The 288,358-nt window shown below is 43.6% G+C and overlaps 2 protein-coding genes across 3 annotated transcripts; one reads left to right on the top strand and one right to left on the bottom strand.

Annotated features, from left to right (window-relative positions):
- Positions 1–63,549: 63,549 nt before the first annotated feature.
- On the bottom strand, positions 63,550–149,565 carry LOC126469529 (collagen alpha-1(I) chain-like). The gene is made up of 4 exons (XM_050096649.1): positions 149,272–149,565; positions 78,695–79,450; positions 75,704–75,810; positions 63,550–63,802 (listed from the first exon to the last, which is right to left on the bottom strand). The coding sequence occupies exons 1-4, from the start codon at positions 149,489–149,491 to the stop codon at positions 63,710–63,712; spliced, it is 1,176 nt and encodes a 391-aa protein (XP_049952606.1). The 5' UTR covers positions 149,492–149,565; the 3' UTR covers positions 63,550–63,709.
- Positions 149,566–169,593: 20,028 nt separating this feature from the next.
- On the top strand, positions 169,594–237,954 carry LOC126469528 (translation initiation factor IF-2-like). 2 transcript variants are annotated; one of them, XM_050096647.1, is made up of 5 exons: positions 169,594–169,876; positions 207,187–207,456; positions 211,606–211,857; positions 212,943–213,049; positions 237,841–237,954. In XM_050096647.1, exons 1-5 carry the CDS (start codon positions 169,657–169,659, stop codon positions 237,919–237,921), a joined length of 930 nt encoding a protein of 309 aa, XP_049952604.1. In that variant the 5' UTR covers positions 169,594–169,656; the 3' UTR covers positions 237,922–237,954. The 2 variants fall into 2 exon arrangements, with proteins under 2 accessions (XP_049952604.1, XP_049952603.1); XM_050096646.1 differs by lacking the exon at positions 237,841–237,954 and adding an exon at positions 225,374–225,580.
- The last annotated feature ends 50,404 nt before the right edge of the window (positions 237,955–288,358 follow it).

Here is a 288,358-nt window from a genome sequence, read left to right as displayed (position 1 = left end):
CAGTGTCCGTAACAACACTCATTTTGAGAGCTAAGACTCACAAGACAAGAAAACAAGATACATTACCTTAATTCTTGGATCTAATCATGAGCCATCTCGACTCCCAGGATTGCCTAGCCATATGCCCCCAATGATTACATGTATAACACTTTATAGGAACTGATTCTGTACAAGGCGTTGAGTGGCCCTCGAAGTTACACTATGTGCATTTAACAGGCACTAACCTTTCGTGACTTCAATTACCTCTAAGAATAGATACATCCACTGGCTCTCCACTAGCCCTAAAATCTACTTCCCAAAATGCACGACTTTCAAACCTCTTCACCAAGACCAAAATACAATCAAAATTTTTGGACTCACTGTACCATAGGCTATAGGTACAGATGTTGCTCTAATTAGGCGAGGTCAGTGTTCTGGCATCAGTGTTAGACGGCCCATGGATTGTCGGTTGTAGAGAGTGAATTAAGACGACAGGGAAACAGTGTATTTGTTCAATTAACTTCTTTATTTTGGCCCTCCTCTGTGGTAGATCAGGAACAGCTTGGTGCAGGCATACAGCTGCCTCTCACACAAAACAATAGACGTCCGGCACTGCTGACAGTGCAAAGAGTGGGACCGAGTGTGGCATCTCTCAAATGTCGCTATCAGTTACGTCTCTGGCTGCGACCATGATGACAATATGGCGAGGCATCTGACTACCGGTATATCCGTGACCTTCCTCCGGCAGGCAGGCGGCTCCCTGCTCTTGCTGCGGATCTCTTTGTGACTCAGGGCAGGCTACCCTGTCCCATGGTCGAAAAGCGGACCCCACACTGCATTCCACGGTGTCGCTCTGGGTGTCACAGCTTCGTGTTGTAGGCTGTGATATGGAGACGAGAATAATTTAGTACATGAATGGCTGAGTACTTACACGCTGAAGACTACGTTCATTTAGATCTTAAGTCACGTACTCTAAACACTTCTGTGGTGGAAAGTGAGTAAAGGTTTCCATTTTCCCGCTAGGGTATTGCAGCGTCGGCTGTTGCTCTAACGTTCCCAACTGGCTCTGCAGCGCAATGCGTGTCAGATGTGTTTGCTTCACGAAGCATAACGCTATTGCTTGCCTGCAGCTGCCTCTGTTGCAGTTCCCTTCCACTTTGGCGTATTTTTTGACCAAATACGCTACACCCTGAAGCGTGAAGGAAAAAATCCTTAATGGTTTTAAGCAAGAACAGATATGCTGCAAAAATAAATTTATAGAATGTGCAAAACAGTGAGTAAAAACGCTTGAGGGTGGGAGACCATGTCACGAATCTTATATTGCAGGTTATTCAATTTTCCTGCGAAACGGAAACACCATAACGGGTTTGGGCCCCTAGTTTGTTCTTCACAACGTAATTTTGAAACAAGCCACTCAGCACAGTGAACAAAGTTGCAGCAGTTCTAGCCTCACTAACATCATGAAGTCCACTTGTCTCACAACAAGAGAACATTGTGACTTGTCTAAAACATCAGTTGTTTCATTCACGATGCAGGCATAAAATGATGTTCTATCCAAACTTGAATGTAAGTATTCACAAATCTCGTCACTTACACATTCAATCAGTTTGTTATGTATAGTTTTTGAAAATCCCTTTGAAAATCTCTGCAGATAGCACATTTTCTTCCAGTGTGCTTTCAGATCATCATTTCTGTTTGGCACAAGCTTAAAAATGGCTCTGGAATTTTCGGGTTTCAGGGAATTTTCTGCCTCATCACGACACCTAAAACTTAGTCCTGCTTACAAGAGAGATTTGTGACGTCAGTTAGAATTTTCATGATATCTCTTTTTTTTCACTTCATTGTTGCGTCTGATTTTCGTCAGTTTTTCGTGTTCATTAAGTAACTCTGGAATAGGAAACACTTGTTTCAATAGTTCTTTATACCAAATAAAGCTAACTTGATGAGCATTAGAAGAAGCATACCATGATAAATCTCTAAGCAGATTCTTGAGATCGTCTAATTCCTCTACAGACCCTACAGTTTTTCTTGTGCTTACGAGGAAACATGGACAGCAGAAAAATTCCCTTGTATAGCTAGCTCATACCCACTTGTGCTGTTCATACAATGAACTTTGGAATGGACGTATTTTGACATTATATTTCTGAAGGAAGTGTAGTGCCATTTTTGGACGTCATTTCTTCAAAACTTAATGGCTCTGAATTTCAAATCACCTTGAAAACGAAATCTCCTTCAAGGAAGTAATCATGTCCTCACTTGATAGCGTTACGTCAATACTTGTGCAAGGCTGAGTATCATCCATATTCACTGCACACAGGACAACTAACGTAAGAGAAAACCCAGAAAAGCGGCCCATAGCAACCGTCCTCCAAAAGCTTGGAGGAGCGCGGCAACACGGTTACTACAGCCCCTCTGCCTCCCCCCCCCCCTTTCTTTTCTCTTCTGTTCCTAGTAGTAACGTCATGGTTACCACGGCAACCGAACGTTTACGGGAGGCCTGGACTGTGCCTGGCCTTCTCGCCATATGTTTCACGCCTTCATATGCTTTAGGTTAGGATCTAGCTTTCGCACTGTGACTTGCTCTCTAGTACTGCTAGTTTAGAAAACTAACGCAATCTAACGTCTTTCGCGCTGGCTGAAGAACGTGCATACGGGTTTATTGTAAACGTAACTATTACTACCACCACTACCACCACCACCACCACAGAAAAGTGAGGAGGGCGGGCCACCCTTGCCTCCTCTGATCATTCGCCACTCGTAGATTGTTTCGTGCTGCTCGTGAAGAGTGTTGGGCACGATTCCAGTGTTGAGTTAGAACTCCTTAGTCAATGTGTGAGTACTGCTAGCGAGTCTGCCCGTCACGTTCGACCAGAGGCGAGCGTCTGACGTAAGGTGATTGCCAAACAAGCAACTGTGATGTGTCTATGTTAGAGGGAAGGAATCGTACAGATATCTGAAGTCTTTGACAAAACTGATGGGACGGATACTAGAATTTAATCCCTCAAGTTTCTCCCTAGAAGACGACGGTAAATAGGAAGGAATTTGCTCAGCAGGCAGCTAGTCCACGACAGAATGTCGCGAGTTCTCTCGTAGACCTGAAAAGTGTCCGAAGCGCTACCATCCCTCTGCCTCGTTTATCCCCCGGGTACCGGCCGCTGACTGAGTACATTGCCCACCGGCGAGGCAGGGAAACCCCTGTGTGTTGACCTGCCTTGGACTGATTTTCCCAGATGTACGATAATGTGCTGCATTCAAAAATGGTTCAAATGGCTCTGAGCACTATGGGACTTAAATTCTGCGGTCATCTGTCCCCTAGAACTTAGAACTACTTAAACCTTGTAAGTAGGCTGTTTCTGTTTTCTTATTGGCAACGTTACGTAGCGCTCTGTATGAAAATCACTGGCTGTGCTGTGTGCAGTCTGTGGCTAGTTTGCATTGTTGTCTGCCATTGTAGTGTAGGGCAGCTGGATGTGAACAGCGCGTAGCGTTGCGCAGTTGGAGGTGAGCCGCCAACAGTGGTGGATGTGGGGAGAGAAATGGCGGAGTTTTGAAATTTGTAAGACTGGATGTCATGAACTGCTATGTATATTATGATTTTTCAACACTATTAAGGTAAATACATTGTTTGTTCTCTATTAAAATCTTTCATTTGCTAACTATGCCTATCAGTAGTTAGTGCTTTCCGTAGTTTGGATCTTTTATTTAGCTGGCAGTAGTGGCGCTCGCTGTATTGCAGTAGTTCGAGTAACGAAGATTTTTGTGAGGTAAGTGATTTGTGAAAGGTATAGGTTGATGTTAGTCAGGGCCATTCTTTTGTAGGGATTATTGAAAGTCAGATTGCATTGCGCTAAAAATATTGTGTGTCAGTTTAAGGACAGTCATGTATAATTGTTCTAAGGGGATGTTTCATATGTCGACCCTCAGCTGAGGATACCTCAGTGGAATCTTCTGATTTTTGTGTAGCTATTGTTTATTGCTAGCGCGTAATTGTAGAGAGAATCTCGTTTGTAGTTGCTTTTTGTTGTGGCATGCATGTAGATTTGCACCAAGTATTTCGCAGCTGCGCTTGCAATTAACTAGATATTATTTTCAGTGCTATGTTAATGTGTTCTCTTATTTTTGCTCTTCAAATTGTGTTTTTCTGTGTTGTCGTGTGAAATATTGTGACAATAATGGCGTGTGAAAAACGTAATACTAGGCTCCAAAGTAAACTGAAATGACAGTGAAGACGAAAGCAGTGTGTTAGCGCCACCATGAAATGAATTAACTAATGTTCAAAGTAGTAATTTGGTAATTGTGCATAGGGAAACGGAGCGGGCTGCAAATAATGGTGTAGGCAGTGAAACAATTAGTGAACAGGGAAGCATTATCGATCGATCGGTCAGCAACAGCTCGCCTCATGATTCCGAAGTGACAGGACACAATCTTGCAAATACTGTAGATTCAGGTTTTGCGTCCTCACCGTTTTCTCAAATAAATCAAAACACATTTTCTGCTTTTCAAAATGCGAATATTGCCGGCTCAAATGCACTGCCGAATAGCACTGAGGAACATGTTTCAGACACCAGCGCACTGTTATTACAGTTAATGCAACAAATGGGACAAAGGCTACAAAAGTTAGACACAACGCTTGAACAAAATCAGAAACAAACGGGACAAAATCTTCAAAAGTTAGACACAATGGAACAAAATCAGAGACAAACACAGCAAAAGCTTCAAAAGTTAGACACAATGGAACAAAATATTCGGAAGTTAGACACCACGCTTGAACAAACACGTGAAGATTTAACTACTGAGTTACATAAAATCGAAGCGAAATGTCAAAAAAGTCTGTAATGACGTAAAAACACAAATTTGTGAGAATTTCCAGCCTATTTTTTCGCGGCATGAAAATGCATTACAGAATCACGAAGCAGCCATAAAAGAACTGCAAACTATTGTTCATGAAAATCATGAGACGATGCAAGCTAAAATTGACTCAGTTGCATCTACCGATTCGGTTACGCAACTTGCAAAAACTCAGGAAAACTAAAAGGGCACAGTAGATACTCTGAAAATTGGTTCAGAAAGACACATGGAGGAAACTAGTTCATTATCAGAAAAAGTAGTTGAACTTTCGGATCAGCTAAATTATTTACCTACGAAGGTAGATGATAATCTGAATGACACAAAACCGGTAGTCTTTAATGACACAGAAGAGTGCGAACAAATTAGGAAATTCAAACAAAATCAGAATCAAATTAATACGCAACACCAAAGAGAAATCCGGGAAGTACAAGGTCAGCTGACACAGGTAATACAGGAATTACGTATTTCAGAGGACACTCGCGCCCCAATACGGGAAGAGGGACATAAAAATACGGAACAGCCACAAAATAATAACACAGCGCATTTCGGAAATTATGAAAGAAATTGGCAAGGTGCACCGAATTTTGAAATGGAACCGCCGAAACGACGTAACAATGACCGATATGTGACTCGCCGACATGATGATTTTGACTATAAGTTGTTCATTACTACACGTAAATTTAAAACATTTAAGAATTCTGGCAACGACATTCATCCACAAGCATGGCTCCATCAATTCTCTCATTGTTTTCCTCCCAACTGGTCATTAGAGCACATATTAGAATTTATGTGTGGCTATTTAGAGAATGAACCAGCTGTAAGAATGCGATCGGTCATTCACGATTTTCACAGTGAAGGAGAATTTTACCATGCTTTCCTCTCAGCATATTGGTCTCAAGCTACACAAAACCGAGTAAAACATAGCATCATAATGATGAAACATTTCGAACAATCTGAATTTTATAGTCTTGTGAAATATTTTGAAGACATGTTGCACAAAAATCAGTACCTGTCAAACCCATACAGCCACTCAGAACTCATCCGCATTTGCTTAATCAAATTACCTGAACATTTACGACATATTATTTTGGCAGGACGTTGCAAAGACGACATTGAAGTTTTTCAGGGACTCTTACAAGAATTAGAAATTGACACTGACAATCGCGGGACGCGAAAACAGGAGCACAACAATTACAGGTCAGATCCGTCACAATTCCGCGATGAAAGAAATAATAACTGGACACGACAAGGCTATTCTCACAACACAAATCGTGACCAAAACAGACACCACCCGTGTGACAACCACTGGCAGAGTAATAGTTACAGAGAAAGATCGCACTTCCGTAATTATGAATATTACAGAGATAACCATAGAAACAGATAATATGGAAACCAAAACAATTATTATCAAGGGAGACAGAATAACTTCAGACGCAACAGTTCAGCGCGCAGTTACGATTCCGGGAGAAATTCTCCACCACATGAACGACAAACAAGAAACTATGTAAACTACCGACAAAACGACAGACCTGAATTCCATCAGAACTGGCGGGATTCAAACAGAGCAGGGCACTCTCGACAAGGTGAATTTGTAGAAGTTAGGTCTCCTAATCCCAATAACGACACACGCCAACAAAGAGACAGACAATGACTCGCACCACAGGCAGCCACATGCGCCGGCTGGCTCAGGGAAAAATTACATAGACGCTAACCTTGAGAAAAATTCCAGTATTCTTTACCGACGTATACCACATGATAATTGCGTCGAAGTTGAAACATTGCATACGAGGAAGATTAAAGGTTTACACCACATTTCACATGTAAAACCGTTTATTGAGAGATAATCTGCTTTTTATCTTTGTCTTTGCCATATAACTTTTCGCTTTACATTACTAGTATGCTTTGTCAGACTTAGAATCTGTTAACATGCAACAATGTTTGAAGTTAAATAGCCAATCAGGAACGAAGAGAACTTATTTAAACAGAAATTACGAATGCATTGTTATAGTGAACAGGCAACACAGTGTTGTTATTTGTACATTCTTGCTTTGTTAGTTGCACGATTATGTAACGACTATAAAGCTTACATACTTAGAACATATACTGGTACTGCTAATGAGATTTTAATGCAACATTTTGGTTTACTTGAAAATCCATTCCGGATTTAAAGTACTTTCTGTAAGATACCAGATGACACAGTGGTTAGTTTATGTGACAGCTACACAATTTTATCACGACGTTACTAATGAGTGACCATTTACAATGTTGCTTTTGCAGTGTATCTGTTTTATATCTGCACAGTTTTTCTGTATTATTCTGGTAAGTAAAACGTTTTAGTAGTAACTTTTGTGGTATAACTACAATGAGATAGCCTTTTCTGTAGCACAACAATATGTTACGTTATAGTACTTTCTTGATCACGGTAAGGTACGTAATAACTACGATATCTATACGCAAAGTTTTTCACTTTCGTTTATGATGAGGTAAGTACATTGATTTCAGCAGAACTTTGCTTACAGAGGACGATAACTACGACACTTCCACAGAGATTATCTTACAACAAGACGCACAATTTAGTGCTACAGTACACGTATTTGAGTGATCAAATTTGTACTTAAAACTTTTATTTTTAAAGATTTTTGAATTACAATGATACAAAGGTTTTCCGTGATACATTTCACTCCATTGCTGTAATCTGTAACACCTGAGGGTATTATTCATTTATCCTCAGGGGGGTACACACTTACTTTGTGTACCATGTGTTTGGCAAGCACAAGGAGCCCTAGCTAATATGGTATTTGCTTATACAACTTTACACATCGGTACCATATTTCTCTAACACACAAATTACACAGCTATCTGATCATTTAACTGAGAGATAAACATTTTTTTTTACTCTGTCAGTGACACATGTTTACACAATTACAGAGTTTGATTACTTCACACTTACGAAATTGTGTTTTGTCTTTACTTTGTGAACTGTTCATATTTTTTCGGAACCATTGTAATACTATGAGAGTGTTGAATGATGTATTTGGTAAGGGAGCATGATTTTAAAGTACATTTGAGTTAGATGACACTATTTAAATGAGCACAGAATATTTTTTAGGGTTTGAAATTGTTGGAGGAAGCTACGACGTTTTCGAGATTTGACTGAGGTGTTATGATGTTATTTTTACGACGACGATGTGTATTATGCTGTTGAGGTATGTTTATGATCAATAAGATGATGCTACTGTATATGAGGAATTTGATTATGCTACGTATTTATTATGATGAAATGTTGAAGAAGTGTCGACGAATATGTATATGAATAATGAGTAGTGTTTAGGGACTCTGATTTGTGGAAAAGGATGTTGGAAACCAAGAATCGTACTTTAAGAGTTATGAAATGTGTGTAAATGCGTGAATGTATCACAATACCGACGAAAACTTTTTGAACACTGTTATATTCATAGGATTTTGTTTCTACACATTTGCAACGCAAATTCTCGACCTGTGAAATTTTTTATATGAGACTGTCACTGTAATGCAGACTGGTGTCGTAAATATTTCAGTAAGAAAGTTAAGTGACCATCTTCATGTAATGAGTCGTGGGCACCCAGCTGGCGACAGTCACCTGGAAAAAAGCCATTAGTGTGTGCCTTTCAGAGGCACAGGTGGAAAAAAAAGGGGCCATTTTATTCGCTATTGACATTCCTTTGTAGAAAGCATAGCAAATACGACACGCTCAAACTTGAAAACATATGATAACACTGTGGAGCTCTTAATTTATGATCTTTATTGAAATGCCTAATGAAATGACGAGAAATATTTTTATGTCTATACACCTGATTATGACTACTGTCTTTCTAGTTGAGAGATTTTTTTACTACCTTATGAAATGCCATATGGCTAATGAATGATGTTTCATGCCTTCTTTTGTACATATTTGCTCATTTTCTTTAATATCTAGTTTCTAGCTGCACTGCAGCATTGGTTGTTATAAAATTTAATAGATGTACTAATATCACTATTTTCTGTCTACAGACCCAGTAAAGAATACGTTTATGATGTACTTTCTTAGAAAAGAGAGCACAAATAGACATTTCCCTTCACAGGAATTGCATAAATATTTTTTTTAATGAGTTGGTAACTTTCTTGCAGAGTAAGTTTTTGTGATGCATCACTCTAGTGTTAAGATGTGACATAGGTATTAGACATGGCCATCTTTAGTGTACTATTTTTTCTGCTTGTGGGTTTGTCACATTTAGATATAAGTTATTACATTTACTGCTGCTTGCTTTGCCAATTTGCATTTTTTTGTCATTGCTGTTTGTGTTAATTGTTTTGTGCTGCTGCATTGCGTCGTCCCTTAGTTTAGCATCTGAGCTCAGTAGATTTAAGTTAGCTCAAGATGGGGTAGGCCATATAAGAGAACAAGTTGTGATGAATTGGAAGAAATGCATTGGGAAGCTATAAGAAAATGGTTTGGCCAAAAAAGTATTTTGAAAGAGGATATGAACCAAAAAAGTAGGGTTTAGGGACAACAGGTTTAGGTAAGATTTTCTTGGAAATAAATGATGAGGTAAGATAATGGAAAATAAATAATGAGGTAAGAAATATGTGAACATATAAATACAGAAAGCATGCTTGGATAGGATTTTTCTGGTGGAAACAAATGTTGAAATAAGACGAAAGATCTATCGAATGAAGTTTTGGGTTGGACTGCAGTACCAAATGTTACACTGAAAACAAACCCTGCACTTTCCTCTTGTGTTATTCTGCTATGTGTTTGTGTACCCTTGTTTATTTGTGTTTTTCCTGTCTTTATGTGTTTAGCTGATGAGAGTTATGTTGTAGAATTTTTCTGATACTATGTTATTTACTTTGTAAAGATGTTTAGACATTATTTATCTGTTCTGTTTTGTTGCTCATGTGTGAAGTTGATGTTTCAAAAGTTATTCTTATCTTTTATGTATGTACTTATCTCATAATTCCTGTAACACTGATGTATATGTTATTTCGATTCTTTTGTAAAGCCTGTACTACAAATGTTATCTGTATTGTTATGTTTTTAATGATGTATTTTGTACCTTTGTAATTGTATTCTTATGTTATAAAATTGTAATTGACACCAGTTCATCATATTATTAACTTGTAAGTTCCATTTCACTGCACACGTTTCTGTTGGTCATAGTATATGGACAATATGTGAGAAGTAGGGACTGTTAGTGTTAATAATTCAGCAAGGGACTGGATAACAGCATTGCTGGTTCTAAGGGCAATTCCAAAAACTTTGTGAATGCACAAGTGGTGGTTATGGACTTGTTATATTGTCCGCAAGACTCTTCGATGGTGATTGTGCACCTGCACAGTCGCAGCAGATGGCTGCTGGCCATCTCTTCAAGGACTACAGTGGGTCTACACCTTTGATGATCCACCAATACCATTATTTCTACAAGAACTACAGTGGGTTTACACCTTTGCTGACTCACCAGTACCATCATTTCTACAAGGACTGCAGTGGGTCTGCACCTCTGGTGGCTCACCAATACAGGACTACAGTGGTCTGCTCTGTGATGACCTACCTACCAATATTCTTCAAAACTTCGACTGGCTCTGCTGTGGGTTTGCTCTGTTGTGACCCATTACCTGTCAGCATGTCAAGAGTCAGCATTGTCTTTCTGTTGGAAGGACAACACTACTTCTTCAAGACTGCATGGAAATCCACTACTTCCGTGTGCATTTTCTTTTACTCCTCAGACTTTGAGAAAAACACTACAATTTTACTGTGATGAACAATCTGGACTGTCTTTATGGACAGTGAGAAAACTTTAGCTTTTGATCAACATTTTATCAATAAGTGTGTGCATTTGATGTCTTTGTTATTGTAATTATGAAAAATTTTATCAAATCGTTATTGGCCACTGCCGAAAACAATTTGTAAAATTTTTTGTGGGGAGCATGGGGGCTATGTAAGTAGGCTGTTTATGTTTTCTTATTGGCAACGTTACGTAGCGCTCTGTATGAAAATCACTGGCTGTGCTGTGTGCAGTCTGTGGCTAGTTTGCATTGTTGTCTGCCATTGTAGTGTTGGACAGCTGGATGTGAACAGCGCGTAGCGTTGCGCAGTTGTAGGTGAGCCGCCAACAGTGGTGGATGTGGGGAGAGAAATGGCGGAGTTTTGAAATTTGTAAGACTAGATGTCACGAACTGCTATGTATATTATGATTTTTCAACACTATTAAGGTAAATACATTGTTTGTTCTCTATTAAAATCTTTCATGTGCTAACTATGCCTATCAGTATTTAGTGCCTTCCGTAGTTTGAATCTTTTATTTAGCTGGCAGAAGTGGCGCTCGCTGTATTGCAGTAGTTCGAGTAACGAAGATTTTTGTGAGGTAAGTGATTTGTGAAAGGTATAGGTTAATGTTAGTCAGGCCATTCTTTTGAAGGGATTATTGAAAGTCAGATTGCGTTGCGCTAAAAATATTGTGTGTCAGTTTAAGGACAGTCATGTATAATTGTTCTAAGGGGATGTTTCAACCTAACTAACCAAAGGACATCACAAACATCCATACCCTAGGCAGGATTCGAACCTGCGACCGTAGCGGTCGCGCGGTTCCAGACTGTAGCGCCTAGAACCTCTCGGCCACCTCGGCCGGCTGTTGCATTCCTACAATAAAAAAATGTTCAAATGTGTGTGAAATCTTATGGGACTTTACTGCTAAGGTCATCAGTCTCTAAGCTTACACACTACGTAACCTAAATTATCCTAAGGACAAGCACACACACCCGTGCCCGAGGGAGAACTCGAACCTCCGCTGGGACCAGCCTCACAATCCATGACTGCAGCGCCCGAGACCGCTCGGTTAATCCCGCGCGGCCATTCCTACAAGACGTTAATTATGTACCATTTTTAGCATGTTAAGCGAATGTGTTGAACTGTGTATTTGTCATCTTGCACAGGACACAGCAAAATAATCTTAATGGTCTAAGAACATTGTACTCGATAATGGCATGAAATAATATGTCATCCTGCACAGTACACAGCAAAATACGTTAATGGTCTAGGATCACTGTACTCGGTAATGGCTTGAAAACCGAATCTTGAATACACAGGAATATACAGAAAAACAGTCAAATGCCGAAATATTCTTTCAAAAAGTGCTGTATGACTGTGGCTCAGCACCATCGAAAACTTTTTACTCTTTCTTTGTACTCGCCAGGAGTTGGGCGTTGCATTTGCCTCCAGAGCCACTCACCCAGCCCACAGCCTACCTGCGCAGAATCCGCGAAAGCACTCAAGTTTACAACAGAGGTCCCTGCCTGAGCTCTCACTTCAAAGAGCTTCCTCTGCATTACCGTATCACATGAGCAGGGAAAGCTGACAGAGGACTGTGTTCTACGCATTAGGATACCTCCTGTTATTAATAAAAAAAGCACTTGTTTGGCTAATACACGGCGCATACCTCTATTTGTTTCTATTTAAGCAGGAACACAATACGTTAATATTTGCGTAATGCTAACCTGTGACGACCTGAGCGTCATATTTGAATACCCAATAGATTAAAACGATGCCCTTGGTAATAAATAAAATTAATGATACGCGTAATACATTTTATTAATATCGTTGTTGATTTATTTCTGCTCTTTAGCTGTGTAGTTTGTGATTTAAATGTACTACAGACATTTTCTGTTCTATGATTTATTTTTGCAAGCAGGGCGTAATCTTCGATAATCTTTGAAACAGTTAAAAACACACATTTGGTTTTTCAACTATAGTCAATAGCCCATTAAATTTCTCCATTGACTTAACAGCTCTTTCAGCTGTAACATTAATTGATTTTAACGTACGAACTGTTTGTCTGGCTGCCAAATATGAAAATACTGTCCTTCCATTACAAGCACAATTCTGAATGAAATTTGTTACTAGCGTCAGGTAAGAGAACAAATCTCGACTTTTAACCAAAACTAAATTGTCTAATGTTTTATCCGAAAAGAAGATACAACTTAATTAGGAAAAGAGTAATTCAGTGAAAGCCTAACACAAATTTTGAATGGCACTAAGCTTACCAAATCAGTAGCCAAGAGCTCCAGGAAAGAAACAGATAAGTGCAGATTCTCCCTGTCAAACTTTGCATAATTTTAATGTAGGTAGCCACCTCGACATATTCCAAAGGTGACTGCTAAACTGGTTCAGAGCTGCTCTAATCAATGCCTCATCTTTTATTTGGTGCAGCTTGTCGTGTCCCGAGAGGTAGTGAGAAGGAGACGTTGTAATTACTAAGTAAAGATGAATAAAGAAGTGGGAGGATGAAACTTCGTGGTGGACTGAAGCTGTATGCCAAACAGGGACTCGGACGTAGGACCTCCGCAAAGGTCCCGAGATGGAGTCGAAGTTCGGCACACAATTTTAATCTGCCAGGAAGATTCATTCACTGTACACTCCACTGTAGAGTAAAAATTAGTGGGAAGATATTAGTCATGAGCTCCGAAATATGTCACGAAGACAGGGGCAGTACGGCGAAGCTTACCGCATTGTTATCGATGAAACTGCAACGTCAGATGCTCGTGGTAAAAATGATGTGATTGCATGATAGTAACCAACATAGTTGCTAATCATAAAGGACCACCTTCACACATGTTTGCTCTCCGTATAATGAAAGACAACACTTGTGTATCAAAAAGTTGGTAACTTGTGCGCTACTGCCACCTATGGTGTGAAGACATCCAGGATCTGCAACCGAATCGGGAGGAAGAGCATCGTCTCCATTCGTATGTAAACTAAGACGCCACATAGTAGTGTGTGTCCACAATTGCAAAAAGATTCGCATAGCCAACAGGACACTGGATGGAACTGAGGTTACTACATAAATCTTCATAACACAGATGGCATTGGTGCCCCTCCATATCGGCGTGGCTCTAATTTAAATTCGAACATAACGGCTCTGAACTTTATGTGCTTTCACCATCTTGCATACTTTATAAATTAATTAAATGGTGAAAGTGAAAATTACTTCACCCCACTGAAATTGATGGTCCTAAATGCAGGCAAGCGATTGGTGTTGTCCGCTGACTGGAGAAAATTAATCTCAGGACATAAAACGATTGATTTATTTTAACGACCATTCAATTAACTGGAATTCAGGTCCACGATTACTGCCAATGAACTCTGAATTATGCAAGAAACTCGAATCTGTAACTGAAATTAGGAAATTAATTTTATTTGGCTCTGTTTCTTTGAGATGGGGACTGGACTGGGCAGCCATTGTGGCTTCGACATACGCACAGTATGCCTTTAAAAATTCTCCACATTATAACTGCCCACTCCAACGGTTCTGGTTGGGGAAACAGCTGTGCTCGAGAGAAACAGAATCCCCAAACACAAAAATCTAAACACACATTACAGAAAAACAACAATGACACGCAATATTTACACGATCAACAAGCAATGTCCCGTATGTACACATTACAAAACCGTAACCTAAATACAAAGCTGGAACCAAGTTCCATTGGTGACTTTTACCACATTAAGAAACATTATTTTCCAAGTGAGTTTTCATCAAGAAAAAAATTCTTTAAATGTCCTACGAGAGTGAATGGGACTTACTACTAGTCTTTATCTGATAAAGACAGTCAGTCCCAACAGGGACGCTTGACAAAACATCATTAGAACACACTTAATGAAACGAAATTCAAAATTTTCCTTGGCGGTTTTTGTACTCCAGAACCACCCAGTCTTGTATGGGGGTTTCAGTTCCACTTTCGCTCTGTACCTGAATGCTGTCACTCTCGGCACTAACACAGGCAGCTTAAGGGATTAGCCGTAGTGGACGACAGTCTGTGTAGACCCAGCGGAAATGGGGGGGAGGGGGTGAGAGTAGCAGTCGGTGTGACTGGAAGTGGCCGTGGTCAGTGTTCATTGCTACTGGCGGGACCATGCCCCTACAAGCTGGGTTGCGACCGGTTTCTGGCAGACAGTTGGTGTCCACCATATCGTGGATAGATTCTTGCACAGCAGTGCTGACTGTAACAAACCCGTTTGCGCCTCAGTGGAGAGTTAACTTCCCTGGAGGCCCGAAAGGCGTCCGCCTGCAGCTAGCTGTTTTGGCTCTGAACTGGTTGGTTCTTGTTAACTGCTTCAGTCGCTGCAGATGACTTTCTAGTTTAGAACTCTCCGAAGGAGACACCGGAGACAGACAAGCTATGAAGGTACAGTTGCTAGAATTATTTCAGGCTCCAGGTTTTACATTTGCACACATTTTGCAGTTCATAAATTAATAGTCGTTTAAAATACAGTGATTGTCCTTAGAAACAAAGTTTACTTGTGGCCATCTTTCTTCTCACAGTGGCACTGTCTCAGAGCCTGAATGCCAACAACTCATGCAAGTTCTTTACAATCGACAATTTCGGTGGTAAAAATAATAAATCTTTCTTTAAGGCATTTCTCAACCACTACTAATTAATTGACATACTGTACATTTCCTTCCCTTTTCTCAACGAAATGTTACACGGTCTTCTCTTATGTTCTTTTACTTGAGTTGCTGTCCACCTCCGTAGCTGAGTGGTCAGCGTGGCTGACTGTCATGTGTGGGACATGGGGTCGATTCCCGCTACTGTCTGGCAGTTTTCCTCGGTGTGAGGATTTGTACGTGCGATTTGGCACGCTTCGTCCGCCAAGACCGCAATTCGGAACATACATGATTTGTTTTTTGCTTCTTGGACTGCTCACTTTGAACTAGAGTTACCAGGCAAATACTTTCTTTATTACAAGAGTGCCTTTTCTTTTGATACAAGAACCCCTCAGAGTCGCTGGCTGAAACTGGAGGTCATAACTGACGTAGTCGTTATGGCACCTTCAGTGTACATACATTAAGTTTAGAAAGTTACTGTTCCTATTTTACAGTCTAGTCAGTCAGTACTATTTCCCATGTCATCCTCAGGTTACCCCTTTCTTTATACTTGGCTCTCTTCCCACGTCAACTACGTCAACTTTCTAGTGTGCTCTCCTTTATGCATTTTGGAAGATGAGAACATTGTCCTTCTTATTCGATGGCTCACCTATATAATTTTAAATTAAACTTTTTAAATATTGGGACCTGCCTCATCTGCCTCCATGCTTTCTCATGAGTGTTTTGGTGCTATTCAGTTGAGAAACTGATTTTTCTCTAAATGATTACCTGATGAGTGCTAGTATTTATGTGAGTATGTGAGGTTATGTGTCTACTGTCTGCTGGTTATGTTGTCAAATTAAACTAACCTACTCGGTTGGAGGATCTTCATTGTTGCAGATTCATCCTCAGACTCAGACCCTATCTCCCCAAGTAAATGTGTGTGTGTGTGATTGGGGCGGGGGGTCCGTAGTTGGGTGGTTACACCCCATCAGTCATCACCCTCGTTGCCTCCTAGCTCAAGAGGAATAGACCGCATGCTGTTGTCACCCTCGTTATCACTCAGCTCACACTGGGACACACGCCCAATACTTCCGGTTTCCTTAAATTACAACTGAATCACGTTACTCCTCAATAGTTCCGGAAGTTTTTCTTCACAAAGGTCTCGCTGTCTCTTCCTCTCTTTTCACATCATGGAACTAACAGTAACTAGACGTATTATGAAAATGTAGGCGTGTAAGTATGTATGTATGTGTGTTATGAATGTAAGTTCCAAACCTCCTCTTAATCCACTGAACCGGTTTCAACAAATTTTGTACACATGTCACTTAATGTATGGAAAGAATCTCTATGGAGGTACGAACCACCTAACTATCAAAGGGATGGGGTGAAAAAGAAGTGTTGACCTCAACCCGCGAATAAGCAGACTTTATTCATTCAATATTTGAAATGAGAGCACTTACAGATTTGAACAAATTTTACACATAATTTCAAACCTTTATGAAACTTTTTCTCGCTGACAACCTCAAAAAATAATGAAAGGAAAAAAAGTTTATCACTTACTATGTTTTCGCTGTTCATGCAGAAATCTGCTGCATCAGCCATGATGTTTTAATTTATTACTTCTTTACTACTACATGTATTTATCATACATTTTGCAGACAGTTTTCTCATATATCATTGAATAAACCGGCAAAATTATATCACTGTACTACACATAGTTCAGGGTATAGGACGTCATCTGTCGAAACCTAGGTAAAGATCTGAATAAACTTTAGTCGCACAGCAGGTTAACCATATGATTCCCATTGTATCCACAATTCTATAGTTGCTGACTGCAGCCATTTTCAAGATTTGAAATACTAATCCAACAGTGTAGTGATCTTAGTTGACAAACAGCTTAATGCTGTTAGTATTTTGAATGCCTTTCCCCACATTGGAGTTTAGGTTGACAACTACGTAATTTTGGTCATTCAGAACCTTCACTACTCACTAGTAGTCGTCATACAACACGAAAAAATTTGGCGGTTTTTTTCTCAATCAGATCGCTGCATGCATGTCCGAAGGAACATAGCATCAGTCTTCTTAACAACATAGGGACTGCAATATCGTATTTATCCGCAGATACCAGGCAGCAAATATCAGTTAAAACGTCCAGTCCCTGTATGGGAATTTCAATAAGATGTAGCGCATGAACGGCCACATACGGAAGTTTGGGCCTGCCTGTGAGTCATGCACGGATAGCCAAAACGATTAAGGCGACTGCTCGAGTAAAGCAGGAAATCTGGCTTCGAGGCTCGGTCCGGCACAAATATTCATAGTCGTCATTCCATTATACAACTGAAGGTAGTCCCTTTTCAGAACTGCAAATACATTTCATGTATTCCTCCTGAACGGAGTTCCTTAGAAGTAGATACCTTAGGGGTTGCGAAGCAACTCAAATCGCTTGATACGGGCAAGTCTTCAGGTACAGATTGTATACCGATTAGGTTCCTTTCAGATTACGCTGATACAATAGCTCCCTACTTAGCAATCATATACAACCGCTCGCTCACCAATAGATCTGTACCTACAGATTGGAAAATTGCGCAGGTCGCACCAGTGTTTAAGAAGGGTAGTAGGAGTAATCCATCGAACTGCAGGCCTATATCATTGACGTCGGTTTGCAGAAGGGTTTTGGAGCATATATTGTATTCAAACATTGTAAATCACCTCGAAGGGAACGATCTATTGATACGTAATCGGCATGGTTTCAGAAAACATCGTTCTTGTGCAACGCAGCTAGCTCTTTATTCGCACGAAGTAATGGCCGCTATCGACAGGGTATCTCAAGTTGATTCCGTATTTCTAGATTTCCGGAAAGCTTTTGACACCGTTCCTCACAAGCGACTTCTAATCAAACTGCGGGCCTATAGGGTATCGTCTCAGTTGTGCGACTGGATTCGTGATTTCCTGTCAGGAAGGTCGCAGTTCGTAGTAATAGAAGGCAAATCATCGAGTAAAATTGAAGTGATATCAGGTGTTCCCCAGGGAAGCGTCCTGGGACCTCTGCTGTTCGTGATCTATATAAATGACCTGGGTGACAATCTGAGCAGTTATCTTAGGTTATTCGCAGATGATGCTTTAATTTACCGTCTAGTAAGGTCATCCGAAGACCAGTATCAGTTGCAAAGTGATTTAGAAAAGATTGCTGTATGGTGTGGCAGGTGGCAGTTGACGCTAAATAACGAAAAGTGTGAGCTGATCCACATGAGTTCTAAAAGAAATCCTTTGGAATTCGATTACTCGATAAATAGTACAATTCTCAAGGCTGTCAATTTAACTAAGTACCTGGGTGTTAAAATTACGAACAACTTCAGTTGGAAAGACCACGTAGATAATGTTGTGGGGAAGCCGAGCCAAAGGTTGCGTTTCATTAGCAGGACACTTAGAAGATGCAACAAGTCCACTAAAGAGACAGCTTACACTACACTCGTTCGTCCTTTATTAGAATATTGCTGCGCGGTGTGGGATCCTTACGAGGTGAGATTGACGGAGGACATCCAAAGGGTGCAAAAAAGGGCAGCTCGTTTTGTGTTATCACGTAATAGGGGAGAGAGTGTGGCAGATATGATACGCGAGTTGGGATGGAAGTCATTAAAGCAAAGACGTTTTTCGTCGCGGCGAGATCTATTTACGAAATTTCAGTCACCAATTTTCTCTTCCGAATGCGAAAATATTTTGTTGAGCCCAACCTACATAGGTAGGAATGATCATCAAAATAAAATAAGAGAAATCAGAGCTCGAACAGAAAGGTTTAGGTGTTAGTTTTTCCCGCGCGCTGTTCGGGAGTGGAATGGTAGAGAGATAGTATGATTGTGGTTCGATGAACCCTCTGCCAAGCACTTAAATGTGAATTGCAGAGTAATCATGTAGATGTGGAACGGAGGGATTATAAGGTGGTGTCGCAGTTAATTTGCTCTGAAAAATTACTTTAATCAGAAATTATTTAATTTATTCCTGGTCCTCATCTGATTATTTTTATGTTTGTCAGCAAATATTCGTTGTCGGTCGTCTTAATACGATGATGTGATAGATCGGCCACTATTGTCGTAGCCTTATGAGCTTACTGCACGTTCCGAAAACGAACCTGTCGTTATTCAGTAAGCTGGAATACGAAGTCCTATGCTATTTTTGAACGTCATTTTACCACATGGTCAGTTCTAAAGCAAAACATTTAGTTATGTTCCCATGGTCACACATCATCATGTTAAAAGTGAACCTACAGCAGAGACTTCCCCGAATTTAATTCCTCCTCTTATCATTATAATTGTACTTTCTCTCTTTTTCTTATCTTATTCCTTACAACCAACATACGAAAAATCAGCGTACAGATTAAAGGTAATTATAGATGGAAAATGAAGATATGTAACAGAGTCAGTGAGAAACATTGGAAAACGACCAGGATTATATTTTTAATTCTTCACTAATATAAGTCGTTGTTATCCTCTATTGCTTTACTTACTTCATTAATATTCCTTATCCTCCCATGCCTTCCAATTTCGAAACGAAAAAAATACAAGTTATAAGAAACCTGCAGACTGCAAGTGGAAATCGAACACGGGCTCTCCGCGCCGCAGCTGGATGCCTTTGCTGCTACATCTGCGGCGCTTTCGTTCAACAGCACCCACCATATGGTACATAAGCGGAAGTCGAAAAAGTTTCTTTCTAGGAATATACAGGGTGTTCGGAAAATCTCGTTAAAAATTCCTAGGACTTGCAGAAGAGAGTTTATATGTAATATTTTGAATAGTGACCCGTGTCCAGAAAAGTACCGCTTCAGTTCTATGGTTGATCCAGTTCAGATGTTAACTCATCCACTTCCGCTTGAGGAACTTAATTACGCGTGTTGCAGTGCAATTGTTGTTGTTGTTGTTGTGGTCTTCAGTCCTGAGACTGGTTTGATGCAGCTCTCCCTGCTACTCTATCCTGTGCAAGCTTTTTCATCTCCCAGTACCTACTGCAACCTACATCCTTCTGAATCTGCTTAGTGTATTCATCTCTTGGTCTCCCTCTACGATTTTTACCCTCCACGCTGCCCTCCAATACTAATTTGGTGATCCCTTGATGCCTCACAACTTGTCCTACCAACCGATCCCTTCTTCTGGTCAAGTTGTGCCACAAACTTCTCTTCTCCCCAATCCTATTCAATACTTCCTCATTAGTTATGTGATCTACCCATCTAGTCTTCAGCATTCTTCTGTAGCACCACATTTCGAAAGCTTCTATTCTCTTCTTGTCCAAACTATTTATCGTCCATGTTTCACTTCCATACATGGCTACACTCCATACGAACACTTTCAGAAATGACTTCCTGACACTTAAATCAATACTGGATGTTAACAAATTTCTCTTCTTCAGAAACGCTTTCCTTGCCATTGCCAGCCTACATTTTATATCCTCTCTACTTCGACCATCATCAGTTATTTTGCTCCCCAAATAGCAAAACTCCTTTACTACTTTAAGTGCCTCATTTCCTAATCTAATTCCCTCAGCATCACCCGACTTAATTAGACTACATTCCATTATCCTTGTTTTGCTTTTATTGATGTTCATCTTATATCCTCCTTTCAAGACACTGTCCATTCCATTCAACTGCTCTTCCAAGTCCTTTGCTGTCTCTGACAGAATTACAATGTCATCGGCGAACCTCAAAGTTTTTATTTCTTCTCCATGAATTTTAATACCTACTCCGAATTTTTCTTTTGTTTCCTTTACTGCTTGCTCAATATACAGATTGAACAACATCGGGGAGAGGCTACAACCCTGTCTTACTCCCTTCCCAACCACTGCTTCCCTTTCATGTCCCTCGACTCTTATAACTGCCATCTGGTTTCTGTACAAATTGTAAATAGCCTTTCGCTCCCTGTATTTTACCCCTGCCACCTTTAGAATTTGAAAGAGAGTATTCCAGTCAACATTGTCAAAAGCTTTCTCTAAGTCTACAAATGCTAGAAACGTAGGTTTGCCTTTCCTTAATCTTTCTTCTAAGATAAGTCGTAAGGTCAGTATTGCCTCACGTGTTCCAGTGTTTCTACGGAATCCAAACTGACCTTCCCCGAGGTTGGCTTCTACTAGTTTTTCCATTCGTCTGTAAAGAAATCGTGTTAGTATTTTGCAGCTGTGACTTATTAAGCTGATAGTTCGGTAATTTTCACATCTGTCAACACCTGCTTTCTTTGGGATTGGAATTATTATATTCTTCTTGAAGTCTGAGGGTATTTCGCCTGTCTCATACATCTTCCTCACCAGATGGTAGAGTTTTGTCAGGACTGGCTCTCCCACGGCCGTCAGTAGTTCCAATGGAATATTGTCTACTCCGGGGGCTTTGTTTCGACTCAGGTCTTTCAGTGCTCTGTCAAACTCTTCACGCAGTATCATATCTCCCATTTCATCTTCATCTACATCCTCTTCCATTTCCATAATATTGTCCTCAAGTACATCGCCCTTGTATAGACCCTCTATATACTCCTTCCACCTTTCTGCTTTCCCTTCTTTGCTTAGAACTGGGTTTCCATTTGAGCTCTTGATATTCATGCAAGTCGTTCTCTTATCTCCAAAGGTCTCTTTAATTTTCCTGTAGGCGGTATCTATCTTACCCCTAGTGAGATAGGCCGCTACATCCTTACATTTGTCCTCTAGCCATCCCTGCTTAGCCATTTTGCACTTCCTGTCGATCTCATTTTTGAGACGTTTGTATTCCTTTTTGCCTGCTTCACTTACTGCATTTTTATATTTTCTCCTTTCATCAATTAAATTCAATATTTCTTCTGTTACCCAAGGATTTCTACTAGCCCTCGTCTTTTTACCTACTTGATCCTCTGCTGCCTTCACTACTTCATCCCTCAAAGCTACCCATTCTTCTTCTACTGTATTTCTTTCCCCCATTCCTGTCAATTGCTCCCTTATGCTCTCCCTGAATCTCTGTACAACCTCTGGTTCTTTTAGTTTATCCAGGTCCCATCTCCTTAAATTCCCACCTTTTTGCAGTTTCTTCAGTTTTAATCTACAGGTCATAACCAATAGATTGTGGTCAGAGTCCACATCTGCCCCTGGAAATTTCTTACAATTTAAAACCTGGTTCCTAAATCTCTGTCTTACCATTATATAATCTATCTGATACCTTTTAGTATCTCCAGGGTTCTTCCATGTATACAACCTTCTTTCATGATTCTTAAACCAAGTGTTATGATTATGTTGTGCTCTGTGCAAAATACTACCAGGCGGCTTCCTCTTTCATTTCTGTCCCCCAATCCATATTCACCTACTATGTTTCCTTCTCTCCCTTTTCCTACACTCGAATTCCAGTGCAGTGCAATTATTATGTAACAATACGAAAGGAAATCTAACGAAACACCCATTTATCACTTAAGCACATTTGTTGATATGACCACTTTGTACCTATGAAGCATGGTGTGGTACACACCCTCCACTCGACCTGGGGTCTGTTCAGTTTCTACTGCAGCTGCCAGAACTTATGCCACCAGATGTTCCTCTGTCTCGCTGCAAGGCAGATGTTAAGTGACATCAGGTGGCCGTCTCACACAGGACACGTCATCTTGCCGGTAGTGTGGCAACAAGGGTGTGACACAACTCTACATTGTTGCAAAATTTATCAAGATTGTGGATCCAGTATGGCGGCGACAGATGTGGCAATGTCGCAATGACGTCATTGCATGAAGTTCAAATTTTGACAGGAAAGTAGGTCAGATGGAGTATCTCCACTAACCTAACCATCTCCCCACCCCTCCCCCTCTCTATCCCCTCCTCTCCATAAGAAAATGATGGGAAATTTTGACAGAAAGAAAGTCTCGGGAAAAAAGGTCACATGGGCTACATCCACTAACCTAAGTCATCCTACCACCACCTCTTCCTTGGAATTGGTGGGAAAAGGACTCAGCCTGTGGTAGGCTGCTCAATAGAATGGGTTTAAGTCTTTATTATGCATGAATTGTTTATTTAAATAATTTGAGTTGTCATAGGCAGTAACTACCTCCAATGTGTTCACAATGAGGTCCAGAGTCCAACAGACCTAGGACACAGTACTGCCACCAGAAGGTGCTGTTGTCCCTTCCACGATGCAGTTCAAGATATAGCGCAAGGGATAAATGGCGGGAAAAGAACTCAGTCTGTGTCCAGCTGCTGGAGACTAAGGAGTGCACTTTATATATTTTCAGTGGAAAGTTGGAACAGTTTATTTAGAGACGGATTTCATTTTGTTCATTTATTACACTGATACAAAACACTCGCCCTGACATGCTTGGGGTCACAATAAACAGCCTACAGACTGGGAAACTACTCGTACATTACCGAAATAATACAGTACACTGATGTACAGACACTCAGACAACTCGTAAATTGCCAAATAGTGCATGTGAAACGCTCTGTAAACATGCTCACTAACTGTAATTCAATGCACAGCCTACAGACATGTTTACAAAATAATGCAGTACACTGATGTACACACATGCAAACAACTCGTAAATTGTCAAAATAATGCACGAAAAACGCTCTGCAAACACACTCACAATGATTAAACAGCCGAAATAATACAGCGCACAAGCACTTATTGCACGTAAAAAAGCTTTGGAAGTATCCATAAGAAATTTCAACACGACGTATCAGCGATCTGATGTCCAAGGCAGAATGATGACCAGATGGGTGTTAGGCATGTATGCCAATCCATCCAACTCACATGCAAAATGCCTCGGGCATGTGTTTACCTAGCCACTGTAGCTGATGCATCACCTTCGTACCTATAAAGGTGCATCTGAAAGTTTTTCAGTGTTATACTGACATGTCATGTCTAAGTAAATAACAGCCAACCCCCTCTGGGCGTGCTAAAGAAATCTTTTGCAATGTTTTCAGAAATTGTTTAAGGAAATATCCCAGAATAACACACGATGCATTTTTCCTAGCGAACCTAACAACACAGCCTCCCCGTCATGTGTTACTCTTCCCAGAAATCGTAACACACTGATTTCAACATATCTCTCACAAATGGTTAACGTTCGCCCTTGTTCTCACAGCTAAAAGCCTTCATCATGTCTGTGCATGGTTGCGAATACACTGTCAACCATTAAAGCATTCTTGTTGTTTGGAAAGAGAGCACTGTATAAGCACAGACGCGAAGATCAGAACAATTACATAGACATAATTCGAAGCACTGTCCTACAGAGCAGAAAAATTATTAGAATTTTCAGTGCACTACAGCTGCTGGTTTGGTGATGTCCTAATGCCACAATGGCGGATGAGGGACAGCATCCCATCAGAGATGGATGATCTGCTTCTACTTGTCTTTGAAAACTTGAACAAAGAAATCATCACATTCTTCTCAGAACTTTCAATAGATACCTTTCCCCCATCTTGTTCGAACCACACTGTAGAGGCCCCTATACCCTGCACAAAGGATGTCTTCCGAATTAATGGAGAATTTTGATTGACTCTTACTGAATTTACCCAGAAAACTGCTGCTGCAGCCGATGTGGGAGCACTCTCCACCATTATTTTTTGCAGATGAGACTTTCAGTGGCAAAACTATTTTGTACAGTTCCCCATATTGCACTAACACTTAAACACTGCAGAAGTGGTCTTCAGATCGTCAAATATTGCAAGACTCTTCTTCAATTACACTGCACTGCTACTGTCAAGGAAAGCTTGAATATTTCAGCATGAAGCCGATCTCTAACCTGGCTATATCAACAGTAAACACACAATTTGTATCAACACCACTTCTGCATCCTCCATATACCTATCGACCACCAGACACTCGTACATAACCCACAAAGACAGATAGCATAAACACATGCGCCATATACGCTTCTTGCAGCACTACATATTTCCCACGATGTCGGGCGCCATCCATTGCAGCCGACACTCACAATTCATCTGCTCCCGCACAGACATTTGCACAAAATGTGACCAGAGCACCCTCAGTGGACCGAGGTCACTCTCAGAAGTGTTGTGCAATGGCTGGGCCGTTTCCCCTCGGCAAAAAGGCGTTACTGTTGTAAGTAGGCTGTTTAGGTTTTTTTATTGGTAACGACACGTAGCGCTCTGTATGAAAATCACTGGCTGTGCTGTGTGCAGTCTGTGGCTGGTTTGCATTGTTGTTTGCTATTGTAGTGTTGGGTAGCTGGATGTTAACAGCGCGTAGCGTTGCGCAGTTGGGAGTGAGCCGCCAGCAGTAGTGGATGTGGGGAGTGAGATGGCGGAGTTTTGACAGCGGATGATCTGGACAGAGACAGTAAATTTGAACACTATTAAGGTAAATACGTTGTTTGTTCTCTATCAAAATCTTTCATTTGCTAACTATGCCTATCAGTAGTTAGTGCCTTCAGTAGTTAGAACCTTTTATTTAGCTGGCAGTATTGGCGCTCGCTGTATTGCAGTAGTTCGAGTAACGAAGATTTTTGTGAGGTAAGAATTCGTGAAAGGTATAGGTTATTGTTAGTCAGGGCCATTCTTTTGTAGGGATTACTAACAGTCAGATTGCGTTGCGCTAAAAATATTGTGTGTCACTTTAGTGAATGTCTGAGTACGTTCAGTTTTGCTCAGCTGTTTGTAAATCAAATAACATAAGATGTTTATCAGCACAGTAATTCATTAATTTTTCTAAGGGGACGTTACACTGTGTCTGACCACAACCAGATAGCAATGCTTGCTTTCTACATCCATCTGCAGACTCTGGGATTACATGGTTTAGTAGAATATCGTACCATTTACACAATACCTCGTAATATCAAGCTCATACAAATATCGCTTACATAACAGTATCGCATGCACAGTATAATTCCAAAGATATAGACTGGAAATTATTTCTCTAGAAACCCGAAATTTCAGCGAGGTGCAGCGAGGTGGGACGTGCTGTAAACCGTAGAGAATGAGAAACTTGTCTTGTCTGTGAAGACCTTTATGTGAAAATTCGAAAAAATAGAAGAAACTGATAGTTCCACCCACGGATACCGACGTTGTTGATATAACCGTTTCCAAATCATCCTTATAATTTACAAAGTCAACTAAGGTGTTTCTCATGTCTAGAGAACCAGCAAATGTGTCTTCCACCCGTCTTTCACCTGCTAGATGCACACAACGTGCATGACAATCGATGTTCTCTCAACCATATAAAGACGAGAACTGTGCAGAAGCAGTCAACCGGACAAATTACATCGGAGGGAATAATCCTCCAGCCCAAACCTATGTCTATATTGAATCTTCTCAAATTTCCGCGTAGAACACATGCGATCACGAAGGCTGCCACACACACACTGAGTATTAGCTAGCTATTCAGCTGTCTGGAGGGTGATACAGTTACATCAGCTATATTCCTGTACAACAACCGGCCTTTTCATTCGGACACGGCCTGCTGTAAGTCAGAAACGTGAATCGTTCCTGCCACAGGCCACCGCCACAACGAGCCACGCATCCCCAGACAGAATCGTCCTAGGAAACCGACCACACATATATTTGATGGCTGTACTTACAATTAAATATTATGATTTAAGCCTCAATCGGATGACACTTGACAGTGAGCGAAGTATGGGAAATATCCCTTCCTGACGATTGTGGCTCTGAAAATAGAAATATCTGTAATAGTCTTATGACTTGACATAATTTTCCAGGTAAAAGAAAAGAAAACTTTCATTTCCTTTGGGGCTATCGCAGTTTTCCACGTCAAATCCTTATCTTCCCTTACAGCAGGACATATATATTTTTTTAACTTCCTGGAACACACACACATACTTTATAAGCATGATGATCAACGCGAATATATCGTGCAACCCTTACTACTAAGGCTAATACTTCGCCAATAACTCGATGCTGGCGGTTTGAAACAATAATGAGCGAAAATCAGCGATGGGTGGACATGTCTCATAAGTTTTTATTGCCAGTGGTACAGCTGTTTCTTAGAAGGAGAGGCGTAATCTGCTTATAAGCCACCAGATGTGAAAAACGCAATCGCAACCACCATGTTACTGTAACAATTGGTCTTGGTTCTACAGGTGCTCACAAGTATTGCTAACGATATCCATATTAAAAACTATGCAAGCCTTATAGATCGAGGTATGGTATTACCTCCAAATGAAGTGGTTTTTCCAAAAAAAAACTGCGACACTGAATATAGACGGTAATCGCTGTAGTGTATATGAACAGACCAACAGTGTGGTTACATGTCGCCGACGTTGTAAGGTCGTAATAAAATCACAGAATTTATGAAGTGATTCTGCTAAGGAATGTGGTATGCAGCCAGTATTTCGAAATCCCTGATGCCACCATTAGATATTCCTCCAGTGTTTGTTGCGCATTCTGTCTCAATGCCACGTCAGAGGTTCTTTGATATACCCACTGGGTTATAGGCAATGGTTGATTGAGAATGATCACATAAAGTCGATGGTGTGCAGATTGAGGTCATACGAAATGTACACAGCCTTTTCAGATCTCCCCCATGGCCCAGTCTTCCCGCTGGTGGACCCACCGTCGAACGTAGAACACATCTTCGGACGTAATACGTGGTTGGTCCAATTTCAAAGCCTATCCCAGATATGTTGGATTTAGACCACTAGTGTCATTTAAAAAAGTTCTGATTCATAACCCAAGATGGTGTGATTAATGGCGGAGTTTGTGTTTTATTATTTTTCACGATAAAGGATGACAGCCAAAACAGTTGCAGGCTGTTTTGGCTGTCATCCTTTATCGTGAAGAATTTCAACAGTTGCTGTTGCAGCCATGTTTAAAATCTTGTTTTTTTATTTATTTGTAATCAGTTATGCTGGAGCAGGCAGTGTCATGAGCGCTGCAGTAAACAAAGTTCATGCATGCAAATCATAAACATTGGGAGCTTCTGATTGTCTAGGAGCCTGAAATGCCCAACATCGCTTTGCAGGTGTCAGCCAGCTGTAGGCATAGGGATAGCACAGCCGGAGCTGTGATTGGGGTCCAGGACATTTTTTTTTTTTCAGATTATCTAAGACTGTATCACATGCCAGCATGGGCTACAAATAAACAAAGTACACCATATTTCTTCCCATAAAGTCACCTGAGCTGCACATGTGCAGGTTTACCATACAGCTACCTGCAGTTTTCGAACTGTTCACCCTCTCCCGCCACTACCACACCTCACCTTGGACCTTGCTGTTTCTAAGACAGTTTCGATTCTGTGTTATGAACGAAGCCCACCTTTGGAGCTGCAAACGACGAATCGCTCATTGGATAATGGCTAAGTCTGTTGCAGGCGTCAGTGTCAGTGTCAGTGTCATCCCACCATAGAAAAAGAGAGAAGGAAAGAAACTACAAGACGGCAGGGAACATGAGTATAACGGAAGGGATGTTATTATGTATATGGCGCATCTGACCACATAAATCTAACGCATTTACTAGCAGTATTTAAAAAGTTGCCAAGATTACAGGGAGAGATAAGCAGTAAGTTCAGAATATAACTGAAACTTGTGTAGAATAAAGTGAAATGAAATCACAATAACATTAAGGCTGGGACAACATGAGCAGAATGTTTCTGTAATGCAAGACATATTGCAGCAAGACGTATAGTCCTTTAGCGACGCAGCCGACTGTGGAATGGAATGCAGAGGGCTAAATATCAACCCATGTACTCTACCTCTAACAGTTGTTTCATGTAAATAAAGCTAAATACATTTGTATTTGACGTTAGTTTCTCAGTAAAATTTTTACCTTTTACATAAAAATTAAATAAAACCATTCTTGTGGGATCTCAACACTGATACTTCGTTTTTGGCGTGGACAGCCAGTAGGCTTCATGGTGGGCCTGCTGTATGCACAGATTCAGCAAACAGAGTATTCGACTGGTATCATGTCCATTTGAATGCACCTGCACGATAACATTGAGGAATTTCTGTGCAGGAACCTACATCTACACACAAGACACCTTACGGTGAGCAGTTACTTGCTTATTCACGAATGCCACAGCAACTGCTTTAAGAGGGTCTTCATCAAACATCACACATGGTGATGTGGCGTGACGCCTGCAGGAGAAGTTGCTACAAGCAGGAATACCAAGCTTATCAGACGGGGATGTCTTTCATGGTAGAATGGAAGGAGATGATGATAGTGTGAGTGCAGAAAGCAGTTAACACCAAATGAGGTTGCACTGTTTTCAGCAACAAGAATGCAGGAGAATTTCTGCAAAATTTGAGGGCTAGTAGAGAGGTATTGGTGGAAGTTAAGCTGTGAGACAAGGATTTGGGTTCGAGTCCTGGTCCAGCGCATAGTTTTAACAGGCCTCCACATCTCACTTCAGTAGCCTACATCTTGTGTTGTGGAAACTGCTATGTCTGGGCTCATAGCCCTCCAGCGTAACAGCGCTGCACCAAGGGTGGCCTGTACTAAAAGTCGCAGGGGAAACAAAGGAGAAAATCGCCACTGCAGTTCTGAGCGCATGGCTCAACTGACAGGCGGCATCGCTCCAAGAGGGCACAATCAGAGTGGACCTACTCGCTTCGGCAGGATCACGTAATCGAAAATAGCTCTCACTGTGTCCTGGCTCCTCAACTATATTCAATTCATGGCTGCAGCTGAACAGTTCTCCATGGACGAGCTCTGTGTGCTATATGACAACTCTTGCCGTGGTTCCTCAGTCAAAAGCTTTCCGAGAGGTCTCCCACATCCTGCCCAATGCTAGTCTACCTGCCTGGGATCATGACGTCCGATGCTACGTGGGGCCGCCAGCAGTCGTCCACAAGTTACACCGAGACTTGGCCTCTGTAGCGCAGACCTCCAGGGCTTTAGTATTTTCGCCCTACACCGTTTTTGTATAATTAGATACACTCTGTTCTGTTTGAACCAGTACTTAGACCCCAGTAATTGTGATTCAGTTTTTCATGGCTGAGACTCCACCACACCTACATATCTCACCCACTTGAAAGACTGAGACTTAACTGTGACATGTTTGTTGATCTGTGTGATTATGCTACTAAGAAGGAGACTTGAAGTCTTATGTCCATTTCAATGAACTTTCATTCTCACCCTGGGCTCTGGTTTCTCCGCATCGAACGCAGCATGGGCACTTCAATTAGCGGCGAGTTTTCCTGTGGAGTCATTCCGCGTACTGGTGTTACACACCAGGTAGCTGGTCTTCTTCATGTTTTCCAAGGTTCTGATAAACTAACATTTGCTCTTCTTTCCAATATGTCTACATCTACATATGTGACCACTAATGGTCTTACTACCTCTACAAAACATGCAACACGCTCAGGAGCTTCTATTGGAGAAGATGGCAGTCAACACTGGAAATCTCCACACGACTGTTGTCTTGCATCAAATCGTTGGTGAAGGGATACAAAATGGATCCCCTACTGTTCCAGGCGATTCAAAGAAAGACTATGTCACCCATCTTGAACAGCACTTCATCACCCACAGAATCTCAGGTGATATCCAGTGGGCAAATTTTTTTGTTCTATAGCCCACACGAAACGTAAACCTATCACCTTTTGCAGCAGCTCAGTCCTGAGTTCGAATTCTATACTTTGCTTTATAAATGTTTAAAAACCAGTTTTTTGGGCAATTTTGATGTGTTAGTGGCACCACAAGTCTTTTAGCACCCTTAAATAAATGGGTCAGTCATACAAGGGATAGATAGCCCATTTGCAAGGCATTTCTAGAGGTTACTGTTTCCAGTATTCATATCTTCAGTGCTAACAGTCTTACACGGAATCGCTGAGCAGGGATGTGTCTCCAGACAGACACTGTATTGATCTCTTAATACTCAGTAACCCATATTAAACTTACTGCTGTTTCCTCATATGGCCTTCTAAAACGTCCGCTTGGTCCTTAGAAGCCCTGCAGGGTCTATTGTAAAGGAATTTGCCTTCACAAGTGCCAGCTTCAGCCCCATAACCCAGCCAGCCTGCTCTGCTGGCCAACTCCTCTGAGACATTGCAGGGCACTCTCACTTTTAATACAATCATGCTGCTTGCTGTTCATAGAGAAGGTGATCATTATTACTTGCTTGCTACATTTGATACGATCTTACTTCATTCATATGATGAAATAGTTGGCAGTAGTTTACGCTCTTGCTTGTGTGTTCTAGTGAAGGCGTAGCAGTAGGCTTCACCTGTGTTCGAAGGAAGAGGGTGCAGAGTTAATTGACAGCAGTAAAATCATATGGTGGCGGAGAGCCGAGGGGAGCTTTTTTGCGGAACCTGGGTGAAAATGTTTGCCGATAGAAAAGTCTCCCAGTCTCACTGTGCAGACACATTGGGTGGTGCTGGTCGGTTGGCAGCCGTGTGCGGGTAGGCTGACTAGTGCCAAGGAGTCACTGCAGGCTTAACTGGCGCATTGTACGACCTGATGACCAGCAATAAAGCAGAATATGGGCCCTTGTTAGGTAGAAAGCGGATGAGATGGCTGAGAGGTTTTGCGAATTCCGTGGGACAGGGCAGTGGTGTCCAGGCGTCCAGACTCTGCTACAAAACATATTTGTGAAGGCACAAGGCTTTTAACGAGTTTATGGCCGTTCTTTAGAAAGTTCGAAAAGGACACACCAGAAGAGATAACGATTTTTCATGGTGGGCTGTGGTTCCATCAAAGTCATGCTTTTAGCAAAGACACGGCGTAAATGCGTGGGAAAATAGGCGCGAAGCTGAAATTTTTTCGGTTTCTCATAATTAATTTTCAAAGTCGCTGGTTGGTGAAGTCTACCTGTGCAGAGCAGGGGGGCGGTCTTCGTACTTCGAATACCGATCTCAAGTTCGTGATTGGCTTGTGGTAAAGTGGGTGTAGTCTATGTACGGAAATTGCTATGCTACTGAGCTGTGGAGGAAAGCTGTAGAGCAAGAGAAGATCAGTCTTGTACTGGCGCTTCACTATTGAAGTACGGCAGGTTCAAATGGCTCTGAGCACTATGGGACTTAACATCTGAGGTCATCAGTCCCCTAGAACTTAAAACTACTTAAATCTAAATAACCTAAGGACATCACACACATCCATGCCCGAGGCAGGATTCGAACCTGCGACCGTAGCGGTCACGTGGTTCCAGACTGAAGCGCCTAGAACCGTCGGCCACTCTGGCCGGCGAAGTACGGCAGGTCTTTACCTAGATGGTGAGACTTGTGTCCATTCCTAGTGTGCCATTTAGGGCCTGTGCCAGTCACCACCTGAACCGTCCGAGGTACTGCTTCTTGGATCAAGCACACAACGAGTTATTCATGAGTGTACTTATTTGCTTTGAGTCGGCCGTCTGAACGTTTGACATATTCTATCACGCATAGTCGTGTTACGGAGTCAAATTGGTTTGGCAGTTTGCTGCACATTGTAAATCACCATGGTTTCAGATGCTCGTAGGGAAGTATCTGCGTTACGAATCAACCAGTTTCCAGTTCAAATGGTTCAAGTGGCTCTGAGCACTATGCGACTTAACTTCTGAGGTCATCAGGCGCCTAGAACTTAGAACTAAATAAACCTAACTAACCTAAAGACATCACACACTTCCACACCCGAGGCAGGATTCGAACCTGCTACCGTAGCGGTCGCTCGGTTCCAGACTGTAGCGCCTAGAACCGTACGGCCACTCCGGCCGGCCATGTTTCCGGACGCGCACAGTTAATAACAGATAGTCGCTGTCCGTCACTGCACTCGGCGAGCGCGTCGTGCTGTGCCGTCCTCACTTGCAGAAGCGTTAAGTATTCGCTGCCACAGCGTAGGGCTCTAATATATGCTTCTCAGCATCCTGGTCTTTGGAACCATATTTTTCTTTGTGCAGTAGCTGAGTACAAATGCTTGATAGTAGCGTAGTTTTTGGGCCATACGACATATTCACATTTATGAAGTGAGATAAAGCTATTAGTTCTGCGTTGATCTCTAGCTGATCACTTTGTTAACCATAGACTGCATATTAATGAAAGCGATTGTCAGATAAAATATTTATGTGGCATTTCTTTAGCCACCATTTGTCATGTGTTATTAAGAAAGAAGAAATCAATTGTTACTTAGACCACAACTCCACCCAGTGTTCTGATTTACATTACCTTTGCCATTTTATTAAGGTCTCGGTTGCAATTGATAGAGTTTGGATGCTTGCAATCCGCGAACCATTGCCAGGATTTAGGTTCTTGGCATTTCTGTCATGCTGTCATTTAGCGTCCTTGCCCTACAGGTCCACATTATGTTGGTTAGAAAGAAAAATATGGTTCATTAGTATGTTGTATATACTTATTTCTCTGATTGTGTTGTTTATATACACTCCTGGAAATGGAAAAAAGAACACATTGACACCGGTGTGTCAGACCCACCATACTTGCTCCGGACACTGCGAGAGGGCTGTACAAGCAATGATCACACGCACGGCACAGCGGACACACCAGGAACCGCAGTGTTGGCCGTTGAATGGCGCTAGCTGCGCAGCATTTGTGCACCGCCGCCGTCAGTGTCAGCCAGTTTGCCGTGGCATACGGAGCTCCATCGCAGTCTTTAACACTGGTAGCATGCCGCGACAGCGTGGACGTGAACCGTATGTGCAGTTGACGGACTTTGAGCGAGGGCGTATAGTGGGCATGCGGGAGGCCGGGTGGACGTACCGCCGAATTGCTCAACACGTGGGGCGTGAGGTCTCCACAGTACATCGATGTTGTCGCCAGTGGTCGGCGGAAGGTGCACGTGCCCGTCGACCTGGGACCGGACCGCAGCGACGCACGGATGCACGCCAAGACCGTAGGATCCTATGCAGTGCCGTAGAGGACCGCACCGCCACTTCCCAGCAAGTTAGGGACACTATTGCTCCTGGGGTATCGGCGAGGACCATTCGCAACCGTCTCCATGAAGCTGGGCTACGGTCCCGCACACCGTTAGGCCGTCTTCCGCTCACGCCCCAACATCGTGCAGCCCGCCTCCAGTGGTGTCGCGACAGGCGTGAATGGAGGGACGAATGGAGACGTGTCGTCTTCAGCGATGAGAGTCGCTTCTGCCTTGGTGCCAATGATGGTCGTATTCGTGTTTGGCGCCGTGCAGGTGAGCGCCACAATCAGGACTGCATACGACCGAGGCACACAGGGCCAACACCCGGCATCATGGTGTGGGGAGCGATCTCCTACACTGACCGTACACCACTGGTGATCGTCGAGGGGACACTGAATAGTGCACGGTACATCCAAACCGTCATCGAACCCATCGTTCTACCATTCCTAGACCGGCAAGGGAACTTGCTGTTCCAACAGGACAATGCACGTCCGCATGTATCCCGTGCCTCCCAACGTGCTCTAGAAGGTGTAAGTCAACTACCCTGGCCAGCAAGATCTCCGGATCTGTCCCCCATTGAGCATGTTTGGGACTGGATGAAGCGTCGTCTCACGCGGTCTGCACGTCCAGCACGAACGCTGGTCCAACTGAGGCGCCAGGTGGAAATGGCATGGCAAGCCGTTCCACAGGACTACATCCAGCATCTCTACGATCGTATCCATGGGAGAATAGCAGCCTGCATTGCTGCGAAAGGTGGATATACACTGTACTAGTGCCGACATTGTGCATGCTCTGTTGCCTGTGTCTATGTGCCTGTGGTTCTGTCAGTGTGATCATGTGATGTATCTGACCCCAGGAATGTGTCAATAAAGTTTCCCCTTCCTGGGACAATGAATTCACGGTGTTCTTATTTCAATTTCCAGGAGTGTATTTATATGTTTTATTTATAGTATATTTGTGTCAGTGACTTCTATGTCAGTTGTCGACCATTTTCCCGTCGTTGCTAATGGCGTTGTTGTGTTATTTTTGTGGTGTGTACTATTATATTTCTTTTTATCTTGCTTGTTTGCTGATTCTGGATCTAGTGTAATATTTTCCTAGTCTTGGACTGCAAACTGCTTTGTTAATTTTTTTAACGTCATTGTATTGTACTGCGTGTATCTTGCGAGTTAGATAATACGGTTGTCCACGTGTTGCACGGATAATTAAAGTTTGTTGTTGATAGATAATGTGAATGATAGCGAGAAGTAGGGCATGGAGACAGGTAGACCGGGAGCGGGAAAATAAAGCGTAAGTCATGGAGGAAGATTGCAATGAAACGGAGGAGACACAGTTTGAAGGTAGCGAGGCATTACTGTTGAACGGTGTTAGCAACAGCAAGGAAATCAGGGAGACGAAAGCAATGTGGTTTATCTCGAGGGGACGGATGCTGTTACATTGCGTGTAATAGAACATGTGAGCGTACCACAACATACCGATGCAGAGGTGATTATTAGACAGCTGGACAGAGAAGACAGAGAGGTATCCGAACGCAATGGTGTGGAAACAACATCGCAAAAATCAAGTATTAGTTCGGTCGATCACAATACTGAAGGAAAAGAAGAGGACTTCAATCTGGTGGCATTTTTAATGAGAATGGAGAAGAAAATTGATGGAATAAAGGGAAAAAAGTCTGGACTAAATGGAATGGAGGAGAAAATTCATGGACTGAAAGGAATGGAGGATAAAATTAATGTGTTAATACGAACTAATAACGAGACGAGGACGGACATCAAAAATATCGGTGCTCAGGTAAATCAGATGCGAGAGGAACACAAGTCATGGGCAAATCAACTACAGGAAAACCTAAGTAAAATAAACACCAGAGCAATCAAAAATTTAAAAATTGCACATGATACTTATAAGGTGGCAGAAAGCGCAAAGACAGTAGCGACTTCCGCAAGATGAGTAGCAGCTGAAGAATCGAAAACGAGTAAACGCACAGAACAGCAAGGGCGAGAGGCAGTAATCAATTTGAACAAGAAGGTTGAAAGCGTGCGAAAGCGGCAAAATGACGTGGAGCAGCGCATCTACACGAAAATACGTGAAGCCACGGATCTTCATGCGACAGCGGCCATGGACAAATTAGAATATGAGCTGCGCAAATTAGGGATTGGTTCGGACGTGACAATTGCAACTCCAGTGAGCGAGACTGAAGATGCCCGGACTCTTCTTTCATTCAAATCTCAACAGGAAGCTATCAACACGTGTATGGAGAAGAAACTGGAGGAGGCGCTAAGGAAACAATTTCAAATACGGCCAAGCGCGAACGTATCAGGACCAGAAACAATTTCGGACAGCACGGATAACTGCATACTGTTAGCAGCGAGCAGAGGACATGGTGAGATGAACATTGCATTTCTCGAAGCCGTGGAGGCAGCACGGATGAGGGGAAGTTGAACAAGGACATCCAAAGGACTCGTATTTTCCGTAGGACGGCATTCGATTTTCAACGTTTCCTACAAGTCCGAAAATTCGAAATTTTCTGAGATGAGGGTAATTTTACTCACCCATGCACTTGGATATCGCAATTTGACCTCTCTTTACCTACAAATTGGCCTTTAAAATACAAATTAGACTTTATTTGCAGGCACTTGCAAGGGTCAGTTGCGGAGAAAATGAGCGGAATGTCAGCGACGTGTAGGAGTTACCAGGAGTTCAAGGACAGCTTCCTAAATATCTAGTGGTCCAAGGAGACGCCAGAGCGCATTAAGTACGAACTGACTGTTGGCAAAGATTTCGAGAGTTCAGTCTACAAAAGCCCAGACAAGTTCCTTGATGCAATGATTGCCAAGAACCAGTATCTTGACGTACCATGCTCTACAGGTGAAATCATGCGTCACTGTTACACCCCAAACTTTCGTCAGCATATCAACAAGTATTAGTTGGCAGGTGTAATGTCGAGCTTCGTACTTTCCGTAACACTTTTTACGAAGTAGACTACGCACTTCGAGCAGAGAATATCAGAGAACACAGAAGAAACTCTGTCAGATACGTCGCAGGCTCTACGTCATGTCCACAACATAACAATTATAATAATAGGAACGGAAATGTACGGAATGGAACACCTTACGGAAACCACTCACGATCGGGAAATTTCGGGACTAATTAAGTGGAACAACGAAGAGACTGGAATGGGCACCGTAATGGTTATGTACTACGCAGCAGAGGCTGGAATGGAAGCAGGAATGAAGATTACGTACCACAAAGAAGGAATGGTGAAACCATGGATCCGTTTTCAATGACAATGGAAGATGTGCGGAAATGAACAACGGAGGAAACGGAGATGGAGGTCAGGGCGAGGAAATTGAGATTTGGGGACCGAACCCAGGACGAAGGGAATAACAACCAACGTCAATGAGCAGTTGAAAATGCAGAAGAGGCACAAAATGCATCTGCAACTGAACTCGGACCTAGCCTCATCATTGCTATTAGATATGACGATCTTGAAGGAACGTTGCTGGAAGTTGAGTTCCATTTCGCGTGAGTTAATATGTTCTCATAGCATGTTCTGCAGTTTGCACAGAACGACAGAATCGGGTGTCACAGCATTGATAGAATTTTATGTCTTCGAGTCCGAAACAAGTGCACGAGTTTTGGGGACGGAATTCGTCTCGTAACATCTTGGAGTTTAGCTAGAATCAAATTTCCTCTGTTTATTGTGTGTGCATTGCAGTAAACACTCTTGTACGATCCGATAAACAAACCGTAGCATAGTGTGTGAGAGGGGCATTATTGAGATTAGTTTACGGGACCCATAGAGGTATTTTGCAGGATGGCCGTGACCTGTCTACGCGAGAGGCGTGTTGACTTCTCCGGCCACGGTGGTCTCGCGGTTCTAGGCGCTCAGTCCGGAGCTGCGCGACTGCTACGGTCGCAGGTTCGAATCCTGCCTCGGGCATGGATGTGTGTGATGTCCTTAGGTTAGTTAGGTTTAAGTAGTTCTAAGTTCTAGGGGACTGATGACCACTGATGTTAAGTCCCATAGTGCTCAGAGCCATTTGAACCATTTTTGTTGACTTCCTTGCGTGTTTTCGCCGTGGTTTGTGACCATTGTCCAGTAGAGTGTGTCTTCGCTGTGGACTGATAATTGTCATCGCCAGTCGCGCGATGTATTTGTGGTGAGTTTTTTCGTCTAGGGACGTCGCCTTTGGTGCGATGTTTCTCTCGAATGGGATATTTTATTCGAGTGTGGTTACACAGATGAGCTATCGCGTCTTACGCAATTGTTGTTCACTGTGGTTATTCGTCTGTGGTTTTCGCATGAGGTTTTCTGCACTATTGTGCAATGATATTCAAGTAGGCTTTCGCGAGTGGTTCGTGAGCGCCTGAATGGTATATCTTGGGCGGTAATTTGTACTATGTGGCGTGAGCACAGAATGTCCGAGTCACTTTGGTATGTTTTTACAGAGTGAGCTAGACACATCATCAATTTCTGAGGAGGAGAGGAACGGAAGAAATATAGCTTTGCAGTCAAATGTCGCTAATACCTTTGGCTTTTTTTCATGTTTGTTTCAGCAGCTGGAGTGGAAAATTTGTACACCAATCTGAGAAATTTTCGTATAAGTTTCAGCAAAAAAAATGGTTCAAATTGCTCTGAGCACTATGGGACTTAACATCTGTGGTCATCAGTCCCCTAGAACCTAGAACTACTTAAACCTAACTAACCTAAGGACATCACACACATCCATGCCCGAGGCAGGATTCGAACCTGCGACCGTAGCAGTCCCGCGGTTCCGAACTGAGCGCCTAGAACCGCTAGACCACCGCGGCCGTCTCAGCAAAAAGAGAATTTTGCAGTAGAATTGTTTCGCCCAAATAACACAGAGGGCAGACTGGTGACGCCAGCACTCATCAAGATTCACGCCGTACACCAGCGCTACTGTCACCATAACGACTAAGTAAAGGGGAAGTAATCTCTAATACCTTCAGTAGTTCATGTATCTTCTACAGTAGTTGCGTTACATGAACAGGTAGTAGACTTAGATGGTGTGAGAGTGAGTGACGTGAATGTGTAGTGTAAACCAGCTTAGTAATTTGAGTTGCATGAAAGGTAGTGGAAAATTAACACTGCATTATCATACATTACACATCATGACCTCAACACTACTTATGACTATGAAGATTTAGACACAGAGAATTAATCATTTAAAATTATTGCTGTAATACAATCAAAGAATAATTATAGAATAGAATCAGATTTAATGTTTTTTCAGAAGAGCTCTGTAAACCATTTTATTTTTTATTTTTCTTGGAGTAATCATGTAAAACAATCCTTTAAAATTTCGTTATAATTCTCTCCGTATTTATCCTGTGAACATATTTGTAAAAAAATCATGGCACTAAGCCCACATGAAACCCTACATGGGAGCTGAGTGGATGGCGACATATCAGGCAGTTGGAGAGCACACTGACAACGAGGCGGCCATAGCAGCTGGAGGAGATGGCGTGCCAAGAAAAGTGGAGCAGTCAAGGTCGTCCACCAGCCCTGTGAGCTGCGAGGTGTCGCAGCTGGCTACAGGTGACAGTGACACACATAGCGACAGCAGGGCAGCTGGTCACATGACGTCATCGGGAGGCAGGAGTGGACGAGCCTCTGTGCAGCACTAGCTGTTAAGAGAGGGCTGGTGCCCTGGTGGCAGACGACTACCTTCGCCGCCGCTTCCAGCTTCCAAGGTCCCGTGGGACCTACCACTGAATAGAAGGGCTTGCATGGCCAAAGGGGCAAAGCTGTGAAGTGGTGACTGGAGGAACTTACGTCTGTGGAGGCACGGGACGACGCAGACGGCGACGGGAGGTGGTGATTCACCTCAAACCTGTGTCCATATGCTGCCTGGCTCATCCCATGAAGGTTTTCGATGACGGCAACGCATTATCGACTACAACGTCTTCCAAGATGCTCAGTAATCGAGACGCCACAGATTGCTGCACTCAGACAAAGTCATCTTGCCACACTGAGCCTGCTGGATGTACTGTACGTGTTGAGTAAGAGGGGTAACATCTTTCTGGTAGCTACTGCACTTCAGTATATTTTGTACAGTAATACCTGCTGCAAAATGATTGTGTGGACGATGTGGCCTATTTTACACCATACTTGAGTTCTATTTGATGATGCTTTGAGTAGTGTATTTATATGTTTTGACGATGCCATTATGGCTTTATCACATTAGAACAGGTACGTTTTGCCGTATTTTATCTGTACATTCCCAGTTTGTATCAGAGTATATCATGATAGGAAATACTGTATTGTTTTTAAAGATACATTGCCCACTAGCTGTATATTTTTTAAATTGTAGAACTGAAGATTGTCATTACCGACTGAAACCGGTCATCGTCGAAGGACTTTATCTGCAATCAAAAACTGAAACAAGAAATATTTAAAAGGTGTAACCCATCTTGGCAAACTCATCCCTCATAGCTGCCACAACTAACCTGTTACATGACATGTGTAGTGCTGTGTTTATTTGTGTGAGAAATGTAAATTTAAAAAATTTTACTCCCTAAAGGGCTTTGAGAAGGGAGCTATAGAAGATATTTGATGCTTTTCATTAATTTGTTTTATATTTAAGTTGCTGTCTTCATTTTCACTAGATTACATGTATCTACTGTGTTTTCCTACCAAGTTTTATTTTTTCTTAATGAACTCATGTATTATTTTTCGTTTTTGTAAAGATTCACTTGTTTTATGTCACTTATATGTTTTTTGTTGTATTGGCACTTACATCTTTGTACTAAAGAAACAAATTGACACACGTTAAAGAAATAAGCTGAACAGATGACACATGCCACAAGAACACTACGATTCTTTTATATTGGGGGAATGTGTGAAGGTTCGTGGTCGATGTTCTGTCAAGGACTAAATGGAGCCATGCTTATAATTGGGCGGGGGTAATAATTTTCTATGGGGCAGAGAATCCTCAATACAACAATATTATATTCTGGTTAGGGAAATAACCATCTCTGGCGCCAATTTCAGGATGAATGAGTAGATAAATGTCTGAATGACCTTGTAACCATGTAGTAATTATCATTAATCCAGAATGAGATTTTCACTCTGCAGAGGAGTGTGCGCTGATATGAAACTTTCCTGGCAGATTAAAACTGTGTGCCCGACGGAGACTCGAACTGGGGACCTTTGCCTTTAGCGGGCAAGTGCTCTACCACCTGAGCTACCGAAGCACGCCTCACGCCCGGTCCTCACAGCTTTACTTATGCCAGTATCTCGTCTCCTACCTTCCAAACTTTACACAAGCTCTCCTGCGAACCTTGCAGAACTAGCACTCCTGAAAGAAAGGATACTGCGGAGACATGGCTTAGCCACAGCCTGGTGGATGTTTCCAGAATGAGATTCGCATTCGGAAGGACGACGGTTCAATCCCGCGTCCGGCCATCCTGATTTAGGTTTTCCGTGATGTCCCTAAATCACTCCAGGCAAATGCCGGGATGGTTCCTCTGAAAGGGCACGGCCGACTTCCTTCCCCATCCTTCCCTAATCCGATGAGACCGATGACCACGCTGTCTGGTCTCCTTCCCCAAACCAACCAACCAACCAGAATGAGATTTTCACTCTGCAGCGGAGTGTGCGCTGAAATGAAACTTTCCTGGCAGATTTAATCTGCCAGGAAAGTTTCAATTATCATTAATGTCTGGGTATACAATAATATGACCCGATGTTATGCCCATCACATTTTCTTTTCTCACTTTAATTTTTTAGGCATGTAGCAAAGAGTGTATGTATGACTCCTGGTGGAATGTAGTAAATACGGGGTATAACATTGTGCTGGGGTTTATGGTGAAAAAAGGTTGATTCATGTTTATTTCTTTGTTGGTGTGTCTAACCATGTGGAAGTGTGACACTCCCCAAGAATAAATTAGAGAGGAACGGGGAGGTTGTCGGAGATTGCAGAGAACTCTCACTTTTAATACAATCATGCTGCTTCATTTTCATTGGGAAGGTGATCTGTATTACTTGGTTGCTACATTTGATACGATCTCACTTCATTCGTATGATGAAATAGTTATCAGTAGTTAATGCTCTTGCTTGTGTGCTCTTCTGCGGAACCTGGGTGAAAATGTTTGCCAACAACAAAGTCTCCCAGTCTCACTGTGCAGACATATTGGGTGACGCCCATAGGTCGGCGGCCGCGTGCAGCTAGGCTGACTAGGGCCAAGGAGTCACTGCAGGTTTGACTGGCGCATTGTACGACCTGATGGCCAGCAATAAAGTAGAGTATGGGACCTTGTTAGGTAGAAAGCGGATGAGATGGCTGAGAGGTTTTGCGAATTCCGTGGGACAGGGCAGTGGTGTCCAGGCGTCCAGTCTCTGCTACAAAACATATTTGTGAAGGCACGAGGCCTTTAGCAAGTTCATGGCCGTTCTTTAGAAAGTTCGAAATGGACATACCAGAGGAGATAACGATCTTTTTATGGAGGGCTGTGGTTCCATCAAAGTCATGCTTTTAGCAAAGACATGGCGTAAATGCGTGGAAAAGAGGGCGCTAAGCTGAGATTTTTCCCTTTTCTCCTAATTAATTTTTAAAGGCGCTGGTTGGTCAAATCTATGTACGCAGAGCAGGGGGGCCATCTCCCTGCTTCGCGTACCGATCTCAAGCTTGTGATTGGCTTGTGCTAAAGTGGGTGTAGACTAAGCATTCAAATGTGCTATGCTACTGAGCTGCGGAGGAAAGCTGCAGAGAAAGATAAGATCAGTCTTGTATAGGCACTTCACTAGTGAAGTACGGCAGGTCTTTGCCTAGACGGTGAGACTTGTGTCCTTTCCTAGTGTGCCACTTAGAAACTGTGCCAGTCACCATCTGAACCATTAGAGGTACTGCTTCTTGGATCACACACAAAACGAGTTATTTGTGGGTGTACTTACTTGCTTTGGGTTGGCAGTCTAAACGTATTCCATCACGCATAGTCGTGTCACGGAGTCAAATTGGTTTGGCAGACCAGAAAACTGGTTCAACTGCACACTGGAATCCACCGGGGTTTCAGAGGCTCGTAGGGAAGTAACTGCATTCCGAATCAACCGAATGTGAGACCACATACTTGTATATTTCCGGGCGCGCGCTGTTAATAACAGATTGCCGCTCTCCGTAACTGCACTCAGCCAGCGCGTCGTACTGTGCCGTCCTCACCTTCGGAAGGGTAAAGTATTTGCTGCCATGGCGTAGGGCTCCAATATATGCTTCTCAGCACCCTATTCTTGGGAACCATATTTTTCTTTGTGCAATAGTAGAGTACAGATGCTTGGTAGTAGAGTCGTTTTTGGGCCATACCACAGACTCACTTTTATGAAGTCAGAGAAAGTTATTATTTCTGGTTAGTGTGGTGTTTGATACCCAGATGATCACTTTGTTAACTATAGACCGCATATTATTGAAAGTAATTGTCTGATAAAATGTTCGTGTAGCATTTCTTTAGCCATCATTTGTCATGTGTTATTAAGAAAGAATAAATCAATTGTTATTTAGATTACAACTCCTCCCAGTGTTCTGATTTACATTATCTGTGCCATTTTATTAAAGTCTTTATTGCGTTGGATAAAGCCTGGAAACTAGCAGCTCCTCTAACAAAGACGCTGCGGGTGGACAACACTCCCGACAAACACCTTCAGGCAGTAACTGTATTGTAACACAGCAGCATCAACAGTGCCTCTTTCATGTCAGAAATCTTCATAGAGCAGAAGTGTGCTCAAAGACCATGGAGATGAATGTCAATTGTATGTAACTGGACACCATAGATTCTGATTCTGAAGACGATGAGTGCGTCTATGATAATGATGTCCTCGACGTCAAGATCGTCCTCCCTATTTCTGATAGCTTATGAACACTGGAAGTGGCCATCGTCTTCTTGTAGTTGTTATTCAAACTGATTGTGGATCTTCATCTACTATCATCTACTGGAAGACGTATTGCTGTCTAGACTACCCTAAAGTACAACATTTTTCTAAGCAGTTGAAACGCTGTGGTAATTACATCATCAAGGTAGAGGATAAATTCAGCTCTCGGGTTCAGTACCAAGCTGCTTCCCTTTCAGTCTGAATCCTCTTGCTCAAAGCAATTGGGAGACAGTTTAGTACCCTTGCTTTAGAAGTCTATGATTCATCGAATCCTATACAGACATTCATCCCAAGTTCCTACCTGTTGGATCGTTGTTCAAAATATTCCTCGGCTTTCTCAAATGTATGTGAAAACTTATGGGACTTAACTGTTAAGGTCATCAGTCCCTAAGCTTACACACTACTTAACCTAAATTATCCTAAGGACAAGCACACACACCCATGCCCGAGGGAGGACTCGAACCTCCGCCGCGATAAGCCGCACAGTCCATGACTGCAGCGCCCGCGACCGCTCGGCTAATCCCGCGCGGCTCGGCTTTCTCACATCCATCAATCAGCGTCAGGGTAATGTAGAGAAATCGAGTTTTGGAGTAACGTGGGTTCCTGGGGCATGTGGTTACAGGGGCAGCATAGCCCTGGATCAACCTAAATTACTGGCAGTATGCGAGTATACTACACCCACCACAAAGAAGCAGTTACGTGAGTTTCTGGGACTTGTAAACCTCCGTAAGTATTTAAGAGTTTTATGAACATGGAGGCTTTGTCCACCCCCTGCATATATGACTTGATGGGAAAGAAGTCGCTGTGGATATGAGACGATCTGTGGAAAAAGAGTTTCAGTCTGTAAACAAGACACTGTTAGAGGCGCCAGTCCTAGCACATCTAGACTTGTCAAAATATTTTTTCATGATTGCATGAAGAGCCCACTTGCGTGTTAGGTTCAGGGAACTCACCCTCTCCTCGCCATTTGGCGAATATGAGTATAGAGGTTTCTCCAAACGACAGACCACCCACGCAAATGGCGTGTCCCGTGTGATAGCATCACAATATTGTGCAGCAGCCATAGGGTATGTGGTCTCAGATTGGCCAAAATGGCTATTTTTGCTGACTCACCCCGAGAAGGAACAGGAGAGAAAAGTATCAGAGACTTCCTCGCTGGGAGCCATCGTGAACACTTATTCAATGGGAGCCACTGAAAACACTACTTTGTTGGGAGGCATAGCAGATGGACTTGATCGTCAAGACGCTCAGGGGCGTACAGAACGGCCTTCTTCGACGCAAGAGGAGAAGGCAAATCATGAACAGACGAATCACGTCACGCTAGCGTACGATCCCACATGTAACACAACGCCTCGTTGCGTGAAAATTATGTCTCGCAGCAACGGTGTATGAAATTCTGACGGTGTGATAGGTATGCTGGCTCAGATTAAACAGTCAGTCACTGTGTGGTGACCCTTCAGCTGTGATTTTACTCTTTGGGGTTCTATTAATCTCTACTACTAACCTTCCAATACAATCGTTACCAACACTTCAGTTTCGCGATTAGCAGTCAGTTAACACGATTTCTTGTTCATTCAATCTATTTCACAATAACTTTTCCAGTCCTTTCCCTCTGGAGACCCAAAATTATGACACGCTCATGTATGCATATGCATTCATTCTCCCTTGATGAGTATTTAATCTCTGTTTGTTATGATCCATCATTGAAGTGATAACAATAAATGTGCATAATTTGTAAATATTATTTCATTACAGTAGCCTATAGTCCCCATCGCCACATAGTAATTACTAATGGTTAATCAGGGCCACATCTACAGTTCACGTGTTAAGGCCAACTCTTTCCTTCCATTTCGGTGTGCACAATTCTCTTACATACACTTGGACCGTAGTGGGAGACTTGCACCTCGAGAGGGGACACACAGTGCGTGCCAGTGGCAAAACTGATTGACTGGAAATAACCTTATATGTCGGGCAACCATAGCACAGAAACTTGTACATAATGTAAAGAACAATCAAACGATTTCAAATCGGAAACGGTAAAACAGTTCATATTAAAAATGAGTGTAAGTTCAAATCCGCAATAGCTGTTTACTGTGTTTTCACGGTATGGCGACAGGTTTTATACCCTGGAGGTATATTATCATGTCATATCTGCATACAGAATAAAACTACGTATGTAAAAACACTAGTAGTCAACATAACCTACCGAATGAAATAGGCGGTAAGGCTATGTATCACAATACTAATGCTTCATGTGCCACGAATTCCAAGGTACAAGTCACTCCTCGGTGAAAACTTGGATGTAAAGGCATTTTGGCACCGGGTCCGAACCATTATGATCGCTAACACATCTCCAAGACACAAAGACGAGCACGGATAGCAAATGAAAATTCAAGTATGATAGGATAAAACCTATGAGAACAAAACGCTGCAGAATAAATGTAATGTAAATTAAACATAGCTCGCGTTGTCGGTAGAGTGTAAAAGAGAAGAAACGTACCATCGTCAAAATCCACAGGAGAAGCAAAGAATTAAAAGGCATACAATCCTTGGAAGTCGTCATCATACTAAAACATATTATCCTCCGTTATGTAGAACTACACTATACAGTGCAGCCACACGTTAAATACTGTGAAGTCAAACACGCGCCACCTCGTTGCGAGTTGAAGACCTCGACATATAGCAATAGAAACCATAGAAACCACATTAGAAGGGCACGCAAACTGGACCTTGGGAATCGCAGTAACAAAATAGGTTTAAGTGTTAAATAACAATACAGTGCAAGAGACAGAAAATATTAATCATTACACTTATGAGAAGTAAGAGACAATTAAAATTACTTAAAGCTAAGAAAACTGAACTACATGGTTCCATCCACAACAAGATAATAGAACCCGACTGAAGTCCTAGTCCTTGGTGGCAAAATATATTTAACGAATAAATATATACAAAGTATAAGAAATATAAATAATATAAAAAATATCTAAAATGGTGCTAAGAAATGCTAGACCAGGTTAACGTAAATGTGGACTCTTATCATTTTTTTAAACAGACCAAATTTAAATGGAGAATACACACACCCTATGATGGATCTTAGTGAAACCAGACCAGACCTGACAAAGACAAATTAATGGACCAAAACCCACCTAAAACCAATCTCTCAAAACAGGTCAAAAACCCACGTGGGAGGGATGGATGGTGAGATAGGGGGATGGGGAGGGAGGGAGGACGTCGGAGCTGGTTGGGAATAAAGAACAGCAGAACTGGATCTAGACGATAGGAGCAATTATTTATCCAGGATGAATGGAAACACACGTGGACCCTATCAGTGGTGAGGAGACTATAAGCAGTCGAGATTCAATAACGGACTCCGGTGTTTTAGGTCCGTCTGGCTGTTCAATGTCTGTAAAGTAGACTGCTTGATAGCCCTAAAAATATGTACCCCGTGAAATCTTCTCGGGTGATCAGCCGAGTAAAGGCGTCATCTTTGCGAGAAGATGACGCCTTTACTCGGCTGATCACCGGAGAAGATTTCACGAATGGAATACGCCGAGAAAGTCTCAAATCACATTTAATATGTACCCCTCTAAAATATCTAACATTGTCCCTTTATTCTCTATGCATGAAATATCAAGGCTGTTCTCCACTCGTTACCGAATGTCCCGTTTCCCGCAAATGTAACGTCAAGGAGGACCTTGGATTATTCACATTGAGGTGTTCCTTAAACTGCGTACTAAAACCTCTATCTGTTTGACCTATATATGTGCCCTCACAATCATGACGGTTGATTACTTAAACCGCAGCGTTCTTATACAAGTTGGTGCCACATGACTCTCTATGTCTATATCCGGTTCTGAAATTATGGGGAATAAAAAATGCAGGTATAACACCCTTCTTTTTTAGCTGTCTTCTTATGCGTTCTGACACACTCCCATAATATGGCAAACGGTGATATATGATCGCAGGGACGTTAAGGTGTATGGGAACTAGTGAGCAGTAAAACACTGACTGTCATGGAGAGGAATCAGACATCATGTTAAGAATCTCATTGCTAATGCTCTGAGAAAAAAAAAACCGCTGTTATATCCATTGGAAATAGCAATGAGGAAAATAATACCACAATCATTTTTGAAAGCTTCAGGGGAGAGTGGACTGTTGTGCAGGCGACGCAAGAACGCTCTAACAACCGACTTTTTATAACTCATGGGATGATTGAAAGAAGAATGAATGACCAAGTCAGTCCGAGAGTGCGTCCTACAAACACCAAAAGAAAAAAATACTATCTTTTAAAGTGACGGCCAGATCTAGGCAAGGGATAGTAACATCAAACGGATGCTCAATAGCAAAACGAATATCAGTCTATTGTGTCCGCCCCCGATAGCTGAGTGGTCAGTGCGACAGAATGTCAATCCTAAGGGCAGGGGCTCGACTACCGGCTGGGTCGGAGATTTTCTGCGCTCAGGGACTGGGTGTTGTGTTCTCCTAATCATCATCATTTCATCCCCATCGACGTGCAGGTCGCCGAAGTGGCGCCAAATCGAAAGACTTGCACCCGGCGAACGGTCTACCCGACGGGAGGCCCTAGTCACACGACATTTACATTTAGTGTACTGTACATTTAAATAACAGGCGAAAGAATCACACTCAACAGTATAGCCACTGTAAAGTAGAAGAACGTCATCTACATACCTAAACCATTTAAGAATTTGCATACCATACGACGTATGTATTCCGGTTGCACCTTGCATCCTAAACAAAATTCTTTGTAATAATAAATGAAAAGCACCAGTTTGCTTTTGTTCTACAATATTATTTTTCTTGCTAACCGGTTTTCGGCTTACAAGGCCATCTTCAGACAAACTAACCAGTAAACTTGATGTCCTAATTAAGAGCAAGACTAAATTCAAACCAAAGCATGGTATTTCAAATTGTGTGGACCTAGTAAACAAGTTACAAGGTATATCTGTCTCACACAGTGATAAATTAGTATCCTTTAATGTCAGCAATTTGTTTTCTAACATACCAGTAGTAGAATGTATTGACATTCTGACAGAGATGATGCACAAGTCTAATGTCAATCCTGTGGAATTGAATGACTTGAGACTGGCCACACAGACCTGCCTTGCACAGAACTATTTCCAGTTCCAAGGCACTCTTTATAAACAATTAGATGGCTTAGCTATGGATTCCCCTCTTAATCCACTGTTGGCTGAAATATTTATGGACCATTTTGAACAAAATTTTCTAAAAACAGAACCTTTGAGTGGAAACATCAAATACTGGTTTAGATATGTAGACGATGTCATGTGTATGTGGACTGGCACTGCAAGACAACTCAACACATTCTTGAAAAACCTAAACAGTCAACATAAAAATATCCAGTTCACTATGGAAATTGGCAACAAATCCATAAACTTCTTAGGTCTCACCATTGCCATCAGTACACACACACATTGTTTCAAAATTTACAGAAAAACAACAACTACAGACACAGTAATACCTTCTTGCTCACAACACCCCATAGCTCACAAACATGCAGCTTTCCGCTCAATGGTACACCGTCTCATATCTATCCCCATGTCCAAGGATGATTTTAAAGCAGAGTTAGATACAATAAAATTTATTGCCTCAGCCAATGGCTACAATCCAGTTCTTATTGACCACATCTTGCGCAGAAAACAAAAACGGAAAATTATACCCCTCCTCTATGCCCCACCTGCTTCCCCATCAACTGTCTGCAAGAAATGGTGTACTCTACCATTTCTAGGTCAGTTATCACAGACTGTAGCCAAAGCACTGAAATCCTGCAAGTATAGGGTTTCCTACTATGTCAGGAACACTACAGCCCAGTGTGTTTTTAATAGCAAAGACAAGATCCAGTTATTAGCCAACAGTCGGGTATACAAAATCACCTGTTCTGATTGTGACAAATTTTACATTGGTCAGTCAGGCAGAGACATATCAACTAGGCTGGCTGAACATGAACGCAGCTGGAGGTTGCAGAATTCAGACTCTGCATTTGCTGAGCATGTACTGAGTGAGAGTCACAACTACCTGCCAGTGTCCCATGTACTTCACTTAGCAAACAAAGGCCATAAACTCAACCTGCTGGAAGCCCTGGAAATTAACAAACATCTTGCTCACAGTCCAGATCTCATCCTAAATGACCAGACACAACTCAACACTTCCCCTCTGCTAAACTTCATATAATCATCTTTGTTGTTCATTACTTCCCACACTCTCTCTTCCTACATAGTCCCATTTTCCTGTAGTCATTAAGTTGTTTTATTTGTTGCAGTTGTCTTTGTATTCCACATATGCTGAAGTTTCAATAGTTAAGGGTTTGCTTTTAACTTGTACTTGTATTACTGTCCATGTTTAACTCCCCTTGTAGTTGTCTCGTCAAATAATGTTCATATTTTACTTTGCTCATTTATTTAATGTAAACTGGTATACAGCCACTGCTTTGATTATAATGTTAATGTTAAAATGCAGTACCATCACACTCTCAAACTGTAGGTTCCCTCAAACACCTCAATTTTCCTGCATTTACTAATTTCTGTTTATCTTATTGATATTGCTTAAGTTCCTCGTGTATTCTGTATTTACATTGACAACTGTCTCTTCTTTCTTAATTGGTTGTGTATCACTCTCCATGTTTCATACCTCTTGATGCAGCCTTGTCTAGTACTAATTTAATCTTATTTTATTAGTTTTGTTTATTAATAGAAACTGTTATGCAGGCATGCTATTCCTATTTTGCGCTAAATGTTTTCCTGTCAACTCCATTGTTATTTATGTACTGTTCAGTTTTTACTGTTTCATTGCAAAGATGTTACTCACTGTATGTTTCTACTTCACTCTAGATGTGTTACTTCTCTTCCAGTGTTGTCTGCTAACATTTAACTTCTTTGGTGATAATACTCAGTAAATGTCTGAAGATGGCCTTGTAAGCCGAAAACCGGTTAGCAATAAAAATAATATTGTAGAACAAAAGCAAACTGGTGCTTTCCATTTATAATTATAATGTTGTTCTACCAAGAACCGACGGAAGATTCTGTTAATATGATAAAATTCTTTGTCTTACTAGGAAATGACAATGACTTGGAATACCAAGCAGCAAAACGTTATATCATCTGCAAGCTGTAAAACGTGCTAAAGTCTTTGTAGTTCCTTACGGATACCCCATGAAATCCATTGAAAGTCAAGTGGACACACAAAGTGAAAAGAGCAAAAAGAAGCGGAAAAAAGATGTCATTTTCCTTACAAACCGTTACCGTATATCGCTTGGGGGGGGGGGGGGTAGAACATTCCTTTCAGCGGGAATCATGGTAATGGCCCTGTTTTCTCGAAAGAACTCAGCCTAACAAATAACGATAACTTTAAAGAATTGATGAAATTTCGTGTGAAAGAGTGTGGAGATACTGAATTAGGTCTGATAGTAACAGAGGTAGACCTGTTTGTAAACCTGTACAAAATGACTTGATTGAACGCTGTGGCGGAGATAGTATTTCGCAAATATTACACAGAAATCTGGATTGTTGGGTTTGATGAGACTACTGAGATGGGTCACAAAACTCATATGACTATTTTCTGAGATGTATTTACCAAGATATGATCAGAGAAGATTTGGTAAGTTTTTTTAGTCTGCGATAACCAGAAAAAAATCTGTCGAAAGAAACTCTCAAAGATCACCACAAACTTTGTAACCTCCCCACTCTATTTGTGCGTGTATAAAATTTAACCCAACTTTACCTTTCAATCTATAAAGGTTTAAGTACTACCAAATTTCGTACCCACAAACTGTTATCAAACTTAAACTCATATGTCAACCTTTAACTAAACAGAACCTGATTGGAACTGAGCTGTAACTGATCCGGATGGAACTTGTTTTATATTAAATGCGTAACTGAAGTCAAACAATTATATGGCCATAATCAAAATCCTCACTTACCTCACGTCTTGATAACATTGTTGCAGATTTCTTGAAAGCACAACAGCAAACAGCAAGCAAGAAGCTGCTAAACTAGATTTCTGTTTCTAAATACATATTAACACTGTTGCATATGGTAATGAGTAATGATAAACAGTAGGGTGGGGAGAGTAACTACTCCTATGAAATGATATTCCAAGACAATGATTTTCGAATGAAGCATGTTTTAAAAAAAGACAGAGTAAGACTTCGCCTGTCCTTCACACATAACATTGGTCTGAACAGTAGTATACTTAACAAAGTGAGCAATGATTTAAAAAGGCTACTACGTTAACAGAAAATTTCTATAAAAAGGAAACAGCTTACTCAGTTAGTATGTTAATGCATGACTGAGATAAGTGGGGTGGTCTTTCTCTCAGCTCTGAGCAATTTAACTAGCTGACAATAATCATTCCTAGCTGCACAGTGCTGCAGTCCTTTCCTCAAGCTTCTTCTCTTCAAAAATAATAACATCATTCTCTTCGCTTTCTAATGTAATCCTCTTACTCATCCTTGCTGTCATATACAATGAATCTTTCTTCACCTAATATATACCATCATGCAACAACACACTGCTACTGAATATGTCCATCACCTACCACACTTTAACTAAGAATCAATCAGACTGTGCAGAGGTAAAGACCACGCCACGAAAGTAACGTAAATTACTCTCTCTATGACGTGCACATCGATAACATACAAAAACCAGAATGACATGACCAACTTACTACTTAAAAGAAAATTTTTCTTCAATTTCTAAAAGTGACAACAAAAACAAGGGGTCTTTTGAATATGACAAACATGTCAACATTTGTGACAAATTTGTGAAAGGAATTCTGTCATACCTTGACAAATTTGTGAAAGGAATTCTGTCATACCTTGAGAAAATTTCACATTGGTGAAATTTTTCAAGTGATACCTCTAGCTCAATAGATACGATCCTTTTATATGCAATTCCTAAAGGAGAATTAATAATAATTCTCGTTTGCCTTGCTGATGTGCTCAGCCAAACATTACCTCTCAGTAGGTTTATCCTAATGTGGACTATTGTTGCTACAAAGCAACTTAAATCTTTACCGATACTTTAAGCACTATTCAGAAGATCATATCTCGACAAGTTAACAGAGCTAACGTTGATTTATGAAGTCCAGAAGGACATTTTAGAGTGAATGACTTTAACCCTGTTCTTGACACAATAAACATCGATCTAGGAAACAGGTTCTCTAAAGCTGTTATCAGTCTCTACAATCTCAAAACACTTCTACCTAAAATCTGTTCATCTTCAACAACGGCCATCGATTCAGTAATTAGTGATGCTAAAACTTTGGCTACAAAGTACTTTAAGGTAACTGGGAGGCTGAAAGCGACTGCGTTTCCTATCTCAAGGCAGACATCAAGCTGTCGGTAGAAAAATGGAAAAGGAAAGATTCAAACACAACACTTCTACCTAGCTATGGAGTTAAGTGTTTTCAGTTTTGTACTCCAGAAATTTACCCTTTAATTAGATCGTTATTGTTAATCCTTTCTTTTCTTCTTGTGTTTTCTTAAGTAATTAGAAGTCATACAATTATATTACTCTTGACAATTTTGTATAAAAATTGAATAATGTGCAAATTGGACGGTATCATGCATGAAGCATGACAAATACATACTGTGTGAGTAGAGAACTAAAATTAAAAATAGGAACACAATAATTAGTTGTAAAAAGTTCTTCTATGTACGTTTTAACGACCCATTGTACTAAAAAAATAAATATTAAACTAAAGACTAAGGTTTTAAGTACCTTAAGTAAGCTTCCGAGTTACTGTGACAGTCTCATTCTTAGTGTTTCCATTGTACTAATTGAGAGGTATTAGCCTCATATACAATGTTTTACTAATATAATCATATAGATATTGCATATTTATTCCTACTATGTTTGTTTCAGAATGAGTATCATAGTAAATCATATTGAAAATAAAAAATTTAGAGTACTTTTAAGTATTTGGTCAGGACTGTGCAAATATAACTGAAAAAATAAAAGTATATATTTTCATGAACTAAACTGATATATAGCTGTCAACAAATTAAGAACAACAATTTTGAAAGTACTTTATTCTAATTTCAATTTACTAACTTTCAATTTCCTTAGCAGCTCTGTGTTGACAAAAGACAGAGCTTGTGATTTTCATGTTAACACTTATAGAAACGAAGCTGCTCAGGAAAAGGCTTTGAATGCTAGACATTTCTAAGGGATGTAAAGCTATTTGTACTAAGGTAAAGCACATCTTTGCAATTTTTAAGTATCAAAACAGTTTAAAACTGTAGTTTTTGAAGGTTTTCTTCCTTAGTTTTTAAGGACATTTGGACCTTCTTTCTCTTCCAGGCAACCGCCCGCACCCACAAAATTCCGTTAATCCGCCACTGTGTCAGGTACAGTCCGAACTACTTTATTCTGTGCTTGGTATATGACCTGTTTAAAGTCCCATTCTGCAGTGTCAATGTTGGGATCTGCCACTGGAATGTGTAACCTAATTTCCTTTCTCAGAAATGTTTTAGTACAGTATAAACCCATTTCAACAAACTGATATTGTGTATCAGCAATTTAACAAGAATATAAGTGTTGTTGAGTAAGTAACACTACCTTCCTTATATGACCCAGCAAGATAATGTACATATATTGGTTGCTCCAATAGTAAGTATATTTTATAATATTCATGACAGGGGTAGAAATAACTGAAATAACTACCTATTTTTCTCATATAGCTATCTTACAACAAGAATTTAAATTCTCTAGAATTCCGGTAAAAAATTGAACAAGTTATTTATCGTTTTATCACTTTTGAACTTCCATTGTAGACAACGTATATTTCACCACAGTAAATATTTATTAGCGAATTTTAAAATTAGTAAAGTAATGTTCACATGTCCAGTGGCGGTGAACTTGCAGTCCAACTAAGTGAAATGTACGTGCAGGGAAACTTGCCTTTAATTATGTTAATCTCATTCACATTTACAGTTGACTTTTCATACAATAATTTTAATGGGTTTTATATGAGAATTCTCAGAGTCTCCTGGCAGGATTTTTCACCCGATGACCAGCGCTGAATCTCATTCATTTCTATTATCCCTCTAGTGTGCGCACATCAAGACGTTATCGTATGAAATTCCTGTCGAAATCTAGGAGGACGTAATTGCCAGCGCATCCGTGGGCTCCTCGTTTGTCCACAACACACCACTATCGTTAGAAGACAGACGTAATATTTTAGGTGTCAACTGAATTTGTATACCGAGTTTGGCTATTTTTACTTTGTACTTGTACTCATTTTCTTGGTGGGTATAACCACATGCAGCAGTATTCACATGAACTTGACACACATATTGTCGTTGCGCTCCTCAATCTGAAAATTGGTTTGGTGCTGCTTCCCAGGATTGATCTCTCTTTACAATGTTTATCACACACACTTCTCTGTTACCAAACTGACGATACTTTGATGCCTCAGGCTGCATTTTATCAAACGATCGCTTCTTTTCCTCAAGTTGTGCCATAAATTTCTTTTCTTCTCTAGTTTCTTACAGTACCTTCTCATTTGGTTTCCGATATGCCTATCTAATCGTCAGTAGTCTTCTGTAGCGCAACATTTCAGTAGCTTCTATTCTCTTCTAATCTAAACCATAATGTTCCACAAGACTACATTCGAGACAAATAGCTTCAGAAGAGACTTTTAGCATTAACCCATAAATTTGCATTCGACATTAAAAAATTTCTGTCAGAAATGCTTTTCTTGCATTTTACATCCTGTTTATTTCAGCCATCTCATTATTTTGCTGCCCAAATAATATGACTCATCTACTACTTCTAGTGTCATACTTCCTAATCTAATTGTCTCAGTATCGCCTAACTTATCCCGACTTAGTGGTGTAAAATACCTGGGTATTTATAGGTTGGGGCATATGCCCAGGATAATACCCTGGTCAAATGCCTAAAATTCATAAATGTCCGGGCATTTATGCCTTTTAAAGATTAACTGATAAGTGACACGTATAAAAAAATTTAAGCTGATATTTTTTATTGGAATAACTGTTCTGCAGCACTGCTTCTTTACTGGTTGTATAGCCAAGTTGAAAAATCTGCTTGACAGTTAGGGGAGAGTTAATAGGGGAATAAACTGGACTGTAAACATAACTTTTAACTTCTTTATTGAGGTCAATTCTTGGGGTAGAACATAATAAAAAGGGAAACAATACTCAAGTTTAAAAGTAATTTTTAAAATTAAGTACGGTTTATATTAAATAGCTATCCTCAAGGTAGTGTCTTTAATGCACTACTGAAAAAAAGTTGTTCCCAGTCAGTTTTTTAATCTTCGTAAGTTTTAGAAGAATCAGGAAGTCCCCACTCTGCCTCAGATTGTCCTGAACCTGATTCCTCGCTGACTGCTGGGTTCGTTTTGTCTTTGCTTGGACTGTTCGGTATGGGTTTCTTCTTGAGATCAAAAAGCTTATGTCGTGTTCCTGTTCCATTCATCAACTTACGGTTATAGGAGAGGCAGGTCGACACCACAATAAAGGATTTTCACCACGATTTTTATCTTCCTTACGGTGAGTACTCACTCCTTTCTGCACAAATTGCCTGGACCACATTTCCTTGTTTTTCCCTATAATCATCCAGGTTCTCTCTAACCTAAAAAACATTTAGTCCAGTGTTCTTTGCTGTGCCACAAACTAAGTTTTCTGCATCAAGCATTTCGATATACTTCAGCTAACTACCTTGTACTGATGGATCAGGAAGATTAGCTGCAAGGTGGGCATCCTTTTTATGTTGGAGTTCCCTTTGTATTTTCACAGTAGTGGAGCCATACAAAAGTAGATAAGGGAGGAGTACAATAAAAAAACTATAGTCTGTCTCAAAAGTCGTTAAATCTGACAATAAGGCAACTTTTTCGTTGGAAACAGTTTAACATTTAAGAATAAATTTATAATTAAGCAAGAACCTGAGAGTGAAGACTAGAGCTCGTAACATTATTGCTGATAAGCGGCTGCCAGAAACCCCCAGCAACACACGCCGTTCCTTAGTAGGGCAAGGTGGAATACACACTCTCTCTCTCTCGTTCTTTTCCTTTTGTTCTTAGTAACATGGGTAATGAATGTTATATGTAGTTTAAGTGTAAACATTTACTAACTTTTAATGTCGGGAGTATCGTCTCATCCCTTACTTTAATAAGTAAATTATACAGTCTAGGAGTAAAAACTTTAAAAGTGCTTATTTTATAAATGCTCAGAGTTTGGGCATTTAAAACTGCTTTGGGAAAATTACCGCGCAAATGTCCATTTACAAATGTCCTGCCCATATTACTATACCGACTACATTATAATCCCCTTCTTACTTTTGTTGATGATCACCTTATCATCTCTTTTTAATATAGTATTCATTTCACTCTTCCAAGTACCGCCGCATCTGACAAAATTACTACGACACCGGCAGGTATCAAAGCTTTAATTTCTTGTCCCTGACGTTAGAAATTTCTCCTTAGTTTCTTTTGTGGCGTGATCAATATACAGACTGCCACTGTTTTCGTTTCATGTCCTTCGACTGTTATAACTGGAGACTCGTTTCTGAAGAAGTTGCAGTAACGTTTTGTTATCTGTTTCTTTACCACTGAAACATTCAAAACTTCAAAGACTGTGTTTCAGTCAAATCTGTCAGAGAGTTCTCTAACAAATGCTATAAACGTAAGTTTGTATTGTCTAAATCCTTCTATTAAATATATGAATATTGTCTATGGTAATATGTTATTGAAAAATAAATCAGAGGGTTTGCTTGTTAGTTATGTGCGCAGCAATACTGTCTTCTTTCATTTCTGTAGTCATGGCGCCAATAGTTGATATATAAATACTTGAGGTATTTCAAAGCCGTCTTTGCAGCGACTAAAAATGTATGTTGGTTTCATCTTCAGGTTTCCTATTACTCATTTAGAATTTCACCAGTTGTCTGGAATCAAACATCTTTACAGTTCTGGTTTAGTTCTAGATCCAACAACAGTTTGGAAAATAGGCTATTGAAGTGTGACCTTTACTTACCTCATTTCGTCTGTTTTTGGTTATATCTGGAGGCGTCGTCTGCATGCTCATGTTTCAGATATTCTTGAGATTGATAATTATCTTATTGGTCTATTCGCTCACTGGTTTGCAACACTGCACATTTAATGGAAAATAGTACGACTATATGTTGCATCTCTGTTGCACACAGATCTCTTTTTACACTCCCCAGAGTAAACTATGTATATGTATTTTGTGTTAGTAGTGTTTCCGATTTATCTTTTAGATTCGATTTAACCTTAACTAAACACGTTCCTTCGATCTATGCCTTGCGATATGTTTCCTGTGTCGATTCATTTATGTTGAGAAGTATTTATTTTACTACGTGAGCGAAATAGACGGAGGGGTAGTGTGGGAGATACAGATATAAATAGACAGAAATACTGTCGTTAGGAGGTGAGTGTCAATATTTGGAATGGTGAACAACTTCAAATGGTTCAAATGGCTCTCGGCACTATGGAACTTAACATCTGAAGTCATCAGTCCCCTTGAACTTAGAACTACTTAAACCTAGCTAACCTAAGGACACACACACATCCATGGCCGAGGCAGGATTCGAACCCACGACTGTAGCGGTCCCAGACTGAAGCGCCTAGAACTGCTCGGCCACACCGGCCGACGGGTGAACAACTACTGTATTTCTGAGTGTACCACTAATTAAAAGCCGACCCTAGTGACCGAGCGGTTCTAGGCGCTTCAGTGTGAACCCAGCGACCGCTACGGTCGCAGGAACGAATCCTGCCTCGGGCATAGATGTGTGTGATGTCCTTAGGTTAGTTAGGTTTAAGTAGGTCTAAGTTCTAGGGGACTGATGATCTCAGATGTTAAGTTCAAAAATGGTTCAAATGGCTCTGAGCACTATGAGACTTAACATCTGTGGTCAGCAGTCCCCTAGAACTTAGAACTACTTAAACCTAACCAACCCAAGGACATCACACACATCCATGCCCGAGGCAGGACTCGAACCTGCGACCGCAGCAGTCGCGCGGTTCCGGACTGAGCGCCTAGAACCGCTAGACCACCGCGGCCGGCTCAGATGTTAAGTCCCATAGTGCTCAGAGCCATTTGAAATAACTGAAAAACCAATCGATGTAGATATGCATGTGAGGGGAATCTCAGTGATCAAAAGGGATAATTACGTTCACAGTAAACCTCCAGTGGCAGATAAAGAGATAATTACGTTTACAGTAACCCTCCAATGGCAGCTAAATTCCTTTTTAAAGAAAATATGTGGTGGTTGAAAGTTTGATTGATAGTACGTGTTAATTTTTGTAGCTTCATAATTTGTATTTTTTCGGGAGCGATAGATTGGCGTCAACGCAGCAGAACACTGGAAAACTGGTGCTACAATAAATGCGCCTACAACCTGCTGTATCGTGTAAAATTCATAACTGCCCCTCGTACATCAACAAAGTGGGGCCCATTGCCCGCATCTCGTGGTCGTGCCGTAGCGTTCTCGCTTCCCACGCCCGGGTTCCCGGGTTCGATTCCCGGCGGGGTCAGGGATCTTCTCTGCCTCGTGATGGCTGGGTGTTGTGTGATGTCCTTAGGTTAGTTAGGTTTAAGTCGTTCTAAGTTCTAGGGGACTGATGACCATATATGTTAAGTCCCATAGTGCTCAGAGCCATTTGAACCATTTTTTTTTGGGGCCCATTATCATATGCCAAACAGCATAAAAATCCATTTTTCGTTGCATTATGACCAATTATAAGTTTTCGATAAAATCCTATCATTCGCCAGTAGAATGGTTCAAATGGCTCTGAGCACTATGGGACTTTACATCTGAGGTCATAAGTCCCCTAGAACTTAGAACTACTTAAACCTAACTAACCTATGAACAACACACACATCCATGCCCGAGGCAGGATTCGAACCTACGACCGTAGCAGTCACGCGGTTCCAGACTGAAGCGCCTAGAACCACTCGGTCACTGCGGCCGGCGGCCAGTAGAGATATGAAATTCCATTGTGTGAGCACGTGTCAACGTTTTATTAAAAGCTACGGTGAAATCGAATAATTTAGGATAAAGAAAAAAAGACTGCACTTTCAGAAGCGCATGTTTTGAAAGAAGAAACTAAAGAGCTGTTTCCTACAAGAAGTTACTACCTTTATTTGATCACATTCATGCTTACTTACCTCACAGCGAACAGCATATACTATAACTTTGTTTAAGTGATGTGAATTTTTGTTCCTGTATTCATGTGTGCCTGATTTTATTTGAAATATAATCTGTGTGAATAGGAATCTTTTGTATAACTCTTCCTTCAGTTTCCTGCAATTTTTGTGTGATAGATTTCCAGAAGAGGATGGTGTCTGCTGCTGGCTGCTCCGGTTGTTCCCATTTAACGTTTGTTGGTGAGTGATGTACTCGCTTCAGCAGTTCCACGAGCAACAAATGAAATGATATATACATCAGCGTTTTGATGTGTTCTTTGTAAACTGTGTCAAAAGTTCTGCGGATACAACTCTTGCAGTTCTGACTGCTTAATTCATAGATACTATTATGGTACCACAGTGACACAACGAAAGGAGGCCAGTTGAGGGCCTGCAGCCGACCTGTCTGCGTGCTAGACACAGTGGAACTACACCTGGAGTTATGATCTAGGATGCGATTTCGTATGAAAGCAGGAGCACTCTCGTAGTTAACCCACGCAACCTAACTGCAAATCTGTACGTCAATCTGAAGATTCGACCTGTTGTGCTGCCAACAGCCTAATGGTCGCCCACATACTGCTCTTGTAACCCAACATGCTCTGCTGAATGTCGACATGCTGCCTTAGGCTGCTTGTCACCAAATCTGTCTCCAATCGGGCACATATGAGACGTCGCAAGACAAAAACTCCAGCGTCATCCCCAAACAGAGTTAACCGTCCCTGTATTGACCACCCAAGCGCAACACGCATTGAACTCCATCCCACAAACTGAAATCAGGCACATGTACAACACAATGCACTCACGTTTGCGTGCTTGCATCCAACATTCTGGCGATTACACCGGTTACTATTGTACTAGCATTTCACATTTGCAATGGCTTATCTCGCGCTTACATTAACCTATGATCTTGCAATATTATTCATCTAAATAAGTCACCTAGACAAATTAACTCTCGAACTTTCGTTATTCTACATTAATTATTTAATGGTGTTGCGATATACTTTTTTCGTCAGTGTATCTTACATTTTCTGCTGTTCTTATACGTTGAAGCGTATTTTGTTTGTGGTTTCATTTTTACTGTTCGGGTTTCTGTGTATAGCGTACTGTCAAGATCATCTTTATCCTTTTGAGCTCTCCAGCTGTTTGGCAGTAATACTAGTGAAAACCACCACATATTTATTCCTACACATTTATTTTGTCACGAACAACTTTTTTCTCTCGAACGTCATCTGGTTACCAGTAGTTACAACAAACAGTTAGGCCGAAAGCTGTGCTATCTTCGCACTGCCAACATTCTCATAATCCTCGACGATTTGTGCCAGGAATACCGCTGTGCCTCTCCAAAACTTGGGAAGAGTGAGACCTCCCCCCAGGTCGCCGCCACGATCAAAAGTATCCAGATATTAACCCTCAAAATACAAAGGGGCGAAGAGGAAAGCGGGGAATTTGTGCCCACCTTTTGAAACTAGTATAAGCTAGTCAGTTACTTCATATTTTAAGATTTTGTTCTAGTGAATTCTTGTACCAGGTTCCTAAAATGTTTTAAAATTTTCTGTTAACTTAGCCCCAAAATTTAAGTTAAGTAGTAGATGTCATTTTCTACGGTGAATATTATCTTCAACTTCTTCAGGTTTAGGACCTACTTACACATCAGCATCTCTTCAAACAGTATGTCATGAGTAACAGTCAACAAAAGTCAGTGAAATTTTAAATATTTAACTTTTTTGTGGTCGTTAAGTACCTCCAGCTTTAGTGCGAGTTACTGAAAACTCGTTATTGCTGCTAAGAGTGAGTTAAAGGATATTTTCAGGTTCTCAACACTACTTACGCATCAATACCTGTTTAAAAAGTATGTTGGTACAAGTCTACACCAATTAACGAAATTTGTTTTTTAACTTTTTTTGGGATGGGCAGAAAGTTCTCCCCCCACCCACCGCCACCCACTACCCCCTTGGAAATTCGCGTAATGGAAAATTCCTTGGTACTGCTAGAGTAAGTATGGGGTCTGTTTCCTTTTGACCATATACAGGGTGAGTCACCTAACATTACCGCTGGATATATTTCGTAAACCACATCAATTACTGACGAATCGATTCCACAGACCGAACGTGAGGAGAGGGGCTAGTGTAATTGGTTATTACAAACCGTAAAAAAATGCACGGAAGTATGTTTTTTAACACAAACCTACGTTTTTTTAAATGGAACCACGTTAGTTTTGTTAGCACATCTGAACATATAAACAAATACGTAATCAGTGCCGTTTGTTGCATTGTAAAATGTTAATTACATCAGGAGATATTGTAACCTGAAGTTCACGCTTGAGTACCACTCCTCCGCTGTTCGATCGTGTGCATCGGAGAGCACCGAATTACGTAGGGATCCAAAGGGAACGGCGATGGACCTTAGGTACAGAAGAGACTGGAACAGCACATTACGTCCACACGCTAACACATTTTTATTGGTCTTTTTCACTGACGCACATGTACATTACCGTGAGGGGTGAGGTACACGTACACACGTGGTTTCCGTTTTCAATTACGGAGTGGAATAGAGTGTGTCCCGACATGTCAGGCCAATAGATGTTCAATGTGGTGGCCATCATTTGCTGCACACAATTGCAATCTCTGGCGTAATGAATGTCGTACACGCCGCAGTACATCTGGTGAAATGTCGCCGCAGGCTACCACAATACGTTGTTTCATATCCTCTGGGATTGTAGGCACATCACGGTACACATTCTCCTTTAACGTACCCCACAGAAAGAAGTCCAGAGGTGTAAGATCAGGAGAACGCGCTGGCCAATTTATGCGTCCTCCACGTCCTCTGAAACGCCCGTCGGTGGTTTCAAGCGTCAACTTTAGGTTATAATATCTCCGGATGTAGTTAACATTTTACAATGCAACAAACGGCACTGATTACGTATTTGTTTATATGGTCAGATGTGCTAACAAAACTAACGTGGTTCCATTTAAAAAACGTAGGTTTGTGTTAAAAAACTACTTCCCTGCATTTTTGTATGGTTTGTATTAAACAATTACACTAGCTTCTCTCCTCACGTTCGGTCTGTGGAATCGGTTCGTTAGTATTTGATGCGGTTTACGAAATATATCCAGCGGTAACGTTAGGTGACTCATCCTGTATGCTTTATCGCTGAGTTGGAAGCAGGTTGTCTTTTTTTTTTTTATTACACTGGTGCATAGACTGTAGAAGAAATCGTTGCAATCGCCAAGAGACCTGCTGGGACTTACGTTATCTTATCTGGTGGCTAGGTAGGCGGGGTGAGCGTGTTGCTGCCAGTTCATACGTGCGTCTTAACTCAAAAAGTAGCTGGGTCCCACCGTGGATACATCGCACATGCTCACAGAACAGCGTTTCATAGAGAACGAATAACAAGTGAATGGTGGTGGGGGTTACAGCATTGTTGTTACAAGGCGCTCCCCCCTCCCTCACTTTCACACGGTCCCCAGCCACCAGATAAGGTAATGCAAGTCTCAGCTGGTCGTTTATAATGACTACAAATATGGGGTGATAGTACTTTATTTCTCAGTAATTAATGATTGTTAATACAAGACACTACTTCTTACTAATTTATGATAGGTTATAAAATGCTTATATTCATGAATAATTTGTATTAGTAAAACACGTAATTTATATGATATTCAGCTGGGAATGAGAATAAACTCAAATGGCTTCCTCAGTTCCCGATTTAGCGTCTCCCATGCACTCAAAGGGCAATTCGAAGGTGTAATTTGAATCGTCCACGATCACGTACATCTGAAACAGTGCAATAAATTTTCAACTGGACAAAAAGGCAAATAAAGGCGAAGTTTGCTTCTCTAAGTGTCTTCTATGGAGAAAACTCAATCTTTTTTTATAGTCTGTTATTTCAGTCATATATGTTACAGTCATAACCTGTTTTTAGTTAGAACGCGTTCTTACTAGTTAAAACTACTTCCTCAAAACGCGTTTTGCCTAGTTAAAACTAGTTTTAACTGACTTTCGCTTTTGACCAGTAATAAATTCTAGTTGTAACTAAGGCTATCAGTATCAACTAGTTTCAGCTAGTAAGAACACGTTCTAACTATACTAGACAGAACTAGTTTTTTACTAAATGTATTTACGGGCAAATATTAAAATTAAGAGCAACTACGTGTTGATTGAAATAAAAAAACAGGATTTTTGTATTGTGTAATGGAATATTTATTGGAATATTCACAAGAAGTTCAAGTTATACGTATCTGGGCTTTTCGTGACGTAGTTGCTGCTAACCCGACGTAGCAGCAGGTCAGAGCGCGATCGCTATTTCTGTGTTGGTCCCTCCCGCGGTTGGCTGCTCCCTGCGGCGCTCTCATTTGGCTCCTCTCGGGACGGATATCCGGACATCCACGCCTCGTACGTATTTAACTACCACTTGCCCTACCAAACAGCTTATCCACAGGAAACAGTTTCAGGAATCACCATGTTCTCTAAGCCGAGTGCACGAAACGTATTCGCAATTGTGAATATGGACCATCATGAGCTGTATGATGGAATGACGAAAATGATAATTTGTGTCGGACCTGGACTCGAACCCGGATGTTACGCTTATCGCGAGCGGTCGCCTTACCCTTAGGCTATCCGAGCACGATTCATGGCAGACCCAGACTTCCATATGTCATCAACCACGTGTCTACAACCTGTACTCGTACACCCATTGTGTATATTCCCATACACGGGAGACATTTTACTTGGAAGTCGCTTCCCCGACGTCGGCGGATAAATACGACACTGCAGTGCCCGTGTTGTTCGGAATTATGATGTATATCCAAAAGGGACACTGATAGTAATTAGGAATAACAGAGACATTGCAATATCTTATTTATCCACTGACACCGGGAAGCGACTTTCAAGTAAAATGTCTCGCCTGTATGGGAATACACGTAATGGATGTACGAGAACAGGTTCTAGACGCGTGGTTGATGACATATGGAAGTTTGGGTCTAGTTGTGAGTCGAGATCGGATAGCCTAACGATAAGTCGGCCTTTGGCTGTGGAGCGGTGAGGATCTCCCGGCCGCTCCGTGTCGCGTTTCCAGGCTAGTATCGAGTGTCATAACTACGTTCCTGGCATCAGAGGACTCTTTCATATCGGAAAGCTACGATCAAGCTGCAGTTTGACGCAACTTACTCCAGACCCAAGGGCCACGAAGTAGAGAGATTTTTCGAGACGTGATACATATTTGTCCGTAAGAGCGGCTGGGTATTCACTTGTCTATCGTCTCCAACACTGTATATCTCAAATTCACTGACGATGACGCCTCTGACAGATCTCTCAGCCACTCGACAGAAGTTTACCGATTCTGCCACTCTGACGGAAACGTCGGTGTAGTAACATTTGAACGTTTTGGACTGGGAATACAAAATGTGTGCGTGATTGAGCTACCAGTTGAAGTTCCAGCGGATTTAGTCACTCTTGCTCTTCGACCCTATGGCATAATCCTCGACCATATGACTGAAGAATGGAAGACCTTCGAAACGGGCGCTGCCATGTAGCTTCAGATCTCACGATCGCTGGTTGCCGGGCGATAATTACTTACGGTGGTCAACCGAGGATCTGCTACAACGGTAGACGGGTAAGCCATGTACGTACGGAATACTTGCAACGCCGTTTCGTGCATACGCCCTCTGACGATCGTATTCGACCAACGATAGTGACCTCTACCCCGCTTACCTATGCTGCGGCGGCGAGACAGGAGACGCCAGCTGTCTATCATAACCATGGTGGTACAAGCCTAGGAGGGCCCTGCAACAGTTCCTGATAAGCCCCCAGCGTCTTCTCGCACCGATGCCCCCGTCGCCGATTCCGGCCACCGTGCTCTAAAATTCTAGCACAGTTCTCGAATTCTTATATGACAGGTTTCAAAGTCAACGTGCCACTCGACGGTGTAAGATTTCCCGAAAATTGCGTATCGATATGCGTAACCGTTCACGAAAAATACGGATGTTACGCCTTATTTGACTCACCCCGTACTCTTCGGATTACTTCCGCGGTCGTGTAATAGGGCTGCGAGATGCTGGGTGTTCCTTCTGCGATACTGTAGAAAGATTTGGTAGGAATTAGCCACTGTACAGGATTGCTGGCAGCGCTTGTCTCGAGAATGTATGGTCGCAAGAAGACCGGGCTCCAGACGGCCATGTGACACTACCGAGAGGGAAAACCATCGCGTTCGGCCTATGGCTTTGATACGTACTACGACATCTGCAGCCGCAGTATGAGCAACAGCTGAACCACAGTGACACAAAGAGCTGCCATGAATCGGTTACTTCAAGGACAGCTCCGAACCAGACGCCCTGTAGCGTGCATTCCACAGACAACAAAAGAGCGCCATTTCCGACTTCAGTGGTGTCAAGCGAGGGCTCATTGAAGGGCAGGGTGGAGATTTGTTGTGTTTTATGATGAAAGCTGGTTCTGTCTCGGCCGTGTGTTGGTTAGGAGGAGACCACTTGAGGGCCTGCAATCAGTCTGCCTCCATGCTAGACGCACTCGACCTACACCTAGACTTATGGTCGGGGGTACGATTTCGTATGACGGCAGCAGCACTCTCGTGGTTATCACAAGCACCCTGACTGGAAATTTGTTCGTCGGTCTGGTGATTCGAGCTGTTGTGCTGCCATTCGTGAACAACGTGCCAGGGGATGTTTTCCAACAGCATAACGCTCATCCACATACCACTGTTGTAACCGAACATGCTCAACTGGGAGTCGACATGTTGCCTTCGGCTGCTCGATCACCAAATCTATCTCCAATCGAGCACATATTCGATATCATTGGAAGACAACTCCAGTGTCATCCAGAACCAGAATTAACCGTCCCTGTATTGAGCGATCAAGTGCAACGTGCATGGAACCCCATCCCACAAATAGACATCCAGCACCTGTACGAAACAACGCACGCACGTTTGCATACTTGCATTCAACATTCTGACGGTTACACCCTTTATTAACTTACCAGAATTTCGCATTTGAAATGTCTTGTATCACGCTCACAGTAACGTGTGTGTTAAACACTCAAATATGTTATTTAGACAAATGTATTACCGAAGTTTCATTACTATACATTAACTATTTTTTGGTATTGAACTTTCTTCCGTCAGTGTGTTTACGAGTCTTATGGTGACGTCACACAATAATATTTCATAAATTACAGGTCTTTATATCCTGCCTGGGAGCACAGGCAGATGTAGACCCCAGTCGACGTTGTTCCAGGACTACAATTTGTCTCTAAATTTTTGCCCGATATGCCCGATATGGTTTATGTATAGTCAGTTACACCAGTCCTGCCAATATTCGAAGCATACTCATTATTAAGGTACAGTTAAATTCCTTAGGAATAATTTTTTTAAATACTGCAGTGTTTTAGCCGTCCAGCGTGTGTCTTAGGAGTTCTTGGGATGAGTCGAAATTTCGTTAATACCAATGACAATACTCTGAGTTCCCTACAGTTAATATGCGAGACTTACCGTAATCTCGCGTATTATAATAATATTGCAGGGTTTATTTTGTTTAAACATAGTAATTATGCTTCATTCCACTGGGGGTGTTGCCTGGCTGTAAATGAAGTCATCCTGCAAGTTTTAGGAGAATGATTGTTGGGAGAGAAAGTGGAGGATAGCAGGCTTGTTACTGATCTAGAGAGAAAGGGGAGGGAGAAGGAGTGCCTGGCGATAAAACTGTTCTCAACGTTTGTCTGTAAAGGCGTCGGCGCGTTACAATAGCTTTGCTGTTGCAAGACGTCCCCTGCCTGAATGACTGAATGCCATTGTTGCCAGCAACTTGGCCGCTCACGTCGGAGGTGATTACAGATACATATTGTTTAAGTAATGCTAATTTCTCTACCATGCCTGCGGAGACTGTCTGGTGTAGTGTTAGGCAGACATGTGGATCCCCCCTGTTCACAACCTGGTGGCTATGGCCGCACGATGAGTTCCACACCCTACCGTCATTATCAAGCGATTACACGGGAGGAGTTGCTCGTAACCTAGGTGTGTAATTGTAGCAGTCTCCGATATTTCCACCGATCTGTTCGGTTCCGCTTGTCGTTATTACAGTGGGCGGGAGATCCGTCGGCCGGATCTGATACACCAGCAGTCATCCAACCGGCACGGAGGGCGGACTTAGCGGAGAACACTTCTCCCTCCAATGTATGTTGAAGTTCGCAGCAAATTACTTCTTTGTCTCCCATGCTTGTGGTGTGTCTTCATTTTAGACTGTCTTCTCGTTGTTCTTTGGGCAGTTTCTTCGACGCTACCTATATAGCGAGCAGATGCAGCCGTCGTGTGGTGACGCTGCGCGGCAATTTTCGGCACAGCGCCTGTATCTTGCTGCTGCAGAACCGTCCAGCACGTTCGTAGAATGTGCGGACTGTCACTCTGAAACGGTCGCGAAGTCGAGGAACTTCTACCAGGTCATTAGTGAAGTTCGGACTGCGCAAGGGGTAGAGTTTGCTGAATCTGGTCCTGGCGGTTTTCTTCGCCACTTGGACGTGTGTTCGCCAGGTAAGTCGGCGGTCGATGGTGAAGCCGAGAGAGTGTGCCGTAGGACGCCAAGGGACGAGACTTCCACCGACGAGAATCGGTGGCAGGCCTGCAGGGATGATGCATCGTCTGTGTAGAGCGCGAGCTGCACGCGATCGATCTTTGGTGCGTCTGAGGTGTACAATTAGTAAAGAAGTGGCCCCAGATCAGAGCCTTGCGGCAATCCTGTACTGATTCGCGAAAGGTAGACAACCAATTTGCAGCTCTCACGTGGAATGTCCGACGTTCGGGTAGGAACTGACGTGGTGTACAGGTGACGCCGAAATCCCAAGTTCAGAAAGTTTGAACAAAAGGCCACGGTGCCACACGCTGTCGAAGGCGGTCGACACGTCGAGGAACACAGCGCCAAGTACTGCCGCTGCTACAGGGCGTCGAGCGCTCGTTCCACAAGGCGGAGGAATTGGTGAACTGCCGAATGACCCTTGCGGAAACCGATCTGGACCTCAGGGAACAGGTCTTCGATGTCGACGAGGTGCTGCAGCCGATGGACGTAAACTCTCTCAAACACCTTAGAGGCTTCCAGCAAAAGACAGAGTGGCCGGTAATTCTGCGCGTGGGGCAGAACGTTCTCCAACTTAGGTAGCGCAACGATTTCTGTGTGCTTCCAAGCCTGTGAGAAGTAGAAGGTCAGAAGGATTTCACTAAAGATGGTAGCGACTTCAGTAGCGGCCGCTGGTGGCATCTTCATGAGAAAGGCATTTGAGACTTTATGCTGACCAGCAGCAGTCTTGGGGTTAAGGGGAGAAGCGACCTCATCGACAGGCGTGTCGACGATGGCGTCTTCGTCATGTCGAGCAACGGAGTAGCAGGGAAGTCTATCGGCGACCAGGTTCTCATATGTTACGTCTGCCGACTCTTCAATTGAGTTGAAGCTATCTTCAAGGACGCCCGCTAAGGCGCCCGCCTTCGCGTCCGGTTCGTAGACAGTCTCGTTGTTAGCTACGAGCAGTGGAACACGTGGCGTGCAGCGAAAAAAATGCTTCGCCGTCCGCCAGGCCGAGCCGTCTTCAAGGCAGAGAGTGGCAACCTTGTCACTCCAGTACTAGCTGTGGTGATTTTCAATAGCGACCTTGATCTCGCGACGCATACGGTTAAGAAGACGACAGGTGGCTGTGTTTCTCGTCATTTGGTGTTCCCTGTACATCCAATTTTTCTCCGTTATTGCCACTAGAATGACCGATGGCAGCTAGCTGGAACGATCTGGTGCAGTGCACGGTGCAGGCGTTGTTGCTGCACGGGCAACAGTAAGTGTGACGTCCGGAAACTGTTGAATCGCTGCGTCCACGCTGACGTCCTTAGGGGCAGAGCGGTAGCAAGTGAGTCTACCAGGGTGTCTTCGATGCGATCCCAGTTGATACTGGCGAGTAAGATGCCCCTCCTGCGTTGCTGCAGGGCGTCCAGATTGACATCGAACACCACAGGAACGAGAGCGGACGAAATTGCGTTCCGTGTAGTTGCGGTTTTCTGGTGTGGGATTCCCTTGACGACGGCAAAGTCGATAATGTCCAGCTGACTGCGGCCAGGGAAGACAGTCGGATCGTACGGCTCCACCACAATCGTCTCGTGTCGTTCAATAAGCCTGAGAAGGCGGCGACCGGTGGCGTTGGTGAACCTGGAGTGACAGGTGTCGTGTTTGTAGTTGTGGTCTCCAGCAACAAAGGCCTTGCCTCTCAGGGAGAGCACGGCTTCGGTGTCCTCAGGTTACGGAGGACGGAACGGAGATCTGTATACTGCGATTAACGTGATTTGGTCCACGAAGGTATGGGCGATCACACCGGTGGTTTCCAGCGAAACCAGCGGTGGGAGTTCAATCGGATAGCGAAGTATGCCATTAGGGACGTGGACTGCGGTTGCTCCAACTACCATCGATCGATCCGTGCGGAATCAGGAAATGTTCACTGTTCGGACGTCAACGCCAGATTTCAAGTGTGGCTCGCTGAGTAAGCAAACGTCAACACCTTCACTAGGGAGAAATTGGCGGAATTCTCCAGTTTGACTTCGTATGCCAGTGACATTCCAAGCGACTGTCGTCACTCCTCTAACATAGCCTATTATGCGTCTGTGGGTGATTATTATTGGTGGCGGCCTGACCGGCCATCGCCGCTGCAGCGGTGAGTTGCTGCTACAGGATTTCAGTTACGTCGCGTTGGACACGGGAGCCGTGAGCTGTGCAGTGAGAGTGGTGAGGTCAGCATTCGAAGCAGCAGACGCGGCCACGGCGCTGGATCTGAGGGCAGCAGCTGCCTCGTTGTGAGAGTCCACAGGGGGCTGATCGAGGAGGGAAGGTGTCATCCGCCTGCCAGCAATGAGCCGAACTCCGTGACAGCGAGGTGAGGAGCCCGTTTGAGACGGCTGTGATGCAGGGGCAGGATGAGTTCGACCCGCAGACGGCTGTTGCGCAGGACCGGCAGTCGCAGGTGGTGAAGTAACCTCCGACGCAGCCGGAGCTGTATCTTCAAATGCTGATGGCGAGGGAATATTCCTCTCGGAGGCTGCCACAGCGAAAATAACATCAGGTCGTGTCGTTACTGGCTTCTTCGGGCGTAACGAAGGAGACAGGCTACGATGACGAGCGATAGCGCGCTTCCACATGTCGCAGCGGCGGCAGCTGGCAACGTGATTGCCCTCACACGCCACGTGAATGCCCCCACGGAATACGCATTTTTGTTTCTCGGTCGGAGGACGAGTGCAAGCGCGTGCAACATGGTTGCCGGCGCAATTCACACAGCTGCCCGGCATGGAGCAGTGGCGTGCAGCGTGATTTGTACCTTGACAGCGAAAACATTGCACTGGGCCCATCTTGGAACTGAAATATTCAGTCCGCACGGTAACATCAGCAATGCACTTTAGTTGGCAAAATTTCCTGTTTTCAACTCTGTCGAAACAAATAACCAGGAAGAGTGGCATGTCTTCTCGCGACTTCATCTTCACCACCGTAGGAACCCGGAAATCCAGGTCGACGAGCTCTTGATGGAGCTGATCTGCTTCCATGTTGAAAGGAAGCTTGCAGATGGCGATCCTTAGGACGTTGTCGGTGGAGGAAGTGTGTGTGTAGAACGGTGTGCCCTTGTCAGATGCCTCCTACGGACTCGGCGTTAATCTTCGGCCGTACGGAGTGCTGAGCCACCTTCACGTTGTATATGGCTGTTGTCCAGCTTCTCAGGAGATGCTGCAGTATCTTGTATGTCGATCAATATTGGAGAACGATCGGTGGGGTAGAAGGGTACTTGTTCGGCGCTGGAGTGCGAGGTAGGTCTTACGGTTCTTCAGTGAGCACGTCGAACGTGTTTGTGAAGTCTGGTGGCATTAACGTAGTGAACTGCATTCTTCTGGTAGCAGTCAGCATCAGGTGCAACATTTGGTTTAGCTCTTTTCCCTTTAGGCGACCCTCGAACGGCATAGTTCGTAACAGGCACTCTACCCTTGTTACTCTCACATTTTCCCCCAATCTGAGTCACGGAGATACTCTCATCTTCAGATTCAGGGAGCGGAACAGACAGCACGGTCTTCACAATGTTCATAGCCGTGTCCATCGTGTCCGTTGAAACAGCGTGGTTCGGGTAGGTGGGACCGCCGATGGCTCATTCGCAGCAGGGCGGCGATCTTCCATACCGTCCACATCACTAATACGCGCGCGCACATCTTCTCTCGTCTGCCCATCTCAGCAACTACATCCAAGTTCACACCTTTTATAATGGAACTTTCCCAGTCATTTCCGGGTAGTGTGTCTGTGATCGTACCCCAAGCAACGGTGTTCACGGCTGTACATCACGTGTTTGATCTCGAGAGGTGGTCCATCCTGTAGGTGGCATACCTTTCCACTGGTGAGCTCTCTAGGTGCGCATTTTGTAGTGCCATGCAACACACATACAATATCTTTGGAATCAGGATTTTACAATGACGTCAGACAATCTACTAATGTAGTGGTTGTTTGGCAGGAGGTTTATTTACAACTTTTACATACAGTATCTGTGTTTAGAAATCGGTAGTGCTTATCGAATATGCTACTACATGATGTGAATTAATTATTTCTACCCCATTTCTAGCCCACACACTATGACGTCACCCACAACCACACCAGCACCCACTAGCAATGGAGTAATTGCTTTGCAATGATAAATCGAGGCCCATGCTGCGTTGTGATTGGATGAGAGCATCATGACGTCGACACGACGCGACGTTGACGCGACGTCGATGTTGACGTGCCGTTGAGGCATGTAGGTGTGGACGGTGTGCTTCAACCTCATTGGTCCACCTTGGAGAGAAGATTGCGTGATAACTCGCTACCTCCATTATCGTTACTTGCCACTATTTTGCAGGAAGAGTGGTATGGTTCCATACAGGATCTGTATTTATACATTCCGTGAGGACTGGAAGCTATTTTGGACGCCAACGGTTTTCCTAGACTTATTAGGCATGGTAATGTGTTGTAGTTCTGGTGTCTAAGTATTTTTATTTAACTCCTAAATCTCAATACGTCTTTCTTGACGGAACGAAATCGACAAATGTGGAAGTAGTACAAAGTACAAAGGTATTATAATATTCTGCAATAAAATCAGAAAGTTTACCTATAAATAATCTTAACCCCTTGAACAGGAAACGTCTCTTAGGGAACTTATAAATACAGGTAAGAAAATTAAGAGGAAGATAGGTCTAAGGAAGACCAGCAAAAAAAAAAAAAAAAAAAATTCTCAGACCATTCTTTAAATGGGGTCTTCTGTGGCGCACGTCAAAGAATGTCACTGAAGAGAGTGGTTAAGAGAATCCCGGAATATATCGAAAGCAGGAAAACTGGTTTACTGGATGGAAGAGTATGGAAGAAATTTACTGCTGACCACTATATTTGCATACCAGCAATGAAATAAAGAGATTAAAAGATCAAGGTGCTCGAAAATATCGTGAACTATCTGATAGTAGGAACACAAGGAATCCTACTCAGGAAAATGAAGTAGTACTGGGATGGACGTAAGAAAAAACACAAGAGAAAATTGATGCCTAACGCTCTCTTACTGATTTATAACAGACCAGTCGCGCTGTAACGTATATGTTTCTTCGCAGGCCAAGAGGCAATGAAGAGGATGAAAAGTTTTGAGAATTACGCTTAAAGGAAACTCAGTATGCGGATGATACTGTTGTGAGATGCGACCAACTGAGGCGGCTGGACGATGCGTCCTGAACAAACAAGCACACAGTACAATCTAACGCTGCTACCTCGCTCCCTACCTCTCTTTGTCCTGGTCACATGATTAGGACGCTTTCTGCCGGCAAATGGTAATATATGGCATTCTCCACATGCAGGCTCAGTTTCAGCTTCAGACGTCGTGTAATACAGATGTAGAAACAAGCGATAGTGCTAGAACGACGTTAATGTCGATTATATCGCGTGCACCTCCACTTGCTGCTGCGCACCATAACCCACCAATTTAATGGACCTCTACCAGTCAGAGATCCAAAATGAACAGACTCAGTGCCCAAGAAAACTTCTGGAAAGTCCTAGGGGGTGCGGACAGTTTTTAATTTTTCAAACACTCATAAGATAGGAAATCTAGATGAAACAGTTCGCGTTACAGAACTAATACAGTAGTAGGATATTCAAAATTAACATCTCTTAAGACTTAAAAAAAATCGCATTTGCATGGGAAAATGGCAGAGGGTAGTAAAGGCAATGATTCATAGTGTTGAGGATGGATTGGGACCACGTACTCAGCTAAAAAGCGCTACGTGAAACAACTGTACAGGAAGAGGGGTACATTGTTTCGAGTATCCAACTACATTATTAAACCACTGTACATACGCCAAGTGCTATCGAGCGTCACATCTCATTAATTCAGATGAATTAAAGGAGAGGCTGTGTCGAATGCTTATGGAAAGTTGGGGATTTTTCTGTGCGTTGTACGTTGGACCCTTACGTCAGGGTATTCAGTTTCATTTTACACTAAAAACTGTGTTTTGATTAATCGATTCCCAGCAGACGAACTACGGGAAGAAATGAGACGTTAGTAGGGACGAGACTATGTTGATTATTAGAAGTAAACGTACATTTTTTAGAGAATGTGTGGAAATCTGTATACTAAGCAATAGGATGCTAAAGTTAACAACCAATCCTGGATAGTACGGGACAGCAGGGGACATACTGAACAAACAAAAAAAAGAAAATTCTGCAGCACAGGACATACGCGCATTACGCAGAAGTAAAAACTGTACGAGCTAGATAATAATAGAAGAATTCACCCAGCTCCTGATCCACAAATCGTTATGAAAAATAGGCTTTTTACCGGACGATATGAGGGAAACCGAGGCACGTCGTACAAGAACTGTAGTTGGTAGAGGCTATAAGATGAGATATACAGCTTTCACTTCTTACAGTAGGTGGTGCCACAAATGAAATCCATTGTCGGGAACGATAACTGCAGGTTTGATGCGGATGACAGGTAAAAAACAGTCGTGACATCATTCTACAGTTCTTTATATACACGACTGACCGACTGATTTGTAGATGGTGGTGAACCTGGAAGAAGACCTTTAAAATTTTATCTCAGGAATGAAAAATATAGCATAAGATTTGAAGAAAATTACCATTCGTCAAGCCTGCAAAGTATTTTATTTGGCTGGAAGGGCAATGTGGTGGGGTGGGGGAGGGGGGCGAAGGAGGGAAGTACCTGCAGTGTGAAATCATATGTTAGAAAAAGAGAACAGTAACACAATTCAATAAAAGATACAGTTTGCTGTTTGACAATCTCTAGGTTCAATAGAACGACATCATTACCTCAGCCACATTCTGTCTTCGCACAGAGGGACGGCCGCCGAAATCATGAGAACATTTGGATGTCAAGCTGCACAACTACTTTACGTTTAGTACTGCCATCTGTAAATTGTGAATTCGGAATACCTGAGAAATTTCTCTTTCGTAGTAGGTCCAAATGTGATGTACACGGCTTGGCAAAGAGCAGATGAACTAGACCCTCGGAAACTGTGGACAACTGCTTCAGAATTCCGATTCAGTTCTAAGGAAATTGCTAAAGCCCGCGTGACAAACGATGCCGTTACGAAGATGGTCTCTGTGAGTGTGTGAGTGTTGTGTCAGCTACAGTGCTCTTACTTACCTCTTTCGTATCACCCTCTAGTAATGGTATGGAATTGAAACGCTCCGGAAGTAGTGGTTGCTCAGGTTCCTGTGCTAAGACCACATCAGCATTGCCTGTATCTCCACCTGAAAGGAGAAACAAAGACAATGTTCCGATCAAGAAACTTTCTTCAAGTTCAGCTCATTTCTTCACGATGCTGTAATGTGTAAACTAATGAACATCTGACTTGGAGTTGCTTTTATAGATTGAGCTACTAACATATAGGGTATGTACAGTTGGTACTGATGTCGCTGCCAATACTGCCAATGCAAAGTGGTCTGGAGCTGAAAAAGTGATAGTCCCTGAATAAGTTGACTAGTATAGAATCTCGTAGAGGAGGCTTTAGTGCAAATTACTCTGAAAGAAAATCAGAGTAGCATTCGTATAAGAGAGGCTACGTCAGCTCAGAGTTACTGTTCACGGCACAGCGTTAACGAGATGTAGCAGGTCCGAAGTATCACCCTTACTGAAAGTGTGTGTAGCTTTCTACTCAGTCGTCCTATTTCAGTTCTGTTTCATTGAGGGTATTAAGGAAGGTAATTAGAATATTAGTGTGAGTAACGTTTTCATTGACTTACACAACAGTGTGTTAGAAATCCATATCAAATATGTGACTATATAATGGTTTTCCTTGTAAAACTTTTACCGAAAATTAGCAAAAAATTTATGTACTCAGCGTTATTCAGGAATTTCCGTCAGGGCGCTTACAGTTTATGTTATTTTGTAGTAGGATGTGAAAGAAATTTCTGACCGTCTTTGTCTCTGTACTTTTGAGGTTAGACATACACGACGCCGAGTCACATTGAACAGCTGTTTTATAGGTTAGGTCGACCGCAACGAACTCTGTTGCTTTTTTCATCAATTAAATGTATATGTACCAGATCCTTTATTATTAATGTGTTGTTAAATTTGTCTCATTTTTGTAAAACAATCTGCGGATTCGAGTACAGCGACTACTAGTACATCGAAGTCACAATCCACAGAATCGAAGAAGCATGCCTGGCCAAATATGGAATTCAAGAAACAGACTGAAGCAAAAAAACAAAAGTCGCTGATTTATATAACACAGTAGGCAAACAGGAACTGTCGTTGGCCAGTCAAATAAGCCTTCATTACTCTGCTGCCTCTAATGCTGCCAGTATCGTCAATGAAACTGTGGCAGAGCCACCACTGCAAACTCATAAATACAAACCGGCGGTAAAATTATCAGCAACTCAGTATTAAAATGTCTGGCGATGATGCATTTTCCGAAGTCGTCGAGGGAAATTTATCTCAATATCAGCACATTATTATTACAGATTCAATGAAAAAACACAATGCTCATACCTAACCCACTTACGAAAACATGTTAGAAGAAAAAATTCGGTGTTACCTATCGGATACAAACATAATATAGATTCGTGCCGAAGTCAGAGTACAAACATGCTTAAATCATACATCAGAAGGAATTTTATATGTTCAATGTGAGGTTGATTTTAAAATGGAATTTAATAGTTTTTCAGAGCACAAACAAAAGTTTACCGATGGAAGTGATTCGGACGCTAATGTTTTTATTACAATGTTGGTTCTATTACAACTAGTTTCTCGATAATTTATTACAAAAGAAGTTGTGATACGGAAAAATCTTACACCTTGGTCATTTCGTTTTCGTAGACCAACAAGGCTACAAGTTTTACACGAAAACACATAGTCTACTTTAAACGAGAAGAAATATACTGATGATCAAATTGTGTGCTACTTCGTCTGAAATCATTTACAATTGCAAAGTAATAATAATCCATTATTAAACATTTTTACAATGATGTACTACATCATCTATGCGTTGCTACCCGTGTATAGCAACGTCAAAACATTTTAATACTCTCAATTTTATAAGAAATATAGTGATACATGTTCTCAGTATACGTTATGGATTATCAGCCTTTTACGCCTGGATTCATTGCTTTAGTATTTACTTCACCTAGGATATAAACCTGCAAGTCAAAAAAATGGCAGTTGCGTTCAACGGAAGGCAAATATCGTTTTGTGATTCGGGAAAAAACAATTCACAAGGGATTTCAAAGGCACCTAGGGCTTCTTGTTGATCGTTCACAAGGTGGGTATGGATCCTCAAATGATAGCATCACTTCTCGTTCTCTTTTTGAAAATCATCAGTGTTTGCTCAAAACCAGGAGCTGGACGAAGATATCCTCCATCTATTTCACGTTACCTTGCAGGTCAGCCTGAGCATCGAAAAATTTAAAAAAATATTGTCGTGATACTATGGAAATGTGCACAGACAATTTTCCTTGGTATTAAATATCTACGACAGTTCATAAAGTCTTACCGCACAGTGCCTAGATATCAGAATCAACAACATTGTAAATAGGTCATTTATCTGAAATTGCTCAGGAAGGACAAAAAAATATTGTGAAGAGTCATCCAGGAAAAAATCATGCAGCAATACAATGGAAGGTGTGTTACATTTCTCTCCTGCTGTCTTCAGATCCAGCCTGATCAAAATAAAACCCAGAAACCATGTTTTCTTAAGTGGGTTAGATAAGAGCATTGTGTTTTTTCATTGAGTTTGTAACAATCATGTGCTGATATTGAGATAACTTTCCCTCGACGACTTCGGAAAACGCATCATCGCCCCAGAGCTTTTGATTTTTCCTGATTATGAGTCTGAAAATTTTCTAGAAATTCCTGATAAGTATGATACTGACTTTGATTTTAAACTTTATAGTCATCCCATCACTGAAAGCGACTCATTTTTATGTTTTCTGATTTTAGTTTTTTAACTGTACATTTTATTTCATAATAGCTGAAATCTCAATGATTTTCAAAAATATCAAAATCATTATTTGCCATCTTAATTTTGAGACTGTAATATGGAAGTCGTAATCAGCAATCTCAAATACCCTTATATACCAATTTACGTTTAAATGTAAAGCTTTTTCTATTTTTGGTCAAAATTTGTAAGATACAGACCACTGTATGATGGCTGTGATGCTGCTGATGTCTGCAATGTCACTGCCAATGGGCTGCATGCTGATGACGGTCCAGCTCCCAATGACGATGCAGCTACCAACAGTGGTCCAGATGCCATTGATGGTCCGGCTGCTGACAATGGTCTTGTTGCCAATGACTGGCCAGCTACCGAGGATGGGCCAGCTGCTGAGGATGGACCGGCTGCCGACGATGGTCTAGCTGCTGATGATGGACCAGCTGCCGATGATGGACTGACTTTTGACGATGGTCTGGTTGCCAACAGCGGTCCGGTTGTCAACGATTGGCTGGCTGCTGAGGATGGGCCGGCTGCTGAGGATGGTCCAGCTGCTGCTGATGTTCCAACTGCCAAGAGCAGTGCAGCTGCCAATGATCGGCCAGCTGCCGAGGATGGGCCGGCTGCCGAGGATGGGCCAGCTGCCGAGGATGGGCCGGGTGCTGAGGATGGGCCGGCTGCTGAGGATGGGCCGGCTGCTGAGGATGGACCGGCTGCTGAGGATGGACCGGCTGCTGAGGATGGTCCAGCTGCTGCTGATGGTCCAACTGCCAAGAGCAGTGCAGCTGCCAATGATCGGCCAGCTGCCGAGGATGGGCCAGCTGCCGAGGATGGGCCGGCTGCCGAGGATGGGCCGGCTGCTGACGAAGGTCCTGCTGCCAATGATGGGCTGATTGTTGATGACGGACCAGCTGTTGAGACTGGTACTGAAGCTACAGCTGCTGCTGCTTTTGCTCTTGCAGCTGAAAAATTCAAAGTTGTGATTAGTATTGTGCTGTAAGACAAACAACATAACAGCCACAATGGATGCACAAGTGTACAACAGTTGAGAACATAGACACAGAGACAGAAGCAATACATGTACTGATACAAGCAGTTACTGAGTAACTGTGAACAAAGTATGAGAGGTGTCTAAATAAAACCAGGTGGTGACTAGGATGGAAGGTACCAAAAAAAGGAGCAGAATGTAATTTAAATCTCAAACGAAGTAAGCCAACGTCCACTGATAAAGAATGTTCTTCTGCAGCAACCCATAGAGGGAATGGGTCAACACAGTCTCACCCGGCGTAAATTCGTATTAGTAAGCAATTTCCAAGTCAAAACAAGGCCCCGGGAGTAGACAACATTCCATTAGAACTACTGATATGGCCTTTGGTGAGCCAGCCATGACAAAACTCTTACGTTGGGTGAGATAAATGTATGAGACAGGCGAAATATCCTCAGACAGCTAGAAGAATATAATAATTATAATCCCAAAGAAAGCTGGCGTTGACAGGTGTAAATATTACTGAACTTTCAGTTTAATAAGTCACAGCTGCAATATACTGACATGAATTCCTTACACATGAATGGAAAACTGGTAGAAGCCGAACTCGGGGAAGATCAGTTTGAATTCCATAGAAATGTTGGAACATGCGAGGCAATACTGACCCTACCACTAATCTTAGAAGATAGGTTAAGGAAAGGCAAACCTACGTTTCTAGCATTAGTAGGCTTAGAGAAAGCTTTTGACAATGCTGACTGAAATACTGTCTTTCAAATTCTGAAGATGTCACAGGTAAAATACAGGGAGCGAAAGGCTATTTGCAATTTGTACAGAAACCAGATGGCAGTTGTAAGAGTCGAGGGGCACGAAAGAGAAGCGCTGGCTGAGAATGGAGTGAGACAGGGTTGAAGATTCTCCAATGTTATTCAATTTGTATATTGAGCAAGCAGTAAAGGAACCAAAAGAAAAATCTGGAGTAGTAATTACAATCCATGAAGACAAATAAAAACTTTGACGTTGGCCGATGCCATTGTAATTCTGTCAGAGACAGCAAAGTACCTGGAAGAGCAGCTGAAGGGAATGGACAGTGTCTTTAAAGGAGGATATAAGATGAACATCAACGAAAGCAAAATGAGGACAACGGAATGTAATCCAATTAAATTAGGTGATGCAGAGGGAATTAGATTACGGAATGAGACACTTAAAATAGTGGATGAGTTTTGCTATCTGTGAAGCTAAATAACTGATGACGGTCGAAGTAGAGAGGATATAAAATGTAGTTTGGCTTTGGCAAGGAAAGCGTTTCTGAAGAAGAGAAATTTGTTAACATCGAGTGTAGATCTTTCTGAAAGTATTTGTATGGTGTGTAGCTATGTATGGAAGTGAAACAGGGACGATAAATAGTTTAGACAAGAAGGGAATAGAAGCTTTCGAAATGTGGTGCTACAGAAGAATGTTGAAGATTAGATGAGTACATCACGTAACTAATGAGGAAGTACTAAATAGAATTGCGGAGAAGAGAAATTTGTGGTTCACCTCGACTAGAAGAAGGTATCGTTTGGCAGGAGACGTTGTGAGGCATCAAGAGGTCACCAGTTTAGTACTGCAGGGAAAGGGGGAGGGCAAAAATCATTGAGAGAGACCAAGAGATGAATACACCAAGCAGATTCAGAAGGATGTAGATTGCAGTAGTTACTCGGATATGAGGAGGATTGGACAGGATAGAGTAGTATGGAGAGCTGGATCAAACCAGTCTCTGGACTGAACACCAAAACAACAACAAGCAATTTTACCTAAAATGCTTTGAGCTCTTTCACATTTCTAGTGCCAGTCAGAGCTACGACTGTAGTGACATGTAGTGACAGAGGGTTAACAAATTCGCGTGAAACCTCAAACTCCAAATACAAAATTGATGTTTGAAAAATTAATTTGACCAAGTTGCATTTCAACCCTGCAGTATGTAACACCGTGAACAAGGGCGTAAGTTACGTAAATGCTCTTCCATGGATGAACCCGTCACGAATTCATCAAGGTAGTTGATGCACTCCGGTATGTACATCAGTTATACAAAAAAAAAAAAAAAAAAAAAAAAAAACGCTTAAAATCACTGGGGGCGCTATGCACTCCGTACGAGAGGTGCTGATATTGTTACAACCCACTGCACGTGTTAGTTAGAAGGAGCCGTTTAGAATCTTCATCCAACGGAACCTGTAAAGAGGTTTCAGATAAATCACTTTTGGAGAAAAACTGTCTCGCGGAGAGTTTAGCCATTAACTCGAGCTGGTAGGGCAAAGAGTAGGCGTCACTGATAGATTAAACCTTAACTGAAACTTTAAGGCCACATTAGAGGTGAAGCTGACGAGTCAGTTTTGTAATAACCACTATTCAATACACTGTAAAATTCTGCTTTCACTTAACTATGCAAAGCCACTGGAATAGTGTTCGCATGGAAAGAGCGCGGCCGCGCTGTGCGTTTCAAAGCAGTGTGGGTCCCATAATTAGTACACCAACCTAATCTATCAGAGAAAAGGGACGAATGGAAAAACTAAAAATAGTGCGAGCATCCAGGCAGAACAAACTTGCGGTTCAAATGGTTCAAATGGCTCTGAGCACTATGAGACTTAACTACTGAGGTCATCAGTCCCCTAGAACTTAGAACTACTCAAACCTAACTAACCTAAGGACATCACACACATCCATGCCAGAGGCAGGATTCGAATCTGCGACCGCAGCGGTCGCGCGGTTCCAGACTGTAGCGCCTAGAACCGCTCGGCCACTCTGGCCGGCAAACTTGCGGTACCAGCATCATCAAGTAATGAACCACAGATTTATACGCAGTGGTAGCCGTAAACCACCCCAAAGTTTGAATATGCTCCTTTTTTTAACTCACCAAAGGTCGAGTAACTGGAGACAACGATAGAGATTCCAAATCTACGTTAGTTTGTGAGTTCAGTAAAATCACAGCTGCACCCATGTCCACTTGTAGTGTGGACATCTTGTCCATCACTCGCACAGCGATAAACAGTGTTTGTTATGATTCGTAAGCATTAGAGGCGACTGGCACACGTGTCCATTTCTACAGTAAGGATGTGAGAACGACACACAGACGCTATATATCTTTTTTCTTACAGTTGTTGCACGTCGCCCAGCGCTTAGATCACGCGGCCTCACCATGTTGCACGAAACAGTATGGGGATGATGGGACCGCGGCCGAACGCAGCCGATTCTGTGGTTGCTTGGCACGTCGATGTCCTGTGCGGCGCGACTGCCACGTTTGTGCAACTGCCACGTCCAGCTCCCTCCTCCCCTCTTCCCAGAGAACTGACCGGCGTCTGACGACCAACAACAGGAGCCTACGTGCCGGTGTCACATCAAGCCTCAATCTGGTCACCAGCAGCACGAGATACCTCAAAATTTTGAGCAATAGTTAACGCTACAGCCAAAGATGACTTCTCGCACGATAGTGAGTGTTGCTGCACCTCCTTGTCAGGAGCCAACCGAATGATGGCGTTACGGACCATAAAATCAGCATGGGAATCGCGATGAACATCGGTAACAAATTGATGTTTGTGACTTTAGCCGTGGAGTTCGACCGCCCAAGTTCAGTAGTACTTGTGGAGCTCTTTATGACAACGATAGACCCTTACATGCTTGCATTTTTGGTGAAAATTTGAAAACAACTTACACATTTCGTCGAACGAAAGCAGTGCGGTTTCTTTGAGTGGGGCTAGCTGGCACAATTAATAGATCCGAGAAGAAATACAAGAAAGAAAGAAGGCGTTATATATATTTGCATCAGTGACACCAGATGTTGCCGCAGCCGCTTCTCGTAAGCTTTCCAGTCTTCGGCCGCATCCTAGTAAGGGAGAACGGCGGCGGTTACGCCGTCGGCGTGAAGACCTGCATAGTCAATGTGGCCGACAGATGCGAAATAGCAACCGTAAGAGCCTGCTGCTGCTGCTTCTGCTCGAGGAGTGATTGGAGCATTGCTCCATGGACAGAAGAACTGAAGGAGGAACTAAACAAACTGAGCATGTGGAAGTGAACACGTTATTCATCGTCAGTTCCATCGTACTGTAACGCAACGTCAACGCTACGGCCACAATGAACCAGAGTTTATTCTTCTTCCATATACAGGTAAACAACAGTTGAGAACATGCACGTAAACATAGAAACATTTCAGATACTGATATAAGCAGCTGCTGACAGTAAATATGAACACAATATGAGGGCGAGTTTCTGCTGCACTGCGCTTATAGAGATGAGGTCTCCGGTATACGGCGTGGCGGATAGCGAGCCGTGTGTACAACTCATGTGGCCCACCGCACGTCGCCGCTGCTGGCCAGCCCAAGAAGTAGCTTCTGGTGGAATATTCGAAGAATAGCGCGCCGGTAGACTGGTGCAGCGGCGCTTATAAACGTGCAGGATTATACCAGTTAACGCTTTATATACTGAGGAACATAGAGAGGGATAGGAGGATCTCAGAATACAACGAAGTAATGGCAGTGGCTGTGATTGAACCGCTGCTACATGAGATGGTGTCAGTTGTATGTTAGTGCTACCGTCCCATGTCGTTCTTACTGTAACATGTCTGGGTGAAACAATGTGCAAGAGGCAGGTGCCAACGACTACGGCGATGACTACGACGACGCTAGAGGTTTCCATGTTCGTCTTCAACGAGGCGGTCATTCCTGGTCACAAGACGGTAGGATTACGCCTGGCGGTGGCGGTATCTTTCAAAAATTGTCCACCAAATTAAAGGAGGCAACAGGCGACCGGCCACAGAGACGACGACTCTGACTTCTTCGAACAGTGCTAGCAAAACCCTGAAGCCACTCGTTGCTTCCTCGTGAACATACATACGGCCCCTTTTAACATCATTGTCTAACATTTCAGTAACTCATTAAACTAGGCTCATATACTAGGCACAACTCCTGAAGACACTGAGTAACGATTTTCTAAGACAGTACTGTCTGTTATCACTAAAAGCTAGACGATTATTAAGTAACAACAATTACATTTATGACATCGTAGAAAAAACGACGCATGTTACTGTACTCCTGTAATCCCATTCAGAGCTGCAAACATTGGAATATAACTACGCGCCTCTTACTTTCCAATAGGACTAGCACATTCATTCCTTTCACGATAATTCCGTGAATAGAACGGTAAGGAGCTTCAGTGTCTGGCACAATGAATGTGTTGTAGCCTATGTTGAGGAGTATAAACGTTGACATGAACCGCTATAACCTGTATCCCAAACAGGGAGATGACCTGGGCGAATACCTCCATAATTGTTAAGCTACGTACGTGGAATAGCAGCTACTATACTGCATCGCCAAGACTTGTAGGAGCACAGGAGTAATAGGACAAAGTATGTACCACCCCACGTTGCACTGTTGCCAGATTTATTCAAGATGGCTAATCCAAGATGGCAGCAACAGATGTGGCAATGTCGCAATGATGTCATGGGGGGGAAGTTCAAATTTTGGCAGGAAAATAGGGCAATTGGGCTACAGCCACTAACCTAACCCCCTCCCCTGAGCCCTCCCCTCCCCTCCCCTCCCCTCCCACAGCAAATGGCAGGAAGTTCAAATTCCATCAGTATAATGCCACACATCATGGCTACCTCCACTCACCTAAGAAAATGGCGGGAAAATAGGTCACTTGGGCTACCTCCACTAATCTAAGTCATCCGACCGCCACCTCTTTCTTGGAATTGGCGGAAAAAGGACTCACCCTGTGCTGTATAGGATGGACATAAGTCTTTATTTAGCAGGCAGTCTTTGTTTGAGCAATATGAGGCAGTACTGGCATCCAGTGTCTCCACCACAAGGTCCGGAGTCCAACTGACCTAGTACACAGTACAGCCACCACAGAGCATCGTCATCCCTCCCATGATGTAATCCGAGATGGCGGCCTAGAGGGGGAAAAAGGGTAGGAAAAGGACTTGGCCTGTGCTGGATAGGATGGACATATGTCTTTATTTAAACAGTCCTTATTTAAACAATTTGAGGCAGTGCCTCCATCTGGTGTGTTCACCATCGGGTCCTGAGTCCAACTGACCTAGCACACAATACTGCCACCAGAGCGTGCTGTCATCCCTTCCATGACGTAATCCAAGATGGCGGTCTGGGGAGGAAAAATGGCGGGGAAAGGACTCAGCCTGTGATGGGCTGGTGGATAAAATGGATGTAAGTCTTTATTTTCAGTCTTTATTTAAACAATTTGAGGCAGTAGCTCCATCCAGTGTGCCCACCATGAGGTCCGGAGTCCCACTAATGTAGTACACAGTACTACCACCAGAAGGCACTTTCATCCCATGGTGGTCTGGGGGAAAAACGGCGGGAAAATGACTCAGTCTGTGCTGGGCTGCTGGAGAGAGAAAGGAGTGTACATTACTTATTTTGGAACAATTTATTTAGGGACGGATTTCACATAGTTTGTTTATTACACTGATACAAAACACATGCTCTGACATTCTTGGGGTCGCAATTCACAGCCTACAGACCTGCAAACTACCAGTAAATCACCGAAATAATGCTGTACACTGATGTACAAAAACGATAATAACTCGAAAATTGTCAAAATAATGGATGTAAATGCTCTACAATCACGCTTTCTAATTGTAAACACTCGAAATGATGCACTGAACAACCTACAGAACTGCAAACTAATCGTAAATCACCGAAATAACGCAGTTCACTGATGTGCAGACACGCTCACTTACTATAAACTGTCGAAATAATGCATACAATTTATCTAGGGACGGATTTCACCTATTTTATTTATTACACTGATACAAAACACTCACACTGGAGTGCTTGAGGTCGCAATAAATAGTCTACAGACCTGCAAATTGCTTGTAAATCAAGGAAATAATGTAGTACACTGATGTGCAGAGACGCAAACAACTCGTAAAATGTCAAAATAATGCATGTAAAAGGCTCTGCAAACACGCTTGATAATCGTCAACTGTCGAAATCATACATTGCACAGCGTACAGACCTGTTCACAAAACAATGCGACAGACACGAAAACACTCGTAAATCACCAAGATAATGCATATATAACGGACTGCCAACACGCTCACAATGCTTAAACAGCTGGAAATAAAACACTGCACAAACACTCAGTGAACATAAAAAACGCTTTCGATCTGTAGTCAACTGCGATGTATCAGCAAACTGCTCCCCTACAGAACTCCAAGACGCATATGCTGGGTGGCTAGCTCACGCCAGTCCCATACGTGAGACACCCCTGGGCACTCGTGTTTACCATTGCTGGTGTGATACTGGTGGATACTGACATCACAGGTCGTGTTGCAGAAATCTGTTCCAGAACAACAACGCCGGAACCGCGCGACTGCTACGGTCGCAGGTTCGAATCCTGCCTCGGGCATGGATGTGTGTGATATCCTTAGGTTAGTTAGGTTTAAGTAGTTCTAAGTTCTAGGGGATGTTTAGTCCCATAGTGCTCAGAGCCATTTGAACCATTTTTTTGAGAACAGCAACGACTGCTTCCTCCATTGCGATCCTATTGGGCCATACGAGCTGTGTCTAGCCGTGCACACGTGCTCACCTGCCTAGCGTGGCTGACGCACTGCAGCTAAATGCTCGCATAGTGACTCTCTATCTAAAAGGTTCTCAATGTTATTTGGACATTACATGACTACGTAAAATAAGAGCCAAGTCGACCACTCGGAAATTGTATAGTGTCCCAGAAATAGTTAATGGTCGCTTTTGTAGGAGCTTTTGTGAACTGTCAATTTGTGTGCATGGAAATTCTTGTCCTAGCAGAACCTGTTTACGAAAATAGCGTAGAATAACGCCGAATGCATTCCTCCTGATGCTCTTAACGTGGCACCCCATCCATCATGTGTTACCCTTTCTGGATATTGTTAAGTGTTGCTTTCAACAAACATCCCTGAAACACAAAAATTCTCACCACTATGTAGATACTCCTACGTCCCAGCATAAAGGATGTCTTGTGAATGAATGGAGAATTATGATTGGCTCTTATTGAATTTACCTGCTGAATTACTGATGCCAATGGTGTGGAAGCACCAGCCACCTTTTTTTATCTTCCTTCAGACAAGATTATCAGCAGCAAAAACTATTTTGTATAGGTCACCATATTGCATCGACAATTAACCCTCCAATGTGGCCTACAGATGGTCAAATACCGAAAGACTCTTACTCAATCACGCTGCTCTGCCACAGATGACAGGAGATTGAATATTAGAGTATGAAACCGATCTCCAACCCAGCAATATATCACTGCATACTATGTCGACGTTGTAAACATACAATTCCTATCCTGCACCGTACAAAATTGCCCCTTTTACATCATTTGTATAGCTATCAGCTGCCAGACATTCTTACTTACACTGTGAAGACCGACAGCATAAGCACATGCATTGTAGGTATACTCCTTGCTGCAATAGATATTTCCCGTGAGGTCGGGCAGTCATCCACCACCAACGGGTCACCAGAGAGCCCTCAGCGAACCGAAGTTACTCTCAGAACTGTTCTACAAATTCAAATTCAGCTTCACTCGGCACAAAAGCGTTACTGCTTCCCGCCCTGACCTGCGTGCTTGCTTGCTTTTCTACACCCATCTCCAGACTCTGTGATTACAAGAACATTATTAATTTCGCATGGTTTACGAGAATATCATACCATTTTCGCGATACTTCTCGATATCAAGCACATAGCAATATCACTTACATAACAGTATCGCTCGCGCAACATAATTCTGAAGATATGGACTTGAAATTATTTCTCTAGAAACCAGAAATTTTAGCGATGTGAAGTGTGTTGTAAACCACTGAGTAACTAGAAACTTATCCCATCTACAAAGAACCTTAGATGAAAACTTGAAAAAATTTGAGGAAACTGATATTTCCACTCACGAATAATGATGTCATTGATGTAACAGATTCCAAATCATCCCCATAATTTACAAAGTCAACCAAGGTTTCTCACATCCAGAGAACCAGCAAGCGTTCTTCCACCTGTCTTCATCTGCTAGATGCACACACCACACTCGATGTTCCCTCAACTGAATAAAGGTGCAAAATGTACAGAAGCAGTCAACCGGACAAGTTACATGGGAGGGTATAATGGTCCAGTGCAAACACACATTCATATTGAATCTTCTCAAATTTCCACGCGATCATGGAAGCTGTCCAACCCATACTAAGTATCAGTTCGCTTTTCGGCCGTCTAGAGGACGACATTCCAGCATCCCAACAGGTCTTTCCATTCGGACGGGTATTGTCGTTAACGGGATACACTAATCATTCCTGCCACAGGTCACTGGCGCTGTACTACAAGCACACATAGGCAGAATCATCATCCTAGGAAATCGGTCACAGATATATTTTATCACTATACTTACAATTAAATGTTACGATTGTGGTCTAAGTTGAACGACATTCGACAGTGAGTGAAGTATCGAGAATACACCCATCTGACGGCTTTGGCTCTGGAAATAGAAATATCTGTACCATTATTATGACTTGACATACTCTCCCTTTTGCTTACACAGTACACGTCAAATCCAGCGTCAGCGACTCATAACTGACTTTGAAGAGCATGCCTGCACTGACGTAGGCTCCGAACGTCGCTAATAGACGTCGAACCATCAGTAACGGTATTGGAAGTACATGTGCTATGTGTGGATGGTGCGATGCAAGGTAAACATCGACAGAGTGCGTCCTTTTAAGAATGTCGACGGTCCGCAGACAAAAGTTGGAGATCTTGACCCGAATTTGCTGTAATAAGCGGTGGTTGCTAAGGGCCGCAGTGCGCCGTATGTCGTCGGAAACTCTATTCTGAGACATTTGATAGTACCACTAAGCTGAAGGGCGTCGACACACGCTGGGGTCAACCTGTCTCCTATGGCTATTGCGACCGATTTGGTGACGAGACAGCTGCCGGAAGCCTCACCATATGTGGTAATCCATTCCAGTGCGCTGGTTACATCGTCGCGATTGCGGAGCACGAGAACCAGGTCGTTTGCATATGCTGTATAGCGAAATGTGATGTCACCTAAGGTGAGTCCGGTGAGGCGTTCACGGAGGCCACAGAGGAGCGGTTCCAGTGCCAGAGCGTAGCGTAAGGTCGACATGGGGCAGGCTTGACGCACCGATCTGAAAATCGGGAGGGACTGCATGAGACGCCCATTAACGAGCACCTTTTAAGTCGCTCCTCGGAGGAGGCGCATCACGACGTCTGTGAATTTCTGTAGGTACTGCATGCGTTGGAGAACGGACGTTAGGTAGATGCGATCCACTCGATCCACGAAAGCTTGGGTAAAATCTAGTGATGCCAGCGCTTCCGGGATGCGGCGTGACCTCGCTAGGGCTAGTATGTCACGGTATCGACACAGTGCTGTGTGGATGTTATTGATAACCCCTAGGGAAGCCTGATCTGATGAGACGACGTGAGGCACGGTCGGTCGTATAAGGTTTGCTAGTAGTCGGGTGAATATCTTTATGTCGCAGTTGACGAATGTTAGCTGGCGGTAATCATGTATTCGAGCCTCACCTTTAGGTTTGTGAACCGGTATAATTAATCCTTCTACGAAGGTCGCGGGGAGCGGCACCGCAGGGGACATAATCTCTGACAGACGTCTGTCAACTTGGGAACCAGTAAATATGAGTTCTGTAAAACTCCACAGGGAACCCGTCGGGGCCAAGAGACATAGTCGCCGCTCCTTTACCAATGGCGACGATAACTTCGTCTTCCTTACTGTCGTTCAATAATTCAGTTTGTAAATCCTGTGGGACGAAGTCATAAACCAGTTGTGAGACTCCTGTCAGCGTCGTCGGGTCGGAACATTGAGCAGAATAAAGTCATGCGTAATGGTCGAAGAAGGCTGCACCAATGTCACGTTGTGTGGTGTGGTGACGGCCGTCCTCAGTGATGATGGCCTGTATTAGCACCCGTCTTCGCAGTTTTAGTTCTCGAAAGACATAGTACATTGAGGATCGTTCCGTTGCGAGTCTGTCAAGTGTTCGCTCTCAGTCGATCGTCCCTTCGAGGTGTCGGCGCATATGGGCTACGATCTGTGCCTTCGCACGCTGTACTGTCATCTGTCTTTCCGGTGTGGGTGGCAAGGAGGCACATTCGTGAAGGATGGTGAAATAAAAATCGAGGGTGTGCCGCCACCAAGCAGCGGTCTCACGACCATACGTAATAAAGATTCCCCTTAGAGTCGGCTTGGCGCGGCTTAACCACCAACTGATCGATGTAGGATACGTTGGGAGGCAGCGGACGCACGAACTTCACGTGTCCTCGATGGCGCGTCGACAATCCGGAGAAGCGAGATGAGCAGGGTTTAATTTTCCAGGCTGCACCACACCCGTTAGCGACGAAGGGTGACGGCATATATAAAGGCCTCGTGATCAGAAAAGGCTACTGGCCACACCTCCGCGTCGCTCACTGTTGCCGCGAGAGAACGGGAGACGTAAATCCTATCAATGCTACTAGACGAGTGACTCGTGAAAAGATTGTATCCCGGTCGATTTCCTCGGACATGTTCCCATGTATCTACCAGCTGGAGGTCGCTGTTGAGTGTCCCAAGTTCGGGGAACGGTGAATGGCGTGGCAGCTGGTCTTTAGATGCTTGGGTGCTTTTGAAATCGCCCCTTAATACCATGTCATCGTGCCTGCCCTGAAAAAGCGGTGCTAGTCCTTCTGCGAAGAACAGAGATGGGTCGCCACGGCGATTCATTCCGGAAGAGGGGTACGCAGTGATAAACTGGACGCCTAGCACCGTTACGGCCATTCCTCTCGCGTCTGGGAGATATCGTACTTCGTCAGCCTCGAGGCCCTCCCTAAGAAGAACTGCGACTCCACTGTTAGTTGGCGAGGCTTGGGACACATGTGCCGTCTAATCACGAAACGTCCCCTTTGAACAATTATACATGACTGTGTTTAAACTGACACACAATATTTTTAGCGCAACGCAATCTGACTTTCAATAATCCCTACAAAAGAATGGCCCTGACTAACATTAACCTATACCTTTCACAAGTCACTTACCTCACAAAAATCTTCGTTACTCGAACTACTGCAATACAGCGAGCGCCACTACTGCCAGCTAAATAAAAGATTCAAACTACTGAAGGCACTAACTACTGATAGGCATAGTTAGCAAATGAAAGATTTTGATAGAGAACAAACAATGTATTTACCTTAATAGTGTTCAAAAGTCATATAATATACACTCCTGGAAATTGAAATAAGAACACCGTGAATTCATTGTCCCAGGAAGGGGAAACTTTATTGACACATTCCTGGGGTCAGATACATCACATGATCACACTGACAGAACCACAGGCACATAGAAACAGGCAACAGAGCATGCACAATGTCGGCACTAGTACAGTGTATATCCACCTTTCGCAGCAATGCAGGCTGCTATTCTCCCATGGAGACGATCGTAGAGATGCTGGATGTAGTCCTGTGGAACGGCTTGCCATGCCATTTCCACCTGGCGCCTCAGTTGGACCAGCCTTCGTGCTCGACGTGCAGACCGCGTGAGACGACGCTTCATCCAGTCCCAAACATGCTCAATGGGGGACAGATCCGGAGATCTTTCTGGCCAGGGTAGTTGACTTACACCTTCTAGAGCACGTTGGGTGGCACGGGATACATGCGGACGTGCATTGTCCTCTTGGAACAGCAAGTTCCCTTGCCGGTCTAGGAATGGTAGAGCGATGGGTTCGATGACGGTTTGGATGTACCGTGCACTATTCAGTGTCCCCTCGACGATCACCAGTGGTGTACGGCCAGTGTAGGAGATCGCTCCCCACACCATGATGCCGGGTGTTGGCCCTGTGTGCCTCGGTCGTATGCAGTCCTGATTGTGGCGCTCACCTGCACGGCGCCAAACACGCATACGACCATCATTGGCACCACGGCAGAAGCGACTCTCATCGCTGAAGACAACACGTCTCCATTCGTCCCTCCATTCACGCCTGTCGCGACACCACTGGAGGCGGGCTGCACGATGTTGGGGCGTGAGTGGAAGACGGCCTAACGGTGTGCGGGACCGTAGCCCAGATTCATGGAGACGGTTGCGAATGGTCCTCGCCGATACCCCAGGAGCAACAGTGTCCCTAATTTGCTGGGAAGTGGCGGTGCGGTCCCCTACGGCACTGCGTAGGATCCTACGGTCTTGGCGTGCATCCGTGCGTCGCTGCGGTCCGGTCCCTGGTCGACGGGCACGTGCACCTTCCGCCGACCACTGGCGACAACATCGATGTACTGTGGAGACCTCACGCCCCACGTGTTGAGCAATTCGGCGGTACGTCCACCCGGCCTCCCGCATGCCCACTATACGCCCTCGCTCAAAGTCCGTCAACTGCACATACGGTTCACGTCCACGCTGTCGCGGCATGCTACCAGTGTTAAAGACTGCGATGGAGCTCCGTATGCCACGGCAAACTGGCTGACACTGACGGCGGCGGTGCAAAAATGCTGCGCAGCTAGCGCCATTCGACGGCCAACACCGCGGTTCCTGGTGTGTCCGCTGTGCCGTGCGTGTGATCATTGCTTGTACAGCCCTCTCGCAGTGTCCGGAGCAAGTATGGTGGGTCTGACACACCGGTGTCAATGTGTTCTTTTTTCCATTTCCAGGAGTGCATATAGCAGTTCATGACATCCAGTCTTACTAATTTACTGTCTCTGTCCAGATCATCCGCTCTCAAAAATCCGCGATCTCACTTCCCCACATCCACCACTGCTGGCGGCTCACCTCCAACTGCGCAAAGATACGCGCTGTTAACATCCAGCTGCCCAACACTACAATGGCAGACAACAATGCAAACTAGCCACAGACTGCACACAGCACAGCCAGTGATTTTCATACAGAGCGCTACGTGGCGTTACCAATAAGAAAACCTAAACAGCCTACTTACAACCATATATACCTGGCAAATCGTTGGCGAAGACTTCTTGGAGAAAGACAGTATCAACGTCTGTTGCATTGAGCACACTTCGTAAGTGTCCGAATGGTGTTAATGTTGATGGTCGCTAAGCGATAGGTCTGTAGATCGTCCCCTGAAAGGGGGGCCGCCGTCTGCGTAGCCATAAAAGTTGGGGCTTATGATCTGCAGGCCGCGTCTACGCCGTCATCTGTTGCTACTCGGGAGGGACCAAAGTGTGGGAGGAAAGACCTCTCTCCTCATCCACCACAGCGGGCGTAGAATCGTCTTCAATATCGTCCGCCCAAGGTTCGTAAGTTAACAGTGGCTGCGGTGGAACACTTGTGAGCTGAGTGACCAAGGGTGAATCCGCAGTTGTTTCTGGTTGTGTACCAGTGGCGCGCGCTGTGCTTTGATCTGTTTACCCGTGAGAGCGGAAACAGGTTTGTCGAAATCAGAGAAAGAGACAGGTGAGGGCGATCCTGTGTGATCCATTTTCCTCGTCTCGTCCGCCGTCCGGACGTCAACTGGGGAAGACGTCCGCTGGAGCCAATAGTCTGATGGTTTGTTTGCGGACGTGGGTTTCTGTGTTCGAAAGAGTGTGTGGTTCCCTCATCGCATCCCCTTCGGGGAGAGAAGCAGAGGCCGGTATAGCCCTACGTCGAGTTCCATTATTTCGTCCGAATCTTCTTGTGGAGTCGATGGGCGGCTTTTTGCAACCTTTGTGGACTTCGTAAACATGTTGGTCTATCCATGACTTGCGAAGTGTGTGCATTCTAACGCTTCTTGTCTTCCGAGTGGTCTTTCGTCTGCCATGACGGTCGATTGTGTCACCCCTGCGAAATTGAGGGGGAGGGACGTCAGTGTAGGAAGTGGTGCCGCGTCATCGAACGGAATTTGTGTAACCCGACGTTGAATAAACACCGAGTTTACATGACCCTCCTGGCCGCAAACAGAACAAGTACGAGGCTGTCCATCGTACATTACGATTACTCGACATCCACCTATGACTAAGTAGGACAGTACATGTTTCTTTAATTCAGTTATGACTTGTCGAACGCCGTTGAGGACCTGGTATGTGTCGAAGGTGTTCCATTTTTCTGCCACGTGGCTAATTACCGTCCCATGTGGGCGGAAAGCAGCTGTAACTACGTCCGACGGCACTTCGAACGGGAGTTCGAAGACTCTCAGTGTGCGTAATCCTAGTCCTGCATGGTCAACGGTAACTGCTCCGATGTGACTATCAGAGGGTTTGAACTTGACAGTGTTCGCACATCTGCTCACAACAGCGTGACATAAGTCGCCATCGACCATCTTGACGTAAACGACGTTGTTTGTGATGGACAGGTGGAGAACGATGATGTGCTGTGGTGGTGTTTGAAGTTCTTCACGAATGATTTCAAGGCTCGTGGTCCTGTGTGGTCGGGCTGGAAGCTTATCTTGATGGTAGATTTTCTGTACGAATGAGCCATAGCGACTCAATGTCAACGGACGCGAGTGCTAGTTACGGCGAGGAAGTAAGCAAACTACGCGCGCTCGCCACTCTGCCGAAAGCAGATTGAACCCATAAGCCACAGAGGCCACAGGAATTAGGGTGCCTGCGCGGACTTACCCAAGCACCCAACGGCCGGGCTAGCAGGAGACCGTGATATTGCTCCAAGGGATCATCGTGACAATTCCTCACGATGTTCAGCATTCGAACTCATAGAATGTGTATACTGAGGTGACGAAAGTCGTGGAATAGCGATATGCACATACGCTGATGGCAGCAGAAACGTGTACTCTAATTGATTCGTGTCAAAAGGTTCCCGATGTGATTATGGCCGCACGACAGGAATTAACGCGGAATGATAGTTCCAGCTAAATGCATGGGACGGAAATCGTTGGGGAATTCAATTCCACAGTGTCAAGAGTGGGCCGAGAATACAAAATTTCAAGAATTACGTACCAACACGGGCAAACGAAGTCATCGACGGCTTCACCAAACGACCGAGAGTAGCAGCTGATTGCGTAGAGTTGTCAGTGCTAACAGACAAGCAACACTGTGTGAAATAACTGCAGAAATCAATGTGAGACGTTCGTCAAACATATCAATTAGGACAGTGCGGTGAAAAGTGGCGTTAAGGGGCTATGGCAGCAGACGACCGACGCGATTGCTTTTCCTAAGAAGGCGACATCTCATGTGGCGCTTCTCCTGGGCTTGTGTCCATATCAGTTGGACCCTAGACGACTGGAAAATCGTGGGCTGGTCGGATGACACCCGATTTCAGTTGATAAGAGTTAATGGTAGGGTTTGAGTGTGATGCAGAGCCTACGAAGCCGTGGACCCAAGTTGTCAACAAGGCAGTGTGCAAACTGGTGGTGGCCAACGCTGGTGTGGGCTGTGTTTACATGGAATGGACTCGATCCTCTGGTTCAATTGAACAGATCATTGACTGGAAATGGTTATGTTCGGCTACTCAGTGACCGTTTGCAACCATTCATGGCCTTCATATTACTAAACAACGATGGAATTTTTGTCGACGGCAATGCGCCTTGTCACCCAGACACAACTGACCTCGATTCGATTGGAGAACGTTCTGGACGACTCGAGCGAATGGTTTGGCACACAGATCGAGCGACATGAGTCCCGTCGATACATATGGGATATAATCTGGAGGTCAGTTCGTATACAAAATCCTGCACCGACCACACTATCACAGTTACGGACGGCAGCATGATTCAGTGTTTCTGTAGTGGGTTTGCAATGACTTGTTGAGCCCACGCCACTTTGAGTTATTGCACTATGCCCGGCAAAAGGAGGTCCGACAGGAGGTAGCCCATGACTTTTCTCACTACAGTGTAAATCTACTGAAATAATACGCATAAGTGTCCACATAGTTCTAGGTTCGTCAGTCTTCACAAGTTGGCAACTCTGTAATCTGTGACAGTGTGGAATGCTTGAAGTTCTCGTAGCTGCGAGGATATTAGTGTCTTGACAAAAGACGTGCCGTAGTATAACTTAAGTCCAGTGTTCGAATCTACACCACCTGATCGAAAGTGTCCGGACACCCCTATGTAATCTGCAACTGCCTACTAGATGTTAATGGAAGCGGACCCGCCTCTACGATAGGAGGCGGGAAGTGTTGTGTTGTCATAAGCGAAACCGTAACAGCAGAATGGATCTACCAGGAGATCTCACAGACTTCGAAAATCGACTAGTTATTTGATTTCAAATGAGAAACAGATCCATCAGGAACATTTCAACCGTTCTAAAGCTGTAAAAAGTAGCTGTTGGTGGTGTAATTGGGGAGTGAAACCCGAAATAACAACCACAGCTAAACCAAGACTAGGAAGACTTCACATACTGGTGGACAGGGACCGCCGAGCATTGCGGAAGGTGGCTGTACAAAATCGCATGAACTCAGGGGAAGGAATCACTTGTGAGTTCCAAAGTAGGCCTACTAACAACAGACCAGCTAATGCACTGACTATACGTAGAGAGTGAAGAAGAATTGGGAACAATGCACGAACAGCTAATTATAATCCACACATTTCTATAGTCAGTTCTAATCTACGATTGAGGTGGTGTGAAAAGCGACGTTGCTGCACAGTGGTTGACTCGAAACGAATAATTTAGAGCGATAAATCACGCTATATCCTGTGGCAATCCGATGGAAAGCTTTGGGTTTGACGAATATCTTTGAAACGTTACCTGAAAAAATTTGTAGCACCAGTAGGAAGTACTGAGGAGTTCGTGTTACGGTATGGTAACGCTTTTCGTGCTTAGGGTGTGGTCCCCTTACTGCTCTGAGGAAAAGGCTAGGTGCGGAAGGATATGAACACATGTTACAGGATTGTGTACTACGCTGAGTAGAAGAACAGTTAGTAGCCGATGATTGTATCAGCATGACAGTGCACCCTGTCATAAATAAGAATCTGTGCGGTATGGTTTGCGGACAATAACATTCCTGGAAAGGACTAGCTTGTCCAGGGCCCCAACATGAACCCAATAGAACACCTTTTGGATGAGTTAGAACGTCGATTTCCCTTCAAGACACAGCATCAATCACTAATTACTCAGGTTTGAGCTCTTGAGGGATAATGGGCTGTCATCCTTCCACAGACACTCAGACACCTCATTGAAACAGTCCTCAGCAGAGCTGAAGCTGTCGTGGCGGCGAAGGGTGGACATACACCTTATTAATGTCCACTTATAGATGTCCTGCTATCTTTCATCAAATAGTATATTTCTTTCACAAATTTTTACGTTAAAAGAATGTCTCATGGAAGCAGAATATCCCTTTAACTTTCAGATAAATCTGTAATAGCAAAAATAGTTTCACAGCACACATCTTGACTAGATTTCTACGTCTAGAATTGCTTGTGTTCCAAAGCTCTTCCCCGACCGCGGTGGCCACGCGGTTCTAGGCGCTGCAGCCCGGAACCGCGCGACTGCTACGGTCGCATGTTCGAATCTTGCCTCGGGCATAGATGTGTGTGGTGTCCTTAGGTTAATTAGGTTTAAGTAGTTCTAAGTTCTAGGGGACTGATGACCTCAGATGTTAAGTCCCATGATGCTCAGAGCCATTTGAACCATTTTGAACCAAAGCCCTTCCTTTTCGCCGTATCGGAGCAACTGCTTCTGGCCGACAGTTTATCCCATTCAAGTTTAAATTCTTCACTGTTGGTGTATTTATGCGAAAAACGAATATGATAAACCGAGTAAAAACCGCGAACTGTATTAAGGAAGAAAGGTAAAAAATTACTGTTGCTCTGTCACACAGCAGATGTGGGATAGTGAACGCGTTATTTTACATATTTGTTCCTTTATCACGGTTCTTCTACTCAGGTCATATTATACTCAGTGCACTCTACACGGAATCCACAAAAGTCATAGGATACATCATAATATCGTGTCGGACCTCCTTTTCGCCCAGCGCAGCGCAGCTACTCAACGTGGCAGGGACTCAACAAGTTTTAGGTCCTCTACAGAAAAAATGAGCCATGCTGTCTCTACAACGATTCATAATTGCTAAAGTGTTGCCAGTGCGGGATTTTGTGCACGACATGACCTCTCGATTATGTCCCATAAATTTTCGATGCTATTCATTTCGGGCGATCTGGGTGGTTAAATCATTCTCTCGAAATGTCCAGAATGTTCTTCAAACGAATCGCGAACAATTGTGGCTCTGTGACAAGACACACTGTCATCCGTACCAATTCCATCGTAGTTTGGGAATATTAAGTTGAATGGCTACAAATGGTTTTCAGTAGCAGAACATAATAGGAGGACACAGTCCATTCCATGTAAACACAGACCACACCATTACCGAGCCACCACCAGTTTGCACAGTGCAATGTTGGCCACTTTAGTCCATGGCTTCGTGGGGTCTGCGCCAGACTCCAACTATACCATCAGCTCTTATTACTTGAAACCGAGACTCATTTGAACAGGCCACAGTTTATCGTCTACGGTCCAACCGATATGGTCACAAGCCCACGAGAGGCGCTGCAAGCGATTTCGTGGTCTTAGCAAAGGCATTCGGGTTGGTCGTCTGCTGTCATATCCCAGTAGCGCCTAATTCCACCTCACTATCCTAACGGATACGTTCGTCCCTCGTCCCATATTAATTTATCCACTTATTTCACGCAGTCTTGCTTGTCTGTTAACAACGAAAACTCTACTCAAACGCCGCTACCCTCAGCCGTTAACTGAAGGCCGTCGGCCACTGCGTTGTCCGCGTTGGTAGGTAATTCTTGAAATTTTATATTCTCGGCCCACTCTTGACTCTGTGGATATCGTAATATTGAATTCCCCAACCATTTCCGAAGCGAAGTGTCCCATGCATTTAGCTGTAACCATCATTCCGTGTTAATTCCAGTTGTGCGGCCATGATCACATCGGGAACCTTTTCGCATGAATCACCTAAGTACACGTTTCTGCTGCCACCTGCGTATGTGCATATCGCTATTCCACGACTTTCGTCACCTCAGTGTACACATTCTATGAGTTCGAATGCTGAACATGTCACGAAGATCCCTTGGAGCAATATCGCTGCCTCTCTGTTTGCCCGGCCGCTGAAAATCGTTTACGTGCAAGTTTTATACACTGCTGGACATTAAAATTGATAGACAATGAATGCATCATGCAACATTCGTCAGATTGGGATGAAATTTACTACGTAGTAGGGTACGAAAATAATTAGAATTCGCCGCGCGGGATTAGCCGAGCGGTCTCGGGCGCTGCAGTCATGAACTGTGTGGCTGATCCCGGCGGAGGTTCGAGTGGCCACGTGGTTCTAGGCGCTGCAGTCCGGAACCGCGCGACTGCTACGGTCGCAGGTTCGAATCTTGCCTCGGGCATGGGTGTGTGTGTTTGTCCTTAGGATAATTTAGGTTAAATAGTGTGTAAGCTTAGGGACTGATGACCTTAGCAGTTACGTCCCATAAGATTTCACACATATTTGAATTTGATTAGAATTTCAGGACAACCATACACAATAGGTATAAATACTAGAATCCATATTTTGTACATAAGGAAAATTACACAGTGTGTTTCTCATTCAGTAATCGAGTATGGAATTAAGGGATTCATCACTTGCTCACTGTACGCCGTGGAGGTTCTCAAGAGCCGCAGGCGACGAGCGCCGGAGTGAAATAACATATTGTTCGCTCAGCCGTGCTGTGTCGTACAGGCAGGACGACGAGTACCTTGTGCTAGTAAATGGGTTTGCTTGCACCAAGACAAGAATCTCTCCGGACGCTGCGACAATATCTGGAGCACTGCGCACTGTCAGCACGGGAACCATTGTTGCGGATTCCCTGGACGCGACATCAGAAACAGTTGCGCCGCCACTGGCTTTCGTAACGAAATCACTAGATGCAGCAGTGGTACTACAGCGTCTTTTCAAACGAGTTCCGGTTCTGCATGAAACATGATGAAGAATGTGTCTGTGTCTGTAGGCTCTGAGGAGAACAAATGTTGCCAGATTGCTTTTGACATCGTCATATAAGCCTAGTATCTGGCCTGATCGTATGGAGTGCCTTTGGATACCCAACACTGTCAGCTCTTTTAACACAGAAAGTAATTCGGATATAAATCATACATTTGTGATGCATTAAGGCCGATGACTGTGCCTTAGTTTTGAGATACCCGTGACGTTATCTTCCAACAAAAAAAGCGAGGTCGTATATTTTCTGTGCTATCCAAACCTAGCTCATTGCAGAGGATGTATTTCTGTTGCCCTGGCTACCAGTTTATCTACATCTCTAAACAAAGGAGAACATCTGGTAGTGGATTAACTAGAGACTGGCAGGCTACCACACTCTAGCCGCTATCAATGCTGAATACTGGCACAGAGTTGAAGAAACATCCAAGCTCATATCAACTCGATGTCCAGCGAGGATAGAGCCAGTGTTGCTACCAGATGTGGCAGCTCTGTGTGCTAAATTTAACACCCTGTATACCCCCAAATTACGTGAAAGTTTAACCACATATTTCTCCTACTGTACTTTATACCCTCAGTAAGTAAAATTTCGTTATTTGGTGCCGTCCTGGCTTAGCGATTGTAATGTCCAGCAGCATACTCGGTGAACTGTATTTGTCAGAGAGGCACATAAAGTGACTCCTACCGATTTGACGAAGGTTAACGGTGAAGAGGCAGGCTGAAGCGATCTAAGCAAGCTTGCACGCTTCCGCCTATACCTTCCGCCTATTTCCCGCGAGCTGAGAGGCCACATGACGGCAGACATGTGGCTCCTGAACCTCTGATATCGAAGCGCGAGCTTCGCCCTAGCCGGAGAGGAGTGACAATCTCACCCTTACCCCCAAGCCGTTGTCAACTTTCTCGTCCTGCTGCCTATCTACCCGTTCTCACTACCACAACATCTGACCGATGTAGATACCAAAACTACCGTCATAGCTGATACGTTCGCACTTCTGTGGGAAAAGTGTACTATGTTTATCGGAAATATACCTATAATGAAGTAATGTCTGTTAAGACTTCAACGAAGTGGACAGACAGTCAAATTGCTTTTAACGTACAGAAATGTGAAACAGTGAATTCCACAAAACGCAGAAAGGTAGAATCTTGTGACTACAGCACCAATTAGTCAACAATGGAATCAGTCTACCCAAGCAATTAGAGGCATCAGCTTGCAGGCATATGAAATGAAATGATCACATGCGCTCAGCCGTAGGTAAGGTAGGTTACAGAAGCAGGTTAACTGGCAATAATCTGGGGAAACGCAGTCAATCTACAAATGAGAATGCTTAAGAAACCATTGGGCGTCCCATACAAAATACTGCTCAGTTCTGTGCATATCATGCTAAGCAGAGCTAACATGTGGTACTGAACGTATAGAAAGAAGAGCGGCAAGAATGGTAACAAGCTTGTTTCACTCATGGGGGGACAGTCACTAAAATGCTGAAAAACTTAATCGCTAGATAGATGCCAATTATCCCGAGAAAGCGTGCTTAGAAAGTTTCTAGAACCAGTACTGAGTGTTTACAAATATTCTTCTGTCGCCGGCCGGTGTGGCTGAGCTGTTCTAGGCGCTGCAGTCTGGAACCGTGCGACCGATATTCCATATTAGGCACTGCATCTACTTTATCCGTAACTGGCATTTGTTTGATGGCGCCTGCTAACTCGATTCTCAGCTACATGGGACTCTGTAAGGTGAACCAACTGCTTTCTTAATACCATCATACATTGCCTTAGTGTCCCCAGAATCGGCTGCTTTCTGTATAGCTGCATATAAATTCAGTCAGTAGTTATGTGCACATCTCCTGGGCGTTTGCTATGTTCTGATAGCTTAGTATCAGTTGGACAGTTTTTAGATCTTTACAACTACCAATGAAAAAATCAAATTGATGCTAGTGATGAGATCGGTGTGTCTCCAGGACACCTTGTGTCGATTCTTAAGTTGAAAATATGTGTTTGTAATGCATAGTCCGCGAAAGCGGCAGACTTCCTGCAGTCTCTCGCCATTTACTTTCAATTTTCCCATTCCATAATGACACAGCAAGTCGGCCACATGTCACTATCTGATCCAACTCAAGCATTTAAATATACTAGAGTATACAGTGACTCTGAGTCAGGAACTCTCTGCCTCGTGATGACTGGGTGTTGTGTGATGTCCTTAGGCTAGTTATGTTTAAGTAGTTCTTAGTTCTAGGGGACTGATGACCATAGATGTTAAGTCCCATAGTCCTCAGAGCCATTTGAACCATTTAGCCAGTCAGGAACTTGGGATATTCTGTCACTGAGTGAATCATAAAACGGATACTCGCCTTCCGTGCTGGATGAAAAAGTGGGTGTTGACACTTGAAGAGCACATTTTGCTTTGTTCCACCAGATGGTGGCGCAATACATTTCAGGAAGATGTTTTTAGCTGCGAATCCTAAGCCGTGAAGTTTTGGCTCGTCTTGAGACTTCCCCTGCCAGAAGAATGTGTAGATAACCTCTCTGATTGAGCCCGTGTCAGGAATCTGCGTCTCCAGCAGTCCCACAGTATCCAAATTCAAGCGATGGAGCTTTCTGTCAATTACAGCAGTCTTATGAATGAAATCAACGTCTTGGGTATCGTCAATGTAACTTGGACACATGGTCTTAACATTCCAAGTTGAAATAAGAAATGGTGATTTGTTTATTAATTCCTTTTTGTTTTTACTAGGTTTACTACATCAGTCCGCTTGCCGAAGATTCCTTCTAAGCTCCACACAGTCTATGATGAAGGCGGGTGGTGCTGGGACAGCACCTGATTGGTTCGGGACTGCCCAGCTTGAGGCGGGCGGTCTCTGTCCACTGAGATGCCATGAGCTTTCCGAACTTCGGAAGTGCCCCCAGCGCTCTAGACTTACGCCAGTCAAACAGAGCTTGGATGGTTGGTAACTGCGTCTTCCCGTGTTGTGCCGATGCCCTTGGACATCGCTGAAGTGTTCTCTCCAGGATGCTACACGCCTGAGCGAAAAATATAAAGACACGTGAGTCTCCCTCTAGCCCTATATATAGCGTTTGTTTTAACTTGAGACAACCAAATGTCTCAAAACGGCGGAATCCCCATTTTTTGTTGCATATTTGGACTCTACGCCAAAAAATACGTGTTGTTTGCTCTAACTATTGCCTCCCATTCGTGGCAGGTAGCGTTGCCTGTTTCTGCAATTAAGAATCGACTAATTTGATCCTAAATTTAATTTACGACGTAAATGTAAACCTTTGTATCCTGACGGTTGATATTTACGGTCGAAAATTATCTTCGTGTTGCATGTTTGATTGTACAGTACAGTATGGTTAGCTGTTTTAGTGTCAGGTTAGAAACTACTTTTAGCGTGATCTACGGACAACGACGTGGATGTAATTGTTTCCTGTTCCCATCGCGATGCTTGATATCGGCGAGTTCCCTGGTCGTTTCACCATGGGGTACTTGAGTTCGGTGCGTCCTCTCAACTCTCACTATCGGGATGCTTGGTGTCGGTGAGTCCCGTTGCCTTTCAACATAATTGTAATTCACAATTAATGCTCAGACTTCCGACCTTCCATTTCGATGCATTTATTAATTCGTGCGTGGGATACACGTACACAACTTGAAAGCATACTGAGAGGCAAGAGGACTCAACGATATCAGGCATCCCGCCGGGAACAGGAAACTATTGCATCCACGTCATTGTTCCTGGATCACGCTAAACGTTATTTTTAACCAGGCACTGAAAAGGTTAACCATATTCTACTCTACAATAAAATGTTCAATACTAAAGTAAATTTCGAGCACAAATATCAACCGTTATGACACAAAGGTTTACATTGAAATCGTAAATGAAATGTACAATCAAATGCATAATTTCTTAATTGCAAAAACAGGTTCACGTGATATTTGTTGATTGCAACGCCATATGCTAGGAGAGGGAAACAGTGGTATCAGAAAACCGTATGTATTTTTTGGCGTAGAATCCTAAAATACAGTAACGATGTACAGGTTCCCATTTAAAAACATAAAGTTGGCCCTGTCCACTCAATAGGGGTGGTTAGGAGGTGCCCAGCTGTAGCACAGATTGTTCTCACCTTCCATAATATTAAATTTTCAAACAGAACATTTTTAAATTTTTTTTCCTACGATGCGTCTTTTTTGAGAAATTTGCTTACCTCTAATTAAAACGAGCACCCTATATACACTGACGAAACAAAATCGCCATACCAGTAAACAATTAATATAGAGTATTTTAATTTCGGGAATACATTTTCCTAGGTAACACATTTAAGTGATTAACATTGCAAGATCACAGGTCAATGTAAGTGGGAGATAACCCATTGCAAATGTGAAATACTGGTACATTAATAATCTGTGTAACCGTCAGACTGTTGAATGCAAGCATGCAAACATGCATGCATTCTGTTGTACAGGTGGCAGTTGTCAGTTGGTGGAATGGAGTTCCATACCTATTCACTTGGTCGCTCAATACAGGGACAGTTAATGCTGGTTTTGAATGACACTGGGGTTGTTGTCTGATGAAATCCGATTTGTGCTCGATTGGAGACGGATCTGATGGTGGAGCAGGTCAAGGCAACATTTCGATATTCAGTAGAGCCTGCTGCGTTACTAAGTGGTATGTGGGCGAGCGTTACACTCTTTGAAAATACAAATGAGGTATGTGGGCGAGCGTTATCCTGTTGGAAAACATCCCCTGGAATGCTGTACATGAATGGCAGCTCAGCAGCTCGAATCACCAGACTGATGTACAAATTTGCATTCATAGTGTGTGGGATTAGCACGAGAGTGCTCCTGATGTCATACGAAATAGCACCGCAGACCGTTACTCCAGGTATGGGTCCAGTGCGTCCAGCACGAAAACAGATTTGTTGCGGGCCCTCAATTGGCCTCCTCCTAACCCAAGCACGGTCATCATTGGCACCGAGGCGAAACCAGCTTTCATCAGAAAACACAACGAAGCTCCATCCCGCCCTCCAAAGAGCTCACGCTTGACACAACTGAAATCGCAAATGGCGATGCTTTGGGGTCGCTGGAATGCACGCTAGTGGGTAGCCGGCTCGGAGTTGTCCTTGAAGTAACCGATTCGTAACAGTTCGTTGTGTCACCGTGGTGCCACCTGCTGCTCAAATTGCTGCTACAGATGCCGTAGGATGCTCCAGAGCCATACGCCAAACACAATGGGTCTTCCATCTTTAGCGTCACGTGGCCGTCCCGAACCTGGTCTTCTTGCGACCGTACATTCTCTGGACCAACTCTGTCAGCTAACGTGTACAGTAGCTACGTTCCTGCCAAGTCTTTCTGCAATATTAGTGAGTTGATAATGGCGTATTTGGCGCCTTAACGGCATAATTGACTAAAATCAACTCACCACGTCTAATCTCCAAGGTAACTAACGCTCACGACCAATACAGCGTGTGTTTGAAGCAAACTTGATTTGAATCCTCATAGTGATGCTAAAAGCACAAATTTTATGTGGCTGGTGCGAAATCTGAATAGACATCATCTTACAAACGTAGAAACACGCCCAACAAATTTTATTCATGTCGAACAATTACTTTTTTGTGTTGCGACTTCATTCCCATCAGTGTACGTACCAGGTTTCCCTCCTATGACCGTCTGGAGCATTTTCTCTGCAATTTCATTTTTGCAATGTGTAGCTGCAGGCAACCCAAACAAATACTGCTCATTACGCCCAACGTCGACGGAAAGCTCGACTGTTTACCGTTAGAAACGGAATGATATTTGAAACGTAATATTACGAGTCCATTCCATACAGCGATCCCAAGTTAGTCTAAAGTGATAATCGTGTTACTGACATGTATTAACAGGCACATTAAGACACGATGCTTAAACAGTGCTCTTGCTGCGACTCACGTGCTGCCTTGACCTGCACTGACTGTTGCCTCCTTGCAGCAGTGCTGAGCAGTCGCTGCTGGAGTACTGTTTACTTTTCGTGTTTTATATGATTTGACACTAACAACTAAACATGCCCAGTGGTTCTTTGCAGACGACGTATGTGTCATTCTGAAAAGTGTGGAATGCAATGCAAGGAAGGGAGGGAACGTCCCGTCGACGATTAGGTCATCACAGACAAAGCAGAATTTCGGCGTGCGTTAGCGATCTCGGTTACGGAGGCGGGTTAGTCTAGAGAAAATCGTGTAAATGATTAGCCAACCAATACCCACTATCACTATTCATTATATTTCCCGTCATGTGTGTTTAATAGTGGGATCCCAAAATGATGGCTCAAAAATGGCTCAAATGGCTCCGAGCACTATGGGACTTAACATCTTAGGTCATCAGTCCCCTAGAACTTAGAACTACTTAAACCTAACTAACCTAAGCACATCACACACATCCATGCCCGAGGCAGGATTCGAACCTGCGACCGTAGCAGTCACGCGGTTCCGAAATGAAGCGCCTAGAACCGCACGGTCACCAGGGCCGGCAAAATGATGTTTCCGTGGAAAAACTCTTTGTGTATCAAACTCTATTTGAACATATGGTGAGAAAACAATGTTTAGTAATCGGAGACTTGGTTGGATGCATAAGGAGAGTGCTGTGTTTCTGTTCAGTGCAGCGTTCTTCTACGATGCACTTGCTCTGGCCTACGGAAACTATACGACATTGTTAACTCACTTTGTGGATTCCGGTCTTCCACAATAACAAATCATCCTTCACTGATCCCATGAGGTATGAAATTTTAGATTGAGGGTGCAAAACCACTTCAACTTGAAATTTATAAAGGATTATATGTATCTTAAAGGAAATATTTACAAGATGGAAGAAAATGTGGTGATTTTGCCGGCGTACTACCCTCTTTATCTACCTTCTGGCTTATGCCTTTAACCCACAGTGCCCTATGCAAACCAAGAGTGTACTTAACATACTTTTGCCCAGAGGTTACATAATTTTGGGTCAAAATAATTTGCCTGTAGAGGGCACCTACCTAAAGAGAGTGTTCAGATAAAAAGGATATTCTAGTCAGCAGATCAGTTGGGCTTTGCGAATTAAATCAAAAACCAGGTAGGGAACAAAGAGGTTAGTACGCTGTAAAATCTCTGGATTTTCTTCCTTTTTTGCAATATTTCATTCGAGATAACCAGAATACTCCAGAAATTTCGGGTTGAAGTTGTTTTCCGCCCAACATCTAAAATTTCAAGCTTCCTGGGAACACTGAAGAATGATTTGTTATTGTGGACGGCCAGAATCCACGGAATACCTGGTCAGTGCAGTGTGGTTTATGTATGCCAGACCACGCGAACCATGGAAGAACGATACACTGAACATCAGCCTACGCAATCAACTAAGTATGCTATTGCTTAACATAGTACCCACACAAGTCATTTGATAGATTATGATATAACAATCATTTTGGCCGCAGCAAAATCATTTTTGGACTCCACTACTAAACATGCATGGTGTAAGATATGAGAACCGTGGTATTGGGCGTGGAATCCCATCGCTTGCACGATTTTCTCCAGGCGAAGAAGGCAAATGACGCTGCTGGCAGCTGTGTGCGACAACCTGGAGAGCCGAGTTTCTCACTTTTACCATCAAAGGCTCTGCCAGCAAGGTATTGTGCTTAAAAATATCATGCATTGTAGTTAACGACGACCAGTGGCAAGCCCGAAACTTCTTTGGATAAGTAGCTCTGTTCCTGTTATCTGTACCAGGTTTCGAATCAAGGACAACTCAGAAGTAGGTATCCTTGGTGTAGCGCAGCAGGTTAAAAAACATGCAAAACGTAAGGCTTTCGGTCCCGTTTGTGTACTAGTCAGAGTCGATTCAGACTATGCTGATACAATAGTTCCATACTTAGCAATCATATACAACCGCTCACTCGTAGAGAGATCCGTACCCAGAGACTGGAAAGTTGCACAAGTCACACCAATACACAAGAGAGGAAATACGATTAATCCACTGACTTACAGAGCCATATCACTAACGAAAATTTGCAGTAGGGTTTTGGAACAAATACTGCGCTCAAACACTATGAATCAACTCGAAGAAAACGATTTATTGACAATAAGTCAACAAGGATGCAGAAAATATCGTAATTGTGAAACACAAATAGCTCTTTATTCTCACGAAGTAATGAGTGCTATCGACAGGGGATGTCAAATTGATTCCATATTTTTAGATTTCCAGAAGGTTGTTGACACCGTTCCTCACAAATAACTTCTATTTCAATTGCGTGCATGTGGAGTATCGCATCAGTTGTGCGACTGGATCCGCAATTCCCTTTCAGAAAGTTAAAATTTCATAGTAACTGGCCGGCCGGAGTGGCCGAGCGGTTAAAGGCGCTACAGTCTGGAACCGCACGACCGCTACGGTCGCAGTTTCGAATCTTGCCTCGGGCATGGATGTGTGTGATGTCCTTAGGTTAGTTAGGCTTGAGTAGTTCTAAAGTTCTAGGGGACTGATGACCATAGATGTTAAGTCCCATAGTGCTCAGAGCCATAGTAACTGACAAAACGTCTTCGAGTAGAACAGAACGTCCCCAAGGAAGTGCTATAAACCCTCTTTCGTTCGTTATCTGTATAAAAGATTTAGGAGACAATCTGAGTAGCACTCTTCAATGTCGGCGAATGGTGCTGTCATTTACCGTCGTGTACAGTCATCAGATGATCAAAATGAATTTCAAAATGATTTAGACAAGGTATCTGTATGGTGCAAAATGTGGCAAACGATTCTAAATCGTGAAAAGTGTGAAATCATCAAGATGAGCACTAAAAAGAATCTGCTAAATTTGAGTTACCCGGTAAATCTGACAAATCTAAAGGCTGCAAACTCAGCTAAATATTAGGGGTTACAATTATGAATAACTTAATTTGGAACGATAATTTTGTGGGTGAAATCAAACCAAAGACTGTGATTTATTGACAAAACACCTAGAAAATGTAGCAGGTTTACTAAAGAGACTGCATACACTGCGCTTGTCCACCCTCTTTTGTAGTATTGCTGTGCGGTGTGGGATCCGCATCGAATAGGACTGATGGAGGACATCGAAAAAGTTCAAAGAAGGACAGGTAATTTTATATTGGTCAGTTTGTATTATCGCGAAACAGGTGAGGGAGTGCCATAGATCAATACGTTTTGGGGTGGCAGTCATTGAAACAAAGGCAATTTTTGCTGCGGCAGGACCTTCTCATCAAATTTCAATCACCATCTTTCTCCTCAGAGAGTGAAAATATTTTGTTGTCCCCCACCTACGCAAGGAGAAATTATCTTCACAATGAAACGAGAAAAACAAGAGCTCGCATGGAAAGGTTTAAGTGTTTGTTTTCCCTCGCACTGTTCCAGAGTACAGTGGCACAGGGGTAGTTTAAAGCTGCATTTACGTGAACTGCAGAGTAATCACATAGATTTAGACGTAGATACATGTTCTTCCAATAAAGAATAAGACAATTTTCTCAGACCAATTTATTCGAAAACTAATGACCTCAAGAAACGTTTTAATGTAATTCATATGGCTAGTCCGATAAATAGGATAACACCCACAAAAAGAATTCTTTGGAGAACTCACTACTTGTTGATGATTTATGTTTCCAGCACATACTTTCCAGTAACAGATCAAGAGATCAGCTACGACACACTTTTCATAAAACGCAAGAATGGGTGTACGGGGCCGTGCTCCACATTTCTTCCGAAAAGAGAATCTGAGCGAATTCTTTAATTTTTCTCTTAGATCTTCATATTTATCACTGTTATGTATATATTGTTGATTTTAAAATGTTTGTAAGGTTTCAGGGTCTCATTTTTGAAGAGACGCTAATATGGTTGCCACCTTTGTTAAATCTAAAAACAGGAACGCTCAGGAAATAAAAAGTTCCAAAGCGCCTTCAAGATACATGTAGAGAAGCAAGCATGATTTGCATAGGTATAGCAATTTTATGAGATTTGTTGGGAACTGCTTAGACTATGTGTGTACTGTTTATGGAATGACGGCAGAAGACCGAGACTGCTCAGCTGCCTCGTTCCATGTAATACAGTGATTCTTATTGGGCGATATTATCCCAATATCCAGCACAGTCAACAGCGTTAAATACAGAAATTCAGCCACCTGTTGCTCCTCAGAAAACGGCGAGCACGTCAGGAGACAAAGGTGAATTTCATTAACTTAGGTCCGACTGAATTAAATGTTTCATCCCAAGACTATTAACGAGCCCTAGAGCGTTTTTTAAACTAACAGAGCGGAAGAGGTCTTGCGCTGCACATTACGTATCCAGACAATCGACTTTGTGGCGCATTATCCGGAAAAAAGAGGACGAATTCCACAGATAGACCAACTTCAAACGATCTTCCGCCCATACCTAAAGCACGCGCACTGCTTGGTAGTGTCAAGAACGACCTTGAACAGCAGAAATCCGGAGTCTATCAGTTACGCTGAAGGTGTGGCAACACATACAGTAGGACAGACGGTACGTCCTTTCGAAGATCGTTGCCGAGAGCTCTAAAGGTACGCCAGATTGCAGCAGCCCAACGAGTCGGCAGTTGAAAAACATTGATTATAGGCATTACACTGAATGGATTACGACCATACTAAGGTTCTGAGACAGATGTCTCACTTCTGGGGCTGTGTCATAGAAGAATCTATCGGTTTTCGAATGAGGGAACCACTGATGAATCGTGCTAGTGGTTACATCCTAAATAAGGCATGGGAATTCGCTCTAGAGGGAGAATGCACTCGACACGGCCAAGCGATTGGGGTGATGCTTAGCAGGTAGCTTGTGTATAACCAAAAATGAAATCACCTAAGAAATTTGGCTCAAAAACCCCCGTTTTTGAGAAAATTACCGCTAAAGTTTATGTCACGCAATCGACTCAGAATTGACAGGATTGACAGACAAGCGAACATTGAGCATTTTTCTTTAACATATATGGGGTCCGCTAACGCACATTTTCCTAAAAATCGAAGAAAGAAACTTGTTTGACTATCACTTTAGTACTCATTGGGTAAGAGGTGTTCGACGGAAGTGCCGCTGGTGTAGTGTCGAAGGCACTTGGTTGCGTAGCGAATAACCTTTCATCGATTCCCAGTAGCATTATAGAGATTTTTTTATTTGTATTTCTTACGCGACGAACCTGGTAGGCATAGGACGGTTAATAAGGTAAGTAAAGCAAGGGAATAATAACATGCTACACAAATAAATTTCTCAGACGACTTAGCAGAGAACTATAAATTTAATTCTGGTCGCGTTACAACGACTCTTTCACTGTTACATGTCCTCAGTTTCCTTCGATCAGCTAGATAGCTAATACTTGTCATATACTGAACAGCCAAAGAAATTGCTACACCTACCTAATATCGTGTAGGGCATCCGCGAGCACGCAGAACTGCTGCTACACGACGTGGCGTGGACTCTACTAATGTCTGAAGTAGTGCTGGAGGGAACTGACCCCATGAATCGTACAGAGCTGTCCATAAATCCGTAAGAGTGCGAGGGTGTGAAGATCTCTTTTGAATAGCATGTTGCAAGGCATTCCAAATATGCTCAATAATGTTCATGTCTGCTGAATTTGGTCGCCAGCGGAAGTGTTTAAAATCAGAAGAGTGTTCCGGGAACCACTCTGTAGCAATTCTGGACGTGTGGGGTGTCGTATTGCCCTGCTGGAATTGCCCATGTCCGTCGGAATGCACAATGGACATGAATGGATGCAGGTGATCAGACAAGGTGCTTACGTACGTGTCACCTGTCTTAGTAGTATCTAGACGTATCAGGGGTCCCATATCACTCCAACTCTACACACACCACGCCATTGCAGAGCCTCCACCAGCCCGAACAGTCTACAGCTGACATGCAGGGTCCATGGATTCATGAGGTTGTCACCATACACGGTCCTCTTAATACAATTTGAAACAAGACTCGTCCGACCAGGCAACATGTTTCCAGTCATCACCAGTCCAATGTTGGTGTTGACGGGCCCAGGCGAGTCGTAAAGCTTTCTGTCGTACAGTCATCAAGGGTACACGAGCGGACTTTCTGCTCTGAAAGCCCATAGCGATGATGTTTCCTTGAATGGTTCACACGCTGACACTTATTGATGGTTAAGCATTGAAATCTGCAGTAATTGGCCGAAGGGTTGCAGTTCTGTCAGGTTGAACGTTTCTCTTCAGTCGTCGTTGGTCCAGTTTCTGCAGGATATTTTTCCAGCAGCAGCGATTTTTGAGGTTTGATGGTTTACCAGATTCCTGATGTTCACAGTACACTCGTGACATGGTCGTTCGGGAAAATCCCTACTTCATCACTACCTCGGAGATGCCGTGCCCCATCGCTCGTCCGCAGACTATAACACCACGTTCAAACTCAATTAAGTCTTGACAATCTGCCATTGTAGGAGCAGTAACGGATCTAACAACTGCGACAGACGCTTGTTGTGTTATATAGGCGTTGCTAACCGCAGCGCTGTATTCTGACTGTTTTCATATCTCTGTATTTGAATACGTATGCCTATACCAGTTTCACTGGTGCTTCAGCGTGTAAAAATTCGAAGCAAATGTACTCACGGCACCAAGAACATGTAACGAATGCAGTCTTCGCACAACTATATCTTCCCTTCCGAAGATTCGGAGGAAAGCAGACTTGGTTGGCACTTAAAATTATTTAGTTTTCAGGCATACCACGTATACGATAACATTGTCTGAAAAATCAGTGCTGAATGTTGATTATTAATTCTGCTGTGAATTGTTCTTGCATCCTTTCGGTTATACAATTCAATGACCGCTGGTTGCCAGAAGCAGACTGTAATTTTGAAGCCTCGAAATAAAGTTTTTAAATTGACGGTATAAGTAAAAATGACATGGTTAACTCAAAGGTGCGCAGTTTGGCGGTATTACTTCTACCGTGCCAGTCGGTTGTCCCTCGTCATTTATAAACATGCTATCATATAAGACGCCATTAGTTCGTGCCCCCAGGATTCCAATACCAGACAAAACTTGTTATAAACAACGTATGGATTTACAATGTTGCCAAGAATGTTTTGTAAATTGAATTTTGCTATTTACCTGGTTTGGAAGTGAAGTAAACATTTTTTAACTAGTCGATTAAGCAATTGACCTCTTCTCTACACCTAACGACCAAATTAATGATTAGCTTCTTACACACGAGGGAAAACTTTAGGCGACAATTTTCCAGTCGCTGCGAAGGAATTTCGCTCCATCTACGAATTCGTTATTTTATATACACTATCAATTGCGACAAGAGTTAGTTTTTCTCCATTGTGCGATAACGTGCGCCGAATGTTCGTCTTCGCAGCCACCTTACTCCGACTTATTTCTTTGCTACTCCAAGTAGTTTGAGACGTTTATGTACCTACTTTGTTATTATTGCTTAGATCTTTACTTACCTTCTTAGCCTTCTGTTCCTACCATTGTGGAAGAGAAAATAAAGGAGCTGCTAAATGCAACTGTCAGTCGAACACAAGTTCTCTGCTTCCGAGCCAAATACTTTGATCGTTGCGCCAGCGGCGCTTTTGTATAAGAGCACACACCTTATGGGTACAGAAGTGGCAATCGAGAAAGTTTATTTCCTCGATTTCTAGGAAAAAACCGTTTGAGGACCTCATATATATGTTGATGAAAAATGTTCAACTTACAATTATCTATCGATACCAACAATTCTGAGTCGATTGTGTTTCACAGGCTTTATTTGTAGATTTTTTTAAAAAACGAGAGGTGTTGAGCCAAATTATCGTAGTCTTTCATTTTACTCATAGGCCATACGAAAGAGACTTGCAAAATATGAGCCGAATCGGTTGACCGTGTCTGAGGCTTTCACCCTATTAGTCTAATTAAGAAGGGGAAGAAGATATCCCGCAACGAACTGGCTATCCGGGGTAAGCGGTGCGACAAAGGAAATGCAACCAGCACACGCCCCAGGGCGCCAACCGAGGACGGAACAACTTGTCACTGGGAGGAAGAGGGGAGAAGATGCGGAACGCGGCCCCACCCCTGGGCAAGGACAACGGATAAAGCACCAGGTGAATTGGTGGGGAAGGGGGAGGGATAACAGCCTTGCACGAGCTGGTAGCAATCAGGAAATCAGAGCACCTGATGACGGCAACGTGCGTCCTTCCCGAAACATCGTGCCTGTTGGACACTGACGTCTGAGAGCACCGAGAATATTGTGCTCAATTGCCTGAACAGTTAAGCAGTGCAATACGAAGCTTTGTGCAACACTGGGACACAGCAGAGAACGAAAGCTGATCGAAAAAATAAGCTTTTCACACATAGAAGCATCAAAGAAACTGCCACATGTTTAATATCGTGTAGGGCCGCCGCGAAAACGCACAAGTACCGCAACACGACGTGGCATGGACTCGACTAATGTCTGAAGTAATGCTGGAGGGAACTGACCCCATGAATCCTGCATGGCTGTCCATAAATCCGTAAGAGTATGAGGGGGTGGAGACCGCTTCTGAACAGCACGTTGCAAGGCATTCCAGATATGCTCAATAATGTTCATGTCTGTTGAATTTGGTCGCCAGCGGAAGTGTTTAAACTCAGAAAAGTGTTCCTGGAGCCACTCTGTAGCAATTCTGGACGTGTGGGGTGTCGTACAGTTCTGTTGGAATTGCCCAGTTCCTTCGGAACGCACAATGGAGATTAATGGATGCAGGTGATCAGACAGGATGCTTATGTACGTGTCACCTGTCAGAGTAGTATTTAGACATATCAGGGGTACCATATCACTCCTACTGCACACGCCCCACGCCATTACAGAGCCTCCACTAGCTGGAACATCCTCCTGCTGACATGCTGCGTCCATGGATTCACGAGGTTGTCCGTCGTCTTAATACAATTTGAAACGAGACTCGTCCGACCAGGCAACAAGTTTCCATTCGTCAACAGTCCAATGTCGGTGTTGACGGGCCCAGGCGAGGCGTAAAGCTTTCTGTCGTACAGTCATCTCTAAATAGGATGCCTATACAAATTTCTTTGGCGCTTCACTGCATATGCAGTGATGACCACTGCGCACGCGAGGTTTAATGCCTCCTGGTGGTGTTGCAGGCACGTGGCGCAGCAAGGTAAGAATGTAGCCGGAAGACAAACGAGTAGGTGAGCATTATAGCAAAGTTACAGGCCGCAAATGCAGAAATACACTGATATAAGAGGTTTTAACAAAGGGAACATTGTTGTGGCACTGAAGCTGGAAACGAGTATCTCTCTGAAACGCGGAAGCTGGTCGTGTGTTGGTGTACTACTGCCGTGAGCACCTATGGAAAGTGGTTGGAGGGTGGTGAAATAACGAGTAGGCCGTATGGTATTGGACGACCACGTCTAATCAGACCACGTAGGGCCCGGAGGATCTCCCACCGTGGAATCCTGGTGAGGCAGCGATCTATGGCAGATCTAACGACAGAGTACAATGCTGGTGCAGGCACAAGCGTTTCGGAGCACACCGTTAAAAAGCCCTTTTTTAACATGGAGCTCCACATCACACGACCTCTATGTTTTCCAGTGCTGAACGAACATAATCAACAGTTATGATTGCATTGGGCACAGCATCACTCAGATTTAGCGGTGGATCAACAGAAACGTGTCGCCCACCAAATGAATCGCATTTCTTGTTACACTAGGTCGATGGTTGTATCTTTGCACTCTGTCATCCAAGCGAATGGCTGCACGAAACGTGCAACCCATCATAGATGCAGACTGGTGAGGCAGAATCATGCTATGAGCCACACTGAACGGGGCTTCCATGTTATCTACGGTGGTAATCATAAGTATCATAACAGCAGTGAACTACATGAACATTATAACGGATCATCTGCTTCGCTTCATTCTTGAAGTCTCCCCTACAGTGATGAGATCTTCCAGCAGGTAACTGAAAGTGTTGCCTTCGATTACCACCACAGATCCCAAGGAAGCCCAACTCAATGTACCCCACAGCATAATTCTGCCCTTACTATCTTGAATCTATGGCGCAGTGCATGTTTCGTGCAAGGTTAGAATCGTACTACAGCGGTTTAAAGGGCATTATAGTGAACTCACATTGATGTCTTGGCCAGGAACTGTTGCTGATCTATACCCACTGGAACACTCATTGGGCTAGAGTTGAGTCCCCCGTAGACCACCATTCCGTTATTTGAGGGAATTGCTTCACCTGTGCGTAGACATCCTATCAAACACTTGTAGAATCCATACCAAGCTCAATCGCTGCTGTATTGTGTTTGCATAGTGGACCATTGTACTATTAAACCGGTGGTCATCATGTTTTGGCTCACCGGTGTGCAGAGATTTCCTAAGTGTATTACTAACTGTCAGTTAAACCTACTCTATCTAAGTAAAAGTAGCCGGGCACCACTATATAATGTGAAAATGACCACTGGATATCACAAGAGGTGGGCCTTCCAGTATATAAGGTGGCGGGGAGTGTTTTGTTGTCTATTGAGAAGTAGTAACAAGTGGTTCAAATGGCTATGAGCACTATGGAACTTAACTTCTGAGGTCATCAGTCCCCTAGAACTTAGAACTACTTAAACCTAACTAACCTAAGGGCATCACACACATCCATGCCCGAGGCAAGATTCGAACGTGCGGCCGCTCGGCCACACCGGCCGGCAAGTAAAAACAACACAATGTGTCGGTCAAGGGAGCTCAGCGACTTCGAACGTAGACTAGTCACTGGATGTCACTCGAGTAAAAAATCCATCAAGGACATTTAAATCCTTCTAAAGCTGTCCAAGTCGAATGTTTGTAATGTAACTGTGAAGTGGAAACGCGAGGGTTCAACCACAACTAAACCAAGACGAGGCAGATCTCATGTCCTGACAGACAGGTGCCGTCGAGCACTGCAAAGCGTGGTTGTAAAAAGCCGCACGAAATCTGCCTGCAGAAGGAAAGACCACGAGGCTCAAAAGTGCTGCTAGCAGTCCATCCAGCATGGCTGTTCTTCGGAAGTTAAGAATAATCTGGTACAGTTCTTGATCATGTCCTCATATGTAACACATTTTGGTAGCCAATGCTAAGCGATGCTAGAGGTGGTGTAAAGAGCGACGCCACTGGACAGTGCCTGACTGGAAACGAGTGATTTGGAGTGATGGATCACGCTACATCCTGTGGAAATCCTAGTCAGGAGCTTGTTTTGGTGAATTTCTTGGGAACGTTACTTGCCATCACGTGTAGTGCCAGTTATGAAGTGTGGAGGATGCGATGTTACGATATGAGGGCATTTTTCATGGTTAGAGTGCGGTCACCTTCTAACCCTTAAGTAAAAGCTGAATATGGAAGAATATGAAGATATTTTACAGGATCCTATACTGCATACATTAGATGAACAGTTCGGAGACGATGACTGTTTGTATCAGCATGACAATGCACCCTCTAGTAAAGCCGAATCCTTGACGCAATAGTTTGTAGATAGTAACAATCCTGAAATGGACTGGCATGCCCGGAATCCCGGCCAGAACCCAATGGGAAGTCAGAACGTCGACTTCTGCACAGGCCCCACAGAAACTACTTCACAAACTTTAAGACACCTCACTGAAAATTCTCCCGCTGCGTTAAATTCGACATAAAGGCGAACGGTGGATACATCTCATACACTCCTGGAAATTGAAATAAGAACACCGTGAATTCATTGTCCCAGGAAGGGGAAACTTTATTGACACATTCCTGGCGTCAGATACATCACATGATCACACTGACAGAACAACAGGCACATAGACACAGGCAACAGACCATGCACAATGTCGGCACTAGTACAGTGTATATCCACCTTTCGCAGCAATGCAGGCTGCTATTCTCCCATGGAGACGATTGTAGAGATGCTGGATGTAGTCCTGTGGAACGGCTTGCCATGCCATTTCCACCTGGCGCCTCAGTTGGACCAGCGTTCGTGCTGGACGTGCAGACCGCGTGAGACGACGCTTCATCCAGTCCCAAACATGCTCAATGGGGGACAGATCCGGAGATCTTGCTGGCCAGGGTAGTTGACTTACACCTTCTAGAGCACGTTGGGTGGCACGGGATACATGCGGACGTGCATTGTCCTGTTGGAACAGCAAGTTCCCTTGCCGGTCTAGGAATGGTAGAACGATGGGTTCGATGACGGTTTGGATGTACCGTGCACTATTCAGTGTCCCCTCGACGATCACCAGTGGTGTACGGCCAGTGTAGGAGATCGCTCCCCACACAATGATGCCTGGTGTTGGCCCTGTGTGCCTCGGTCGTATGCAGTCCTGATTGTGGCGCTCACCTGCACGGCGCCAAACACGCATACGACCATCATTGGCACCAAGGCAGAAGCGACTCTCATCGCTGAAGACGACACGTCTCCATTCGTCCCTCCATTCACGCCTGTCGCGACACTACTGGAGGCGGGCTGCACGATGTTGGGGCGTGAGCGGAAGACGGCCTAACGGTGTGCGGGACCGTAGCCCAGCTTCATGGAGACGGTTGCGAATGGTCCTCGCCGATACCCCAGGAGCAACAGTGTCCCTAATTTGCTGGGAAGTGGCGGTGCGGTCCCCTACGGCACTGCGTAGGATCCTACGGTCTTGGCGTGCATCCGTGCGTCGCTGCGGTCCGGTCCCAGGTCGACGGGCACGTGCACCTTCCGCCGACCACTGGCGACAACATCGATGTACTGTGGAGACCTCACGCCCCACGTGTTGAGCAATTCGGCGGTACGTCCACCCGGCCTCCCGCATGCCCACTATACGCCCTCGCTCAAAGTCCGTCAACTGCACATACGGTTCACGTCCACGCTGTCGCGGCATGCTACCAGTGTTAAAGACTGCGATGGAGCTCCGTATGCCACGGCAAACTGGCTGACACTGACGGCGGCGGTGCACAAATGCTGCGCAGCTAGCGCCATTCGACGGCCAACACCGCGGTTCCTGGTGTGTCCGTTGTGCCGTGCGTGTGATCATTGCTTGTACAGCCCTCTCGCAGTGTCCGGAGCAAGTATGGTGGGTCTGACACACCGGTGTCAATGTGTTCTTTTTTCCATTTCCAGGAGTGTATTAAGGTCCACGTAAAACTGTCCAGATACTTTTGATCTGTGTATCAGCAAAGTAAGTGGGTTAATGCATTAAAACTATGTCTAAGTGGACACAAAGGGTTCCTTCCCTGAAGAATGTGTTTTGGAAAGAAATGGAAACAAGGAACATAAAGGCTGAGGTTCCCGCCCACGTTGGGGTCATTAGAGGCAGTCTGTTGCAAAGAGTAAAATGTCGTATTTGTTTCTACATTTTAATGCGTTATGCAACAACTGCACTATGGCACAACTAGCTTAATACGTCACTCTTCAATGTTTGTTTTGTTTTGTTTTAGGGTGCAAAAACAACTGAGATCATACGCGCCCATTTCAAAACTATAGAACACGAAGACAGAGAGGAGTTCGAAAACGACTAAACGTCAGTCGCAATTGAAATAAGAGAAGAAAGCTAAAAACAGGAACGTGGAGAAAGGGCTACAAAAGACACCATACAGAAACGGAGGTCCAATAATAAAAATTAAATGGCCTTCACCATATTGCTTTGACGGATAAAAAGTAAACCGCAGTCTATGGCCGCGCGTCATTTGCTAAAACGGCCGATAACTCAGTGGGCAAACCCAAGCGGGAACGTAATCGGTTAAAAAACGGACATTACGTCACGAAGTGACGGACAGTTAAAACTTGGGCGCAATATGTACAAAGGGGTGGGGAGCGCCACTTACCAAACGACAATGGCTAAAACGGCAGCACCCAATACACAACTTACTTCTCCTTCCGGAGGGAGGGCCGAGAGGAGGTCGTCCAGGCCGCTGGGAGAGGCTTAGTAATCCTAAGCTTATTCCCATGAAGGGAGACCAATGGCGATGTCGAAGGGCAACGCAGAGATCATTGGAGGGAATAAAGGAACTGGTGGGCTGAGGTACGAGGACTGTAGCCTTGGCAGCAGCGTCAGCAGCCTAGTTTCCTGACAGACCGACCAGGAACTCACATAATCTTCACAGTGGATACACCAAGAGTGAGCAAGTGACAGTTTTCCTGGACCTGTTGCACTAAGAGCTGGAGGGGCGCTGAGAGAGTCTGAGCAGAGGACACAACTGAGAAGTCTGTGTCGCCAGATGTACTTTGTGGCCTGATACAGGGCGAAGAACTCGGCTGTAAATATTGAGCAGTGTGCCAGAAGCCGATATCTAAAGAAGTGGGCGCCAGTGACAAAGGCACACCCGACACCACGGTCAGTCTGAGAGCGATAAGTGTACAAAAAAGTACTACCACGAAATTTCATGCAAGGTCGTGAAACTGAAGGTGATAGAGTTAGGCTGGAGTAGTGTCCTTAGGAAGTGAATGAAGGCCAAGGTTAACACGGGCCACTTCAAGAAGGGTGAAGGGTTCACACCCACAGTGAAAGTTGCAGGTAGTGTGAAGTTAAGCTGCCAGAACAAGCGCTGAAAGCGGACTCCAAGAGTTAACAGAGAAGAGGAACGCGCCCCATACCGGCGACTAATGGAATCATCGAAGAAGACAAACGGCATGAATACCTGCTGAGGAGAACGTCACGGCGGTAGGACAGTGGTAGTTAAGCAGGTTCAATATATAGACTCTCAACCGGGCTAGTGTAAAGGGTACCAGTGACCAAACGGATGCCACGGTGGTGGATAGTGTTGAGACAGCGTAAGAGGGATGGACGTGCAGATGCATAAACAAAGCTCCCATAGTCGAGTTTCGAACTGACAAGGGACCGGTACTAACAGAGGAGGGTGGTTCGATTCGCACCCCAGGAAGTACCATTGAGGATACATAGGACACTGAGGGACCATGTACAGTGGGGTACCAGGTAAGACACATGGGAGGACCAACAGAGTTTCCTATCGAGCATGAGCCACAGGAATTTAGTAGTTTCAACGAACGGAAGAGCAACAGACCCAGGACGTAAATATGGTGCGAGAAACCATTTACGCCGCCAGAAATGCATACAGACGATTTTATCAGTGGAGAAACGAAAGCCACTGTCGATGCTCCAGGAGTAAAGAGGATCAAGACATCACTGAAGACGCCTCTCAGTGGGACAGGTCCGTGGAGAACTGCAATAGATGGCGAAATCCTCAAGAAAAAGGGAGCTGGTGATGCTCGGCGGGAGACAGGCCATTATAGGGTTAATGGTGATAGCAAAGAGGACAACGCTCAGGAAAGGACCCTGAGGCACACCATTTTCCTGGATAAAGGTGTCCGACAAGGCAGAACCCACACGCACCTTGAAAACTTGGTCTTTTAAAAATTCCTGAAGGAAACAGGGAAGGCGGCCACAGGAGCCCCACGTGTAAAGAGTATGGAGGACACCAGTTGTCCAGGAGGTGTCGTAGGCCTTCTCCAAATCGTAAGACATGGCCACAGTCTGTGACTTCCGTAGAAAACCATTAATGAAATTAGTGGACAAAGTAACGAGATGGTCAACTGCAGAACAGCGCGCTCGAATCCATACTGTGCACTCGTTAGTAAATTGCGAGACTCGAGCCACTCTACCAGCCAGGCATGAATTATAAGTTCCATAACCTTGCAAACGCAGCAGGTGAGAGAGATGGGGCGGTAGCTAGAAGGAAGGTTTTTGGCCTTAGCGGCCTTAGGTGTGGGTATGACGTTGGTTTCACGCCAACGTCTAGGGAATGTGCCCTCTGCCCACATGCAGTTGTACATGTTAAGCAGAAAGTGGTTGAACGCAAGAAAAAGTGCTGCTACATCTCAATGTGGACAGCGTGTGGCCCTGGGGTGGAGGATCAGGATGAAATGAGAGCATGATCTAGCTCTGTCATAGTAAAGGTGTCATTGTAGCACTCAGGATTCTGAGAAGAGAAGGGTATCGCCCGAGCCTCCTCAGCTCGTTTCCGATGGAGAAAGGCAGGGTGATAGTGGGAAGACCTCGAAATTTGAGCAAAATGGTGGCCCAAGGTATTGGAGATGGCAATAGTGTCCATGACAACATCGTCTGCTACCGTCAGGCCGGAAATTGGCGAACGGATTTTGGTCCCAGAGAGACGTCGGAATTGTGCCCACATGAATTGTGGAACCGTTAAAAGAACTAGTGAATGAACTCTACATGGCCATCACATCTGGGGAAATCCTGTTCTTCGAATGTTGCCAGGGAGGAGTGAAGCCAACAGCCAGCCTTAGTATGCTGTCATTTTGATGTGCACGCTGGTGGAGTAAATGTCAGGATATCACATGCGAAATGGTCGCTCGAGTAGGTGTCTGAAAGAACGGACCACTCAAGACGATGGCAAGCTGGGCAGTGCAGAAGGATAGGTCCAAATGGTAATAGGTATACGAGGAGTTGGAAAGAAATGTAGGTGCCCCAGTGGTAAGGCAGAAGATATTGAGTCGATTAAGAAGATCAGCCAAGAGGACACCTCTCTGACAGGTTCAGGGAGAACCTCAAAGGGGGTGATGTGCAAGTCACTGAGTAGCAGAAATGGGGGAGGTAACAGACCAGTAAGCTAAAGGAAACCTGCCCTGATGACATCGAATGATGGAGGATCATAAATGGTAGAGAGAGAAAATGTCAGGTGAGGAAGGAAAAGGGAACCTGCAACAGTTTGAAGATGGGTGGTCAGGGAGATGGGTTGACTATGAACATCATCCCATATAAGCAGCGTGGCACCCACATGAGATGGAATGCCGACCTCAGCAGGAAGGTCAAAACGAACCGGGAAGAAAAGTGGAAGATCGAAGTGGTCCTGAGGATGCGATTTTATTTCCTCGAGGCAGAGTAAAAGGGGACACTGCAATTCTGAAAGCAGCCAGCCGTAAATCCTCTTTGTGGGACTGAAGACCCTGAACGTTCCATTGGAGGAGACGTATGATAAGGAAGAGATGGAGGGGTGACAACTCGGCGGCTGCCGAGTGACAGCCTGCGAGGACTCACTGCTACAGGGCAGGGGAAGAAGCAGGAGGATCCTGCTCCATGATGTCCACAGAATCATTGGCTTGCTTGTGCTGTTGCCGTGTGCGGTGCAACGCACAAAAAACTGTTAGTAGTTCGCACCGCCGACACGGAGGCCGGCCGTGCTAAGGTATCGCGTGGCAACACCGTCGAAGAGGATCTTCGAGTAGGCAAAGTAGAAGTCTGTTTGCCTTTGGTGGACACCTTCGAGCCATGCCGGTTAGCAGAGGAAGACTCAGGTGCTGTCTGGCTGGAGAGACGTAGGAAGTCTTCACAGGAATACTCCTCCTGACCCTTCTCGCCTACCAGTTGTGTAGCTGGAGGCTTCGTCCCTTGAGGCGAGATTTTGATGGCTTGTTGCACAGTTTGATGGGGGGATGGCGATGCTACCTTGACACTGGGCTGAATTTGTGGTCGCATGTCTGCGTGGCCATGTCCTTCATGGAGCGAGTGGTAACAAGAACACAACTATAGGTGCCAGACAGGAGTATGTAGGGTTTGCGACTAGCAAGTAACTTGCGAGCGACTGGATTAGGCACCTTTTCCTCTACCCAGATCTCCTAGACAACCTACTCATCAAGATTCATGGGACAGTCCCGAGAGGAGGCGGCATGGCCACCATTGCAAAAGATACAGTGGGGACAAGGAGGCCCACAATCGCCATTTTGCGCATCCTTACCATAGGTGACTCGTTTGGTTGGGTGACGACAAGACGTTCTAGTGTGCTTGAAACGATATCACTGGTAACAACACATTGGGTTCGGAATGTACGGTGGGACTGTGATAATTTCACAGCCTGCTTTAATCTAGGGCAAAAGACCATGCTGTCAAAGGTGAGAAAAAGAGTGTGGGTGGGCACTAAGTAGGAATCTACCTTTTTCATCACCCAATGGACGGCAATGATACTCTGACCACAGAAGTACTCGTAAGATTGGATTTTGGCCTCAGTCAGACCATTCAGCAGCCTCATGTCAATAACAAAAAAAAAAAAATGGTTCAAATGGCTCTGAGCACTATGGGACTTAACTTCAGAGGTCATCAGTCCCCTAGAACTTAGAACTACTTAAACCTAACTAACCTAAGGACATCACACACATCCATGCCCGAGGCAGGATTCGAACCTGCGACCGGAGCGGGCACGCTGTTCCAGACTGTAGCACCTATAACCGCTCGGCCACCCGGGCCGGTCATGTCAATAACACCATGGAACAATTGCCACGACACGAACAGGACTGACATGGAGATTCGAGGTAGCAAGCAGTTGTTGTGCTCGAGAATCCGAAGCAGTCTCCAAAAGCAAAGTGCCATTCCATAAACGAGAGCAGGATTTCATACGGCCGGCAACTGCACAAACACCTTTCTGAATAATAAACGGATTTACCACGGTGAAGGACTGACTGTCTTCAATACGTGAGACCATGAGGAACAGTGGTACAGCTGGAAGGATCTTTCAATCGTTGGTCTCATTCTGTTTACGATTCGTAGACGTTGATTGTGAAGGTTATTTGCTCATTGCGAGAAAATCCCCCATGATTGCCAGCGTCTCCAATGGTGCGCTCCTTCCAACTGGTGGTCCCCTTCTCAAGGGGGTGCAACTGCCTTAGGTGAATGTTCACAACTCAGGTCAAACCTCCCGAACACCTTACAGAGGGACGTATCGGTAATTTGGGAAGGTAGCAGCTCAGGAAATAACCCCTCCCTGTGCGTGGCCTGTACCAGGGGGTACGTACAAACCCTACCTGTCGACACGTGGCTATGATTTACGCATTATCCAGTCAACTGTTAACACGTCATAAGCATGGGCCAGTCTTCAGGAGCGCACAGGGAGGAAGAAAAAAAAGAGGACCCTCAAACGCCGAAGTGGAGAAACGAGAGAAGAGGGGAAACAAAGAAAGCGAAAGGCAACGAAAAACAGTGGTGAGACTGTTCTTATGTCAGCGACAGACAATGCAGAACATTCCCAATAACATCCCAGACATGTTCCACAATGGAGGGGAAAAAGAATAGAAAGAGCATAGACATGCAGCACGGAAGTGAAAGGATGCTGCAAAGGCTGGGGCCCCGTCGGAGCCAAGAACAAAACCGCAAAAGAGTGGTCAACGCCCTGGAGGGACGCTTCAAAGTTGCTGAAAATAATGATATATAAAAAATTGAAAATGAAACTGAGAAGCTATTAAATGACGGTCGATCTTGCCTAACCAGAGAGACAGTCCTGCTGTTACTCTTGATAATGGAAGCAAGATTTAAGAGAAATAAAGATGCCTTAACTGTCACTGATCTCATGAAAAGCTTTCCGAAAAAAACATTGGTACAAGATATTTTCGATTCTCAGACAAATAAGTAAAAACTATAGGGGAAGACAAGTAATATACCATTTGTATAAAAACCAAAAGGGAATAATCACACAGGAAGACCATCAGAGAAATGCTTGGATAAAAAAAAACGGCCTAAATACTGTAAACAAACTTCCTCTACTATACAACTTGTACACCGAACAAACAATGACGGAAATAAAAGATAGATGCCGGAATGGAGTTAAAATTCAGGGTGAAATGGTATCAATGAAAGTTTGGCTGATGACACTTATCTTCAGCGAAACTGAAGAAATATTACAAGACCTGTTGAATCGATTTATGAGTCTAAAAAATGCGGTATAAGGACTGAAAATATACGAAAGTAAAGAGGTATAGCAAAAATGAGAATCATGACAAACTTAATATCAAAGCTGAGGACTATGTAGCAGACGAAGTAGAAAAATTCTGCTAAATTTGATAAATTGGAAGCGAAATAAAGTATGACTGACGAAGAAAGACGGGTACAAGCAGCAGGCTAGCACGGGCACAGAGAACATGGCTCTCTGAAGAAGTCCACTCGTGAGAAGAAGGAGGTATGTCTTGGTCACAGCATTCTATTAAACTGAATTGTGGACTGTGGGACAACCGGAAATGAGAATCGACGCGTTTGAGATATGGTGATGGAGAACGATGCTGAATATTTAGCGGATTGATAGGACAACAAATGAGAAGCTTCTCCCAGAATATGACTAGAGGAGGGAACAGGAAGATGGGACATATATTGCCGGTTATCCATTCAGCATATGACATCAGGGAATAGCTAGAGAGAGCAGCAGAGGGCTAAAATCGTTAAGGCGAACAGATATTGAAATATATCAAACAGTCGACAACGGTGGGTGTAGGACTGCTCTGAGATGGAGAGACTGACTGAGGAGAGGAGGTCCTGTCGGGCCACATCAAACCATCAGAAGGATCTCCGACCACCCTACTCAGCAAAGAAGGGAAAGTAGAATTTAATAGCTCATCAGCGTTGCGGTCGTTAAAAAATGGCTCTGAGCACTATGGGACTTAACATCTGAGGTCATCAGTCCCCTAGAACTTAGAATTACTTAAACATAACTAACCTAAGGACATGACACACATCCATTCCCGAGGCAGGATTCGAACCTGCTACCGTAGCGGTCGCGCGGTGCCAGACTGAAGCGCCTAGAACCGCTCGGCCACAACAGCCGGCGTTGCGGTCGTTGAAAGAGACCACATGCTCAGCTGCACAAGTAGAAGGTTGGAAATAATCTGTGTTTTTGCTGAGTGGACTATCCCAGCACTTGCCTGAAGTACTTTATGTAAACCGGAAACCTATATCTCGGAAGCTGGAAGAGGATTTCACCCCGAACACGAGTCGCCTGTCTTAGACCAGTGACGCATATGAAGAAAGTACTAAAAGTTCACCATTATGATTTGGGAAATTATGGAAAAGCTAAATCTGAATAGTCAGATGTGTATGCTAAGCCCGACCTTCCAGAATGAGCGAAATATGTTCATCATTGCGCCACCTCGACGGACTTTGCCTGGGAGTTCGTTTATTTACACGTAACGTCAGCACTCCTAAGTTGGAAAAGGAAAATAATAGTAGGTAAATGGCAAATATTTTTCTGCTCGGTGTGTACTCTTTAATATGAATTCGATAGTTAAAAATTTTTACTTCACTGTTTTACGTCATTGGATAGTATATTCGGTAGTAATTTATGTTCCTTTTAGCGTTCACAAGGAATAACGACCTAGAATAAATACTGATCGATAAGTGAAGTTGTAGATTTATCCGCTCTTGCACTGTGCAGTCAGGAACTAAATTTGAAGAGGTACTCCGTGTAGCCAACAGGTGGCCATAGGTTTTATTGAGTCGCAGCCTAGTTCCGGAAATGCGCTACGACCTCTGAACGGACTGACTGCAATCAACTGTACTACTTACACGTTTATTGCACAAGATTGAGCTATTTGGAAGAAATCACCCATACCATATGACAACCAGTAATATTATGTTATTTACAGATGATCAATGGACGAGGCCACATAGCCAGCGAGGAAACAATTAAAAAGACGAAATTTCACTAGCACCAAAAGTAATGGGGACTCAGGTAAAAGTGTTGAAGTAATAGCGTAATAGTTCAGATATCCACTATGAATTACGTATTCCTTACGACGTAGATCTTGCCAGAATTGTAATGCCTGTGTTCGTAACTGCAAAAGATTACTACAGTATTTTCTGTTGGGTACATCACTTTAGGTCAGACAAACCAGAAGTTTTTATTTCATAAGCCTTTCTTAATGAAAATAACAATGTTTTTATTTATTAGTAACGCAGGACGATATCATGATAAAGAAATACATTTTAGCAAGTTGGACACATGACCAATTTTTATTTCTCTACAAAACTCTGTCATTGATATATTATAGTTGAAAAAATAGTAAGATATCCTAGACGTTAAAAAGAAATATGTATGGATCATGTAGGTTTTCCACCATATTCAGATAACTATACTTCCATTTCAGGTTGGCGAGCAGTGTTCCTGAAGTGTGTACACATTCTAGAACCAATGCAAGTATTCTCGTTGGAATCCCTACAATTGCATGAATACTCCAAGTCACTGGACCCATAGATTGCACGTACTACGCACTGTTGTTTGTCTGATCCTGACCAAAATAACTGTGCGAGTATGTAAACCCTACGGACATGCCACCTAGCGAAGAGGCGCATTTTTTCTGACACTGGTTTGGGGTACGGGAGAACCAGGATTCAAAACCACGGCCAGCATCCATGTTACGGTGTTTCGTCGTTTCCTGAAAGTCGGAATCACATCTCAAATGTTGGCATCCACAGCGGCTGAAAGGCAGAACGGAACGTCTTTATGAGACGTCATGGACTCCCTGGAAGTACGTTTTGACGCTGTCGGAATGATGGCGTCAAGCGAGCCTCTGCCAGCATCTCAAACTCACCTTCTCTCGCTGCGCTTACCTACGTAATCTTTCGGGATTTTGTACGTTTTCGGCAAGCGTAAGAGTACAACTGAAAATCATTTACTGTAAGATGAACATAATGTGTAATTATCATGGCGAAAAAATAGCACAACTTAAAACCATTACAGCGAAGCCATAAAACCACCTTATTGGTTTTTTCTATTTAAGAAACTGAAGAAAACGACTACTTACACAGTGAAAGGAACGGGAAGAAGAGTAGAAATGACACACACGACTGAAATTCCTCAAAATTTTATTATTCTTTTTTCAGTTGTTTCTTGGTCATTAACAGATTGAAACACCACAGTATGATACATAAATATCATCTTCGTCTGCCCTTGACATACTGCCTGATCAAGAGTATCCAGAAATCGCTATGTACTGCGGAATTAGTCACTATATGTCACAAGGGTCGTACTTTGGAGTATAAAAGGAGGCAGGCAGTACTATGCTGACAGTAGAGAAGCAGTAAAACCAGAAGGAGTTAGTCAGGAGAGCTCAGTTGCATCGATACCGGACTAGTCATTGGATGTAACCTGAGCAACAAAACCATCAGGGACATTTCAATTCTTCTAAATCTGCCCATGCCGAATGTTGGGGATGGAACGGTGAAATAGAAATGTAAAGGGACAACCACAGCCAAACCATGATGAGGCAGACCTCATGAGTCGTGGAACAAGGCTGGTGTCGCCCCACTCTGCATTGTTGCCAAACTTATTCAAGATGACGGATCCAAGATGGCAGCGATACATATGGCAACTTTGTAATGATGTCATGGTAGTAAGTTGAAATTTTGATGGGAAGATTGGTCAATTGGGCTATCTCAACTAACCTAACCCTCTCCCCTCCCCCTCCCAGCCCTACTCCCCAAGAAAATGGCGTTAAGATCAAATTCCAGCAGGACAGTGCAACACACCATGGATACCTCCCAGCCCCACTCCTCAAGAAAATGGCGTTAAGATCAAATTCCAGCAGGACAATGCAACACACCATGGGTACCACCACTAACCTAAGAAAATGGTGGGAAAAAATGTCACTTGGGCTACCTCCACTAACCCAAGTCATCCAATCACCACCTCTTCCTAGTAATTGGCGGGAAAAGGACTCAGCCTGTGCAGGAAAGGATGGACATGTCTTTATTTCAACAGTCTTTATTTTAAAAAACTGAAGCAGTGCCTTCATCCAGTATGCTCACCAATGGGGACCAGACTCCCACTGACCTAGTACACAGTACTGCCACCAGAGTGTACTGTCATCCCTTCTGTGATGTATCCAAGATGGCGGTGTAGGGAGGAAAAATGGCGGGAAAAGGACTCAGCCAAGGCTGGACTGGTCGATAGGATGGACATAGGTCTTTATTTTCAGTCTTTATTTAAACAATTTGAGACAGTAGCTCCATCCAGTGTGTTCACCATGAGGTCCAGGCTCCAAATGACCTAGTACACAGTACCGCCACCAGAGGGCACTGTTACCCATCCTGTGACATAATCCAAGATAGCAGTCTGAAGGGGGAAAATGGGGCGGAACAATTTATTTAGGGATGGATTGACGTAGTATTTTTATTACACTGGTATAAAACATTCACACTGACGTGCTTGAGGTCGCAGTAAATAGTATACAAACCTGTGAACTACTGACGTGCAGAGACACAAACAACTCGTAAATTACCGAAATAATGCAGTACACAGCATACAGATGCTACTGCTCGTAGATAACCAAAATAATACATCTTTAACGTTATACAGACATGCTCACAATGCTTAAACACCCAAAAATATTGAAGTGCACAAACACACAGTGCACATAAAAAACGCAATGTATCAGCAAATTGCTCCAAAATGTGCAAGTGCTTTGCAGGGCCAGCCAGACGCGAGTCATCACCATCACGCTGCTGCCGACGGCAGGTGAAAGTCGCATTTACAGATACAGTTCTTCGAATGTTATATTGACATCACATGTCTATTTAAAAAAGTGCCAAGTCACCCTCTGGGCCACACGAGTGTTTAGTGTTGCTGGCGTGAAATCTCTATACCTATGGACACTGATGTCTCTGGTCGCACTATAGAGATCTGCTCCAATGCTTCCAAGAATGACATCGACTGCTTTCTCCCTCGCGATCATAATGGGACAAACGAACTGCATCTGGCTGTGCATCCATTTACCTGCCTTGTGATGTCTCATCTTGTCCACATGGTAATTCTTGCCCTAACAGGAGCTGTTTACGAAAATACCTCAGAATAACACTGAATGTAATCTTCCTGATGGTCCTAATGGGGCACCTTGTCCATCAAGTGTTATTCTTCCTGGACATCGATAAGTCCTGATTTCAACAAACATCTCCAAAACACAAACATTCTCACAGCTATGTACAGGCTCCTATGTCCTAGCACAAAGGATGTCTTGTGAATGGGTGGAGCCTTATGGTTGGCTGTTACTAAATTTACCACTCCAAACTACTGATGCCGCCAGTGTGTAAGCACTGTCGGCCTTTTTTTCTGCAGATGAGACTTTCAATGGCAAAAAACTCGTTTGTACAGTTCACCATATTGCACTGACAATTAAACCATGTGAAGTGGCCTACAGGTCGTCAAATACAGAAAGACTCTTGCTCATTTACACTGCTCTGCCACTGAGGACGGAAGACTGAATATTAAAGCATGAAACCGATCCCAACCCAGCGATATATCATCACATACCATGTCGAAGTAGTAAACATACAATTCGCATTCTGTGCAACAAAATCGCCCCTTTTACGTCATTCATATCGCTATCGACCGTCAAAGGCTCGTACATATACTACTAAGACAGACAGAATAAGCATATGCATCGCATACACCCCTCGCAGTACTTGATACTTTCCCACAAAATCGAATGGTCATCCACCGCAACTGACTGTCACAAGTCATCCGCATAACCAGAGCGCCCTCAGCGGACTAAAGTCACTCTCAGAACTGTTGTACAAGGTTGGGGTCGGCTACCCTCGCACAAATGCATTATTGTTGCTGGCCCTGACCTGCTTGCTTGCTTTCCACACCCTTCTCCAGACTCTGTGATTACATGAACATATGTAATTTCGCACGGTTTGCCAGAATATCAACCATTTTTGTGATGCTTCTCGATATCAAGCACATAGCAGTAACGATTGCTTAGCAGAATCACTTGGACACTATAGTTTCGAAGATATAGTCCGGAAATTATTTCTCTAGAAATCCGAAACCCTAGCGAGGTGGAACGTGCTGTAAACCATTGAGTAACTAGAAACTGATCTTGTTTGCGAGGACTTCGAAAAGAATAGAGGAAACTAATATTTCCACTCCCGAATACCGATGTCGGTGATATAACAGATTCGAAATCATCCTTATCAATTACAAAGTCAACTAAGGTGTTTCTCATGTCTAGAGAACCAGCAAATGTGTATTCCACCCGTCTTTCACCTGCTAGTTGCGCACACTACAGTCGATGTTCTCTCAACCAAATAAAGATGGCAAATATGAAGAAGCAGTCAACCGGACTATTTACACGAGAAGGACTAATGCTGCAGCACAAACACACGTCCATATGGAGTCTTCTCATATTTCCATGCGATCACGAAAGCGTTCCAACACACTGTAAGTATTACTTCGTTATTCGGCCGTCTAGAGAACAACATGGGTAAGTCACCCACACTCCTGCATCCCAACAGGACTCTCCATTCGGATAGCTCCTACCGTTAGCCGGAAACGTTAATCATTCCTGCAACAGACGACTGCCGCTTGCCACGCAGCCCTAGACAGAGTCTTCCTAGGATTATTTAAACGCTATACTTACAATTAAATGTTACGATTGCGGTCTCAATTGAACGACATCCGACAATGAGCGAAATATCGGAAATACACCGTGCTGCCGAATGTCGCTCTGGAAACAGATATATCTATACAATTCTTATAACTTGACATACTCTTCCCCGTTGCTATCACAGTGCTCCACATCAAATCCATACCTTCCTTACGACTGGACATTGCCATTTCACTTGCACAAGTCGGAACACAGACACATATTCTTAAGCCTGATGCTCTAGGCGAACCTATCACGCATCGCGTACCACTAAGTATAATACTTAGCCAATAAATGATTGCTGGCGATACAAAATAATACTGAGAGAAAATCACCAATGGGCGGACATCTATCATAAGTTTTTCTTGCGATTTGTGCCACTGCTTCTTAGGAAGAGAGGCAACTATCCATGTAAAAAGCTGTACTGGCTTTATAAATCGGGGTATTTCATTACCTGCGAATGAAGTCACTATTTCCAGACAATTATCGTGAAACTGAATATAGACAGTGATCACTGGAGTGTATATTATCAGACCAACAGTGAGTAGCCGACGATGCAACCTCGTGATAGAATCACTGAATTTAGAAAGTGATTCAGCTATGGAATATGGTATGAAACTGGTATTTGCAACTCCATCATGCCACCGCTAGATCTTTCTCCAGTACTTGTGACACATTCTGTCTCGAAGCCATGTCAGAGGTTCTGCGATATATCCACTGAGTTACAGGCGATGGTTGGTTGAGAAGAATCACAAACTGTAGATGGTGTGCTGATTGAGGTCATAATAAATGTACGTTAGCTTTTCACATCTCTAGTGTTACACTTTCCAGTAGAAATGATGTCTGGGATTTGGAATCAAGTCTTTACATTCAAACAAATACCTGTGTTGGATCGTATGGAGAAGTCCTTTAACGATTACAGCCACTAATGAACCATATTTCTGGCACTCTCATATCCTGAAACTAATCACCTTTTTCGAAACTATCAGCTACAGTAAAATTTTAGACAGTTCCTATGCCTCTGGCAACTGCCACCATTTCTGCAGCTTTGTGCAAGTGATCGTTCTAATTTATGTAGGACCTGAACAAAATTCTGAGACAGCTGTTTCTACCACCTTCTGCAACCCGCGTAGAAACAGACTGTCCTGAGTTAGTGTGACAGGATTGTGTTTTGACTATATTTTGGAAATGGGAACATGTTGTCCGCACAGCCAACAGTGTAGGATGTGAGAGCCAAACGAAGCTAGGTCCTGCAACACGAGGTAGTATGCTATCTTCGTTATTCTGTGCCACCCAACAGAGAAAATATACGAACTGTAAAAACTTCACCAACTTCATTCGATTGAGAATTTGATAAGATATTTACCCCATCTCTCTCCTCCCAAATATCGAAAACAAAACCGTCTGCATTTCGACATCGAGCACATGTGACGATCCTATTAAATATACAGCTATTTATCCATTGCATGGACCAGTGTAAAGTACCCTACCTGTGACCCTGTGTCGTCGTTTCAAACATTGATTTCTTTTGCTGTAACACGCTTTGTACAATGCCATACATTTTGTTTTTTGTGCGTTGACTTAGAGGTCAGTGTCAGGTTCTGAACAGGCATTAACACGTTCTGATCCATTGCATACGACAGAAAGCCAGATGGTACACAGAATAAGTCATGTTGTTTCAGCTGCTACCATAACACACAACACACACTGGATGATTTTAAATAACAGTCAGTAACAACATCAGGAAACTGGGAGGGTTTGGAAGCGTTGTAGAGAGTTTCGCAACTGCTGTCTGAAGGTGACTGACGGCCTCTACATTTGAACTCATCTATCAGAGTGACGCAACAACTGATGGCTCGGCATTCCGTTGCGACTGATTCCCCATATTGCAGCCATTTTCGCCATCACTGTTTCAGTGCTAGCCATTCCCAGAAGGGGTTGCCCTTTCCACCAAAACAGTTTCTCCAACTCAAACAAGCGGTGTCGCTCAATCATTATGTGGTGACCTACAGTGAACCAGTTGGTGGATGGGATGGAAAAGACACCATCGATGTACTGTACTAATAAGCATCACAGTTGATATTACGAACAATTTTAGCAATTTTACAGTAATTTCACACAGAGCAAATATGGGACAGCACATTTCCCAATTTCAGTATCATAGCTAAACTGACTCTTCTCTACTTTGCGAGTATCACTGCGAATGTAAATACACTCCTGAAAATTGAAATAAGAACACCGTGAATTCATTGTCCCAGGAAGGGGAAACTTTATTGACACATTCCTGGGGTCAGATACATCACATGATCACACTGACAGAACCACAGGCACATAGACACAGGCAACAGACCATGCACAATGTCGGCACTAGTACAGTGTATATCCACCTTTCGCAGCAATGCAGGCTGCTATTCTCCCATGGAGACGATCGTAGAGATGCTGGATGTAGTCCTGTGGAACGGCTTGCCATGCCATTTCCACCTGGCGCCTCAGTTGGACCAGCGTTCGTGCTGGACGTGCAGACCGCGTGAGACGACGCTTCATCCAGTCCCAAACACGCTCAATGGGGGACAGATCCGGAGATCTTGCTGGCCAGGATAGTTGACTTACACCTTCTAGAGCACGTTGGGTGGCACGGGATACATGCGGACGTGCATTGTCCTGTTGGAACAGCAAGTTCCCTTGCCGGTCTAGGAATGGTAGAACGATGGGTTCGATGACGGTTTGGATGTACCGTGCACTATTCAGTGTCCCCTCGACGATCACCAGTGGTGTACGGCCAGTGTAGGAGATCGCTCCCACACCATGATGCCGGGTGTTGGCCCTGTGTGCCTCGGTCGTATGCAGTCCTGATTGTGGCGCTCACCTGCACGGCGCCAAACACGCATACGACCATCATTGGCACCAAGGCAGAAGCGACTCTCATCGCTGAAGACGACACGTCTCCATTCGTCCCTCCATTCACGCCTGTCGCGACACCACTGGAGGCGGGCTGCACGATGTTGGGGCGTGAGCGGAAGACGGCCTAACGGTGTTCGGGACCGTAGCCCAGCTTCATGGAGACGGTTGCGAATGGTCCTCGCCGATACCCCAGGAGCAACAGTGTCGCTAATTTGCTGGGAAGTGGCGGTGCGGTCCCCTACGGCACTGCGTAGGATCCTACGGTCTTGGCGTGCATCCGTGCGTCGCTGCGGTCTGGTCCCTGGTCGACGGGCACGTGCACCTTCCGCCGACCACTGGCGACAACGTCGATGTACTGTGGAGACCTCACGCCCCACGTGTTGAGCAATTCGGCGGTACGTCCACCCGGCCTCCCGCATGCCCACTATACGCCCTCGCTCAAAGTCCGTCAACTGCACATACGGTTCACGTCCACGCTGTCGCGGCATGCTACCAGTGTTAAAGACTGCGATGGAGCTCCGTATGCCACGGCAAACTGGCTGACACTGACGGCGGCGGTGCACAAATGCTGCGCAGCTAGCGCCATTCGACGGCCAACACCGCGGTTCCTGGTGTGTCCGCTGTGCCGTGCGTGTGATCATTGCTTGTACAGCCCTCTCGCAGTGTCCGGAGCAAGTATGGTGAGTCTGACACACCGGTGTCAATGTGTTCTTTTTTCCATTTCCAGGAGTGTAGATGACTGTTATGTACGTCCATTTATTGTTAATTCTAGAACACATCCATCATTAAAGTATACCAAACAGGGCTCTACATATTTCTAGCACTTCGAGCATAGTGGTTAATTTACGTTCTATCTCTATTTGGACGGGAGTCACAAAGCATTTTCTCAGTCTTAGGATAAAAAATTAGAGACTGAATGACACCCCCCGCCCCTCCCACTTTCTTTGACCAACCCGCCCTACAGCACCATTGCCCATTTAATCTGCAGCTCACCAGAAGTACGCTGCTACATTCCACGTCTCGTGAATGAATGGAGCTTACTCAGACCTCACCCATCCAAGTCCACAAGATTTCTCCAGATGCATGCATGTCGAGGAGGTTAGCAATCCTTATCGATGTATAGTAATAGATTTGAAAGTGTTGTGATGTAATACCAGACAGTTAAGAAGAATAAGATACGGGTGATTTTTATGGATGATGGAGCTCCAGACAGATGGAGTTCGAAGCATTTTACGTAAATCAACAACGCTATCAATTTTAAAGTATTGTTCTAGTGTCTGGGATCAGTACCAGTAGGGTATTGGTAAGAAGGACAATAAACACATACACTCCCAATACCACACAGTCCTGCACTTAAAACACACTATAATGTTAGATCGCTTCAATTTCCGACCTATTACTCAAGTGGAGTGCAGCACTGTTAACATTCCAATGTAAGAAATATATTTCCAGCGCATGAAATACATCCTTCTTGCTCGTTTCTCTATTTGAACTATGGTAACAAACAGTAAAATAATAAAAGCTGCTTCCTTAAAATATCGATTCTGTGTGTTACGCGCAAAATGTAGCTTTTCAGAGATGTATAGCGTCCACTGTTCACATCCGATCACGGTTCAGAAATTATACTATTCTCGCATCAGTCCTATATAAAATGATTGTTAGTAACGGAGAATAGCTCTTACAAGGAAACAGATAAACGCGTAGCAGCAGCATCCCAAATGTGAACTTACATGTCATGCCGCCACTAAATCTCTAAAGAGGACATCTGTCAAGCAGATGTATACATGGGGATTGCTGTGTCTCACAAACACTTATCACTAACTTGGAATCATCTTAGTTGTGAAACTGAACTCTCGATTTTATACCCGAGATACGACAAGTGATTGGAGTAAGTTGCATAAATCTTCTTCGCGTAGAGGAATGTGTCGAAACAGGGTGGCCACGTTTCATCACACATGAGATAGATGTCTTCTGATGACGGAGAGGTTTTCTGTTAACCATCACAAGTAGCCAGTGCTCTAAGTCAAATACAGAACACGTTCTTCTATACGAGTCAAACGCAGGCTATGTCACGCAATTGATACATCCTGACAGAACAGCGCCAGAAACGGTAAAATGGCTTGCGCCAACTTCTCCCTCTATCAATCGATCACCCAGTGTACTCTCTGTTATCCTATAATGGAGATGCCTGTAAGTTTAGAGGTAGATGGTTATCTGTTTTCCTTAAAAGCGTTATGCCCGCATCTCGTGGTCGTGCGGTAGCGTTCTCGCTTCCCACGCCCGGGTTCCCGGGTTCGATTCCCGGCGGGGTCAGAGATTTTCTCTGCCTCGTGATGCCTGGGTGTTGTGTGCTGTCCTTAGGTTAGTTAGGTTTAAGTAGTTCTAAGTTCTAGGGGACTTATGACCACAGCAGTTGAGTCCCATAGTGCTCAGAGCCATTTGAAGCATTTGAACCCTAAAAGCGTCAAATACAGTAGTCACCTCGCGTGTATCAATGTTACGTCAGCAGACGTACAGTAGATCGTGGGGAAATTGAGGAAGTAATTGGGTCTCTTCTGGTTGGCGCGGAACAGTTCTAGTACATCGGAACAAGTATGCGACAACAGGAGGAATACGAGAAAATGTCGACATGGAAGCGAAGGGAACCAGGGAAACAGTTACTTTTTTTCCACTACTGTACGTCTGCTGACGTAACATTGATACACGCGAGGTGACTACTGTATTTGACGCTTTTAAGGAAAACAGATAACCATCTGCCTCTAAACTTACAGGCATCTCCATTATAGGATAACAGAGAGTACACTGGGTGATCGATTGATAGAGGGAGAAGTTGGCGCAAGCCATTTTACCGTTTCTTCTGCAGTTCTGTCAGGATGTATCAGTTGCGTGACATAGCCTGCGTTCGACTCGTATACAAGACCGTGTTCTGTATTTGACTTAGAGCACTGGCTACTTGTGATCGTTAACGTCAAACCTCTCCGTCATCAGAGGACATCCATCTCATGTGTGGTGAAACGAGACCATCCTGTTTCGACACACTCCTCTCAATGAACGAAGATTTATGCGATGTACTCCAATCGCTTGTCGCATCTTGGGTATAAAATCGAGAGTTCAGTTTCACAACTAAGATGATTCTAAGTTAGCGATAACTGTCTGTGAGACACAGCAATCCCCATGTATACATCTGTTTGACAGATGTCCTCATTAGAGAGTTAGTGGCGGCATGACGTGTAATTTCATATGTCGGATGATGCTGCTATGCGTTTATCTGTTTCCTTGTAAATGCTATTCTCCGTTACTAACAATCATTTTATATAGGACTGATGCAAGAATAGCATAATTTCGGAACCGTGATCGCATGTGAACAGTGGACGCTATGCATCTCTGGAAAGCTACACTGAGCACGTAACACACAGAATCTATATTTTAAGGAAGCAGCTTTCTTAATTTTACTATTTGTTACCATAGTTTAAGTAGAGAAACGAGCAAGAAGGATGTATGTAATGCGCTGTAAATATATTTGTTACATTGGAATGTTAACAGGGATGCACTCCACTTGAGTAATAGGTCGGAAACTGAAGCGATCTAACATTATAATCTATTTTAAGTGCAGAACTATATAGCATTAGGAGTGTATGTGTTTATTTTCCTTCTTACCAATACCCTACTGGTACTAATCCCAGACACTAGAACAATACTTTAAAATTGATAGCGTTGTTGATTTACGTAAAATGCTTCGAACTCCATCTGTCTGGAGCTCCATCATCCATAAAAATCACCCGTATCTTGTTCTTCTTCACTGTCTGCTATCACATCACAACCCTTTCAAATCTGTTACTATACATCAATAAGGATTGCTAACCTCCTCGACCGAGCGAGGTGGCGCAGTGGTTAGCACACTGGACTCGCATTCGGGAGGACGACGGTTCAATCCCGTCTCCGGCCATCCTGATTTAGGTTTTCCGTGATTTCCCTAAATCGTTTCAGGCAAATGCCGGGATGGTTCCTTTGAAAGGGCACGGCCGATTTCCTTCCCCATCCTTCCCTAACCCGAGCTTGCGCTCCGTCTCTAATGACCTCGTTGTCGACGGGACGTTAAACACCACTAACCTAACCTAACCTCCACGACATGCATGCATCTGGAGAAGTCTTGTGCACTTGGATGGGTGAGGATTCGGTAAACTCCCTTCATTCATGAGATGTGGAACGTAGCGGACTACTTCTGGTCGGCTGCAGATAAATCGGTAATAGTGCTGCGGGGTGGGTTTGTCAAAGACAGTGCGAGGGGGTCTTTCAGTCTCTAATTTTATACTAAGACTGTGAGAATTTTCTGTGTCTCCCGTCCGCATAGAGAAAGAACGTAAATTAAGCACTATGCTCGAGGTGCTAGAAATATGTGGAGTGCTGTTTGGTATACTTTGATGATGTATGTGTTCGAGAATTAACAATGAATAGACGTACTACACGGTCATCTATCTACATTCTCAATGTTACTCGCAAATTAGAGAAGAGGCGGCTTAGCTATGATACTGAAAATGGGATTCGTGCTATGGCATCATTGGTCTGTGTTGAAATTACTGTAAAATTGATAAATTGTTCGCACTATCAACTGTGATGATTATGATTACAGTACATCAACAGTGTCTTTTCCATCCCATCCGCCCACTGGTACGCTGTTGGTTACCACCTAATGATTGACTGACATAGTTTGTTTGATTTGGAGAAAGAGTTTTGGTGGAGGGGGCTACACCTTCTGGGGATAGCTAGCACTGAAACAGGGATAGCGTACATGACTGCAGTATGATGAATCAGTCGAAACGGAAAGCAGAGCCATCAGCTATTCCGTCACTGTGACAGATGAGTTTAAATGTGTATTTCGTCAATCACCTTCGGATAGGTCTTTGGAAATTCTCCACAACGCCGCGAAATCCTTCCATTTTCCTTATGTTGTAACCGTCTTTTTTTAAAAATCATACAGCGTGTGTGGTGTGTTATAGTAGCAGAACTAACAAAATGACTTATACCTTGCACCATCCAGTTTTCTGTGGGAAGCAATCGAACAGAACGTATTAATGTCAGTTTAGAACCTGACACAGACCTCGTCGTAGTGGAAAAAACAAAATGTATGGCATTGTACAAAGTGTGTTACAGCACAAAAAGAAATGTTTCAAACATCGACACAGGATCACAGGGAGAGTCTCTTAGACTTACTGTACAGCTTGTGGGATGTGGTCGTCCTTCCACAGTACAGGTGTTGCAACTTTACACTGATCCGTGCAATGGATCAACAGCTGTCTATTTAATAGGATCGTCACGTGTGCTCCATGCCGGAATGCAGATGGTTATTGTTTTCGATATTTGGGAGGAGAGAGACGCGGGAAAAATGTTATCGAGTTCTCTATCGGATGAAGATAGTGGAGCCTGTATAGTTCGATTATTTTCTCTGTTGAGTGATACAGAATAACGGAGATAGGATGTTGGGTTGCCAGACTAGAATGGGCCCTGATGGTTTCGGAACTGTTTTGGACAGCAGTACTAATATGTAGTTTGGGTTCGCACCACAATGCAGCAGCAAAATCCTCGTCCTACCCCCAGTTCCCATACTGTCTTTTATACTACCTCGTGTTGCAGGGTCTGGCTTCATTTGGTGATGACCTTACACATCGTACGCTGTTGGTTGTCCTACGACATGTTGCCATCTCCAACAAATGGTCAAAACACGGTCCTGTCGAACTGAGTAAGGTCACTCTGTTTCTACATGGTTTGGGGAAGGTGGTAGATACAGCTCTCTCCGAATTCTGCCGAGTTCCTACTTAATTTGGAAGATCACATGCACAAAGCTGCAGAAATGGCGGCAGTTGCAAGAGGCATAGGAACTATCTAAAATTTTCCTGTAGCTGATAGGTTCGAAAAAGGTGACTCGTTTCAGGATAAGACTACCCGAAATATGATTCATTAGTGGCTGTAATCATTAAAGGACTTCTCCATACGATCTAACGCAGGTATGTGGTTGAACAGAAAGACTTGATTCAAAATCCCACACAGCATATCTGCCAGATTGCGTAACACTAGAGATCTTAAAAGCTAGTGTACATTTCTTACGACGTCAATCAGCACACCATCTACAATTTGTCATTCTTCTCAATCAACCATCGCCTATAACTCAGTAAATATATCGCAGAACCTCTGACATGGCATCGAGACAGAAAGCGTTACAAGTACTGGAGAAAAATCTAGAGGTGGCATGATGGAATTGCAAATACCGGTTTCATATCATGTTCCTTAGCCGAATCACTTTCTAAATTCAGCGATTTTATCACGAGGGTGCATCGTCGGCTACGCATTGTTCGTCTGATAATATACACTCCAGTGGCCAACGTCTATACTCAGTGTCATGGTATTTGTCTGGAAAAAGGCACTTCATTCGCAAGTAATGCCATACCTTGATTTATAACGCCAGTACAGCTTTTAACATGGATACTTGCCTGCAACTGTAGAAGCAAGACCGTTTGTGACAGTAACATATAGCAGCTGTTGCGATCGTGTTTCTTTTACATCTGGCGGTTTGTAAGACGATTACGCCTCTCTTTCTAAGACACAGTGGTACAATTCGCAAGAAAAACTTATGAGATACGTCCATCCATCGCTGAATTTATCTCAGTATTACTTCGTATCGCCAGCAATCAGTTATTGACTGAGTACTATACTTAGTTGTACGGGATGCGTGATAGGTTCGCCTAGAGCATCAGGCTTATAAAGTATGTGTCTGTGTTCCGACATGTGCAAATGAAATGACTATGTCCAGTCGTAAGGAAGGTATGGATTTCATGTGGAATACTGAGATAGCAACGGGGAAGAGTATGTCAAGTCATAAGAATAGTACAGATATATCTATTTCCAGAGACACAGTTGTGAGCAGGATGTATTTCCGATATTTCACTCATTGTCGGATGTCGTTCAATTGAGACCGCAATTGTAACATTTAATAGTAAGTATAACAATCAAATGTACGAAGAACGATTCTGTCTAGGGCTGCGTGGCGCGTCGGCGATGGCCTGTGACGGCTAACGTTAGCAGTTGTCCGAATGGAGAGGCCTGTTGCGATGCAGGAATGTAGGTGACTTAATCGTGTCTTCCTCTAGACGGCCGAATAGCGAACTAATACTTAGTATGTGTTGGATGGCTTTGAGGATCTCGCGGAAATTTGAGAAGATTCAATATGGATGTGTGTTCGTGCTGGAGCCCTCCCATGTAAATAGTCTGGCTGACTGCTTCTTCATATTCGTCATCTTTATTTGCTGGAGGCAACATCGATTGTGGTGTGCATATCTAGCATATGAAAGACGGGTAGAAGACAAGTTTGCTGGTTCTCTATACATGAGAAACACCTGACTGAATTTATGAATTACAGGGACGGTTTATGATCTGTTATATCTTCGACATCGATATTAGCAAGTGGAAATATCAGTTTCCCCTATTTTTTTCGAGCTTTCACCTAAAGGTCTTCGCACGCGGGTAAATCCAATATGCACATGTATTTGCACTGGACCATTATTCCCTCCAATGTAAGTTGTGCGATTGACAGCACATTTCTCGACTTTATTTGGTTGAGAGAACATCGATTGTGGTGCGTATTGAGCGCATCTAGCGGGTGAAAGATGGGTGGAGGACACGTTTGCTGGTTCTCTAGACGTGAGAAACACCTTAATTCACTTTGTAAATGATAAAGATGATTTCGAATCTGTTATATCACGACATCGGTATTCGCGAATGGAAAAATCAGTTTGCCGGCCGGTGTGGCCGAGCGGTTCTAGACGCTGCAGTCTGGAACCGCACGACCGCTACGGTGGCAGGTTCGAATCGTGCCTCGTGCATGGATGTGTGTGATGTCCTTAGGTTAGTTAGGTTTAAGTAGTTCTGAGTTCTAGGGGACTGATGACCTCAGATGTTTAAGTCCTATAGGGCTGAGAGCTTTTTGAAACATTGGAAACATCAGTTACCCGTATTCTTTTCGAAGTTTCACGTTAAGATCTTCACAAACGAGATCAGTTTCTAGTTACTCAGTGGTTTACAGCACGCTCCACCTCGCTAAGGTTTCAGATTTCTAGAGAAATAATTTACGGTCTGGATTTTCGAAATAATACTATGCAAGCGCTACTGCTGAGCAATCGATATTGCTATGTGCTTCATATCGAGAAGTATCACAAAAATGGTTGATATTCTGGCAAACCGTGTGAAATTACATATGTTCATATAATCACAGAGTCTGGAGATGGGTGTGGAAACCAAGCAAGCAAGCAAGCAGGTCGGCCCTAGAAACAGTAATGCATTTGTGCCGAGGGGAGCTGACCCCAACCTTTTACAACAGTTCTGAGAGTGACTTTGGTCCGCTGAGGGCACTCTGGTTATGCGGGTGACTTGTGTTCATCAGCTGTGGTGGATGAACACCCGACCTTACGGGAAATTATCTAGTTCTGCCAGGAGTGTATATGATGCATATGCTTATGCTGTCTTTCTTAGCAGTATATGTACGAGTGTTTGACAGTCGATAGCTACATCAATGATGTAAAGGGGTCGATTTTGTATGGTGCAGGATTCGAATTGTATGTATGTATGTATCGACATGGCACGCGGTGATATATTTCCGGGTTGGCGATCGTTTTCACCCTCGAATATTCAAGCGTCTATCTTCAGTGGCAAGGATGTGTAAATGAGCAAGAGTTTTTCCGTGTCTAACGATTTGTAGGGATCTTTGCAGGATTTAATTGTCGATGCATTGTGGCGAAATGTACAAATAAGTTTTTTGCCGTTGAAAGTCTCATCTGCAGAAAAAAAGGTGGACAGTGCTTACACACCGGCGGCATCAGTAGCTTGGCGGGTAAATTCAGTAACAGCTAACAATAAGGCTCCACCCATTCACAAGACATCGTTCCACCGAGACTTGAACTCGGATCGCTGGATTCAAAGTCCAGAGTGCTAAATGAGACATCACAAGGCAGGTAAATGGGTGCACAGCCAGATGCAGTTCGTTTGTCCCATTAGGATTGCGAGGGAAAAAGCAGTCGATGTCATTCTGGGAAGCATTGGAACAAATTTCTATAGTGTGACCTGTGACATTAGGGTCCATAGGTAGAGAGGTTTAGCGCCATCAATGGTAAACATGCACGCACGGCCCACAGGTTGACTTGGCGCTTATTTAAATACAAATGTGATGTCAGTATAACACTCGAAGAACTGTAATTGTAGGCTCGACTTTCACCTGCCGTCGCCAACAGCGTGACAGCAATAGCTCGCGTCGGGATGGCTTTGCAAGGCACATGCACACGTTGGAAGACTTCACTGATACGTTGCGTTTTTTACGTGCACTGAGTGTTTGTGCACTGCATTATTTTCGGGTGCTTAAGCACTGTGAGCGTGTCTGTATAGCGTTACACATGTGTTTTTTTCACTGATCTACAAGTAGTTTGCACATCTGTACGCTGTGTACTGCATTGTTCCGTTAATTATGAGTCGTCTGCGTCTTTGCACATCAGTGTACTGCGTTACTTACGAGTTGCTTTCAGGTCTGTAGACTATTTACTGCGACTTCAATCAAGTCAGGGTGAGTGTTTTCTCTCAGTGTAATAAATATACTATGTCAGATCCATCCGTAAATAAATTGTTCTGTGCCATTTTTCACCTCCAGACTGCCATCTTGGATTACGTACTCTGTACTGGGTCAGTTGGGGTGTGGACCTCATGATGAACACTCTGGATGGAGCTACTGCCTCAAATTCTTTAAATAAAAGACTGAAAATAAAGACTTATGTCCATCCTACCCAGCACAAGCTGAGTCTTTTTCCTACCCATTACTAGAAAGAGGTGGCAGTTGGATGACTTAGGTTAGTGGAAGTAGCCAAAGTGACCTTTTTCCTTGCTATTTTCTTATGTTAGTGGAGGTAGTCGTGGTGTGTTGCATTGCTCTGCTGGAATTTCAGCTTCCCGCCATTTTCTGGGTGTGGGAAGAGGGGTGGGGAGGGGGGAATATTGGTGGAGGTTACCCAATTGATGTATTTTCCCACAAAAAATCGAACTTCAAATGATGACGTCATTGCATCGTTGGCATATCTACCACCACCAAATTTGGATCCACCATCTTGAATACACTTGGCAACAATGGACACTGGGTTGACGCTGGCATTGTTCCACTACTCTCATGTACTGATGGACAGGGATCGTCTAGCGTCACATAGGATGGTCGTAAAAAATCGCGTGAAATCAGAGGAATAAATCACTCATGAGCTCGAAAGTGCTAACAACAGCGCACCTAGCACAGTAACTGTGGGTCAGGAATTAAGAAAAATCGAGTACAATGGTCGAGCAGCTCCACATAAGCCACACATTTCTGTAGTCGGTAATAAGTGACGTTTGATGTATTGTAAAGTGCTATGCGAATGGACAGTGGATGATAAGACCGAAATGATTAGGAGTGATGAATCGCGCTATAACCTGTGACAATGCGATGGAAGGGTTCGGTTTGGCGAATGCGTGGAGAACAGCACTTGCCAACATGTTTAGCACCATCAGTGAAATACGGAAGAAATGATGTTGCGGTATAGAAGTGTCCTTCATGACAAGGATGTGGCTCGCATAAGTAAGCTCAAGAAAATGATAACTGGGAAGTAGATGAACACATTGTACAGCATTGTGTGCTGTATACAGTAGAGGAATAGTTCAAAGATGATGACTGTATCAGCAAGACAATGCACTCTGTCATTAAGCATCATCTTTAAGGCAATAGTTTGTAGACAACAACATTTCAGAAACTGACTGGCCTGTTCAGATTGGCGACATCAACCCAATGGAACACCTCTGGGGAGAGTTAGGACACAGGCTTCGCCCCAATCGCAACATCAGGCTTCACTATGTTCTCTGCTTTCAACTCTTGAGGAAGAGTGGGCAGACTTTTCTCCACAGGCATTCAAATAGTGATTGATAACGTCTCAACTAGAGTTCACTCCGTCATACAAGGTGTTTCACAATTCACGTTACACGCTTCTAGAGATTGTAAAGGGGACTTAGTGCAGCCAATTTGACACAGGAATCCATATATGGGAACACCTTCTAACGACGCTACAGAGCGTCAAATTTATAGGCTCCGGCGCCCGTAATTGTTTGTATATGCATTATGATTCCATGGCGATGTTACAAACATTGTAGGATGTTGGAGATGGATAAATATATTAATCTGAGGTAAAGGTCCCTCTACCAGAAACGAACGAGTGGAAAATTATAATCGAAAACCGTTGTGATTCCTCCAACATTGAACTACATGTACTGGTACTGTTGTTGCTAAGACTGTAGGGTAGGCAACTTTCAGTGGTGGTAGTATGGACTAAAACAAGGAAAAAATGTCCTGTAAATATGGATCTAAAATGCCTACCTGAGGATCTATGAGCACTTGTTCATTTTCGCTACTCTGAAACACACATCCTCTGTTGAACAAGTATTCCAGTTTGTAACATCGTCACGGAATCATCCTGTTTATACAAACATTTAGAAGCATCGTTGTGCTTATAACTCTGATGCTCTGTAACGTCGTTGGATGACGTTTCCGTACATAGGTTGTTACGTATAACTTGATCTACTAAGTCTCCTCTACAACCTCAAAGAAGCGTGTAACATGAATTGTGGAAACCCCTGTAGGAGCGATAGTAGCCATAGGCCATATTAATGACCACTAATAGGTGTTCAGATATTTCTGATCAAATAGTACATTTATGCTGGCAGTTTATCGTGGCAGTTTTAGGTGGGACTATTTTGATCTATGATTGCTTAAGATACTGGTACAATTTGAGCTCGAAGTGCCACGTTTGCGATACTTCCCACGTCAGCAAATAATCGCGTTGCAATCGTTAGTGAGTGCTTTGTGTATTCCGCTCTTCGTTGTGTTGTGCATTGATAGGCTTTCATAAGGAGATCACTTACCCCGCCCTCACCCCCCGGAATAAGGAGTACTGAGTTTTTATTCAGATACTGAATGGATAACTGACTATATTTTCTGGAGGACTGGAAGTTTTCTGTGTCACCTAAAGAGTTTACTTTCCTTGGAAAGATACGTCTTGAAAGTGGGCAATTCACTGATGTTCACCCCCCCTTCCTCCAGCTGGATAAATTTCTTCCGACATCCACGTCTGTGTCGTTCGTCATTTCTTTTCGTATTTTGGAATGATCCATGATGGGTTTCGAGTACGACCCTCACATCACAAGCAGTTCTGCTTTCTCAGGCGAGCAGAAAACAGACGTAAGCTGTAAGAGGGGGCGCGGCTCGTTCTCCCTCACCGCTCCTCTCCTATCGGAATTTCAAAGCTCTCGTTGGTTTACACAGGGACTCACTACCAAGACATAGTGTCAGAAGTATACGAATAACTTATATAGTTTTCTCCTTTGCCATAAGAAATTTGAAATCAATTTCAATTGAACATTCTTTGGTAGACAATACGTTATAATAGCAGCGTTTACAGGTATAATTACAGTAAATGTGCTATAATTATCTCCGTAGTATATTTGATGATGTTTTCTGGAGCAGCTGTCGAAGAAGACATGTAGAACTTGTTGAAGGAAACCATTTTCATCTATGACTCTCATTGTACTTTAAGATGAAACTGAACTGACAGTCAAAGATGAAAACATTACCCTTCAAACAGTGCTAATGTATTTGTCAGTTATTACTTTGTCCATCTTAAGCATACTGCAGTTTAAGAAAGTCTTACACTAAATGCGTTTCGCTTTTATTTAAAAAGTATCATCAATGGTGGTTGGTGTCAGTTACTCCTTTTTATAGCTTCTGAAGTCGACAGGTTTCCCCTCGTGGTTAACTGAGGCTCTCGCCAGAAAAGACTTGCTTGCAATTTCACGCTTCATGTTTTTTTGCTTTTAGAGTCCGGTATCCTTTTGATACATTTGCGTTCTTTGCACTAAACTTGTCTACCGTTATACTTCATACACGTTGCCTTTATAGACATTTTTATGGTTCAAATGGTTCAAATGGCTCTGAGCACTCTGAGGGCATCAGTCCCCTATAACTTAGAACTACTAAAACCTAACTAACCTAAGGGCATCACCCACATCCATGCCCGAGTCAGGATTCGAACCTGCGACCGTAGCGCATTTTTATAGTGCTTTCACCTTTTTTGTATTGAGCACAGTGTATTTATGTCCTGAAAAGAGGGTGAAACCATAGTACGTTCGTTTGGGTGTGATTTTGTGAAAGTGAAGTGCAAAAGAACGCGAGAGCAGCAAAAAGAAAGAGGATTCCTACAATAGAAAAATAGTGATGGGAGAAAATGTAAGCAAAAGTTCTCGACTGCTACCTATTCCAAAAACGAGGAGACAATCTGTCGATTTGAAAACATGTATACAAAAGGAGTAATGAACAACAACCACCACTGATGACGCTTAGTAAACAAAAGGTAAAAAAGGCTGGTTAAAAAGACTCTTGAATTCCAGAACGCTTAGAAAAGAGAAAAACAAATAACACAATAAAACACTTATAGCAACAGTTAACAGGATGAAATTTAAGTTCAGAGCAGTTTACGAATTTAAACGTTAATAACGTATATACCAAAAAGTATTAAGAATAAAAAGAATATTCAAATAATATGCAATTTTGCTATAAACTTTACGTCCTCCAATTTTTCTCATTTTGATCTGCCTTCTTCTATTATCTTACAGAGCCATAATAGTAATTATTCAACATTCTCAGTCACAAAACTAAAATATTGATATACAATTATCATGACCGGTATCACGTCCACAACTACAAGCCTGACCGTGCAAAATGATTTTGCGCAAGTAGTATCTTCAGTAGGTGGATGTATATGTAAGACGTTCACCAGTTTCCGCGAGCTTCACGGAAACACAGAAAAGTTTTCCGAAATAAAGTGGAAGGCACAGGTAGCGTCGCGGTTAAGCTTGTACATGTGGACGGAGCCTTGATGATTTACTCACCCTTATTCATGAAGTACTGGATGATTCTTATCCAGAAAAGTACAAGCCGTTGGTACCTTTCCTTCTCTTCAATAATACGCTGCTGGCGCTGGCGAGGAGAAAGTCGCGCTCTCTTTGCCCTTTTCGTGCGCAATTCACGAGGAACATCTTGGTCGACTAGCTTTCGTCGGCGTGGGTTCACGCCGCTGGGCCCCACAAGCGAAACCATTGGCTTTGACATATGCGAAAGGACGCTATGACTTCAATATGATAGCGGCAGATTCACCGCGCGATTTCTCCGATCGCTACAGCGGTACTGCCGAGCAGTGTGGGTGCCGCCGCGCGGTCCCAGTGCTGCCGACAGTAGCGCCGCTCGGCGGGATTCGGCGCTCTACGCGCAGCGAGGCGCCAATTCGAAACGTGTAAACGAATGCGGCTTAACACTTCACAAAAGAAAACACTGACCATAATCATTACCTGACAAAGCCAGATTTAAAGGTTGTCGAGTCAATCAAATAACTATGGATTACAGTTACGAACAACTAGAACTGGAGCCATCACACAGGAAATTTTGTGGGGGAAGGCGAAACGGCAGACTGTATTTTGTTGGCAGAACACTTAGAAGGTGCAGTATATTTACTGAAGAGATTGCCTACACTACCTACATCCATCCACATCTGTGGTACTGCAGCGTAGTATGGTACACTTACTAGCCTATATAGGAGTGGCGAATGGCATAAAAAAATGTTAAAATGTGTGTGAATTCCTAAGGAACCAAAATGCTGAAGTCTTCGGTCCACAGACTTACACACCCATGCCCGAAGGAGGACTCGACCCTCCGACGGAAGGGGCCGCGCAATCCGTGACATGTGCGCCTCTAACCACGCGGCTACTCCGCGTGGCTCGGACGGCATCTAAATAATTCAAAGAACCCCAGCTCGATTTGTATTATCACGAAATAAGGGATGAGTGTCACGGATATGTATAGATGGCAATGATCAAAAGAAAGACGTTTCTCATTTCAGCGAGACCTTTTCCCTAAATTATAAATACCAATTCCGTTCACCGACTACGAAAATATTTTGTTGAATACCACCTGAATAGGTAGAAATGACCACCTGGTAATATAAGAGAGGTCACAATTCGCGCAGAAAGTTTTAGGTGTCCATTTTATCTCCGTGCTGTTCGATAGCAGAACTGTAGAGAAATAGTCGATGCACCCTCTGCCAAACATCTGAGAGTGGATTCCAGAGTAAGTAGTCTGGTCATTGCAAGAATCAAGCATTGTCATGTGACAGTTACATCTGCATCTGTTCTTCGCAAATAACCATTAAATGTGTAGCAGAGGGTACTTGTTATTGTATCATCGATTTAACTTCCTACCAATTATATTCTTTTTGTTCACGAATGCAGCGGTGGACGAATGACTAGAGATATGGTCCTATGCGAGGCTGTCATTTGCCTAACTTTTCCTCTCCCTATCCGAATTCACTCCTCCTCATGAGTAGTACGTAAATCAAAGTAGGTCAAGTTTCAGAGATATTTTTGTTTAGAGAATATGCAATAAGTACCTAATACCGCGCCAACTGAGCTATACATTCGTGCCTCATCGCCTAATTTAACGAGTCAGTTTTCAATTGCCTACATCCTATTTTTATAAAGCCCAGAGTTGTTGTCCTGCCTATCTTGATCGACTAGCGTATTTGAGGGTAAGGCAGGGGGATCGTACAGACAGATCAACGTTTAACCGTCGCACAGACTCCCGCATGGAGGTCATAGAAATCCCTGGTGCTGGATAGCAACTGGAATAATGGAAAACAAATATGTCGATAGGCCTAGATGGAATATCAAGTCAGATTTACACACAGTACTCTTCGGTACTGGCATCTTGCTTAGCTTCTATCAATCGCGAATCTTTCTCACAGCGGGAAGTCACAAGTGACTGGAAAAATGCACAGGTGAGTTTTTTCTGCAACAGAGACAAAAGAACGTATCCGCAAAATTACAGACAAACATCCTTAACATCGGCTTGCTGCACAATTTTTGATCATCTTCTAAGTTTGAAAAATAAATTTCGTTGAGACAGAAACGCTTCTGTCCACAAATCAGCTTGGATTTAGAAAGCATCGCTCGTGCCCTACTCCATGATGTAAACAGAGGTTAGACATTTAGAATAGTTTCACACATACGTGAGTAGTTGTAGGACTTATTAAATAATAGAACCCAGTACGTTGTCCTGGACGGCGAGTATTCATCAGAGGCAAGGATATCGTCGTCAGTGGTGGCCCAGAAAAGTGTGATACGTCCGATCGTATTTTCTTTTAAATAAATGATCCGATGGGTATGGTGAACTGCAAATCCTCGACTGTTTACTGACCGTAGAAAGATACAAAATGACTTAAACAGAATGTCTGTTTGGTGTGGTGAATGACGGCTAGCTCTAAATATAAAAAAATTTATGTTAATGAAAGTGGGAGAACAAACAACCCTGTAATGGTCTTTAACGTTGCAGAGCGAAATGAGATGGAATGGGCACGTAAGGCAGGTACTATGGAAGGCGAATCGTAGACGCTGGTTTAGTAGGTGAATTTTAGGGACGTGTAGCTCATTTACGAACAAGATCGCGTATAAAACACTAAAATGACCAATTCTTGAGATTTGCTACAGTGTTTGGGCTCCCCACCAGATCACATTAAAGGAAGAAATGGAAAAAATTCAGAGGCGTGCTGCTAGATTCGTAACCGGCAGTTTCGATTAACACGCGAATATTATGGAGATTCTTCGTGAACACCAATGGGAATCCCTGAAACGGAGACAACGTTGTTTTAGAGAAACACTAATGAGGAAATTTGCAGAATCGGAATTTGCGTCTGACTGCATAACGATACTATTGCTGCCAACGTACAAATCGCGTAAGGACCTAAAAGATAAGAAAAGAGAAATTAGGGCTCGTACGGACGCATACGCACGGTTGTTTTCCCACGCATCATTTGTGAGTGGGACAGGGAAGGGAATGATTGGTAGTGGTGCAAGGTACTTTATGTCACGCACCATATGGTGGCTTGCGGAGTATGTGCAGCGTGTGGAAAAAAATATGGGAACACCACAAACGCATTACCGCACCTAACGCTGTGTAGGAAAACCATTGGCATTCAAAACAGCTTCCAGTCGTCTCTAAATGAATAAATACACGTCCTGTATGGCTTCCAAGGGACCCTCATACCATTCTTCCTGCTAAATTGTGGCAAGTTTAGGTAACGATGATGAAGGTGGGCTGCGCGGTTTGAGGCGTCATGTAAGGACAGTGCGGCCACTCTCGCCGGAAGTCAAGTCCTCCCTCGGGCATGGGTTTGTGTGTTGTTCTTAGTATAAATTAGTTTAAGCAGGGTTTAAGCCTAGAGATCGATGACCTAAGCAGTTTGGTCCCTTAAAAATTCACACACATTTGAACATTTTTGATGAATGTGCATAGCGATCACCCACAATTCTCCCAAAAGTTTACCGCAAGGATTCAGTAATATTAAGATCAGGGGAGATGCGGCCTTTCATCCTCCTGCTAAAAAGAAGTTCTGGATGAGGAGGGGTGTGCAGATATAACATAATCCTTGACGGTAGTGCGATCTTCCAGATCACGAGCGGGGCCTATGGAATATCACGATCCGGCTGCCTATATCACCGACAAACCCCCTTCATATTATGCTCTTGGGAAGAAAATTCGGCCAGAAGTTGGACACAGTTTCACACAAGACTCATCTGGGCAAATCAGTTTCTTCCCTTGCTCCACAGTCCAGGTTTTATGCCTTCGGCAACATGTTTTCCTGCTATGGCCGTTAGAATCACTGACGTGTAGTTTCGGTTTACTAGCTAGCCCTGAAATTCCCTGTTTATGATGCGACCTTCGAGCTGTTTGCCACTGACACGGTTCCCTAGTGCGACATTCAATTCTGCTGTATCTTTTGTAGCTGTAGCCCTCTTATTTTTCACTACAGTCCTCTTAAGCGACCGCTGTCACGATCATTCAATACACACTTCCGTTCACTTTGTGACTTACCAGATTATGAATTTTCGCTTTCCCTACATGCGGTATAAATCTCCGATATGGTGCTTCTTCAAACACTTCAGCTACCTTGGTTACGGAAGCACACACCATACGTGCACTAACAATTTGTCCGTGTTGGAATGCAATTCGCTTGGACACAATGCACTCACAAGTTCACAGATCATTGTTCTGAAGACGGCTGACGTTTGCAATGTGTTGAGGATATTGCACAGGTGCCGTTCATTGACAAATACGACAAAGCAACCTGCAGGCCTTTCTAGCACCTGCATTTATGTTCATGCATGCTTTTTCACATTTTTGGCTAACCCCTGTGTGTATATGCAGATGGAGAATATTTTAAGCTCTGCGTTAATGTTGATTTCAGAATAAGCCTTTCCTGCCTTAGAAGAGCTGAGCCATGAGATGGCCTAATAGGGTATTGATGGTGAAATATTAGAAATGTTTTCGAGGCCCGATGTAACAGAAATTTAGTCTACAAGAAAGTTTATTTTCCTCGCATTCTTCTCCAATGAGTGGAAGCTTCATTCTGGAAACAGACTTACACAAAATACACTCCTGGAAATGGAAAAAAGAACACATTGACACCGGTGTGTCAGACCCACAATACTTCCTCCGGACACTGCGAGAGGTCTGTACAAGCAATGATCACACGCACGGCACAGCGGACACACCAGGAACCGCGGTGTTGGCCGTCGAATGGCGCTAGCTGCGCAGCATTTGTGCACCGCCGCCGTCAGTGTCAGCCAGTTTGCCGTGGCATACGGAGCTCCATCGCAGTCTTTAAGACTGGTAGCATGCCGCGACAGCGTGAACGTGAACCGTATGTGCAGTTGACGGACTTTGAGCGAGGGCGTATAGTGGGCATTCGGGAGGCCGGGTGGACGTACCGCCGAATTGCTCAACACGTGGGGCGTGAGGTCTCCACAGTACATCGATGTTGTCGCCAGTGGTCGGCGGAAATTGCACGTGCCCGTCGACCTGGGACCGGACCGCAGCGACGCACGGATGCACGCCAAGACCGTAGGATCCTACGCAGTGCCGTAGGGGACCGCACCGCCACTTCCCAGCAAATTAGGGACACTGTTGCTCCTGGGGTATCGGCGAGGACCATTCGCAACCGTCTCCATGAAGCTGGGCTACGGTCCTGCACACCGTAAGGCCGTCTTCCGCTCACGCCCCAACATCGTGCAGCCCGCCTCCAGTGGTGTCGCGACAGGCGTGAATGGAGGGACGAATGGAGACGTGTCGTCTTCAGCGATGAGAGTCGCTTCTGCCTTGGTGCCAATGATGGTCGTATGCGTGTTTGGCGCCGTGCAGGTGAGCGCCACAATCAGGACTGCATACGACCGAGGCACACAGGGCCAACACCCGGCATCATGGTGTGGGGAGCGATCTCCTACACTGGCCGTACACCACTGGTGATCGTCGAGGGGACACTGAATAGTGCACGGTACATCCAAACCGTCATCGAACCCATCGTTCTACCATTCCTAGACCGGCAAGGGAACTTGCTGTTCCAACAGGACAATGCACGTCCGCATGTATCCCGTGCCACCCAACGTGCTCTAGAAGGTGTAAGTCAACTACCCTGGCCAGCAAGATCTCCGGATCTGTCCCCCATTGAGCATGTTTGGGACTGGATGAAGCGTCGTCTCACGCGGTCTGCACGTCCAGCACGAACGCTGGTCCAACTGAGGCGCCAGGTGGAAATGGCATGGCAAGCCGTTCCACAGGACTACATCCAGCATCTCTACGATCGTCTCCATGGGAGAATAGCAGCCTGCATTGCTGCGAAAGGTGGATATACACTGTACTAGTGCCGACATTGTGCATGCTCTGTTACCTGTGTCTATGTGCCTGTGGATCTGTCAGTGTGATCATGTGATGTATCTGACCCCAGGAATGTGTCAATAAAGTTTCCCCTTCCTGGGACAATGAATTCACGGTGTTCTTATTTCAATTTCCAGGAGTGTAAAAGTCTCGCTCAACAGATTTGGAGATCTTAAATTCTGCGGGAGCTACGTGACGATAAGCTACAGTTTATTTATTTCATGTAAGCTTTTATCCTTTCTGGCAAAATTAGGGTCTTCAGTGGGTCTTTTACATTTGATCAGACACCCTGAGTGGATTTACAGTGCAATATCCACAGTACGTGAGCATTGCAAAGTAATAGCAATAATATCAAAAATAATAATAGTAGATGTGTATAGCACTTCCGAAATGTCAGTCTTATTAACACGGTATCAAGTAATTTCCTCCTTAAATTCTAGTCGAATGTTGTTAACGAAGTACAAAGAGATAATGTAGGGTAAGAGTACAGAAGGGTTCAACCCTGAGAGGAAGTTGATGAATGGTCCATGCAAAAGTGAGAAAAAAATAGATAAAGTAAAAAATATAGTCGACTAAGGTGGAAGAAGAGAAACAGGAATGAGGAGAGTATGGGCAAAAACAATGTGATGGAGGGAATGCTGTAGGACAATGGGAAAACACCTGATACATGCCGAGTGATAAGCTACACCGATGGTACAATGTATGAGTTTAATCTATTCTAGATGCAGAGTAGTTTGGATGTAAAATAAGTAAGTAGTTGCCACTATTAAAGTTCCAACCTTCGTATGTTCTTTTGGTTATGCAAAACGTGAGGACTACAGCGGTTTTCAAATACACAAAATTTAATCGCAGCTGCGAATATGGACAACCATCAGCTGTGTAACGGAGTGACGACAATGAAAATTTGTGTTGGACCAGAAATCGAACCCAGATTTCCCGCTTACAGCAAGAGGTCTCTCTACCAATATCTTTTTCTGTTCGTCACAGTTCTCGTCCTTTGGTTCGGGCAGACGTCACAGGACATCCCCTCTAGTTTTTATCGTTCAATATTTCACCATTTTTTTTCAGGAGAGATAGTTTAAGGAATTTAGGGATTCAGGGGTCACTTGCGAAGTCCGATTGTGGAGACTGAGGTTTCTTTGAGTCTATTTGCAAACGGGCCTGCAGTTTATTAAGTACTAGCTTACTCATGGTTTCGCATGGACTTCAGAAAGGTCCGAGCAGGCACACGGGGGGACGGGTTTATTAGTTATTGGGAGCTCCAAGGTCAGGCGGGTGATGGAGCCCCTTAGGGAAATAGCGGAAAGGTCGGGGAAGAAGGTCAGTGTCCACTCTGTCTGCTTGCCGGGGGGCCTCATCCGAGATGTGGAGGAGGCCCTGCTGGCGGCGATAGAGAGCATTGGGTGCACCCAACTGCAAATTGTTGCTCATGTCGGCACCAATGACTCCTGCCGTCTGGGTTCAGAGGTCATCCTCAGTTCGTACAGGCGGTTGGCGGAATTGGTGAAGGCGGAAAGCATCGCTCGCGGGGTGGAACTGAGCTAACTATTTGTAGTATCGTTCCGAGAACTGATGACGCTCCTCTGGTTTGGAGCCGAGTATAAGGCTTAAACCAGAGGCTCAGACGATTCTGCGAAGATCTGGGGTGCAAATTTCTCGACCTCCGCTATCGGGTGGAGAAATGTAGGGTCCCCCTGAATAGGTCAGGCGTGCACTACACGCCGGAAGCGGCTACAAGGGTAGCGGAGTACGTGTGGAGTGCACATGTGGGTTTTTTAGGTTAGAGAATTCCCTCCTAGGCCCGACAAGACGCCTCCTGAGACGCATCAAGGTAGGAGTAGGCAAAATGCAACAGGGAATAACAACATTAATGTGCTAATAGTAAACTGCAGGAGCGTCTATAGAAAGGTCCCAGTATTGCTCCCATTAATAAACGGTCACAATACCCATATAGTACTAGGGACAGAAAGTTGGCTGAAACCAGACGTAAACAGTAATCAAATCCTAAACTCAGATTGGAATGTATACCGCCGAGACACGTTGGACATTGAAGGGGGAGGCGTGTTTATAGCGATAAGAAGTGCTATAGTATCGAAGGAAATTGACGGAGATCCGAAATGTGAAATAATTTCGGTGAAGGTCACGGTTAAAGGAAGCTCAGACATGGTAATTGGATGTCTCTATAGGCCCCCTGGCTCAGCAGCTGTTGTGGCTGAGCACCTGAAGGATAATTTGGAAAATATTTCCAGTAGATTTCCCCACCATGTTATAGTTCTGGGTGTAGATTTTAATTTGCCGGATATAGACTGGGAGACTCAGACGTTCATAGCGGGTGGCAGGGACAAAGAATCCAGTGAAATTTTTTTAAGTGCTTTATCTGAAAACTACCTACAGCAGTTAAACAGAGAACCGACTCGTGGCGATAACATATTAGACCTTCTGGCGACAAACAGACCCGAACTATTTGAAACAGTTAACGCAGAACAGGGAATCAGCGATCATAAAGCGGTTACTGCATCGATGATTTCAGCCGTAAATAGAAATATTAAAAAAGGTAGGAAGATATTTCTGTTTAGCAAAAGTGACAAAAAGCAGATTACAGAGTACCTGACGGCTCAACACAAAAGTTTTGTCTCAAGTACAGATAGTGTTGAGGATCAGTGGGCAAAGTTCAAAACCATCGTACAATATGCGTTAGATGAGTATGTGCCACGCAAGATCGTAAGAGATGGAAAAGAGCCACCGTGGTACAACAACCGAGTTAGGAAACTGCTGCGGAAGCAAAGGGAACTTCACAGCAAACATAAACATAGCCAAAGCCTTTCAGACAAACAAAAATTACGCAAAGCGAAATGTAGTGTGAGGAGGGCTATGCGAGAGGCGTTCAATGGATTCGAAAGTAAAGTTCTATGTACTGACTTGGCAGAAAATCCTATGAAATTTTGGTCTTATGTCAAAGCGGTAGGTGGATCAAAACAAAATGTCCAGACACTCTGTGACCAAAATGGTACTGAAACAGAGGATGACAGACTAAAGGCCGAAATACTAAATGTCTTTTTCCAAAGCTGTTTCACAGAGGAAGACTGCACTGTAGTTCCTTCTCTAGATTGTCGCACAGATGACAAAATGGTAGACATCGAAATAGACGACAGAGGGATATAGAAACAATTAAAATCGCTCAAAAGAGGAAAGGCCGCTGGACCTAATGGGGTACCAGTTCGATTTTACACAGAGTACGCGAAGGAACTTACCCCCTTCTTGCAGCGGTGTACCGTAGGTCTCTAGAAGAGCGTTGCATTCCAAAGAATTGGAAAAGAGCACAGATCATCCCCGTTTTCAGGAAGGGACGTCGAACAGATGTGCAGAATTATAGACCTATATCTCTAACGTCGATCAGTTGTAGAATTTTGGAACACGTATTATGTTCGAGTATAATGACTTTTCTGGAGACTAGAAATCTACTCTGGAGGAATCAGCATGGGTTTCGAAAAAGACGGTCGTGTGAAACCCAGCTCGCGCTATTCGTCCACGAGACTCAGAGGGCCATAGACACGGGTTCACAGGCAGATGCCCTGTTTCTTGACTTCCGCAAGGCGTTCGATACAGTTCCCCACAGTCGTTTAATGAACAAAGTAAGAGCATATGGACTATCAGACCAATTGTGTGATTGGATTGAAGAGTTCCTAGATAACAGAACGCAGCATGTCATTCTCAATGGAGAGAAGTCCTCCGAAGTAAGAGTGATTTCAGGTGTGCCGCAGGGGAGTGTCATAGGACCGTTACTATTCACAATATACATAAATGACTTTGTGGATGACATCGGAAGTTCACTGAGGCTTTTTGCAGATGATGCTGTGGTGTATCGAGAGGTTGTAACAATGGAAAATTGTACTGAAATGCAGGAGGCTCTGCAGCGAATTGACGCATGGTGCAGGGAATGGCAATTGAATCTCAATGTAGACAAGTGTAATGTGCTGCGAATACATAGAAAGATAGATCCCTTATCATTTAGCTACAAAATAGCAGGTCAGCAACTGGAAGCAGTTAATTCCATAAATTACCTGGGAGTACGCATTAGGAGTGATTTAAAATGGAATGATCATATCAAGTTGATCATTGGTAAAGCAGATGCCAGACTGAGATTCATTGGAAGAATCCTAAGGAAATGCAATCCGAAAACAAAGGACGTAGGTTACAGTACGCTTGTTCGCCCACTGCTTGAATACTGCTCAGCAGTGTGGGATCCGTACCAAGGGTTGATAGAAGAGATAGAGAAGATCCAATGGAGAGCAGCGCGCTTCGTTACAGGATCATTTAGTAATCGCGAAAGCGTTACGGAGATGATAGATAAACTCCAATGGGACTCTGCAGGAGAGACGCTCAGTAGCTCGGTACGGGCTTTTGTTAAAGTTTCGAGAACATACCTTCACCGAAGAGTCAAGCAGTATATTCCTCCCTCCTACGTATATCTCGCGAAGAGACCATGAGGATAAAATCTGAGAGATTAGAGCCCACACAGAAGCATACCGACAATCCTTCTTTCCACGAACAATACGAGACTGGAGTAGAAGGGAGAACCGATAGAGGTACACACTGCCACACACCGTCAGGTGGCTTGCGGAGTATGGATGTAGATGTAGATGTAGACTTATTGCTAGCACATAAAAACGCATTTTAATTCAGTAATTTTTTATGAGGAGTGTGACGTGCTAAGTTCGAGTTGTAAGTATGCCGGATGGTGTAGATTTCATATGTTCACTCTTTTTACGAATGAAAACACGGCACGGGCGCCACCTGGTAAGATCGCCAGTTGGCTTTACCTCGTTATATGTATGTACCTATGCATAAAATTACCAGAAATACCACTAAAACGAGAAAATATGCACAAAAATATTCGAATATTAACTTGAAATAAACGAACCTGTGCCTAAATCCAACACAAAATACAACTGGAAAAATACGAATCTAACAATTTATTTGGCGTTTCTAACATTATGATAATACTAAACCAGTTCATCATTGATTTTAATTGTGTCTTTCATAGAAAATTACTAAATATCTTCCAAAATGTTTCGGAAAGGCCTTGCTTGTATCTATGAAACGGTTTTCACATTTGGAAAAGTTGCGTCTGCTTCACATTATGTTATGAAGTAGAACTTCATTGTTGCATTGAAGCTTGCAAAATAATCCTCCAAAAGTAAGTCCCGAATTATAATATCTGACAGAATATTTTTGTTTAACTCGCCAATTTAACAGCAAGCGCACATACGCCGATTTCGTAACGTATTAAAAAAATTACATAGAATTGTTCACATAAATTGAGGGAACCACAGATTACTGGAGATGTCTTTTCATAAAAGGGACGACCAGTCAGTGAGAGCTGTTATAGAAATAAACTCGATCTATGTGCGTGATTAAATTTTGTTTCCATGATCCTTTATCACTGTTGACCATGCGTTCACAATAGCTCTGAGAGAAGCTCGGCTGCCCAGGCAGTAATAACGTTAGTATTGTGGCAACTCACACGCCAAAGTACCGTTATCCAAGATGGCGGCGATGACGTCATCCAAGATGGCGCATTTTGGCGGGAAGTTTGAATTTTGGCTCGAAGATAGGTCAATTGGGCTACTTCCACTAACCTAACCCCCTCCTCCTCCAGAAAATGGCGGGAAGTTATCAGGACAATTCAACCTCTAGTAACCTAAGAACATGACGCTAAAGAAAGGTCACTTGCGCTACCTCCATTAACCTAAGTCACCCTCTATATGTCTCGATTCTCCTCAGTCCTAGCAAATTATCTGACAAAGTCTTACAATCAGCACTTCTGCAAGGTGCTGCATCCTGCCAAGGTTCTCTCAAACAAGTGTTATGAAGCATCCAGCCAATGGCAAGCCATCCACTGTTTATAAAAGCGGAAGCCTCACCAGTCCATGACAGTAAAAAAAAAAATGGTTCTGAGCACTATGGGACTTAACAACTGAGGTCACCGGCGGGGTCAGGGATTTCCTCTGCCTCGTGATGACTGGGTGTTGTGTGCTGTCCTTAGGTTAGTTAGGTTTAAGTAGTTTTAAGTTCTAGGGGACTGATGACCATAGATGTTAAGTACCATAGTGCTCAGAGCCATTTGAACCATTTTTGAACTGAGGTCATCAGTCCCCTAGAACTTAGAACTACTTAAACCTAACTAACCTAAGGACATCACACACATCCATGCCTGATGCAGGATTCGAACCTGCGACTGTAGCATTCACGTGGCTCTGGATTGGAGCGCCTAGAACCGCTGGGCCATCGTGGCCAGCCATGACAGTCAGTTTTACCCCTAATGAAGATGGCAGAGGTAGTCATCGGAAGCTCGGGATTTTATCCTGCCGGCCGTTGTGGCCGAGCGGTTCTAGGCGCTACATTCTGGAACCGCACGACCGCTTTGGTCGCAGGTTCGAATCCTGCCTTGGGTATAGATGTGTGTGATGTCCTTAGGTTAGTTAGGTTTAAGTAGTTCTAAGTTCTAGGGGACTGATGACCTCAGAAGTTAAGTCCCACAGTGCTCAGAGCCTTTTGAACCATTTGATTTTATTCTAATATGAAGTCGCAAGTAAACAAAGAACCTTTTATGCAAGGACTCCGTCATGAACGACTTCATAGTCATATTCGTAGTCAATTGTTATGAAGGACAGACATCAGGCACTATGTGTGATAATGAATACCACACATGTGGAAGTAATTCTTGGAAAGACATTACAAACGTGGGTTGGTGTACTGTAATCATCATCATGATCGATAGAACAAGCAAAACGCGAATTCCTTCTTCCTCACAGTCCTAACGTGACACCCCGTCCATCACGTGTTACCCTTCCTGATTTCAACATACACAAACGTTCTCATTGCTATGTAGATACTCCTATGTCCCAGAACAAAGATGTCCTGTGAATGAATGGGGGATTATGATTGGCTCTTATCGAATTTACCACCCTAATTACTGATGCGATCAGTGTGCAAGCACCGTCTGCCATTTCTTTTTCTTTCTGCAGTTGATAAGTTCAGCAGCAAAAATCTATTTTACCCTGAACGCCATACTGCACTGACAATTAAAGCTTGTAATGTGCCATACATATCATCAAATACAGAAAGACTCTTACGTAATTACACTGCTCTCCCAGTGAGAACAGGAGCATGAATATTAGAGAGTGAAACTGATTTACAACCCAGCAATACATCACCACGTACTGTGCCGATGTAGTAAACATTCAATTCGTATCTTACGCCATACAAAAATCGCCCTTTTACGTTATTTGTACATATACCACGAAAACAGACAGCACCATCGATATACTCGCGGCACTAGATATTTCCCTGCGAGGTTGGCGGTCATCCACTCCTGACGGGTAACCAGAGCACCCTCAGTGAGCCAAATCCACTCTCACAAGTGTTCTAGAGATTCGGGCTCATTTCCCCCTGACACAAACGCATTACTGTTTCTGGTCCAGACCTGCTTGCCTGCTCGCTTTTTTACACCAATCTCCGGACTCTGGGATTACAAGAATATATGTATTTTTGCATGGTTCACCATAAAATCATACCATTTTTGCGGTACTTCTCGAAATCAAGCACATAGCAGTTTCCCACAGATCACTCGTGCAACATAATTCTGAAGATATAGACTGGAAATTATTTCTCTACAAAGCTGAAACCTTAGCTTTGTGGGGCGTGCTGTAAACCACTGACTAACTAGAAACTTGTAACGTCTGCGAAGACATTTGCGCAGAAACTCGAGAAAAATAGAGAAAACTGATATTTCCACTCACGAATACTGATACTGGTGATGTAGCAGATTCCAAATCATGCCTATAATTTACAAGCTCAACGAAGGTGTTTCTCACGTCTAGAGAACCAGTAAATGTGCCTTCCACATGCTAGATGCACACACCATCAACAACGGCGGGAACAACGGTACAGCGCAAACACATGTCCATATTGAATCCTCTCAAATTTCCACACCATCACGAAAGCTATCCAACACATACTACGTATTAGTTCGCTATTCGGCCATTTAGAGGACAACAGTTAAGTCAGCTACATTCCTTCAATCCAACAGGCCTCTGCATTTAGATGGCTCCGACAGTTAATGGGAAACGAATCATTCCTGCCACAAGTCACCGGTGCTGCACACCAAGCAAGCATAGACAGAATCGTCGTAGGAAAACAACCGGCCTCGTACATACTTTATACCTGTACCTACAACTAAATGTCATGATGGTGGTCTCAGTTGAATGACATTCGGTTATGAGCGAAGTATTGGAAATACACCCCGCTGATGGCTGTCGCACTGGAAACAGAAATATCGGTACCATCCTTGTAACTTGAAATACTCTTCCCTTTGCTATCACAGTACTCCACGTCAAATATATACTTTCCTTATGACTGGACATAGTCATTTCCTTCGAGTATGTCGGAACACAAACACATAATTTATAAACCTGATGCTCAAGGTGAACCTGTCACACACCCCCTACTACTAAGTATAATACTTGATGAATAACAGATTGCTGGTAATACAAAATACTACTGACCTAAAATCAACGATGGTAGGACATGTCTCATAAGTTTGTCTTGCGAGTGCTACCACTGTGTCTTAGAAAGAGAGACGTAACCATCTTACAAACTGCCAGATTGAAAAACCCGATCCCCACAGCTACTGTATGTTACTGTCAGAAACGGTCTTGGTTCTACATGTGTACGCAGGTATCCATGTTAAAAGCTATACCGGCTTTATAAATCGAGGTACGGCATTACCTACGAATGAATTAGTTTTCCAGACAAACACCATGACACTGAGTATTGACGGTGCACCCTAGTAATAAAATTGTCAAATCATCCAGTGTGTGTGGCGTCTTATGGTAACTGGAGCAACAAGATGATTTGTACCACGCAACGTCTAGTTTTCTGTGAGAGGCAATGAACCAAACGTGTTAATTTCAGTTTGGAACCTGACATAGACCTCGAAGTGATGGCAGAAAAACAGAATGTATGGCAGTGAACAAAGCATGTTGCAGTGGAAAAAAAAGTGTTTCAAACAACGACACAGGGCCACAGGGAGCGTCTCTTGCGACTTAAAGTATGGTCTGTGGGATACGGTCATCCTCCTACAGTACAGGTGATGAAACTTTAAACTGGTCAATGCAGTGGATCAACACCTGTATATTTAATAGGAACGTCATATGTGCTCGATGCCAGCACACATGAGGTATTTGTTTTCGATATATGGGAGGAGAGAGATGCAGTAAAAATCTTATCTAGTTCTCTATCGGATGAAGTTAGTGCAGCTTTTATAGTTCGTAATTTTTCTCTGTTGGATGGTACAGAATAATGATGATAGTATGTTGCGCTGGATAGATGTGAATGGGACCTGAGGCACCCGGATCTGCTTCAGACTGTAGTATCTGTATGTAGTTTGGGGAAGCACAACAATGCGCCCATTTCTATCGAATGTTCAAAACACGGTCCTGTCGCACTAACTCAGGTCGCTCTGTTTGTACACGAGTTGTAGGAGGTGGTGGATATGGCTTTCTACGACTTCTGCTCAGATCCGACTTAAATTGGAACGATCACATGCTCAAAGCAACAGAAATGGCAGCAGGCGAAAGATGCATAGGGATTGACTAAAACCAAGTTGGAATTTTACTAGAGCAGACAGGTACAATAAAGGTGACTCGTTTCGAGATATGAGAGTGCCAGAAATATGATATGGCATCGAGACAGAATGCGTTTCAAATACTGGCGGCGGCGCGAGGGGTTGCAAGTACCTGTTTCATACCATGTTCCTTGGATGCCATACCTCGATTTGTGAAACCAGTATAGCTTTTAACATTGATACTAGTGTGCACATGTAGAAATTTTTTTTACATATGAGACGATTACATGTCACTTTCTAACACACGGTGGTAGCACTCGCAAACTTATGAGACATGTCCACCCATCCTTGATTTTAGTTCAGATTTTTTCGTTTCACTAGCAATCTGTTATTGACTATGTATTATACTTTATAGTAGGGGGTCCGTGATATGTTCACCTTGAGCATCAGGCTCATAAAGTATATGTTTGTGTTCCAACATGAGCAAAGGATATGACTGTGTCCTGTTGTAAGTAAGGTACGAATTTGATGTGGAGTACTGTGATAGCAAAGGGAAGAGTGTGTCAAGTTATAAGGATGGTACCGATATTTCTATTTCCAGAGCCACAGCCGTCAGCAGGGTGTATTTCCAATACTTAGCTCATTGCCGAATGTCATTCAACTGAGACCGCCATTGTGACATTTTGTTGTAGGTACAGGGTCAAATACATACGAGACTGGTTTTTTCCCCAGGACGATTCTATCTATGCTTGTTTGGCTTGCAGCACCGGTGACTTGTGGCAGGAATGATTCATGTTTCCCATTAACTGTAGGAGCTGTCCAAATGCAAAGGAGTGTTGGAGTGTAGGAATATAGCTGAATTAACTGTTGTCTTCTAAATGGCTGAATAGCGAACTAATAACAAGTATGTATTGGACAGCTTTCGTGATGGTGTGGAAATTTGAGAAGATTCAATACGGACGTGTGTTTGTGCTGTACCGTTATTCCTTCCCATGCAAATCGTCCGGTTGACTGCTCCTGCACATTTCGCGCACTTATATAGTTGAGGGAAAATCGATTGTGGTGTGTGCATCTAGCAAGTGGAAGGCACGTTTACTGGTTCTCTAGACGTGAGAAACACCTTAGTTGAGCTTGTAAACTAACCTAAGAACATCACACACATCCATGCCCGAGGCAGGATTCGAACCTGCGACCGTAGCAGTCACGCGGTTCCAGACTGAAGCGCCTAGAACCGCACAGTCACACCGGACGGCTTGAAATACAACGACTCATAGTATTTCCCTAACTGTTATTTCAAAATTAAGATGCTTGTTTTCAGTTATATTCACTGAGTACTATTCAAGACTACTACTGTGTGTTATCCAAAACTACTCTGCATTCAAACAGAGATAAAACTCATACACTTTACTATCGGTGTAGTTTCTCTCTCAGCATGTACCAGGTGTCTTCCCATTGTCCTACAGCATTACCTCCATCACATTGTTTTTGCTCATACTCTCCTCATTCCTGTTTCTCTTCTTCCAGCTTAGTCGACTATATTTTATACTTTCTCTATTTTTTTCTCACTTTTGCATGGACCATTCATCAACTTCCTCTCAGGGTTGAACCCTTCTGTACTCTTACCCTACATTACTTCTGAGTACTTTGTTAACAACATTCGACTAGAATGTAACGAGGAAATTACTTGACACCGTGTTAATAAGACTGACATTTCGGAAGTGCTATACACATCTACTATTATTATTTTTGATATTATTGCTATTACTTTGCAATGCTCACGTACTGTGGATATTGCAATGTAAATCCACTCAGGATGTCTGATCAAACGTAAAAGACCCACTGAAGACCCTAATTTTGCCAGAAAGAGTACAAGCTTACATGAAATAAATAATCTGTAGCTTATCGTCACGTAGCTCCAGCAGAATTTAAGATCTCATAATCTGCTGAGCGAGACTTTTATTTTGTGTAAGTCTGTTTCCAGAATGAAGCTTCCACTCATTGGAGAAGAATGCGAGGAAGATAAACTTTCTTGTAGACTAAATTCCTGTTACATCGAGCCTCGAAAACATTTCTAATATTTCACCATGAATACCCTATTAGGCCATCTCATGGCTCAGCTATTCTAAGGCAGGAAAGGCTTATTCTGAAATCAACATTAACGCAGAGCTTAAAACATTCTCCATCTGCATATACACACAGGGGTTGGCCAAAAATGTGAAAAAGCATGCATGAACATAAATGCAGGTGCTAGGAAGGCCTGCAGGTTGCTTTGTCGTATTTGTCAATGAACGGCACCTGTGCAATGTCCTCAACACATTGCAAATGTCAGCCGTCTTCAGAACAATGATCTGTGAACTCGTGAGTGCATTGTGTCTAAGCGAATTGCATTCCAACACGGACAAATTGTTAGTGCACGTATGGTGTGTGCTTCCGTAACCAAGGTAGCTGAAGTGTTTGAAGAAGCACCATATCGGAGATTTATACCGCATGTAGGGAAAGCGAAAATACATCATCTGGTAAGTCACAAAGTAAACGGAAGTGTGTATTGAATGATCGTGACAGCGGTCGCTTAAGAGCACTGTAGCGAAAAATAAGAGGACGACAGCTACAAAAGATACAGCAGAATTGAATGTCGCGCTAGGGAACCCTGTCAGTGGCAAACAGCTCGAAGGACGCATCATAAACAGGGAATTTCAGGGCTAGTTAGTAAACCGAAACTACACGTCAGTGATTCTAACGGCCATAGCAGGAAAACATGTTGCCGAAGGCATAAAACCTGGACTGTGGAGCAAGGGAAGAAACTGATTTGCCCAGATGAGTCTTGTGTGAAACAGTGTCCAACTTCTGGCCGAATTTTCTTCCCAAGAGCATAATATGAAGGGGGTTTGTCGGTGATATAGGCAGCCGGATCGTGATATTCCATAGGTCCCGCGCGTAATCTGGAAGATCGCACTACTGTCAAGGATTATGTTATTTTTTGGCTGATCATTTGTCCCGCTGGTAAAATGTTTCTTCCAAAATTTAGATTCTCTGTTCCAAGACGACAGGGCCCCTATCTCCACGCCCCTCATGATCCAGAACTTTTTTTTAGCAGGAGGATAAAAGGCCGCATCTCCCCTGGCCTCCCACTGTCACCTTATCTTAATATTACTGAACCCTTGCGGTAAACTTTTGGGAGAAGTGTGGGTGATCGCTATCCACATTCATCAAAAATGTTCAAATGTGTGTGAATTTTTAAGGGACCAAACTGCTTAGGTCATCGATCTCTAGGCTTAAACCCTGCTTAAACTAATGTATGCTAAGAACAACACACAAACCCCTGCCCGAGGGAGGACTTGACTTCCGGCGAGAGTGGCCGCACTGTCCTTACATGACGCCTCAAACCGCGCAGCCCACCTTCATCATCGTTACCTAAACTTGCCACAATTTAGCGGGAAGAATGGTATGAGGGTCCCTTGGAAGCCATACAGGACGTGTATTTATTCATTTAGAGACGACTGGAAGCTGTTTTGAATGCCTATGGCTTTCCTGTACAGCATTAGGCGCGGTAATGCGTTTGCGATGTTCCCATATTTTTGTCCACACGCTGCACATACTCCGCAAGCCACCACGTGGTGCGTGACAGAGGGTACCTTGCACCACTACCAGTCATTCCTTTCCCTGTCCCACTCGCAAATGATGTGAGGGAAAACAACCGTGTGTATGCGTCCGTACGAGCCCTAATTTCTCTTTTCTTATCTTTTAGGTCCTTACGTGATTTGTACGTTGGCGGCAATTGAACCGTTCTGCAGTCAGACGCAAATTCCGATTCTGCAAATTTCCTCTGTAGTGTTGTCTCCGTTTCAGGGATTCCCATTGGAGTTCACGAAGAATCTCCATAATATTCGCGTGTTAATCGAAACTGCCGGTTACGAATCTAGCAGCACGCCTCTGAATTTTTTCCATTTCTTCCTTTAATGTGATCTGGTGGGGAGCCCAAACACTGTACCAAAACTCAAGAATTGGTCATTTTAGTGTTTTATACGCGATCTTGTTCGTAAGGGAGCTACACGTCCCTAAAATTCGTACTATTCACGAGGAGGAGTGAATTCAGAGAGGGAGAGGGAAAGTTAGGGAAATGACAGCCTCGCATAGGGCCATATCTCTAGTCATTCTTCCACCGCTACATTCGTGTACAAAAAGAATATTATTGGTGGGAAGTTTAATCGATGATACAATTACAAGTACCCTCTGCTACACACTTAATGCTGATTTACGAAGAACAGATGCAGATGTCACTGTCACATGACAATGCTTGATCCTTGCAATTGCCAAACTGCTTACTCTGTAATCCACTCTGATTTCATCAGTTTGGTTCCTTAGGAATTCACACACATTTCAACATTTTTTATTATTCTGTTCGTCAGTCCTATATAGACTAGTAATTGTACCATACTGCGCTGCAGGGCCACAGATGTCGATGGATGTAAGTAGTGTAGGCAATCTCTTCAGTAAATATAGTGCACCTTCTAAGTGTTGTGCCAACAAAATACAGTCTGCGGTTCGCCTTCCCCCACAACATATCCTCTGTGATGGCTCCAGTTTTAGTTTTTCGTAAACGTAATCCATAGTTATTTAATTGACTCGACAGCCTTTAAATCTGGCTTTGTCAGATAATGATTATGGTCACTGTTTTCTTTTGTAAAGTGTTAAGCCGCATTCGTTTGCTCGTTTTGAATTGGCGCCTCGCTGCGTGGAGTGCGCCGAATCCCGCCGAGCGGCGCTGCTGTCGGCAGCACTGGGACCGCGCGGCGGCACCCAAAATGCTTGGCAGTATTGTGGGAGGCATCGCAGTAACCAGGCGGCGCACCTTTCTCTGTCATATTGAAGTCAGAGCGTCTTTTCGCATATGTCACAGCAAATGGTTGCCGTTGCGGGGCCCAGCGGCGTGAACCCACGCCGACGAAAGCTAGTCGACCAAGATGTTCCTCCTGAATTGCGCACGAAAAGGGCTAAACGAGCGCGTATTGCTCGTCGCCAGCGCCGGCAGCGTATTATTGAAGAGGAGGAAGAGTACCAACAGCTTGTACTTTTCTGGATAAGAGTCATCCAGTACTTCATGAATAAGGGTGAGTAAATCATCAAGGCTCCGTCCATATGTACAAGCTTTACCGCGGGGCTACCTGTGCATTCCACTTTGTTACGGAAAACCTTTCTTTGTTTCCGTGAAGCTCGCGGAAACTGATGAACGTCTTACATATACATCCACCTGCTGAAGATACTACTTGCGCAAAATCATTTTGCACGGTCAGGCTTGTACTTGTGGACGTGATACCGGTCATGATACCTGTATATCAATATTTTAGTTTTGTGACTGAGCCTGTTGAATAATTACTATTATGGCTCTGTAAGATAATTGAAGAAGACAGATCAAAATGAGAAAAATTGGAGAACGTAAAATTTATAGCAAAATTGCATATTATTTGAATATTCTTTTTATTCTTAATACTTTTTGGTATATACTTTATTTACGTTTAAATTCGTAAACTGCTCTGAACTCAAATTTCATCCTGTCAACTGTTGCAATAAGTGTTTTATTGTGTTATTTGTTTTTCTCTGTCTTAAGCGTTCTGGAATTCAAGAGTCTTTTTAACCAGCCTTTTCTACCTTTTGTTTACAAAGCGTTATCAGTGGTGGTTGTTGTTCATTACGCCTTCTGTATACATGTTTTAAAATCGAGAGATTGTCTCTTTGTTCTTGGAAAAGGTTGCAGTCGAGAACTTTTGCTTACATTTTCTCCCTTCACTATTTTTCTATTACAGGCATCCGCTTTCTCTTTGCTGCCCTCGCGTCATTTACACTTCAGTTTCACAAAAGCTCAAGCAAACGAACGTACTATGGTTTCACCCTCTTTTCAGGACATGAATACACTGTGCTCAGTAAAAAAACAGGTGCAACCACCATAAAAATATCTATAAAGGCAACGTGTATGAAGTGTAACGGAAGACAAGTTCTGCCGACAGCCTCAGTTAACCACGAGGGGAAAACCTGTCAACTTCAGAAGCTATAAAAAGGAGTAACTGACACCAACCACCATTGATGATACTTTTTAAATAAAAGCGAAACGCATTTAGTGTAAGACTTTCTTAAACTGCAGTATGCTTAAGATGGACAAAGTAATAACTGACATATACATTAGCACTGTTTGAAGGGTAATGTTTTCATCTTTGACTGTCAGTTCAGTTTCATCTTAAAGTACAATGAGAGTCATAGATGAAAATGGTTTCCTTCAACAAGTTCTACATGTTTTCTTCGACAGCTGCTCCAGAAAATATCGTCAAATATACTACGGAGATAATTATAGCACATTTACTGTAATTATACCTGTAAACGCTGCTATTATAACGTATTGTCTACCAAAGAATGTTCAATTGAAATTGATTGCAAATTTCTTATGGGAAAGGAGATAACTAAATAAGTCATTTGTATAGTGCTGACGCTATGTATTGGCAGTCAGCCGCTGTGTAAACAAACGAGAGCTCCGAAATTCCGATAGGAGAGGAGCGGAGAGGGAGCACGAGCCGCGCCCCCTCTCGAAGCTTAATGGCTCTGCGCACTATGGGACTCAACTGCTGAGGTCATTAGTCCCCTAGAACTTAGAACTAGTTAAACATAACTAACCTAAGGACATCACAAACATCCATGCCCGAGGCAGGATTCGAACCTGCGACCGTAGCGGTCTTGCGGTTCCAGACTGCAGCGCCTTTAACCGCACGGCCACTTCGGCCGGCTCTCGAAGCTTACGTCTGTTTTCTGCTCGCCTGAGAAAGCAGAACTGCTGGTCACGTGAGGGTCGTACTCGAACCCCATCATGGATCATTGCAAAATACGAATAGAAATGACGGACAACGCAGACGCGGTAAGTCGGAAGACATTTATTCAGCTGGAGGAAAGGGCGTGAACATCAGTGAATTGCCCAGTTTCAAGACGTATCTTTCCAAGAAAAGTAAACTCTATACTTGACACAAAAAACTTCCAGTACTCCAGAGAATATTGTCAGTTATCCATTCAGTATATGAATATAAAAATCTCAGTACTCCAGATTCCGGAGGGTGAGGGCGGAGTAAGTGTTCTCCTTATGAAAGCCTATCAACGCACAACACAACGAAGAGAGAAATACACAAAGCACTCACTAACGATTGCAGCGCAATTATTTGCTGACGTGGGAAGTGTCGCAAGCGTGGCTCTTAGAGCTCAAATTGACCAGTATCTTAAGCAATAATAGATCAAAATACCCCAACCTAAAACTGCCACGATAAACCGCCAGCATAAATACACTATCTGATCAGAAATATCTGAACACCTATTAGTGGACCTTAATATGGCCTATGGCTACTATCGCTCCTACAGGGTGTTCCACAATTCATGTTACACGTTTCTAGAGCTTGTAGAGGAGACTTAGCAGATCAAGTTTTACGTAGGAACTTATGTACGGAAACGTCGTCATCCAACGACGTTACAGAGCGTCACAGTTATAAGCACAACGGTGCTCTTAAATGTTTGTATAAACAGGATGATTCGGTGACGATGTTACAAACTGGAATACTTGTTCAACAGAGGAAGCATGTTTCAAAGTAGCGAAAATGATCAAGTGCTCATAGATCCTCAGGTAGGCATTTTAGATCCATATTTACAGTACATTTTTTCCTTGTTTTAGTCCATACTACCACCACTGAAAGTTGCCTACCCTACAGTCTTAGCAACAACAGTACCAGAACACGTAGTTCACTGTTGGAGGAATCACAACGGTTATCGATTATAATTTTCACTCGTTCGTTTCTGGTAGAGGGACCCTTACCTCAGATTAATACATTTATCCATCTCCAACATCCTACAAAGTTTGTAACATCGCCACGGAATCACAATGCATATACAAACAACGCCGGAGCCTGTAAATTCGACTCTCTGTGTCGTCGTTGGAAGACGTTCCCATATATGGATTCCTGTGTCAAATTGGTTGTACTAAGTCCCTTCTACAATCTCTAGAAGTGTGTAACACGAATTTTGAAACACTTTGTATGACGGATTGAACTCGGCTTGAGACGTTATCAATCACTATTTGAATGCCTGTGGAGAAAAGCCTGCCCACTCTTCCTCCAGAGTTGAGAGCAGAGAACATAGTGAAGCCTGATGTTGCGATTGGGGCGAAGCCTGTGTCCTAACTCTCCCCAGAGGTGTTCCATTGGGCTGATGTCGCCAATCTGAACAGGCCAGTCAATTTCTGAGATATTGTTGTCTACAAACTATTGCCTTAAAGATGATGCTTAATGACAGAGTGCATTTTCATGCTAATACAGTCATCATCTTTGAACTATTCCTCTACTGTATACAGTACACAATGCTGTAAATGTGTTCATCTACTTTTCAGTTATCATTTTCTTGAGCTTACTTATGCGAGCCACATCGTTATCGCTAAGAACACTTCTATACCGCAACATCATTTCTTCTGTACTTCACTGATGGTGCTAAACATGATGGCAAATGCCGTTCTCCAAGCATTCGCCAAACCGAACCCTTCCATCGCATTGTCACAGGTTATAGCGTGATTCATCACTCCAGATCATTTCTGTCTTATCATCCACTGTCTATTTGAGTAGCACTTTACAATACCTCAAATGTCGCTTATTACCGACTACAGAAATGTGTGGCTTATGAGGAGCAGCTCGACCATTGTACTCGAGTTTTCTTAATTCCTGACCCACCGTTACTGTGCTAGGTGCGCTGTTGTTAGCACTTTGGAACTCGTGAGTGATTTATTCCTCTGATTTCATGCGATTTTTTACGACCATCCTCTGTGACGCTAGACGATCCCTGTCTGTCAGTACATGAGAGTAGTGGAACAATGCCAGCATCGCCCCAGCCTGCATTGTAGCCAAATTTATTCAAGATGGTGTATCCCAGGTGGTGGTGGTAAATATGTCAATGATGCAATGACATCAATATGGGAAGTTCTAATCTTGGCAGAAAAATACGTCTTTTGGGCTACCTCTGCTAACCCAACCCCCTCTCCTCCCCCCTCCCCTACTGCCTCCCCCAGAAAATGGCGAGAAGTTCAAATTCCTGCTGGACAATGCAACACACTGACCTAAGAAAATAGAGAGAAAAAAGGTCACTTCGGCTACCCTCACTAACCTAAGTCATCCAACTGCCAACTCTTCCTAGTAATTGCCCGCATCTCGTGGTCGTGCGGTAGCGTTCTCGCTTCCCACGCCCGGGTTCCCGGGTTCGATTCCCGGCGGGGTCAGGGATTTTCTCTGCCTCGTGATGGCTGGGTGTTGTGTGCTGTCCTTAGGTTAGTTAGGTTTAAGTAGTTCTAAGTTCTAGGGGACTTATGACCACAGCAGTTGAGTCCCATAGTGCTCAGAGCCATTTTTTTTTATTTTCTTCCTAGTAATTGGTGGCAAAATGAGTCAGCCTGTGCTGGATTGGATGGACATAAGATAGTGGTGGTGGTTCGTGTTTAATGTCCCATCGACAATGAGGTCATTAGAGACAGAGCGCAAGCTCGGGTTAGGGAAGGATTGGGAAGGAAATCGGCCGTGCCCTTTCAACGGAACCATCCCAGCATTTGCCTGAAACGATTTAGGGAAATCACAGAAAACCTAAATCAGGATGGCCAGAGACGGGACTGAACTGTCGTGATGGACATAAGACTTTATTTTCAGTCTTTATTTAAAGAATCTGAGGCAGTATCTCCATCCAGTGTATTCACCATTAGCTCTGGAGTCCAACTGAACCAGTACACAGTACCACCACCAGAGGGTGCCATCGCCCTTCCTGTGACGTAATACAAGATGGCAGTCTGGAGGGAACAATTTATGTATGGGCGGATTTGACATAGTGTATTTGTTACACTGATACAAAACACTCACCCTGACTTGATTGAGGTCGCAGTAAATAGTCTACAGACCTGCAAATTACTCGTAAATAATGCAGTACACTGATGTGCATAGACACAGACAACTCATAATTAACGGAATAATGCAGTACACAGCATACAGATGTGCAAACTATTCGTAGATCAGTGAAATAATGTATGTGTAACGCTGTACAGACACGCTAACTACGCTTAAACACCCGAAAATAATGCAGTACACAAACACACAGTGCCCGTAAAAAACGCATCATATCAGAGAATTCTTCCAACGTGCGCCTTGCAAGGCCAGCCGGACGCGAGCTATTGCTGTCACGCTGTTGCCGACGGCAGGTGAAAGTCGAGCCTACAATTACAGTTCTTCGAGTGTTATACTGACATCACATGTCTATTTAAATAAGCGCCAAGTCAACCTGTGGGCCGTGTGTGCATGTTTACCATTGCTCGCGCTAAACCTCTCTACCTATAGAGGCTAATGTCACAGATCACACTATAGAAATCTGTTCCAATGCTTCCCAGAATGACATCGACTGCTTTTTCCCTCGCAATCCTAATGGGACAAACGAACTGCATCTGGCTGTGCATCCATTTACCTGCCTTGTGATGTCTCATCTTGTCAGCATGGTAATTCTTGCCCTAACAGGAGCTGTTTACGAAAATAGCTCAGAATAACACTAAATGCAATCTTCCTGATGGTCCTAATGGGGCACCCTGTCCATCACATGTTACCCTTCCTGGACATCGATAAGTCCTGATTTCAACAAACATCTCCAAAACACAAACGTTCTCACAGCTATGTAGGGGCACCTACGTCCTGGGACAAAGGATGTCTTGCGAATGGGTGGAGCCTTATTGTTAGCTGTTACTGAATTTTCCCTCCAAACTGCTGATGCCGCCGGTGTGTAAGCCCTGTCCACCTTTTTTTTCTGCAGACGAGACTTTCAATTGCAAAAAACTCGTTTGTACAGTTCGCCATAATGCATCGAGAATTAAACCCTGCAAAGAGGCCTACAAATCATCAGATACAGAAAAACTCTTGCTCATTTACACTGCTCTGCCACTGAGGATGGAAGCTTGAATATTAGAGCGTGAAAACGATCGCCAACCTGGAAATATATCACCATGTGCCATGTCGATTTAGTAAACATACAATTCGAATCCTACACCATACAAAATCGTCCATTTTACATAATTCATACAGTTATCAAGCATCAAATATTAGTACATACGAGGTGTGACAATAAAGTAATGAGACTGATGTGAAAAAAAAATGTTGCTTCCCGTTTTAGTCAGGTTTGTGTCGTCTCCTTCAAAGTAGTTCCCTTCTGATTGCACACAATTTTTCGAGCGCTTCTGCAATTGATGGTAACATTTCTGGAACTCATCTTCTGTAATATCCTCCAAGACCCCTGTCAGAGCTTTTTGGACATCTTGTGTTGTTTGAAAATGGTGTCCCTTGACCGCCGTTTTGACTCTTGGAAATAGAAAAAATCGCACAAAGCGATATCTGGTGAATAAGGTGGCTGTGGTAGTACCGACATTTTTTTTTTAGGTTAAAAACTGCTGTACTGATAGAGCAGTATGGGATGGCGCATTATCATGATGCAGAATCCAATTTTTAGCAATGTAGGCATGGACACAAAGAACTCTTTTATGAAGTCTTTCTAAAATTTCTTTGTAGTAATATGGGTTAACTGTTTGTCCAAGAGGCACCCACTCTTTATGAACAATTCCCTTGGAATCAAAGAAGCACACAAGCATGCATTTCACTTTTGAGTTTGACATGAGAGCTTTTTTTTGGTCTGGGTGGTCCCTTTGTGCACCATTGCGAACTTGGCGTTTCGTCTGTGGATCGTTCTGAAAAATCTTCTTTCATCATCAGGGATAACATGGCTCAACAATTCTGGATTGATATCCGTTTGCTCTAACAGATCGGCTGCCACATTTTTCCGTGTTTCTCGCTGTTGTGGTGTGAGACTTTTGGGGACCATTTTTGCAAAAATCTTTCTCATACCAAGATCTTCGGTTATTATTAGATGAAACGTTTCTCGATTGATGTTCAGTTCTTCTGCAATCATTTTCATGGTTAATCTTCGATCAGATCATATGAGTTCACGCACCCTGGCCAAGTTGACATCCATCTGTGAGGTTGATGGTCGTCAACTGCGATCTTCATCTTCAACTTCCGTTCTGCTTTCACTAAACATTTTATGCCAACTTGAGGTCTTGACATAACCTCCTCTCCGAAAGCCTTCTTAAGTTTAACGTAAGCTGTCGTCGTGCTTTCACCCACTTTAATGCAAAAAGAAATGGCATACTTTTGTGCAATATTATGCAGTTCTATTTCCGTAACAACAGACACAAACACGTGTTAACTTATTATAGCACATCTCACGACTGAACAGTGGCATCGATGTGCCGCTTGGACTGGAAGCAGCTTATAGACCAAGGTCAAAGATATTGTTCCCACGCAAGCCTGCAGGGTTGCCACATCTTCCAAAGAAAATCAATCTCATTACTTTACTGTCGCACCTCGTGTACCGCTAAGACAGACAGCATAAGCATATGCATCATATACACTCCTTGCAGTACTAGATATTTTCCAGCAACGTTGGATGGTCCTCCACCACAACCGATAGTGACAAGTCATCTGCCCTCGACAAGTAACCAGAGCGCCCTCAGCGGACCGAAGTCACTCTCAGAACTGTTGTACAAAGTTAGGCTCGGCTCCCCTTGGCACAAATCCATTACTGTTTCTGGTCCCGACATGCCTGCTTGCTTGCTTTCCACACCCTTCTCCACTCATTGAGATTACAAAAACATATGTAATTTCGCACAGTTTGCCAGAATATCAACCATTTTCATGATACTTCTAGATATCAAGCACATAGCAATATCGATTGCTTAGCAGTATCGCTTACGCAGTATAATTACGATGATATAGACCGGATATTATTTCTCTAGAAATCTAAGACCTTAGCGACGTGCAGAGTGCTGTAAACCACTGAGTGACTAGAAACTGATCTCATCAACGAAGACCTTTACGTGAAACCTCGAAAAGAATAAAAGAAACTGGTATTTCCACTCGCGAATACTGATGTCGTGATATAAGAGATTCAAAATCATCCTTATAATTTACAAAGTCAACTAAGGTGTTTCTCATGTCTAGAGAACCACAATCGATATTCTCCCAGCCAAATGAAGACAGGAAATGTGACGACGCAGTCAATCAAATGGTTCAAATGGCTCTGTGCACTATGCGACTTATCTTCTGAGGTCATCAGTCGCCTAGAACTTAGAACTAATTAAACCTAACTAACCTAAGGACATCACACACATCCATGCCCGAGGCAGGATTCGAACCTGCGAGCGTACGCAGTCAATCGCACAACTTACATACAACTTACATAGGAGGGAATAATGGCCCAGTGCAAATACATGTCATAATGGATTTTCCCGTCTGCGAAGACCTTTCCGTGAAAACTCGAAAAAAAATAGAGGAAACTGATATTTCCACTTGCTAATGTCGATGTCGGTGATATAACGGGTCCCAAACCATCCAGATAATTCATAAAGTCAGCTAAGGTGTTTCTCATGTCTAGAGAACCAGCAAACGTGTCTTCCACCGGTTTTCACCTGCTAGATACGCATACCACAGTCGATGTTCTCTCAAGCAAATAAAGATGACGAATTTGAGGAAGCAAGCGACCAGACAAAAAATGTCTCTAAGCACTATGGGACTTAACATCTAAGGTCATCAGTCCCCTAGACTTAGAACTACTTAAAGCTAACGAACCTAAGGACATCACACACATCCATGCCCGAGGCAGGATACGAACCTGCGACGGTAGCAGCAGGGCGGTTCCTGACTGAAGCGCCTAGAACCACTTGGCCACAGCGGCAGGTAGTCAACCAGACAATTTAAATTGGAGGGAATAATGTTCCAGCACAAACACACATCCATATTGAATCTTCTCAAATTTCTGCACGACCCCGAAAGCCATCCAAGACATACTAAGTAATAGTTCGCTATTCGGTCGTCTAGAGGAGGACTGGATTAAGTCACCTACATTCCTGCATCCCAACAGGCCTTTCCATTAGGACAGCTCCTAACGTTAGCTGGAAACTTGAATCATTTCCGCCACAGGCCACCGCCGGCACGCTACACAGCCCTAGACAGAATCGTTCTAGGAATACACTCCTGGAAATGGAAAAAAGAACACATTGACACCGGTGTGTCAGAACCACCATACTTGCTCCGGACACTGCGAGAGGGCTGTACAAGCAATGATCACACGCACGGCACAGCGGACACACCAGGAACCGCGGTGTTGGCCGTCGAATGGCGCTAGCTGCGCAGCATTTGTGCACCGCCGCCGTCAGTGTCAGCCAGTTTGCCGTGGCATACGGAGCTCCGTCGCAGTCTTTAACCCTGGTAGCATGCCGCGACAGCGTGGACGTGAACCGTATGTGCAGTTGACGGACTTTGAGCGAGGGCGTATAGTGGGCATGCGGGAGGCCGGGTGGACGTACCGCCGAATTGCTCAACACGTGGGGCGTGAGGTCTCCACAGTACATCGATGTTGTCGCCAGTGGTTGGCGGAAGATGCACGTGCCCGTCGACCTGGGACCGGACCGCAGCGACGCACGGATGCACGCCAAGACCGTAGGATCCTACGCAGTGCCGTAGGGGACCGCACCGCCACTTCCCAGCAAATTAGGGACACTATTGCTCCTGGGGTATCGGCGAGGACCATTCGCAACCGTCTCCATGAAGCTGGGCTATGGTCCCGCACACCGTTAGGCCGTCTTCCGCTCACGCCCCAACATCGTGCAGCCTGCCTCCAGTGGTGTCGCGACAGGCGTGAATGGAGGGACGAATGGAGACGTGTCGTCTTCAGCGATGAGAGTCGCTTCTGCCTTGGTGCCAATGATGGTCGTATGCGTGTTTGGCGCCGTGCTGGTGAGCGCCACAATCAGGACTGCATACGACCGAGGCACACAGGGCCAACACCCGGCATCATGGTGTGGGGAGCGATCTCCTACACTGGCCGTACACCACTGGTGATCGTCGAGGGGACACTGAATAGTGCACGGTACATCCAAACCGTCATCGAACCCATCGTTCTACCATTCCTAGACCGGCAAGGGAACTTGCTGTTCCAACAGGACAATGCACGTCCGCATGTATCCCGTGCCACCCAACGTGCTCTAGAAGGTGTAAGTCAACTACCCTGGCCAGCAAGATCTCCGGATCTGTCCCCCATTGAGCATGTTTGGGACTGGATGAAGCGTCGTCTCACGCGGTCTGCACGTCCAACACGAAAGCTGGTCCAACTGAGGCGCCAGGTGGAAATGGCATGGCAAGCCGTTCCACAGGACTACATCCAGCATCTCTACGATCGTCTCCATGGGAGAATAGCAGCCTGCATTGCTGCGAAAGGTGGATATACACTGTACTAGTGCCGACATTGTGCATGCTCTGTTGCCTGTGTCTATGTGCCTGTGGTTCTGTCAGTGTGATCATGTGATGTATCTGACCCCAGGAAAGTGTCAATAAAGTTTCCCCTTCCTGGGACAATGAATTCACGGTGTTCTTATTTCAATTTCCAGGAGTGTATTTGATCGTTATACTTACAATCAAATGTTACGATTGCGGTCTCAATTAAACAACATCTGACAATGAGCGAAATATCAAAAACACACCCTGCTGACGACTGTGGCTCTGGAAATAGAAATATCTGTACCATGTACAATTCTTATGACTTAACGTGCTCTTCCCCATTGCTATCACAGTATTCCACATCAAATCCATACCTTCCTTAAGACTGCACATAGTCATTTCATTTGCACATATGGGAACACAAACACATACTTCATAAGCGTGATGCTCTAGGCGAACCTATCACGCATCCTGTACTACTAAATATAATACTCAGCCAATAACTGATTGCTGGAGGTACAAAATAATACTGAGATAAATTCAACAATGGGCGGACATGTCTCATAAGTTTCTCTTTGCGAAATGTACCACTGTGTCTTAGAAAGAGAGGTGTAATCGTCTTACAATCCGCCAGATGTTAAAAAAACACGATCGCAACAATTGCTATATTTTACTGTCACAAGCAGTCTTGATTCTACAGGTGCAGGCAAGTATCCATGTTAAAAGTTATACTTGCTTTATAAATTAAGGTATGGTAATATTTGCGAATCAAGTGGCTTTTTCCAGACAAATACCGTGACACTGAATATAGACGTTGGTCACTGGATTGTACATTATCAGACCAACTGTGCGTAGCCAACGATGCATCCTCGTAATAAAATCACTGAATTTAGAAAGTGATTCGGCCTTGGAACATGGTATGAAACCGATATGTCAGAGGTTCTGCACTATATCCACTGAGTTATAGCTGATGGTTGAGTGGCACGAATCACAAACTGTAGATGGTGTGCTGATTGAGATCGTAAGAAATGTACACTAGCTTTTCAGATCTCTACTGTTACACTCTCCGGCAGAAATGCTGTCTGGGATTTGGAATCAAGTCTTTCCATTCAAACAAATACCTGCGTTGGATCGTATGGAGAAGTCCTTTAATGATTACAGCCACTAGTGAATCAAATTTTTGGAACTCTCGTATCCTGAAACGAGTCACCTTTCCGAACCTATCAGCTGCAGTAAAATTTTAGATTGTTCCTATGCCTCTTGCAACTGCCACCATTTGTGCAGTTTTGCGCATGTAATCGTTCCAATTTAAGTAGGACCTGAGCAGAATTCGTAGAGAGCTGTATCTACCACCTTCTGCAAACCATGTAGAAACAGGGTGACCTGAGTTAGTGTGAGAGGACCATGTTTTGACCATTCAGTGGAGATGGGAACATGTCGTAGCCCACACTGTACGATGTGTAATGTCAGCACCAAACGAAGCCAGCTCCTGATGCACGAGGTAGTATAAAAGACAGTATGGGAACTGGGAGTAGGAGGAGGATTTTGCTACTGCATTGTGGTACGAACCCAAACTACCAGGTGATCAAAAACTCAGTATAAATTTGAAAACTGAATAAATCACGTAATAATGTAGATGGAGAGGTACAAATTGACACACATTCTTGGAATGACGTGGGGTTTTGTTAGAACCAAAAAAATACAAACGTTCAAAAAATGTCCGACAGATGGCGCTTCATATGATCAGCATAGCAATAATTAGCATAACAAAGTAAGACAAAACAAAGATGATGTTCTTTACAGGAAATGCTCAACATGTCCACCATCATTCGTCAGCAATAGCTGCAGTCGAGGAATAATGTTGTGAACAGCACTGTAAAGCATGTCCAGAGTTATGGTGAGGCATTGGCGTCGGATGTTATCTTTCAGCATCCGTAGAGATATCGGTCGATCACGATTCACTTGCGACTTCAGGTAACCCCAAAGCCAATAATCGCACGGACTGAGGTCTGGGGACCTGGGAGGCCAAGACGAAAGTGGCGGCTGAGCACACGATCATCACCAAACGGACGCGCACAAGAGATCTTCACGCGTCTAGCAATATGGGGTGGAGCGCCATCCTGCATAAACAACGTACGATCCAGCAGGTGTTTATCAGCCAGGCTGGGGATGATGCGATTCTGTAACATATCGGCGTACCTCTCACCCGTCACGGTAGCAGTTTTGATGTCCAGCGCCATCTGTCAAACATTTTGTGAACTTTCTTTTTTTTTTTTGTTCTAATAAAACTCCATGTCATTCCAAGAATGAGTGTCAATTTTTACCTCTCTGTCTACATTATTCCGTGGTTTATTAAGTTTTCAAATTTATACTGACTTTTTGATCACCCTGTACATTCCGGCCGGTCGGCTGCTACGGTTGCAGGTTCGAATCCTGCCTCTTTCATTGATGTGTGTTACGTCCTTAGGTTAGTTAGGTTTAGGTATTTCTAAGTTTAGGAGACTGATGACCTCAGATAAGTCCCACAGTGCTTAGATCCATTTTAACCATTTTTGAGAACTCGATAAAATTTTTCCCGCATCTCACTCCTCCCAGATATCGAAAACAATTACTGTCTGCGTTCTGGCATCGAGCACAAGTGACGATCCTATTAAACAGACAGCTATTGATCCATTGCACAGACCAGTTTAAAGCTGCAACGCCTATTCTGTAGAAGGATGACCGTATCCCACAAACTATACTGTAAGTCGAAGAGACTCTCCATGTGGCCCTGTGTCGTAATTTGAAACATTGCTTTTTGTACTGTAACATACTTCATACACTGCCGTACGTTTTGTTTTTTCCGCCTCGACTTCAAGGTCTGTGTCAGGGTCTAAACTGACATTAACACGTTCTGATCGATTGCTTCCCACAGAAAACTGGACGGCGCACGGTATAAGTCATGTTGTTACTGCTGCTACCATAACACACCACACACATTGGATTTTTAAAAATCAAATGCAGTTACAAGATAAGGAAAGTGGAAGGATTTGGCGGCGTTGTGGAGAGTTTCCAAACAGCTATCCAAAGGTGATTGACTACGTACGTCCATTCATTGTTAATTCTCGTACGCATACGTCATCAAAGTATATCTAACAGCGCTCTACATTTTTCTAGCACCTAGAGCATAGCGCTTAATTAAACGTTCTATCTGTATGCGGATGGGAGTCAAAGAACACTCTCATAGTCTTCGGGTAAAATTAGAGAATGAAAGACCCCTTCGCACTGTCTTTGACCAATCCACCCTGCAGCACTGTTACCGATTTAATCTGCAGCCGACCAGAAGTAGTCCGCTACATTCCACGTCTCATGAATGAATGGAGCTTATCAGGTCCTCACACATCCAACTGCACAAGATTTCTCCAGATGCATCCATGTCGTGGAGATTAGCAATCGTTTTCGATGTATAGTAAGAGATTTGAAATTGTCGTGATGTGATAGCAGACAGTTAAGAAGAACAGGATACGGGTGATTTTTATGCATGGTGGAGCTCCAGATGGATGGAGTTCGAAGCATTTTACGTAAATCAACTACGCTAGTAATTTTAAAGTATTGTTCTAGTGTCTGGGAACAGTACCAAGAGGGTATTGATAAGACGGAACATAAACACATGCAATCCTAAGGCTACACGGTTCTCCACTCAAAACAGACTATAATGTTGCATCGCTTCAGTTACCAACCTATCAGTCATGTGGAATGCAGCGCTATTAACATTTCAATGTAAGCAATATATTCCAAGCGCATGACATACATCCTTCCTGCAGGTTTCTGTACGTTAACTATGGTAACAAACTGTAAAATGAAAAAAAACACTACCTTAACATATCGATTCTGTGTGATACGTGCTCAATGTAGTTTTCCAGAGCTGTATAATGTCCACTGCTCACAACCGATCACGGTTCAGAAATTATACTACTCTCGCATCAGTCCTATGTAAAATGGATGTTAGTAACGGAGAATAGCTCTTACAAGGAGCCAGATAAACGCATAGCAGCGGCGTCCGACATGTGAAATTACACATCATGAAACCACTAACTCTGTAAAAAGAACAGCTGACATGCAGATGTATACATGGGGATTTCTGTGTCTCACAAACACTTATCGCTAACTTAGAATCATCTTAGTTGTCACAACTTAACTCTCGATTTTAAACACAAGATGCGACATGCGATTGGAGAACATCGCATAAATCTTCGTTCGTTTAGAGGAATGTGTCGAAACAGGATGGTCTCGTTTCACCGCACATGAGATGGATGTCCTCTGATGACGGAGAGATTTGCCGTTAACGATCACAAGTAGCCAGTGCTCTAAGTCAAATACAGAACACGGTCTTGTATACGAGTCGAACGCAGGCTATGTCACGGAACTGATACATCCTGACAGAACTGCAGAAGAAACGGTCAAATGACCTGCGCCAACTTCTCCCTCTATCAAACAATCACGCCGTCCACTCTCTGTTATCCTGTAATGCAGATTCATGTTAATTTTAGAGGCAGACGGTTCTCTGTTTTCCTCAAAAGCGTCAATGACTGTAGTCAAATCGCGTGTATCAACGTTACTCAGTAGACGTACAGTGGAATGCTGCCTCAATAGAAAAAAAGTAACTGTCTTCCTGTCTTCCTTCTCTTCCATGTCGACGTTTTTTCGGATTCCTCTTGCTGTCGCGCCAACCAGAAGAGACGCAATTACTTCCTCAATTTACCCGCATTTCAGCGTATTTTCCCGCAATTTGTACATATTTTCCATCTTTTTCGCAATTTTATCGAGTTTTTTTATGTCAGTTCTACCCATGCAATCATAACATAACCTCTCGTTCCGTGTTTTAAAACTGTTTGTAAATGTAGTACAGCTGCCAACACCTAGCGCAAATTCACAATTTTTCTCATCGCGACGGGTAGTACAGCACTCTATCGATTGCATCCATTCGCCTCCACCCACATATTCCACATTTATAGTGCGTTTGCTCTGTTTTCTGTATGTCTGTGTGTGTGCATGTATTGTGGATGGCTCGCAGGGCCCAGTCCTCCCACTAGTGGGCCCAACTTCGAACATAGAACACGCCTCCGGATGTAACGCGTGGTGGATCCACCTTCAAATCCTATCCCAGAAGTGGCATATTGTGGATTTACATCCCAACATTGCTCTGGATATAGAGCGCGGTAGATCCACACTCGAACGCAAATTCGTGACTACGGCGGGATCCTTGGGGCCATTCGCGACACATGCACATACACAGACATACAGAAAACACAGCAAACTCACTGCAAATGCGGAATATGTGGGTGGAAGCGAGTGGATGCAATCGAGTACAGTGCTATACTACAACTCCTAATCAGAAAAATAGTGAATTTTCGCTAGGTGTTGGCAGCTGTACTAAATTTACAAGCAGTTTTAGAACACGGAACGAGAGGTTATGTCATGATCGCATGGGTAGAACTCACATAAAAAATCGATGGAATTGCGAAAAATGATGGAAAATACGTATAAATTGAGGGAAAATATGTTGAAATTTCGGGAATTGAGGAAGGAATTCCGTGTCTTCTGATTGGCGCAGAACAGTTCTTGTATATGGGGACAAGTATGCGGCGTCAAGAGGAATCCGAGAAAACGCCGGCATGGACGCGAAGGGAACCAGGGAAACAGTTACCTATTTTTCCATCGAGGCAGCATTCGACTATACGTCTACTGAGGTAACATCGATACACGCGAGTTTACTACTGTATCTGACGCTTTTAAGGAAAACATAGAACCATCTGCCTGTAAACTTACATGCATCTGCATTAAAGGATAACAGAGAGTGGACGGGGTGATCGATTGATATGGAGCTGTAACGAGGTACGATTTAATGGCATACTCATGAAGCATTCTAGAGAGGGAGGGAAAAGTTGGCGCAGGTCATTTGACCGTTTCTTCCGCTGTTCTGTCAGAACGTATCAGTTGCGTTCAACTCATATACAAGAACATGTTCTGTATTTGACTTAGAGCACTGGCTACTTGTGATCGTTAACAGCAAACCTCTCCATCATCAGAGGACATCCATTTCGAAGATTTATGCGATGTACTCCAATCCCTTGTCACATCTTGGGCATAAAATCGAGAGTTAAGTTTTGAGAACTAAGATGATTCTAAGTTAGCGTTTGGTGTTTGTGAGACACAGCAATACCCATGTATACATCTGCTTGACAGATGTCTTTTTACAGAGTTAGTGGTGGCATGATGTGTAATTTCACATGTCTGACGGCATATATGAATTTATCTGTTTCCTTGTAAGAGCTATTCTCCGTTACTAACAACCATTTTATGTAGGACTGATGCGAGAGAAGTATAATTTCTGAACCGTGATTGGATGTGAACAGTGGACACTATACATCTCTGGAAAACTACATTGAGCACGTATCACACAGAATCGATATTTTAAGGTAGTGTTTTTTTTTTCATTTTACAGTTTGTTACCATAGTTTAAAGTAGAGAAACCCGCAGGAAGGATGTATGTCATGCGCTGGAAATATATTTCTTACATTGGAATGTTAACAGCGCTGCATACCACGGAACTGATAGGTCGGAAACTGAAGCGATCTAACATTATAATCTATTTTAAGTGCAGAATTGTGTAGCATTAGGAGTGTATGTGTTTATGTTACTTCTTACTAATATCCTCCTGGTACTGATCCCAGACACTAGAACAATACTTTAAAATTAATAGCGTAGTTGAGTTGCGTAGAATGCTTCGAACTCCATCCATCTGGAGCACCATCATGCATAAAAATCACCCGTATCTGGTTCTTCTTAACTATCTGGTATTACATCACAACACTTTCAAATCTATTGCTATACATTGATAAGGAGTGCTAACCTCCTCGACATGCATCTGGAGAAATCTGGTGCACTTGGATGGATGGGGACTCAGCAAGCTCCATTCATTCCCGAGACATGGAATGTAGCGGTCTACTTCTGGTCGGCTGCAGATTAAATCGGTAACGGTGCTGCATGGCGGGTTGGTCAAAGATAGTGCGAAGTGGTCTTTCATTCTCTAATTTTATCCGAAGACTACGAGAGTGTTCTGTGACCCCCATCCACATAGAGATAGAACGTAAATTAAGCACTATGCTCGAGGTGCTAGAAATATGTAGAGCGCTGTTTGGTATACTTTGATGACGTATGTGTACGAGAATTAACAATGAATGGACGTACTGCACAGTCATCAATCTGCATTCACAATGATACTCGCAAATTAGAGAAGAGGCGGCTAAGCTATGATACTGAAATTCGGAAACATGCTGTCGCATCATTGGTCTGTGTTGAAATTACTTTTAGGAAACCCACTACACCTTTTTGCTCTTCTTCTGAAGCCACCATTTCTCCGTTTTCAGCAAGACAGAGAGCAGTGCACGGTCGATGCCTGCACGTGATCACTCTGTCGACATGTGGGCGTGCGCTCACGTCCCTCTAGTGCCGAGTTTGGGGACTCAGCAGTCATACGTGGGCAACATCATCTTTTGTAGGCAATGGCCTTACGGTACCTTCAGCGGTTTTTATTTTACGGGCCCTGCATCGGTTTACATTCATCATCATTATCGTCCATTTAACATCCACTACTGCATACAAGCTTTATTGGGACTTTACCATGCCTTAGTTTCCAGCTACGCATATCCAGATTTCTCCGGCGTGTTTCCGAACGTCATCTCTTCTACCTTCCATTACTTCACTTCTCGGTCACGTCTCACCTCGTGGACTCTTGCAAAGAATTTTTTGGTCCGTCTACTAGCCATTCAGCTCGTTGCATGTCCCGTCCACCTCATGTCTTTTTCATTACGCGCATAATTACGTTTTATACCCTAGTCTGTTCACTGATCCATTTGTGTATTTTCCTGTCTTTCCGCGTGATTTCCAAAATACCTTCCTCGGTTGTTTGTTGAGAAAAACTCAGTTTTTGAATCGTTTTCGCTTTAAAACCATTACCTGTATAAAATGATGGTTATGAGCTTTTATTGTCAGACACATCAATATCTTGTTTCGAAAATGCTATTCGCTGCACCAAAAGCACCACAGGTCATTTCTACTCTTCTTCCCGTTCCTTTCACTGTGCATCTAGTCGTTTTCTTCAGTTTCTTAAATAGAAAAGACCAATCAGATGATTTTATGGCTTCACTGTTAATGCTTTTAAGTTGTAGTATTTTTTCAGCATGATAGTTACACTTTATCTTCATCTTGCAGTAAATGATTTTCAGTTGTACTCTTACGCTTGCCGAAAAGGTACAAAATCCCCAAAGATTAAGTAGGTAAGCGCAGCGAGAGAAGGTGAGTTTGAGATGCTGGCAGAGGCTCGCTTGGCGCCACCATTCCGACAGCGTCAAAACGTTCTTCCAAAGAATCCTTCACGTCTCATACAGACGTTCCGTTCTGCCGTCAGCAGCTGTGGATGCTAACATTTGAGATGTAATTCCGACTTTCCGGAAACGACGAAACACCGTAACATTGATACTGGCCGTACACGAAACCAGTATCAGAAAAAATGCGCCTCTTTACTAGGTGGCACGTCCGTAGGGTTTACATACTCGCACAGTCATTTTGGTCACGATCAGTTCTCGAATGGAACAGACATCGGTTAGACAAACAACAGTGTGTAGTACGCGCAACCTTTAGGCCCAATGACTTGAGAGTATTAATGCAATTGTAGGGATTCCATCGAAAATATTTGCATTGGTTGTAGAATGTGTACCCACTTCAGGAACACTGCTCGCCAACCTGAAATGGAAGTATAGTTATCTGAATATGGTGGAAAACCTACATGATCCATACGTATTTCTTTTTAACGTCTAGGATATCTTACTATTTTTTCAACTACAATACACTCCTGGAAATTGAAAAAAGAACACATTGACACCGGTGTGTCAGACCCACCATACTTGCTCCGGACACTGCGAGAGGGCTGTACAAGCAATGATCACACGCACAGCACAGCGGACACACCAGGAACCGCGGTGTTGGCCGTCGAATGGCGCTAGCTGCGCAGCATTTGTACACCGCCGCCGTCAGTGTCAGCCAGTTTGCCGTGGCATACGGAGCTCCATTGCAGTCTTTAACACTGGTAGCATGACGCGACAGCGTGGACGTGAACCGTATGTGCAGTTGACGGACTTTGAGCGAGGGCGTATAGTGGGCATGCGGGAGGCCGGGTGGACGTACCGCCGAATTGCTCAACACGTGGGGCGTGAGGTCTCCACAGTACATCGATGTTGTCGCCAGTGGTCGGCGGAAGGTGCACGTGCCCGTCGACCTGGGACCGGACCGCAGCGACGCACGGATGCACGCCAAGACCGTAGGATCCTACGCAGTGCCGTAGGGGACCGCACCGCCACTTCCCCGCAAATTAGGGACACTGTTGCTCCTGGGGTATCGGCGAGGACCATTCGCAACCGTCTCCATGAAGCTGGGCTACGGTCCCGCACACCGTTAGGCCGTCTTCCGCTCATGCCCCAACATCGTGCAGCCCGCCTCCAGTGGTGTCGCGACAGGCGTGAATGGAGGGACGAATGGAGACATGTCGTCCTCAGCGATGAGAGTCGCTTCTGCCTTGGTGCCAATGATGGTCGTATGCGTGTTTGGCGCCGTGCAGGTGAGCGCCACAATCAGGACTGCATACGACCGAGGCACACAGGGCCAACACCCGTCATCATGGTGTGGGGAGCGATCTCCTACACTGGCCGTACACCACTGGTGATCGTCGAGGGGACACTGAATAGTGCACGGTACATCCAAACCGTCATCGAACCCATCGTTCTACCATTCCTAGACCAGCATAGGAACTTGCTGTTCCAACAGGACAATGCACGTCCGCATGTATCCCGTGCCACCCAACGTGCTCTAGAAGGTGTAAGTCAACTACCCTGGCCAGCAAGATCTCCGGATCTGTCCCCCATTGAGCATGTTTGGGACTGGATGAAGCGTCGTCTCACGCGGTCTGAACGTCCAGCACGAACGCTGGTCCAACTGAGGCGCCAGGTGGAAATGGCATGGCAAGCAGTTCCACAGGACTACATCCAGCATCTCTACGATCGTCTCCATGGGAGAATAGCAGCCTGCATTGCTCCGAAAGGTGGATATACACTGTACTAGTGCCGACATTGTGCATGCTCTGTTGCCTGTGTCTATGTGCCTGTGGTTCTGTCAGTGTGATCATGTGATGTATCTGACCCCAGGAATGTGTCAATAAAGTTTCCCCTTCCTGGGACAATGAATTCACGGTGTTCTTATTTCAATTTCCAGGAGTGTATATCAATGACAGAGTTTTGTAGAGAAATAAAAATTGGTCATGTGTCCAACTTGCTAAAATGTATTTCTTTATCATGATATGGTCCTGCGTAACTAATAAATAAAAACTTTGTTATATTCTTTAAGAAAGGCTTATGAAATAAACGCTTCTGGTTTGTCTGAGCTAAAATGATGTACCCAACGGAAAATATTGCAGTAATCTTTTGCAGTTACAAACACAGACATTACAATTATGGCAAGATCTACGTCGTAAGGAATACGTAATTCGTAGTGGATATCTGAACTATTACGCTATTACTTCAACACTTTTACCTGAGTCCCCGTTACTTTTGGTGCTAGTGAAATTTCGTCTTTTTAATTGTTTCCTCGCTGGCTATGTGGCCTCGTCCATTGATCATCTGTAAATAACATAATATTACTGGTTGTCATATGGTATGGGTGATTTTTTCCAAATAGCTCAATCTGGTGCAATAAACGTGTAAGTAGTATAGTTGATTGCTGTGAGTCCGTTCAGAGGTCGTAGCCCATTTCCGGAACTAGGCTGCGACTCAATGAAGCGTATGGCCACCTGTTGAATACACGGAGTACCTCTTCAAATTCCTGACTGCACAGTGCAAGAGCGGATAAATCTACAACTTCACTTATCGATCAGTATTTATTCTAGGTCGTTATTCCTTGTGAACACTAAAAGGAACATAAAATACTACCGAATATACTATCCAATGACCTACGAAAGTGCATCAAAATTCTTTTAATTATCGAAGCTCTTTCCATATTAATATTATTGCGTACTAACCGAGCAGAAAAATATTTGCCATTTGCTTTTCCAACTTAGGACTGCTGATGTTACGTGTAAACAAATAATCTCCCAGGCAAAGTCAGTGGAGGTGGCGCAATGATGAACATATTTCGCTCGTTCTGGAAGGGCGGGCTTAGCATACACATCTGACCATCCAGATTTAGGTTTCCCATAATTTCTCAAATCATAATGGTCAACGTTTAGTACTTTCGACATATTCGGCACTTGTCTAAGACAGACGACTCGTATTCGGGGTGAAATCATCTTCTGACTTCCGAGATTTAAGTTTCCAGTTTATATAAATTACTCAGGCAAGTGCTAGGATAGTCCACTCAGCAAAAGAAGAGATCATTTCCTCCCTTCTACTTGTGCAGCTGAGCATGTGGTCTGTTTTAACGACCACAACGCCGATGAGCTATTAAATTCTAACTTTCCCTCCTTTGCTGCGTGGGGTGGTTGGAGATCCTTCTGATGGTTTGATATGGCTCGACAAGACCTCCTCTCCTAAGGCAGCCTCTCCATCTCAGATCAGTCCTACACCCACCGTTGTCGACTGTTTGATATATTTCAATACCTGTCCGCCTCTACGATTTTAGCGCTCTGCTGCTCCTTCTAGCTATTCCCTGATGTCATATACTGAATGGATAACCGTCAATATATGTCCCACCTTCGTGTTCCCTCCTCTAGTCATATTGTGGGAGAACCACCTCATTTGTTGTCCTATCAATCCGCTAAATATTCAGCATCGTTCTGCATCACCATATCTCAAACGCGTCGATTCTCATTTCCGGTTGTCCCACAGTCAGCAATGCAGTTTAGTAGAATGGACTTCTTTAGAGAGCCATGTTCTCTGTGCCTGTGCTAGCCTGCTGCTTATACCCGTCTTTCTTCGTCAGTCATACTTTATTTCGCTTCCAATTTAGCAGAATTCTTCTGCTTCGTCTGCTACATAGTCCTCAGTTTTGATGTTAAGTTTGTCATGATTCTCATTTTTGCTATACCTCTTTACTTTCGTATATTCTCAGTCCTTATACCGCATTCATTAGACTGATAAACCGAGTCAACAGGTCCTGTAATTTTTCTTCAGTTTCACTGAGGATAGGTGTCCTCAGCCAAACTTATCATTGATACCATTTCACCCTGAATTTTAACCCCATTTCGGCATCTATCTTTTATTTCCGTCACTGCTTGTACGATGTACAAGTAGAACAATAGAGGTAGTTTATTTACAGCATTTAGGCCGTTTTTTATCCGAGCATTTCTCTTTTGGTCTTCCATTGTGTTTATTCCCTTTTGGTATTTATATAAATGGTATATCACTCGTCTTCCACTAGCGCATTTACTTATTTGTCTGAGAATCGAAATTATCTTGTACCAATGTTTGTTTCGGAAAGCTTTTCATGAGAACAGAGACAGTTAAGGAATCTTCATTTCTCTTAAATCTTGCTTCCATTATCAAGAGTAACAGCAGGACTGTCTCACTGGTTAGGCAAGACTGGGCGTCATTTAATAGCTTCTCAATTTTCTTTTCCATTCTTTTATATATCATTATTGTCATCAACTTTGAAGCGTCCCTCCAGGGAGTTCACCACTCTTTTGCGGGTTCGTTCTTGGCTACCATAGGGCCCCAGTCTTTGCAGCATCTTTTCACTTCCGTGCTGCATGTCTATCCTCTTTCTATTCTTTTTCCCCTCCCTTCGGGAACATGTCTGGGATGTTATTGGGAATGATCCGCATTTTCTGTCACTGACATAAGAACAGTCTCACCACTGTTTCTCGTTGCCTTTCGCTTTCTTTGATTCCCCTCTCCTCTCGTTCCTCCACTTCGGCGTTTGAGGGTCCTCTTTTTCTTCTTCGTCCCTGTGCGCTCCTGAAGGCCGGCTCATGCGTCTGACGCGCAACAGGTGACTGGGTAATGCGTAATTCCTAGCCACATGTCGACAGGTAGGGTGTGCATGTACCCCCGGGTACAGGCCACGCCCAGGGAGGGGTTATTTCCTGAGCTGCTACCTTCCTAAATTGTCGATTGGTCCCTCTGTCAGGTGTTCGGGAGGTGTGACCTGAGTTGTGAACATTCACCTAAGGCAGTTGCACCCCCTTGAGAAGGGGACCACCAGTTGGAAGGAGCGCACCATCGGAGACGCTGGCAACCATGTGGAATTTTCTCACAATGACCCAATCATCTTCACAATCAACGTCTACGAATCGTGAAAGGAATGAGGCCAATGATTGAAAGACCCTTCCAGCTGCACCACTGTTCCTCGTGGTCTCACGTACTGAATGCAGTTAGTCCTTCACCATGGTAAATCCGTTTATTATTCAGAAATGTGTTTGTGCAATTGCCGTCGGTGTGAAACCCTGCTCTCGTTTGTGGAATGGCACTTTGATTTTGGAGACTACTTCTGTTTCTCAATCACAACAACTGCTTGCTGCCTCACTTCTCCTCGGCCACCCTGTTCGTGTCAAGGCCCATGGAAGTCTGAATTCCTCCCGTGGTGTTACTTACACTAGGCTGCTCGATGGTCTGACTGAGGCCAAAATCCAATCTTAGTTCTGTGGTTAGGGTGTCATTGCCTTCCATCGGGTGATGAAAAAGGTAGATTCCTCCTTAGAGCCCTCACTCTTTATCTTACCTTTGACAGAGTGGTGCTTCTGCCAAAGATTAAAGCAGGCTATGCAATTATCACAGTCCGACCATACATTCCCAACCCAATGCGTTGTTACCAGTATCATCGTTTCAACCACACTATAACGTCTTGTCGACACCCAGCCAAATGTCTAACGTATGGTAGGGATGCGCACAAGGTCGATTATGCGCCTCCTTCTCCCCACTGTCTCAACTGCAATGGTGGCCATGCCGCCTCCTCTCGTGACTGTCCCATGAATCTAGATGAGTGTGTTGTCCAGGAGATCTGGATAGAGGAAAAACTGCCTAACCCAGTCGCTCGCAAGTTACTGGCTAGTCGCATACCTTACATACTCCTGTCTGGCACCTATAGTTGTGTTCTTGTTACCACTTGCTCCATGAAGGACATGGCGACGCAGACATGCGACCTCAAATTCAGCCCAGTGTCAAGGTAGCACCGCCATCCCCCCATCCAGCTGTGCAACAAGCCATCAAACTCTCGCCTCAAGATGCGAAGCCACCCGCTACACAATCGGTAGGCCAGAAAGGACAGGAGTAGTCCCTTGAAGACTTCCTACGTCTCTCCTGCCAAACAACACCTGGGTATTCCTCTGCTAGCCGGAAAGGCTCGAGGAAGTCTACCAAAAGCAAACAGTCTTCTCCTATGCCGACTCGAAGATCCGCTTCACGGTATTGCCACGTGATACCTTAGCACGGATGGCCTCCGTGACGCCGGTGTGCACTGCCAATAGTTTTTCTGTGTTGTGCTCCACTGGACAACAGAACAAGCAAGCCAATGCTTCTGTGGACCTCATGGAGCAGGATCCTCCTGCTTCTGTGCCATGTCACAGCAAGTCCTCGCAGGCTGTCACTCGGCAGCCGCCGAGTTGTCATCCCTTTATCTCTACCTCATCATGACTCTCCTCCAATAGAACGTTCAGGGTCTTCAGTCCCACAAAGAGGAGTTACAGCTGTGACCCTTCAAGCTGCTTTTAACATCGCAGCGTCCCCTTGTACTCTGCCTTCAGGAAACAAAATCGCATCCTCAGGACCACTTCGATCTTCCACTTTTCTTCCCGGTTCGTTTTGATCTTCCTGCTGAGGTCGCATTTCATCTCATGGGCGTGCCACGCTGCTCATATGGGATGATGTTCATAGTCAGCCCATCTCCCTGACCACCCATCTTCAAACTGTTGCAGTTCGCCTTTTCCTTCCTCATCTGACTTCTCCCCTCTGTACCATTTATGATCCGCAGATCAGGGCAGACTTCCTTTAGCTTATTGGGCTGTTAGCTCCCCCATTTCTGCTACTCCGTGACTTTAATGCGCATCACCCCCTTTGGGTTTCTCCCAGAACCTGTCAGAGAGGTGCCCTCTTGGCTGATCGTAATCGACACATTCTCTTCTGCCTTACCACTGGGACAGCCACGTTCCTTTCCTACTCCTCGTACACCTATTCCTATTTGGACCTATCCTTCTGCACTGCCCAGCTTGCCAAACTTCCTATCAGGTGTGTAGTTTCGAGCACTGGGCTTAAGCGATACTATGATGTGTTGGCAAATGTGCCAACACCTAGTAGATAGAGGAGGCCGAAATGCACGCTATCTAACGCAGACGGGCGTGAATTCTGGAACAGGATAAGTAGTGAATGCTAATAAGAAAAGTATGCAGCTCCTCGAATACTTAACTTTTATTCCTTCATGTGAATACAGCATTCTTGATGAGACGTTTCATACGATAACTATCAAACTATGTAAGGCTAATGGCGCCTTGCTAGGTCGTAGCCATGGACTTAGCTGAAGGCTATTCTAACTGTCTCTCGGCAAATGAGAGAAAGGCTTCGTCAGCGTAGTCGCTAGCAAAGTCGTCGTACAACTGGGACGAGTGCTAGTCCATATCTCGAGACCTGCCTTGTGGTGGCGCTCTGTCTGCGATCACACAGTGGCGACACGCGGGTCCGACATGTACTAAATGGACCGCGGCCGATTTAAGCTACCACCTAGCAAGTGTGGTGTCTGGCGGTGACACCACATTCCTCCCCCGCAAATCGGCGAACGGTCGTGTTATAAGGCTTCCGCCCGCCGCGGGGAGGACCCCATGTTGACGTAGGCGATGAGGTGGGGAGCCGAACAACAGGCGAGGCTGTGCCACCCGCACCCGGCCATTCGGTCTGAGGGGAGCTAGGAAACGCCTGAAAACCTAGTCCAGGGTGCACGTCAACTTGCGGTGTATGCGCCCGTAAAGAGACAGGAGGGGCCGAAGGGTCGACCTCCATTGCGTCGGGGTATCCGACGCGCGACGACGTCATGTGGTCCGGAGCGGGCAAGAGTTCCATGGCGGAGGACAGCTGGTCACGGGAAGCGATCGGCGGCGCGTGACCCAGGGAGGCGCTTGGCGGCTGCAGCGAAGCGTCCAATGCGTTCGGCGCCGGCGGGAGAACAGGCGGCGGCGGCGGCGGCTGCGGCGGCGCTTCGCCATGGGGCAAAATGGAAGGCATCGTCGGTAACACCTGGGGATGAGGCGAGCCAGTAGATGGGTCCCCAGGGCGCCGACCGGACGGCACCGTCGCTGAAAGCAGACGGGGAGCGGCAGAACCCGTGCGACGACAGAGGCGCAGCTGATTGAGATGCCGACGCACCTCACCAGAGGCCCCCAAAACCAAATACATCGCGCGGCCGAGGCAGCGAAGAATGCGCCCTGCGAGCCAACGCCGTGAACCTCGATAGTTGCAATAAAATACAACGTCGCCTGGAGCAAAAGCAGGAGTCTGCCGCTGCACAGGAACCTGATGCGGCGGGTGCAGCAAAGACATCAAGGTTCGATGAGGACGACCGTGGAGCAACTCAGCCGGCGAGCGACCATCTCGGGGCTGAGAGCGATACGATGACAAAAAGAGCAACAACGCGTCCTCCCGAGAATGCGACTCTTTCCACTTCAACATCTGTGACTTGAAATTCCGGACCAATCATTCAGCGGCACCGTTTGACTGAGGCGAAAACGGCGCGGAAGTCAGATGTTGAATACCATTGGCCTGGCAGAATGACTGAAATTCTGCGGACATGAATTGTGGGCCATTGTCGGAAACAATAGTCTGCGGAAGACCTTCAATGCAAAAGATAGCAGACAACGCATGGATGGTGGCAGTGGACGTCGTGGAAGACATCCGGACAACAAAAGGAAAATTACTGAAGGCATCTACCAGAACCAACCATCGAGCATTCCAGAATGGACCAGCAAAATCGATGTGCAAGCGTTGCCAAGGGGAAGTGGCTTTTGGCCATGCGAAGACTTTCCGCGGCGGTGCGGATTGTTGTTCGGCACACGCCATGCAAGAAGAACACATATCCGTAATCGCAGCATCGATTCTGAACCAAGTACAGTGCTGACGAGCAAGTTGTGTCGTGCGCACTATACCCCAATGTCCTTGGTGGAGAAGCCGTAAGACAGAGGACTGTAACGAACGTGGGACCACGACTCTGGACTGATCATTATCAGAACGCAACAACAAAACACCACGTCGTACAAAAAGTCTCTCCTTATGAGCAAAAAATTGGCGAACCAACGGATCCTCGATCCGTGACTTTGACAAGGGCCATTGCGTAGCAACAAAACGCAAAACGGTAGCAAGGACCGGGTCAGCAGCTGTGGCTGTAGCTACACGACGAAAATCAATCGGAAACGATTCGACCACGTCATCGGTTTCCGAATCAATGAACAGGCAAGCAAGTTCGGAAGAATCGAATGCTTTATCCTCAGCAACAGGCAAACGGGACAACGCATCGGCGTTTCCGTGCTTAGCAGTGGACCGATACAAGATATCGTAGCGGTACTGCGAGAGGAAAATAGACCAGCGAATGAATTTCTGCGCTGTACGCGGAGGTACAGGCTTGTTCGGATGAAAAAGCGATGTCAAAGGTTTGTGGTCCGTGATGATGGTAAAGTGACGACCATACAAGAAATCATGGAACTTAGTAACACCAAACACGAGAGCCAAAGCTTCTTTCTCTGTCTGTGAATAATTTCTTTGCGCAGACGAGAGCAATTTTGACGCAAAGGCAATAGGGCGATCATGCGATCCATCTTTGTGCGCAAGCACAGCACCGATCCCAAAATCCGATGCATCGACCAACAACAAAAGGGGTTTCTGGGGATCGAATGGCGTAAGGCAAGTATTTGAAAGCAACGCCGATTTCAACTGGCGAACAGCGCGTTCGCATTCCGTCGTCCAGAGAAACGGAACACCTGTATGGCGTAAGCGATGAAGCGGAGCTGAAAGGGAAGAGGCATTGCGCACATTCACTCACACCTTGTGATTCTAAATCGTTTAATGGTCTTGCGACCTCATCACGCAATGCGTGGGGAACATTGCGCGCTCTGAAAAATTTCGGTTGCGCGTTTACTTTCAGTTCCAAATGTGCTTCATAGTTTTTAGCGCAACCTAAGCCCGGTGCAAAAATGTCTGCAAATTCTTCACATAGCCGAGAAACACTGTCTGAAGGCACAGTCTGGTTCACTGATAGGACCTGATTTACAATAGACAAGTTAAACAACTGAAATAAATCTAAACCAAACAAGTTCACTGCAGTAGAAGAACGAAGAACATAAAATGACACAAGTTTTGTTTGTCCCTTGTATGTTGCAAGAAGGCTGCACTGTCCTAACACAGGAATTTTCTAACGCAACGGAGGGTTGCCCAGTTGTTTGTACGTGTCGTGATTGAGCAATGAAACTGCAGCTCCGGTATTGAGCTGGAATGGTATGACCTTGCCATTAAAGTCCAAATCTACAAAAAGTTTATTGTCCTGCTGGCGACAAGAGCGACTGTTTTGTGCAATTTGAACTGATACAGGTACAGAAGCACTTGTGACTTGACGCGAATTCCGGCGACGTCGACGCACACTTTTTGTGGGACGAACACAGTCACTGTTAGAGAAAGTGGCACTGGACGAAGTGGAATTAACTACATGAATGTCCATGGGCGAAGGTCCACGAGCCTGAGTGTCCTTGATTCGATTCCGGCACAAAGCAAAGGGCCTGGAATGGTTGTGATTGTCTGATCTGAGCTTTTTCTGGCAAACACTTTGAACATGTCCTTTCTTATGACGGAAAAAGCAAATAGCTTGGCGTGACGGGCAATTTTCACGCGAATGTCTAGTAGCACACCGCGGGCATGATTTCACTGCATTTGTATGCTGGCGCGGCACACCTGGCTTAGAGCGTGGCGGCAGCTGTGCGGACATGCGCGAGGGCAGTTGACCGGGCCGCGCAGCGCGCCCGATGGCGAAGTTTCAAATGATTCTTGAGCAAAGTCAAGTGTGTCTTGTCTATCCAATATGTCTATCACTTGTTGAAGGGAGGGATTGACGAGTTACAAAATTTGCTCCCGTATGCGAACATCAGAAACGTTCTGTGCAATTGCATCACGTACCATTGTATCTGAATAAGGGAGTCCACATTCACACTCAAAAGCACAATCCCTTGTAAGGCCTTGCAATGTTGCAACCCACTCCCTATTAGTTTGACCGGCCGTACGTTTTGTAAGAAAGAAAGTATACCTCTTTGCAACTACATTAACTGTTTCTTTGAAATAGGCGTCCAATGCCGTCAAAATTTCTTCGTAGGACAGAGTTGCTACGTCGCGTCGGGGAAACAATTTCACTATCACACGGTACGTTTGCACCCCTACACACGACAATAAATGAGGCTGTCGCTTGTTACCTTGAATTCTGTAGGCGGCGAGATGAAATCCAAACTGGCGTGACCACTAGTTCCATGTCTCTTGCGTTAGGTCAAACGGCCTAAAAGGCGGTGCAACTGCGAGTTGTGGCTGCGGTAGCGGTGAAGCGGCGGCTGCCGCATCGTTGTGCAGTGCACGTTGACCCTGGACGAGCTGTCCAAGGGCATCCAATAACACCTGCGTCTGCTGATTCTGCAAGCGATAAAATTCGGACAGTACATCTGGCGAAGCCATGACACAAGTAAATGTAAGCAATTAGAAAGAACACGTTTCCCTCGTCGCCAATGATGTGTTGGCAAATGTGCCAACACCTTGTAGATAGAGGATGCCGAAATGCACGCTATCTAACGCAGACGGGCGTGAATTCTGGAACAGGATAAGTAGTGAATGCTAATAAGAAAAGTATGCAGCTCCTCGAATACTTAACTTTTATTCCTTCATGTGAATACAGCATTCTTGATGAGACGTTTCATACGATAACTATCAAACTATGTAAGGCTAATGGCGCCTTGCTAGGTCGTAGCCATGGACTTAGCTGAAGGCTATTCTAACTGTCTCTCGGCAAATGAGAGAAAGGCTTCGTCAGTGTAGTCGCTAGCAAAGTCGTCGTACAACTGGGGCGAGTGCTAGTCAATATCTCGAGACCTGCCTTGTGGTGGCGCTCGGTCTGCGATCACACAGTGGCGACACGCGGGTCCGACATGTACTAAATGGACCGCGGCCGATTTAAGCTACCACCTAGCAAGTGTGGTGTCTGGCGGTGACACCACATACTACCTCACATCTTTTGCCAAGAGACTAATAACCTCACATCTACGGCAACGTCGAGCACTCCAAACAATCGCAGCCAACATAATTTTCAAGTTGTAAAGACTGACGAGCCCAGAAATCAGGTAATTGTTGAGGGAGCTTTATCTCCAGCAGCTCCTAAAGCTAGAACGAATATGCCACGCTAAATTCTATTTCGCCACGTGGAAGGATGGAGGATGGAATTAGCAGAAGGGTACACAAGTACAATGAATTTTACTAGTGTGTGAGGGACTTAGTCTGAGTAAAGGAGGTGCCAAAGTAACTGTAAGTAAGTGCTATATAAAACGTACTTTACACCCATATTAACATCTGCAACGGAGACCTGGGGTATGACAAGAAGACAGGAATGTGAAGTCCAATCTTCGGAAATGAAATCCCTGAGAAATATATTCGGGAAAACGAGGAGAGTCAGAGTGAGAAATAACATGATAGGAAGGAAATAGGAGTAGAAAAGTTGAGTGATAGACCTGAGAGGAGTTGAATAAAATGATTTTGACATTTTAAGAGAATTTACGATGGCAGGATCGCAAAACGAATCATGGTAGCCAAGTCTGAGGGTAAGAGGGAAACCCAGAGCGAAATTAGTTGATTCAGTCGAGATCAGTTTACCAAGAAGGAATATGGAATTAAAACAGTCACAAAAGAACAATTGGTGAAAGTGGAGAAGTACTATAAACGTCCCTACCTGTCCTGAGGCTGGATAATGTTGAACTGAAGACGAAGACGACTCATTCATACCCTAGGAACGTTGTTCATACAGGTTTTTTTTTCTTTTCTAATTGAAGTTATAGCATCCGTTGTCTCTCTAGTGCACAGCGTTCCACGATTTTATTTATTTATTTATTGTTCCATGGGGCCAAAATAAGGAGAAGTCTCCATGGTCATGGATCGAGTCACTACATGAAATTATAACACGATATTAGAAACAGATAAAATGAAATATAAAAAAAGCATATTCAGGTGACCAGTCGTAAGTTTAAATGAAGAAAATCAACAATGTAAACTGGAATTTGCTTAATTTTTTAGCTCTTCCAGGAGCTCCTCGACAGAATAGAAGGAGTGAGCCATGAGGAAACTCTTCAGTTTAGACTTAAAAGAGTTTGGGCTACTGTTAAGATTTTTGAGTTCTTGTGGTAGCTTATTGAAAATGGATGCAGCAGAATACTGCACTCCTTTCTGCACAAGAGTCAAGGAAGTGCATTCTACATGCAGATTTGATTTCTGCCTAGTAATAACTGAGTGAAAGCTGCTAACTCTTGGGAATAGGCTAATATTGCTAACAACAAACGACATTAAAGAAAGTATATACTGTGAGGGCAATGTCAGAATTCCCAGATTTTTGAATAGGGGTCGACAAGAGGTTCTCGAACTTACACCACATATAGCTCGAACAGCCCGTTTTTGAGCCAAAAATACCCTTTTTGAATCAGAAGAATTACCCGAAAAAATAATACCATACGACATAAGCGTATGAAAATATGCGAAGTAGACTACTTTTCGTGTTGAAGTGTCACTTATTTCAGATATTGTTCTAATGGTAAATAAAGCAGCATTTAGCTTCTGAACAAGATCCTGGACATGGGTTTTCCACAACAGCTTACTATCTATCCGAACGCCTAGGAATTTGAACTGTTCCGTCTCGCTTATAATATGCCCATTCTGTCTGATCAAAATATCGGTTCTTGTTGAATTGTGAGTTAGAAACTGTAAAAACTGAGTCTTACTGTGATTTAGCATCAAATTATTTTCCACAAGCCACAAACTTATTTCATGAACTACATTATTTGTTACTGTTTCAATATTACACACAAGATCCTTCACTATCAAGCTGGTGTCATCAGCAAACAGAAATATTTTTGAATCACCTGTAATACTAGAAGGCATATCATTTATATAAATAAGAAACAGCAGTGGCCCCAGCACCGACCCTTGGGGAACGCCCCACTTAACAGTGCCCCATTGGGACTGAACATCACTACCACTCTCAATATTGCGGAGAATTACCCTCTGCTTTCTGTTCTTAAAGTAAGAGGCGAACCAATTGTAAGCTACTCCCCTTACTCCATAATGGCCCAACTTCTGCAGTAATATTTTGTGGTCAACACAGTCAAAAGCCTTCGTTAAATCAAAGAAAACACCTAGTGTTCGCAACCTTTTATTTAATCCGTCCAAAACCTCACAGAGAAAAGAGAATATAGCATTTTCAGTTGTTAAACCATTTCTAAAACCAAACTGAACATTTGACAGCAAATTATGTGAATGTAAATGCTCCAGTAACCTTGTATATACAACCTTCTCGATAACTTTAGCAAACACCGATGGCATAGAAATAGGTCTAAAATTGTCAACATTATCAATGTCTCGTGTCTCTATTGAGCTGGGTGGTTAAACGTTGCAGTAGAGCTATCCCACTGAGGATATACTGTGTATGGTGGCCGAACGTTATTACTAGATATATCGCATTGTGCGATATCCGAGAAATTAGTTACAGGGAAGTGTGCAGTGAATGTCATGACGGCGTGCTCCTTAACCGACTCTGAACGTGGGCTGATAGTTGGTACTAGACGCTTGAGCCATAGCATATAAAAGATTACACAAGAACTCGGATTTCCGAGATAAAAATTGTGTAGGATGGATCTAAAATATCGAAAAGACGATGTCTCTACATACATTAAGCGGCACACACAACGACCAGAAGTGTCTGTCAAGCGGAATTCGCGTCGCCCCTGCAGTTCCATACGAGCCGATCGACTATCTGCTGAAAGTTGGATTACCGCTGATTTGAACGTGGGGTTTCAAGAACACATTTCTGCCAGAACTGTACTGAGACAAACGCACCCCATACTCTTTAACAGCCGGCTGTAGTGGCCGAGCGGTTCTAGTCGCTACAGTCTGGAACCGCGCGACCGCTACGGTCGCAGGTTCGAATCCTGCCTCGGGCATGGATGTGTGTGATGTCCTTAGGTTAGTTAGGTTCAAGTAGTTCTAAGTTCTAGGGGACTGATGACCTCAGAAGTTAAGTCCCATAGTGCTCAGAGCCATTTTAGCCACTCGTTAGCAGCTGATGACCGACTCGTGTCCCGGTGATCCCACAACATTTGGCGACATATAGTAGCTGATATTGCAGGTACGTAGCTCAACAATTATGGCGCTATTCGCAAAGACCATCTCCCCGTTTGGGATCCATGTTTTAGCGCTTTATGTCAACATTTATACTCTTCAACATAGCCCAAAATACGTTCATTGTGCTAGACATTGACACTTCTTATCGTTCTGTTCACGGAAGGATCGTGAAAGAAATAATTGTACGAAGCCTATTCGAAAGAAAGAGCCGTTTAGTTACAGTTAAATGTTTGCAGCTCTGAATGAGGTTGCAGGAGTACAGTAACATGTGTCGTTCTTTGGGATGTCATAAATGTAACTATCGTTACTTAATAATCATCTGGCTTTTAGAGGTAGCAGACAATATTGACTTACAAAATCGTTACTCAGAGTGCTCAGGAGCTGTGCCTACTATATGGGGCAGGTATGCTGTGTTAGTGAAATGTCAGACATGGTGTCAAGATTTTACAAGGGGCCGTATGAATGTGCACGAGAAACAAGTGGATTCACGGTTTTGCTAGCACTGTTCGAAGAAGTCATCGTCAACGTCGCTGCCACTGGTCACCTGGTGCCTCCGGTCTTCTGGTAGACCGTTGTTGGAAGATATCGCCACTGCCAGGCGTAATCTAACCGCCTTAAGACCGGGAATCGCCGCCCCGCTGAAGCCGGTTAAAGGAATCTCCCCCGTCGTCGTAGTCGTCACCATAGTCGCTACCGCCCGCCTCTGACACATTGTTCCACTCAGACGTGTTACACGAAGAACGACGTGGGACGGTAGCACCGTCTCATGTACAAACAGTTCAATCACAGCCACTGCCCTCACATCGTTGTCGTATTTTGACATCCTCCCATCCCTCTCTGTTTTTCTCAGTGTATAAAGCGTTAACTGCTATAGCCGTGTACTTAATACAGGCCTCGACACCAGGCACCGGCACGCTACTCTTCGAATATTCCAGCAGCAGCAACTGCTTGGGCAGGCCAGCAGCGGCGACCTGTGGTGGACCCCATGAGTTGTATTCACGGAGAACTATCTGCAGCGCCGTCTACCGGAGGGCATGTTTACGTGCATGTTCTCAACTATTGTTCACTTGTATGTGGATCAAGAATTTTCATTGGTTCGGTGTGGCCACAGTGTTGACGACAGAACCGACTATGAATAAGGTTCTCACTTCCACGTGCTCAGTTTGTTTAGTTCCTCCTTCGGTTCTTCTGTCCATGGGGGCAGTGCTTCAATCTCTCCTCGAGTAGCAGCAGCAGCAGGCTCTGGCGGTTGCTACCTCGAACCTGTCGGGAGCACTGCCTAGTGAGTCTTTCACGCCGACGGCTTACCCGCCGCCATTTCTCCCATACGTGGATACGGCCGAAGACTAATAGGCTTACGAGAAGCGGCTGTGGTAACACCTGACGTCACTGATACAAACATACGTAACGCTTTGTTTCTTTCTTGTATTTCTGCTCGGATCTACCAATTGTTGTGCCAGCTATCCCCGGTCCAGCGACCCGAGTCGCTTCCGTTCGACAGAAAGTGTTGGTTCACCGTAAATGCCAACTTGTAATGTTCTATCGTTGTCCACAAGTACTACCGCGCTTGGGCGGTCGAACTCCGGTCGCAGATTGCTACCGATGTTCATCACGACTCCCGTGATGATTCTATGGTCAGTGACGTCATCATTCGGTTGGCTCCTGACAAGGAGGTGCGTCAACACGCACTAGAAGTCATCTTTGGCTGAAGTGGTAAATATTGCTCAATCTTTCGAGGTATCTCGTGCTGCTAGTGACCAGATTGAGGCTTAGTGTGACACCGTCTCGGTGACTCCTGCTGCTGGCCGTCAGACATCGACATGCCAAAAACGACAGCAACGGCAGCGCTCCGCCGAGCGCCCGTCTTCCCCATTCTGTTTCGCGCAACATGTTTGGGCCGCGTGATCTAAGCACTGGGCGACGTGCAACAACTGTAGGAAAAAAGACATTCAGCGTCTGCGGGTCGTCCTCAGCCCCTTCCTGTAGAAATGGTCACGTGTGTCAGTTGCCTCTAATGCTTAAGAATCACAACAAAAAACTATTTATCGCAGTGCGAGTGATGGGCAAATTCCCCCACTACAAGTGGACATGGGTGCAGCCATGATTTTACTGAACTTACAAACTTCTGTGGATTTTGGATCTCCGTCGTTGTCTCCAGTTACTCGACATTTGGTGAGTTACAACGAGCCGCATATTCAAATTGTGGGGCAGTTTACGCCGCCCACCTTATATAAATTGTCGTTAGTTCCTTGACATTTTGGTAGTAGATGATGCTGGTATCTCAAATTTGTTCGGTCTGGATGCTTTCAGTACTTTTGATTTTTCCATTCGTCCCTTTTGTCGGATGGTTTAGGTCGGGCCACTAATTTTGAAGTCCACATTACTCTGAAACGTATTGGGCGGCCGCGCTTTTCCCTTGCGCGTCGTATTCAAGTGGTTTTAAATTAGAATTGGACAGTCTATTACATCGAGTAAGTTGTTTACGTCTCGTGACTGTTAAGAAACCTACCTGTCAGGTTCGCCTTTGAGCTGGCTTTAAAGTTTCAGTTGACACTCAATCTATTATTGACACCCAACCTTTGCTCCATCCGGACGAGTTATTGGCTAAACTCGCTAGCAGAAAGCTTTTCTTCAAAACTGATTTATCTGAGGATTCTAAACAGTTCCTTGTAATTAACACGCGCCTCGGGTTGTACCTATATCAGCACCTCTCGTTCGGTGTGGCTAGCGCCCCCGGCGATTTTTCAGCGTTTCTTGGAACGACTGATGTTGTCCATTCCAGAGTCCGTCAATTACCTCGATGACGTCGTCGTGATGAGTTCATCCATGGACGAGAATTTACGTAATTTACGTCCCTTGTTCATGGTCTTACATACTGCAGAGTGGATATGCAACTTGACCAAGTCAGCTTTTTCAAACATGACCGAGCGAGGTGACGCATTGGTTAGCGCACTGGACTCGCATTCGGGAAGACGATGGTTCAAACCCGCGTCCGTCCATTCTGATTTAGGTTTTCCGAGATTCCCCTAAATTTCTTTAGGCAAATTCTGGGATCTTCCCTTTGAAAAGGCACGGCCGATTTCCTTCCGCATCCTTCCCTGATCCGAGCGTGTTCTTCGTCTCTAATGACCTTGTTGTCTGCGGGACGTTAAACATTAATCTCTCCTCAAACATTCGTATTGTAGTTGGAATTTGAGATTTCTTTGAAAGGTGTTAACCCTCCATGTTATCATATCGCTACAGTCACAGTTCTGCCTCGCACTACAAATGTCAAAGAACCTAAGGAATTTTAGGTAAAATTGCTTACTACTACAGATTTACGCCGGGAGAGGCTGTGTTGGCCAATTCCCTCCACGCGTTGTAGCACAAGAACGTTCTTTTTCAATGGACGTCGGTTTGAGAGTGCATGTTCTCGCTTTTGAGATCTAATTTACGTTCTTCTACTTCTCTGGCTACTTTCCATCATGGTCACCTTCTGGTTTTGGCTAGATGCCTCTCATCTTGTGCTCACTGGTCGTCAGTAACTGCTGGTATCTGTACATGAATTGCTTCTGTGTTTGTGTCTATGTTTTCATCTATTGTTCACTTGCATGTTAATTGTGGTTGTGCGGTTGTTTCTCTTACAGCATAATGTAACCAGAACTTTGAAATTTTCAGCCGCAAGAACGAAAGAAGCAACAGAATCAGCCACAGCCGCAGAGTCCGGCCCATCAGCAGGGTCCGGCCCATCATCAGGGTCCAGCCCATCATCAGGATCTGCAGGATGTGGCCCATCAGCAGGGTCTGGCCCATCATCAGGGTCCGGCCCATCGTCAGGGTCCAGTCCATCTGCGTCCTGCCCTTCGTCAGCGTCCGGCCCTTCGTCACCGTCCGGTACTTCGTCAGTGACATTGCAGCCATCGGTGGCATCACAGGCATCACACAATGGTTTGTATGTCAGAAGAGTTGACCAAAAATAGAAAAACCTTTAGATTTAAACCTGTATTTTTATATAAGGTTTTTGAGGTCGCTGATTGGAAACTTCATATTATAGTTTCAAAATTAAAAATGATAAGTAATGTTTATAATATTTTGAAAACTGTTAACATACCAGCTATTATGTAATAATATGTACACTTTAAAAAATGTAAATCAGAAAACATAATAAAAATCACCCGCTCTCAGTGTCGGGATAGTTATCAAGTTTCAAATCAAAGTCCGTATCATACTTATCAGGAATTTGTAAGAAATTTTTCATACTCATCATCAGGAAAAAGCAAAAGCTCTGGGGCGTCCGTTGACAATTTTTTACTGTTTCTGGGTATAATTTTGCTCATGCTCAAAACAAGAGGATCTGAAGATACCGGGAAGCAACGTAACACATCTTCCATTGAATTTGTGCTTGAATTTTTCCTGGATAACCCTGCACGATATTTGTTTTGGCCTTACTTCCAGTTTCCTGAGAAATTTCAGATAACTAACCTTCTTGCAATATTCTTGATTCTGTTGTCTAGGCACCGGGCAGTAGGACTTTATGAACTGTCATATACATGTAATACCAAGGGAACTTGTCTACGTACACTTTCACAGTATCACGACAACGGTTTTTTAAATTTTTCGAAGCTCAACTTATAGGCACACGGCACGACCTTCAAGATAACGCGAAACGTGAACAGAATCTTCGTCCAGCCCCAGGATTTGTGCAACATTGATGATTACTGAAAAAAATGACGAGCAGTGTTGCTGTCGTTGGAGTTCCTATACCCAGCCTTTCAGCGATCAACAAGAAGCCCTAGCTGCCTTTGAAACCCCTTGTGAATTGTTTTTTCCCTACTCTCAAAGCGATTTTTGTCTTCCGTTGATCGCAACTGCCAATTTTTTTACTCGCAAGTTTATATCCAAGGTGAAGTAAACACTCAAAGCAACGAATGTAGGCATGTAAGGTTGATAATCCGTAACGTATATTGGAAACATGTATCACTATATTTTTTACAAAATCGAGATTATTAAAATGTTTAGCTGTTTGCTACACACTGTTAGAAACGCATGGATGATGTAAAAGTTCGCTGTGAAAACTATTTGATAATGAATTACTATTACTTTACAATCGCAAATGATTTGAAACGAACTAGTGACACAATCTGATCGTCAATATATTTTTTGTCATTTGAAGTAGACTCTGTGTTTCCATATAAAAATTGTAGCCTTGTTGGTCTACGAAACCGAAGTGACAAAGGGTAGGATTTCTCCGTATCACTACCTTTTTTGTAATAGACTGTCTAGATGCAGTAGAACCAATGATGTAATAAACATTAACGTCCGTATCACTTCCATTAGTAACTTTTGTTTGTGTTCGCTGTGCCGAAGACATACCTAAATCCTATTTTTAAATCAACCTGACATTGAACATATAAAATACTTTCTGATGTGATTTAAGTGTATTTGTACTTTGACTTTGGAACGAGTTCGATTATGTATATCTCTGATAGGTGACACCGAATTCAGCTTCTACCATTTTTTCGTAAATGGGTTAGATAAGAGCATTGTGTTTTTTCATTGAATTCCTAATAATCATGTACTAGCATTTACATAACTTTACGTCGACGACTTCGGAAAATGCGTCATCGGCAGACGTTTTACTACTGTGTGTGTTGCTGATATTTTAACGCTGATTTTTATTTATCAGTGTGCAATGGTGACTTTGTCAAGGTTTCATTGAGAATACTGGGAACTTTAGTGGCAATGGAGTAACAAAGGCTCATTTGATTAGCCAGCGACAACTCCTGTTATATTAATCAGAGGCTTGTCTTCTTTTGCTTCAATCTGTTTCTTGATTGAACATATTTGATCAACCATGCTTCTTCCATTCCGTGGATTCTGGTTTCGATGTACTAGTTATCGCTGTCTTCGAATTGGCAGATATTTTACAAAAACGATAAAAATTTAAAGACACGTTAAAATAAATAATCTGGTATATATACACTATGTGATCAAAAGTATCCGGACACCTGTCTGAAAATGACTTACAAGTTCGTGGCGCCCTCCATCGTTAATGGTGGAATTCGATATGATGTTTGCCCACCCTTAGCCATGATGACAGCTTCCATTCTCGCAGGCATATGTTCAATCATGTGCTGGAAGGTTTCTTGGGGAATGGCAGCCCATTCTTCAAGGAGTGCTGCACTGAGGAGAGGCTTCGATGTCTGTCGGTGAGGCCTGGCACGAAGTCGGTATTACAAAACATCCCAAAGATGAAACTTCCTGGCAGATCAAACTGTGTGCCGGACCGAGAGCCTAGGGACCGATGACCTCAGGCAGTTTCATACCAGCGCATACTCCGCTGCAGAGTGAAAAATCTCATTCTGGGAACATCCCAAAGGTGTTCTGTGGGATTCAGGTCAGACTCTGTGCTAGCCAGTCCATTACAGGAATGTCGTGTAACCACTCCTCCAAAGGCCGTGCATTATGAACAGGTCGAAAGATGCAATCGCCATCTCCGAATTGCTCTTCAACAGTTGGAAGCAAGAAGGGGCTTAAAACATCATTGTAGGCCTGTGCTGCGACAGTGCCACTTAAAACAACAAGGGGTCCAAGCCCCCCTCCATGATAAACACACCGCGCGGAGTGGCCGCGAGGTTTGAGGCGCCATGTCACGGATTGCGCGGCTCCTCCCGCCGGAGGTTCGAGTCCTCCCTCGGGCATGGGTGTGTGTGTTGTTCTTAGCATAATTTAGTTTAAGTAGTGTGTAAGGGTAGGGACCGATGATCTCAGCAGTTTGGTCCCTTAGGAATTCACACACATTTGAACACTTTGGAAAACACGACCACACCATAACACCACCGCCTCTGAATTCTGCTGATGGCACAACACACGCTGGCAGATGAGGTTCATCGGGCATTCGCCATACCCACACCCTGCCATCGGATCACGACATTGTTTACTGTGATTTGTCACTTCACACAACGTTTTTCCACTCTTCAATCGTAAAATGATTACATTCCTTTCAGCAAGCGAGGCGTCGTTTGGCATTTACGGCGTGATGTGTGGCTTATGAGCAACCGCTCGACCTTGAAAACCAAGTTTTACCACATTCCGCTTCACTGTCATAGTACTTGCATTGCACCCTGATGCAGTTTGGAATTCCTGTGTGATGGTCTGGATAGATGTCTGCCTATTACACATTACAACCCTCTTCATCTGTCTGCGGTCTCTGTCAGTCAACAGACGAGGTCAGCCTGTATGCTTTTGTGGCCCATCACGTTTCCACTTCACTATCACATCGGAAATAGTGGACCTAGGAATGTTTAGGAGTGTGGAAATCTCGTGTAGAGACGTATGACACAAGTGAACCCACGGTCGAAGTCTGTGAGTTCCACAGAGCACCCAATTCTGCTCTCTTACAATGTGTAATGACTACTGAGGTCGCTGATATGGAGTACCTGGCAATAGGTGGCAGCACAATGCACCTAATATGAAAAACGTATGTTTTTTGGGGTAACCGGATACTTTTGATCAAATAGTGTATATTGAAATGATAAAGAAACGCAACAGTGTAGTAGCAGTCGACATATCCTATCAAAACAACTGCCCAGTGTGCCTCGGCGTCGTGTATTTCTAACGTCACAAGTAGAGAGACAGAGAAGGTCAGAAATTACTTTCACGTTCTACTACAAATCAGTATAAGTTAAAAGCGTCACGACGAAAATTCCTGAGTAACGCTGAATACATATCTGTTTTTCTAATTTTAGTTTTACGAGATAGATCATTTCATAGTCACATATTTGACATGGATTTCTAACACGCTGTAGTGTAAGTCAATGAAAACATGATATACGCTAATACGAGTATTCTACATACCTACCCTACTACCCTCAATCAAACAAAACTGAGTAAAAAGTTACACACGCTTCCAATAAGGGTGATATTTATGAGTCATTACCTCTCGTTAACGTTGTGCCGAGAACAGTAACTTTGAGCTAACGTAGCGTCTCGAGTATCAAAGATACGCTACTTTCCTATTTAAGTAACATGCACTAGAGCCTCCTCTACAAGATTCTATAATAGTCAACTTATTCAGTAACTATCACTTTTTTTCAGATCCAGACCACTGTGCATTGGCGGCATTGGCACCATCAGCGGCATCGGCACCATTGGCGGCAGCAGCAGCTGAACAGCCCAAGACATCAGCTGAACCACCACTACCGCCAATATCAACACAGCCACCAACGCCACCAGCATCTCTGACAGACACAGCACCATTAGCACCACTGTCGCCAGCATCTGCACCCTGTACTGCAGTACCAAATGAACAGATCATCATCTCCGCAGTGCCGAAATTGCCGTTTCTAGGTAACATTCGAATCGATACTTACCTCTTATCTTCCACTGTCCAATAAATCCCATCCCATATCCCTAGTAAGCCTCCGAAATGTAACAGCGCACACGCCCATTTTTCAAAACGGCTTAAAATCTCAAACGATAAGGGGTTACAGACCACATGGTCGCAACATCCACCCAGAATACTTCCTCTCAACCGTCCATCAATAATCCAGCTACCTATACTTTCAACCAAATCTTCCAAACACATAAACCTTTGTTATCCAGATCGGAAGCCAAATTCCTAAACCCAAAGACTTTCCTCTAAGAAATCTATAATCAAACACTCTATTTCAAAAGAATTCCCAGGAGAAACTCAGCTATCATAAAATCCACTGATTCCAATCCCATCAACAATCTACGCCAGTAGGTCTCCTGTTTGTACTCATGCCATCTTCACCCTGCTGTCCCTTGCGGGTCAAAACCACATTTGCCTCATTGCCCACCGATCCTCATTGATGTTGTCGGTTACGTAAACCCTGAGATCACCGTAGAAAGGTTGTGCGGGAATTAAATTCCAATCCCTACCTCGAAATTTGCATCATTTTGCACTCATAAGAACCACAGCCATGCTTATTTACTCCTTTCACCGAATCAGCAGACACCACTGGCCACCTAATCCATACTAATCCATAGCGGAGCCTTCCTATACTTCAAACGCTATGCAACTGAACTAGGATTCGCCAGTCCTAATCCATCCGACGCCCCCATTGCCTACTGTATAGTGATCACTTCACCAGTAAATGTAGGAACCCTCAGTCCTTCCCACCTGTCCACACTGACAACTTCACAAAGACTGTTCTAATCTGAAATCTCTTCCCACCTGTAAAACATGCAACGAATCCTATCCCTTTTGTTCCAACATGTGTACAACCAAAGCACCTATCAAAAATCGCAAACCAACTTCACGGATCTTATCTTTTAATAGTCCAATCCATACTAGCAGCTCCAAGTCAGATGTGCGTTAGTTTATACAGTAGATTACAGCTTATGTAAAGAACGGACTGAACTTGCAGAATGTTTCTTTATTGGAACATTGTCTCTGTTTCTCCTTTCAGGTGAAAATGCAGGCAGTGCTGATGTGGTGTTGGCGCAGGGATCTGACGAAGACCTGATTGTGGAATATGACGATTCCATACCGTTGTTCGAGAGCGATACACACGATGTAAGTAACAGCACTATAGATGACACAACGTTGATACACTCACAAACGCCGTCTTGGTTGCGGTATCGATTGTCACGCGGGTTTTGGAATTTTTTTAGAACTATTTCGGCATTCTTTAAGCAGTTATCCACAGTTTCCGAGGTAATGCTTCATCTACTCTTTACCAAACTATGTCCATCACATTGCACCTACAACGAACGAGAAGTTCTTCAGGTATTTCGATCACGTAATTTACAAACTGCAGTACTAAATGTAAGGTAGCTGTGCAACTTCGCATCCAAATACTTTCATGTTTTCAGTGGCCGTCTCTCCGTGCGAGAACAGAATGTGGCTGAGTTAAGGATGTCATTTTATCGGACCTAGTGATTGTCAGGCAGCAAATTATAACTTTTATATAATTGTGTTACTGTTCTTTTTCCCCAGCACCTGGTTCCTCACTATAATTACTTTTCCCTTCGACCCCCTCCACCACATTTAGCTTCGATGCTATGTTTTTCATTCTTGAGATTAAATTTCAAAGATCTTGGTTAATGTTCACGACCATCTACAAATCAATCGGTTATTCGTGTATATCATGATATGTAGAATGGTGTCACGTATATTTTCGTACTAAATTACCTTTCATACTCGTCATACCTGCAGTTATCGTTGCGGATAAGGATTTTCATTTTCTGCAACACCTTTCGTAAAGAGAAAAAGTTGTGTATCTCATCTCATAGCCTTTACCTACCACTGTTCTTGTACGACATGCCTTGGGTTCCGTTGCATCGTCCGGTAAAATGCCTACATTTTTACAGTGACTTCGGGATCGGAGGCGGGGTACGTTCTTTTCAGTATCATCTAGTTCGAACAGTTTTTACGTTTGCGTAATGAGTGTATCTCCTATGTTGCACAATTTTCCAGATGTCAGCATTATTTGCTCCTTTTGTTCATTCAGTATGTTCCGTGCTGTCCATTACTGCTGGGCTTTAGATGTTACTACTAGCATCCTATTGCTTAATATACATATTGTCTCACATTCTCTAAAAAAATGCTCATTTACATCTAATACTCAATAACGTCTCGTTCCTAGTACCGTCTAATCTTTTCTCGTAGTTCATCCACTGGGAATCGATTAATCAAATCTCACATACTAGTGGAAAATGAAAACGTGAGTTTGGGTACCGTGGGCTCTTGTTCAAACTTCTTCAACTTGGGATACCAGCGTCACACGTTCACCTCATCAATGTCTACGCCGAGGGATGGACATTTAGCGTGGGAGCTGCAAATATCTTGCCCACCGTTCGTCTAATTACTGCAGGCATGCCGCAGGGCTCTGTACTCGTACACCTCAGACGCACCGAAGGTCGATCTCGTACAGCTCACTCTTTACGCAGACGATACGACGCTCTACAGCAGAAGTCTGAACGGCCATGTACTGCGCCGTAGATTACAACTCGCTGTCGACACACTTGCAGCATGGGGCGTCAATGCTGTCTCCAGTTCAACGGCGCAAAAACGCCGTTCCTGTTGGTGGCCAGGCGCATCATCCCTGCACGCGTGTCGCCGGCCCAAGTGGCCGTGCAGTTCTAGGCGCTGCAGTCTGGAACCGCGAGACCGCTACGGTCGCAGGTTCGAATCCTGCCTCGGGCATGGATGTGTGTAATGTCCTTAGGTTAGTTAGGTTTAACTAGTTCTAAGTTCTAGGGGACTAATGACCTCAGAAGTTGAGTCCCATAGTGCTCAGAGCCATTTGAATCATTTTGCACGCGTGTCACCTATCCTCGTCGGTGGAAGTGCCGTCCCATGGCGTCTTACGGCACAATATCTCGGCGTCACCATCGACCGCCGTCTTACTTGGCTCCCACACGTTCAGGTGGTGAAGAAAAAAGCCAGGAGCAGACTCACCAAACTCTACCCCTTACTGATTTCGAACTCGAGGCTTTCCTCGCGGCTGGGCGTTACGCTGTACAAGGCTCTGCTCTGTCCTATCCTTGGGTACGCTTTCGTCATTAGGTATTCGCTGCCGACACACACCTGAAAACGCTTCAGACCGTGCAGAGTCGTGCCATTCGGCTGGCTCTGCAACTGCCATATGATTTTCCTGTCACACCACTTTATGACGTGGCAGAAGTTCCTCGGCTTCGAGACCGTTTGAAAGTGACCACCTGCACCTAAGAACGTGTTGGACGGTCCCGCAACAGCAAGGTATACAGACTGTGCTGCAAACTGCCGAGCAGCGTCACCACACGACGGCCGCATCTGCTTACTGTTTAGGTAGCGCCGAAGAAACTGCGTAGAGAACAACGAGAATACAGTCCAGAACGAAGACGCCCAACACACCACAAGCGTGGAAGGCAAAGCAAGAATTTGCTGCGAACTGCAACATACGTCGGAGGGACAAGTGGTTTATCAGTTAAGTCCTCGAACTGGGCCAGTTGGATGCCCCTGCTGCTATATCAGTTCCGGCCAAGGGCTCTCTCGTTCTGCACTAATAATGGCAAACGGATCACAACACATCGGTAGAAATATCAAAAGACTGCTAGAAACACACACCTACATTACGATGAACTTGTCCCCTGTACTTGTTCGATATAGACGATAGGGTACGGTATTCATCATGTGATCCCAGCCGCCAGGTCGAAAACTAGAGAGAACCACATGTCTGCCAAAGACTACGCCAGACCGTTTCCTAGGCATGGTAGAGAAATTGACACTACTTAAACAATACAGGATGTTCATTTTCACGGAAGACATTGAAATATCTCGAAAAATACACATCAGATCCAGAAGCGTTATAATTCCAATCTGTTGTATTGGAAGGGGACATCCAACGAAACCAAACTCGACCCCACACCGTGCCTGGGTGGTGGGGGCAATTTTAAAATCTTTAATGGTACTCCCCGCTTTTTATTGCAGATTACGATTCTTCGGCAAAGTCTACATACGTTTTGTCCGAATTATTTTCCTCGTTTCGCCACAGATGACGCTGTGATCGAAGGAGTAAAAGTCGGTACACAATCGTAATTTACGACATACTCTGCAATGACCCTTCAATATCCAGTGGCACGTGGCACCCCACCTCCATTCTGCGAGGGTAGGACAGGCCAATATTTCATAACTTCTAATCGGAAACCGCAATCGCAACGCTGTATTCCTCCGACATGTCGGACAGGGGACTACTCGAAGCGCCACAGTGGCCGTGTAGCGAACTACGATGTATAACAACAGTCAGTACACTGTGACCGTTGCTCACGTATCGTGCAGACGTAGAACAGATAGCAACTCTAAACATTACAATACTTGAGCATTGTTTATTGCCTGCACACCTACCTACAATTCGGACAACAGATGTGCAAGTGAATGATGAATGTTGCAACCACAGAAGGAAAGACTGATATGATCCTTATTTACAGAGAAAGTAGGAGGAATGTTGAGGCTGATGTTGCCTTGTATGCCAAGCGTTTCCCTGAGACAGCTCGCTGTCATTCGTTCTTTTATAAGGCTGTGGACGCCTTTATGTCTGATTGCAGCGCACAGACCGGAAAAAGGAAACGAAACCACGTGTTACAGGAGATGCTAATGAAATAGCTACACTAGCGGTAGTGCACCACAACCCATGGGTAAGAGCCCGCCAATTATACTACGATTCCTGTATGTCCGTAGGTAGCATTGTCACAATACTACATCGTCATAAATAATATCCATACCACGTGTCATTGCTTGAAGAACTCCATGGGGCCTATTTCAGTAACCGGGCAGTGTTATGTGAATAGGCGCGTCAGCAGATGCACACGACCCCCACGTTCCTCGCCGAGGTATGGTTTTCCGATGAGTCTACATTCACAAACCCTTGGCAGCGTTAACCGACATATATATTACCGTAGTGTAGACAATCCCCACTGGTTACGGCAAGCTGACCATCAACGCCCTTGATCGGTTAACGTATGGTGTGTCATCGAGGGGAACAAACGCATTGGTCCGTCCGTATTGTATTGACAGCACGTTGAATCGACGTAGATATCGAACGTTTTTGGGATAGGAAGTATCGCTTCTGCTGCTGGATGTTGCGCTGGCCGTTAGACAAAGGATATGATTACGGTTGCCTAGCGCATTACGCAGTTGACGCACGGGAGGTATTACGCCATGTTTACACTGGTCGGTGGTACGCCAGAGGTGGCTGGAGATATTTAAAAGATAAAGCGTACTAGCAAGTGCCAAAAGATCTTGAAGACATGGTCGCCCGCATCAGAAACATATGTGCTGACATCCCCGCAGATATGGTACTGGTGTCCTATGTCATTTGAAAAGCGGATACCTAAGTGTATTGAACACATACCATAATTGACAAAGTAGAGTAGCGTTCGCCTCGAGCCACGGGCACAGTGGCGTGTCGAGCAGTCCCCTGTTCGATATATCGGAGGAATACAACTTTGCGTATGGGGTTTCCAATTAGCAGTTATGAAAGACTGTCCTGTCCTACCCCCGCAGCATTAAAGTGGGGTCACACGTGCCATTGGATGTTCAAGAGCCATTGAGTAGCATGTCATAAATTACGACTGTGTACTCATTTCTATTCCTCCAATTACAGTGCCATATATGGCGAAACAAAGAAAATGCTTCGGACAAAAAGTATTTAGAGTTTGCTGTAGAATCGTGATCTGCAATAAAAAGCATGGGTTCCCACTAAAGATTTCAAAGTTTCCCTGGACACCCGCGCACTGTGTAGGGTGAGATGTCGACTCTGGTATCGTTGGGTGTCCTCCTCAGAGACAGACAAATTGGAATTCTGACCTTCTTTGATACGATGTGTAGTTTCACTGATATTTCAATGCCTTCAGTTGAAATGAACGCCTCCGACGCGAGCGACAATTATGGTGGCACAAATGGCACTCCCTCCCCTTTCTCTCTAGACTAATCAGAAACAAGCTTGCCATCCTCCACTCTCCTCTCCCAACAATCATGCTCTTGAAACTTGCGTGGATGACTCCATCAGTACCCGCGACAGCCTGGAACCCCACACGAGATACCGTTTCACTATTGTTTGCAGCACTTTCCCAATGGTGAACCACGGAATGTTCAGCTGTCGTGACAACTCGTGCACAGCTTGAAGATCGCAGATTGCGTGCAGCATTATCAGTCATTGCAACAGTAACTGCTTCAACAATTGGTATAGTAGTTGGTCATTGGCCTCTACCGGGAGCAAATTCCCAAATCGCCAGTTAATTCTAACTTCCGAACCACGTTCTTCAGTTCCGATGGGGAAAGAGGATCTCTCCGTAATGCGTCGATACTCGAGAAGAGCAGCAGCATTACTGCTGTTGTTTTGGTGAAGTAGCTTCAACAGTGAAGCCCTCCTCAGTGCGTCCAGACTCATGTTGAATGTTTACAACTGTAATACACACTGATGTTTGTGTTTTAGCTCTTCGTCGCCGTACCAGCACTGGTCCTAACGGCAAGACATGGCATTAACACTGGTACGAACGCAAATCCTGCAGCGCATAGACTGAACATTATTTCTATAAATCTTGACACCCTAACGGTAAATATTTTTCCGTCTACACTGGCTATTGTAACGAATGTTTAACTGAAAGCAACCCTATAGTTTTGGGAAAACCTCAGTGTTCGGTTGTTAATCAGATAAAATTACAGAATTGGTGTGACCGGACCGTTAATAGTGCGTGAATTCCGGACGAAGCCATGTGTGAAACTTGACGTGGCACCACGCCACTTCGGTGAATGAATCAAAAGTAAGTTTCATTATTACTACTCCGTTAACCCGTACCACATTTAATTTTGGCCTTCCACCTCTTTCTTCAAAGGGTGTCGATTTTCCCAACATGTGAATCACCAGCATTCCATAGTAGTAGAATATTCTTTTAATTTACTTGTGGCTTCTAAATGAACATATTGTAGATGTAAATCATCGCTCTATTAAACGTAGCCGCGCGGGATTACCCGAGCAGTCTTAGGCGCTGCAGTCATGGACTGTGCGGCTGGTCCCGGCGGAGGTTAGAGTCCTCCCTCGGGCATGGGTGTGTGTGTTTATCCTTCGGATAATGTAGGTTAAGTAGTGTGTAAGTTTAGGGACTGATGACCTTAGCAATTAAGTCCCATAAGATTTCACACAAATTTGAACATTAAACGTAAATCTGCAAGACTGTCAGACCTTGAAGTGATGTCACCACTAAACTTAAATATTGCATTTCAGTGCTTTTGTTATTCCTAATTACGATGCAATGTTCCTTTGGAGATGCATGCATGTCCAAAGGAAAAGGTACTACGCTGACTACAGCCGTTGTTAAATGCAAGATATGTATTAGCAATTGCGAATATGGACTACCATCAGCTATATAACGGAATGATGACAATGAAAATTCCTGCCGCGCCGGGACTCGAACCCAGATTTCCCGTTTATCGCAAGCGGTCGCCTAATCATTAGACTATCGGAGCACGACTGACGGCGAGACACCAACTTCCATACGTTGCCAACTACGTGTCAGCAACCTGTACTCGTACACCTATTACGTACATTCCCCTACAGGCGAGGAATATTGTATCGTAATTCGAAATAGCACGGGAAATGCAATTTCGTTGTTTATCGGCCGACACAGGGCAAGCGACATTCAAATAAAATGTCACGCCTGTACGGGAATATACATAATGAGAGTACGGGTACAGGTTGTACACATGGTTGACGACATATGGAAGTCTGGGTCTGACCGTGGGGCGTGCTCGGATAGACTAATGATGAGGCCAACCTCTCGCGATAAGTGAGAAATCCGGATTCGAGTCCCGTTCCGGCACAAATTTTCACTGTCACCAATCCATTACACAGCTGATCTGTGTCCGTATACACAACTGCAAATACGTTTCATGTACTCAGATTAAAGAATATGGTGCTTCTCGAAACCATTTCCAGTGGAGTAGCTGTTAGGACAAGAGGCATTTAAATACATACTAGGTGAGGGTGTCCGGAAATTCGTCTCGAGAGGAGTCGAATGACAGCGCCGCAGAGCGTAGCCAGCCACGGGAGGGATCAACATAGAAATAGTGGCCGAACTCTGACCTGCTGCTTCGTCGTTTTAGCAGCAGCTACCTAACGAAAAGCCCAAATGTCTAGCTTGAACTCTTAACTTTACGCCTGCACACTCTACTGTGGCATGTCTACATCTACATCTACATTTATTCTCCGCAAGCCACCCAACGGTGTGTGGCAGAGGGCACTTTACGTGCCACTGTCATTACCTCCCTTTCCTGTTCCAGTCGCGTATGGTTCGCGGGTAGAACGACTGTCTGAAAGCCTCCGTGCGCGCTCGAATCTCTCTAATTTTACATTCGTGATCTCCTCGGGAGGTATAAGTAGGGGGAAGCAATATATTCGATACCTCATCCAGAAACGCACCCTCTCGAAACCTGGCGAGCAAGCTACACCGCGATGCAGAGCGCCTCTCTTGCAGAGTCTGCCAATTGAGTTTGTTAAACATCTCCGTAACGCTATCACGGTTACCAAATAACCCTGTGACGAAAATCGTATATGGCTAGGAAGAACAGCTGATTGATTACGATGATGCGCCAGCATAACAAGCCGATCATACATTAAAAAAAAGCAGATGGAAATCATTATCCCGCCGTGAGGCGAACTACCTGCATCAATATTCATTCGACGACTTCATTGGAATGGCTTACGATACAGCTATGTCAGTGGTAAGTAACATCTTGGAATTTAAGGATGAGAGCTGAGACAAGGTAGAAAAGAAGGAAGTGACGACATAACAGGATCAGATTTCTGCTTCTCTTACAAAGAAAATACAACTTTTAGTAATATAACAGCAATCAGTTACGTATGTATAATGAACTTAATTTTGGTAAGGCATTAACTTCTCAGTTATGAAGTATGAACAACGTGTTAGGACTTCGTCGTTATTATATTCTTCGTAAGTAGCAAGTATTTTTTCTTAATAGGAAATTCAATATTCAGAGATACAGTGGCAATAGTATGCGGAGAGTACTAAATTTTAGGCATTACCTCTCATCACGGACAACGCAGTGGGCGACGGCCCTCACTTAACGATCAAGAACAGCGACGTTTGCGTAGAGTTGTCAGTGGTAACAGACAAGGAAGAATTCGTGGAAATAACCGTAGAAATCAATATGGGATGTACGACAGACGTTTCCGTTAGAACAGCGAGGCGAAATTTTGCATTAATGGGCTATGGCGGCAGACGACCGACCCAAGTGCCTTTGCTAACAGCACGACATCGCCTGCAGCACCTTTCGTGAGTTCGTGACCATATCAGTTGGACCCTAGACGACTGGAAAGCAGTGGTCTACTAGGAGACTATTTGCAGCCACTCATGGACTTTATGTTCCAAAACAACGATAGACTTTTAATGGATGCAGTGCGCCATGTCAGAACATTCTGGACAATGCGAGCGAATGATTTGGCCACCAAAATCACCCGACGTGTATAACATTGAACATTATGGGACATAATCGAGAGGCCAGTTCGTTCACAAAGTTCTGCACCGGTAACACTTCCGTAGTTATGAATGGCTATGGAGGTAACACGGCCCAATATTCTACAACAGACTTCCAGTGATTTGTTGAGTCCATACCACAACGAATTGCTGCGCTACGCAGTGCAGGAGTAGATCCGGCACGATGTTGGGAGGTATCCCATGACTTGTAAGCAAAGTGGACAGGGTCGCTTTTACGTGAATGAGGCGTAACTCATTCTTGAAAATACCTCCTAGGCAGCTACAAAACACCATGAAATGCTTAAGTTTTATTTCAATCAGAAGATGATCAGTAAATGGTTCAAGACATCCATGGTTTAGGGAATTAAATTCCTTCAACACTTGTGACTAGTTCCTGCCATTTCAGTTCAATATATCCTTCAGAACAATAAATTTATTCATTATGTGCAGATTATAGCTCTAGTAAATATTCAGAGGACTGGACTTTCATTTCTTGACAAATAAGACAATTACACCGTTGATTATACTTCTTCCTGCATTAAAATACAATTAATGTTTCACTGGGTTCAGCAACACCATGGCGCTCCTAAACTGGTACTTTACCACATATTCGTCAACCACAGTGTGAATGCACCTACGACTGAGGACGTTTAGGTCGGCCTATAGTGATTCTTCATCGTGGTATTTCACGGGGGGACGCTGAACCACTTAATGGTATATGCACAACTTTCTTAAAATGATTCACTGTGCGACGAGCTTTCCTTATTCACCACGTCATTGGAGGTCATTGTCGGCTTGTAGGTAACTATACAACAGGCAAAAACTTGTACGCAGTTAACGTTACTTTGTGAGTGGTCTCCCTCACAATATCGATTTGTGGCCGTATTAACTGGCAGCGCCATCGTCAGAAACACGTTAGTCAGTATACATTAGTCACCATGTAGTATACAGCGTGTTTCAAACATACAAATCGCGTGCCACAATATTACATCTTCATTTACACAGGGGCCAGATATTTTGGGTAAATTTTAAGCTACGCATCGAGGCAAAAGGTTTACATTGAGCCAGTTGTAAGCTGGAACATGTTGCTGCAGAGGTTGCCTCATCTCATAGTATGCGATTCTACTTTTTTGTGAAGGATTGTGAAATCTCCGTGTATGTGCCTTCCCTTCCAACATATTTGAGTGAACTGTTACCCGCATACAGTGAATGCATCAACTCCAGCCATACTTTCAAAAGTATGGGACGAATCTGACAATCGTCTGGATGTTTGTCGTTCGTTCGGTGGACAGCATATGGAACAGTTGTGAAAGGTGAGGGATAATTTAATTCTAAACGTATCTGCTGATGGTACCAGGGCTATATGTTCATGCAGTTAAAAAATACCATTGTAAAATTGAATGGTTCTTTCGATTAAAAACCTTACAGACCTACATATAAAGTAAAATTCACCCTAAGTTTTTATTTTCATTCTGTGTAAGATAGAGTTTTATGATTTCGGATGTATCTTTCTCAAACAACCTGCGTTGTATGAGGACCTCAATTCAAGTAATAAAAGAAAAACCTTTCTTGGTGGAAACATTATTGTTTTCAAATTTTTACCTTTAAAATCTATTTACTTTTGAATGCGATCGAACCGATTCGGGAAACATTTTTCAACTCTGATGTTCAACCTCAAAAACATGGCTTTGGAAGGACTCAAACTTCTTGAGGTGAAAATCGTTATCCAAGCAGATTTTTTACCATTAAGGAACAAAAACTCGTTAGGCCTTAAGTCAAGTGAATACTGCCAATCATATATTAGTTCTATGTTTTTCTCCACAAGATATTCAGTTGTTTAACATACTGATTTGCATGAGGAGGAATGAGGCGTCGTTTTCGTTTTTATTGCCTAATTTCATCGATGACTTCCGGCACGTGGGATTATTGCATCACATGATACATTGCTGAGAGAATAAAAATACATACAGGAGCAAGCTTCAGGTATGCATATAAATAAATTAGGCATGTAGAAATATCGACCAAATTATGAACCATGCACATCCGGTACTGACAAACAGTATATTTTAAAAATATATTCATTAGTTGTTATTTCAGTACCTATTTTCATTTTGCTTGGTAAGAATATCTCAACCGACATACCTAGAGATGACAGACGTTCTACAGTAAAACTTGTTCAAAATCGCACGCCACTAGAATAATTTTCCAAATTGGATAAATATCCATATTACATAAAACATTCTAGGCTACATAACATTTGTCAATTACCATGCACAAATATATGGATTTGTAACTATGCTGTTATTTATTTACCTTTACTCCTGTACAGTCGATGTTCACTTAATATATAGTCTATTGTAAAATAGAACACTAGGCTTTTACACTAGCTGATACATAGTTACGGCATGTCTGAATTTTACTGTAAATTGACATTTGTATGTTGTTGTTCACACATATAATTCTTGTGTTTATTTGATTTACATTTCACTTTTTTCGCCACATACCAAGGAGAGAAAGCTGTTAAATTACATGTTTAAATTGTTTTCTCTATGTATTTTTTGCGCTATACAATAGTTCAAACAGGTTGGGACAATTTTCATGTGTTGAAAATCTGATAACATCGTTTATCCATGCAATAGCTTCTTCTGGCGCATTAATTATTCTAGCTACGTTATTTTGCTCTTCTTATTCTTATTCTTCGTCCTTTTACTCTACCTTTGTCTCCATCTCATCTTCTGTGTTGCGGATTTCTATCAGATCTGTTGGTCAAGTACTTGTAAAAGTGGAGTGAGTTGACAGAAAGAAAGTCATCCCTTCGGATGTAGTCGCCTGGAATAAGTGAAATGCTTTTCATTTGAGTTAATACAGCAATTGCTGTTGCATTTCCTTGAGCTTCGAAAGAATACAGAAGCGTCTTATTCATCACCTCCAGACCCCGCTTCGTTGATTCACTTGGTGACAGTTTCGACTTTATTTACATTTTTGGCAAAATAACTCAGTTTACCGCATCCAGGACAGACCGTGCAAGAAAATATGCACTTTTGGCTTCTTCAACACTTAGAATAAGAGGCTGCATCAGTAATCGGCCATAATGATACTTGAATGTGTAAATAACACGATGGACCATGGGTCGTGATAGGCTCGTTGCACCTGGCCGAAACAAAGCCAATTTCACGTTTGTAAACGTGACTTTTGGGTGGCAGGTTGGACTGTCTAGGTTAAGGTGAACTTGGCTATTTCCCTTTCTCATTTTCGCTCTGAAAAAGCCCAGCGACGCTTCCGTAAGACCACTTACTACGCACGCCATTTTGTTGCTTCGCCTGGAAGCTTACTGACGTCTGTTTTTGCCACAACTGGGTTTTGCCGTCTTTCCAATCACTAGTGGCTTTGCTACTTGACCAGTTTCTACGCAGCAGTATACTGATTCTTTCCTTGAACCTTTATGTGCCAATTTACTTTTCATCTCGAATTGCTGGAGGTTTTGAAGGCAGTGTACGATAAAACAGTTCCGTTTCATCGGTATATGAACATTTCTTTCCGGTCATTATCCTTATGTAGGTAGTGTATTATTGTCTTCCATTCTGTTATTACACTTTCCTGCATATCCTTAGCTTCCCCACACACTTCATTCTACACGATGGTGTCTAGCTTGGAAACTGTCTAGCCATCCTGTGCATGCCTTAAACTCCGTATTCCAAAGTTCTACAGTGACTTTCAGTACCTAAATTTGCAACACGGTTAGAGACAAAATAAGTTTTTTTTGCTGCGCACTTACGAACCATTCCCATAACATCTCGTTAACTTCTTCATTTCCTCGTCTTGATTTGCCTTTTTGTCAAGTTGAAACTTTCTTTCATTGTTTCAGATGTACGTGATTGTGGATGATTCAGATTACACCTTCGAATTGCCCTTTGAGTGTATGGAGAGTGGCAGATATGCTGCTGAAGCATATATGTGAATTATTCTCATCCTCAACTGAAGATCTTATACCTTACGTGTTTTACTATTATAAATTATTCATAAACATAAACATTTTATTGCCTATCATAATATAGAAATAGTTTCTTGTATAACCTATCATATATTAGTGATAAATAAAGTACTTTCACCCCCTATTTGTAGTCACTGTAAACGACCAACTGAGACTTGTGTTACCTTATATGGTGGCTGCGGGCTGTGTGACAAAGGGGAGGGGCCGGAACCCCTACAACCACTCACTTGTTATTTGTGGTCTGTGGAATGCGTTGTATGAGCATCGCGCGATGTGTCCTCTGTTTGTCACAGCTACTTTTAGAGTTACGACTCACGCACGAACCGGCAGCAACACGCACGCCGCGTCTACCCAGCCACCAGGTAAGATAACGTTAAGACTCAGCAGGTCTCCTGTCGATTGCACCTGTCTTCTTCTGCAGGCTGTGCACCAATGTAATTAGAAAAAAGAAATTAATCGGCAACCTGCTTTCAATTTATCAATGTAACATAGTTCGTTAATTCCTGTGGACTTGTACTAACATACTTTTTAAAGAGGTATTGATGTGTAAGTAGGGTTTAGAACCTGAAAATTTCTTTTAACTCAGTCTTCGCAGTATCGAGTTTTCAGTAACGGGTACTACCCAGCTGGGGGTACTTAATGATCAACAAAAAATTAAATAATTAAAATTTCATTAACTGTTGTTTACTTTTACTCACAACATACTGTGTAAGCCGATACTGATGTGTAAGTAAGGTCCTAAACTTGAAAAAGTTGAATATGACTTTCACTGTACAAAATGTCATCTCTTACTTAACGTATATTTTTGGCCCAAGTAAACTGCAAATTTTAAATATTTAAGGAATCTGATAGAAGTAATCATTAAAACAAATATTTGTTTCGGAGAGGCACGGTGTTGTTCCTTGCACAACTCATTGAGGATTATGAGACTGTTGGCAGTGCGATTTTACTATTCAGTTCGTGAAGATAGTACAGCATTCAGCCTAACTGCTTGTTCTAACTACTGCCAACCTTGTGATGTTCGAAAGAAACCCGGTCGTGACACAATAAATGAGTAGTAATAAAGACGTGATGATTCTCATTAATCCTTAAGATTACTGCCAAACAGCTGGGGAGCTCAAAACGATCAAGATGATCTTCACAGTCCGCTATACACAGAAGCCAGAACAGCGAAAAAGAAGCCACAAACAAAATACTCCTCTACGTACGAGAACAGCAGAAACAGTAAGATACTATTACGGAAGAATATTGTTACACCAAAAATAATGTGAAATGCTGATACATTACTAACGGTGTAACCACCACAATTTTGATTGCAAGCATGCAAACGCGCTTGTATTGTTTTCTACAGGCGCTGGATGTCAATCTGCGGGATGTAGTTCCCTGCCTGTTGCACTTCGTCAGTCAATACACTGACCGTTCTGACCGTTAATGTTGTTTGTGGATGACGCTGGAATTGTCCGATGATGTTCCGTATGTGCTCGATTGGAGACGGATCTGGTCATCGAGCGGGACAAGTCAACACGTCGACACTCAGTAGGGCACTTTGGGTTACAATAGCGTTTTGTGGGCGAGCCTTACGCTGTTGGAAAACACTCCCTGTAATGCTGTTTGTGAATGGCAGCACAACCGGTCGAATCACCAGACTGACATACAAATTTGCAGTCAGGTTGCGTGGAGTAACCACAAGAGTGCTCCTGCTGTCATACGAAATCATACCTACGACCATAACTCCGGGTGTAGGTCCAGCGAGTCTAGCACGCAGACAGTTTGCTTACAGATCCTCAACTGGATTCCTTCTCACCAGCACTCTGCTATCACTGGCACCGAGGCAAAACCAGCTTTCATCAGAAGACACAACAGATTTCCAACATGCCCTCCAATGAGCTATAGCTTGACTCCACTGAAATCGTAAATGGCACATGTTTGGGGTGAGCGGAACGTGCGCAGTCTCCTTTCTCGGTAGTGCCACGTGGCCGGTAAGTGCGCCATACTCTTGCAACCGTATATTCTCGTGAATATCGCTACCAGCAGTCATATGCAGTGGCTACAATCCTGCCAAGCCTTTCTACAGTATCGCAGCAGGAGCATCCAGCTTCTCATAGCCCTATTATAAGACCTCGTTCAAACTCAGTCTGGTACTGATAATGACTTCTTTGTCGTCTTAAAGGCATTGGTGACTAACATCAGCTCACCACGCCCTATCTCAAACGTAACTAGCGCTCACGACCATTACAGCGTGTACTTAAAGCAAACCTGCTGCCTCCACTCTTATACGACTGACACGAAATTTGAAGACACATCATCTTCCACATGTAGAAACACGCCTGTCAACTGTCTTCTACATGGTACAACTCCCCCTTGGTGCTGCGTGTATGTTGTAAGTGTATAACGTGCTGTCAGCTTAAAAAAATAGCGGTTGGGTACAGTAGCAAGCACCAGAATTCAGACGTAATGGTATCTACCAATTAAACAATCAGAGCTGCAAGATCTGTATCTGGGAACGATCAGTATAGCTTTTGCGATATTTCCCAAAGAACACATATAATAACTTAATTATATACATTATATCTGTCACTCGTGGAACTACTGAAGCAAGTGCATCACTCACCATCAAACATTAAATGGAAACAACTGGAACAGTCAGCAGCAGACATCTTTGTCTTCTGGAAAACTAACACACAAGAAGCAGCATCACCTAACCGAGGGAAGAATGATAAAAGTGATTCCTGTAAACACCGATTATATTGCATATAAAATCAGTCACACAAGAGTACAGGAACAAAAATCCTTATCCCTTAAACAAAGATATAGTATATGCTGTTCGTTGTGAGTTAAGTAGGCATGAATGTGACCTTATAAAGGAGGTAACTTCTTGCAGGAAACAGCTCTTTAGTTTCTCCGTTTAGGATACGCCCTTCTGAAACTGTAGTTTTCTACGTATCTTAACGTATTAGATTTCACAGTGGCTACTAAGAAAACGTTGAAACATGTTCTGACAATGGATTTTCACAGCTCTACTGGCGAATCACAAGATTTTATCAGAAACATATAACGGGACGAAAAATTGATTTACTTGCTGTTCGAAGCCTGGTAATGTGCCTCACTTTGGTGAGCTATGAAGAACAGTCGGTAAATGTACTCAATACAGCGGGTTTTCCTACTTTTGACTTTCCTGTTGGTGCATTTCTTGAAGCACCAATTATCCAATGTACTGCTGTGTTTACCCCAGTCTATGGCTCACGAAAAAATACAAATGGCAAACCTACAAAAAATGAACACATACTGCGAATCGAAGTTCCACCCACCATATACATTCTTTAAAAAGAGATTTACCTGTCATTGGAGGTTTAATGTGAACGTATTTGCCCCTTTTGATCAGAGATATCTTTCACATGCATATCTACATGTAGTGAATTTTTGAAAATGTTATTCTAGTTGTAATTAGTGACATACACAGGAATACCATAATTGTTCACCTTTCCAAATATTAACACTCTACTGCTAAAATAGTATTACCATTTATCTAGATCTATAACATATATACTACCCCTCTCTTCATTTCGCTCAAATAGTAAAATAAATACATACCAACATAAATGAAATGACATAGGACACATATACAGAGTATAGATCAAAAGAACCGCTCTAACATAAATCGGAAATACTGCTCGCACAAAATGCATAGACATAGGTCAGTCAGAGGAGTGTAAAAAGACATTTCTGTATAATAGTGTTGCAACACTTAGTCGTACTATCGATTATGAAATGTGTAGTGCTGTAAGTCCGTGAGCGAATAGACGAAAAAAACAATTATCAAATGCAAAAATGTCTGAAACATGTGCATGCTGAAGACGCTTCCAGATATCAGCAAAACAGACGAAATGAGGTAAGTAAAACTAAGCAAAACTCACACTTCAGTAGCCTATGAAACGAACTGTTTTTGGATCTGGATCTAGAACTAAATATGTTAGATTCCAGGCAACTGATGATGTTCTAAATGAATAACCGGAAACGTGATGGTGAAATCAATATACATTTTTAGTTGCTGTAAATGACTACAGAAATGAAGAAAGACAGCATTGTTCCATACATAACTAACAAACAAACCCTCTGATTTATTTCTGAGTAAAAAAAATATCACAGTATAACTACAGTCATATACACTCCTGGAAATTGAAATAAGAACACCGTGAATTCATTGTCCCAGGAAGGGGAAACTTTATTGACATATTCCTGGGGTCAGATACATCACATGATCACACTGACTGAACCACAGGCACATAGACACAGGCAACACAGCATGCACAATGTCGGCACTAGTACAGTGTATATCCGCCTTTCGCAGCAATGCAGGCTGCTATTCTCCCATGGAGACGATCGTAGAGATGCTGGATGTAGTCCTGTGGAACGGCTTGCCATGCCATTTCCACCTGGCGCCTCAGTTGGACCAGCGTTCATGCTGGACGTGCAGGCCGCGTGAGACGACGCTTCATCCAGTCCCAAACATGCTCAATGGGGGACAGATCCGGAGATCTTGCTGGCCAGGGTAGTTGACTTACACCTTCTAGAGTACGTTGGGTGGCACGGGATACATGCGGACGTGCATTGTCCTGTTGGAACAGCAAGTTCCCTTGCCGGTCTAGGAATGGTAGAACGATGGGTTCGATGACGGTTTGGATGTACCGTGCACTATTCAGTGTCCCCTCGACGATCACCAGTGGTGTACGGCCAGTGTAGGAGATCGCTCCCCACACCATGATGCCGGGTGTTGGCCCTGTGTGCCTCGGTCGTATGCAGTCCTGATTGTGGCGCTCACCTGCACGGCGCCAAACACGCATACGACCATCATTGGCACCAAGGCAGAAGCGACTCTCATCGCTGAAGACGACACGTCTCCATTCGTCCCTCCATTCACGCCTGTAGCGACACCACTGGAGGCGTGCTGCACGATGTTGGGGCGCGAGCGGAAGATGGCCTAACGGTGTGCGGGACCGTAGCCCAGCTTCATGGAGACGGTTGCGAATGGTCCTCGCCGATACCCCAGGAGGAACAGTGTCCCTAATTTGCTGGGAAGTGGCGGTGCGGTCCCCTACGGCACTGCGTAGGATCCTACGGTCTTGGCGTGCATCCGTGCGTCGCTGCGGTCCGGTCCCAGGTCGACGGACACGTGCACCCTCCGCCGACCACTGGCGACAACATCGATGTACTGTGGAGACCTCACGCCCCACGTGTTGAGCAATTCGGCGGTACGTCCACCCGGCCTCCCGCATGGCCACTATACGCCCTCGTTCAAAGTCCGTCAACTGCACATACGGTTCACGTCCACGCTGTCGCGGCATGCTACCAGTGTTAAAGACTGCGATGGAGCTCCGTATGCCACGGCAAACTGGTTGACACTGACGGCGTCGGTGCACAAATGCTGCGCAGCTAGCGCCATTCGACGGCCAACACCGCGGTTCCTGGTGTGTCCGCTGTGCCGTGCGTGTGATCATTGCTTGTACAGCCCTCTCGCAGTGCCCGGAGCAAGTATGGTGGGTCTGACACACCGGTGTCAATGTGTTCTTTTTTCCATTTCCAGGAGTGTATAAAGTTTGTCACCCTAACGGTAATTAGTTTTCCGTCTACACTGGCTATCGTAACGAATGTTTAACTGCAAGCAACCCTATAGTTTTGGGCGAATCTCAGTGTTCGATTGTTAAGGAGATAAAATAGCAGTGTCGGTGTGACCGGACCGTTAATAGTGCGCGAATTTCGGACGAAGCCGCGTGTGAAACTTGACGCTGCACCACGGCACTTCGGTGAATGAATCAAAAGTAAGTTTCATGCTTTCTACGCCGCTAACCCTTATCACATTTATTTTTGGCCTTCCATCTCATTCTTCAGGGGGATGACGATTTTCCCAACAAGTGAATCTCCAGCATTCCACGTTAATAGTAGTAGAATATTGTTTTAATTTCCTTGTGGCTTCTAAATGAAGATATTAGTAGACGTAAATGATCGCTCTATTAAACGTAAATCTGCAAGACTGTCAAACCTTGACGTGATTTCACCACTCAACTTAAATATGACGTTTCAGTCCTTTTGTTATTCCGAATTACGATGCAATCTTCCTTTGGAGATGCATGCATGTCCAAAGGAGAAGGTACTGCGCCGACTACAACCGTTGTGAAATACAGGAAAAGTATTTGCAATTGGGAATATGGGCAACCATCAGCTGTATAATGGAATGATGACAATGAAAATGCGTGCCGAACTGGCACTCGAACCCCGATTTACCTCTTATTGCAAGCGGTCGCGTAATCATTAGGATATCCGAGCACGATTAACGGCGAGACACCAACTTCCATATGTTGTCAACTACGTGTCAGCAACCTGTAGTCGTACATCTTTTACGTACATTCCCGTACAGGCGGCGAGGAATATTGTATCGCAATTCGAAATAGCATGGGAAATGCAATTTCGTTGTTTATCCGCGGACACAGGGCAAGCGACTTTCAAATAAAATGTCACGCCTGCACGGGAATATACATAATGAGAGTAGGGGTACAGGTTGTAGACACATGTTTGACGACATATGGAAGTTTGGGTCTGACCGTGGGGCGTGCTCGGATAGACTAACGATGAGGCCAACCTCTCGCGATAAGTGAGAAATCCGGATTCGAGTACCACTCCGGCACAAATTTTCATTATCGCCAATCCATTATACAGTTGATCGGCGTCCACATACACAACTGCAAATACGTTTCATGTACTCATATTAAAGAATATGGTGCTTCTCGAAACAGTTTTCAGTGGAGTAGCTGTTAGGACAAGAGGCAGTTAAACACATACTAAGAGTGGGTGTCCGGAAATCCGTCTCGAGAGGAGTCGAATGACAGCGCCGCAGAGCGTAGCCAGCCGCCGGAGGGATCAACATAGAAATAGCGGCCGAGCTCTGACCTGCTGCCACGTCGTTTTAGCAGCAGCTACCTAACGAAAAGCCCACATGCCTATAGCCGGCCGATGAAGCCGAGCGGTTCTAGGCGCTACATTCTGGACCCGCGCGACCGCTACGGTCCCAGGCTCGAATCCTGCCTCGGGCATGGGTGTGTGTGATGTCCTTAGGTTAGTTAGGTTTAAGTAGTTCTAACTTCTAGGGGACTGATGACCTCAGAAGTTAAGTCCCATAGTGCTCAGAGCCATTTCAGCCATTTTTGAGCCCAGTTACCTATAACTTGAACTGTTAACCTGACGCCAGCACACTCTACGATGGCATGTCAACCGTATATGACTAGGAAGAACAGCTGATTGATTACGATGATGCGCCAGCATAACAAGCCGAGCATACATTAAAAGAAAGCAGATGGAAAGCATTATCCCGCCGTGAGGCGAACTACCTACATCAACATTCATTCGACGACTTCATTGGAATGACTTACGATACAGCTATTTCGGTGGTAAGAGACGTATTGGAATGAGCTGAGATGAGGTAAAAAAGAAGGAAGTGACGACATAACAGGATCAGATTTCTGCTTACATTACAAAGGAAATACAGTAATATAACAGCAATCAGTTACATATGTTTAATGAACTTAATTTTGGTAACCCATTAACTTCTCAGGTATGAAGTATGAACAACGTGTTAGGACTTCGTCGTTATTATGTTCTTCATAAGTAGCAATTCTTTTTTATTAATGGTTACCGCTTTATAACCAACAAGTCGGCAGTGATGCAAATAAAGTCACACTCTACTGAGAAATATACTGACAGTTTCTGGTCACTCCAGTAGAACATACAATGAGGTGACAAAGTCAAGGAACAGCGATATGCACTTATACAGATGGCGCTAGTATCGCGTAGAAAATATATAAAAGTGCAGTGCATTGGCAGTGCTGTCGTTTGTACTCAGGAGATACATAAATAAATGTTTCCGACGTGAGTATGTCCATATAACGGGAATTAACGCACTTTGAACGTGGAATGTTTGTTGGAGCTAGACGCTTGGGGCATTCCATTTCGGAAATCGTTAGGAAATTCAATATTCAGAGATCTACAGTGGAAACAATATGCCGAGAATACTAAATTTTAGGCATTACCTCTCATCACGGACAACGCAGTGGGCGACGGCCTTCACTTAACGATCAAAAACAGCGACGTTTGCGTAGAGTTGTCAGTGGTAACAGACAAGCAACAATTCGTGGAAATAGCCACAAAAATCAATATGGGATGTACGACAAACGTTTTCGTTAGAACAGCGATGCGAAATTTTGCATTAATGGGCAATGGCTGCAGACGACCGGCCCAAGTGCCTTTGCTAACAGCACGACATCGCCTGCTGCACCTTTCGTGAGTTCGTGACCATATCAGTTGGACCCTAAACGACTGGAAAGCCGTGGTCTACTAGGAGACTATTTGCAGCCACTCATGGACTTTATGTTCCAAAACAACGATAGACTTTTAATGGATGCAGTGCGCCATGTCAGAACATTCTGGACAATGTGAGCGAATGATTTGGTTGCCAAAATCACCCGACATGTATATCATTGAACATTATGGAGCATAATCGAGAGGCCAGTTCGTTCACAAAGTTCTGCACCGGCAACACTTCCGTAGTTATGAATGGCTATGGAGGTAAAACGGCCCAATATTCTACAAGGGACTTCCAGCGACTTGTTTGAGTCCATGCCACAACGACTTGCTGCGCTACGCAGTGCAGGAGTAGATCCGGCACGAAGTTATGAGGTATCCCATGACTTGTCAGCAAAGTGGATAGAGTACACTTTTACGTGAATGAGGCGTAACTCATTCGTGAAAATGCCTCCTAGCAGCTACCGAGGAACATGAAATGCTTAAGTAGCATTTCAATCTGAAGATGATCAGTAAATGCTTCAAGACATCCATGGTTTAGGGAATTAGATCCCTTCAACACTTGTGACTAGTTCCTGCCATTTCAGTACAATATATCCTTCAGAACAATAAATTTATTCAACGAGTCTGTGCAGATTATAGCTCTAGTAAATGTTCAGAGTACTGGACTTTCATTTCTTGACAAATAAGACAATTACACCGTTGATTATACTTTTTCCTGCATTAATATACATGTAAGGTTTCAGTGGGTTATGCAACACCATGGCGCTCCTAACCTGAAAGTTTACGACATATTCGTCGACCTACGACTGAAGACGATTAGCTCGACCTATAGTGATTCTTCATCGTGGTATTTCACGGAAGCACGCTGAACCACTTAATGGTATATGCACAACTTTCTTAAAATGATTCACTGTGCGACGAGCTTTCTTTATTCACCTCTTCACCGGAGGTCATTGTCGGCTTGTAGGTAACTATACAACATGCAAAAACTTGTTCGCAGTTAACGTTACTTTGTGATTGGTCTCCCACACAATATCGATTTGTGATCGTATTATCTGGCAGCGCCACCGTCAGAAACACGTTAGGCAGTCTACATTAGTCACTATGTAGTATACATCGTGTTTCAAACATACTAATCAAATGCCACAAGACTACATCTTCATTTATACAGGAACCAGATATGTGGGGTAAATTTTAAGTTACGCATCGAAGAGAAACGTTTACCTTGAGGCCAGTTGTAAGCTGGAAGATGTTGTTGCAGAGGTCACCTCATCTCACAGTATGCGATTCTACTTTTTTGTGAAGGTTTGTGAAAATCTCCGTGTATGTGCCTACCCTTCCAACGTATTTGAGTGAACTGTTACCCGCATACAGTGAATGCATCAACCAGCCATTCTTTCAAAAGTATGGGACGAATCTGACAATCGTCTGTATGTTTGTCGTTCGTTCGGTGAACAGCATATCGAACAGTTGTGAAAGGTGAAAGATAATTTAATTCTAAACGTATCTGCTGATGGTACCAGGGTTACATGTGCATGAATTTAAAAAATACCATTGTAAAATCGAATGGTTCTTTCGATTAAAAACCTTAAAAACCTACACATAAGTTAAAATTCACCATGAGTTTTTGTTTTCATTCTGTATAGGATAGAGTTTTATGATTTCGGATGTATCTTTCTCAAACAACCTTCGTTGTATGAGGACCTCAATTCAAGTAATAAAAGAAAAACCTTTCTTGGTGGAAATATTATTGTTATCAAATTTTTACCTTTAAAATTTATTTACTCTTGAATGCGATCGAACCAGTTCGGGAAACATTTTTCAACTCTGATATTCAACATCAAAAACTTGTCATTGGAAGGACTCAAACTTCTTGAGATAAAAAGCGTTATCCAAGCAGATTTTTTACCATTAAGGAACAAAAACTCGTTAGGCGGCAAGTCAAGTGAATACTGCCAATGATATAGTAGTTCTATGTTTTTCTCCATAAGATATTCAGTTGTTTAACATACTGATTTGCATGAGGAGGAATGAGGCGTCGTTTTCGGTTTTATTGTGTTAATTTCATCGACGACTTTCAGCACGTGGTATTATTGCATCACATGATACATTGCTGAGAGAATAAAAATTCATACAGGAGCAAGCTACAGGTATGCATATAAATACATTAGGCTTGTAGAAATACCGACCATATTATGAACCATGCACGTCCGGTACTGACAAACAATATATTTTAAAAATATATAAATTAGTTGTTACTTTCGGTACCTATTTTCATTTTGCTTGGTAAGAATGTCTCAGCCAACATACCTAGAGATGACAGACATTGTACAGTAAAACTTGTTCAAAATGGGATCCCACGCGACTAATATAATTTTCCAAATTGGACAAATATCCACATTACATAAAACATTCTAGGCTACATAACATTTGTCAAGTACCATGCACAAAAATATGAATTTGTAACTATGCACGTATTTACTTACCTTTACTCATGTACCGTCGATGTTCACTTAATATATAGTCTACTGTAAAATAGAACACTAGGCTTTTACACTGGCTGATACATAAATACGGCATGTCTGAATTTTGTTGTAAATTGACATTTGTATGTTGTTGTTCACACATATAATTCCTGTGTTTATTTTATTTACATATCAATTTTTTCGCCACATGTCAAGGAGAGAAAGCTGTTAAATGACATGTTTAAATTGTTTTCTCTATGTATTTTTTGCGCTATACAATAGTTCAAACAGGTTGGGACAATTTTCATATGTTGAAAATCTAATGACATCGTTTATCCATGCAATTGCTTCTTCTGGCGCATTAATTTTTCTAGCTACGTTATTTTGCTCTTCTAATTCTTATTCTTCGTCCTTTTACTCTACCTTCGTCTCCGTCTCATCTTCTGTGTTGCGGATTTCTATCAAATCTGTTGGTCAAGTACTTGTAAAAGTGGAGTGAGTTGACAGAAAGAAAGTCATCCCTTCGGATGTAGTCGCCTGGAATAAGCGAAATGCTTTTCATTTGAGTTAATACAGCAATTGCTGTTGCATTTCCTTGAGCTTCGAAAGAGTACAGAAACGTGTTTCGGCTTTACTTACATTTTTGACAAAATAATTCAGTTTACCGCATCCAGGACAGACCGTGCAATAAAAAATGCACTTTCGGCTTCTTCAACACTAAGAATAAGGCGCTGCATCAGTAATCGGCCAAAATGATACTTGAATGTGTAAATAACACAATAGGCCATGGGCCGTGATAGGCTCGTTGAAGCTGGCCGAAACAAAGCCAATTTCACGTTTGTAAACGTAACTTTTGGGTGGCAAGTTGCACTGTCTAGGTAAATGTGAGCTTTGCGATTTCCTTTTCTCATTTTCGCGCTGAAGGAGCCCAGCGACGCTTCCGTAAGACCACTTACTATGCACGCCTTTTTGTTGCTTCGCCTGGAAGCTTACTGACGTCTGTTTTTGTCTCAACTAAGTTTTGCCACCTTTCCAATCGCTAGTGGCTTTGCTACTTGACCAGTTTCCACACAGCAGTATAACGAGTCTTTCCTTGAACCTTTTTGCGACGATTCTCTTTTCATCTCGAATTGCTAGAGGTTTTGAAGTTAGTGTACGATAAAATAGTTCCGTTTCGTCGGTATCTGAATATTTCTTTCCGGTCATAATCCGCATTTAGGTCGTGAATTATTGTCTGCAATTCCTTACTACACTTTCCTGCATATCCTTTGCTTCCCCCACAAACTTCATTCCACACGATGGTGTCTAATTTTGAAACTGTCCAGCCAGCCTGTGGATATCTTGAACTCCGTATTCACAACCTCTATAGCGACTTTCAGAGTCTCAATTTGCAACATGGGTCCAGACAAAAATAAGTTTGTTTGTCCGCGCACTTATGAACCATTCCCATAACATCTCGTTAATTTCATTTCCTCGTCTTGATTTACCTGTTTGTCTAGCTGCAATTTTCTTTCATTGTTTCAGATGTACGTGATCGTGGATGATTCAGATTACACCTTCGAATTGCCCTTCGAGTGTATGGAACGTGAAAGAAACTACGTTTAATACCCGTGTGCATAAATTATCCTCATTCTCAGCTGAATATCTTATACCTTACTATTATCAATTATTCATAAATACAAACATTTTATTGCCTATCATAATATAGAAATAGTGTCTTGTATAACCTATCATGTAGTAGTGAAATAAAGTACTTTCACCTCCTATTTGTAGTCACTCTAAGCGATCAACTGAGACTTGTGTTACCTTATATGCTTTCAATTTATCGATGTAGTATATATGGTCAAAAGTAAACAGATCTCATACTAACCCTAGCAGTATCAAGGCATTTTCCATTACGCACATTACCAAGGGGGTATGGAGGTTACTTTATCTCCCCTCCGCCCCCCAGAGGAAGTTACAAAACAGAGTTAGTTAATTCCTATAGACTTAAAGAGGTATTGATGTGTAAGTAGGCTGTAGAACCTGAAAATTTCTTTAACTCAGTCTTAGCAACATTGAGTTTTCAGTTAAGTGTACTACCCTGCTGGGGGTACTTAATGATCATCAAAAAATTAAATAATTAAAATTTCAATAACTGTTGTTGACTTTTACTCACAACATACTGTGTAAGCCGATAGTGATGTGTAAGTAAGGTCCTAAACTTGAAAAAGCTGAATATGACTTTCACCGTACAAAATGACATCTCTTACTTAACGTATATTTTTGGCCCAAGTAAACTGAAAAATTTAAAACATTTAAGGAATCGGATAGAAGAAATCATTAAAACAAATATTTGTTTCGGAGAGGCACGGTGGTGCTCCTTGCACAACTAGTTGAGGATTTTGAGACTGTTGGCAGTGCGATTTGCCTATTCAGTTCGTGAAGATAGTACAGCATTCAGCCTAACTGCTTATTCTCACTTCTGCCAAACTTGTGATGTTCGAAAGAAACCCGGTCGTGACCCAATAAATGAGAAGTAATAAATATGTGATGACTTTCATTAATCATTAATATTACTGCCAAACAGCTGGGGAGCTCAAAACGATCAAGACTATCTTGACAGTACGCTATACACAGAAGCCAGAACAGCCAAAAAAAAGCCACAAACAAAATACTCTTCAACGTACGAGAAAAGCGGAAACAGTAAGATACACTTACGGAAGAATATTGCGACACCAAAACTAATGTGAAATGCTGATAGATTATTAACGGTGTAACCATCAAAATGTTGAATGCAAGCATGCAAACGTGCTTGTATTGTTTTCTACAGGCGCTGGATGTCAGTTTGCGGGATGTAGTTCCCTGCCTGTTGCACTTCGTCAGTCAATACACTGACGGTTCTCACCGTTAATGTTGTTTGTGGATGACGCTGGAATTGTCCGATGATGTTCCGTATGTGCTCGATTGGAGACAGATCTGGTCATAGAGCGGGACAAGTCAACACGTCGACACTCGTTAGGGCATGTTGGGTTACAATAGCGTTATGTGGGCGAGCTTTACGCTGTTGGAAAACACTCCTTGTAATGCTGTTCGTGAATGGCAGCACAACCGGTTGAATCACCAGACTGACATACAAATTTGCAGTTTTGTTGCGTGGGGCAGCCACATTAGTGCTCCTGCTGTCATACGAAATCGTACCTCCGACCATAGCTATAGGTGTACGTCCAGTGAGTCTAGCACGCAGACAGTTTGTTTGCAGATCCTCAAATGGACTCCTTCTCCCCAGCACTCTGCTATCACTGGCACCGAGGCAAAACCGGCTTTCATCAGATGACACAACAGATTTCCACCATGAACTCCAATGAGCTGTAGCTTGACTCCACTGAAATCGTAAATGGCGCATGTTTGGGGTCAGTGGAACGTGCGCAGTCTTCTCTCTCGGTAGTACCGCGTGGCCGGTAAGTGCGCGATATTCCTGCGACCGTATATTCTCGTGACTATCGATGCCAGCAGTCATATGCAGTGGCTACAATCCTGCCAAGCCTTTCTACAGTATCGCAGCGGGAGCATCCAGCTTCTCATAGCCCTATTATACGACCTCGTTCAAACTCAGTCTGGTACTGATAATGACTTCTTTGTCGTCTTAAAGGCATTGGTGACTAACATCAGCTCACCACGCCCTATCTCAAACGTAACTAACGCTCACGACCGTTACAGCGTGTACTTAAAGCAAACCTGCTGCCTCCACTCTTATACGACTGACGCGAAATTTGAAGACTCATCATCTTTCACATGCAGATACACGCCTATCAACTGTCGTCTAAATGGCACGACTCCCCATTGGTGCTGCGTGTATGTTGTGAGTGTATAACGTGCTGTCAGCTTAAAAAACTATCGGTTGGGTACAGTAGCAAGCACCAGAATTCAGACGTAATGGTATCTACCAATTACACAATCAGAACTGCAAGATCTGTATCTGGGAGCGATCGGTATAACTTTTGACATATTTCCCAAAGAACACATCAAATCACTGAATTATATACATTTCACCTGTCACTCGTGGAACTACTGATGCAAGTACATCACTCACCAACTATCACTAAATGGAAACAACTGGAACAGTCAGCAGCAGACATCTTTGTCTTCTGGAAAACTACCACACAAGAAGCAGCATCACCAAACCGAGGGAAGAATGATAAAAGTGATTCCTGTACACACCGATTATATTGCACATAAAATCAGTCACACACGAGTACAGGAACAAAAATCCTCATCCCTTAAACAAAGATACAGTATATGCTGTTCGTTATGAGTTAAGCAGACATCGATGTGACCTTATAAAGGTGGTAACTTCTTGCAGGAAACAGCTCTTTAGTTTCTCCGGTTAGGATATGACCTTCTGAAACTGTAGTGTTCTGTCTTTCTTAACGTATTAGATTTCACAGTGGCTATTAAGAAAACGTTGAAAAATTCTCTGACAATGGATTTTCACAGCTCTACTGGCGAATTACAAGATTTTATCAAAAACATATAATCAGTCGTAGCACGACGAAAAATTGATTTACTTGCTGTTCGAAGCCTAGTAATGGGCCTCCCTTTGGTGAGCTACGAAGACCAGCTAGTAAATTTACTCAATCCAACAGGTTTTTCTACTTGGGACTTTCTTGTTGGGGCATTTATTGTAACACCAATTTTACAATCTACTGCTGCGTTTAACCAAGTCTATCGCTCACGAAAAAATACAAATGACAGACCCACAAAAAATTAACTCATAATGCGAATCGAAGTTTCACCCATCACATACTTTCTTTAAAAAGAAATTTACCTGCCATTGGAGGTTTACTGTGAACGTAATTGCCCCTTTTGATCAGAGCTATCCTTCACATGCATATCTACATCGAATGATTTGTTTGTAAATGTTATTCTAGTTGCAATTAGTGACATACCCAGGAATACAATAATTCTTCACCTTTCCAAATATTAACACTCTACTGCTAAAAACAGTATTACCATTTATCTAGATCTATAACATCTACACTACCCCTCTCTCCATTTCGCTCAAATAGTAAAATACATACCAACATAAATGAAGCGACATAGGACGCATATACAAAGCATAGATCAAAAGAACATGTTTATTTAAAGCGTAGCCGCTCTAACATAAATCGGAAATACTGCTCGCACAGAATGCATAGACATAGGTCAGTCAGGGGAGTGTAAAAAGAAATTTCTGTGTAATAGTGTTGCAACATTTAGTCGTACTATCCATTATGAAATGTGTAGTGTTGTAAGTGCGTGAGCAAAAAGACGAAAAAGACAATTATAAAATGCAAGAATGTCTGAAACTTGTGCATGCTGACGACGCTTCCAGAAATGAGCAAAAACAGACGAAATGAGGTAAGTAAAACTAAATAAAACTCACACTTCGGTAGCCTATGAAATGAACTGTTTTTGGATCAGGATCTAGAACTAAAGCAGAAATATAAATATGTTTGATTCCAGACAACTGATGATGTTCTAAATGAGTTACAGGAAACGTGATGGTAAAATCAACATACATTTTTAGTTGCTGTGAAGACAGCATTGAAATACCTCAAGTACTTATATAGTAGCTATGGACGCCATGACTACAGAAATAAAGAAAGACAGCATTGTTCCATACATAACTAACAAACAAATCCTCTAATTTATTTCTGAGTAAAAGAAATACCACATTATTACTACAGTCATATATTTAGTAGCAATATTTAGACAATACAAACGTATTTTTAAAATTTGTTAAAGAAATCTTTGACAATTTTGACTGAAACACAGTCTTTGAAGTTTTGAATGTAACGGTGATAAAAAAAGCAAAAAGTTACTGCAGCTTGTACAGAAAGAAGTCTCCAGTTATAAGAGTCGAAGGTCATCAAATGCAAACAGTAGGTGTGTTGTTCCATCTGTATATAGAGCACGCCACAAAGGAAACAAAAGAGAAATTTCTAACAGGAATTAAAGGTCAGGTCCTGTACTACGGGAGAACGCTGAGGACTAGATAAATAGATCGGGTAACAAATAAGAAGGTACCGTAAGAAACTAGAAAAAAAAGAAATTTGTGGCACAACTCGAGAAAAAGAAGTGATCGTTTGGTGGAACACAACCTGAGGCATAAACGTATCATCAATTTGGTAAAAGAGAAAAGTGTGTAGTGTGAAAATTGTAAAGAGATATCAATCCAGGAAAGCCGATCAAATCATTCTTCAGACGGAAGACCACAACGACAAATGTGCATCACGTTCACGCGAATACTGCTGCATGTGGTTATAGCCATAAAGAATGATTACCTATACAAAGCAAAAATAGCCAAAAACGTTATATACATTCAACTGACGCCTGAAATATTACCTCTGTCTTCCAACGATACTGATGTGTCGTGGACACATAAGGAGGCCACGGATGCCCTAACTGTTACGTACTCCTCGACTTTGACAGGGATTTCTAACGCTAACGTCTTAATGTGCCTACCCTGGAGGAATAATAGAAAGGAATGGGATTCAGCGCGCGTAATCAGGTGGAAAATCCTGCTAGCAGACAATAAGAATTCTCCGAAACACACCCATTAAAAGATATACGAATGAGTTTAACATAATTAAAGGTAAGTTTTCCTGCGCACACATTGCAATTAGATGGATTGCATAGTCACTGCCACTCGACATGTGACGACTATTTTAATAATTTTCAAATTCAATAATAAATGTTTACTATGATGAAATAAACACTGCCTACAGAGGAAGTTCAAAAATGATAAAACAATAGATAACTTGTTCAGCTTTCGGCAGAAATTCTATTGAATTAAAATCACTGGTGTAAGATAGCCATACGAGAAAAATGGCTAGTTATTTCAGTTATTTGTACGCTTATGATGAGTCATATAAAATATACTTACCATTCACAACCAATATGGGTACAATATCTTACTAGATCGCATGAGGAAGGAGCTGTTAACTACTCTTGGACTCAACAACACTGTGACTCTAGTTAAATTGCTGATACACAATAAAAGTTTGTTGCAATGGTTGTAGAGCATAATACAAAATATCTGAGGAACTAAATTAGGCATCAAGTTTCAGTAGCAGGTTTCGACATTATACCATGAGTAATTAGAATTGTCCATAGAATGAAATGCCAGGAAGTTTCAGAATTGTCCATGCTGCAATGTGGGATTAACGAAGAACCAGAAGTCCTCCCCTTGAAAGCTAAGGAAGAAAACATTCAAAAACTACAATTTTAAGCTGATTCGATACTTAATGCATTAGTTGAATTGCATAGTCACAGCCACTCGAGATGTGACGACTATTTTAATAATTTTCAAATTCAATAATAAATATTTGCTATGATGAAATAAACACTGCTACACAGGAAGTTCAAAAATGATAAAACAATAGATAACTTGTTCAGCTTTTGGCAGAATTAATGCAAAACTGTGATTTACCTTAGAACAAAAAGTTTTAAATTTAATGAAATGTGTAGCATTCAGAGCCTTTTTCTGAGTAGCTTCATTTATATAACTGTTAACATGAAAATAACAAGATCTAATTTTGGTCAACACAGAGCTGTTAAGCAAATTAAGAAGCTAGTAAACTGAAATTGCAATAAAATGCTTTTAAAATGGTTGCTTTAATTTGTTGATAGATACATTTATTTCAGTTTACTTCGTAAATATATACACTCATTTTTTTCAATTATTTGCAAAGTCTTGAATGGAGACTTAAAAGCATTTTCTAATGTTTATTTTCAATACAATTTAAAACGACATTAATTCTGAAACAAACACAGTGGGAATAAATATGCAATATCCATATAATTGTATTAAACAATGTATTTGAGACTAATAAATCGAAAGTAGTCCAAGGTAAACAGTATGAATGATATTACACTGTTACAGTAACTCGAAAGCTTACTTAAGGTGCTTAAATGCTCAGTTTTTCATTTTTTTTAAAACAAATACTGGTAAAAATGAAGCATATAAGATCTTTTTACAAAAAATTATTGTGTTTATATTTTTCATTTTAGTTCTCTACTCGTACAGTATATAATTGGCATCTTTCATGCACACTATCATCTGATTTTCACTTTTTTTAGTTTTTTTAAATTTAATACAGAAATCTAAGTTGCTGAATGCCAATTACTTGATCATTTTTACAGCACAGAGGAACAACTGTCTTTCCGCTGTCAGTACTTAAGAAACCACAGTAAGACAAGAAAGGATCAACAATAACGATCAAATTGAAGGAAAAATTTCTGGAGTGTAAAACAGCAAGTACTTGGTATAGCTTGGTGGAAGTGTTCTGTCTGAATCTTCCCTTTTGCATTTAGCCAATTACAGTTTGATCTCTGCTTTTAGTTTATAAATTCAGTCACTTTCATGCTCCCAGTTACTTTATAATATTTTGTAAGCAGAGTTTTAGCATATACTAATTACTGATTCGATGGGCGTTGTTGAAAATGAACAGATTTTTGGTAGAAGTGTGTTCAAGTTGTAGAGACTGATAACGTCTTTCGAGAATCTGTTTTATTTATAGGTGTTTATTGTGTCAAGAATAGGGATAAAGTCATTCGCCCTAAAATAACTTCCCAAACTTGATGAAGTAATGTTATGCCTCTTGACTTGTCGACATATGCTCTTAGGTGTTTGAATGTTGCTTCCCATGGTATCTGACAGGTTCTTTTTTTTCTGAACGTTCGGCATTTTCCGACTTTGTTTTCAAAACTGAGAAAGCATCAGTCAAGATTTTAGTTCCTTTGCAAACAACAATAGTCTATTGCTGGAAAGCCTACTGAGAGATAATGTTTGGCTGAGTACATCAGCAAGGCACAAAATAATTACGATGAATTCTCTTTTAGTAACTGCGTATAAGAAGGTCGTAGCTGTTAGGCTATAAGTATCACTTGAAAAAATTTTATTCAATCACAATTTCTTACAAAAGACGCTACAGGCTGATGCCTTTCTACCAACCTTGTTTCACATATGGAGGGTAGATCATTCCATACATGCCTTATGAGTACAACACTTCTTTTCAGTGAACCTGTAAACAAAGAGACAACCGCTTTAACGATCCCAATTGAGTTTCGCACTAATTGTACGTCAGAGCACTTACAAACAGACAGTTCTAAAGACTAATTAAAACAAAGAGTTCGTCCAGCGTCATTACCTTCTTTCCTTGTTGTCATGACTGCCCCAAACCCTTGGAACTCATGGCAGAGCTCCCACATGTTGCAAAACCAATCATTTTATTAAAATCGATGTTAAGAGTTCTCATAGCGTTTTACATAGTTTTGTGTCATTTTATTCTAGTCGTTTGGGGATCCTTATTCTCCTCATCTGCCTCATCTTTATCACAAATGTTGGCGTATTTGTCATCTTCAAAGGCTTATGGTTGATCATTGTCACTTTCAGATGTTGAAGAGAGATATTCGTTTACTTTAAGTTTGCGGTGACCTTTGAGAGTTTATTCCACACACTTTTTTTGGGCTCCTACAGATTAAAAAAAATCTATGAAATCTTCTCTGATCATATCTTGTTAAATATATCTTAGAAAAATGCTCTTTTAAGTTCTGTGACCCATCTCAGAGGTATCATCATACCCAATATTACCGAGTAGTGTGAAACATTTGCGAAATAATTTCTCTGCTACAGCATTCAATTAAGTTATTTTGTACAGTTTTACGAAGAAGTCTACCTCTTTTACTATCAGAACTATACTGTGCAGCTAATTCAGTATCTCACATACTCCACACTAAATTTCATGAATTCTTTAAAGTTAACTTTGATTGTCTGGATCCTTTCGAGAAAGCGCAGCAGTCATCATGATGCCGTCTAAAAAGAATCTTCTGCCTCTCAAGAAATATAACAATTTGTAAAGAAAAGACATTTTCGGTTCCTTTTTGCCCTTTCATTCTGTGTATGTCCACTTGACTTTCACCGGATTTCTCTGGGTTTTTGTAAGAAACTAGAAAGTCGTTAGTACGTATAAAAGCCTGCTGATGACACAGCGTTTCGCTGTGTAGCAATCTAAGTCATTGTCATTTCCTAGTAATGTAGAGAATTAGCTTTAGGGTGCAAGGTGCCACTGGTGTAAGGCTCTAGTCAATTTGTTTTGCCACTGACATGTACCTATTACCCCTCTCGAGGTGCAAGTCCTCCACTACAGGCCAAGTGTATGTAAAGGAATTGTGAACACAGAAATGGAAGGAAAGAGTTGGCCTTAACACATGAACTGTAGTTGTACATTAACAATTACTAAGTAGTGATGGAGACTATCAGCCACTGTAATGAAACAATGTTTACAAATTACTTAAATTTGTTGTTATGACTTCAGTGGTTGCTCAGAACAAACAACGATCAAATATTCATCTCGAGAGAATGCGTGCATACACTAAAAATTCAAAACATTATGACGTCTACACCCCGTGACGTTGGATGCCGCCAGGTGGCGTTGAGGCCACGTAATGCGGTTACGTATATGAGCGAAGCAGACGTGGACTGGGGATCACCATCCCGAAGAATGCAGATCACTATCACGCAGAATCCGTGAACGAGTATCTCGAGAACGGCGAGGATGGTCGAAAATTTATGTGCTGCTGTCGTGAGCATCTACGTAAAGAGGTAGAAGGACAGTAAAACTACCACTAGGCGCTAAATTGTTGGACATCCACGACTCCTCAGAATTTGGCGTTCGGAGAACTGTCTGCTCTGTAAAGTAGTACAGATGGTGATCTGTGGCATCTCTGCCGAAATAACTCGCTGCTGGTGCTCGCACAAGTGTTTCGAAGCATACCGTTCATCGAACATCACTGAACATGGAGCTTCGCAGCAGACCACTCATAAGTGCTCACATGTTGACGCAACGATATCGCGTTCGCAGCTCGTGGTCTCGCGGTCGCGTTCTCGCTTACAGAGCAAGGAGTCACGGGTTCGATTCCTGTCGGGGTCACTACCGTTTTACCTGCATCGAGGATGACTGGGTGTTTGTGTTGTCCTCATCATTTCATCCTCATTCATGAAAGTGACAGACTGCTTTCGGCTGCGGTGGAGCGAGGACGTCCGCTGCGCCCCGCCGTGCGCGACCGTGAGCGCTTGCTTGTGTTTACCTTCTCGCGGCGCGAGTTGTATTTGTTCCAAGTTCAGTGCGACTATGGCACACACATGGCGCCACGATACGATCAAAATTACTTTCCAACCAGAACACGCGCGTCCTCGAGCCTATGAAATAGAACAGTTCATACGCGACGATCTACGTTTAGATCCGGCGACAGTCGTCGGAATACATTTTTCTACGAGTATAACGGCGAGCGTGGTTTATGTTGAAATGACCAGTGCAGAGGTCTGCGCGACAGTGGTGTCTAAGTACGTGAACTCACTCAGATTCAAACATTCTGATGGGCATATTGGCGCAGTGACAGTGGATCATGCAGGCATGGGCCTAAGGACTATAAGGGTTTTTGAGCTCCCCTTCGAGGTCCCAGAGGAAGTTGTTAAGGACGCCTTCCGACCGTATGGCAATGTCATCAGCCATGTTGCAGAAAAGTGGCAAACTTTTTCGACGTATAAGGTCTACAATGGTGTGCGCCAAGTTAAACTTGAGCTCAAGAAACATGTGCCGTCCTATTTGTACATCGGTGGCTGTCGTGCAATCATGATGTACGATGGCCAACCGCGTACATGTTCCGGATGTGGGCAGGAAGACCATGTTCGATCGAGCTGCTTACAGCGTAGAATTACGCAGACACCAGTGGGAGACTCCGTTTCCCCGACGGGGACGACAATCCTGCCCCTCACGCACGCTCAGACGACGATGCGCACCAGAGATTAGGACGAAACGGGCGATCGGGCACATCCATCGACGTCAGAAGGACCAAGGGAGGACGAGGAAGAACCCCCGATGCCAACCCATATGTCGCCCCCTCCACAGCAACAACAGCAGCAACAGTCCCACGGAATCCAGAAGCAACATAACATTCAGGACGAAATGGACGTAGACGCGAACATTGTCCCGACCGCGGCTTTCCTAGCAGAAGGTGATACGACGGTGGATTGCCTCCCACATTCGGATACGGATGTCCACGTTCGAAAGCAACGTTCGCCTCGACGACGCAAGCGACGTCGGCGGACCCCTTCTGACGATTGCCTCCTACACATTGCTGGTCATGAAGGTGACATCTCGTCAGACGGCATGGATGCTGCGCCTGCTGACGATGTAAGTGGTGAAGACGGTTCTCTTGCCCATACTACGAGTGCCCAGTTACTTCCTGCACCACAGATGCAGCAGCTCGCGTCGATGAATGGCGCTCCGTCTACCTCTACCAAAGACGACGTGCGTGAGAGATATTTAGGTGCCGATCAGCAACACACCATCGTGTTGCACCCACTGTGGTCGGACGATGTTGAAGAACTTTCTGGAGAGGGCACGGGTGACAGGGGAAGGGATGGCATTGGAGATGCCACTCCTAGCGTGAAAGACTCATAATGTGTAACGGGTTCGGTGGGTCCGGCTTCTCTTGTGGTTATCTTCGATTGCCGTGGCGTCTACCCTACGTGAAGAAGCTAGACAGCACACCTTTCGCCTTGCCACAATCAATATCAACGCGATAAGGGCACCGCACAAACTGACAATGCTACAACACGTGCTCGATGCGGCGGACATCGACGTGGCCCTCTTACAGGAAGTATGTGTCGCTAGTTTCCCTGGCTTTTATGGTTATACCGCCCACATCTCCCACGCCTCTTCTACCGATTGTGGTGTGGCTGTCCTGCTACGGGAAGGCTTGGCGGCTACGGACGTACTGTACTTACCGAGTGCAAGAGCCATGGCCGTAAATGTCAACGGTGTACGACTCATCAATGTATATGCCCCTTCAGGATCAGGGAGACGGAGAGATCGGGCCCGCTTTTTTTCGGAAGATATTACGCGTCTATTTGTGGGCCACATAGACGATATGGTGATCGGAGGAGATTTTAACTGTACATTATCTCCGTCTGATCAGCAGCCACATCACGTCCCGTGTGCGGAATTGGAAATGCTAGTGCGTGACCTCCACCTGATCGGCACGTGGCGCCACATCCATGGCCCAGCTCCTGGTTACACCCATTATACAAGTCATTCGTCCAGTCGGTTAGATAGGATTTACGTCACAAGCACCCTTTCGACGGCGACGAGTAGAGCAGAGCTCTGGCCAACTGCATTCACCGACCACACAGCCTATATTTGCACGATTGCCCTCCAACCTGCACGTGTGTGGCGCAGTAGGGCCCCCTGGAAACTGAACGTCGCCCATCTGGACGAGCCGGCATGTAAAGGTGCTATCGAAGAGTCGTGGATCGCGTCCTCACAGCGCCGTCGTCGTTACCGATCGACCCTCAGTTGGTGGATTGAATGTGCGAAGCCTGCTCTTAGGCGCACCTTCATGGCGTACGGGCGGGAAGCGGCGGCATGGAGGAGGAGCACGGAAAACTTTTATTACACCGTCCTACGGGAATGTCTTGCTATGGAGCCTTCACCTGACAGGCAGATCATGGTCAATCGCGCGAAAGCGCAGCTCGTCTCCTTAGCACGCCATCATTTACAGGGCGCTGTTATACGGTCACGTGCTCCAGACATGATAAAATCAGAAAGACCATCTATGCACCACGTGCTCCTAGAGCGTAGGAGGCGCCGTAGGGCACTGGTAACCGACATGATAACGGACGACGGTCGACGCGTGGTAGCACAAGCAGATATAGCAGAAGCCTTCTATGGGCATTACGCTCATCTTTATTCAGCAGTGCTCCCTGATATGGCGACGGTAGACACCGTTTCAGCACGTGTCCACGGTACAGTTCCACCAGACATGGTACCGACTTTACTGGAAGAAGTGACAGAAGAGGAAGTGCTCGACGCCATTGGTAAAGGTGCTCCCCATAAATCACCAGAAATCGACGGATCACCATTAGAGTTCTATCGAGCCTTTAAACAACTGTTGGTACCGTGTTGAGTTGAAATTTGTCAGGAATTGATGTCCTCAGGTATACCGTTGCCGGCACCGTTCTTGGAAGGACTGATTGTCCCTATCCATAAGCCGAAGGGGCGTAATCATGTCCGCGATTATCGCCCCTTAACGTTATTGAACAGCGACTTAAAGATCTTTTCGAGGCTGCTATCAGAACGTATTCGGGGCACACTATTGCACGTCCTGTCCAACGATCAGATGTCGTTGGGGGGACCCAACAACATCAGAGCTGCGTTATGTCATTACAGAGATCTCATCTCCCTGGCACGGGAGAGACGTTTGCCGGCAGCCCTGGCGTCTATCGACTTTAGCCAGGCTTTTGACCGTATGGACCACACTTTCCTCCCGGCCATTCTACGGGGCATGGAATACCCCGACACCTTTATCACAGTGTTGACACGCCTTCTGCATGGTGCTACTTCTCGAGTTCTTGTTAATGGAAGACTGACGGCACCCATGCCGATCCGCCGATCCGTACGACAGGGATGTCCATTATCAAGATTGTTATTTGCACTGTCCTTAGAACCTTTGTTGTGTGGTCTCCGAGACAGGCTCACTGAGACACAGTTCGGCGGCTCTATCTATCGTTGCACCGCATATGCGGATGATTTGATGATCGTCACACGTGGAGCTGACGATATGGCGGCGGCTTTGGACTGGATTGCAACCTACGGTACAGCTTCTGGTAGCCAAATCAACGTTGACAAGTCCGTAGCCTTGAGCATCGGGATTGGGCTACCGCAGGAACACATTGCCCCCTTACGCTTCAGTGATACTGTCCACTGCTTGGGCTGAGATTTCACGAACGACATGCGATGCGCAAAGACGCTCAGTTATCGACACCTTCTTAACCAAATTCGGGCCGGAATTGCAAATCAGCGCTTGCGATCCCTCAACATCGTTCAGCGGGCGTATTATGCCAATGTATACCTTGCGTCCCGCATACCGCATGTCGCTCAAACGCTACCCATTCCGAACCCCTTGGCGCGTACCATTATGGCAGCGCTGGGATACTTCGTCACCGTTGGTATGTTACTGAAGATCAGATACGTATCTCTTACCCTCCCCAAGGAAAAAGGTGGTCTCGCCCTAGTTAACGTCCATGATAGGGCCATTGCCCTCTATGTTAGCTCACATTTATGTCTGCTGCGCCGTTGTCCTACGAGCCTCACGCGTCTGCTTCTGACGGCGCTACAACCTGCTTCACTAAGAGCGCCGGTGCCACTACAGGACATCCCAGTGCCACTCTTTTATATAGGACGTTTCTATTTAGAACAAAGTTACTCCAGTGTAGCGCTCACGACACCACGTCTGGCCACAACTCGACGTCTATATCACGACATGCTGCAACGCCGCCCCCTAAATGTGGTCGAACTAAAATATCCTGACGTACGGTGGCGCGTGGTGTGGAAGACTGTACACAATGCCATGCTTGATTCCGATGTTGTTTCCCAATGGTACGTAGTCGTTAATGGGAAGATGGTGACACAAGAATGTCTCTACCATATCCACATGGCAGAATCTCCAAATTGTGTGGGTTGTAATACATTACATTCTGACGAGCACCGCCTCAGCTGTGGAGAGGCGGAACCGGTTTGGCACCTGGTGCGGCAGATGCTGGCTTATCTCTTGCGAGTTAGGCCGGAGCATATATCTGCACGCACGTTATTGTTTCCAGATGAGACATTTTACCCCAAGACTCGGACCAACTCCGTCACTTGGATACGTGGACATGCGGTCCATTACCTCTATCGTGTCGGACACAAGAATTTACTTGACTTCTGGCTCTATTTGCAAGAAAGACATCATGCTATTTTCGGGCATACTAGATATCGACAATGCTTCGCAAACTACCTATGGAGTGCCTTTCACAGCCCGCCGTGTAGCTGGAATGTTCCAGGCAGTGGTAGATGAGGTCAGAACGAACTGCAAACGATCATATATTGAACTATCTTTATCAGTGGGCGCAGTCGCTGGGAAGCCTAACTACGAAGTGGTAGCTTTATTTTCATGTTATTTATGTTTATTATCTTCGATGGCGTATTCATTCTGTTTTAGTTTTACAGGTTTGATTAACTATGACTGTTGGCACATTGATATCTATATAAATAAAAAATAAACGAAAAAAATTAAAAAAAAAACAATAAAAAATAAAAGAAAACTTCCTTCCGCACACTACTAGAAATACCCTTCCCCCCTTCCTTTCATCGTGTTTTGTGGGTTGACGTACACACGTTAGTCCCGTATAGTATAGTTTCTTCACATTTTAGATGGGGGGTGGTTACGTATAGTTAGGAAGGCAACGCCTGAAGAGGTAAGAGTTCATTTTTGTTTGGCAGGGACACAAGTGGCGGTGTTCCGTAGGGATGGCTATGATTTTGTTTTATTTCTTTTGTTAGGGACAAAAAAAAAAAGTGGCGAAGTAGGACTGAGCAACGGGTGGGAATATTTACGGGCGCTGATAACCGATCAGCTGAGTGCCCCACAAACCAAACATCATCATCATCGTCACCAACGACATCGTCAGTTACGACCGCAGTGGATACTGGACCATCGGGATTCGACTGCCGATCAATGGAAACGTTTTGGTTCTTTGGATGAATCACATTTTTGCTACACTACGTCGCTGATCGTGTCTTCAAATGCTGTCATCAAGGTGAACAGCAGCTCGAAATGTGCAGAACGCCATTGACGCAGGCTGGTGGGAGTAGTATTATGATGTGAGAGACATTCTCTTGCGCTTGCATGGGATCTGTGGTAGTAACCAAAGACGCGCTGACAGCTTCGTACTACCTGCATCCCTTTATGCTTCATATCTTCCCCGACGTCGATGTCATGTTTCAGCAGTATAACTGTCCGTGTCTCGGAGTAACAACGGTGCTACAGTTGTCTGAGGAGCATTATAGTTAACTAACATTGATGTCTCGGTACCAATTTCGCCTAATGTAAATCGTACGGAACCCATGTTGGTCGCTGTCGGACGGCGACATCGCGTACGGAAATCAGCAGGCCGTTATTTAATCTAATTACATGACAAATGCATAGACATGTAATGCCATAGAACTCCACAAATCTAAAAACAAACTGCCGAATCCCTGATACGCAGAATTAGTGACGTATGTCGTTCCAAAGACGGATAAACAAGCTATTAAGCAGCTGGTCGTAATGTACTGGCTCATCAGTCTATGCACATATGAGCGTGTGGTAATTGTGGCTCTTCGTGTGGAAAGGACTGGAAAAGTTCTTATAAAATAGTTCAAACGAGCAAGAAATCGTGTTAACTGACTACTAATCGCGAAATTCAAATGTTGATGATGATTGCATCGGTAGGTTCGTGAGTAAAGAGAAATAGAACCGCAAAGCGTCAAATCATGGCTTAAAGGTCACAGCAGGGTAACTGATCAATTTAAACTAACATGCCTATCATCCCGTACGAATTTCACACTCCATTGCAGCGACACATCATTTTCACGAGACAGGTCGTGGTGAGGTTGCAGGTGGGTCGGACGCTAACATGACGTGACCTGACTGCCCGAGAATTGCCTTCTCCTCTTGCAGTGAAGAAGACCGTTCTCCGCGCATCTGGACGTCTTGACGACCAAGTCCATCTATTATGGCTCCCGGAAAACAAATGTTTTCTGTGGTTTCCACTGAAGAAGTGTTTACTATGGCCCCAGCGAGAAAGTGTTTGATACTTTCCTCTCCTGCTCTTTCTCGGTGAGAACCAACCAATACTGCCATTTTGAGCAAAGTGAGACCACATACTTCGTGGCTGCTGCACACATGTAGCGATGTTACCGCACGGGACACTCTATTTGCGTAGGTGGCCTGTCGTTCGCAGAAACTTCTGTACTCATATTCGCCACACGATGAGAACGGGGTGAGTTCGATGAACCCAACACTCTAGTGCATTCTTTTTCAAGCGTGGCTAATTTTGTCAGAGACGCACGCCGCCCTCTGCTGCGGTGAAAGCGACAGCGTTTGGCCGCACACCGGACTCAGATGGCCCACGTTACCCTCCAGCGTGTGTCCAGTCAGCCGCCAGGCCAAGGCGAACGGAAACTGTGAGTGCCGTGTTTTCAATTCATGGTTAAGTACCAGACTGAATCCAGCATGCACTTTAGAATCAAGACAACGTATGGGGGATCTTCTATAATCATCAACCCGTTCCCATGGAGAACACTGCTGTTTTGCTTATACACCGTAATTTATTTATTAATTAGGCCTGTCTTATAAAAGCATTAAGTGTTCAGAGTAAAAAGCAGAATCAAACGCGAGGCTGGCTACAGCCTGACACTTTTCATCTCCCGACAACCCATTTGTAAGAGTTGCATTGAAGTTGTCTTATGAAGACTTTTCCAAGTACGGTAAACACAAGCAAGTCCTAAAATTTTGTGCGATCATGTCCCTAGCCTGTTGCAGGACGCTAGGTGAGATGGGAAGAGCTGAACTTCGCCTTACGGTTTGATTTTATTTATTATCGTTTCTGCTTTAATCACGGACCAAACCATCTCCCTCTGTCATTCGAAGTTGTTTCAGTTTTAACTTTACATACAGATCTGAGCAAGATACCAACACAGCAACATACACACCTTTCTCCTGGAGCTGGTTTCAGAACAGATTCAACTGCGGGATACACACACTCCAGCCTAGAGAGGGCACAAAACATGACGATTTTTTTCTAACTCACACTCACTCATTCAAACTAGAGACGGATTTCTCAAGTACACACTCAAATCTCCATAAGATCAAAATACATACGATAAAATACATCAATAAAGAAACATCATCAATACTTGAACATGTACATAGCGCTAATCCTTTGACATATTTCATCAGTGACGCAAGTGGGTGTCCACATTAACGGAAAGTGTACGTACAGATCTAAGCCACCAGAAAGACATACTAAACTACACAGAATCAGTCGCGGAAGGGGCAACCAAATTACCTGAGTTACTTTAGGTAAGATACCGAAAAACACCACAATATCAGAATGTACCGGGTGATCAAAAAGTCTGTATAAATTTGAAAACTGAATAAATCACGGAATAATGTAGATAGAGAGGTACAAATTGACACACATGTTTGGAATGACATGGAGTTTTATTAGAACCAAAAAAATACAAAAGTTCAAAAAATATCCGACGTATGGCGCTTCATCTGATCAGAATAGCAATAATTAGCATAAAGTAAGACAAAGCAATGATGATGTTCTTTGCAGGAAATGCTCAATATGTCCACCATCATTCCTCAACAATAGCTGTAGTCGAGGAATAATGTTGTTTACAGCACTGTAAAACATATCCGGAGTTATGGTGAGGCATTGGCGTCGGATGTTGTCTTTCAGAATCCCTAGAGATGTCGGTCGATCACGATACACTTGCGACTTCAGGTAACCCCAAAGCCAATAATCGCACGGACTGAGGTCTGGGGATCTGGGAGGCCAAGCATGACGAAAGGGGCAGCTGAGCACACGATCATCACCAAACGACGCGCGCAAGAGATATTTCACGCGCCATCTGTCGGACATTTGGGAACTTCGCTTTTTTTTGTTCTAATAAAACCCCAGGTCATTCCAAGCATGTGTGTCAATTTTTACCTCTCTATCTACATTATTCCGTGGTTTATTAAGTTTTCAAATTTATACTGACTTTTTGATCACCCTGTACATCAAAGTACACAATGTCAATTGCAGAAACTAATGACCAGAATTATTATCTGAAATTATGTAGCACATCGGAAAACATCACGGTACCAGAAAATAAATTGAACTATGCAGCTTTAAACGCTCAACGCGACTACCAAAATTACTGATTTACCTTTGGTAAGACATCGAAAAATCATCATAATACAAGAGCATGCGTTAAATTATCCCATGTCAGTCATAGAGGCCGACCACCAAAATTATTGACTGAGATTAAAGAAGAGCGAAGGGAAGCCTCGTACAAAATATAAACATCTGTAAGTTTCTTATTGTACACGACGAAATATTGCACCTAATAAGCGACCATGACCTGAAGACAAAACTACTGTTGCTAAAACTGTCAAATGAGGCATAGCACTTTCATAATCTATAGGTAACATCATTAACATGATTAGAGACGAAATGCCCATTTTATGTCACGTGATAAGCGCCTTACAGATTGTGAAACTAATTACTGTTTAGGATAGATACAATTGACCATGGTGCTCTGTTAAATTACGAAGGACAGCAACACATTACATAATACATACGAAAATGGTTTAGACCATATAAACGCACCGAAGTCCTATGCAGATGAGGTAACGTCAAACCTACGGCGTCACTACATTCGTACGGCACTGACACTCGACACTGGCACTGGGCGGCAGCTGAGTCTGTGGAGTTCGTTTGGCGGAAAAGGCGGCTCCTGTTCTGGCAACGACTGCGTCTGCTCCCATGGAACAGAGCGTCGTCATGTTGTAACACTTATATCGATTAGAAGTAGGTTTATTTTATGTGACAGTGTATCTGCAATTTATGGACTGTGCGTTCTGTGCTGTTTGAACTCCTAGATATATGGCAAGAAAATTAGAGTTTTGTAATGTATATATGAAAAAGCAAAAGGATATGTTGAAATTTTAAATTATTATAATACGAATATGTTCAAGAATCATGAAAGAAGGTTGTATACATGGAAGAAGCCTGGAGGGACTAGAAGGTATCAGAAAGATTATATAATGGTAAGACAGAGATTTAGGAACCGGGTTTTAAATTGTAAGACTTTCCAGGGGCAGATGTGGACTCTGACCACAATCTATTGGTTATGAACAGAAGATTAAAGCTGAAGAAACTGCAAAAAGGTGGGAATTTAAGGAGATGGGACCTGGATAAACTGAATAACCAGAGGTTGTACAGAGTTTCAGGGAGAGCATAAGGGAACAATTCACAGGAATGGGGGAAAGAAAAGCAGTAGAAGAAGAATCGGTAGCTTTGAGGGATGAAGTAGTGAAGGAAGCAGAGGATCAAGTAGGTAAAAAGACAGGGGCTAGTAGAAATCCTGGGGTAACAGAAGAAATATTTAATTTAATTGATGAAAGGAGAAAATATAAAAATGCAGTAAATGAAGCAGGCAAAAAGGAATACAAACATCTCAAAAATGAGATCGACAGGGAGTGCAAAATGGCTAAGCATGGATAGCTAGAGGACAAATGTAAGGATGTAGGGGCTTATCTCACGAGGGGTAAGATAGATACTGCCTACAGGAAAATTAAAGAGACCTTTGGAGAAAAGAGAACCACTTGTATGAATATCAAGAGCTCAGATGGGAACCCAGTTCTAAGCAAAGAAGGGAAAGCAGAAAGGTGGAAGGAGCATATAGAGGGTCTATACAAGGGCGATGTACTTCAGGGCAATATTATGGAAATGGAAGAGGATGTAGATGAAGAAGAAATGGGAGATATGATTATGCGAGAAGAGTTTCACAGAGCATTAAAAGACCTAAGTCGAAACAAGGCCCCGGGAGTAGACAACTTTCCATTAGAACTACTGACAGTTTTGGGAGAGCCAGTCCTGACAAAACTCTACCATCTCATGAGCAAAATGTATGAGACAGGCGAAATACCCTCAGACTTCAAGAAGAATATAATAATTCCAATCCCATAGAAAGCAGGTGTTGACAGATATGAAAATTACCGAACTATTAGTTTAATAAGTCTTGGATGCAAAATACTAACACGAATTCTTTACAGACGAATGGAAAAACTGATAGAAGCGAACCTCGGGGAAGATCAGTTTGGATTCCGTAGAAATGTTGGAAAACGTGAGGCAATATTGACCATACGACTTATCTTAGAAAATAGATTAAGGAAAGGGAAAGCTACGTTTCTAGCATTTGTAGACTTAGAAAAAGCTTTTGACAATGTTCACGGGAACACTCTCTTTCAAATTCTGAAGGTGGCAGGGTTCAAATACAGGGAGCGAAAGGCTATTTACAATTTGTACAGAAGACAGACGGCAGTTACAAGGTTTGGGGGGCATGAAAGGGAAGCAGTGGTTGGGAAGGGAGTGAGACAGGGTTGTAGCCTCTCCCCGATGTTATTCAATCTGTATATTGAGAATGCAATAAAGGAAACAAAAGAAAAATTCGGAGTAGGTATTAAAATCCTTGGAGAAGAAATAAAAACTCTGAGGTTCGCCGATGACATTGTAATTCTGTCAAAGACAGCAAAGGACTTGGAAGAGCAGTTGAACGGAATGGACAGTGTCTTGAAAGGAGGATATAAGATGAACATCAACAAAAGCAAAACGAGGATAATGGAATGTAGTCGAATTAAGTCGGGTGATGCTGAGGGAATTAGATTAGGTAATGAGACACTTAAAGTAGTAAAGGAGTTTAGCTATTTGGGCAACAAAATAACTGATGATGGTCGAAGTAGAGAGGATATAAAATATAGGCTGTCTATGGCAAGGAAAGCGTTTCTGAAGAAGAGAAATTTGATAACATCGAGTATAGATTTAAGTGTCAGGAAGTCGTTTCTGAAAGTATTTGTATGGAGTGTAGCCATGTATGGAAGTGAAACATGGACGATAAATAGTTTGGACAAGAAGAGAATAGAAGCCTTCGAAATGTGGTGCTACAGAAGAATGCTGAAGAATAGGTGGGTAGATCACATAACTAATGACGAGGTACTGAACAGAATTGGGGAGAAGAGGAGTTTGTGGCACAACTTGACTACAAGAAGGGATCGGTTGGTAGGACATGATCTAAGGCATCAAGGGGTCACCAATTTAGTATTGGAGGGCAGCGTGGAGGGAAAAAATCGTAGAGGTAGACCTAGAGATGAATACACTAAGCAGATTCAGAAGGATGTATGTTGTAATAGGTAATGGGAGATGAAGAAACTTGCACAGGGTAGAGTAGCATGGAGAGCGGCATCAAACCAGTCTCAGGACTGAAGAGCACAACAACAACATGTTTATGAAAGAAGTATGTTTGTTAAAAGCTGGTTCATTCTTAAGGCACTTGTATGTGTAACATCTAAACGCTGTAGGGAAGTCCCTCCGCAACGAAAGTGGCATAGCGCGATGTAAAAGGTTGGTTTGGAGGTCGAACTGAGCGGCTCTTTGGTGTGAACTGCACACAGTATGTGGCAAGCCTTATCACGGTAAACCCGACGGTGCTAAGAGAGGTACTTGGAAGCTCCATTAGAAGGGATTTGCCTCGGATGTGAATCTGGCTATTATTTGGTATTCACGGAATAATGGAATGGCTCTAATATGTTGACAATGCGACGCCGAGAAGAGATTTTGTAGAGTATTCGCACTTCAAGAGCCGTGAGTATAGTTAGCCGCCATTTCGCTTGCCACTAATCTTCTCTTTCTGTTTCACAGAAATCCTACATTCAGTTACGTAACGTATACTGGCATAGACCAGTTAATTTTGTGTGTTGTTTCAATAATAATCACATAAAACATCAATTCGTGTTCGAAACCATAAATTCAATCCCGATCACGAACCTACGCAGGGTCCTCACATGAGTGCTACTGAAACCGAGTATCCTGACTTAGATGAACAATTCCGGCATTCATGTGTTTAAAAGTGATTTTTTGTCGAAAGTTAAAGGAGTAGCAAAATTTAAAGTAAAAGTAAAGTTAGGATGCTTTGTTTGTGGACTACTCCAAGTAAAATTGTTAAGGTAGGAAGTTTAAGTACAAAAAAGAAAAGTGAAAACCTTCATTATTTAAAAGCTAAAACCATAAAAGTAAAGCGGGATGGGCGTTTGCTAAAGAATCCTTAGTTTACTATAAAATATAATTTTGGAAGATTACAATAAAAGATTGTGTAAATATTACTGCCAAGAATTCCTGCCTCACAGGTGATTAAAGTACAGGTACATATAAACCTATAATGACCCGATTTGCGGTAGTACTATTGGAAATGGAGTTACCAAGATTTTCAAAGATAGTGTAGTTTTGGTACACATAATGAATGGTTCCTTTTGAAGTTAAGTAAGCCCAGTGTAGCATTTTATTACCTTGCAAAGTAATTAAGTGAGTGATTAGCCTTAAAAGATATTTTTTACTTTTGCTATAATCGAAGTACCTTGACTAGTGAAACTATACCAGTTAATGGGTCCTCATCATGTTTTCCTCCTGTTAAGAAAAAAATCAACTATTACTGTTACTACGGAATACTACTACGTGCAGTGGAGCTTAAACAGTGTATTTAAGATGTTATTCATCTTTATTTGTGTTATTCATGTCAGTCAAGATAGGAACCCCTCATGCCAAAATTAGTTCTGCACTTCATGCAGTGATGTTTGAGTATTTTGATTAAGTAATGATATTGACTATGGCCATCATCAGAACGAGCTCAGTGCAATTTTGCCCCCATAATTTACTGGGGTGTGTGTTATCGGTAACTGCTGCTACACGCAGTACAGACTGCCCTTTGTCCGTTTGTAAATTAGAAATTTGTGATAAGGACTATGTGACCAAACTGTTGAGGTCATCGGTTCCTAGCCTTACGCACTACTTAATCTAACTTAAACTAACTTATGCTAAGGACAACACACACACCCATGCTCGAAGGAGGACTACAACCTCCGACGGGGGGAGCAGCGCGAACTGTGACAAGACTCCTCAGACCGCACGGCTACCCCGCGTGGCGTATCATTTTGTATCCTGTTTGCTATTCAAAGGGAAATTTCAACAAAAGTAACTTCAATAACTAATATCCAATTTTCTCAAATGTATATTTCCAAATTAATGTGCCTACTTAGGCTGGCGACCGTTCATTTTTCTTCATTCACTTGTAATTTTACCACTTCTGTTAACTCCCAAGGTTAAGGTCGTTTGCTTTTACTGTCAACTTCACAAAATTCGAAATTATAGTCCAATACCCTTTCTTATTAGACACACGCATGGTCGAATTTTTGAAATCCTCTCAGAGGGTAACATTAGCATGTTTCACGGCACTTAAGTATTATACGTAGCTTTTCCTGCGACAGAATTAAAGGTTCAGTTATTAGGGAATAATGTTATAATGCCCACCAACCGTCACGGTTTCCTCTCAATCTGCAGGTGGCTAGAGCGTTTTGGGCCTCTACTCTTCATGTAGTATGCCGCTGCAGGTTGCCTCAGGAACAAGGATGGCATATTCACAACCATTGCACCCAGCTTCAGTCATGAGGTGTTGCATGTGTTACTCGACCAGGAACCGACAGGACTGTTAGCTGCCGGCCGGGGTGGCCAAGCGGTTCTAGACGCTACAGTCTGGAACCACGCGACCTCTACGGTCGCAGGTTCGAATCCTGCCTCGGGCATGGATGTATGTGATGTCCTTAGGTTAGTTAGGTTTAAGTAGTTCTAAGTTCTAGGGGACTGATGACCTTAGAAGTTAAGTCCCATAGTGCTCAGAGCCATTTGAACCATTTGAATGTTAGCTCCATCAACTTAGTATAAATCAGGTGATGCAGAAATTAGCGTCATCGGAGTGCTTTCCCAACAAAAAGAAGGGTGTGTGGAACCAGAGACACCTGGTCTGGTTTTGCGACCAAGCATGTATTAAGTATAGCTGGTTGCTCGCGCCATGATGCCTTGGGAGATGAAAGTTGTGACCTCTCACACAGAGAAGACAGTTGACTTGAGCACTCGCCTGAGTCATGTCTTGCGCCATCTGAGTCAGTTATTTTGTTACTGAAGCAAGATGTTACTACTGGAGCCAACAACTCAGGTACTACGTCAACATGCACGGATATGTGTACTAATGACCATGCTCCACTAAACTGACCTCGCAAAAAAAAAAATGGTTCAAATGGTTCTGAGCACTATGCGACTTAACATCTGAGGTCATCAGTCCCCTAGAACTTAGAACTACTTAAACCTAACTAACCTAAGGACATCACACACATCCGTGCCCGAGGCAGGATTTGAACCTGCGACCGTAGCAGTCGCGCGGTTCCTGACTGAAGCGCCTAGAACAGCATGGCCACCGCGGCCGGCACCGTGCAGAAAGCTGACGGGACGAACAGTTGCCCGGGTGCTGCATCTATCCGTCATCTGTGCTGAATCGGCTGGCTCATCTGTCTTCTCGGCGTCAGCAGCCAGTCGCTTGCATAGGATGACATGTCTTTGTGTTGACAGCTAGTGACGTGTGACGTAGCAGCAAGCTGTCTCTGGAGGGCCGCACCTTAGCACCACCACTTGAGCACTTTGGCCTGATTGGAGGATGGGTCTCTATTCCCCTGCAGTCAACCCATTCCACTGGTCGCACGCCACGCCCCTGCTTGTCACCACGTGTCGCCTCTGCGCGTCCATATCGCATGTTGTCCACGCAGTTCTTATCGACTTCCACACCTTACACACCAGAGATGATCTACCACTCAGTTCTCAGTACCGTCTCCTCACATACTGGTATTGTAATCGTATGTGGCTGAATCTACGACTCAATAAAAGAAAGTCCACGTCTACACAGGTGTAAAGTGGTATCATCTAACTAATCTTCGTTACTTCATTATTGAATGGTGGAGTGGCATCTTGTGCCACGACTGTCCTGAAGGAACTTCAAGATTATATAGATCTACAAGGACGTCCTTAGGGGGCGTGATTAAAAATTTGGCATGATAACCAGAAAAGTCCAAATTATAAAACTATAGAATAAAAAGAACAATTCGTTGATTTTCGTCCTTAAGGAACAAAGGGTCAACCACTCGCAAAATTCCTGTAGGGAGACAAAAACATCATTAGTAACGATCAGGCTAATGTCAAATGTGTTAATTAAAGCAGGTTTATAAATGCGTTCAAGAAGAATAAGCGCAACTGCTACAGAAAAATAATTCTGATACTCATACCCATCTCATGCTGCCATCTATACTGCTGAATAAACCAAGCATTATTTTCTTGACTTTCGCTAGTTTCGTAATTCCCTTACTTACGTCATCCATTATGTCATCTGTAGCAATCCAAGAACCAAATAACACGTGCACTTCGCCAAGGAAAATAAGCATAAACTCCTCACATTGTAAATTTATTATGGCCATTTAGTAACATTTTTAAAAAATAAACGACGAGCTACTGCATATTTCCCGAAAACCTTACATCAGTGTACAATATCCAGTTGTATAATACCACTTGCAATGTTCTTTCGGCGTGAAACATTAATGCCGTCGCCACTTGTTCTGGCTATTTGTGCATATATGGACGTCTGATGCTGCATATTATATGGCATTCCTTCCCTGTGCGTCAAAAACTAAATATTACCAATGGTCAAACTCAGTAGCTTTCGACAATTCCACATCAACAAACAGCAGACTCAATCAAAATGCGCCGCTGTCGTGGCACAGCTTCAATTCCTGTACCCCGTAATACTCAGTACTCATGACACTTATGAGGCCCTGAACCCACGGTTGCAAATAGACGCAAAGATCAAATTATCGTTACTGCCATATCCATTTTTATCCACAAAATTTATTTTAACGATGCTAATCGCTTAAACCTATATTACTCTATAAAGTGTTTCACTATGAGCAAATGGTGCATACCGCGGGATTTACGTGATCGATGGTTTCAGTTTCAGTAACATAGGTGGTGAACAAAACGTCGAATGCACAGCGGCCCACAGCAGAGTGTGAATAATTTCCAATACAAGATCTGTAACTTGTTAAATCGACTGTGAGATTTAATAAGCAAAAAGTCCCATTCATACCAGGTCTTCGCTTACGTTTTTGTCAAGCTTCACGAATCCTTTCTATAGATGTGGTAATTATTTCTCTATAGCGGTGACTCTCAGTGGGCGGAAATTGCACCAGCTTCCTGATCCTGTATTCTGACAGCTGATTCGCGAGTACAGTGACAGGTGGCATACCGGTGACAGTATGAGGAAGATTGTTCACCACTTCTTGGCAGTCTGCAAGAAAGACGTCCTGTGACACGTGCTATTTTCAACAATATAGGTGGCATAGAATGTCCATGTCATGGACGATTCAGCTGGCCGAATCCGAGCTAAGATGTAACGCCTAAATAAAAACTGCATGAATTCTTTGTTTCCTTAGCACGGTTTTCCACACCGAGATCGAAATATTTGACCATAGGTCGAGACCAGCTTCTTCACTCTTCCCACTTACTGCTGAAATCAACACTGTAGTGCAGTGGACAAGGTTTCACCTGTTACCTTGGATGAAGGAAGCAAAGTTGGATATTTTGACATAAAATCGATGGTGACGAGCACATAACAGTATCTGTTTCTCATTACCGGAAGAGGCCCTAGGATGTAACCATCCTAAGGTGGCAACAATTTCGTGTCTACAATTTTGCACCTTACAAGCACTCATCTACATGCTTTGCCGTGGTTTACAACCGGAATTAGTTATCATCTGATAGGTTGTACATCGTATATATGCATATTTAAAGAAGACTGGCATTGTCGAGTACTCCTTGTAAATAGTTGTTCACGCTTACTGCCTGAAAGGTGATGGACTGTCTTTATTACCAAAAGCGTAATGAATGATTACCTATACTAGCAGAGGTTGGAACGCCAGTGGAAATGAAACGGGAGGCGTAACTCAGACCCTAGGTGGAAACGCCCGCACAGGTGTGTTGGTCTGCTTAACACGGGAAGTATCCCAACATGGACGATAAGAGCACCTGAGCGCTTTAGCACAATACAGCGGCGGCTGGCCGGTTTGAGCGGGGCCGGAAAGATAACTGGATAATACTTCGGAAGCGCTGAAAATCTTGGACGCCACAGAGAAGAACGAGGAAACATTATTTCGTAAATCACGCAGGCTGGGGTATTTCTGAGGATTTTTACTCTGAGAAGGGTACCATTGTATGAATTTCTAATGAACGGGTGTAGGTATTTCCTCGAAAACTCTCCGTGCTGGACGACAAAAGTCTAAAATATGGTTGGTCAGCGTTTGCAAGAATCTGTAGAGAGGGAGAATATTCCGTGGTTTCGTGAATATGATTCGCCTGCTGCACTTACGAGGGGGGGGAGCCGAGCTTTGCTGGGAAGCCAGCGGTGGAGAGAAAGAGGTCTTCCGTTCTGAACGCCCATGTTTGACAGTTGGTCAGTATCAGCTTTGTTGCTACAGATACACTTACTGTCTTTGTTGTCAGGAGATTTTATAGTTAGAACGGTTAGGAACCGTAATGTTGCGAACTTATACAAATCTGGACTTCGTCGTTGAGTATGCAGCGTTCAGTTATTGAGAGCGCTTCTTCTGCCTATACTCACGTTGAGAAATTATCTGAACTCCATTCTCGTGGCTGGCAGTTGGCATTTCTCGTCTGTAGAACACAGAGAGGAGAAGACAGTATTAGATTATATTAGTAAGAGGACCTTCTTCTGCCGTCGTAGTGTCTGAATGAGTTTTTTTACATATTTTGTGGCTGGAGTTCTTGTGTCGTCGCAGACGTGTACAAGAACAACACTCCGACGCACCCGACGCAGTACATACGGTGATACTGCTAACTGCCTCGGCTTATTAATGCTATAAAACTAATCAACTGTGTTCACGTAAATTTTATTTCCACTGAGGTTGCACACCACTGTAGCTCATCTTTGAAAGTAGTGTCTTCTAGTGTCTGGCATGTAGATGTTGTCAGTCATCTCGCGTTATTTATATTAGATCGCATAGCCATAAAAAGGGGCAGAATTGGGCAATTGATCAATCATATTAGTTAGGAAATTCTTTTGTACCTCTTTATGTCCATTGGACTTTGATATATAAACATTTGTAATATATAAAGGAGTTTTAATCTGTAATAAATGTATAAGTAGAAACAGCATTTATCATTTCCCTTAATCATTCATTTATGTTTATGTTGCAATTTATATGTTAAAGAGCAAGAAGGAGGAGATAATATCACCATTAAGAATTCCTAAGATCTGCTTCAGGGGGTAGTCAGACAGCGCCAAATCTTCATTTTCGCATTCAGTATTTTCCGTTGCGCAAATTCATTTTACACCCGCCTGGAGTAGAGTCTTGGAACCTTGCCAGTATAGTACGAAACAGTGGTGGCTGATGGTATGAAATAGCGGGTTAGGACTTTTGACACCGTTTGCGTCTTGCCAACACCTACCGGGTTCGACGTTCCATATAACGAAAATAGCATGTGGCACGAAGTTTAAAAAAATAATTGCGTGGCCCAAAATGTGATGGCTTAAAAGCGTATACCAAATTGATTTGATATCAAGCTCTTCTGGGATACCGTGCAACCAAAGTGATTCGTCTATATTTCGATGCCAGAACAAGATGCCTTTCCACAGAAGACAGAACTGCCGGATGGCCGTCTCCTCAACGTCTTATGCTTTGTTCTTTAACTTCTTCAGTGCTGGGTCACGGCCCTGTTCTCTCAAAATATCGCGGAGCGACGAAACCACGAAGTTCTCGAACGTTTTTCATATAAAGGAGGCTAAAATGGTTATCTTCTAGTTCTTCGACTGCATTTTCTTCTAAGCCTACTGGAGATCGAGCAGTGCATCAGCCAGAATGTTTACAGAACTGGAGATGTGAGTATCTGCGAAGTTAAATTCTTGAAAGTAGAGTACCGAGAGGAACAAGCGTCTGTGTTATAACTTCGTGGTTAACAGCAACTGCAACGCCTTGTGCTCTGTAAATACTTGGGTCTTCGTTCCATACAGGAAGTTTTTCAAGGCCCACACTATTGCGGTGCTTCTAGTTCAGTAATCGAATAGTTTTTTTTCACACTTCGACAGGACTCTAACCGCCGAATGCAGTTGGTTTCCTCAAAATCTGTCCATCTTCCTCGTACCCGTGGAACAGGATCACGCCCAATCCCGTCTTGACGCTATCAGCAATTATGCAAAATTTGTTAGCCAAGTCCGGATGTGCAAGGATTAGCGCCTCTAACGATGCCTTCTTAAGGGACTGAAACTCTTTTTCCACAGCATCGTCCCATATCCATACCGACTTCTTTCCCATCAACTCACATATGCATGGGGTGTACAACGCCTTCATGTTTGTGAAATACTTAGACTGCTATGCACCTTTTCGAGTCCTAGAAACTCATGTAACTGCTTTTTGAACTGGGTGCGGGGTACTTGCGCACTGCCTGAAATTTGGGTGTATCTGGGGTGATGGAGCCCCCTGTAATCACGTTCCAGAAACCTGTGTCAATCCAAAACTCGATTTCTCTACATTCGCCTGACGCTGGTTGATGGCTATGATGAAGCCAAGGAATATTTTGAATGAAGTTGCCACAGGTAGGAAATTGAGATGAGTGACTGAATGTCATTCATTGAACCATAGACCTATAAAGTATGGGCACTGAAGAGATCCAAGCTCTCACTGCATCGCCCACAAGGATTAACGTAGAAAGGGACGCTGCTTGGTACTGAACACAAGAGCTGAAACGATCGTCTACCTCGATGGTGTAACTACCACGGCTTATCGACTGCTTAGGAAAACGTTGTAGTGTAGGGGAACCTAGGCAGCACAGTAGTAGTTGAAGATCCAGAATCAATTTGAATAACGAATGGACAACGCTGATGACACCTCCAACGCGAATAAACTATCAGAGATGGGGTAGACAACCTTGACATGGGGGACATCAGGACCATAGACACCTTCATCGTCGTCCGAATCAGAATCTCTTATCCCACTTGGGCATAATCGACATTCATCTCCGTGGATATTCAAGGTAATTCAGCTTTTTGTCCATTTCTACCACAAAGTAGCACTGGTGATGACGCTGTTTCACAATAAAGTTACTGCCTTAAGGTACTCGCTGGGTGTGCTATCCATCCACGGCATCTTTGTCAGAGGAGGACTTGACCAATGAAACAGGCTCGCCGGGTTATAGGGCTGACCCTAGGTCCAGCGAGTTGCGTGGGTGGTAAACACCTCAAAATGTGTAATGCAGAGCTTCCAAGGACCTAGTGGACTTTTTAAATGGCCGGATGATGAGAAAGCAAGAAGCTTAATAGAGCTGGTCAGTCTGGTTTCTGCCTGGGGAGTGGAGTAAGTAATATGCATAACCAACGATTCCACATAAGACTATTTGCACTGATGATAAGAACCCTGGAAACGGTAATCTGTAGAAAGACCTTGCAAATGTGCTATCCATTCCTTTTATGACTGACTTATTTGTTTGTGCCTGCTAAGAAACTTGGGGTAGGCGGCTGCCACTTACGCATCAGAATAGCCCAAAAACAGGAGTTTAAATATTTTTAAGGCAAAGCATGAAGTTCGACCTCAGGATTGAGCTGCTACAACAGGCGATAGATTATGCCCCTGTTTAGACCAATAAATGCTCTGCACCGGATGTCACCTGAGATCCCTTGGGAGGCAAAATGCTGTTCAAGGTGGGAGAGAGAGTTGTGCACACAGCTCTGTCTCTTTGTTAATCGCCTTTAACAGCAGGGGTACCGTCTGGTATCCCTGTACCAATGAGTCTATGCAAGACAACCATCATGTGGAGATTTCTAGCGATGGCTGTCATCTTCTCCAGCATCAGCTCCTGAGCTTGTTCTGTGTTCTGTAGAAGCAATAATACCATGAGTGGCCACGTCTGTAGATGCAGATGTACTGGAAAGAACAGCAATATAAGTCTGCCAGAACCTTGGAAAACACACGAAGAAGCACCGTCTACCTCAGCAGACCGAGTCCACAGAATAACTCATCGCCAATTGAAGTGGCCCATTCTCGGTTCGATGCAGAGCAACCAAATTCCAGATGTATAACTAAAGGCGATGGACATTCTCATTCTTTGTAGATTAATTACAAAGCACAACGTACAGTTCACAGCTGACTATCCATCTTTCAGGTGAATGACATAGGCATATGTGCTGGACCATCAGCCACGGAAAACTGAATCACAGTTATTGGATTCAAAGTACTGGTTCAAGTGTAACTGATTGTCTCAGATTATAGAAAAAAATTGTAGCGCAAAAATTCTGAGGCCTCGGATGTCTGCACTACAGAGTTAAGTCTCGGTGTAGTTTAAGGACTACTACTGTGGACTTCACTTAGCATCAGAGGTGAAGATCAAAGGCAAGTAAACTGTCGTCAGATGACGGGCTATGAGAGGACTCCAGGAGAGTTTGTAAGATAACTCTGGAGGGACTATTTAAATGGTTGAGAATGTGGGCAAAATTTAATGTGCTAACAACATTTATTTTTCCAAAACAGACAAATTATGCTAAAGAAGTTGTTGATTGAATACCGTAAACAAATAACGGGTGGTTTACGACTACATTGGGTGGATCCTGGGTGGCAGAGACAGTTTAACTAGGTGAACAGTGAGTCAAGTACTCTGGCCCTAAAAATGTGGAAAACTCAAGCTGAATTGATCTGACGCTGAGTAGACTTTGATTGAACAAATCTACTGAAGTTTCTCTACATAGGAGCAGCTGAGAGCAAGTAGTGATTGAGATCTGTACGCCCTGACAATGCAGGAGCAGCTGTATGTTATCTGTTTGCTTCGTACATCGATGTAACTTGCAACTGGCGAGATGTGTGCGGTGGAGGTGAGACGTGGAGGCGGCACCTGTGAATCGATGGCGGCCAGGAAAGAAAAGCAAAAATCTTACGGTCTAGCGATCAGGCAGATGGATCGCAATTTACTCTCTACCAGAGTCCTGAAATCACGGTAGACTTCAGTGTGTGACACATCCGTTCGCTGGTCTTACCAAGGACCAATTTGGCTCACTTATACGACAGAGTGCACAAGGGTACCAAACGTCAAGACTGGTAAACCAAAAACGAATAAGTGTGCCCTTGGCAAACGAATAATCCGAGGCGTTTGAAGTCACACTGTCGGTACAGTAAGAACTTCATCACAGGCTCCCCAGTGTAAACTACTCACAAGTCAAGTCAGTCTCAGAACAGGTCCCAAGTACCAACCATACATGCCAGAGCTTCGACTATAAGTGCTTACCAGACCAAAGTCCCTCACCCATGTGCTTCGCACCTCTACAGAAAAATGAAAAATCCATTTCCCGCAAACTGGACAAACGACACCGCCTTCACACCGTCATGAGCCAATCACAGATCTCTAGAGGCTCTAAATCTCCCCTCCCATACGACAGCACAAACTCATGTCGAACCGGGACAACAGTTAAGAAACCTGCATCTATGAAAAAAAAAAAATTGAAACGCCCTAATTAATGGCTTTTTTAAGTTTTCACAGAGGGGTAAGGGACGATTTTTTTCTGAAGTTGTGTCTCTTCCCACAATAACAAACAAACAAATACAATCTCAGAGATCTTTATCTAATTCGTCTGTGGCTATGGTTCAAATGGCTCTGAGCACTATGGGACTCAACTTCTGAGGTCATTAGTCCCCTAGAACTTAGAACTAGTTAAACCTAACTAACCTAAGGACATCACACACATCCATGCCCGAGGCAGGATTCGAACCTGCGACCGTAGCGGTCTCGCGGTTCCAGACTGCAGCGCCAGAACCTCGCGGCCACTTCGGCCGGCATTCGTCTGTGCCTTGGAGCTTGTTAGTCTTAGCTATGAAGTGCAATGAAGATTCTACCTACAAACGTTTTTCAGATGACGGATTTTTCTTATACAACCGAGGCAGCCGGGGGAGTGGTCCATTGAATTTTTATTACATATGGCTCTGCATACAACTCCACTGTGTAGATGCATTCCGTTAGCTGGTCGCCATAGCCGAGGCTTTTGCTGTAGCTGCGGCAGGTAGTGCAGTATTGTTCTGCTGGAGTCCTGTCTCGATGAGGGGCTGTCTTTCTGCCCTGTACGGCTGTGGGCCTGTCCAGCAAGATTTACTAAGGGATGGGCTCGCTGCCAATTGCTTTCAACTCTTAACAAGCCGTTTCTATGAGCAGAGAATCATAAAAATACCTCATGCCTTTTCGGCCCTACCAGGCTCTATGAACATCTGTTCTGGTTGCTTTACTTTCTAGCGTCACACTATATAATAATGTCGTGTGACTAGGGCCTCCCGTCAGGTAGACCATTCGCTGGGTGCAAGTCTTTCGATTTGACGCCACTTCGGCGACTTGCGCGTCCATGGGGATGAAATGATGATGATTAGGACAACACAACACCCAGTGCCTGAGTGGAAAAAAATCTCCAACCCAGCCGGGAATCGAACCCGGGCCCTTAGGATTGACATTCTGTCTCGCTGATATGAGTAGGTGGAGACGAGGCGGGCAGTGGTCGGAACCCAAGGCCTGGCCGCGATGTCTCCCCACTCCCGTCCCTGAATCACTCCCTCAAAGTAGTTTTTTTAATTTTTTTATTTTATTTTATTATTATTATTATTATTATTATTATTTATTTTTACCAGGAACAGGGTAAATGAACGAAGGATGTTTATTGGTACAAACTTAAATACAACAGAAATGCCATCCTTCCAGCGAAAATAACACAAGACGTTACACTCGTACAAGGCGAGCAAGTTTTTTTGTTTTTTGTATGAACAAGGTGTAGGAAAAAAAGAATAATAATACAGATGTAGGCTAACAGCTGTGAAGCAAAATACAGTGGAGTGGGGGAAAAACTCTCCAACCCAGCTGGGAATCGAACCTGGGCCCTTAGGACTGACATTCTGTCTCACTGACCACTCAGCTACTGGGGGCAGACAGCATCTCACTCAAGATGCGTGACGTTGTATGAAATCTAATAATTTTCCATATACGAAAAATTGGTGAGAGGGTAACTGGTCCTGTCTCACTGCCCCCTACCTGCTGTTGAATTCTGCATGGGTAGTGTCTCACTTCAATATTGTTTAATGTGACATGAACCAGAGGAACTCATTGAAAATAGTAGGAGAATCTGATACTGATAACTGATATATATATGAAAAAGGTAACCTTGCCTATCAGGATTGCCCAAGGCTAAAACACATCCTAGCTTGACTTCATTCATTCCAGGGGTCATACACTCACATGAAGCTGCAAGCCAGCAGGAGTACATGTAAACATTGCTTTGAGTAGTGTGAATTACATTAGACCCAGGGGTCACTGCTACATCACAGACTTCCGTTAAACATTTGATATATGTTTAAAAGGTCTTGCAGCAAAGAAATGTTCCCAGTAAGACCATATCCTGAGGTCAGAGATGTCTCATATCCCTAATCACATAGAATGTCCTGGAACATGAACTGTTCTCTGCTCTTTTATTTATCCCTACTCTATCACCCATTTGGTGTCAATCATCAAACACATACATTCGCAAATTCTCAATAAAGGAAATCACAGTGTAATCTGTTTGTATTATTACCTAAGTTGTGTAAATTTTCTATAATATGAAAACAAATACAGGCACATAAGCAGTGTTGAGAGTATTAATAAATGTGCAGAAAAACATAGACCTCACGATCGAGACAGCTCAATTGATACTACAAAAACACAAAAGATATTAAAGAATGATATTACAGAAAGGTATCCCATCGCTCCCTCCACAAGGGTCCCTGGGAAGACAAATTTTACATCTGAAAATGCCACACAAATTGAGAACAAGGCACTTACGCACACACACAAACCGTGGCTGGTAGACTGAAGAACAGTAATTTGCGCCAAAGTGGAATGGCCTCTCACTCAGCACAGGATGTGACAGAAGTGGCGGCAGACGCCTCTGGCGTTCCCTCTCGTCTCTGGCAGCATCTGGTTTCTGGGCAGCATCTGGGATCTTTGGCAGTTTCTGGACTGCAGCTGGACCCTTGGCCTCATCATGGTCAGGTCAAAGTCAGCCGTCAGGGACTGGCATGACAGCATTGCATTTGATATACAACCCGCGCCCTGGTGTAGAAATCCATTTAGTGTTAGTGGGACATGGGACAGCCGTACTCTTCCCATCCACCTCTGCATCGGAACACGCACCTCCCAGCAGGGGACATTGGATTAGCTCACCTTTTGTCAGTGGGACACATCACTCTCGACACCCCTCAGAGTCAATTAGGTTCAGTGCGCGCCTTGACTGTGGTGCCACGGGACTCGTTTGTCCCTCGATCAGCGGCCTGGCAGGTCGTTAGCATCTAGGGGTTTGTTGCTAGCATGAGGTGGCATCCCACTATGTGTGCTGTTTTGAAAAGTGCCACCTCCACTGGGGCTGCATGACATAGATGTGTCAGTTGGCAGTGGCTGGTTCTGTTGCAGCGGGTGGTCCAGTCCCCCTCACCTGGGCTGCTACAGCTGACTCATTATGGCTGCCTGCTCCACGCGCCATTTGCTGGCTGGCGTGGGCTGTAATGTCCAGTCTGCCATGTTGGTTCTGGAGTCTACACAACCCTCTAGTGCCATATTCTCTCACAAATGTTATTCCATCGATATAATCAATTTACAGAAAAGAAAATAATGATGAGTAAAAAAATTTTTAGTTAAAATATTTATTTATTTATTTATTTTATTACTGAGGATGCAAATTCAAAAATAAATTTAATGACTGCAGGGCCCTGTTAATACTGTACGGATGTAAATTATGTGGTGTGACATGTCTTTGTTAGTGTGTGCTCGTGTTTTCGTTAGTTTTTGGTTAGTTCTACTCCTGTCATGCACACTAATTTTACGCTGGCGCTACCCTTATACCTCCACAAGTCGTAATGATTTCTCCCAATACTAAATACTAACTTCATGTACTACCGTATGTCTTTATATATATATATATATATATATATATATATATATAATGTAAGAATCATCCATGGTCCATCATTTTGTTTCTGCTTCCTATTTCCGGGTCTGGAGTTCGCCACTCCACCGTGACTTGCACTTGCCTGTGCTAATTCCCCATACACAATATTTCGCTGATGGCGCTCACATGGCGCTGGCAAAATTCCACCACGAAACAGGCTACGCCGCCCTACAGGCAATGGCTCATAACACACCGAGTCTTAGCGTCGACACGTGACCAAAGCGTGGACCGTTAAAACCATAGGAAACACATCCGAAGATCGAGACGCACATGCTCATAACACACTAAGTCTTAGTATCGACATGGACCCAAAGCGTGGACTGCTAACATCATACGAAACACATCCAAAAACCTAAACGCACATGCTCTATGGCACGATTTTCCGTCTTCACACCACGAAAAACATAAAGTGACGTACATTCGCCCCTTGGGCAGCGTACAAGAAACCACGGAAAGTAAACAGAAACAGTTTCATTGGTCATGGTGATACTTGTGAAGACTCTTCTACGAGAGTGGTACGACAGAGTACGATGCTCAGTTGCTGTCAAATCGCAATAGATCTCCTTGCTCTCCTGGGAACGGAAATCGGACAACAATTGTGAGGTCCAATGAAATAATAGCAGTACTCAGTTGTTTGGAGTACTCAGTATTGCAAAGTGTCGGGATTGGCATGACACAAAAACTGCCAATGGTTGATGAGATATAACTTGCAATAAAATTTTAATTCAATCTGCCACCTGCCAGTGAATGTTGGCGTGATGATGTCACAAATACGCAACTCATTTGACTACGTTCAACAAGGACTCATGCTGAAACCTAATGAGTATGACAACAAACAAACACCGAAATAGATCTAGTGGAAAATTACACTAAGCAACACAATATCAACATTACATTACGTTAAACAGTGCATCCATGGAGATTATTTACATACTGAACCTTCTCTTCCCATTGCAGTTCTTTGTGTCTTCGTAGTCTAACAGGTTAATATCGCTCGTTCCGATAGTTTCTGCGGCTTTGTTTTGAGCTGAGTCTGCAGCGGCTGTGTAGCAATTCCTGTTTGAATTTTCCATGCGTGACCCCTGCGATGGGTTAGAATGGCCCCAGTTCCAGCAGGACATACCTCGACCGTTGTATGTCCTGCTATTGCTTTGCTGTTGGTCCCTAGAATCCTGTTGGCACTTGTTCGAGTTCTGTTGCTCTCTTCAGTTTCCGTTTCGTCGGTTGTTGTTGTTGTTATGATTATAATTTCCTTTCTTCTTCTATATTCCCATGATGGCTGGTTATTCCCACCGAAGTTTGAATTTTGGTTTCGATTCGATCGATGTTTTCCCCCATTTCGTCCATCGTCACTCATCTCTTAAGAATCTGGCCGGTTACGGTCATTATTTCTACTTCTTTCCCGCGAGTTGTGAATTTCATTCACGTACTCGAGTTCACACAGCGCACTCTTGAAAGCATCGACTGAATCGCTGCATCTACGGATGAACAGTAGCTGGTGACGAATAGGTAATTTTATGTAGCAGTGCCTTATAATTTCTTTGGGACTGTAGGGGTGATCCAAGAATCGGTTCTTCTTGACCAGGGATTCGAAGAATTTGACAGCACTGAGAAATCCTGACGCTTCTAAGTCCTTTCCTAATATGACCTCCTGTTTTATCTTTTCCTATGTGTCTCGTGACCAGTATATGCTAAGGAATGTGTCCTTAAATTCTTAGTAGGAGCGACAACTCTCCGCAACTCCACGCATATGTTCTGCAATCGACTCTTCTAAGAAACCACAGTTAAGCTGGAGCTTGTTTCTCAGTGGCCAAGATTCTGGTAGCACGTGATCGTACTGTGCCATCCAGGTCTTTGGATGCAATGCGTTTTTGCCTCCTTGTAGACTTGAAAAGTCTGGATGGTCAAGAAAAATTTGTGGTCGAAAGGTCCGACGTATCCACCGTACGAATTTTCCCTCTCGTCTGTAGTGCGTGATTCCATGTATCCGTGCCCAAACGATCTTCGTGCACTGTTATGGTGTCCCCTCGTGTTGTCATATTCACGCAATAACGCTTCTGACCTCCGTAGACGCGTACTGTTTTTTCCGGCTCGGTCTGTTACATGCTGCGTGTTACCGACGGAGCGTGTTCTATTATGCGTTTCGCCGCGACAGGAGCATATTCCTGCTGTATTCGCCCATGTGCAGGGGGTGTGTCCTCATATAGCGGTTCGGAGAGTCGCAAAACATTTTCTTCACTTCTGTGATGCTCTCGATGGCGCTCTACCAGGCGAGATTGTGTTTGCAATCGCGCGACCCGCTCATGTGCCTGCCGAACGTCCTTAGCCTACTCGTTTTATTGCGCTGCGACTCGGGTCTGCTGATCTTTGACTTCAGAGATTTCGGCCTGTTTTGTTTCTATCTGTTCGATTCGCTTCGCAGTGTCATTAATTTTTTCTTGTATTTCTTGTCTTGCTTTTGGAGAGTTGCAAGTGCCTTTTTTGTCTTATACACCTCAGTTCTTGCCAGTTTAACTTGTTCTTTGGCCACTGATGGCTCCTTTCGTGCTACTTGCGCTACCAATCACGCTGTTTTGGCATCGAGCTTCGCCTGGTCCGCGACCTCACGTGTTTCTGCTGTCGTTTTCTTGACATCCTGTAGCTCTTCTTGGATTCCTGTGATATCGTTCTTGACTCCATCTGTACCGTCTGTGACCGTTCTTATGACTAATTGGTGTCTTTCCTCCTCTTCCACCCGTCTCTTTTTCTCTGCCTCTTGTCTCTTCCTATCTGCCTCTTGCATAAATTGCATGAGAGCCTCAAACTGAGATCCACCGCTAACACCTTTCGACCTAGATGAAAGAGATTCCATGATTCTGCGACGTTTCGTTCGTTATTCTGTTCTGGAAGTCTCAATGATGGTGCGTCTCGTACCAGAAGCCACTGTATTTCGTTCTGCCGCGGTCTCCCATTCACTTTCGTCACCTGACTGAGACATGTCATCATACTCTTGAGGTCCTACGTTCGACATTTTTGCCCGGTCTGCAACTGCATTTACCGGAGAATCCCGCGTAATATCTGCCTGGTCACTGATAATAATCTGACGTGGATCCATGGTTAACAAAATACATTTACTTCCGCTACTCTGTAGCAAACGTGTCTTGCTGTTTGTAAGCATGCACTCTAATTCCGACCCAAATGAATTTAAACACTACACATTCCTATGCCACACAGATCCTACTCTAAATTACGCTCCCGTTAGCTACTGACCCCTAGTTCCCGACAACGTCAAATAACAGTACGCTCGTCTGTACTCCCAAAGGAAAATCTCAATCAATCCTAACAAATCAGCACAACGCCGTTTGCCATCTGACACAAACAATCAAGTGACACAGAAGTCACAGCCACAGCATGAAAATACACACATACAATAATTAAGTGTTAGTATTATGTCGAAGCGCCAGCAACACGAATCTACTCTATCCAGTGCACTACATTAAACAGGATGAACAGAACCTTCACTAGGCTCAGAAGGCGCCATTAACTCAAAATTCTGCGCAAGGGACATCAAATTGAATGACTACGCTAGGCAACGCGATCAGGCGGTCACAGAAGGTGCCATCAATCCGCGATCCTGGCATGGGACGGTACAATGAAAGGTAACCGTGGTGGGACTATTTAAATGGTTGAGAATGTAGGCAAAATTTAGTGTGCTAACAACATTTATTTTTCCAAAACAGACATAAATTATGCTAAACAAGTTATTATTAAATACCGTAAACAACTAACAGGTGACTTAAGACTTCATTGGGTGGATCCTGGGTGGCAGAGACAGTTTAACTAGGTGAACAGTGAGTCAAGTACTCTGGCCCTAAAAATGTGGAAAACTCAAGCTGAATTGATCTGACGCTGAGTAGACTTTGATTGAACAAATCTACTGAAGTTTCTCTACATAGGAGCAGCTGAGAGCAAGTAGTGATTGAGATCTGTACGCCCTGACAATGTCGGAGCAGCAGTATGTTACCCTGTTTGCTTCGTACAGCGGGAAGATGTATGCGGCGGAGGTGAGACGTGGAGGCGGTATCTGTGAATCGATCGCGGCCAGGAAAGATATGCAAAATATCTCACGGCCTAGCGATCAGGCAGATGGATTGCAATTTACTCTCTACCTAGAGCCCTGAAATCACGGTAGATTTCAGTGTGTGACACATCCGTTCGCTGGTCGTACCAAGGACCAATTTGGCTCACTTATACGACAGAGTGCACAAGGATACCAAACGTCAAGACTGGTAAACCAAAAACGAATAAGTATGCCCTCGGCAAACGATTAGTCCGAGACGTTTGAAGTCACACTGACGGTACAGGAAAAACTTCACCACAGGCTCCCCAGTCTAAAATACTCATAAGTGAAGTCAGTCTCAGGGCGGGTCTCAAGTACCAACCACACATGCCAGAGCTTCGACTAGAAGTGCATACTACACTAAAGTCCCTCACCCGACTGCTTCGCACCTCTGTAGGAAAGGAATCCGTTTTCCCGCAAAGTGCACGAACGACACCGCCTTCACTCTGTCTTGAGCTAATCACAGGATGTAGGATACTGCGGCGAGATGCGGAACTATGCGCTGAACCTGGGGTTGAACACAGATCCTTGTTTCAGAGTTTTAACTTCCAGCAGTACCTATCTGCTAGGTTTCAAATTTAGCAGAAATTACCCTGCGTTCTTGTCTGCTTACAACAGGGCAACCTCATTTGTTGTTAATTGTTTTCTGTACTCACACCATCTTCATCTCCCTCCATTCTACCATAAACCACATCTCCGTCTGCTACACTTGGGATTCTTGCTTCTAGCAAATGCTCCTGCCGTCGTCAAGCCACACCTCCACCGTGTGTGAAGTCTGATGAAGACGTTGTGAGTGAAAGCACGCACAAAAGTAGGCAATAGTCTACAATATTTATTTATTATATCACAAAACTGTTTTCGGCCATCATCAGTTACAAAGATAAGTATATATTTCAGTGTAATTTTGTTGGATCAAAGTTGTCAAACTACTGCATCTACAGAGTATCTCCATTACCAGAGACGAAAAATGTTAATACTAAATTTTTGAGCAAAACAACAGGTTTTTTTTTTCAGTGTAAATGCGATGGATGATTATTTAACTATAATGAAATACGTGACACGTTAACTAATGGATTTTACACAAATTACAACGCTTGATCACAGGAGGAAGTAAACTTAAGAACAAACTTTGGTGACATATTCCAAAGGTCGGACTGAACAAAATAATCTCGTGTTTAATAGCCTGTAAACTACATACACATAAGTTATACAAGTGAGATTAAGCAGGTAAGTGAAGCAGCTAAGATTAGACAAATTAAAGTTGTTTTTAACTAAACAAGAGGAATTATAGTAAGTGAAACAATGGAAAGTGGGAAATGTGAGTAAGAGGGGCGATTCACAGCATGGCTTGCGTCGAATTGTGAGTAGTATTTGCAGTTAAAATTGGCGAGTAAGAGAACTGTGTCTGGTCATTCAGTACTAAGCTTGGGCTGATGGACATATGTTTATAGGTCGTCTGACATTGTGAAACCTCTTTTTCTACTTTTCCAACTTATGTGTTGTTCCTCCAACCGGGTGCTCATTGCCCTGCCAGCCAGACTGACCTATATGAGGTTTGTCACATTTACAAGTGGTTTTTCTTTTCACCCGTATTGACAAACTAGGATCACTTTAACAACTTCAGTTCCTCTTTTTCCTTTGTTGTTGTTTCCTGTTTTTCCAGTATTCCCTCATTTTCTCCCCATCAAGTCTCTTCCTTTCTTCTGTCCATGTTGTTCCCGATTTTTTATTTCTTCTGCTTTGAAAGCCTTCCAAATTTAGTATTTTGTTTATAAAACGGTTTCTTTCTGCTATTTCTGATTCTTTGATGTTGTTACTTTCAAGATCTTTTCTTACTTCTGTAATCCATGCTATTGTCGATTTCTTCTTCCAGATATATAGGAGTATTTCTTTTGTTAGTCTATTTCCATCCAATCGGTAGAGATGTTCAAAAAAGGTTAATCTTCGTTTGGCCATTACTTCTGATATTTTCTCTATATTTTTGTAGATCTCCTCATTACTTCTTATTTTCCAACCATCTGCAGTTTTCATTGCACCCATTATTTTTCTAATAATCCTTCTTTCCAGTACATCTAGTTTGTCCATCTTATAGTTCATCGTTAGGCATTCAGATCCATATAAACATTCTGGTCGTACCACTGTGGTGTAGTGTTTTAGTTTTGTTTTTCCAGATATACATTTCTTGTTGAAAATTTTTTGGTCAAACTATATGCTCTTTCCAATTTGTTAATTCTTACATCCATTGCAGATTTTTCTAGTCCATTCTGTTGTATAGTTTCTCCAAGATATTGAAATTTATTTACCCGCTCTATTTTACCTATTTATGTTTCGATGTATTTTGATGCATTTTTTATATATGTCATGAATTTTTTTTTCAGCTGAAATTTTGAGACCACTTCTGTTTGCTAATTTTTCCAGAATGTTTATTTGAGTAACTTCTTCTGTCAGGTTTTCTGAAAGTATTGCAAAATCATCCGCAAAAGCCAAGAAGTTTACCTTAATTCCACTTGTTTTCCTTCCCACAGTTATTGGTTCAATTTTGTGATTTTTTAGCTTCGAATTCCAGATCCTTACAATTTTTCTCTAGAGCGCAGTTAAACAGTAAAGGTGATAAACCATCACCTTGTCTAACACCAGTTTTTATTTCAAAAGGCTGAGATACTTCTCCCATAAATTTGACTTTAGATACTGTACCTGTTAGTGTTTCACGAATTATGTTTGTTAGTTTTGATTTAACACCAAATTCTCTAATGACCTTATCTATCGTTTCTCTGTCTATACAATCAGATGCTTTCTTGAAATCTATAAATGACAGTAGTATTGGTTTGCTGGTTAACATTCTATGGCGAATTATTCACTTTAAGTTAAAAATTTGTTCTGCACAGGATCTTCCCTTTCGAAAACCACCCTGATATTCTTCTAGTTGTTTGTCTAAAGTTTCTACCACTCTGTTGAGGAGAATTTTTGATAATATTTTGTATGCCACTGGCAGAAGTGACACTCCTCTGCAATTACTGACATTTTGTTTGTCTCCCTTTTTAGGTAGCGGGTGGATTAATGCTGTTTTCCATTCAACTGAAATCTTTTCAGTTTTCCAAATGTTCTCAAAAAGCAGCTGTAGATCCTTTATAATTTTTGGTTCTAACCACTTCAATAATTCTGCTGTAATGGAATCTTCACCACTTGCTTTATTGTTTTTGAGTGTTTTGATGGCTTCATGAATTTCTAGCTCTGTTGGCGGGAAATCTTCCTCTAGATTTTGAGGTGTCACTGGAAATTCTAATTTATCTGTTGGAACTGGACAGTTTAACAACTTTTCAAAAAAATTTTCTAAAATTTCACAATTTTCTTTATTGTTTAACCCTTTTTTGCCATTTTCATCTTTGAAACAAATACTTGATGCCTGATATCCTTTAATTATGTGTTTAAAGGTTTGGTAAAAATTTTTAGAATTATTTTTGGTGAAATTTTCTTCTGTTTCAATGCGCTGACAATTTTCAAAGTTCCTTTTGATTTTCCGGATTATTTTTGATGTTTCTTTTCTTTGTTGTCTGAATTGTTCAAGGTCTTCCTCTTTTTCCGAACATCTCCATTTTCTCGATTTTTGAGCTCTTTGTATTAGTGCTTCCTCACACTCCTCATTCCACCATGTCTTCTTTTTATTCTTGGCTAATCCTAAAGTTTTCTCTGCTGCTTGAGTTATTTTCATCTGGAGTTCACGCCAATCACCTTCTTTACTTGTCTCAATTTCTTCTCTAAATTTTTCTATATTTTCTTTCGTAATATTAGCTGTAGTGGTGTTGTATCTGATCACTTTCTTGGTCGCCATTTTTGGTTTAGATGGACGAAATTTTATTTTAATCTTAGAAAGATAATGATCTGAATCAAATTCCCCATTTCTGACTATTTTAACATTCATAATTTCCGTAATGTACCTTTTAGATATGGCTACGTGATCCAGTTGAAATTCGCCTAGGTTTGGATTTGGATGTCTCCAGGTTTTGGCTTTTCTTGGCAGTTTGCGGAAATGTGTGGACATGAGTTTTAACTGGAACGTTTTACACATGTTGATCAGTCTTTCGCCATTTCTGTTTGTTCTTGAGTGTGCTGGGTATTCACTTACAATAGTTCTAAATTTCTTTTCCCTCCCAATTTGCGCATTGAAGTCACCAAGAAGTATTTTAACGTTCTTTTTAGGTATGATAGAAATTTCAGATTCTAAAACATCCCAGAATTTATTTACTTTCTCCAGATTTCTTCTGTTATCAGCATTTATAGGTGCATGACAGTTTATGAGGGTGTAACTTTTATTCTTGCACTTCATTGTTAACACGGATACGCTTTCTGAATTCGATCTAAATTCTGTTACACTATCTACGATTTTTTTTTGTTTACATAAAATGCTGTTCCAAACATCGGCATGTTTTCCGTTATTCTCACTGCTGGTTTCCCTTGACAACTTCTATAACGTAGTGTATCAAATACATCCTCATCTAAGAATCGTGTTTCCTGAACTGCTATAATCTGTATATCGTTGTTCAGCAGAAATAATTCTAATTCCTTTTGTTTCCCAGTTTTCAGAAGAGAATTTACATTTAAGGTTCCAAAGTAGTACTTCTTGAACTGAAACTTGGAAGGCTTTTCTATATATTTCATCTTTTCTTCACCGCAAATGTTGGGACTCCCCAGAATCCTAGGTCCCATTGCATTACATGATGTAATGGTGGATTCCTCATCAGAGCTACCACCTGGGGTAGAGCATCCATTGTGCGAACTTTCCATATTGTGACTTGAAGCTGTAAATTGTAAAGAGTAGGGAATCCAAGGTCATCCCAGAATTCCCAAACTAAGATCAGGTTGTTAGCCTGGAATATTATTTATTCAGCCGCCACTAACATGTGGAACAGACGCTGTCGGGGTGCCGACACTAACATGTGGAACCGTCGTGCCCTCTGTCCATTTTGGCCTTGTACAAGAGGCTGCCTCTTCCGCCAGCTCCGCCGTACCGAAGTCCATCTTCTCCGCCTTCGCTGCCGTTGAGGTCCTCACCGCATCCCCGGCAAGGGGCCCTCACGAGGTACTATCACACGTGCCAGGTGAACCAAGGTTTTTTAACGAGGTGTTACTCCTCCCCCTCCTCCTTTCTCAACCGGGCTTGGGACGGGCTATGGCGGTGTTTACAAGTGGTTTTATATATTTCACTTTTTTGCAAAGCTGTCTATACCATCGGGAAAAAGTGTTCAACAGCGTCTTGCACATACAATGAGGTTTCTACGTTCCTGGATTCAAGCTTTCTGCCTGCATCCAGTGAGACATTTCCTAAATATGAAATTGTGGACCACTAATTGCATTTTTTAGGTGGTGGGTCGAGACGGAGTAATGAAGAGAGTGCACATGTCGTTTGTGCTTTTAGTGCATTATGGAGTCTAACAACGTAGGAGGGTAGCCATTGTTTGAAGCTATTTGACTGATTGTATTTAATTCCATTTGGGAGGGGCCTTCGTTTGATGAAGACCCTCACATGGCAGCTGCGGTGGCACTCGTGAATAATCAAGTACTGCACACCGTAAGGTGCCTTGTGGAACGTATATGTAAATGCAGATTAGACAGAAATGCCTACAATTGCGTAAAGATGGATATGATACCAGTCGATTATACTGTTGGTTATTGAACTTGTACACACAGCAGGCCCACCATACATCCCTCAGGCAGTCAATATCAGTCGAGTATCAATGTGGAGATCATAGGTTTTTGCATATTTCAAACCTTATGCTGGGCCTGCTAGCAAAATTATCGCATCGTCAGCAATAATTTGCTCCAGATTATTTAGAACGACTTCGTAGATGCCTCAAGGTTTTACAGTTCCATTCAGATAAATTTAATACTTTAGCTTGGAGCCACTACAATCTGAAAAATGTTAATAATGATTTTACTGTGCGAAAATAAATAAACATAATACATTCAACTTATATGTATTTTTACACCAAAACAAGTTTCTGATATGTCACAAGATGGCGGCGAGTGTCTGACGCGCTTTGGTTTGGCTTCCAAGTTTACCCGAATTTCGTAGGTGTTGTTAAGCAGTTAGGTTCTTTTATATGTTACGAGAAGCGTGTGGCGAGTGTCTAGAGCCATATTAGTGTTTGATTCTAAAAGTCTATAACCTCGAACTACATTTAAAATAGATAATCGTGGAAAAACGCGCAGCAACGCCCGCAGCCAGTCTGGAGAGAGTGCTGGGGTCCAGCACATACAGCCAGCTGCGGCCCCACCGCCCGGCATCCCCGACGTCACAGCGCTTGTGAAGACTGAGGTGAGTGCCGTGCTTAGTTCACAAGACACGCTCGGGCTCTTTGTATATACAATCAATGAAGTAGTGATAGCCAAAGACAGGAGACTCTGAAGACAAATGCGTCCGATGTCCGTGCTCTGAAAAAAACTTTAAAAGAAACTGAGGACAGGGCACTGTAGCATTGATATAGTACGCTATCTATCCACAGACGGTTCTAGGCGCTCAGTCCGGAACCGCGGGACTGCTACGGTCGCAGGTACGAATCATGCCTCGGGCATGGATGTGTGTGATGTCCTTAGGTTAGTTAGGTTTAATTAGTTCTAAGTTCTAGGCAACTGATGACCTCAGAAGTTAAGTCGCATAGTGCTCAGAGCCATTTGAACCATTTGAGCCATCTATCCACAGAACACGTGGAGGCAAAGTAGTAACAAGTCTAGAGCCCTCTGACAAAGTGAGAGTGCCCAAATAAAATTTAATCAATACTGCTGATAACAGATTTAGCCTTGCCCTTAAATTACGAGCTGTTTGGTATAAGTCACGGGCTTATCGGCCCAGTAGTTTACAATTCGATTTCATTAACTGCGATTAAATCGTATCAAATGAATTTTCCGCTAACATTAGGGAACTTCGTAGGCTTACCAAACAACATGATTCCCACCTAGTGAAGAGATTATATTTTTCTGACGGCTGGTTTAATTAATACAGAATTTGTACAATACGGCGTATTCGCAGAACGCTAAAGTAGCCATGAATGTCAGTTTTTCTTACCCAGTGGTGGTGGGACACACGCCCTGCCCTCCGTTTCCGCGGAAATCTCTCTATTCCAGGTGTCCCAACTGTGAGGTTGCCGACACAGCCTTCATAGACCGGAACGATTGCGCGAGAGGTGCACCTGTTAAGTTGGTTATGGAGCTCATCTACGTCTAGATCTACATGGATACTCTGCAAATCACATTTAAGTGCAGAGGGTTCATCGAACCACCTTCACAATTCTCTATTATTCCAATCTCGTATAGCGCGAAAAGAATTAACACCTATACAGCACGCTCAGTTATCAGTTTCCGCATGAAAATCGGAAGTAATGCAGATGCGACACATTAACGTATACACAAGACGGTTGGTGCAGGAGTCGTGTTGTGCTTCCGTAAAAGCTATCTCAACGACCGTTGCCTGGGGTAGTGTCATCAGTTCTTACGACTTTCAGCTATCTCTTGATGCACTCTCTCTTAGTGCAGGGGCTGGAACATTGAACATTATATCCGTAATTTCTACCATATGATTATTATTGTGTCTTGACCTGCAGCAAGACGAGTCTTCCCAGTTTCTTAGCCTTGTTTGCGAGCAGTAACTGTTATTCTCGTTTAGCAAGTTGCCTCTCATTAAATGTGTTGTCTTGACACAACATCGTACCAGATCTATCTGTTTATTTTCTTGGTCTCTGGCTTCCCCCTGTTATCTGTTTCTTTATTAGTTAATCACTGAACCCAGCTAGACGTGATGGAACCTGATACTGGCAGCGGTCGGGACAGCAGAAGAATCACAGGTGAGATTTCAGATGGTTCAAATGGCTCTGAGTACTATGCGACTAAAGATCTGTGGTCATCAGTCCCCTAGAACTTAGAACCACTTAAACCTAACTAACCTAAGGACATCACACACATCCATGCCCGAGGCAGGATTCGAACCTGCGACCGTAGCAGTCGCGCGGTTCCGGACTGAGCGCCTAGAACCGCTAGACCACCGCGGCTGGCCACAGGTGAGATTTAATATCGCTAGTTGTTAGGGGAACAAGGAAAGCTCACAGCCAAATTAATTATTCAATCCTTCTTCAACGAACTTCACAAACCTTCACCAGCTACCGCACAACTGCTCGAGCAGAAGCTGATCGAGAAATCAGACGAACTTAAACAATACCAGAGACGCAATAATTTTTTGTTATTCGGGATTCCTGAAAACAACAGAAAGAATACAGACGAATTAGTGATCAGTCTTGCCTGAGAGAAGCTACGACTGCAGGTGACACTGGATGTCGTTACCAGGTCACAGAATGGAACTTAGAAATCCAGAGTCTTCAGAACACTAACCGAAGATAGTGTAAATCAAATAAGAGCTGTCTCGATCACGTTTTCAGATTTTTGTTCCTCAGACCATCTTCAGGCTTTTTCCCGCTTAAATGAGTCCTTAACCGTAAGTGTTTTCCCTGACACCTGGAAACTGGGACTAGTTAAGGCACAACCTAAAATGGACGTTGCCAAAGCTCCCTCTGATTACCGATCTATCTGTTTTCTTCCTGCACTGCCCAAGCTCTTGGAATTCATAGTCCACGACCAGCTAACAAAATACATAACTACGAATAATCAACTAGATGAATACGAATCAGCGACCCATAAACATCGCAGTACAAATCTGCCTTAATAAAGGTAACAGATGACCTGAAGCTTACCATGGATTTATAAGAGGCAATTATCGTGTGCTTCTTAGACTTCAGCAAAGTCTTCCACACTGTCGACTTCGACATTATACTTGCCAAACTAAACAGCCTAAACATTTCGCCAGCTGCAGTGCAGTGGTTTCTCTCGTACCTGGCGTCTCGCCAGCAGTGTGGCACGTCCAGCACTGTCAAGTCACACTCCAGTTTTACAATGAGGTGACAGAACTCGTGGGATACCGATATGCACATATACAGACGACGGTAGCATCGCGTACTCAAGGTGGAAAAGGAAAGTGGATTGGCAGAGCTGTCATCTGTACTCAGGTGAGTCATGCGAAAGGGTTTCCGACGTGATTATGGCCGCACAGCGGGAATTAACAGATTTTGAACACTGATTGGTAGTTGGAGCTAGACGCATGGGATATTTAGTATCGGAAATTGTTAGGGATTTTAATATTTTCAAGATCCATATTGTCAAGGGTATACCGATCAAGCTGGTGGTGGCTCCATAATGGTGTGGGCTGTGTTTCTATGTAATGGAATGAGTTCTTTGGTCCAGTTGAACCGATTATTGACTGGGAATATTTATGATCGGCTACTTGGGTACCATTTGCAGCCATTTATGGACTTCATATTCCCGAACAACGATGGAATTTTTACTGATAGCAACATGCCATGAAGCTGGGCCACAGTTGTTTGCAATTGGTCTTGAGAACATTCTGGACAGTTCGAGCGAATGATTTGGCCAACCATCGAACATTTACGAGATTTAAACGAGATGTGAGTTTGTGCTCAAAATCTTGCACCGGAAACCGTAAGGTGTCAGGCAAATCCAACACCTTCCATGAAAACCATGACATGATAATCAAATCCAGCAGTATGTCACATAGCTCCGAATAAATCGTGACATTAAATTAACCAAAGTAATACGATTAACGAGTGAGCAAATGGAATACCACAGACTAACACAAGAATGCCTAAATGCATGTCATACCTTCCCACCGTGAAACAGACGCAGTTCCAAGGGGAGAAACGAGAACAGAAGCCGAGAGCAGAACCGTGTTAAGCTAGAAAGCCCTACGATAAGGGACGGACACCCACGTCGCCTGCCAACCGCCAGGACAACCCCCAGCCCATGTTGAAAGATAGAGCCCTCCAGAAGAACAGTATAGATCTTACGATAACACTAGAAGGGCCACACCAGCTGCAAGTTTTAGCGTGAGACTTTTTCGCGTGTCTGTTACGTTGCAAACGTTAAAAACAGTGCCTCACCACGAAAAGTATAACGTTTCTCACTGGATAGGCAGAATTTTATTAGGTGGAGCTTAAGGTTAACATTGAGACCCTGACTGGTCAAATGAAAACACAGCCAGATAGCTTTTTTTAAACCAACTTCGGTAAATTGTAGTAGGGAGAAGTTAGGAGAGAGTTGCTTCCGAGACGGCGAGCTGCATGGAGCTGCGCCGCCCGCCGCGATGCCGCATAACAGCGCATAAAGCTTCACTCAGAACTGCAGAAGTCTCATCTGTTACACCCCCTTTTTACGTAATACTAGTGTCGATCGTCAATTAAATCTCATGGTGTGCACATTTGCTACTTGAAGTAAAAATCTGAAACGCGAT

The sequence above is a fragment of the Schistocerca serialis genome, chromosome 3, assembly GCF_023864345.2.
Source record: "Schistocerca serialis cubense isolate TAMUIC-IGC-003099 chromosome 3, iqSchSeri2.2, whole genome shotgun sequence".
Taxonomy (NCBI): Eukaryota; Metazoa; Arthropoda; class Insecta; order Orthoptera; family Acrididae; genus Schistocerca; species Schistocerca serialis.
The sequence above is the reverse complement of the archived record's forward strand: the minus strand, read 5'-3'. Positions and strand labels throughout refer to the sequence as shown.

Excerpts from the sequence above, each read along its gene's own strand:
- LOC126469529 (XM_050096649.1), bottom strand. The coding sequence starts at position 149,491 with ATGTCAAAGCCAATGGTTTCGCTTGTGGGGCCCAGCGGCGTGAACCCA. Across the intron at positions 75,811-78,694 it reads ATCACAGCCATCATACAGTG|GTGGAGATACAGGCAATGCT; the intron begins GTCTGTATCTTA and ends TTCTCCTTTCAG. Across the intron at positions 63,803-75,703 it reads TAGAGGGTGATACGAAAGAG|ATGTACGTGATCGTGGACGA; the intron begins GTAAGTAAGAGC and ends GCACTGTTTCAG.
- LOC126469528 (XM_050096646.1), top strand. The coding sequence starts at position 169,657 with ATGTCACAGCAAATGGTTGCCGTTGCGGGGCCCAGCGGCGTGAACCCA. Across the intron at positions 211,858-212,942 it reads GCCGAAATTGCCGTTTCTAG|GTGAAAATGCAGGCAGTGCT; the intron begins GTAACATTCGAA and ends TTCTCCTTTCAG. Across the intron at positions 213,050-225,373 it reads TCGAGAGCGATACACACGAT|ATGTACGTGATTGTGGATGA; the intron begins GTAAGTAACAGC and ends TCATTGTTTCAG.